The following is a 243,793-nucleotide window of genomic DNA, read 5'->3' on the forward strand; positions in this document are numbered from 1 at the left end:
TAAGAATGCTGGTGCCTCCTACATCCCAATGGGTTGATTTTTTTTTTGTGTGTTTTTCATTTGGACTTTTTTTTTTTTTTCAAAAATGGACCAAAAACATAGACACACAGAGCACAAAAACAACTAGCAAGGGGCCATTAAAAAAAAAAATGTACCGTTTCGAAAATCGTTATTCACCACTCGGATTCTGGGCATTTTCAGCAAAATGTCCAAAGTCGAACTTAGACGTCATATCACTAATGCCCCTCCACATATGTACCTTTGAAGTAGATACATCCTGAGGGCCAGATAGTTTTATAGCAAAATTTTGAAGTGGAGATCAGTTAATAGCTCCCTTGAGTAATTCTTTCAATTCAACAGTTAGCATCTTTCAGTCCTGTCATCTCCAGCGCTACTGAAATGTACAGTTGTCTGTACTAAGTGCGTGCTTGGGCTCCGAGGCCTTGCACTGCCATTTTCTGTAGCAAAGTTGGTGCTGGATGTAGGGGAAGGGAAGAGAGGTGGAAAGCTATAGCAAGAGGTAGTAGAAAGAGGGAGCTTGAAGACTGATGAGAAGGAGGGATGAAATTTGAGTGGACTGAGAGGCAGAAAAATAAATGGAAGAAAGCTGAGTGTGAAAGATCACATGTTGAAGATGAATGTAAGGGATAGAGTGAAGGAGGACATAGTAAAACATAGTAACGTAGTAGATGACGGCAGAAAAAGACCTGCACGGTCCATCCAGTCTGCCCAACAAGATAATTTCACGTGTGCTACTTTTTTTGTATACCTTACCTTGATTTGTATCTGCCATTGTCAGGGCACAGACTGTATAAGTCTGCCCAGTACTAGCCCCGCCTCCCACCACCAGCTCTGGAAAATGAACAGGAGGCCATAGACAGCAATTATACTGGATAGGTGAAAAAAGAACCAAAAACTGGGATCAATATGATTCGAAAAATAAAATCACCAGACAAAAGTAGAAAAATAATTTTATTTTCTGTTTAGTGATTGGAATATGGCTGTTTTGGGAATTGGCATCTGTTCTATTTATATTATGTGCAGAACAAGAGGAAATGTCTCTCTGTGTCTCTGGTTTTGCTCCACATGTGGAATCTGGCAGTTTGAGGTTTCAGGTTAATTTTTGTCTACATATTTAGACTGTAGTTTATCACTTATCCTGTATTCGAAGAGGGTATGTCTTTATTCTGCACGTGTGACCGAGGCCAGGTATTCTGTTAACACTGAGGGGCCCTTTTACTAAGGTGCACTGAAAAGTGGCCTGCGGTAGTGTAGGCACGTGTTTTGGGTGCGCACAGATCCATTTTTCAGCGTGCCTGCAAAAAATGCCTTTTTAACATTTTTGCTGAAAATGGACGTGTGGCAAAATCATAATTGGTACGCGTCCATTTTGGGTCTGAGACCTTACTGCCAGCCATTGACCTAGTGGTAATCGGGTGGTAATGATCTATGCGCATCAAATGCCACTTGGTGCGCATAGTGGGTGTGCGCCAGAAAATATACATTATTTTTCAGACGCGCCTATTGGACGCACACCAAAAATGAAATTACTGCAAGAGCCACGCGGTAGCCATAGCCGCCGAGGGGGGGGGGGCAGGGGGACAAAATTCCCCAGGCCCGGGCCTCCAAGGGGGCTTGGCGCTGCAGTCCCACCCACCCTCCATCGTCTACCATCTGCCACCGGGCCAGGCCCCTGCATTGAAATCACAGCGCCTCTCACCGTGTGAAAACGCTGCAGGCAGCAGATCGCCTCTCTCCGGGCCTCCTTTCCTCCCTGTGTCCCGCCCTCGTCTGACATAACTTCCGCGAGGGCGGGACACAGGGAGGGAAGGAGGCCCGAAGGGAGGCGATCTGCTTCGTGAAGTGTGCTTTTTCCTAAAACTTCCTATCAAGCCCCCTCCCCCCCATAGTGTTATGGGATCTCAACACTGTCCTCACCCAGCCGATGAAAGCTCCTGCCACCTGTCTTGATTTTGGTGGCGGACAGCGAGTCATAGGCCTTAGTAGATGATACACCTTTTGGGCTCATTTTCGAAAGAGAAGGACACCCATCTTTCGACATAAATTGGAAGATGCACGTCCTTCTCACAGGGTCATCCAAATCCGTATAATCGAAAGACGATTTTGGATGTCCCCAACTACTTTCTGTCGCAGGGACGGCCAAAGGTCAAGGGGGCATATTGGAGGCGGGACATGGGTGTGCCTAACACTAGGACGTCCTCGACCCATAATCGAAAGAAACAAGGACGTCCCTGACAAACACTTGCCCGACTTTACCTGGTCGTGTTTTTCTTACGACCAAGGCACAAAAAGGTGCCCGAAATGACCAGATGACCACCGGAATCGGGGATGACCTCCCCTTACTCCCCCAGTGGTCACTAACCCCCTCCCACCCTCAAAATAATCTTTAAAATATTGATTGCCAGCCTCAGATGTCATACTCAGGTCCATCACAGCAGTATGCAGGTCCCTGGAGCAGTTTTAGTGGGTGCAGTGCACTTCAGGCAGGCAGACCCAGACCCATCCCACCCCTACCTGTTATGTTTGTGGAGGAAAGAGCAAGCCCTCCAAAACCCACCAGAAACCCACTGTACCCAAATCTAGGTGCTCCCCTTCACCCGTAAGGACTATGGTAGTGATGTACAGTTGTGGGTTTTTGGGGGATTTTGGGAGGCTCAGCACACAAGGTAAGGGCGCTATGTACCTGGGAGCAATTTATGAAGTCCACTGCAGTGCCCCCTAGGGTGCCCGGTTGGTGTTCTGGCATGGCAGGGGGACCAGTGCACTACAAATGCTGGCTCCTCCCAAGACCAAATGGCTTTCATTTGGTCATTTCTGAGATGGACGTCCTTGGTTTCGATTATTGCCAAAAATCAGAAATGACCAAGTCTAGGGATGACCATCTCTAAGGATGACCAAATTTCAGGAGTTGGGCGTCCCTGACCGTATTATCGAAACGAAAGATGGACGTCTATCTTGTTTTGAAAATACAGGTTTCCCCACCCCTGGATGGGGACGTTTTGCGAGGACGTCCCTTTCGAAAATGCCCCTCCTTATGTGGTTGTATCCTAAGTTCCTTCCTAAGGTAATGTTGGAGTTCCATCCTAACCAGTCAAATGCCCTACCAACATTCTTCCCAGGGCCAGCTCAAGAGATCATGGCGCCCTGAGCCATCATCCTTTAGCACCCTGCCCCTTCTACCCACATTGGCGACCCTCTCCTTGTCACTCCCTCCTCCCTGCCGTCCTGCACTTGCTGTCAACAGCAGCAACATGAAAAGAGGCAACCTCTAACTCTTACAAGTTCCTGTGCCTTCTCTGATCCAATTTCCTGAGGGCAGGATGCTGGCTGAGGAAATACCCAAACGCTAACTGTTTTCACATTGCTGCTGCTGCCAGCAGGTTTGTAGGACCACAGGCAAGTGGGCAAGGGCAAAGGAGTGATGCTGGAGCGTAGGGGGGAGAGACTGGAGATGCTGAACCTGGAGGGGGGCAGAAACGCTTAGGGCACTTGCAGTGATGCCAGTGGCTGGGGATATTGCCGCCCTTTATAGCCAGTGCCTCACCTGGTCCAATGGTTAAGATGGCTCTGATTCTCCTCAAGACCACTTGCCCATCAAGATGAAAGCGCACTGTACACTCTGGACTGCAAGAGAGCCTTGGCCGCCTATCTGGAGTAGACTATAGCCCATAGAAGGTCACCCAACTCTTTTGTTTCTTTTGACCCCAACAGGATGGGGGCTGCCATCATAAATAGTCTTGAATTGGCTAGCAGACTGCATCTCCTTTACTTGTGTCTAGGATAGGCTGACTCTGAAGGGTCATGTTGCAGCTCACAAAGTCTGAGCCTTGGCTGTGTCTGTAGCTCATTTTGAGATCAGCTTCTAATGAGGAGTTCTGCGGAGCTACAACATGGACCTCGGTCTAAATATTCACATCTCATTACTATGTAAAACAGGATTTCTGACACCTGATTTGGTTACAGACCTTCAGAATTTATTCAAAGTCTAGAATCAAACTCCATTCCCCTAGATCCATTTGTTTTCAGTTCCAGGCTCTCTCTTCTTCCTCATCACTCTCAAAAACTACCCCCAGTAACTGGCTCACTGATATGCAAATTGCCCTGTCACTCTCAAAAACTAATCCCCTCCCATTACTGCCTCACCACCCTGCACTCTGCTTCAGCCCCTAAAAACTACCCCTAGTAACTATCTTACTGATATGCAAATTGCCCCACCCTCAAATACACCACAGCTACAGTTGCCCCTACCTCTCAAAACTGCCGCGCTGTTCTGCCCTCTCACTGATTGGCATGCAGTTTCAACTAGAGTATAGAACCAAATTATCTGATATTTAGAAACACTAAAAACTTTTTTCTATTTCATAAATATGTATTACTTTAAAAACTAGATTATATATCCTATGTTAACCAATTTTTGAATTGTGCTTTGCCTACAATTGTGGACTTTAGCAGTAATTATCATTTAATAGATTTTCTTTATAAAATATTTTCTTGTATGGTATGGTAATACTCCTTTTCTGTACAAGTGTATCTTGTAAAATTCATTAAAATTACAAATAAATTAAAAAAAAAAAACAAAACTAGATTATATTGGGCACTAAGTTTATAATTCCTGGAATGTTGGTTTATCCAGTCTGGAACTTGTGTAATCCGCATAGAATTGCGGAATAGAAGTTCTGTGTAACATAACAAAATAGTCTTTAATGCAGTAGACAAACAAGGAAAAGTAACTTTCAGTTCAGCTGTGCTGGATAAGAATTCTTGCCTTGCAAACTGGGAGTCTGTTCTCTACTAGGTTGCTTGCTGTCAAACAAACAAAAAGGCTGGGAGATTGCAGCAACACATTGAATAGTAATGCTGTTTATACTTGTACACTGTTGAAATCTTGATAACTTGAAGTGATCATACAACAAAATACAACTTAGCCAGTTTCAGTTCACAGAGGAGATATGCTGCAGACTAACTCTTCAGACCCGATGGAAAGAAAGGGGGGAGGCAGCTAGTCCAGCATGCACAGAGAACAAGGCAAACCAATAGAAAAAGTCCCATAACACACAGGGAACTGAACACATGCTAAACAGCCTATTATAGGGAACTCAGGATTACAGGGATTTCTAGTCTTATCTACCTCCATGCAGACAAGGGGTCAGAACACTTATAACCCTGTAAACTAACACCTGTAACTGCCCCACCTTCAACTCTCCCACTACCCTACAAATTTACCCATTCCCAAAATTACCTTCCCAAACATAAATGGATTGCAAAAATTCTCTTGCTGTGATGTACTGCATTTTAAGTTATAACAAAGAAAATGAAATATATACCTGAATATCTGCTGTAACCAAGTTGCAGTGCTTTCTTACTGGCTTCTATGTGTACCCTGGCAAACTAGAAACATATCTAGAGTTCAGGGAAGCTCTTATCAGATGTATTCAGGAGGCTAGGATTGGCAACTGTCTAGCATTTTTCAGGATTTTACTGATTTTATATGTGTCCAGTAGCTAGAAGGATGGCTAACAAGTCTGGACATTTTTTAGCGTTTAAAACTCTCTGCAGTTCTCCAGTGGTCCTTCCTGTGTGAGTGAGCCTGCCCTGCCTTTTTCCATGGTAACTAGCAGCAGAGACGGAGGGGGAGGGGGGGGGGAGGATCCAGCTCTAGTCACAGAAAGGATGGTGGTGAGCCTGTTGCTGTAGAAATGAGGAACGTATGTTTGTTTTTTTTCCCTGTTGCAGCTTGTTGTGACTGCGCTGTGGAGGGTTAAATGATTTGCCCAGAGTCACAAGGAGCTGCAGTGTGGGGGAGAGGGGAGTATCTTTTTAATTGCAATAACAAATTTCAATTGAAATACAGGCCAAAAAAAATTAAAGAATAAAAAGTAATAAATATAAAATACAAATTGAAAAATTACAAATTAAAGACTGTAAAACACCCAAGCAGAATAGCTATAAACAGCCGTACAATTTTCAGAGCACTTCAGAAAAGCAAGCCTAGTTTCTGCATGTGATGGGAGATGGACTTGCGTTTCCTATTAGAGGGATGTTTCACTTCTCTTCCAACAGCTGCAGCATACAAACAGTGATTCACAGTAACATAGCAATTACAGAATTGTAGATTTCAAACAGTCCTCCCCTCTCTCCTCTCCTGATCAGAGAGAGAACCAACGTACACGTATGCCCTGCTGAATGATTATAAATAATAAATCTATGAACTTTAAATGGCATTTCTGGCCTCTACAAGGTGTTTGAGTATATCCAGATAAGTAAACACGGGGCTGCACTGAATCTGTTTTCTTCCAAATTAGGGAGACTTAAATTCACATTTAATGTAATTGATGACAAATGAATAAATCAAGTGAATCACTTGTAATATAAAATGATTTGGAGAAAAGTTTTCTTCACTCACTCAGTGGTCTTGCTGGTGCTAAAAATCTGGAAGTTTTCAGGAAAAATAGTGGGTGTGCTTCATATAGGGGAATGATATGGATTGTATTTTAAGATTTCCGTTAAGTAGCTCAATGCTAATTATTGTTAAATCTAAATGCTGCTGTTGCAAATTTAGTGGCGCCTCACTCTGTCCTTACGTTCCGAAGTCTTGATAATCTTTGATTTGACCAGAGTTAAATTCCTTTTCTTTTTTTTTTTTTGTCTCATTGCAGGCACTGGGAGCCTCGCTGCTGCAGTGGAAACTGCCACGAGCCGTAAGGCCACAGTGGTGGGCAAGCCCAGCGTGTACATGTTCGAGTATGTCGTTGGTCGCTTTGGCATTGACCCATCCAGGACCCTCATGGTAGGTGATCGGCTGGAAATGGACATCCAGTTTGGAAAAAACTGTGGACTGACCACCATCCTGACCCTGACAGGGGTTTCGCAGCTGGCTGATGTGCAAGCCAACATGGAGAGCGACATCCCAGCCAAGCGGGACCTGGTTCCAGATTATTATGTAGACAGCATCGCGGATTTGATACCCGGCCTGGAAGACTAGGTTCTGAAGTGTGATCCAGGGAGTTTACTTTATCTGTTTCCTCTCTCCTCTTCCTTGTCTTGCCTTGCTTATTATTCCGGGTCCCGTTAACCAGCTTGTGCCATTTTCCTGCCAGACACAATCTATGAAGTCCCTTCCCCCAGCCCTGGTGTGTGAAAGCTGTTCCTAGGTGGTTTGGGATGAACTTGAAGTGTAAAAGTCTTGTAAGTGAGAAACCTTGGGCAGTAGTTCAAAAGGTTGTGCTACTGGAAATAGTACCCTGCCCCTCCCCCCATGCCCTGGGTGATATTTTTTTTCTTTCATTAATATAATTCTTTTGTATCTGTGTGATCAGCCACTTTTCTAGCAAACAGGTTAGAAATGGTGCAACAGTGAATCCAGACTAGTTCTAATACTAATGCGTTCTCAGTAGTTCATCGGGATGGAGGCTGGAAATGAGTGATATTTGATATCCAGAGCAACTTGGATACTGCAAAGAAGAAAATTAGTGTAGTGTTATGTGAAAGACTGGGCTTGATTTACTGTGTCAGACTTCGCCTAAGCCAGCTAGGGATGTAATAAAAGCAGTTTTCAAAGCCACTGCGGCAGAGGAGAAGCAGGACTAGTGTGTCCCATCCTTTGCAGAGCAGGGATAGATTGCCACCAGCTCCAGCCTCAAGGGGATTTGGGGTTCTTCTGATTTAATACTGGGGGTGAGTTGCATTCAGGTATATCCGCTATTTCCATGCTGAGTTGGGCTCACAATCCAGGCTGTATGGCGGTGGAGGGCGAAGCGATTTCGTGAAGAGCATTGGTGTTGAAGTGGGACTGGAACTGTGGTTCGCAACCTGCTTCTCAGAGGGCTAACAATGCATAGTTGGGCTTGATGGGAAGAAAGGGAAAAGAAATAAAAGCAATGAAAAACTAAACCCTGGTCAGTTGGGTGAGCGGGGCGGTGCCAAGGTTGTTCTGTGCCCTAGGTCAATCTTGTTCCCCTAGATTTTGATAAACTCAGCAATCATGATAACTTCAATGCCACTCCTCCCAGAACAATCCTTGGACATCATACATTTAAATATTAAACTCTATTTTAGTATATACTGAATGAAGTCAATTTCCAAGTGTCCTTTACCTGAGTAAATGGGTTGTTTGGAAATCCCACTCTTGAGTGCATGAAATCACAGGCAGATAGTTTTGAGTTTGTGGCTGTTGGAATCTATTTCTTTGCTTTGACTGCAACTGCTCTTTGCCATCCCCTCGAAACTGTCGCCCTAGGCAAGCACCTAGTCTTGCCTAATGGCAGGGCAGGCCAATTGGGAGAGAAAGCTTATGTCACTGTAGACTTCTGTAGAGGCTGGATCTGATCTAGTCAAAAGCCCAAAAGAATAATGATTAACTGCTGAGCTGAGCCAAGACCACAAAGTTTGGTTCTTGCAGGATGGATAGTTTGTGTAGCGTTATGAAGTACAGCAGCTCTCCACTTTATGCCAGACAGGATTGGGCGGCCAAGCAGGAAGCTTGTCTTTAAAGAGAGTTTTGTTGCAAATTTGGATAGCAGGGTACAGGTTTTCTTGTATGTTTGGGAGGAGGAAAAGGTGTGAGTGCAGAACCAGTTGATAAAGGATACAGCTGTATGGTACATTTTTATATGCTTTATTTTGTCTAAAAAGGAGGGGTTTATTTTTACATTTTTGTGATCTGTTTGCAATGGTTTTCCTTGCAGTGTCCAACTGTCACTAGTTACTACTTTTTTTTTTCTTCCTCCCCCCCCGCCCCCCCACAAGGCATGTGGCATTGTATCATTTACAGACATTTCTACAAACTACTCACTCTGGCTGTGGTTTTTCGCCTTGTACTTTGGACAGAAGGTGGGGAATATTCTCACAGACTCCTTGCAAACTGAGCCATTTGTTTTACCCCTCATGTTTTCAGAGGAGGGGAGATTCCTCTGCTATATAAAGCCCTGCAAAAACTGTACATTTATCCAGAGGCGATTTAAAGAGTGTATTTTTTTTGTTCTGATTTTAAGTGCATAATATTTTATGACCTGTTTGTTTTGATGTGACATTGTGCTCCTGGTGGGGACTGTAAGGTGAGAGCTTTTGCCATTCCTTTCTGAAGATAGCATCTGCCAGTATTTTCTGTGTCTGTCTTCATGTTTGAAGGTAACATGCTAGTCATGGTGTGTGCAGTATTGTAACTGAAAGCTGCTGGTTTGACCCTGAGGCCTGTTGGACCATGGTGGTGGTGGTATTGCAGGTAAGCATACAAGCAGGATTTGCAGTACCAAGAGACCCTGAATATGTTTTTTTTTCGGTAGGGATATCATATGCTCATGATTATTTGAGCCTGGGCTTTTGTGGCCTTCCCAGCACTGGTAAAGGTTCAGATGTGGGGGAGTATAGCCCCCCCCCCCCTTTACTACCACTGCATGGGATCTGTGTACAGAACATTTGTGTGTTCAGGTTGGCTGGACTGCATAGGCACAGCCTGGGCCTGGTGGGATCCTCTTCACCATTTTGGTCCCAGTGGGGAGGGAGGAAAGGGGGGAGGCAGAATCTCACTATTCCCTTTTGCATTTGTCCATGTGATTCTGGCCAGGCCTTGTAGAAGAAGTTCTGGAAGATTTCAGCTTGACTCTGGAATCTGGGGGAGAAGTTGAGAGGGCTATTGGAATTTTCATATCTTGCCTGTTTATATGAACTAGAGATGTTAAATGTTTCCCAAGCAATCCAAGCAACCATTTACTAAATGGACAGGGATGTATTGAAGCCTTGTTTTTCAAGGACTGTTCTCTAGAGGCCAAAACTGTATATGTGCCCATCTTTTTTTTTTTTTTAAAGTGGTTGCTGTGCCAGATAAATACTTAAGAAATAGTCTTGCATCTCCCACCCTCTTCTGCCATACAGAGCTAAGTAACAAAATCCATTTGGTAAAGGAATATAAAAGTAAAACTTTTTCATTTCTGGTCTTTTATGTATTATCTGATAGTGGCATTGGAGGGGAGAGGTCGGCCCCTCAGGCAGCCAGTAAACAAGTTGGATCTTCTTTGGCCTCTAAAACTGAGGTGGTTTCGAGACTGGTGTATGTAGCATTAAGGGGTGAAGGGGGGGGGGAGTTGACAGCAGTAGAATGAAACCCTCTGAATGGTGACCCACTGCTGAGTCACATTAAGCAAGTGAAATCATGGTAATCCTCAAACTTGAAAGAATGGCACTGCCTCTGTGGGGAGGAAGGAGACTGCTAATGCCTGACTCCTCTAACAGACTGCTTGTGTTTGGTATCAGGTCACCTTTTCATTTGCAGGGAACAAGAAGAACAAACACGGTGAGGAGATGTAGTCAACTTGCAGAGTCAAGTAGTCTTTATTCCAACCAGCATAGCACTGGTTGGAATAAATACAACTTGATTCTGGAAACTGACTGCATCTCCTCACTTTGCTTGTTCCTGCCTTCTTCATGAGCTGCTTGGTCCTTCTCTTTGTCCACTTGCACGTTGGAGCTGACTGTGGCACGTGGTGGTACAAGCTGAGGCTGTGGCCCCCATATTGTACAGAGTTGTTTTACAGAGCATGGTGACCCTTGACAGTTCTAATTCCGCCTCCATTCATTGATTTTTTTTTTCAAGTCATTTTTATGTCCCTGTTTATATACTGTGATGATGGTGATTTAAAAAAAAAATTGTATAGCACAGACAGGAAGAAAAACACGCTGCACAGGTTGTGGAAGATGAGACAGATTTAATTTGGTTTATTTCAGAGCCATGACTGCTGCTATAATGCTGAAAATTAAATTTTAAAAATCCAATTTCATTCTTAACTAATTTATTATCTTATGAAACAAAATAAAAGCAGCATTTGTTCCAGTGAGTTTATGTATATTCTGGTTGCACGTTCTCTTCCCTCATGCCAGCATCCAGCACTGTTCCACTCCCACAGCCACCTGGAACAGGACTGTTGCAAACCATACCTCATGTTTTTGTTTACAAAAATATTTGCTGTAAATTTTGCCAAATGACCTTTTTTTTATTCATGTAGTCACATTACTTGAAATTACTTTGTGTGTTTGTAATTTTATTCAGACTCCTTGTTGGGGATGGGGTGCCCTTTCTGAGCACTGACTTGTCTTGGTGTCTAGTGTTGTCATGGTGACCCCTGAACCTTGAGCCTTTTTATTTGTATGGTAATTAAAGCACTGAACCAAAATGAGTTTCTGCTTTTTTATGGGGAAGGGGGTTAAATTTCTCTCTGGCTTGGGACTGAGGTCTAGGTTAAAGGAACAAGAGTGAAAGCTTGGCTTGGTAATGTAGATAGGATCGGCGTCTTTCAAGCTCAAGGCCGCCATGTTGTAAGGATTGGCACAATGATAGAAATAAACACTTAGTCCCTTGATGAAGCTTATTGCAAGAGTGAAATGGCGAACCCCGTTGGGCAGAAAGTGAAGCTGTCTAACAATCTTTTCATTATATCTGAATAATACATGAAATCAAGTGCCTTTAACAGAAAAATCAATTATAGCATACTAAGATTGAGGTGCCTTTGGTGTTATAATTACTTCTGAAGAGGAAAATTACTGTAATTGAAAAATATTTTAAAAAATTATTAAAATCTAATATAATAAAACGCACCCTCAACGTTCTGAGGACAACGTTCTGTGAAGCCTTGAAGCCTGAAGCCTGAAGCCTTGAAGCCTGAAGCCTGAAGCCTTGAAGCCATCTGACGTCACTCCCAGGCTGAGGCTGAAGGGTTCGTGGATTCGTGGTGTGAAGCCTTCAAGCCAGCCAGCCGTCTCTGCCCCGCCCTCGCGACAAAACAAACAAATCCGGAAGCGAAACGTCAGGGAAGGAGGCGGCGCTCCCGACGTCTAGCCTTCCCTTCGCTGTGTTCCGCCTTCAAAACAAGGCGGAACACAGCGAAGGGAAAGCTAGACGTCGGGAGCGCCGCCTCCTTCCCTGACGCTTCGCTGCACGAACCGCCACGGAGGTAAAGTTAAAAAGAATAAAAAAAAAAAAAAGGGATGCATGGATGCGAAGGGGTGGGGGGGCATGGATGCGAGGCATGGATGCGAAGGGGGGGCATGGATGCGAAGGGGGGGGGGAGAAGAGGGCGGGCCAGGCTGGGACATGGGAGAGAGTGTAGCATGGATGCGAGGGGGGGGGGTCATGGAAGGGCGAGAGGGGACTTGCTGGAAAAGGATGAATGGAGGCGGCAGGGGACAGAGGAGCATGGATGGGTATGGATTAGGAGGGCAGGGCACAGGGAGAGAGGGGAATTACTGGAAATGGATGAATGGAGGGGGCAGGAGACAGAGGAGCATGGATGGGCATGGATTGGGAGGGCAGGACTCAGGGAGAGAGGGAAATTGCTGGATAGGGAAAAATGGAGGGGCCAGGTGACAGATGAGCATGGATGGGCATGGATTGGAAGGGCAGGACTCAGGGAGAGGGGAATTGCTGGATAGGGATGAATGGAGGGGACAGATGGGCATGGATGGATATGGATTGCAGAGCAGGCCTCAGGCAGAGAGGGGAAATGCTGGATAGGGAAAAATGGAGGGGCCAGGTGACAGAGGAGCATGGATGGGCATGGATTGGAAGGGCAGGACTCAGGGAGAGGGGACTTGCTGGATAGGGATGAATGGAGGGGACAGATGGGCATGGATGGATATGGATTGCAGGGCAGGCCTCAGGCAGAGAGGGGAAATGCTGGATAGGGATGAATGGAGGGGGCAGTGCCCATGGAGAGAGGGGAATTGCTGGAAATGGATGAATGGAGGGGGCAGGGGACAGAGGAGCATGGATGGGCATGGATTGGGAGGGCAGGACTCAGGGAGAGAGGGAAATTGCTGGATAGGGATGAATAGAGGGGACAGATGGGCATGGATGGATATGGATTGCAGGGCAGGCCTAAGGGAGAGAGGGCAATTGCTGGATAGTGATGAATGGAGGGGCCAGGTGACAGGAGCATGGATGGGCATGGATTGGAAGGGCAGGACTCAGGGAGAGGGGAATTGCTGGATAGGGATGAATGGAGGGGACAGATGGGCATGGATGGATATGGATTGCAGAGCAGGCCTCAGGCAGAGAGGGGAAATGCTGGATAGGGAAAAATGGAGGGGCCAGGTGACAGAGGAGCATGGATGGGCATGGATTGGAAGGGCAGGACTCAGGGAGAGGGGAATTGCTGGATAGGGATGAATGGAGGGGACAGATGGGCATGGATGGATATGGATTGCAGGGCAGGCCTCAGGCAGAGAGGGGAAATGCTGGATAGGGAAAAATGGAGGGGCCAGGTGACAGATGAGCATGGATGGGCATGGATTGGAAGGGCAGGACTCAGGGAGAAGGGAATTGCTGGATAGGGATGAATGGAGGGGACAGATGGGCATGGATGGATATGGATTGCAGAGCAGGCCTCAGGCAGAGAGGGGAAATGCTGGATAGGGAAAAATGGAGGGGCCAGGTGACAGAGGAGCATGGATGGGCGTGGATTGGAAGGGCAGGACTCAGGGAGAGGGGAATTGCTGGATAGGGATGAATGGAGGGGACAGATGGGCATGGATGGATATGGATTGCAGAGCAGGCCTCAGGCAGAGAGGGGAAATGCTGGATAGGGAAAAATGGAGGGGCCAGGTGACAGATGAGCATGGATGGGCATGGATTGGAAGGGCAGGACTCAGGGAGAGGGGAATTGCTGGATAGGGATGAATGGAGGGGACAGATGGGCATGGATGGATATGGATTGCAGAGCAGGCCTCAGGCAGAGAGGGGAAATGCTGGATAGGGAAAAATGGAGGGGCCAGGTGACAGAGGAGCATGGATGGGCATGGATTGGAAGGGCAGGACTCAGGGAGAGGGGAATTGCTGCATAGGGATGAATGGAGGGGACAGATGGGCATGGATGGATATGGATTGCAGGGCAGGCCTCAGGCAGAGAGGGGAAATGCTGGATAGGGATGAATGGAGGGGGCAGGTGACAGACAAACATGGATGGCCATGGATTGGGAGGGCAGGGCTCAGGGACAGAGGGGAATTGTTGGAAAAGGATGAATGGAGGGGGCAGGGGACAGATGGCCATGGATTGGGAGGGCACGGCTCACACTCTCTCTCTCATATACAATGTCTTTCTGACTCTCACTCTCACACACTCTGTCTCACACTGTATCACATTCACTCTCTATGTGCCACACAGTCACTCACACACTCGCTTGGTCTCATACACTCACTCAAACAGAGAATCTGTGTCTCACATACACACTCTCTCTCGCCCACACACACACACTCTCACTCACACTGTGTCTCACATACACACTTGCACACACTCTCATTCTCACACACACACTCTCTCACAAACACACTCACACCCAGACTCACGCTCTCTCTCACACAATCACACTTTCACTCTGACTCTCAAACAGTCACTCTCACATACACTCTCCCAAACATACACAGTCCGAGGAAAACCTTGCTAGCGCCCGTTTCATTTGTGTCAGAAACGGGCCTTTTTTACTAGTTAATACATAATATGGAGTTTTTTAGATCCAATGATAACACTGGAGTCTGTAAAACGCCGGCACTTAGAAATTTTGGTCTGCTGCTGTGCAAGGACTTTTGAGGTCATTTTCTCCATTATACACACTGTGTGAAAACAATTAAGTTTCAGCTCAATATTTAACTATTGATAGGGAGGACAATGCCAGTCAGGTGTGTACGGGGATGGGGACCACAGGTAATCTGCAGTATTGGTGACAAAAAGATCCATTTATGCTGGGGTTGGGTTGGGAATTATAGGATGGGTTGGAAATTACAAGATTGCTCAAATGCAGGTTGGATACATGGATGGGAAAGAAAACAGGGTGGGGGGATGGTAGTAATATAATGGGGGAGGGGGACCAGATTATGTCCCTGTGCACACCTTGACTGGTCAATAATGGGATTTTGTTTTATACATCAGGGTTGCAGGTTTAGGTTCTCATGATCTTTGGTTGAACGCAGTTGCTATAATACTGATGACTTTTCCTATTTAGTGGTATAATGGGATCCTCAAAACAGAGTGATGTACCATAGGAATAGTTGACCATTGGGCTAGCTATCCCAGGGTGTGCTTCTTTGGTGTGGGGGGAGAGGGGTAGCATAATTTGAGGAATCTAGCAACAGTAGATGATGGTATCAGTTTGGGGCTTGTGAGTTAGTGCTTCCTGTTGGGAAACCTCTGTATGTGCTGGGGGTTGTCATGGGGCTTGTGACAATCTCACACGTTCCTTGTTGCTTTTATCATAACTGCCAATTGTTAGTAAACAGGCACAGGCCTTACCTCACCAGTATTTCCTAGTATTGGGGGAGGAGGGGTGTGAAGGCATATGGGAAGGTAAGAGGTAGATTTTTATTTGACTTTTGTGCCCTGGGATGCAAAACTGAAATGGAATGAGGATTGTTAGAAGTGATAGAGAGAAGCGATTCAGGGAACAGAATTCAGACCAAGAGATGCTCTTTGCTCATATCCTTAACTCTTCCCATGGAGGCTTTAGATTTACCTTTACAAAAAAATTAGGTTACATGTTCATCGCCTAAGGTCTCGTGTTACAAGATGTAGCAGAAAGCATGCAGAGCATGGCTTATGGAATTCTTTCCAACCAGTGGCGTAGCTACGTGGAGCCAGGGGGGCCTGGCCCCCCCCCTAGATTTGGCCCTGGACCACCCCTGCTGGATTACCCTCTCAACCCCCCCTCCTGCCGCCAACTCTCCCCCGCCGTGGACTACCTTTGCTGGTGGGGGACCCCAATCCCTGCCAGCTGAGGAGGTCCTCTTCTTCCCGTGAAGGCTTCGTTCTGTTTCTGACATCCTGCACATTGTACGTGGAGGACGTCAGACTCACAGAAACAGAACGAAGCCTTCTATTTCTGTGAATCTGTGCAGGACGTCGGAAACAGAACGAAGCCTTCGCGGGAAGAACAGGACCTCAGCTGGTGGGAATTGGGGTCCCCCGCCAGCAAAGGTAGCCCACGGCGACAGCGGGGGAGGGTGGGAGGCGGGGGGTCGAGAGGGTCGTGTCGAGAGGGTTGTCGGCAGGGGTTGTCGATAATGGCTGGGGGGGGGGGGGGTAAAATGTGCCCCTCACCTCGGGCTCTGGACCCCCCTTCCCGCCAAAGTCTGGCTATGCCCCTGTTTCCAACATATGCTTGAGTCTCTCTGATTTGTAGGTAAGAAGAGATGATGGCTGATTTGAATGGAGCAGTTCCTGAGCATTTCTTTGGTTTGGAAAGAGCAATAAAATAACAGCCTTTTAATAGTATAATCTTGTGTGCACAGGTTCTAGAATATATGGATGTAAATTAATTCTTAAATGAGGCACTAATTGATAACTTCAATTATAGCCAGTTGATTGGCTCTAATTCTGCAGTTACACACATAACTGCGCTTAAGCCAGTATTCTATAACCTAAGTGTATAATTTCTTTAGAGCACAACTGCTAGGTGGTGTGGACATGGGTGGGACAGAAGGTTATTATAGAAAATTGCCAGCAGTTCAGTGTGAGCATTTACAGCAGCCATTGAGCTAGCGTAAGTGCTCAGGCCTAGTCAGGCACTTAGCTGTGGACTTGTGCTAGGGTGCCTCTGTTGCAGGGCTGTCCTTCTCCACCACAAGTTGCCATTACATATAGCAAGCAGCCACAAGCTACAATGTTCAATCTTGAACTGTCACCCTACCTCGCAACTGTGAAGAAAGTTATATAGTGCAGTCACTGTCATTTGAGTACCTAATTGCCATTGTAGGTTCCAAGCTTGGTGCACACATGTCATATGGTCTTTTGATAATTACCCCCTAGATATCAGAACTTTCAAAGGATGGGTTTTACAGTTTAACTGCTGGGTGCCTCTGTTGCAGGGCTGTCCTCCACCACAAGTTGCCATTACATATAACAAGCAGCCACAAGCTACAATGTTCAATCTTGAACTGTCACCCTACCTCGCAACTGTGAAGAAAGTTATATAGTGCAGTCACTGAATTTCAAAGTAGAACATACAACAAAGGGAAGGTGGGAAAGCATGTAGAATATGGCTTACGCAATTCTTTCCAACCTCTCGGGGGTGGGGGAGGGGGGTGTAGTTGTGTTGTCTGACTTGGAGAGAGAAAGAAGGGTGTGGGTTGAATGGTTTACTACTCAAAACATTATGTTGCTTTGGAAGGAATGATAAAACTAAACTAAGTGTGATTATATAAAACTAATAGAGTGTCAATGACAGATTCAAAAGGATAGAAACAGAGAAAAATGTAGGCAGATAAGACTATATGGCCTATCCATGCCATCTACTCTTCATATCACTCCCTTAGAAATCTTGTGTACTTGTCCCAAGCTTTCTTCAATTCAGATATTGTTTTTGTTTCCACCACTTCCACTGGAAGGCCATTCCATGAAATCACCACCCTTTTGTGAAGAAGTATTTCCTCTGGTTGAGGATCTTTTAAGTCTGTCTCCATACGATTTATGACTAGGACCACTGACCTCTGGACTGACTCCATCTTGTTTATATCTTTTTGAAGGTGTGGTCTCCAGAATTGTACACAATATTCTAAATTAGGTCTAACCAGAGTCTTAGAGAGGGGCATCATCACCTCCTTTTTCCAAGCTAACTTCTAGCTTTTGCTGTTGCCTTTTCTACCTGTTTGGCCACTTTAATATCCTCACAAACAACCACACCCAAGTCCTGCTCCTCTTTTGTGCACAAAAGTTCACCCCCTAAACGGTATCATTCTCTTGTGTTTTTGCAGCCCAAATGTATAACACTGCATCTTTTAGCATTAAAAAAATAGCTGTCAAATTCCAGACCATTTCTCTAGCTTCGCCTCCTCATGTTCTCCACACCATTAGGAGTATCTACCTTATTGCAAATTTTGGTATCATCCACAAAGAGGCAACCTTACCAGACAGCCCTTTAGCAATATCATTTACAAAAATGTTAAAAACAAAAAAACAGCCTAAGCAAGAACCTTGCAGCACACCACTGGTAACATCTTTTTCCTTAGAATGAGCTCAATTTACCACAACCCTCTGTCTCCTTCCACTCAACCGGTTCCTAACCCAGTCAGTCACTTTAGGGCCCGTACTGAGGGCACTCAGTTTATTTATTAATCATGTATGTGGAACCATTTCAAAGGCCTAAAATCTAAATACACCACATCTAGCGCTCTCCCTTGATCCAACTCTCTGGTCACCCAGTGAAGAAATCAATTAGATTTGTCTGATAAGACTTGCCTGTAGTGAAACCATGTTGCCTTGGGTCCTGTAATCCATTGGATTCCAAAAACTTAACTCAGCATTAAAAGTGTTTGCATTAGTTTACTTACCATAGATAGACTTACTGACCTGTTGCCTCCCCCCCCCCAACATCTTCCTTCCGCAGTCCTCGGAGACCACTCCTGACTCTAAGAAGCATTGAAAAGGTCAGCCAGTGGAGCTGCTAGAACTTCCCAAAGTTCCTTCAGTACCCTTGAATCTATTACATCCGTCCCCAATGCTTTAGCCAGCTCCTCATGAACACAGTCCTCTGAAAATCGTTCAGGGACTACCACCCCTCCATTCCTATTTGTGTTTGTCTTCTGCAGTTCTGCTCCTGGCCTTTCAGCTGTGAACGCAGAACAGAAATATTTCTTATGTAATTCTGCCTTATCTTTATCAGCTTCTACATATTCCTCTCCTTCATTTTGAGTCCAACAATGCCACTTTTGCAGTTCCTTCTATCACTAATCTAAAGGTTGTCTAGTCCCCGTTTTACTGTATTGGCTATTTTTTCTTCCATTTGCATCTTTGCTTTCCTGACTATACTGCCTTCTCAACTTTTCCAGATATTGTTGTCTGTTTTCCTCTTTCTGCGATGTAGTTTATGAAGGCTAACTTTTTTTTCTTACTTTTTCAGCTACTACTTTTGAGAATCACTGTGGCTGCCTTTTTCTCCTACTTTTATTTACTTTCCGTAGCAAAAGGTTTGTTGGCTCCTTTCAGTTTTGCCCATCCAGACAACTCCTTGAGGCAATCCCCTATCTGAACAAAGTTAGTTTTTTTAAGTCTAGAAACTTCACTTTTGAATGAACCCTCTCCACACCTATCTTAATATTAAACCACACCATCTGATCACTGGATGCCAGGTGATCACCTACTATTAGATCAGAAACATTCTCCCTATTAATAAGCACTAAGTCCAGTATGGCTGTATGTTGTGTGTGTTCCATTACCAACTGCTACAGTTGTTCCCCCTGTAGAGAATCCAGGATCTCCCTGTTTCTAAAAGACCCTGTGCTAGGGATAGCCCAGTCTCAATCTAGCATATTAAAGTCACCTATTAGTAGTACTTCCCTTTCATAACTATATTTTGAATATCTCCAATTAAATCTCTATTTCTTCTGTCTATGAAGGAGGCTTGTATATCACACCAGTGTAAATTCATTTGCCACACCTTTCCAGATTGACCCACAGTGCCTCTTCCTTACGCTATAGGTTCTGCAATGGTGTGGTTTTAATATTATCTTTTCATATATAAGGCCAAGCCCATTCCCTTTCCATTTCAATGTTAAGGGAGCCAGTATCTCAAGCCCAGGGCTGGAGTAACTCTATATCCCAAAAAGAGCATGAAACATGCAGTATGCGAATAAGATGGCTAACCTAGACTGTGGGGAGCTATCAAAAATCTTTCAATTTAAACAAACAAGGCCTCAAAACTCAGAGCACTGGTCTGACCAAATGTGTCAGTCTAACCCCAAAGGGGTTCCCAGATATTATCATTGGCCCCACTAAACTATCTCCAGAAAAAAAGAGAGAAAAGTTGCTAACTAAAAAACTGAAGAAAAATAGCCAAACCCCACACTGACACCATCTGTTTCAATGGTGTAGCCAGACCTGATTTTTTTTTTTTTTGGGGGGTGGGGGGGTGGGGGGGAGCACTAGGCATTTAGGTGTGAGTAGTGCTTGGTGTACTCTTAAGTAATGCCTTAGAGTGCACTTGATGATGGATTTCGAAGTAAACACTCTGCCCAACTGCTGTTCTGCATCAACATAAACCCCATGCACACTAATGGAAACTTTGGAAACACAGACATTTTTAAATATAGTCACATTATTCCATAACTTAAACTTTGCCATTATAGTAGACTTGAGTCTGGTCAGCATCTGAACACATATCACAGTATCCTGCAAAATAATTACTACGATGGTACATATCCTTCAATTTTTCTTTGTAATAAATATAAATGCCAAAGATCTTACTATAAAACTAAAATAGGACCAGATTACAAAGACACAAAGAAATTATACCAAATCGTGAACAAACTACTAGATACCACCTTGGTCACCACAACTAATACAGACACCCCATCTGCAGACAATCTTGCTAAATACTTCAACGAAAAATTGTAAACCTACGCAAAACGCTATCTCAGGACAACACCGATATTGAAAACTTCATCAATGGCCTGGACCCAACCCCCCGGTGAATACCCAGCAGATCGAACCTGGTCAAAATTCACTCTCCTCACCGCCGAAACAGTTCCCAGGCGATTAATAGGTACTCCAGTGCTCACTGTAAACTGGATACATGCCCCAGCTACCTGATAAAATCCACCCCCCACCGCTTCATAGCAGACCTCACATCCCACCTAAACTACATGCTCCAACAAGGTCTCTTCCCTAAGGAAAATGACAACATCCTACTCACCCCAATACCAAAAGACACTAAGAAAAAAACAAAATCTCTAACTACCGCCCAGTAGCTTCTATCCCACTGGCAGTCAAACTGATGGAAAGCATGGTAACCAAACAACTTACTGATTATATGAACAAATTCACAATACAACATGAATCACAATTAGGATTTCGGCCACTCCATAGCACTGAAACAGTACTAATCACCCTCCTAGCCAAATTCAAGCAGGAAATAGCAACAGGCAAAAGCATACTCCTCCTTCAATTCAACATGCCCAGTGAGTTCGACACGGTAAACCTTAAAATACTACTAAGACTACTAGATTACTTCAGTATTGGCGGAAATATACTTAGTTGGATCAAGGGCTTCCTAACCACTAGAACATACCAAGTGAAATCAAACTCAAACATATCACCGTGGAAAGCAGATTGCGGAGTACCTCAAGGACCATCACTATCTCCGATCCTCTTCAACTTAATGATGACCCCACTAGCCAAGTCCTTATCCAACCATGGCCTCAACCCTTTCATCTACGCAGACGATGTCACAATATACATCCCTTATAAACATGATCTGACTGAAATCTCCAACAAAATCAAGCTCAGCTTGAACATCATGGACTCTTGGGCAAATGCATTTCAACTAAAACTCAACACAGAAAAAACACACTGTCTCATCCTTTCATCCCAATACACTACAAACAAACTCACAAGCATAAACACCCCAGATTACACGCTTCCCATCTCAGACAGCCTGAGAATTCTCGGCGTGACAATTGACCATAACCTCACTCTAGAAAATCAAGCGAAATCTACAACAAAGAAAATGTTCCAGTCAATGTGGAAACTCAAACGCGTGAAACCATTCTTTCCGAGGGATACATTTCGTAACCTAATACAATCAATGGTTCTTAGCCATGTAGACTACTGCAATGGAATCTATGCGGGATGTAAAGAACAAATCATAAAGAAACTTCAGACTGCTCAAAACATGGCAGCCAGGCTCATATTTGAAAAAACGCGATTCGAAAGCGCCAAACCCCTCCGAGAAAATTTGTACTGGCTCCCAATCAAAGAACATATTGCTTTCAAAATCTGCACCCTGGTTCATAAAATCATCTACGGCGAAGCCCCGGGATACATGACAGACCTCATGGACCTACCAACCAGAAACACAACAGGATCAGCATGAACATACCTAAATCTCCACTACCCAAACTGCAAAGGACTCAAATACAAATCAACTTATGCATCCAGCTTTTCCTACATAAGCACACAACTATGGAACGCATTACCAAAAGCCGTGAAAACAACTTGTGACCACCTAAACTTTTGGAAATCAGTAAAAACTAACCTGTTCAAAAAGGCATACCCTACCAACCCAACCTAAATGCCTGAACCATGCAAACATAATCGAAACCAAAGAGCATAATGGACTCAACACAACTCTTCCTCTCTACGATTCCCTATTGTGTCTGTTACACATGAACCTTATTCTACCACTATATCAGTTTGTAATTGTTCATACCGGAACTGGCGATCGCCATTACGGTACTATGTAAGCCACATTGAGCCTGCAAATAGGTGGGAAAATGTGGGATACAAATGTAACAAATAAATAAATATATACCTTTCAACAACAGCATCACAGAGATACTCTATAAGGCCAAAAAAGGACTTGATCTCATGGAAAACTGGGCCACAACTGTCAAACTTAAACTGAATTGAGACAAAACCAAACTCCTGCTTTTATCCAGCCAGCACAATCCCACTACTTACCAAAACCTCATAATAGATCAACAATTTTATACAATCAAAACGCAAATAAAAATACTAGGAAGCATTCTCGACAAACATCTGACCCTTGAAGACCAGATTGCTGCAATCACATCAAAAAGCTTCAAAACACTATGGAAACTGAGAAGAATCAGACAATTTCCCCAGACAGTCATTCTGCCTTATTGTACAGATGATATTGTCCCTACTAGACTACTGTAATGCAGCATATGTGAGCTGCAAAGAAAACCTATTATGATTGTTACAGACCATGTAAAAGAGATTGATATTCAAAAAGTTGAAATATGATAGAGCAACCCCACTACTCATAATGCTACATTGACTCCCGCTCAAGGCCAGACTATTTTTCAAAACCAGCACAATCATCTTCAAGATGCTGTTTGGCATGTCAACAGACTACATGCTAGACGTGATCAAACTATCACCAAGAAATGCAAACCTAGGAACCAGAGGTTACCTACTACTTCACCTGCCCAACTGTAAAAATGTATAAGTCCACATACATAGCGGGATTTAGCTACCTGGGCTCAAAATGGTGGAATTCAATTCCCATAGTCATAAAAAGCATCGTAAACTACCTCCAGTTCAGAAAAGACTTACCTCTTCAGGAAATTCTATGAGTAAAATATGCAGTAATCATTCTGGAACAACAATACACAACACAACCTCTAACACATCTTTTCATTTAAGAAATGAACTAAGACATATCTTCTCAAGAAACCCAATGACTATTCCATACGCACTAACAATTATCTTGCCAACCACTGTAAAACACAGCATCATGCAACCTTGTACATGTAATTGAATCAGTGTAATCTCTAACAACTGTTAAAAGTAAGCTACATTGAACCAAAACTTGTTTTTGGATAATTGTGGGATAACAAGTGTGAATAAATAAAATAAAACAGGTACATACCTTTAAAATAACAGTTTAAACATGTAGCCTAAGAAATCTAGTATAAAAAATACTGACCTCTAACACTACACACTGGACTATCAAACTGTTAATTTAAACATATTTTCACATCCACAGAAACCCCCATAGCTCCTTTTCTAAAAATGGTTGCAAAGCAGAGTAACGGCATTTCCCCAGGAACTCACCATACAAAAAAGTTGATTTTGGTGTAAGCCCAGTGAAACAACAGCAAGACAAGAAACACTTCACACAACACTGAAGACAAAAAAAAACCAGCGAAGCTTGGCGAGAGAATCGTTTGGTAACGTTTATGCTAGATGAGCACAGAGAAGAGTGATTGTGTGATTCCTTAGTGCTTTGTCAAGAGGTTCATGTGTGTGTTAGTCTGCACTGCCCATGAATTGAGTTAATGAAGTTTTATTGCCTATGATTGTGCTTATGGCAGCTATGAAAATATTAGTCTGATGCTTTTTCTCCATTTCTTACCTCATTTGCAACTGTCTTTAAACTAGTCCCTTATTTTCTTACTCCTCTTACTCTATCTTATCTATCTATATGTTCCATCTTTGCTTACACCCTATGCTGTCTATTACAATTTTTTTTATAGTGTATTGTCTTTACATTGTAAGTAGCAAACTATGCCATACTTTGTATTGTTTGAATATTTTTATTGCTGTAATTGTCTATTGCTTATGTTCGACTTATTCTTGCTGTACACCGCCTTGAGTGAATTCCTTCAAAAAGGTGGTAAAGCCTAATAAATAATAAATAAATACTTTTTCCTGACAGAACCATCTTTTATTATCATCCACTGTCAATTGTTCTCTTGCATCCCATTCCACTCTCTTTTTTAGTACAGGCTTTCTTAGGTTCCAAGCACTTCGTCACTAGATATTTATATGGAAATAATAATTTGGTGGTCAGCAAATATTCCTCCAAACTCTTTAACTGAGTTTCCTGCAGTCACCTGCAAAAAAAACAAAAAAAGTTGCATCCACTCTCTTTGCCTTCTAAACATCCTTCCTTTCCTCCCTTCAGAGTTCAGGCCTTTAAAATTCATAGTCAAAAATTTTATTTTAGCCTTCCCCATCTTTCTTCTTCAAACACCTCTTCAGTGCCCCCCCACCCCACCCCACCCCACCCCACCATACCATTGTCAACTTCCTGGGTATCAAACCCTTTTTCCCTCTGTTCGCCTTCCCTCCTCCTTCTCCTTTCCCTGTTATAATGGTTACCATTAGAGGATAAGTGTCCCCCTGCCTAGTCCCCCATTCACCTCCTTTCACCTATGTCTTCCATTGTCAAATTCTTCGCACACCCCTGACATACCACATCTAGGCACTCACTTCCCTTTGATAGTCCAACATGCACCCATTTCCCCGCTCACACATTCTCTCATTTGTTTCCACTCTCTTCCATAAACAGAAGCCTCATGTCTTTGAGCCAAGGCTCATCTCTACTTCACACTGCTTTTCTTCTAAGTTGTTCAGGTCAACCACTCTAGCTTTCCTCTAGATTGGCTTTGAAGCTGCCTCTTCCCTTTAGTATCCTTTTACCACTTTCCAGGTGTTGTCTGTTCCTTTTGTCTCCCCACACTGGACACCTCCAGAACTTCCATCTACTTCTCTCAAGGCATTCAGGGCTTTGTCAGTTTTCACTGCCCTAGTGCCCCCACTGACTGTGAACCACAGGCTAAATGTGAATCAGTGGTGTAGCCAAGGGTGGGCCCAGGCCCACCCAGTAGCAGCACACCTATGGTGTGGCTGTCAGGGATTCCCAAGCCCCACCTGCTGAAAACTCCCAACAACTGGCCCTCCTGCATACCTTGTAAATAGCAGATGGCATGCAGGTGAGACAAGGAGAGACCAAATCACCTGTGGGACAGGGAGGGGTTCTGCCCACCCATCTTGGGTCCAGGCCCACTCAAAATTGGGTGTCTGGCTACGCCCCTGCTGCATAGGCAGGAATACATCAGAGGGAAGGCTGTGGGGCTTGTGTGAACAGTATGCTCGCTGCAGGTGAAGATCTGTTATTTAGAACTTATGCAGGAGGGACAGTTGGGAATTTTCAGCTGGTGGGGCTTGGGGATCCCTGCCAGCCACATCATAGGTCTGCTGTTACTGGGTGGGCCTGGGCCCACCCTTGGCTATACCACTGGACATGGCACTGTATGATGTAGAGAAAGATGGATTAGGACAAACGTGACATCTGGAAACATCAATTATCAGACTTCAGTATTTTAAACACTTGGAGCTACATCCCATTTATGGTGCCAAAAAATCAGTGCTGAACGGTATTCTATAATGGGCGGCCAAAATTGGGCACTGTTTATAGAATAGTGCTTAGTGCCGGGATCCCAGCCCAACTTTAGGCACAAGGATTTACACCAACTGAGTACAAATCCTCATGCCTAAGTTGTGGAATTCTACAACATTGCATGCACATTGAAGGAACACCCTGACCCACCCATGCCCCTCCCAGGGCCAAACCCCTTTTCAGATCCCTGTGGAAAACTTTATGCATGCATCTTTATAGAATCCTGACTAGGCAGATGAGTGTGTATATTCAAATTGTAAATTACCTTTGCAATTTTGAATGCCATTTATAGAATTTGGGGGTTGGAGTGGAGGAGTAGTGTAATGGTCTGAAAGCTAGGGGAGCCTGGTTTAAATCCCACTGCAGCTCCATGTGAGCTTGGACAAGTCACTCATCACTCCATTACCTCAGGTACAAACTCCTGCCAGGGCCAGAAAAATTGTTACTGTACCTGAATATATACCACTTTGAGAGTGTGCAGGTGGTATAAAGAAATTAAATATATCTAGCTATCTATATATTAGGGTTGAAGCCTGGGTGTTGGTGTTTGTAAAACTCAAAAAACACACATGCTAGAAACCTAAAAATAGAAACTCACATACATCCTATATAATAAAACGCACCTCCAACATTCTGAAGCTGACTGCATGGCTGAGGCATTCCTGCTCTCTGTATCCATCTCCTGAATTGACATCACGTACTTCCGGGTTTGTCACAAGCGGAAGTGACCAACCACAGGAGGTTTCTCGGCTTCAGAATGTTGGAGGTGCATTCTATTAAATAGGATTGGTCAGTTCCTTGAAGCACAGCCAGAGCTCAGCGTCCTGCACAGTAATGCTCAGACACCAGAGAGAGAGAGGGAGGGAGGGGGGGGGCCTGACACCAGAGAGGGGGGGGGGGGGGGGGAAGGTATCTCTGTCACACACACACTCTCTCTCACAGTCAATGTCTTTCTCTCACTCTCACACACTCTCTATAGCTCACACTGTATCACATTCATTCTCTATGTGTCACACAGTCACTCACACACTCTCTTGGTCTCATACACTCAGTCTCACAGAGAGTCTGTGTCTCACACACACTCTCTCGCACACACTGCATCTGTGTGAAACACACTCTCTCTCTCACACTGTCTCTCACATACGCACTTGCACACACTCTCATTCTCACACACACACTCTCTCTCTCTCACAGACACACTCGCACCCAGACTCACTCTCTCTCTCTCTCTCACACACACACACACAGTCACTCTCACATACACTCTCTCAAACATACACACTCCGAGGAAAACCTTGCTAGCGCCCGTTTCATTTGTGTCAGAAACGGGCCTTTTTTTTACTAGTGTTTCTATAAATCAGCCATACAGATTCACTTTGCCTGATATCAGACCAAAAACGGTCATTAATACACTTACAATGGAGAAAAAAAAAAGACCTCAGCTTACCATTAATTGCTCTTTTGCATACTGCTGGAGTTACAAACAAGCCATCACTAGTCAGAAAAAAAAACCTCCACTCATATCCTAAAACATAGGCCAGTTATGTACAATGGAGGGTGCATGAGAAGATAAGAGTGCAAAAGCTAAGAACTTAGGTCTGAACGACTGTACAGGATGCATCAATTTCCTGGCTGCATGTGTTAAGAATCTGGCTTCAGTCGCAGCAGGTTTTATATTACACTGATTACTTCCTTCCACTGAGTAGGGGCAGTGCCACGTTGCATGTCAGTTCTCCAAAAAAGGAGTTATATCTCTATCCAGTAAAGCTATTGGCAATTTTTTAGTGCGACGTCTGATTATTAACACACATTTCTGCCAAAGTGTGGTAGGGTCCTCTGCCTTTGTGATATGCAGAGATGGAGGGGGGGGGGGGGGGGGGGGAGGACACAGTGTGTGCACAAGATTGTGGCAGCCAGTTATTGCTGTGATACGATATGGTTAAAGCTGTGTGAACGGCTGGACTAGAACGCACTGCAGTGCATGCTGAAACTGTGGGGGAGGGGTGGAGGGGGAACAATATTTTTTTTAATTATTTTCAAAAGGGTTGAAACGTGAAATTCAGAAAAAGACAAACTCAGAGCACCCTCAAGCAGATAAGGGACGCGGTTTGTTAAACTCCACCCCCATCCCTCTAGAGACTGTCAAGCTTTAATGAACTGGTACCAAAGTCAAAGAAGTCTGGGATCACACGGAGTGATAAACTACCACTACTACTTATCATTTCTATAGCGCTATTAGACGTACGGGAGCACGTCTTAGGATGTGTCCTCCTGAATTGGATTCCAACTTACAGCAGGGTTGGTGTAAGAGTATAGGAGCCCTAGGTGAATCATCATGCTTGCACTCCCTTCAATACCATGAGGCAGCCGCCTGAGATTCTGATAAACCCAACAATCATGTTAAGTTCAATTCCACTTCTCCCAGAGCAATCTTGTACAAATTCATAACTGGGCGTCATATATTTAAACATTAAACTTTATTTTGTATATACACGAGGGCTGTTTGGAAATTACCACTCTGCTTGTATATAAAAGTACTGATGCCGGTCCTTTGAGTTTGGGTGGCTGTCAGAACTATTACATTGCTTTGACTACAGCTGGTTTTTGCTGCCCCCAAGAAGTTGCTGCTCTAGATCTCCTAGTCTTGCCTAATGGTTGAGCTGGCGCGGGTAATTCCTACTGCTTTAATGGAAGAGAGCCAACATTTTATCTGTTCAGATTTTGCTGACGTTAATATAGCTTCATGCTGATGTAGTTGAGATAAACTGTGGTTCAAGTTAGTGCTAGCCTAGGTTTGTTTCCTGCTCTCCCACTTGAGTACTGCTATAGCTCCCTACCTCCATTTTCCTACTTGACTTCTGTCAGCTTCACTTTTCTCTGCTGTGGTTTCATCTACATGCATATGTTTTATATATATACAAAATGAGGGGAAGTGAAGGGAAAATCTTTGTATGTCAGTAGCTATGAGTCAGTTTTCAAGCAGCTCTGGCAAGCCCTGTGTTCTTATCCCACAATTTCTGCTGTTGTCCAGCTGTCCTGTTCGTGGTGACTGGACCAGTTTAGGAGATTACTCTTAGTCTTATTAAAAGTGAACGCAGCCTGATGCCTGTGACTGAGTGGTAGTGCTGCCTATTGCTATGTGGGAATGCAGGGCTTGATTTGTATACCAGTGTCTGCTCCCTGAGCTGGCTTTGGGATTAGCATTCACAACCCCTGCCAAAAGAGTCTCCTATCACACTGTGATGACACCTAATGACCAGACTGGGTACCTATGTCTGTCCCCTGTCAGCATATTGTCACTAAGCTTTAGGCTGGGGTAACCCACACAAAGCAGCTGTAATTACATCCATAGCAACAACTAGCATGTGGTAACCAGATGTTTCTGACAACAGCCTCACTCGGTTTGGTAACTCTTTTATATATATGTACTGTTGTACTCTGCCTAGAAATTTATGGTAGTGCAGAATAGTTTTGTTTAAATAAATAGATTATTTGAGAGCCGTGAGAGGAGGGTCTGGGAGCTTCTTAAAGAATTATCTGTATAATTCAAAGAGGAAGGTGACAAAACCTTGTGACTCTGGGCAAGTCACTTAACCCTCCATTGCCCCATGTAAGCCGCATTGAGCCTGCCATGAGTGGGAAAGCGCGGGGTACAAATGTAACAAAAAAAACCAAAACAAAACAAAAAAAAGAGCTCAAATGACCTACCAAGTGGAGACCACCACTGTAGTAGAATTTAAACATGCTTGGCACAGGTTTAACAAGTTGGGTAAAACACTTGGGAGGGAAGTTGGTATTTAAGTATCAGAAGATATAAAGTGCCAAATTGGGTCTGACCAATGGTCCATTATGAGAAATTACTGGCCACCTGACAGTACCCCACAGCAGAGGAAACAGTGGAGATGACCAGGAAAAAAACAACCAATGGTGCAATGGTAGCATTAATCAATATCTTCTAAAAGACCCGACATGGGCTGTGTTTCAGCTGAACAGCCTGGAGCAGGAGTCTGGCACTTTACTAGCCATCAAATGGTGTTCAAAATTCTTGATAAGTCCAGCCAAGCTGGGCAAAATATGGATGCCGGTTATAGGTCAATTAGTACACAATGTATTAATGCACAAACTACAGTGCTACATGTACACCAACTGGAAATGCTAAACAAAAAGAAGTCGCCTCTCACGTTGAAGACTTTGAACACGTTTAGCCTTTCCTCTTAGAGGAGCTGTTCCATCTCATTTATCATTTTGGATGCCTTCTTTATACCTTTTCTTGCTCCGCTGTATCCTTTTTGAGATTTGGTGACTAGAACAGCCAGGGGTGTGCTGGTAAATTTTTAACAACAGGCTCTTTCTCCTGACGTAGCCAGCTTTGCAGTTGGAAGGGCCAGAGGTGGCCGGGTTGGGGGGGGGGGGGGAGCAACACTTGCCTCTCTCTCCTCCCTCCCTTCGTGCGGGCACACTAGGCATACCTTTGCTGGCAACCAATAAATGGATTGCCACCACTCCCAACGTCTTGCTCTGAGCAGCATGCTGGAACTTCTCACACATGCTGGAGAAGTCCCAGCCTGCTGCTCAGAGCTGGAAACAAGGAGCTGGGAGCAGCAGCAGTCTATTTACTTGGCTGGCAGGGCTCAGCATCCCCACCAGCAAAGTAAAAGAGAATTCAGCAGGGGGCCCAAGCCCACATTTTGGGAGCCAGTTGTTAAAGTAGCCATGGAGGGCCCTACTTTAACAACCGGCTCCCAAAATTCTTAAAAATTTAAGAACCGGCTCTTGCGAGCCTGTGAGAGCCTGCTCCAGCACACCACTGAGAACAGCATACAAGACGTAGTGTGGTTGCACTATTAAGTGATACAAGGATGTTGGTATCTCTTCTATCTTCTTCTCTATTCCTTTCTGAATAATTCAAAGTACTGTCCATAATGACTTCAAGATCTGTTTGCAGCAGAGGGCTAGGTACTTGAAAGATCCGAGGAACAGGCCCATTGGTCCTCCAACCCCCTCTCCTCCTCCCCAACAGATTTTGACAATTATAGTTAAAAACTGCGCTGCAGCTTCCCCACTATGGAGCCAAATCTCTACAGAAAAGGATCCAGAAGGGTCCACAGGAGCTGGAACCTGGGATACCCTCCCCATCATGGAGCAGTCTGAAAGGTACAGTAGTATTGCTCTGCATCACTAGACAAAAATTCTTAGAACGCAATGAGGGGGCAAGCCAAAAGTGAAATTTCCATGTCACACTCACCATCACAGCATAGCTTCCTGTCCCCCCCCCCCCCCCCCCCCCACACACACACTTTTAAATTAGCTATAAAAGACATTCCGCCTGCTATATAAAATCATTTAACAGTCAAACGAATGTGGTTTTATTCAAGAGAAAATAAAGTTTACAGCAATGGAAGTTAAGTTTGCGATTTGAACATGATAATGGAAGCACATCACTGAGGTACCGAAGGAGAAGTTCTCTAAAGTGACTTGAGGAGTCAGTGCAGTGTGGATAAAAGGAGAACAGTGAGAACATCCTTTAAAAGAATGCTTACAGAGTAACTTTGATTGTCGCACATTATGAGTTCTTTTCCAGGATCACCTTTCCATTTCTCTTCTCGTCTTCCTTTCCTTCTCTAAAATGTGGCCCGTGCTACTTTTAGTGCATGGGTTTTCCATGCGTTGAGGCCACTTTTAGCATGACGGTAAAGTGGCCACAATTTTTATTTGTCCCATAATGGCCCTGCACTAATTTCCCAAATTAGCGTGTGGCCATTAGCAGGTGAGCCGTTACCAACACCTATTTACTAGACAGTGAGGGCTCCCGTGCTAATCCCACGCTAATCGGGCAGCAAGCATCAATGTACCGCACTACCTGATTAGCACAGGGGACGCCTATTCTTCGCCCATAAACACTCCTCTATGCTAAAAAATAAAACCTATTTTTAAGTGCAGGATTGGTGCACGGTGATTGGAGCCTCAAGGTGTCCCACAGCAGTGCTTTTTGGTGCATGGTAGGTACGTTTTAGTGCCTACCACGGCTTAGTAAAAGGGCCCCTATATCTGTCTCTGATTTCCCCTTTCATCTTTTCTTCTGTCTTCTTTGTCTCACTGTGAGGTTTGGCTACAGCACCCGTTACTTAAATTGAGAGCTTTAATTTTTTAATTCTTAATTTCTTTAAAGGTTTTATAACTTGGATAGCCACATTGAACAGGTTGGTGGTATTTTAGTTGTTACACAATTCATTTTATTTTATCACTCTGGTGGGATGTTTGGTCACATGAGAGTCACCAAGTTTGCTAAAACATTTTGTCACTTGATTCATCACGTTCTCAGCTCATAGTTCATACCAGTTGTTCATTTTTCAGCTAACATTGTGTCACTGTCACATTATCATTTTTTTTAGACAATGTTACTTCTGTATTTTTGTATTTTCTTCATCCACTCTTACCCTAGCTGAGATAATATTTAACCATCTCTCTGACCTCATGTGCAACTTTCTTTAAATTAGTCACCTTACTTTCTAACTCTTCTTACTCTCTTATCTAGCTATATGTTCCATCTTTGCTTTACCCTTCACTATCAGTTAAAATGTTCTATTATGTATTCTGGTGACATTGTAAGTAGTCCATACTTTGTATTGTTATTTGAATATTTTTACTGCTGTAATTGCCTATTGCTCATGTTTGATCTATTCTTACTGTACACTGCCTTGAGTGAATTCTTTCAAAAAGGCGATAAAAAAAATAATCTTAAAACATAAATACTTTCACTCTGAATTTTTAAATAATGTATATTTGCATGTTTGTACACTCCTTTGGAAAAATGAAACATTTTTATGTTTTGTTTTGACCTCCCTTTATATGTTTATATGGACCTATATATGTTTCTATAATTTTTAACAGACCTCTGATGCAGGCATAGATGCCAAACATGGCCTGTGTTGGGGCTTATCTATATATATAAAAGGCACCTCCAACGTTCCAATGAAGCCTAAAGCCGGATGAGGCGCCCGAGATATCCGGTTTGGCCGGCAGTCAGTATAGCTCCGCCCTCACGTCAAAATGTGATGACGTCTAGGGCGGGGCGGCGAAGGCACAACGCATGAGTTCCAGAGATTCAGTGACAGCAGCGGGGAGAGCGCTGCGAACTTTCATCACAAACTCACAACCAAGAGAGTGAGGGACGGAGGGAGGGAGGAACTGAGGGATGGAGGGAGGGAGAGGGGGTGTGTGGAACTCGGAAGGGACGGAGGGGGGGTCTGGAACTCGGGAGGGAGGGAGGATGGTGGGGGGGGGGATTACCTTGCTAGCGCCCGTTTCATTTTTTTTCCGAAATGGGCATTTCTTACTAGTAATAAAGAATCTTTTGCTATCCCAGCTCCGGAGGCCCCTGGTACTCTTTGTTTCCTTTCTTGTTGTGGTCAGGCAGATGGAAGTATACTCCCACTGCTATATTTTCCCCTTTCTCACATTCAACTTCTATCCATAGAGGCAATATGCTCATATAAGAGTTACAGAACCAGAGAAGAAAACAACCAAGCAGAGTATCGGCTGGCATTTACTGTAAACTAGATAGATTGTGCAGTCTATTACAAAAAAAAAAAAAAAAAAAAAAAGATGCAAATGAAGGCTCAGGATACCACAATCTAATACAGCTGGAAATCTGAGGAGCAGGAGGAGAATGCCAAGCCCCCAAAAAAAGCAAATTCAAGAGTATGAGAAGAAAATTATAGGAAAGTTACATTTTAAAAAAATCTGATTTCTTTGTTCCTAAGGGTAAACTAGCTTAAGATTTCTCTAGAGGAAAAGTAGCTGTGAGCTGCCAAGATATGAGTCACCCAGGAGAGGATACACATGTGATCACCCCCCCCCCTCCCCCATCAACTTTGCTAGAACTCTGTAGAATAACAATTCACTCTCCTTCCGCTATATTCTGTAAATCTGTAACAGATTCAAATTGAGGTTTATGTTGAGGGAAACAGTCCTGAATTTTCCCTGTCCAAGTTACCACTATTTAGAGCATCTGAGAATCTCTCTAATGTATCTGTGTCTTGGATAAGCTCAACATTTTCACCAGAAAAAAAAAAAGCAGCTGTTTGCCTTCAACACAGCAAAAAAACAAAACAAAAAAAAAAAACTAAACAAAACAAAACATTATGAGGGAGTATGGGATAAAGGATCAATTTTACATTAAAAGTTGGGATATGGGACTAAGCTGTGTGTCACCTAAATCTCATGAAAGTTTAGCATTCCTCACATGGATTTTCAACTATTACATATATAAAAAAAAATAATTAAAAATAGAAGCCTATGGGAGTTGTAAGCTGTTGGAATAGCTGCTGGCTTGTAGTGCTGCCACTTCAGTTCCTTTGAAATGTGGCAAGGACGGGTGCCTTACTAGTGCTTTTCCATTTGCTGTGTCAACCACTAAAGAGCAAATGACAAAACAGCAGATTGTAGAGGTTAAGGGCCAGATTCTGTCTATGGTGCCTAAAAAAATCTGCAAGGTAAACATTTCCACCTTCGCGTATTCTATAAATGATGCCTAGATTTACGCATGGTATATAGAATATGCTTAGTTGATATTCCAGTGCCTAAAACTATGTGTGTCCATTTGCCTTGAGTGGAAAAGCGCGGGGTACAAATGTAATAAAAATAAAATAAATACACCAATGAAAACATTGTGTAAATCCCTGCATATAAATTTATACGCACTGGGCAATATTCTATAACAACACTTGTAAATTTAGGCATTCCCCTGGAACGCCCATTTCTCTGCCCATAGCCATGCCCCTTTTGAATTGCACACATGAGATGTTAGGTGCAGTTCATTACAGAGTACGCTTAGCGAGTTGTGCACGTAAATTCCAATTATTGCCAATTAGTGCTCTTATTGCTTGTTAAGTGCTGACTCATTAGCTTGTTAAGCCAATTAGGTTACACGCAGTGTTATAGAATCCGCTCCGATTTTGGTGCCTAAATCGAAGTGCACTATATAGAATCCGGGGATGTGGGCGAAACATGGCCTGTGTTAGGCATTATCTTGTTTTGAGTGTCATCAATGAAGACTTCTTTGTGTTTTCTATTGATCTGCTTGGTTTGTTCCCACATTCAAGTGCAACTTACACTACTAATCAAGGGCATAGCTACATGGCACCACGGGGGCATGGGCCCCTGTAGATTTGGCTCTGCCCCCCCCCCCCGCCACCAACCCCTTCAACCCCCCCTCCCGCCGTCAACCCTCCACTGCCGCCGCCTCTGGCGGGTACCTTTGCTGGCGGGGGTCCCAACCCCAGCCAGCCGCAGTCCTCTTCTCCGGCACGGCCACATTGCTGATCTGCAAGGGCAGGCTTCTGTTTCTGTGAGTCTGACGTCCTGCACTTTCACGTACACGTGCAGGACGTCAGATTCACAGAAACAGAAGCCTGCCCTTGCAGAGCAGCAACGCGGCCACACCAGAAAAGAGGACTTCGGCTGGCGGGGGTTGGGGAACCCCACCAGCAAAGGTACCCGACGGCGGCGGAGGGTTGGCGGCAGCGGGAGGAGGGGGTTGAAAGGGTTGGGGCTGGGAGGGGGGGTCAAAGGTGGTAGTGGCAGCGGGGTGGGTCAAAAATGGCAGGGGGGGTTAAAAATGACGGGAGGGGGTGGTTGGCTGCATGGGGGGGGGGGGGGGTCTAAAATGTGCCCCCTCACCTCAGGCTCTGAACCCCCCTCCTGCCGAAGTCTGGCTACGCTCCTGCTATTAATAGGCATTAATGACCAATTATTGGCTAAGTTACTCATGTACTTGCACCTAGTCGGTATTTTATAAATTGCACACATAGGTGGCTCAGGGGCGTGTCTGGCAATTGAACACAAGAGTTACAGAATGTCTCTATTTACATGCTTAACTGCCTACAGTTAGGCGTGGAAAAGAAAAAGTACACAAGGACCTTCAAGCAGTGGCGTACCAAGGGGGGCGGTGGGGGCGGTCCGCTTCGGGTGCATGCCGCTGGGGGGTGCCGCGGTGCGTGCCTGGCTCCAAGTTCGCTATCTTCGCTTGTTCGCTGCAGCTCCCTCTGCCCCGGAACAGGTTACTTCCTGTTCTGGGGCAGAGGGAGCTGCAGCGAACGAGCGAAGTTAGCGAACTTTTCGGAGCCGACAGGCACACGCCGCGGCACCCCCCCAGCGGCGTGCACCCGGGGGGGGTGTCATTTCGCCAGGGGGGGAGGTGTCATTTCACCGGGGGGGGGGGGGGGCCGCATCAGCGATCCGCCCCGGGTGCCATCCAGGCTAGGAACGCCACTGCCTTCAAGACTGGGATAATCAAAAGTTCTTTTTTGAAAGAAGACCCGACATGGGCCGTGTTTCAGCGAGCATCTGCCTATAGCAGGGGTCAATGAATGTTCAGAACTCCTTAGTGAATAATGCAGACCAATCTCTAAAGAGCGACGGCACCGATGGTGTTCTTCATGCAAGGCACGCTGATATTTATCTTGGATGATATTATTATGTTTTGCTCTTTAGAGATTGATCTGCATTATTCACTAAGGAGTCCTGAATGTTCAATGACCCCTGATGCAGGCGGATGCTTTTAAAAATGTTGATTAGCTTGCTAAGCCAATTAAGTTATGCGTGTTATTATAGAATATGCCTGGATTTTGACGCAGATTTCTAAGTGTATTATTATATAGAATCTGGCCCTAAATGCCAAAATTATCCAAGATGTATTCACCACACATTAAACAATCCTACATAATAAAAAGCACCTCCAACGTTCTGAAGCTGACTCCGTGGCACTTAAACATTGAAGCATTCGTGCTCTCCATCTCATGAATTGATGTCAGTACTTGCTGGTACATAACCAGCGACACTGACCAACCACATGAAAGCAGCACGAGGCACACCAACGGACTGAAAAAAACAGCCCAAACAGCGTACCCGAACGTGAACGACACGTTCTGCCCTCCCACCCCTCTCGCTCTGCTTCGGAGTCCTGCTGGTATGAAAAAACAGCCACCTGGCTCAGTTCCTCGTGCCATGTCCCGCCCTCCTGCCCCTCTCGCTCCGCCCTCCCGCCCTCGGAGCCCTGCTGATCTGAAGATACAGCCACCTGGATTCCTCGCGCCATGTCCTGCCCTCCCACATCTCTCGCTACGCCCTCCCACCCTCAGAGCACTGCTGATCTCCAGCTGAAAAGACATTGGCCGTCGCTACAGCAGCACACCTCCTGACTGAAGAAAACCTGTCCCGTGTGCTGCAGGCATTGATACTGCCTGCTCTGCCTCGCCTGTATTCATCTTGGACCTCCTACACTACTGCAGGCTCCATCACTGTGCCTACCTGCTGTCGAGGTAAAAGAAATCCAAACTACAAAAACAACTTTTGGATCAGGAGGTGATAAGGTGCAGGGCTGGGCTGCAGTGGTGTGGGGACTAGCCAGAGTGGATTTCATGTCACTCTCTCTAGGGGGGGGGGGGGGGGCTGGAACTCGGGGGAGGGAGGGAGTGTCTGGAACTCAGTGGAGGAGAGGGGTTTGGAACTCGGGGGAGGGGCCGAGAGGGGAGGAGGGGGGACGACGACCCTCTGGCACACACTCTCTCTCTCACACACACAATCTCTCTCTCACAGACACACTCGCACCCAGTCTCAATCTCTCTCTGTCACACACACACTCGCATATTCACTCTCTCTCTCTCACACAGTCACTCTCATGCATACTCTCTCAAACATACACACTCCGAGGAAAACCTTGCTAGCGCCCGTTTCATTTGTGTCAGAAACGGGCCTGTTTTACTAGTAAATACATATATAGTTATAAACACGACACAGCCATGTTTCGCCTTAGCATGGTCTTCATCAAGGGCTATTAAAAGACTGTGAATAGATATATAAAAATAAATATAGAAAATGTAGCTAATACTGTTGCAGATGGTAATACAAATCATAAAAATTACTAAAAAAAATCTTGCAATTATAAACCACAGGAGTGGCCTAGTGGTTAGGGTGGTGGACTTTGGTCCTGGGGAACTGAGGAACTGAGTTCGATTCCCACTTCAGGCACAGGCAGCTCCTTGTGACTTTGGGCAAGTCACTTAACCCTCCATTGCCCCATGTAAGCCACATTGAGCCTGCCATGAGTGGGAAAGCGCGGGGTACAAATGTAACAAAAAAAATTTCAGTCAAAAAACATGCATATAAAAGGATATACCATGTAAAATACATGCATAAGAGATATACCCCAGAGGTGAAGCCACAGAATGTCACCTACTGGTAAAAGCTGTAAGAGATGAATTCATACATAACAGGTAAAAAAAAGACATAGGCCTAAAATGCTTCCTTCCTTAAAAAACAAACAAATATTTGAACAACCTTAAAACCCCTGGTAGGGCAAAACATGGCCATGTCAGGCTTTTAACTATTTATGTATTTATTGTTTTATGTGTGGTGAATAAATTTGGGATAGTTTTGGCTTTTGACCTCTATGATCTGCTGTTTTCTCGTTTATTCTGGATCTTGTGGATCGTCTGCCCATTTGTTTTCTGGAACCAGTAAAGAGTGTCAGATGATACACATAATCTGGGCCAGTGCAGGAAACCCACGGCATCTTAGTGTAAAAGCAAGGCGCAGTGCCCCTCGGTGCACGGAGCCGACATTAACATGGCACCGTGCACCGATGGGCCTGCATGTCCAAAGCAGAGGGGAGCGAGCGAGGGGGGAGGCCAGGACCCCGCCTCGCAGATGCTCCTCGCTGAGAGGGGCTGGAACAAAGGGGGGTTTAAAACCCCTGGGCTGAGCTTGGATGGCCTCTTCAGCGTCCGAGCACCAGCCAGCACCCGGCCCTCCCATCCCTGAGTGAATATGAATTTGTACTGTTTATATTTGTCGCAGCTTTGGTGGGGTACCCAAGCCTGATGGTGTAAGCTAGACAGCTGGGATAGCTGTGCTTATGGTTGAGATCCCTTGCTGCACGGCGGGGAGCTCTGTTTATGATTGGTCAGTCTTGCTGTGACGGCGGACTGGGTTGGCTACTAAGCCGCAAGCTGATTGGCTTGGGTATACCTGGGGGTTTATGTTTATAAAGTTGTTTGGATTTAAAATAAAGCTGCGGCCAAGTTGTGCCATGTTAAGAAATTACCATGTGTCTCGAGTTATTATTATACATTGTGACGAATACCCTGGGCCCGAGGGGTCTCGGTTGCCTATGTTAAGTCATGGAGCACCATGCTCTCCTCCACAGAAATCTGAATCATTTTAAGGTAGGATCTATCACTCAGCATTCAAAGCCTTATGGCTTATAGTTTCTTGCATTTGATATACTTCTAGCAAAATCTCTTATGAGATCAAAAAGGCCATCAGCCAATATGCAAGACCTGCCTCCAGCTGTCTAAGAGAGAAATCTGGATCCTGATCTTGATCTAAATCCTCTGAATCCAACAAAGACAGGAGAAATAGAAATAGGAGCTTGAAGCCCTAAAACAGTGTTCTTCAATGCAAGGCCCGTGAGCCAATGGTTGCCCCTCAGGGATCTCTTGGGCACGTCTGCAGTCCTTCTAAATGTATTTTATTCTATTTTTTGTCACCAAATGTTGGGCATCTTTCTCATGCCCCTTCCCCCTAACCTCCTGTGGTCTGGCATCACTCAATTTGGCCCTCCTTCCCTGAGTCCAGTATCTTCCCCCCCCCTCCTGTCTGCCTATCTCCCACCCACCTGATGGTGTTACAAACTTGATTTGAGTAGTGATTCACTACTACTTCTACTTATCATTTCTAAAGCACTACTAGACGTATGCAGCGCTGTACACTTGAACATGAACAGACAGTCCCTGCTCGACAGAGCTTACAATCTAATTAGGACAGACAGACAGGACAAACACGAGATAAGAGAATATTAAAGTGAGGATGATAAAATAAGGGTTCTGAACAAAGTGAATAAGGGTTAGGAGTTAAAAGCAGCATCAAAAAGGTGGGCTTTTAGCTTAGATTTGAAGACGGCCAGAGATGGAGCTTGATGTACCGGCTCAGAAAGTCTATTCCAGGCATATGGTGCAGCAAGATAAAAGGAATGGAGTCTGGAGTTAGCAGTGGAGGAGAAGGGTGCAGATAAGAGAGATTTACCCAGTGAACGGAGTTCCTGGGGAGGAATGTAGGGAGAGATGAGAGTGGAGAGGTACTGAGGAGCTGCAGAGTGAATGCACTTATAGGTCAATAAGAGGAGTTTGAACTGTATGCAGAAACGGATAGGAAGCCAGTGAAGTGACTTGAGGAGAGGGCTAATATGAGCATAATGACACTGGCAGAATATTAGTTGTGCAGCAGAATTTTGAAAAGAATTGAAGAGAGAGATGGCTAAGTGGGAGACCTGTAAGAAGCTAGTTGCAATAGTCTGAGTGTGGATGAGGGTTCTGGTAGTGTGCTCCAGTGGCGTAGCTACGTGGGGCCTGGGCCCCCGTAGATTTCAGCCTGGACCCCCTCCCGGCGAACCTGCCCCCGCCGCCACCTACCTTCGTTTTTGCTGGCAGGGGACCCCAATCCCTGCCAGCCGACGTCCTCTCCATCCTGCTCGTTCTGTTCTCTGAGTCTGATGTCCTGCACGTACAACGTGCAGAACGTCAGCATGCAACAGAAGGAAGAAGACTTTTTTGACTGCAGCAGGACGGAGAGGACATCAGCTGGTGGGGATTGGGGTCCCCCGCCAGCAAAAGCGAAGGTAGGCGGGAGGGGGGGGGGGCGGCAAAGACGGGGGTGGCAATGGCGGCGGGGGAGGGCGGCACCGGGGGGGGGGGGGGGTAAAATGTGTCCCCTCCCCTCGGGCTCTGGACCCCCCTCCCACCGAAGTCTGGCTACGCCCCTGGTGTGCTCAGAAAGGAAAGGGCGAATTTTGCTGATATTATAGAGAAAGAAACGACAGGCACTCTCCAGGCAGCCCCAGGGGCCTTCCCTCTGTGTGTCCCTCCATGCGGCAACAGGAAGTTACTACAGAAAGAGCCTAGAAGAATTGGTGCTGGGAAGAGGATCAAGGTTGTAGACTGTCTGGTGACTGGTAGGTAGGCAGCCTGGGAGGGATGCCAGGGAGGGAATGGAGGGCAAGGAAAGAGAAAGATCAGACCAGACTGGGCAGAAGCAGGAGGGAAGGGAGGGAGACGCCAGAGTCAGGGAGGGAGGGTGAGCAAGAGGCCACAGTGAATGATGCTGGACTGAGGCAGTGGGGGTGGGGGGGCTGCTTACCATGGGATGCGGACTCAAAAAAGGAAAGAGAGAGGGGAGAATCTGGACATGGGGAGGGAAACAGACACATCAAAGAGATGCTGGATGGGGAGAGAGCATAGGGACAGGGACACAGAGAGGCATTGCTGGACATGGGGTCAGATAGGGATACAGAGCAGTGTTGCTGGATACAAAGGAAGTGAAGAGAAAGGGAGGAAATGGTACACATGGCTGGAGGGGAGGAAAAGAGAAGATTTTATTTTCAATTTATTAATTGAAATATGTCAATTTTGAGAATTTACATCTGTTGTCTTTATATTTTGCACTTTCAGGAAGAAATGCATTTCCTTCTATTTTTCCAGTGTTGTACTGCATGCAGAGTCTGACATCTTAGGGTCTAATTTGTCTAATATAAGAACAAAAGAATAGCCATACTGGGTCAAACCAATAGTCCATCTAGCCCAATATCCTGTTTCCAACAGTGGCCAATCCAGATTACAAGTGAATGGCAGAAACCCAAATAGTAGAAGCATTCCATGCCACAAATCCCAGGGCAAACAGTAGCTTCCCCATGTTTATCTCAATAGCAGACTATGGACTTTTCCTGCAGGAACTTGTCCAAACCTTTTTTGAACCCAGATACATTAGCTGTTGTTACTACATCCTCCAGCAATGAGTTCCAGAGCTTAACTATTTGCTGAGTGAAAAATATTTCCACCTATTTGTTTTAAAAGTGTTTCCATGTAACTTTATTGAGTGACCCTAGTCTTTGTACTTTTTGAAAGAGTGAAAAATCAATTCACTTCTACTTGTTCTACACCACTCAGGATTTTGTAGCCCTCAATCATATCTCCCCTCAGTCATCTCTTTTCCAAGCTGAACAGTTCTAACCTCTTTACCCTTTGGAGTTCCATCAGCTTTATCATTTTGGTCGTTCTCCTTTGAACATTAGTACTTTTAGTTTGTGGTCCTGTATTTGAAGAGGGACTATCTGTGTTCTGCATGTCGAGAAGCATTGTTAGTGTCACAGTCCCAAGTGAGAAGATATTTGTTGGCTCTCCTTCAGCCCTTTCAGACCCAAAACAGCCCCGACTTAAAAATGAACAAAGATCACTGCCCTAAAGCATCTATTGTAGGGTCCTGCAGAGGCTTTAAAGTGATACTGCCTTCCACAGCAACTGTAGACTTCTTAGAGACCAAAGTGACTAGAAAGTCTACCTTCAACTGCAGAAACTTCTTTTTCTCAGCTGGAAGCATAGAATACAATTTAGACATAGCCCTGCTTTCCTAAAGACCTGCATCAGGGGACTCTCCAGAATAGCCTTACGAGTTGTGAAGGCTTTTGGTGGCCCCTTTTGACCTTGCATAATGGAATCCCCCTGCAGTGAAGATAGCTGAGATGCTGAAATATCCAAGGCTTCCATACTGAGTAATTAAGAGTGGGAGTTCTTCTTTCTTAACAAACCTAAAGACCTTAGGGTCATCTCCTCGGGAGGAAGCTCTCTGTCCTCCAGAGTCTCTTAGGAAGGAAGCCCTAGAAGCAACTGAAGAAGCATCAGCTCAGACCTCTGAATGTAAGGACTATGCTCCAAAACTTCAGGCTGTTCCAGACAGATCCTTTTTGGAGGCACTGTATCAGAAAGCCATGGGAGAGGCAGGGAGGCAGTCTGAAGCTGATTTCAGCTAAGAAGCCTGATAAGAGTGACTAAATAAAATCTGGAGAGAAAATAGAATGAACGTCCTTTGTAGAAGGCAACCCTGAAGCGTATGCCTGTTGTTGAAAAGAAGGTAGTTTAGATATCACTGAGGTGGCAGCAGAGGTACCTAAAATGGCTACTGAACCCTTGGTTTCTATGGGAGGACCACAAGGCAACTCAGTGAGCTATGAAGCAAAGGCAGAACATGGATCTAAAATGGCCACTGACTCTGTGGACTATGAGAAACCGTGGGCCAGGTTATGAAGTTGTTCAGTAGATGCTGAGTGTTCTACTGCTTAGTATGCATGTGTAACCCGGTCTCACCCGTGTACTAGCTGCAGTTCCGGGCCACAAACAAACACATACTTGCAGTTCCTTTCTCTCAGGCCACTCTTACCAGATTCATCAGTTCCAGTTCGTTTGCATTCGAGCTTGGGAGTGGGTCAGTGGTCCAGAGTAACGATCCAGGGATTGGGGGAGAATACTACTCTGTTCTCAACTTCTACGCAACCCTTCGGTCCAGGAACCACACAGTACTCCAAGGGCTTTATAGGAACTTTAACTTTTATTGGAAAAATATTGCAACAGGCAGCAATTTCAGATCCAACAAACGGAAAACATCCACTTATTGTCAAACCAGTTTAATTCAATTTCTTCTGTTGCCCTGCTTGAGCACTCCTGTACCACTCTCCCTCTTGGGTTATTTACAGGGCACTCTTGAGCTTGGGGCTATGTACATATATACAAGGCTCCTGTCCATGCCTATCCTGTAGAGAGATGTTTTTTTCCAAAGTCTGCACTCCTCCTCACTGTATAACTTCTCTGTATCAGGCTCAGATCCCCAGTCTGATTCTCCTCCAGTGATGACTCCACTCTGGTCCTGGGATGAGCTCTCCTAGCTCCGGTCCCCTGCTCCCTGGCTGGGCCTTCCTCTACCCACCCATAGCACACTCTACTCCTGGTTGCCACTTGCTGGAGCTGCAACCGGCCTCTTACAGTCAAAGAATATCTCTGCTTTCCAGGATTCCCTTTCTTTCCTTCAGGTCTACGGCAGGGGATGTGAAGGTAATTTAAACCTGTAGGCAACCAAAGACCCTTCTAAAGGACACGCCTCCTTATCTCCTTCCAGTTTGCTCCCCCTGTCAGGGCACTATCTCTGCATTTTATTTTAAAACTATTTCCCTTGGGCTGGGCTTCCTCCCACCCCAGTGACTCTCTGCAGGGAACTTACTCTTCTAGTAATCCTCAACCTAACAGATGGCTGTCATCAGGATGGGAGCAGGATGGCCGCCTGTCCAGCCTGAGCAGAGAGTAAGCTCATGTTTCCATGAAAGAGTACAGCCAGAACACAGCAGATTGCAACAAGGAGCTATCCACCTCAGTCAAGCCTTCTGTCCAAGACTACCTTTCGAAGGAAAGGAGGTAGCTGCCTGAATAGTATTGCTCTTGGCCTTTGAATTTAGACCAGGGTTAAAAGGATGAGGTAATTATATCAATCATATTCCTACGTTAGACCATTTTTAACTCTTACCAGAGATAGGCTGAAGATTTATTTAGGTCACTGAGAGGCTCATTTTCAAAGCACTTAGCCTCCCAAAGTTCCATAGAAACCTATGGAACTTAGCCTCCCAAAGTGCTTTGAAAATATGCCTCTGCGGGGCCCTTTTACTAAGACACGCCCAAAAGTGGTCTGTGCTGGTGTAGGTGGTGCGTGTTTTGAACGTGCGCTAGTCCATTTCCTGAGCATGCTTGGAAAAAAAGGGATTTTTTAATGTGCCGATAAATGGATGTGCGGCAAAATGAAAACCAGCACACGCCCATTTTCGGCCTGAGACTTTAATACCACCCATTGACTTAGCGGTAAGATCTCACGCACTAACCGGCATTAAGCCTGCTGATTACTGCCGGATAAGGGCCCCAAGGTAGAAAATAGAACATATTTTGTACCATGTGTTTTAGGCACGTGCCAAAAATGGAATTACTGCCCAGGGCACGTGGTAGCTGGGCAGTAGTGCCAATTTGATGCGTGTTGGACATACGTAGGTGCCTATGTGCCTTTGTAAAAGGGCCCCTTAATCGTTCTTTCTGTATGTTAGATCTCATTTCAGTGAATTTAGTTTTGTTCTGATACCATAGTAAAATGGATCCTTGATTTAAATAATGGTTCCTTGTCTCAGGGGGTGATGCCTAGGTGTTTAAAAGAGGTGGTAGAGACCCCTTGTTTGAAAAAGGAAGGGCTGGATGAGAAAAATGATGCTAATGTTAGACTGATTTTCAATCTACTGTTTTAAAGCAAACTTGATTGAAAGAGAAGTAATGCACCAGTCAGGTGGTTTTTATCTGCAAGATAATGGTTTTGCTTGATGTTGTGCAAGCAGAATTTCATTCAGGAAGTGGTACGGAAAGCTTGCTGGTTGCATTACTTGATCAAATCTATTTTTATTTGGACAAGGGTGTTCCTGTGTTGCGGCATTTGATCAGTGGAATCCCTACTGTTGTTAGAAAGATGTCAGCAATTAGGAGTGTGGGGTAGATTTTTGCAATGGATTTCATCTTTCTTAGATGGATGGAGGTTTCAAGTCAGACCTGGAAATTATCAATCTGTTTATCATTCATGGTGGTGGGGTGTTTCTCAAGGCTCCCCCTTTTTGCCGCTCCTTTTAAATATCTATTTTCAACTGTTGGAAAGTTTAGTAAGCAAATATAATATTGAGGTTTATTTATACGCTGACAATATATAAGTGGTCCTATCTTTAGAAGGCAATAAAATCTGACAGTAGAAAGACTGAATTTATACCTGTAGGAGGTGAAAGAGCGGCTCCAGACTAGTGGTTTGGTGACAAATGCTGCCAAATCTACTTGCTTAGGAAAGGGAGCCACTAGACAGGAGGATCTGAGGATTCTTCCCAAGATGGATCAACTGATACCTTGGGTTAAATCTGTAAAATCATTGGGTGTGATTATGGAGCCCAAGGTTTAGATTGGAGTATATTCACCCTAATTCTATATATGATGCTTTAAATTGCATGTGCAAAATTTGTATGTGCATTTTAATTGATAAATGAACCAATTAGGGCTGATTGGGTGCTAATAATCAATTATCAGTACTAAATGGCATTAATTAAAATTTACATGCACATTTTTATGCACCAGGATCCATACGTGGATATGAAAAGGGAGCATGGTCATGGGAGGGGCATGGGTAGATCGGGAATTTGTGTGTGGCTTTATAGAATAAGGGAGATCAGTGCCTAATTTAGGGGTGAGAATTTACACCAGGTTTTATTTGGCATATATCCTCATGCCTCAAATTAAGTGCAGATCCTGGTGTCAAATGCTATTCTATAAGCAGTGCCCAACTCTGAGTGACATTTATAGAATAGCGCAGGGGTGGACTGACCAGTCAGGCAACTGGGCAATGCCGAGGGCCCAGAGGCTCTAGGAGACCCAGAGGCTCTTCCGGATGCCCGCCGCACACTACAGCCCTCCCCAGTCCTACATTTAAAGGCGCGCCGCTGGTGATCTAGTGGCCTCTGCGTGGGGGGGGGGGGGACATGTTCTTTCCTGACTGTTGTGCTGCCGCTATTCACCCTGCCCAGCACTGCCGTATTTTAAAAATGGCGGCCGAAACTCCCTGCGGAAGTCTTACGAGACTGTCGAGACCTGCGAGACTACCGCAGGAAGTGTCGGCTGCCATTTTGAAAATACAGCGGTGCCGACAGGCGGGGGAATAGCGGCACCACAGTGGGAAAGAAAGAACATGCTTCCCCTTCCCCCCTGCAGAGACCACCACACCACCAGGACCCTTTAGGTAGGACCGGGGCAGCAGGGACATTGGCTGTGGCGGTAGTGGGGCAGGTGCACGGAGGAAGGAGGGGTGTTGGACACTAACCGGGCGGAGGGCCCAGACCACCCTCAGTGCCCAGGGGCCCAGACCACTCTCAGTCCACCCCTGGAATAAGTGCTTAGTGCAAATTTTTATTGGTGCCTAAATTTGGGTGCCATTTATAGAATTGAGTCCATTATGGCTATAATGAGAGAGGCTTTTGTAAACTGAACTCCATTTATCCAGAATAGGCTCAAGAGGTTGTGGCGTCCAGGCGTCCTGGACCAACTTTTGTTTTTGCGCCCCCTCGTGTCCCACCTCCCCCTGCCCCGCCCCTACATTGCATATTTTATTCCTCTTTTACTAGCTTTAAGGCCCCAGCCCCCACCTACCCGATTTGTTTCTCCTTTATTTTTCCCAGCTTTTCTCTTGCTGCCTCAATGCCCTGGAATGTCCTTTCCTTTCAACAACCCTCCCCTTCAGTCCAGCTCTCTCTAGAAACTCCCCCCCCCCCCAACAGCAACTTCCAGAATTCCACCATCCCTTCCCCCAAACAGCAAATTCCACAAATCTGCCCTCCCCCCCCCCCCTACAGCAACAATTCCACCCCCCCCTCCCCCGAGACTCAGAACAAGACTGGGTCCCTTACCTGCTAAAGTTGTGGTGGAAAAGCTGTTCTTTTCAGGCTGGCAGAGCAGCAGTGGTGGCAGGCAGTGGCAGAAGAGACAGGCAGCGCAGGCAGTTGGCAGCCAGCCAAAAAATGCTTCAGTGTCCTGCCTCTACCTGCAAGGCACACTGGGATTGGATGCCGGAGTCCAATCCCAGCACCAATCCCAGTGTGCCTTGCAAGTTGCAACCAGCATGTATTCCAGGAGGGGGGGGGGTGAGAGGGGGCAGTTCCAAGGTGCTCCTTGCACCTATTAATAATAGATCAGCTCCAGTGTTCATGTCAGCATCCAGTGGAGGGAGGAGGGAGAAAGCAAGAAGAGGAAAGCATGAATAAAGCTGCCTGGTGCCCATACCGCCTCCATATTGGGAGTCAGGACAGATGGTAAAAGAAGCTTTTCTTTAATTAACCTATGGGCCAGTGATGTCACAGGCTCAGGTGTTTGCTGCCCTTTAGCACCGGTGCCCTAGGCCAGAGCCTCACCTTGTGCATAGGCTGAGCTGGTCCTGCATTCATTAATTAAAGCCATTTTTGGAGGATTCTGTTTTACCTATTGTGGTTCAATTCCAGTGAATTTCAGTTAATTGGGATATCAATAGAAATCAAACAAAATAAAACATGGAAAAGAAAATAAGATGATACCTTTTTTATTGGACATAACTTAATACATTTCTTGATTAGTTTTCGAAGGTTGCCCTTCTTCGTCAGATCAGAAATAAGCAAATGTGCTAGCTGACAGTGTATATAAGTGAAAACATTCAAGCATTACTATGACAGTCTGACAGGGTGGGAGGGTGGGGGTGGGTAGGAGGTATGCATGGGGACATCAAAATATCAAGCAACTACCACCTAACACCCTTCTGGTTACAATGGATGTAGAAGCACTATACAACAACATTCCACATGCAGATGGCATAGCTGCATGTGGGAGACTCCTAAGAACATCCACACTGAACCATCAATACTCACCAGAAACTATTACAAAATTAATCAAATTTATTTTAACTCACAACTACTTCCGCTTTAACAATGATATCTATCTACAAATAATAGGCACTGCGATGGGCACCAGGAGAGCACCCCAATATGCCAACCTTTTTATGGCTGAGCTGGAAGAGACATTTCTGAATACACACCAGACCAAACCTCTAAAATACTACCGGTACATCGATGACATTTTTATGATTTGGACGGAGGGTGAAGAAACTCTGAAACAATTTTATTCTTCCTTCAATACATACCATCCTACAATCAGATTCAAAATTGACTACTCCCCAGAAAAAGTCAATTTTTTGGACACCACGGTCTCAATCAGTGATGGCTGTATACAAACATCTATGTACAAGAAACCCACAGACAGATGCAGCTACCTCCACAACTCCAGCTTCCATCCTTCACATACAAAAAGATCCATCATTTACAGCCAAGCCACAAGATACCACCGTATCTGCTCTGACCCAGGGGGACAGAGACAGACACCTTAAAAGCCTGACTGCATCCTTCAAACAGAAAGGCTACAACCCCAAAATAATCTCCAAGAATATTGCCTCCTCCCTCAAAACACCCATGGAGAATCTACTACAGTACAAGGAGAAAAAAGCCACAGACAGAATCCCCCTTGTAGTGACATACAATCCAGAGCTGGAAAAACTGAGGAAAATCATAAGAGATCTACAACTTCTACTCCAGGAGGATGAATTACTGAAAGAGATATTCCCATCCCCACCGGTACTGGCCTTCCGACAGCCACCCAACTTAAAATACAAGCTAATCAGAAGTAAACTTCCATCACAGACTGAAAAGGAACAGAAGGGCACACTTCCCTGTAATTTATCCAGTTGCAAACTATGCCAAAACATTTCACAGGACCCCACAGTCATCCACAAAGGAAAGATATTTAACATAAAGGAATCTTTCACTTGCTCATCTTCCAATGTGGTATATATCATTCAGTGTAAAAAATGTAACGAAGGATGCTATATTGGAGAAACAGGCCAGATGCTTAAGACAAGATTCAATTTACATAGACATCACATGAACAATACTGGTGCCAGTAGGGCTCCCACCCCTGTTGGTCAGCATTTTACAGGACCAGGACACTGTACCAGTGACTTCACAGTGAGAATCCTGAAAGGTAACTTTAAAACCATACAAGAACGTAAGACCTTTGAAGTCAGAATGATTGAATATTTTAACACCCAACAGAAAGGACTTAACAAGGATCTGGGTTTCCCAGCCCATTATAAACCATAAAGCTGTAAGTCTCTGTTGATCACCCCTCCCCTCACCTATCCACACCCATCCTGTTAGAATATCAATGATATGCTTTGATGTCCCCATGCATACCTCCTACCCACCCCCCACCCTCCCACCCTGTCAGACTGTCATAGTAATGCTTGAATGTTTTCACTTATATACACTGTCAGCTAGCACATTTGCTTATTTCCGATCTGACGAAGAAGGGCAACCTTCGAAAGCTAATCAGGAAATGTATTAAGTTATGTCCAATAAAAAAGGTATCATCTTATTTTCTTTTCCATGTTTTATTTTGTTTGATTTCTATTGATAACCTTAAGAGTGGACTAACGCGGCTACCACACTCCTCTAGTTAATTGGGACGCATTGCCCCGAAAAAGCAAAGCTGACATGTTATTGTTAAAAAAAGAGTCAGTACAAGTGATACAAGTCAAAACAATTATTTATTGTCCAAACACAAACGTGGAAGAAAAAAAAAAACAGTGGTTAAACAAAGCAATTAATTAATGATGTTGACAAAAAATTCTTGACAAAAAATACTTTCTTTTAAAACCAGACAAGAAATCTTTGTGTAGGAAAATGCCTCTGTACGTCAGTGGACTGAAATTACTTTAGCTTGCACAGACTCACTGAACTGACTCTTCACTGGCAAAAAAAACCTGCTGAAATTTTACTTATGTTTTATCAATTCAATTGTTTACAGTAATTTTTTTTAGTAATTTTCTCTTGCATTTTATACTTCTGATTATTCTAGATACTTTTAAATGAAGGAAGCAAATCCACTCAGTCACAAGAGAAAGACCTAAAGCTTTTACTTATCTTTAGGTCTCAATGAGCCTACGGGGTCCTGTTTCAAGTTTCTCTAAACATCGGCTTCATCAGGGAACATTTCACTATTCAAATTGTTTAAGACTGTGCTTCCAACTGGGTCTGTGCTTCAAACATTTGTCCATTAGCGTCCTTGTCCAATGCTTCCTGCAAAACCCAAAGATGTCTCGTTAGTCTCTGGAATATATTTCTGCATGTAGTCTTATACAGCCAATACTATTGCAAAACGATTCAATTCATCAATTAAACACAAGCTTCACATTAAAGTCTATGTGACTGGCTTACTCGTCAGCGTCCTTATGCGTATCAGTTGTTGTTACACTAACAGAAAAGGTGCCAACTTTTAAAGGTGAATGCTCATTGATACAGTGACATCAGACTGTCGTCATGACGTGAGAACGGTTTTTAAAGGGGCACTCTCACCCAATCTACTCACAAACTTGTATCACTGTGGATGCTCTAAAAATCCTTCTCCATTGGGAAGAGCACTCACAAAAAAAGCTGCCCATTGAATTACTGTGTTCAGACCTTTAGGTTCTAAAGTTTGCAATTTAAAAATCCAGTGCTGTGTTATCAAAATCTCAGAACCTAACAAACAGATCCCTATTCAGACACATGCAGAACAGAGACAGGCCCTCAAATTCTTCAAAAATTAACCTGAAATCCTAAGAAGTTAGACTCTGCATGCAGCACAGTACCAGAAAAACAGAAAGAAACACATTGCTATACATTGCAAAATAAGACAGTAGATGTAAATTCTCAAAGTGGACATATTCCAAACACTAAAATGAAAATAAAATGATGTTTTTCTACTTTTGTTGTCTGGTGACTTTGTTTTTCTGATCATGCTGGCCCAGTATCTCATTCTGCTGCTCTCTATCTGTCATCTTAACTCCGTTTCCAGGGCATCCTTTCCATTTATTTCTTTACTTTCCTCCTTTCTTCTTAATTTCTTGCCCTACATCCATAAGTAAAAGCTGGGTCCTCCGCAGACTTGACTGGAGGAGGTATAGAGTGTATCCAGCTTCTGCCTATTTTCTCCATCCAAGTGCAGTTTTTCTCCTCTCTTCCTTTTTCCCTCATCTCATCTCCTTCCTCTCTTTTCCCTCTCCTCCATCCATATCCAGCATTTCTTTCTCTCCCTTCCCTCTCCTCTATCCATGTCCAGCATTTTTCATCTCCCCCCTCCATTTATGTCCGTTTCTTCTCTCTCCCTTCCCCTCCATCCATGTGCATCTCCTTCCTCTGTCTTCCCTCCCCTCCATCAATGTCCAGAATTTCTCCTCTCTCCCCTCCATTCATGTTCATCTCACTTCCTCTCTCTTCCCTCCCCTCCATCCATGTCCAGCATTTCTTCTCTCTCCCTTCCCCTCCATCCATGTGCATCTCCTTCCTCTGCCTTTCCTTCCCTCCATCCATGTCCAGAATTTCTTCTCTTGTCCCTCCATCCATGTCCTGAAACTTTCATCTCTCCCCTGCCCTTCCTTCCATCCATGTCCAGCAACTCTCCTCTCTCCCCTGCCCTCCCCTCCATCCACCCATGTCCAGCAACTCTCCTCTATCCCCTGCCCTCTCCTCCATCCATCCATCCATATCAAGCAATTCTCCTCTCTCCCTTGCCCTCCCCTCCATGTCTAGCGATTTCTCCTCTCTCCCCCCTGCCCTCCCCTCCCATCCATGTCTAGCAATTCTCCTTTTCCCTTATCATTCCCTCCCATCCATGTCCAGCGATTCTCCTTTGCCCCCTATTCTCCCCTCCCTTCCATGTCTTTTGTTTGATTATACGCTTTAGATGTTTTTCAGTGAGAAATATGTCCATCTGCCTTTTGTGCCATATTTTGGATGTTTTTCTGTTTTGAAAATGAGCCCCATAGTAACCTATGTAACTTTGTAAGTCTATGTGCTTTGAAAATGAGCCTTCACATGTCATAACCAGGGGGTAGGACCCTACTCTTATGACTCATCGTTAATTCTATAAAAATACCTCAGTTATGACTAATTTTATACAGTCTGCCAGATAGACCTAGCCACCCCGTCTCCCCAATTTGTGGTCTTTTAGTTCAACCCAGCTACTGCCTTTTTGTGTTTTCATTTTACTTTTTTTTAAAGTCTTATATTCTGCCAAATTCATTAGCCTGCAGGTACTGACCTGGTAACCCGATGGTCTACAGTGTCGCTGGTTGTGCTTCTACTAAGTCTTTCCTATTTTGTAAATCAGGATCTTCTGTGCTAATCCCATGTCTTCTTGGACCTGATATTCAAAGGATTTCTGCTCTTAATTGTAAGAATTTTGCTCTTATATTGGCTTCTGAAATTTTACTAGGGCTGGTGCTTAGATTTAAAGTCAAAGGGCCCAATAATCAAAAGAAAGCTGAGCTCCCAAATGTATGCTTCTAAGGGAATCTTTTACTAAAGATTAGCGTGTGTTATCTGCAGCATGGCCCACAAGAATAAAATGGATCTTGTGGTAAATAACATGTAATCTTTAACAAAGAAGACTCCTCCCTAAGTAAGGCAGCTAAATTTGGACCCAGTTTTCACCCATACTTAGGGGTCCTTTTACTAAGGCGCAGTAGGTACTAGCATGTGTCTACCGTGCGGCAAAAAGCACTGTCGCGGGACACAGTGAGGCGTCCCGTGGTAGTGTACCCATCTGTGCGTGCTAATCCCATGCTGAAAAATATTTTTTTTATTTTCAGCGTGGGAGGCGTAGCTATGAGCAGAGAGTAGGCCTGTCTTGTGGTAATTGGGTACCATGGACACATTGCAGCTCTCTGCCCGATTACCATGGGGTTAGTGTGGGAGCCCTTAGCACTAACAAAATAGGTGTCGGTAAGGGTTCCTGTAGTAATGGCCATGCGCTATTTGGGAAATTAGTGCACAGGCATTAAAGAAATATGTGGAAATGTGGCCATTTTACCGCCATGCTAAAAGTGGCCACAGCATGCAGAAAACTCACGGCTGACAACATCACCAGCTACTTTTTAGTGCAGTTTGGTAAAAGGGTCCCTAAGTTTTCATCTGAAAATTCATCTTAATTTAGGATCTTATAAGTTACACTTATAAATTTAGGACTGTCATTCATTTGCTTAGATTTATGAGTCTAATGTGTGGCTTTGCTGTCGAAAATCAGTGCTATGCTCTTCACATTTTTCCCTGCACTAAATTTGCCCATTCCCACCCACTTTTTATCCTTCTAAATTTAGGAGTTTAGAGAAATTTTGAGTATAAAGTTAAGCACTCAGACCTAGTAAATTTTCAAAGAGACAAATTTAGGAGTATAAGGGGCCATTTTACTAAAGGGGGTAAAGGTAGCGGGGGCTTGGCACACGGCAAATTGAGTCTACTGCGGGCTCGCCCAGGAGCCTGGCGGTAGTCCCCCTTTTGCCAAGTGCCATTTTTATTTTCTAGATCCGGGGTAAAGGATCCAGCTGTAAATAGCTGTGCGGCAATGCTTTGCTTACCAAACGGCTATTTATCGGTCCTCCTGCAAAAAGGTCCTTTTACCGACGATGGTAAAAGGTGGCCTCTGTGAGTGGCAAATCCACATGCCATCTACTGACGTTTGGTAAGAGGTTCTCTAAATCCTTTGAATACTGGGCTCAAGGTCTTCTAATTTGAGAAGCATGTGGAGAAAGAGGGGGGTAGAGCTGTCCAAATTGTTTGTTGAAACCCATGACAGATCAGCAGATGTTTCATTATCACTATCCTGGAAGGTTCTGCATCTCAGAATTCATGCTGGGCTACCCTTTTTTTTTATTTGTACCCTGCGCTTTCCCACTCATGGCAGGCTCAATGCGGCTTAGGTATTTATTTGTACCTGAGGCAATGGAGGGTTAAGTGACTTGCTCAGAGTCACAAGGAGCTGCCTGTGCCTGCAGTGGGAATCAAACCCAGTTCCCCAGGACCAAAGTCCACCACTCTAACCACTAGGCCACTCCTCTTTTCTCTTTAAATCTGATGCAATCTCATGAGATTTACTTTTGTACAAGGAATACACACTCGCAGAGTTATAAAAAAATACATATCTGGTGGCAGCCTGCCTTATTATGTTGACCGTTTGTAAATATCCTCCCGTTCAGAGGTCTTGGTTGCTAGATGGAAAGTTTGGGGGGGGGGGGGGTCTTCAATACCCAGCTGAATGTTTGGTTAAAGGAAATGAGGTTAAATATGTTTCTAAGAATTTTCTTGTTAAAAAGTTAGCTGTATAACATTATGGGCAGGGTGGTGTAGCAGCTTGAATAAAATTGTTTCTCATTTGGTGTATTCATCTTAGTACATTTTTTTGCCTTTTTGGATGTGCTCCCTTTTTACGGTTGAATCTCCTCCCATTAATAGTGGGCTTCACAGAAAAAGAATAACCTAAACCAGTGTTTCCTAAGTCCAGTCCTGGAGTACCCCTTACCAGTCAGGTTTTCAGGATATCCACAATGAATATGCATGAAAGAGATTTGTATATAATGGAGGCAGTATATGCAAATCAAGTTCATGCATATTCATTGTGGATATCCTGAAAACCTGACTGGCAAGAGGCACTCCAGCACTGGACTTGGGAAACCCTGAACTAAACCAGTGGCACCCTAGCCAGTCAGGTTTTCAGGATATCGACAATATTCTTGAGAGAGATTTGTATGCACCACCTCCACTGCATGCAGATCTCTCTCATGAGTATTCATTGTCGATATCCTGAAAACCTGACTGGCTGGGGTACCTCCAGGACCAGGTTTGGGACCTCCTATCTAAACTATTTTTTCTGTAAGTATCTACTGATGTGTGTGTATATATATATTTATTTATTTATTTTATTTGTTACATTTATATCCCACATTTCCCACCTGTTTGTAGGCTCAATGTGGCTTACATAGTACCTGAGAGGTGTTACAGACTCCGGTGTAAACAAATACAAAGTGATGTTGTGGTATGAAAAAGTTCATGTGGCCCAGCCACACTAGGGAATAGTACAATGGAAGAGTTGTGTTGTGTCCATTACATTCTTTTATTTTTGTTGTGTTGCAGAGATCAGGCATTTATGTTGAATCGGTAGGGCATGCCTTTTTAAACAGGTTGGTTTTTAGTGTTCCGGAAGTTTAGGTGGTCGTTCGTAGTTTTCAAGTCTTTTGGTAATGCGTTCCACAGTTGTGTGCTTATGTAGGAAAAACTGGACGCGTAAGTTGATTTGTATTTGAGTTCTTTGCAGCTTGGGTAGTGCAGATTTAAGTACATTCATGTTGATTCAAGTTTGTCATGTATCCCAGAGCTTCACCGTACATAATTTTGTGAACCAGAGTGCAGATTTTGAAAGCAATGTGTTCTTTGATTGGGAGCCAGTGTAGTTTTTGGCGAAGGGGTTTTGCACTTTCAAATCGCGTTTTTCTGAAGATATGCCTAGCTGCCATGTTTTGATATATATAAATGAATAAAAAATTGAAAGAAAAGTCAATCCCGCTACAAATTATCCCCCCTACTTTTAGAAAGCTGCGCTAGAAGCTGTAGTGCAGTAATGCCGACACAAGCCCATTCAAAGAGGCCCTTTTACTAAAGGGTTGTCGTGTGGCAACCTGGAACCACTGCTGGCCCAACGCAAGTGCCAGCGTTAGTTCCAGCCCTATGGAAAATGATTTCATATTTTTTAACGCAGCAGTTACCCGGTGATAATTGGCGCCGGCTGGGTTATCACGGGAGATCTTACCACCACCTCAATAGTTGGCAGTAAGTGCTCCCCCCAAAATGGCCATGCGGCAACTGCAAACTTACAGCACGACCCTTTCTTTTTTCCATCTTTTTAACTGCTGTGGCAAAAGGGGACTCTGCGTAGAGCAAAAACACGCACTGCTGCTACCTTTTACCGTAGCTTAGTAAAAGGGCCTCAAAGTGAATGGGCTGTGTTGGCACTGTGGTGTGACTTTGTAAAAGGGGGGGGGGGGTATGTTATTCCCATGTTGCTGCACCAAGTTGAATAATCATTTGTACATCAGCCATGTGTGCATGAACATGTGAGACGTTGAAAGGAGAGCTATAAACCAGAGCTATTATTCCGTCTCAAAAATATGATGTTTATTTGAATGATAAAAGCATTATTACATTGTTTTAATGGGTTAAAGTATCTGCATTTGTTTCAAAGTTTAAATGCTGTTCTATTTCATTATAGCATAAAAAATTATAATAACTTTTGTATAATTGCAGGTTTACTAAGTTCCGATTTTTTTTTTGGGGGGGGAGCATAACTAGTCTCTTATTTTTCTTTACTCCTGTTACTCTATCTTACCTATTTATATACGTTCCATCTTTGCTTACACCCTATGCAATTTTTTTATTGTGTATTGTGTTGACCTTGTAATGTAACATACTATGCCATACTTTGCATTGTTGTTTGAATATTTTTACTGCTCTAATTGTCTATTGCTTACGTTCGACTTATTCTTGCTGTACACTGCCTTGAGTGAATTCCTTCAAAAAGGCGGTAAAGCCTAATAACTATAAATAAATAAATAATGTTGGGGCTGTGACACGCACATGCTCAGTCGTTAGTGCTGATAGATGGTTACAAGCAAATCTTTCAAGTTGAAAAAGGAGATTGGCTTGTCTTCGTTAGCACGCTGACCCTAACTAGGCTATGCTTAGGCTAGGCTGAAAAAAAAAAAGTCATCTAATGCAGTGTATTTCCACAGGAATGGAAAGACGTTCCAAGATATGTCTGAAAATAGAATTTGAATGGTGTCCAGCTCTATAGTGAGAGAGATGAGAAGCAGAATTGGCTTTATCCGCTGATCACTTACTTTCTAGAAGGGAAACCAGCCGCGAAAATGATCAGCTTCCCACTTTCTCTTACACATTCCTCTGCCTCGAATCAGGAGATTTAGACACCATCCATCCCTCTAAAATCGCTGAAGCGAGGTGAAATTTTAGGATAGAGTTTGTCAATCCCTATTTGGCGAGTTCCAGAGGAAGACTTTTATTCTGAAATAACTTTCCGCACAGCTATAGACTAAGCAGAATAATTCCCCTTTATCATCAGAAATTTAAGAGGAGAGTCCGAAAGAAAATGTGACCTGGAAAATGAAACATTTTGATCGACTTAGCCGGCGACTTCCATTCCAGCTCAGTTTGGGGGTATAAATGTAATAAATAAATAATGCCATAATATCACCTTTTTTTTTTTTTTTGCTACATATTGTTACAGTAGAATGGTAGTGAAAAATAAAACTCGGGATAGAATTATTTTGTTACTCGGATGAGTTCTGACAAAAGGTTTTCCATTCCCCGTCCCCAGCCCTGAACCCAGTATGGACATTCCAGGCTCATGAATTCTGGCTCACACAGCTGACCGTCTGCTAGTAAGTCTAACTTTTAACATTTTTTTGTATATATCTTTTAATACTTCATCTAGAAACTATTTTCCACTGCCTAAAGCCAGCCAAACCGCCCCCTCCTTAATCTCTTTCCACTGATTACTCAGTGAGTGCAGGGTCTGGATTGTAGAATGACTTGAAGGGGGGGGGGTCTCAGTAAACTGTCCAATGGGTGATCTCACAGAGTTGTCAATCGGAATTCTCCTCTCTTGGTTGGTTCTGAGGGTGGGGCTGGTCAGGTGACCCCAGCCGCTAGCTGTATTTAAAAGAAGGGTGGGGAGGTGGGTGCTTTCTCTGCATTGAGCGATTTGATTTGGTTGTGTGTTTGAGCTTCAGTGAGCTACTGGCGTAATGGCAGTGAGTAATTAGAGTGCTTGTAGTTTGACGTAGGGGCGTTATTTAGGTTTTAATGTTGGAAAGTCTTTGTAGCTTATGTTGAGGAGAGGGCTCTTAAAACTTTGCTGTCTTAATTTTTTCGTTATGTTGTCTTTGCTTAGTTCTCTGTGCTATCAGAAACTGAGGACTCATGCTGTGAATTTTTTTTTCTCAAGACTAAGTAGACCTGCAGTTTATTTAATTTATTCTACGTACGTGTCCCTGTTGACTATCATGAAAGATTTATACATCTTAAGTCTGTTCTGCGTCTTTCTTGCCTTATTATTTACGTATTTAGACTCCTCCCTTCCCGTTTTTCGTTTGCAGTAATTTGTGTTTGTTTTACTAAGTAGTTCTTGGCAGCCTTACTAGAGCTAGTAAAACTCAAAATATTAAGTTGCTAGATTTGAATAGCTAATCACGTGTTCGGTATGTCTCTGTAGTGGTGAGGGGTAGGGGATCTTTTGCTCAGTAGAAAGTTACTATCAGTTAGTTTTTCCTAATTTATTGTGACTATATCTGAGGTTGGGAGGAGTGCGTTAGTCCCTTTGGAAGGATGTAAATGGTAGCGATGCTAAACTTAACTTTGTCTAGCAGATGAGGGCAGTGTGGACTATATAGAAATCTGGGGCGGTATTGTACATTACCCATCTCCGTTAATCTGTATCATTTTTATTTTTTTTTGAGGGGTGTGGGTAGTCTTCAGCTCGATCCTGTACAATAGGCGGCTGCTGTTCAGGGCGGGTCCCCAGGGGAACTAATCTACTAAAATGCAATGATGCCTGGCGGACAGCTGGCGCAAATCTTCAAGACTAAACTCGCTTGTTGCTAGCTGAGTCGCAATAGTCAAAGGAAGCTGGCCTTGCAGGAGGGCAGGGTTGTCCTTCGGTGGTTGTAGTCTCTAGTATAAAATACTTTTGCCATCCTTCACCGGTAAGATGACACTGAGTTAACTGGGTGTGGCTCTCTAGTTAGTTATCTATTCCTGGTAGGGGTGAATTACAATAAGCATCCTGTTTTCCAAGGTACCATCTTTAGTGAAGTAGGTATTGTGACTACTTTGCCACTGAGTTGAGCTACTGAGGGGTAGAGGTGAGTTACGTTTGAGACATCCATGGACATGGAATACTTAACTCCATTGCCTCATCTATGAAAATAAGTGACTTGCCAAGATCACAAGGGGCAACAGTGGGATTTGAACTGGGCATATCATGTCTGGTCCAGTGCTTTAACCATTAGGCTACTCTTCAGTAAATGCTAGAAAAAAATAAGGCAGATGCTGTTGGACCTATATGTGCCAGTGGCATAGCCACAGGTGGGCTTGAGTGGGCCAGGGCCCACCCATTTATGGCTCAGGCCCACCCAACAGTAGCAGATGTTTAGTGGTAACTGGTGGGAATCCCAAGCTCCACCAGCTGAAGATTCCCCCTGATGGTAACAAAAACGCTACACTCCATGACACCGGCACCTGCGCATGTTCAGTTTTCAGTGCATTCCTGCTGCCAAGGTGGAAAGAAGCGTTTTGTCACCAGCTGGGATTTTTTTTTTTTGGGGGGGGGGGGGGGAGAACACTTGGTGCCCACCCAAAATCTGTTGTCTGGCTACGCCCCTGATATGTGCAGATGTCTTTTGACTGTATGATATACAAGACTACAGTACTTCAAATCTACTATACCACTCCCTCAGTATTAAGCTGGCAGGCTGTTCAAAACTACCTGAAGCGTGCACTTTATTTATTTATTGCATTTGTATCCACATTTTCGCACCTATTTGCGGGTTCAGTGTGGCTTACAATACATTGTATTGATAGAAGTACAATTTGTTACAACTCTATTATGGTTACATTGTGAGGAGTAAAGTGAAAATAATCTACATATCGCAAGGGGAATAGGGCAATGGAATAGTGGAAGAACCAATGGATACTGATAGGATAACAGAACAATAGCTAAAGAATGTTTGGTTACATTTTTACCTGTAGATTAAGGTTTGAGTGTGTTAGGATTTCGGGGCATAAGAGTATAAATGAGTATGTATTGACAGTATGCGTGGGCTTCATGTGTTTTAATCCTTTCGATAGATTTCTTTGAAGAGAAGTCCAACGATTTGCGGAAGTCGGTCAGCTTGTAAGTCGTCTTCAGGTTGCGTGGTAGTTTATTCCAGAATTGCGTGCTCATAAGAGAAGGTTGATGCGTGTAGCACTTTGTATTTTATGCCTTTGCAATTTGGGAAGTGGAGGTTAAGGAAAGTTCGGGATGATCTTTTAGCATTTCTGGGTGGTAAGTCTATTAGGTCAGACATGTAGGCTGGGGCTTCACCGTGAATAATTTTATGAACTAGTGTGCATACTTTAAAAGTGATTCGTTTCTTGAGTGGGAGCCAGTGTAGCATCTTTCGTAAGGGTTTGCACTTTTGTATTTGTTTCCCAAAGATGAGCCTGGCAGCTGTGTTCTGGGCTGTTTGAAGTTTCCTCAGTATTTGCTCTTTACAACCTGTGTACAGTGAGTTGCAGTAATCCAGATGGCTGAGTACGAGTGATTGCACTAGGCTGCGGAAGACGGATCTTGGGAAGAATGGTCTTATTCTTTTCAGTTTCCACATGCTGTAAAACATCTTTTTGGTTGTGGTGAGTTTAGAGTGTTAGGTGGCGGTCAACAGTAACTCCAAGGATTTTTAGAGTATCTGAAATAGGAAGATTTAGTTTTGGTGTGTTTATAGTGGTGAATTCATTCGTGTTGTATTGGGAGGTGAGTATCAGGCATTGAGTTTATTTTCTGCATTCAGTTTCAATTGAAATGCATCTGCCCAGGTGTTCAGGATGTGTAAGCTTTGGTTGATTTCGTTGAAGATTCTTTAATGTCTTGTTTGAAAGGGATATATATTGTTACATCGTCCGCATATATATATATATATGGGTTGAGGTTATGGCTTGATAAAAGTTTTGCCAAGGGAATTCATCATTAGGTTGAAAATGGTTGGTGATAGGGGTGATCCTTGCGTTACTCCACATTCTGGTGTCCATGCTGCAGACGTAGTTGAATTTGATGTAACCTGGTAGGAGCGCAGGGTTAGGAACCCCTTGAACCAGTTTAGGACATTGCCTCCAATGCCAAAGTATTCAAGTATATGTAGTAGGATTCCGTGGTCAACCATATCAAAGGCACTTGACATGTCAAATTGTAGGAGGAGTATATTGTTGCCGGTTGCAATCATTTGTTTAAATTTAGTCAATGTAATTAGTACTGTTTCGGTGCTGTGATTCGATCGGAATCCTGATTGGGCCTCATGCAGTATTGAGAACTTGTCTAGGTAGTTTGTAAGTTTTGTTACCATCCCTTCGGTTATTTTGGTTATTAGTGGTATGGATGCTACTGGTCTGTAATTAGTTATTTTTCTTTGCGTCTTTGGGTATTGGGGTAAGTAAAATTTTCTTTTTCTTTTGGGAAAAGTCCATTTTGTAGCATGGAGTTTACATAGCTCGTTAGGTCTGTTATGAATTGTTGAGGGGCTGATTTCATGAGGTTGTTAGGGCATATGTCTAGTTTGCAGTAAGATTTGGCGAATCTTTTGAGTGTTTCAGAGATGTGGTCTTCTGAGAGTAGTTTGAATTTGGTCCAGGTTCCGTCTGCTGGGTCTAGACAGTCGGAGTGTGGCATATTCAGTAGGGCTGGTGGGTATTTTGTCGTAAGTTGTATAATTTTATCTTTGAAGTACTCCGCGAGGTCGTCAACACTTGGTATGTCTTTGCTGTTTGTAACTGGTGTGGTGTCTAGCAATTTGTTCACAAGGTAAAAGTTTGTGTCTTTGTAGTTTGGTCCAATTATCGTTTTGTAATGTAGTCTTTTAGTCTGTTTTATAGTGTTTTGTATTTCCTCCGAAGTAGTTTCCAGGCATTTAGTGTTTGTTCATCCTTCTTTTTGTTCCGTGCGCGTTCTAGTTTCCTGACTTGTGTTTTGAGTTCTTTCAGTTCTTCGGTAAACCATGGATTCGATTTTTTTCCTATGTGATGTTCTGGTTTGGATAGGGGACAGTTCTTCCTTGACCTGTATTTGAAGACAGGGTGGGGTTGTGGGAGCTTCCTCTGCATTGGGTGAGTTGATCAGGTTGTGGTTAGTGCCCTTTTCTGGCATGCCAAATGGCGATTCTTTCAGTTATTTGTTTAGCCTGTACACTGCTGTGTTCTGCCAGTCAGTTTGAGGGTACAGAATTTTAATAAAGCAGAGGCACTGGTTGCTAAACCAAATAGCTGAGGCATTAAGGGCTAAGCTGCATGCAGTGTCAAGCACACTTTGTATTGTATGTGATTGTGTACAGTGTAACAAGAACTTGTGTGTATTGTGCTCACTCATGTTATGGGAGTATTTGCTACTACTCATAGCATTGGCATAGCCAGCTATGGGGATCCTGGGCCCCTCAAGAACTGCAGCACCCCTGGTGGGAAGCTGAAGGCCAGACAGACAAAATAGTGCTGCTGTGGCTGAAGGCATGTGCTAACTCCTGCCTTAAGGAAGCAGCAGGAAGGGGGTGGCATTGTATTTGGCTGGTGGGGCCTCGGCATCCCTGACAGCAAAGGTATATTTGGGGGGTGAGGGGAGGAGGAAAAAAGTGTTGCTACCCAGTCCACACTTGGGTGCCCTCCAAATTGGAGGGCTGACTATACCCCTTAAAGCAGGGAGTGCATACTAGCAGCAAGTTAATGCTGGGAGTTGTCTTCACCTACTGTAGAGCTGATGTAGGTGGTTGTGCCAGTATGGTTTACATCAGACTTGTTCAATGTGAGAAATGGATCTCCTAACAGTAGTCTGTTGCAGAGCCAGACCTTAAAACCTCTACCCCCCCCCCCCCCCAAGTATCTGAGCTGATGGGGATCCCCAAGCCCTGCCAGCAGATAAGGTCTTCCATTGACTGTCAGGGGCACTTCCCATAGGCTGCTGTTGTGCTGACCTCTCAAAACATGCTCAGTTTCTGCAGGGGGAGCAGAGGGTTGGTGTGGTGCCACCAACTGCTACTCTGCCAGTAGAGGACATTTCCTGTTGGTGGGGCTTGGGGATCTCTACTAGCCACAGCAGCCAGTGTGTCTTTTTTTTTTTTTTTGGGGGGGGCAGGTTTTCTGTGGCTATGCCCTTGCATTCCAACAAAATATCTAGTAAGAGATGAAGTATATTCCATATCATCAAGCTGATCAATCCATAGACTGGTGGGTTGTGTCCATCTACCAGCAGGTGGAGATAGAGAGCAAACTTTTGCCTCCCTATATGTGGTCATGTGCTGCCGGAAACTCCCCAGTATGTTCTCTATCTCAGCAGGTGGTGGTCACACACAGCAGCAGCTCTGGCTAGGCCTCCAAGCCTAATCCTTAGGTTTTGTTGAGGCCTGGGGTTGAGGGCTCTTTTGAGCAAGTGCAAACCTGGTGGTGCCAGGTCCCTCCTTTTCTCCCCCCTCCCGCTGGCTCCGTTTAAAAAAAAAAAAAAAATTTTAAACGTCTTTAAAGGCGTTTAATTCGACGTTTCTTTAAACGTTCATTGCAGCTACTCACTGGGACACCAGTTCGTTACAGCTCGGAGCGGCAAGCAGGTAATTTTACCTTTTTATAGTGGGCAGGGGGTTCCCCGATTCTTCTCCTCGTGGCAATGGCGTCGGAGGGCGAGGGCGCAAAGGGTCGCTCCCCGGATCGCTGGAGCGCTTCTAGAGGGGATGCGGGGGTTTTACAACCTGATTCGCCCTTGATGGGTGATAGTTTAGTGACCGATGAATGTCCCGGTCGTTCCTCCGGCGTGGCGGTTTTTTCCTGCCATAAACGCCCATCCCCCGCTCCTCGCCTCCGCCATCTTGGCCGGCCACGCGGCTCGGACGGCTTCTTCGGGGCCGCCCTTGAGGTTGGAGACATTAATGCCATGAACGCCCTTAATTTGGGCGACGGCACAAAAGCGGCTAAAGTTAAGCGCCGTTCTTCCCGCGCGGCTCCTTCACGGAGTTTCGCGCCGGACGCCATTTTGGATGCGCAGCATGTCTCTCCCCCGCTATTGCGAGCGCCGGTTGAGAGTGCGTCTAGGGCTGTTGCCCAGGCTGCGGAAGTGCACAGTCTGGGGGGTTTCTCCCCCGAGTTTGTTTTGCTGCTGCATCAGGCTTTCCTCATGCAAAACGCTGCCCCTGCTCCCTCTTCTGATAAAGAGGTTGAGGTTCCCAGAGGTAAACGCCCTCGGGTTGATTTCCAGGCCTTGAAGAACTTTTGTCTCCTCCGATGTAGATGAGGGCAGCGTGTCTGAGGTCTCCCAACGATCCTTTGCGGATTCCTTGGAGGAGATAGATCCCCGCTCGGATGGAGCGGATGACCCCTCTGCAGCGCGGCTTTTTAGCCCAGAGGATTTGCCCAACCTGTTACAGGCCATGGACACTTTGAAGATTTCCTCTCCGGAGGACGTCTCTCCCTCAGCCCCTGTTGGCTCTGCCATTATGTTGGGGACGAAGCGCCCGCCTAGAACCTTCCACGTGCATGATGCCATGCACACCTTAATTTCGGCTCAATGGGATGTCCCAGAAGCGAGCCTTAAAGTGGCTAGGGCTATGTCCCGCCTCTATCCTTTGGCTGTGTGTGAACGTGAGGCCTATCTGTGGCCTACCATGGATTCTTTAATCACTGCGGTGACTAAGAAAACGGCGTTGCCGGTGGAAGGTGGCACGGCCCTAAAGGACGCCCAAGACAGAAGATTGGAGGCGGCCTTAAGGTCGTCCTTGGAGGCAGCTGCTTTAAGTTTGCAGGCCTCAGTTTGCGGCTCCTATGTGGCCAGGGCGTGCCGGTCTATGGTGCAGCGGGCTTCCCCCTCGGATCATTCCTTGAGGGCTGATTGGCCGGCCCTGGAATCGGGCTTAGCCTATTTGGCAGACTTGCTGTATGATGTCTGGAGAGCCTCAGCGAAAGGCATGGCTCAGACAGTCTCTGCGCGGCGGTGGCTTTGGCTGAAACATTGGTCTGCTGACCACGCCTCTAAATCCCGCCTGGCTAGATTGCCTTTTAAAGGCAAGCTGCTCTTTGGGGTCGAGCTGGACAAAATCGTGACCGATCTCGGCACGTCTAAGGGCAAGAAATTACCAGAGGTCAGGGCTCGGGTTAGTACTCGTCCCGATACCTCCATACCGCCCGGGCAAGTCGGGTTCCTCTGCCCCCTCTTCCTTCAAGAGGAATTTCTCCCCCAAGCAGCATTCCTTTCGCAGAGACCGCCGTCCCGGAGGTGCTCCCTCCGGTCCTCCCCCAGGGTCTCGTACCCAATGACGGGGCCTTGGTCCACGCCCCAATGCAGATTGGAGGACGGCTGTCCTCGTTTCTGGGCGAGTGGACCACTATAACTTCAGACGCGTGGGTGCTGGAAGTCATCAGAGACGGCTACAAGCTAGAGTTCTGCCAACCCTTAAGAGACGGGTTTGTACTCTCTCCCTGCAAGTCTCCGGTCAAGCTGTGGTAGTGCAGCAGACCTTGGACAACCTGATCCGCCTGGGTGCGGTCGTTCCGGTGCCAAAAAATCAGATTGGCAAGGGACGTTACTCCATTTACTTTGTGGTTCCAAAGAAAGGAGGTTCTGTCCGGCCTATCCTCGACCTCAAAGGGGTCAATCGGGCCTGGAAAGTGAGGCACTTTCGCATGGAGACTCTCCGCTCTGTTATAGCGGCAGTGAAGGCAGGAGAGTTCTTGGCTTCCTTGGACATCAAGGAAGCGTACCTGCATATTCCCATCTGGCCTCCTCTCCAACGCTTTCTGCGTTTTACAGTCCTGAGACGACACTTCCAGTTCAGAGCCCTCCCTTTCGGGTTGGCTACTGCTCCGCGGACCTTTTCCAAAGTAATGGGGGTCAAAGCGGCCTTCCTGCTATAGGAAGGAGTACAAGTCCATCCTTATCTGGACGACTGGTTGATCCGAGCCCCCTCTTATGCAGAGTGCGGCAAAGCTATGGACCGGGTAGTTGCTCTTTTGAGCTCCCTGGGATGGATCATCAACTGGAAGAAGAGCCAGCTGCGCCCGACTCAGTCCCTGGTGTATCTGGGAGTTCGATTCGACACCCAAGTGGGCAGAGTGTTCCTGCCAGACAATCGGATTGTCAAGCTTCAGGCTCAGGTGGACTAGTTCCTAGTAGCCTCTCCTATTCGGGCTTGGGACTACGTGCAGCTGTTGGGCTCTATGACGGCCACGATGGAAGTAGTGCCCTGGGCCAGGGCTCATATGAGACCACTACAGCTATCTCTGCTGCTGCGCTGGACTCCGATGTCGGAGGATTATGCTGTGCGCCTTCCCGTGGACCCAGCAGTGCGCAAGGCGCTGAGCTGGTGGACGCAGACAGACAAGTTGTCTGCAGGATTGCCTCTGGTGACCCCGGAGTGGATTGTCGTCACGACAGACGCCTCTTTGATGGGCTGGGGAGCCCACTGCTTGGGAAGGACAGCGCAGGGGCTCTAGTCTCCTGCAGAGGCAAGTGGTCTATCAACCTCCTGGAACTCAGAGCCATTCGCTTGGTGTTATTGGAGTTCATCCCGGTACTCGTGTTGAAGCCTGTACGGGTCCTGTCGGACAATGCCACGGCTGTGGCCTATATCAACCGCCAGGGAGGTACCAGAGCGCCCCTCTAGCCAAGGAGGCTATGAGTCTTTGCCAGTGGGCGGAAGCGAACCTGGAGCAGCTTTCAGCGGCCCACATTGCCGGAGTCATGAATGTCAAGGCGGACTTTCTCAGTCGCCATACCTTGGAGCCCGGAGAGTGGCAACTATCTGCTCAGGCGTTCTTGGACATCACGAAGCGCTGGGGCCAGCCGAGCCTAGATCTGATGGCGTCATCGGCCAATGGCCAAGTGCCGCGCTTTTTCAGCAGAGGACGGGACCCTCGATCCCTGGGAGTAGATGCTCTTCTCCAACAGTGGCCGACACAAGAGCTCCTCTATGTGTTCCCGCCCTGGCCCATGTTGGGCAGGGTGCTAGACCGGGTGGCAAAGCATCCCGGCAGGGTAATCCTGGTGGGTCCGGATTGGCCCAGACGTCCCTGGTATGCGGACTTGTTCAGGCTCTCAGTCAACGATCCTCTGCGGCTGTCAGTGGAGCAGGGCCTGTTACATCAGGGTCCCGTGGTGATGGAGGATCCCTCTCCCTTTGGTCTTACGGCCTGGCTATTGAGCGGCAGCGTCTGAGGAAGAAGGGCTTCTCAGACAAGGTCATCGCCACTATGCTGAGAGCGAGGAAGCGCTCTACTTCTACTGCTTACGCCAGGGTTTGGCGTATCTTTGCAGCATGGTGTGAAGCAGACTCACTTTCTCCCTTCACTGCTCCAATTTCTTCAGTGTTGGCGTTCCTGCAAGAAGGTCTGGAGAAAGGCCTGTCGCTCAGTTCCCTTAAAGTCCAGGTAGCGGCTCTGGCTTGCTTCAGGGGCCGCCTGAAGGGTGCTTCCCTGGCTTCGCAGCCAGATGTGGTGCGCTTTCTCAAGGGAGTTAATCACCTGCGCCCTCCTCTGCACTCAGTGGGGCCTGCGTGGAATCTCAACCTGGTGCTAAGAGCATTGCAGAAGCCGCCTTTGGAACCCTTGTCGAGGGCATCTCTGAAAGACCTGACGTTGAAAGCAGTCTTTTTGGTGGCTATCACTTCAGACAGAAGAGTTTCCGAGCTCCAGGCGCTCTCATGTCGAGAGCCTTTTCTGCAGTGCACTGAGGCAGGAGTGACTATTCGCACAGTGCCTTCCTTCCTGCCCAAGATTGGTTCTCGCTTCCATGTGAATCAGCAGTTCTGTCTCCCTTCCTTTCGTAGGGAGGACTACCCAGAGGAGTACTCCGCTCTTGAATATCTGGATGTGAGACGAGTCATCATCAGATACTTGGAAGTGACCAATGATTTCCGGAAATCGGATCATCTGTTTGTCCTGTTTGCAGGTCCTCGTAAGGGTCTGCAGGCTGCTAAGCCTACAGTGGCAAGATGGGTCCAGGAAGCCATTGCAGCGGCTTATGTGGCCGCGGGGAAGGTGCCGCCTATCCAGCTGAAGGCTCACTCCACGAGAGCTCAGGCGGCCTCGATGGCAGAGGCCGGATCCGTCTCCTTGGAAGAGATATGCAAGGCGGCAACGTGGGCTTTGGCTCATACATTCTCCAAGCATTACCGTTTGACTGTGGCTGCACGGGCGGAGGCCCGGTTTGGAGCTTCAGTGTTGAGGTCAGGGATTTCTATGTCCCGCCCTGGGTGAGTACTGCTTCGGTACATCCCACCAGTCTATGGATTGATCAGCTTGATATGGAAGGTAAAATTATGTATAATCATACCTGATAATTTTCTTTCCATTAATCATAGCTGATCAATCCATAGCCCCTCCCAGATATCTGTACTGTTTATTCTGGTTGAATTTTAGGTTCAAGTTTAGCCTTCAGTTACTTCAGGAGGACTTCGTGTTCAAGTTCTTCTTTCACTTGGATTCTTCAAGAGTTGAGACGACTTTGTGTTACAGTGAGCTGCTGCATTCCTCTCCCCTCTGTTTTACGGGGCTGGATTGAGACATAAATTCTGCCGGCACTCCCTCCCGCTTCGTGCGGCTGTAGGGCAGCTTTGTACCCCTCCCGCTTCGGCGGTGTTAGGGTCAGTCAGCTCCTCCCGCGGTTGCGGTTGCAGGATAAGCCAGATCCCCCCGCATCGGCGGGTGTGGTGTCCCTCCCCCGCTCCGCGGGGATGAGCTGGACGGATTCCCCTCCCCCACTTGTGTGGGGATGAGCTGGGTTAATTCCCCTCCCCCGTTTCGGCGGTGGTGAGCTGGGCAGAGTGTCCCTTCGTGGGTGTAATTCTCTAAGTGCTGAGTCCTGCGGATGGAGCTTTGATATCGACATACTGAGGAGTTTCCGGCAGCACATGACCACATATAGGGAGGCAAAAGTTTGCTCTCTATCTCCACCTGCTGGTAGATGGACACAACCCACCAGTCTATGGATTGATCAGCTATGATTAATGGAAAGAAAATTATCAGGTATGATTATACATAATTTTACCTTCCAGTTCACTGAAGCAATTGCCTGGGCAGGAAGACAGCCACCTGTAAACCCAACAGTAATCACAGAACTTAAAATTGACTGGTAGAATTGTCTCCTCATGCTGACAGCTGGAACAGATGCAGCAGTGCAGGAGGTAATGTGCTTCTGTTCCCATTGAAGCTGTAGTTCACCTGATTCCACAGCCAATCCAGTTTCTAGGTATCCACACAATGCATGAGAAATTTGTATGCAGTGGAAGCCCTCTGCAGATATTCCGAGAACCTAATTAACTAGGGTTCCCCATAACAGGCTTGGGAAGTGTGTATTCCTGCCCTTCCTCTACCTTTGCAGGTGCATCTTATATTGATCAGTAAAATACTTCATGCCATGATGCCGCCATTGACCTGTTCACTGTTGGCTGACCCATGGCATAGCCATGTGGAGGCCTTAAGGGCCTAAGGCTCCCACTTTTGGCTCAAGCCTCCTTTACAACTTGCATACTCTGAGGCTGGTGAGTTGCCTAATCCCTGCTAGCTGACTGTGTCTAGGGCAGTTCAGCAGTGCATCTCAACAGCCTCCCTTCTGCCTCTAGCACACATTGCTCAGTTCATGCACGTTGGCAGCAGGAAGGGAGGCAGTTGACATCTTCCTTTTAGGGGGGGGGAATGCATTGCCCAGTCCCTACCTGGGAACCCAGAAATCTAATGCTGGCTGTCCCTGATATAACCACAAGAATCTGCTGTCTTCAGATATCCCCCCCTATACTTGGGTACCAAGTGGGTACCAAGTAGGCTGGGTCTGCATAAACAAGTCCTTTTCCTTATCCAAGATATCTGCACGCCTTCAAATTACTCAGAAGGGCACAAGTCCTTTAGCCTAAAGCACTCATGCCCTGATGCTCAGAAGGGAATGCAGGCAGTAGAGGTTTAGTACTGGCTAGTGCCTGCACTGGGTGCAGAATGCTCAGGCTCTAGCATGGGAAACAAGTGTGCCAGAGATGAGCCCAAATAGCATGCTAATGTAGTCAAATGGATCTTATTCTCTCCCAATGCTCAAAACTGCCCTTACTGCTGAAAAATGCTAGCTTAGAGGCATTAAGGTGTGAAATCATGAGAAATCCTCTCCCTTTATCTGCAAAATATTTTTTAATTTTGAAGCAGAAGGAAGCCTGTGCAAACCCATGCATGCGTGAGCCTTTCCTGCATTTAAATATAAGCCTACCAAGTTAAAAAAAAAAAAGGAAGCAGTTATTTAAAGGTGGAGGAAACAGATGCCAATATGCACATCACATTCAAGTTTGCCTGACATGTGCAGAAGTTTCACAGTAAGCCCAGCTCTTATGCACATCACCCTCCTTGCTTTTGCTTTAACAGCATGCATATAATTTGCATACTACTTTCTTTAAGCATTGGCAAGCTAACTTTCTGCACTGTTGGCTTACCACAGGGCCTGAGCATTCAGGTGGCAATAGCCAGCACCTTGGTAAGAACCAATGTATCTTGCTTTATACCCATTGCTTGAGATTACTTAACTACACTTAGGCTAAAGTGGCTACCCTTTCACCTTCCTGAGCATCTGGGGAGATCTATCGCCCACATCCTATGACACTAATCCAGTATCGCTTATAAGTATTGCCACACTGGGACAGACCAAAGGTCCAAGTCCAGTTTCCAACAGTATCCAATCCAGGTCACAAATACCTGGCAAGATCCCAAAAAGTTCAATACATCTTATGCTGCTTATCCCAGAAATAAGCAGTGGATTTTCCCCAAGTCATTTAATGCTTTATGGACTTCCTTTAGGAAGCAGTCCAAACCTTTTCAAACCCTGCTAAGCTAGCTGCCTTTACCACATTCTTTGGCAACAAATTCCAGAGTTACATGTTGAGTGAAGAGATCTTCCCTGATTTGTTTTAAATTTACTACTTTGTAGCTTCATCGCATGCCCCTAGGCCTAGTAGTTTTGGAAAGAGGAAACAATTCACATACCTGTTCTACTCCACTCCTTATTTTATAGACCTCTTATTAGTATCTCTCCAGGCTGAAGAGCCCTAGCTGCTTCAATCTTTCCTCATAGGGAAGTTGTCCATACCCTTTAGCACTTTCGTTGCCCTTCTCTGTACCTTTTCTAATTCTCATCTTTTTTTGAGATGCAGTGGCCAGAATTGAACACAATATTCGAGGTGCATTTGCACCATGGACTGATAACAAAGGCATAACACCCTCATTTTTGCTTTCCTTCCTTCACACCTAACATTGTGTTTACTTAGCCACCACAGTTTTCCTACAAGCTGCTGTTAGGACTATCTGCTTGAACATCTACCCCTTGGCAAAAGGTTGAAGCCTTGTAACTGTGTGCTTTTTGTGCTTTGATAATTCTGTGAGCAGTACCCAGGTAGTGTTTTATAGACTTTGTTTTGATTTCCTTTCAAGTTTGAAGCAAAAGGTTGCATCCAATAATGCTCCCATCCTTCAGAAGCAGGTCTCATCTAAAATAGCTAGTCACTTGCTACAAGGTTAAATGTAGCATGATACATCATGAACACCTTTCAATATAGGTGATAGTCATCAGAGGCAGGGGGTGGATGTTTTGCAATCTAGTAGAGATGAACAGTAACAGAATTTAAAAATGCTGGGACACGCAAAGGAATCCTGTTTCTGAAGGATCAGATCTAGAGATGTTTAGCGGAGGTTAGGTTGGAAAGTTGGTGCTGGGCAGACATCTACGGTCTGTGCCCTGATCGAGGCTGAATAGATTTGGATGAGCTGGAGTGGAGCTATTCAGGGGCTTTGACAACTTCAGAAATTAGAACAAGGCTAGTCTATGCCCTAAAAATGGCAAGGATAAATCATCTTGATGAAGAAACTCACAAGCTGGAAACACTTGGTACTGACTCTTAACACAATTGTTAAAGAGAACAAACACCCCCTCTACTCATGCCCACCATAGTGGAAACTATGTGCTCAAAGTAGAGAACCCTGCTCCTCAGTATAGAGCTAAGACATAAACCATGCCATCTGAAAAATGTTGGGGATTGTCTCAGGAATAACTTTAGAACTGCAGGTATAGAATATAAAAAAATCTTATCTGCTCAATTGTACTTCGTCTTCTGCAGAACTCCACCATATTCCCGACAGGGAGCCCTGTTTAGCTTTGCTGTACCAGGGGAATCAAATTCCTGTAGTCAGGTCACCACAATACAAAAAATGGGAACTACATAAATTGATTCCCCTGGTACAGCAAAGCAAAACAAGGCTCCCTGTCATTTGGAGTTCTGCAGAAGGTTAAGTGGTGAATGAGCAGATAATTTTTTTTTGTATTATGTATAACTGTAGTTCTAAGTTCTGTTTCACGAGACCAATGCCCTACATTTCTTTTAGGTGGAGTTATTTGACCAGTGATGGGTGTATGCCTTGCCTGTATGCTGATGTGAGGAGCTGGTTTTCACTGGCCCTTTTCCTCCACTTTTTGTGCATAGTTTCCACTATTGTGGGCACAAGTAGGGGTGTTGGTCTCTCTGAAACTCAGATTGTGTAAGGATAAATCAAGATCAGGTATGATGTATCATACCATGTGACTCTGGGCAAGTCATTTAATCATCATTGCCCCATGTAAGCCACATTGAGCCTGCCATGAGTGGGAAAGCGCGGGTTACAAATGTAACAAAAAAAAATGTAATGAGTCAGACTGGATGGACTGTACAGGTCTTTATCTGCCATCTAGTATATTGGTACAAAAACAGGGTAATATGTACCTTTCTTTCCTTAGGGACTTGTTATAAACAACTTGAACTTAAAGCCTGGCAAGTGCATGGGTGTCAAGGGTCTTGTGCCAAAGGATTGTAAAAGGTAAGTTCTGCTGGGCTGCATGCTCACCTTGTGCAGTAGGAGTTGGTATTGTGGATGGATACCCAGGTGGGTTAGTGAATATCATGGGACAATAGATGTTGAATAGACCAGTCATACATCTAAAAAGTTTAGAATACCGGGGTATATGCATGTATACATATGCTAATCTACCTTGGCACTATTCTGGATGCATATTTGAGGGAGGTAAACAGGGGGGGGGGGGGGGGGCGCAGACCAGGGCTCTGACACTTTTATTAATTCTTTGTGAAGATTCACCCAAGGCAGTGTACAGCAGGTACAGTTTAACATAACTTACAATGCTGTTAACAGCATAATAGTAAAATGACCAAGTATAGACATGACTGAAACTTAAACAGTAAATTGAGACCTAATGACTTCCCTGAAACAGGATCAAACATTTAACAGCACTGAAATTCAAATAAGATATGATGTAAGCATAATACTGATGGGATATCCCAATAAGCACAATTAGAACATTCAAATAAGATGCTAATCGACAATACAGCTTACAATATAGCTGAGGGGTTAAGTGCAGAATATAGAGGGGAATGATGCATGGTAGTCCATTGGGATAAATGGGTGGCAAGTTCTTTGTACAGTTAACCAAGATATAGGGAACTGGACTTTAGTGTGTGCAGCAAGCTAGTCCAAGTGCAGAATGTCAGTCATCCTATATAAGTGCTCAGAGCCAGGCTTTCACCTGCTTCCTGAAGAAGTAGTAGTTATGCATGGACACTGCTCTGTGGCAACTGTAAGTGGTAGCACCTACTGTCTATCCCAGAATGTGCTCTTGCTGTGTACCTTGAATTAGGACAAATCAATCTAGTTTGAGAGCCCTGCATCTCTAGTTCAGGGCTTCCATTATGCACATCAGGTCTCAGCACACTAGGTAATCTGTTCATCCCCCTGCACCTGTTGAATAAGATTATGGATACAGTATAAGCTGGTAGGGCAATAGGTGCACCTTTCTCAAATTAAAATCCTCAGTTCAAAAGGAACCAGGGGTAACTTAACCAGACAGTGCCCACTGACTATCCTGAGATGCTCAAACAAAATGGGCAGGTCAGGGGTGGCACTGGGGAGGAGCCCAAGATTTATGCAGGTGCTGGCAATATTCAGTGCCAGCACCTGCGTAGCTTAAGCTGTCCTAAAGACTGCTTAACTATGCAGGTGCCAGCTCTGAATGGCTGGCACCTCCTGCATAACTTAAAAAAACAAACTCTGGAGTCCCCTTCCCCCACCTCCCAACTGTGAAAAGCCCCTAGGCTTACCTAAATCCCTGGTGGTCCAGCAGGGTTGTTTGGGGGTGGGGCAGTGCATCAGTAAAATGGCTGCCACAACATCTCATGGCACTACATGAAGTACCACAAGCTGCTGCAGGAGGTCACAGCAGTCACTTTGGTGCTCCAAGGAGCAAGAGGGCTGCATTCATGCCCCAATGACCTTGCTGGACAACAGTGATGTAGGTAATGAATGCTGGGGGGAAGGGATGAGGACGGGTAGGAGGGTCTCAGTTTTTTTTAAAGTTATGCAGGCTTGAGTGGCCTGATATTGGCCTGGCCTACATAACCTCTGGCAGCCTGCCTCAATCCCCCAGTATTCAGTGCTGGTGCCCAGACATGGCCTGGCACGGAATATCAGGATAATTTAGTTGGTGACGGGGAATGAGGGGGCTCAGGTTTCTTAAACAGTTATACAGGCTGGGATGGCATGATATTGGCCTGGCCTGCATAACATCCAGCAGCTTGTCTGCCCCAAACTATCCCCCAGTATTCAGTGCTGGTGCCCAGACATGGCCTGGCACTGAATATTGGGGGATAATTTAGCCAGCACCAATCGGTGTTAAAAAAAAAAAAAAAAAATTCAGACTGCTGGCTGAATATTGGGAGGGGGGATATGGGTCTAGGCAGCAGCTCTTGGTCATGAGGTGCTAAACTTAGAGAAGCCTGTTCAGCCCTTTATGAAGTCTGTTTCAGTATTTCATATCTTATACCAGTTTAAGGGCAAACATATTTGGTAAGCTTAATGCTGGTCATAAACTTTCTCAAGTAGTGAGTAGGTCCTGGAGAACTGCATCATGTAGCACAAGCCTCTGAAACTGATTTCAGACAAGTCTCATCTCGTGCAGCTTATTTTGGTGGCTTAAGTCTAGCAGCAAGTCTTGAGTGACACTGCCAGACAGTATGCTGCTGGGACTTTAGTTACAGGCCTAACCAAGTGCCAGGTGGAGGGAGGGGCAGTATCTGAACATCTGCTGTTCGGGTGACAGAATGTCACTGTATCCTAAACTCAGGATAAGCTATCTGTTGCATTGGTATAGCAGATCTAGTACTAACACTTTGTGCTTGAATCTAGTATGTACAGTGTTGAAACATGACAGTTGACTAGTGAGCTGTTTTTCTCTCAAACAGCTTTGTGATCAACATTGGAAAAGACAGCTCAAATGTGGTACTTCACTTTAATGCTCGATTTGATCATGAAGGGGATGTGAATACCATTGTGTGCAACTCCAAGGAGGCAGAGGTGTGGGGGACGGAACAAAGGGAGACCACCTTCCCCTTCAATCAGGGTGACATTGCAGAGGTAAGGGATGGACTGCTTTTGGGAATAGGGAACAGTCTGACAAATTATAGCACTTTTGTCATCTTACAAACCTCTGGATCAGGTTGATTATATTGCATATACCAGTAGGGATGTGAATGTTCCTAGGTGGTTGGGGGCAGGCAAAGCACTAAGGCCTCCACTGGGATACACAAATGCTGAATCCACTTGGTTTTGGTAGAATAAAACCATGCATACTTTGACCATAATTCAAATGAACTGTTTTTCTTTAGAAATTAGTAATGAAATCCTTGTTCAACTTCAAAATAGTCCTGTAGTCTGGACCACCCTCTACCTGTACCTTCTGGGCAGTTACCAGACTGGTGCTCTTAACCCCAGGCTGGATAGTCTTCTCTAAAACAAGCCTGATAGCTGAGTTAAGCACCTGCCTCTTATGAGAATTCTTAAATCATGCCAAGATTGGTACAACATGGCTGCCAATTCAATCACACTTCTCTGATCAAGTTGACAAACTTGCCAGGTTCCAGCTTCTCAAGGTATAAACTAGAATTCAAATCCCTTAACTTCTGCCTTCTAGGTGTCCACTCCCTAGAACCCCAAGGGTTCATTGTAGACTCTCCCATTAAAAATCCAGGGGTTTTGCTTTCCCTTAAGCAGAAGATGGAATCACACTAGCAGTATGACATGCAGTCCCATCCTCTATTTACATCACTCAAAACTCAATAGATCAAGCATTTTCTTCCCTTCCTGAGACTGGCAGTTTGGGAGCTCTGCTATATAAACTTGGTGCCAGAATTCCATGCTACCATAATACTTAGCTGGGATTAACTCGGGGCTGTTTCAAGCTCTGTATTGGCCTTGCCCTCATGCTATCATGAAAGTATCCACACAAAGGTTGAGGTTCTGCTGAAACTACTGCAGAGTTGCAGGGGGAAACTGCAGCCTGTTTAAGGTGCTGTATGCAGTACTGGGACCATCTGGTGACTTAGCGGAGATTTGGTGGCAACACAGTAATTGGTAAGCAAAACTGGTGCTAGGCAGACTTCTGCAGTTTACGCCCTGATCATGACTGAATAGATATGGATGGGCTTGAATGTAAATTTTTAAGGTGCTTTGATAGCTTCAGAACTTTTAGTTCAATAAGAGTGAGCAGACTTCTACAGTCTGTGCCCTGATAATGGCAAATCAAATACACATATAAAGTCACATACCATATAATCTTGGGCAGACTGAATGGACTGTACAGTTCTTTATCTGCCGTTTACTATACAATGAATGTAAGGACTTAGGAGCACTTATGCCTTCTTGGGATACTATAGTATTAAGGTTTCTTCTGTTGGAGATTTAAGGCTTGTACAGTAATCACAGCTATGTAAAACTGAACAGCAACTGAAAACAGTTTTCTTTTTTAACCATTTATTTTAGGATTTTTTCATAGAATAGCAAAACAGATGCAGGAAAGCTAGCTATTTGTACATCACTAAACATATCTTTAACATCTTACAGTATCCAAGAGAATGAAGTACACATCACAGCATTCCCCCATTACTCTTAGTCTTAAACCCTCCCTCCTGTTATCCTCCCCCTCCCCCACATATATCAATTGAAAAACTAGAAGAGAATTAAGACACTATTGTGGTGGTTCTTTCATAAATGTCCCACACTTTATAGTACTGAGCCAGTTTGCCTGCTTGGATTGCTGTCAGTTTTGACATCAGTCGTACATTGTCCAGTCTCAGCAGCACTTTCTATAGGCCTGATTTTTTCCAAGCAGCCGCTATGGTCAACTTGCTGGCCACAAACAGCTGAGTAGCAAATCTATGCATGGCTGGCTTAATTCCCTGCAGCTTAGTGTAGCTGTTTTATTCAAAAATGTCACAATTTCTGCCCAGAACTGTTGCGCGGTATCGCAATCCCACCAAATGTGAGCCATGTCCTCCTGGGCTCCACAGTTTCTCCAGCAGAGCCCCGATCCCGTCCCGTACATTTGTACCAGGCAACTAGGTGTGTAGTACCAGCTATAGAGAATTTTATGCCCATTCTCCATTAGGGCGCTCGATGTGGAAACCTGTAGCAAAGACCTAAAACGCCTGGCTGCATTGGTCAGATTCATAGGTCACCCCCATTGCCGCTTCACATTTGGCTGTGTAATGTACCACTGGGGAGTCATGGAACAAAAGTGCCTTATAGCCTAGAAATTCCTCTGCCTCCTCCCCATCATTCCTTGTTCTAGTCGGGTTTCAGTTAAACTAAGCTCTAACTCCTTTATGCTTAATAAAATCTTTCACTTGGAGGTATTGGGTACGCCTGCAGGGGAGAGAGAGCCTGACATAACTCTGTATACAAAACCATTTGGCCCAGTTCACATAATCCCATTTTTCCCACTCTGACTTGTCCATTAGACCTGGGCCAAAGTTTGGTGCAAACCTAAGGTACATAGTGTAATATGTGCGCCCCGGGAAGAACTTTTCTCTTATTTTGGTCCAGACCAATTCACCCGATCACAAGCTTTCTCAGCATTTAGTGACAGTATACATAGTGGGGTCTCGAGCTGTGCGTTTTGTACCATAGAGGGCCCTTCTAATATCAAGTCTGTGTGAAACCTGCTTGGTCTTCATGTATTGTGGCAAGCACTTTTGTAGCTGTGACGCCAGGATCTTGGTAAAGATCTTATAATCTCTGTACGAGCTACATTGTAGTGGGTCTTTCCCTGGTTTTGGTATCGCAATAGTGGCTAGATTCCACTCTGTGGGTAACCTGCGTTAGTCTCTAAGGAGTTAGACCTTCAGTAGTAAAGGGGCCACTAGCTTGCCAAACAGTTTATAGAACTTATTTATATACCCGTCAGGTCCTGGTGCCTTGCCTGGGGTTAGCTCTTTTATGGATTGTTCTACTTCCTCCAGAGCTATAGGCTCCAAGTGCCTTTCAAGCATCCCTAGATAACTGGGGAAGGTCTACCTCATCTAAATATTGTGCCATGTGCTCCCAGTTGTGTGGCTTCCTGAGTACAGTGCCTCATAGTACTTCTGGAATGCTGCCCTTATGTATTGCTCTTCCAACCTCACTTGCCCTGTGTCATCTCTTAAGCTTCCCACCCCATTGCGAGTGGCTTGCATGCCAACAACCGCCTAGCTTTATTCCCGAACTCAAAATGGGATTGGCGCACCTTTTGCAGTTTGGAGATATCTGCCAATTCTAGCTCCTGGAGCTGGTCCCTGAGCCCTCGGATCTGGGCCTCCCTCTCCGCGGACTCTGTCCTCCCCCTTCCCTGTAGTTCTATATCTTGTAAGTCTGCCCTTTTGTTTCCACTGCTGACCGCTGTTTCCAGCAATGTGCACTCAGAGCTATGAGATGCTCGCAGAACAGCCTTGAAGCCCTCCCATAGCACCATCAGGGAAACCTCCCCAGTGTCATTAAACTGGACATATTCCTTAATGTGCCGTTCTATTCTAGTGATATTTTCTGGGTCTGATGATGCATCATCTAAACACCAGGGCCGCTTTATTTTGGTAGACCCCAGCTTTTCATATGGAGAAGCAGAGTGGTCAGACCAGGTGCATGGTACAATCTCGAGCGAGGCTATAAGCCCTAGGGTTGGACCAGCTCCCATCCACATGTCTATTCTCGATGGTCTTATGAACCGCTGAATAATTATATTGACACTGCGTGGGATGGACCTTGCGCCAGAGATCATTAAATGCCAGCGTTCTAGCTCTTGTAATTGCCGCCTATTTTGCTTGGCATATTGCACTCCCCTGGAGGAATTGTCAACATGTGGCTGTAGTGTGACATTAAAATCTCCTCCACTAGAAGGGAGCCCTCCACATGTGCACTGATCAGTCAATTTCTAGGTAGAAGTCTCCCTGTCCTGCGTTGGGCCTGTATATATTGACCATTGTGTTAAGATTGCCCCACAAAGGACAAGATCAGGAGCAGATACTGTCCCTCTTTATCCCGGAACTACCTTTTTAATCTCCCAGGGTTTGGAGTTTCATAAAGCTATTAATACTCCCTTACTCTTGGATCCCCCTGATGATGATGATTCAAGAGACCCATCTTAAACATACGAGCGGCTATGTACCCATAAAAATTACCCAACTATTTTTATGGGTGCATAGCCGCTCGTATGTTTAAGATGGGTCTCTTGAATCAAAGCTATATCCACCTGCAGGCGGCCTAGTTCTCTAAATAACAGTTGCCTTTTCCTGGGGATGTTCAGCCCTTTGGCATTCAGTGACAGCCATTTAATATCAGCCATTAGGATCAAGTTCCAGCCTCACATACCTCTTAGCTGCCCACTCTGCCACAGTACGTGTACCTCTGTGTCTGGTCCATAAGCTCTCTCCCGGCCCCAGTGTCGCTTCCCCTTCCCCTGTTCCCCATGTGTTAGCTTATCTTTTTGTAGGTCTCTTACTGCATACCCCAAAGGTTTAACTTACAACTTATTGAACCAAACAGTCAGTCTGAGACCCTCTTGGTCTCAGCATAAGCAGATTTGTTCAGTCCCATGCTTCCGCGCAGTAGGATCTCCGCTCCCACTCACGTAATTTTTGTCACTGATTGGTGCTGCTGTAACGCTTTGGTCCCTTCCCAACTCATCTCCATTTCGGCGGGGCATTTTGTGCTGTTCTGGGAGCTGCCATGCTCTGCCTGGCCTTTCTCCATCTCCACTTCTGAGCAAGCCGCTTGTGCTTCAGCCAGTGACCGTACTTGGTGCTGTTTGCCTTCTTTGTCGAAAACTAATGCAAACGGGTGCTGCCAGCAATACTGGATGTTTGACTCCCGTAGCACTCGTGTAAATGGTCTAAGCTCGCTTCTCCGCTTTAGTGTTGCCGCTGCTAAATCCTGGTAGATCTCTATCCTGTAGGAATCCCAGGTGAAATCCTGAGTTTGGCAAGACAGTGTAAGCACTTGCTCTTTAAGCTTGTAGCTGGTGAAGCAAGCTATGATGTCCGTCGGTGCATTATTCCTCCCCGAGCCCAATGCCCTATGTGCTCGTTCAATCTAGATTGTCGTCTTTGATCAGCGTTCCAGCTGCACTAAGTAACTCTGCCACCATTTTTTGGACTACTTCCTCGCAATTTTGGTAGGCAGGAGTCTCTGGGAGGCCCCGGAACATCAGGTTGCTCCGGCTGCCCCTGTTTTCCAGATCTTCCAGCTTTTCCAGTTGCTGCTGTTGGGCTATGCGCAAATCTGTCATTTGCTGGTCTACTGACCCCAGGGCCTCGCTGTGACTCCAGCTGCAATTCCATCTCCTTAAGTCTCAAGCCCAGCTTACATATTTTGCTCCTGAGGTTTGATCCCAGTGTCTTCACCTCGGAGCACAGCGACTGCAAATTAGTGCTGATTTCTTGAAGCCAGTTCTTCAGCTCTGAGGGGTTCTGACTTGGCCTCCCCAACCTCCATGTGATTGGGTTCTTTGCTATGTGAGCGGGTCTCCAACATGCCCGGGGGCGTTGGCGGTTTCCCAGGGTGCTCCATTTTGTTTTTTCACGACTCCGCTCTGGGTGTGTAAGCAAAACACGCTAAGTCCGCTTTTGTAGATTTCTGGCTCAACCGCGGGATCTGCAATATCTTAAGAGGTAGTTGGTCGCTAACAATATCACTCGCCCATCTTAGGTTCGGTATAAATGTCCATTTTTAGTAGGGGTAAGCTGGAGCTTCGTTCTATACATCCATGCACTACGGTGACATCACTTCCTCCTGCTGTTCAGTTTTCACTGCCAATCACAGCTTAATATAAAACTGCTAATCACATGCTGACTTGAAGGATAGGCTGGCATGGTTCCTCCATGAATGCATTGGTGAGCTGCTGTCCCATATTTTCCATCATGCTAAGAAATTAACTGCATAGGGGTTCTTATAACCCCCAGCTTATTTAATGGCTGGATTCTGCTTATGCTTCTTGAGCAGAGTAGTTCAGCTCAATAACCCAATCCTCAGAATCCACCCACTTGGGTTTTCTGCACAGCAGAGCAGAGGGGTATCCTGAATCTGGGTTGAGAACCCCTGCCACAAGGTGAGACACTGCAATGATAGTGGCAAGCTCAGGGCTGGCTGCAGAAGCCTGGCCTACAAACTAAACCAGAAAGGTTGCCATAGCAGCAGGCCATCTCATAGCAGTTGTCAGATACCTGTAATTTTCTCATTCAATTTGTAAAGACCTAGAAAATTCAACTCAAACCTGTACTAAGCATGTGTATTTACCTGTCATACAAAACTTAGTTCTAAAGCAAGTAGTTACCACTTTGAGTATTGGTGGGCCTGAATTCATCTTGCTCAGCACATCTGAGGTGCATCTAGCCATAGGTGGTCGGTGGCACAACTGTTTGGGGAGGCTAAAGGGGGTGGGGTTAGGGGTGGGGCCAGGGGCAGAGCTCACATCCATAATTGTCTAACACAGAAAAAAAGTGAAAATAAGTCACAATACCTTTTATTAAATATAGATATTAGATATGCATATGTCAAAGAATAAAGTGGTTGCTCAAAGCATATACTAACCACAATCGCTCAACTGCAAAACATCAAGGTCAGGTATACATATAAAGTAGTGCATATGAGTTTACCTTGTTGGGCAGACTGGATGAACCATACAGGTCTTTTTCTGCCGTCACCTACTATGTATGTTACTATACACAAATTTGTGCAAAAACACCCAACCTTACTGTAGCATAAATTACACTGGGCAGACCCTAATACACCAATATACCACCCATACGGAAAATGCAGACTGTCAACAATATGAAACAAGGGATCATCACAATTCTCATGTAGAGCTACAAAACAATCTTTTAGGGTAGATAGTGTTCACAATGAGCTCCTTTTATTAACGACCATATGTAGATCCTTCAAGAGGTAGTGTCATGATTTAGGCTCTACACCCTTTCTGATGTTTTGGTGCCACCTCAGTAAGGCCAAAACACTATACACAAACTTGTGCAAAAACACACTCATAACCTTACCAAACCATAACAGCACTAATTCCAAGAATAGGACGAGCTACAACTTTATTATCTAACACCAAAGACCAAAGTAATTCCTACAAGAGCTGAAAATCAGTGCTGGCTTAAAGACTTCTATTCAAAGTTAAAAAAACAAATATATAAAATCAGCTGATATGAATACTAACATACTAACCTCACTTGACTTACCTAGTGCTAGATTCTAGAACGAAGAGTGTGAGCACAGGAAAGGACCAAACTTAGCAATTGGAGACTCAACCCCCCCATCCCCCTGTTTGTACCATAAACACTTCAATTTCTCATCAATGTCACCAGATGGGCCTGGAAGTAGATTATATTAAACATGACATTTCGAAACAAGTCACCCTTTCTTCAGATAAGATCTGTTTTTCCTAAAGTTAATTTTTTAATTACTCACACTTTCTGAAGCTTTATCCAGAAACTGCCACAAAGCAGTAGACACAATTTCTAATGATGGCAGAAAGTTGCAGCGACAATAATAAACACTTAACTTTGTATTCAAGTTAAAAATACGTCTATAGGCAATGGAAATAGAAAAATTATTTTATAATAGAGGGAAGTATCAGCATTTTTAAGACCAGAAATTTTGCCAGCTGAAATAAAAAGCCAGCCCCATAAGAAGCTTCCCGATGACAGCCCTCTCTCTGTGCCCCCGGCGCGTGTTTACCTGTTCTACTTTTAGTGGCAGCGAGTGGTGACAGCAGTGATAAAGAAAGCACTACAGGATCCTCCAGCTTCTCCCTTCCCTTGCACATGTCCCGCCTTCTGCGCTGTATTTCCTGTTTCCGTGAGGGCGGGATACGTCCGAGGGAAGGGAGAAGCTGGAGGATCCCATAGTGCTTTCTTCTTTATTACTGCCCGTCGCCACTCGCTGCCACTAAAACAGGTAAACACGTGCCGGGGATGGGGGGGAACAGAGGGCTGTCGGGAAGCTCAGCTGAGGGCGGGAAGGATCAGAGCTGCTTGGCTGCAGTACCAGGCAACCTTCCTCCCCTTACTGCAACCCCCCCTCCCAAATGCAACCCCCCCCTCCCAAATGCAGGGCTATGTTGGGCTGGGGAGGCTTAGCCTCCCCAAGCCTCTTATACGGGGTGCCAATGCATCTAGCTAAATTTGTGATTCAGTTGGAAACTTAGGCCAGCAGCTAACTTTTGAAACCCAAATGAGCATGTTGGAAATGAGGGGAGAAGGGCTTAGTCTGGACTTGGTTCTTAACGCTTTATCCTAAAACTTTTGTGCAATTCACTCTTTACAGGATAGCACTAACTCCCACTTTTTCAGTAAGGACACAGGAAGGTATACTTTCAGCTTCTGGCAGTGAAAATGAGACCCAAAAGTGGATCCTTTCTAAACAAAAAAAAAAAAAAAACCTGAGATGTGAAGTAAAGTTGAATTTAAGGTCCACCTTTTGCCTCAAGGTGCAAGCAACAGCTTCTCTACTTAAGGGGTAGAAATGGGAAATATAAACTGACTTGGGACTAACTTTTTCTTGTTTACAGATATGTTTCTCGTGTGATAAAAGTGAGGTTAAAGTGAAGCTTCCTGGAGGCCATGAGTTCAAGTTCCCCAACCGGCAGTCTCTTGACATAATCAACTATTTATCAGTGGATGGCATCCAAATTAAAGGACTCAACTTTGACTGATGCAGAGGAACTTTGCCTCTTATTTAAACCTAATAAAATAATACTTCAAGATGTTTCTGTCCTGTGTTGGTTTCAAACTTTCAGTTGATCTAGTGTTCTATCCCAGGCATCTTGGTATTAAATATGCTGTACCTCAATGAAAACCCTTGTGCATTCTACTGTTCAACCTGGGGCTACAGAAATCACTCAACCTGAATTAATGCAATTTTGTTTGTGTAAGTAACAAGCAGTGACAATTAGAATACCAGTGGTAGGGGTGAGTCTGTAGAAGCCTTTTTGTAGGAAAAATGTACTGGTACTCAGTCAGGGCCCCCTTAGGGGTGGGGTCACTGTGGCTCTGCCTCTTCAGTAGCTACACCCCTTTTACAAGGCATGGAAAATATTACCTATCCTACAATACCAACATCTTACTGGAAAAACATAACAGCATTTTCTATACAAACTACATAGCAGAATACTGCACTTCAGTCATGTACACAGCCTTACCAAATAAGTGACAACTTGCTGTTGCCATTCTGGATACAATCATTCATATAAAAGAATAGGGCAAGTATAAAGGTCAGTCATGGAACTGAAATAACTACATATCTATCCAGTACTCTGAATATATGTACCTTTGGCCAGTGGTGGCTCTAGACCAATATTTAGTGTTGCACAAGGGGGGGGGGGGTGCAAGTCATCAACTTTAGCACATACCCTTTGCCCCAACCCCTTTTAAATTAGGATGATGGATAACAGCATTCATAACACCCTCTGTATGGGATGCTCTGTATTTTCTAGAAGATGGGAGTCAATCTTTATATAAATCCTGAAGGTCCAGTTCTATATTGTGAAACTCTATTCCTCAACAATGGAGCTCTCCTTAGAACATGCCATACAAAAAATATCAAATCATGATTATCACCTCATGCACAGTACAACTCATTCCACTTACAGCCTAAAGTAGATGGGGTTTATTTTGTTGTATAGTGACTCATAGGATGCAGAGACCACTACTCCTGAGCATTTTTATTTTGGGTGACAAGGCCACCTTTGGCATATCTTGCCCTAGAGTCTGTGTTCAAATAAGCCTGACACTTTGCAAAATAACCCTGCAAAGACACAACCTTTACAGGAAAAACTTAATCATAACAGCCCTGACCATTGTCCTTTAATGAGTCATACAGTACCAGGTTTACTGGTGTTCTGGGGTCTGTACTGGACTCAGGCTTTTGTCTGCAGAATCCTCCCTGTCCCTCAAGTGAGTGCTTGAGGCTGGGGTTTTCTCATCTGTGCCGGTTTGAGTGCTTAAGTCAGTGTTTTCAGTCTTAGATGTGCCCCCACTTCTCAAGTGCATTACACACTTCTGTGTTCTTTTGTGGTTCTATGAATTGACAACCTGGCTTATAGGGTATTTCATAGGTGGGAAGTGCTAAGGGAGAAATAGTCAGGGCCTGCTAGTGCACAGAGTTAATCTGGTCCTTTGAGACACACTTTTAAATGTTTTTTTAATTCTGTTTTAGCCTCATACAATTGTTCATTTACATATAGGGAGTTTGTGGCTTGCACAATTTCTGCTTGTTGCATAGATATGCAAACTTGTGCTTCCTCTAGGTCCCTGGTTAACTTAGTGCACTGAGTGGTCAGTTCTGCATTTTTCTGTTTCAGACTAATGAACCACCCCCCCCCCCCCCCCCCCCCCCACAGGCCTTGTATAAAAAGGGACATTTCTGTTTGAACTCTTGGGAATGGTGTACCATTTTGTTTTTGGATGTTATACCAGGAATCCTCTGGGAATTCCTGATAACATGGGCCTCCCTTCTTAGTACAATAGGTCTGTACCATTACCTTTAGTTCGTTAAGATCAAAAGCGTCCAGGTTGAGGCTGCTGAAAATACTTTTTATTGGTACCAGAGCCTGGCTAGTTTCTAGTTTATTGGTAGCCAGGCCCTGGTACCAAATATTTTCAGTAACCTCAACCTGGACACGTGGAGTTGGAAATGCCCTCTTTTATAGAGAAGAGGGCCTGGAGAGACAGTTCAGAATGAATATAGATTAAGCAAGACAGGTGTTAAAAGATTAGATATGCCAACTGTCAGTTCCTGTCAGCTGCGCTGACTTTACCAGGGCAGACTGGCCAGATGGAGAAATAGTTCAAAGTGACAGAAAATTAAATGATTACCAAAGAAAGATATGTAGTATATTAAAATGTGGGATTGTTACATGTTGTGCCCCTTCCAATACAAAGTTAGAAGAGCTATCAGTTTCTGAGCAGCCCAAACACAGCATTAAATTCAACTTTCAATCCACCCTAACAAGCCTAGAAGTACATATCAAAACATGCAAAAAGCAAAATAAAATTCTTACCCAGCTGGAGATCCTCTTGTGGAACTGAGACGGAGCCCCCAATCTGTCAGCATTCGTTGTCTAGGTATGGTCCCGGGTCCAGTCTGTAGAGGCAGTGGGCTTCCAAAGAATACATAACCCACATGGGTTTGGATATATATATATATAGAAAGTATATTGTATTTACATATATAGGCTCACAGCACTTAGTACAGGTAAATATTATAGTGCTGTATCTGTGTGTGTAGATGGGAATCAATGAGAGAAAGGTAAGAATTGAGGTAGGGCTGAAGATGTGTGTGTGTGTGCAGAGAGAGCCTAAGAAAGCAGAACCATGTGCTCAGAGAAAGCTTTGGGGTAGGGCTGAAGGAGAAAGGGGCCAGGGGCTCTGGTGGCTGAAGATGTGTGCAGAGAGAGAAAGGAAGAGAAGCACCACCCCAGAGCCATGTGCTCTGACTTTTATATACCTAACAGGCCCAGAGAGGGATCAAATGACTTCTTTCCTTCCCAGTCTTTTGTTATCAGCTCTTTCCGCCAGTTTAATTTCTTGATATAAGGGAGGTGAGCATTTTCACAGGTTTGAAGTCTCTAGTTTTGGCGTCTCTCTGGCTTTCCTCATTCTCAGAGAGCCCTGCTCCCAGATGCCCAGAGAGGACAAAGGTATGTTAATTAGGGGTAATAAAGAAAACACAGGGCTAGCAGGCAGCTGGGCAACATTTGGTCCATTTGCCATCCTCGGTGCTTCCTGAGGGAGGGGGGAGTTATCAGGAGTTGGAAGCTGGTTTCTTATTAATCTAAGTACATCCAGCAATCCTGACAGCCATCTATGAAAGGTTTAAGATGAGGCCCTAGAGCACCAGTATACCTGCTACTGGGAAATGTAAGAAGGTGGACTGTTACTACACACACTACATTTTGCAGAATCCTTCACCAGATAACAAAATAGGGGACCAGAAAAACAAATTGAAATGGAGACTCCCAAGTAAGTCACTCTTCAAGCTGTGAAAATACTAAATGCATTTTCTCCTGTACACTGCTAAATACAAAAATAGAAAAGATATACATTTCCCAAAACAGACATATCAAGCCCTAAAAGTATTTACCTTTTGGTACTCTTCTGATTGGGTTGGTCTCTATTTGTTCCATTTGTAGGCTTCTAAACTTTTAACCAGGTTTGCCTTTCCATTTTTCTCTACATCTGGCACTTGTTTTTTTTTAAACTCTGCCTTTATCCACCCATGTGGCTTTTTTTGGTTACCCCTCATTTTCCCTTTTCATACTCGAGTACTATCACTTTTTACCTCATCTCTCTAGCAAAGTCATTGCCCTGTGCCTTGCCCCTTCCTCAGTCTGCTAATCCCCCCTTCACCTTCTTTATAGTCTCCCATTTCTATCCTCTGTACTCTCAGCCCTCATCTACCCACCACTACTGCTCATTCCCATCTCTCCTTCCTTCATTTGTCTCTAGGACATTGTCTTGACTTCTACCCCATCTCCTATGACCTCTTTGACAGCATTAACTATTTGTACTCTCAATCACTCAACCCACCTCTCATATTCTTCCATAGCACCCAATCATACTCTTGGTTGCACATATATAACAGAGCCCTTGTTCAAATACAGGATAAGCAACCACAAAGTATTAATGTAAACAAAAACTGAACCTTGCGATGCCAGATTCTGCATACAGGTCAAAACCAGATAGAAAAATGAATTTCCTCCTGTACATAGCAAAATAAAGCTGGCAGATGTAAATTCTCAAAACTAACATGATTCAATAAGTAACATAATTTTGTTTCCAATTTCTAATCTTGTTCCCAGTCTCTGGTTCTGTTTCCCTGTCTGTGTGCTTAACTACTTCCATGACCTCCTGTTAGTCTTTTCTCACCTTTCTGCCCTACATCTATCTTTAGCACTGATCTTTAAGCTTTCTTCCATTTTTCTGTCTCCTTCCAATCTATCTAGTTTTCTACATCTTTATTTTATTATACTCCTACCCTCACATTTTCCTAAGAAAGCTCAGGTTCAATGTGGTTTATGCTACAAATTAAGCATTACAAGACAACATTAAGAATATAACTAATTTAAAAAAAAGCTTTATATTAGCTGAACACAGATCTAAAGAAATGGGCTTTAAGTAAACTAAATTACCTAATGTGTCATACTTGGGTAATGAGTGCTAGAGTTTGGTACTTTTGGTAAGAAATTAGCATAAATGGTTTTTGTAGGTTACATTTTTGCAACCGGGGAAATGTAATATGAGGATTCTCTAGATATTGAGGTGGCATTTTGTGATAACTGAATTAAGATCCATCATAAGATGGTAATCTGATGCACAAGAACAAAGTTTAAATTAGTTTTTCATTGATAGGTAACCAATGTAGGTCCTTAAGAGATACTTTAATTGAATTGCAGTAGTCAAATTTGGTTAAGACTAATGACAAAGTGCAAAATGGTCTTAATATTTTAAGTTTCCACATTGAATTAGACATTTGAGATGACTATTGGAAATTTGGCAATCAAAAGAAATTGATCAGTTAAGATACCCCTTTCATTGTTGAATCCAAAGAATAACTACCAATCTTAAAACTTGATATGGTTATTGGGTGATGAGGGCTAGTTACTATCCTAAATTTGTTAGTATTTTTCAATTTAAAATGAAGAGCCCAGGATTCCATTAAGTCAATGCCTACTTTGATTTTGTTTGAAAATTCATGTAATTCTTTGAATGGGGTATAAATTGTAACACAGCATATATGAATGCTAAAAACCTGTTTGATTCTAGCAAATGGCCTAAAGGAGCATCATTCTCCCATCCTTTCCCTTCCATTCATGGGCAGCATATTCCCCATCCCTTCTGTGTGCACCATGTTCCCCTTAATTCCAGCTTCTCCCCTTCCCTTCCCTTCCCTTTCCCTTCTATCCATGGGTACCATGTCCCCCCCCCCTTTCCTCCTATCTGTGTGCAGCATGCTCTCCCTCTTTATCTCCCTTTCCTGTCCATTCATGTGCAGCTTCTCTTCTCTCTACCACCCCCTTTGGGTTTGGCATGACCTCCTTACCTCCCTCTCTGTCCTCCTTCCCTGCAGGCCCTACAAACTTAGAGATTGCTGGCAGTGATTACAGCAGACTCCCTCCAGTGGCTCCAACGCTTCCGGTTGGAGAGAGCCTGTTGTAATTGCTACTGGGCTGGCAGTGCTGGAGAATTCTTTAAGTTTGTAGAGCCCATGGGGAGAGAGGAAAGTATGTGCAGCTTTGGCACTAACTTTCACTGGGGCTGCAACTAAGATTTTATTTTTTGGAAGGAGGGGACATGCCCCCCCCCCACAAGCAATACCTATGTCTTTGGCTACATTTTGTAAGAGGCTCCAAATCTGAGTAATAGCATGAATTGGTTCAGTGTAAATTTTTCTAGTCTGGTTGGTCATCCCTTCCCCTTTGCCCCATGATCCAGCATGTTTCCTGCTTTCTTTCCCCTTCACCTCATCCTGTATCTCACCATCCTACCTTCCCATTTTTCAGTATCTTTGCCTTCCCCCTCCACCTCTGCCCTGAGTCAATATCTGTTACTATTCTTTGCTCCCCCTCTCCCCCCCCCCCAATTGTATAGCAAGTCTCTTTCCTACCCACCTTCTCTCAAAACAAAAACACTCCACCTTTGAACACTTTCCCCTTTTTCCATTCTTTGATGGAGGCTCTAATAGCATCTTTCACTTTACCTTTTAACCACCTTTTTGATGCTGCTTTTAACTCCTAACCCTTATTCACTTGTTCAGAACCCTTATTTTATCATCCTCACTTGAATATTCCCTTATCTCTTGTTTGTCCTGTCTGTCCTAATTAGATTGTAAGCTCTGTCGAGCAGGGACTGTCTCTTCATGTTCAGGTGTACAGCGCTGTGTATGTCTAATAGCACTTTAGAAATGATAAGTAGTGGTAGTAACCATACTGGCTGTTGTCTGCTCTTCCTTCCACCTTTAATATGTGGAATATGTCTGGGCTTCTGTGATAGACTGAACTAGTAGTCCCTGGTGTGCCTTCTAGAGGCCATCTGTTAATGCTGTAAGCTGTGGTTCAAGTTTTAGAAACTGGGGGGCAAAGGGTAGGGAGACTAGTTAATAAAGTTTGCTTTTTAAAATTCTGTCTTCATCAATAAACCTACCTTACCTCTTTTAAACACCAACCTTTAAATCACCAAAGCACAGAGTAACAGTGTTCACTTAACCAATCTGTGGTAAAGGGAAGTGTTTATATTGAGCCTAATCTCTTCTGGTATGGGTATTTATTTATTTGTTACATTTGTATCCCACATTTTCCCACCTATTTGTAGGCTCAATGTGGCTTACATAGTACCGGAGAGGCCTTTGCAGGCTCCAGTGTGAACAAATACAGGGTGATACTGTGGTAAGGTATGCCATGAAAGACCTGAAAGTGTACACTTATTTAGCAACTTATTAATTGCTCTTTTTCTGGTAACTATAGCTAGTGCCTGTAGTGAACTTGTAACCTTTTTCTGCTGGCTGTTGGACTTTGGTTCTCCACAACCTTAAGGCACCTTAAGCTGAGCTTGAAATTCCAGTTGTGCCTATATAAGTAACACCCTCCTTTCAGAACTACCAGGTGGCTTAACAGCCCCTAAGTAGCCAAATTACTAACATTTTTTTCTGGGAGTGAAGTAGCAGCCCTGTGCTAAGAACCAGCTGTGTTGAAACTTAAAATTCCATCCCTTCCCCTCCTTGCTTCTGTAACCCTGGTCAAGTCACCCCACCCTAGTTGGGGTCAGGCACAAATGCAGGCTGTAAGCCCCTGGGGTTAGGTTTGGACAGGCCAGCAATCGTATCAAAATAATTTCTGGGTGGTGGTCATGACACTTGCTGCATAGGCAAATTGCACTAGCTCTCTGCCTCTGTTTCCTGGATGATTCCAGCTGGATGATTAATTACTGAAATTAATCTATGCATCAGCCTTTCTGTTAATTTACTGCTTTTACTTAGGACTAGGGTTCCTGGAACAGTTATCCTATTTGTAGCTCATACCCCTGCCCAGAATGTCAGTTCCCCAAAAAGGCAACTGGAAGTGCAACAGCACATCAGCAGTAAGCCAGCCACATGAAACCTGGTAAGGTTCCATTTGTCTGAGCAGCTGTGCTTGGAACAGTGGACTGATGATAAGGGAAGCCAGGGTTCAAATCCCACTGATGATGTATTAAGTACATAAGTATTGCCATACTGGGTCAGAGTGAAGGTCCATCAAGAAGTGGGTAATCCAGTTCAAGTACCTGGCAAGATCCCAAAAGATCAGATTTTATGTTGCTTATCAGATATAGACTTGGGGAAAATCCATTGTTTATCTTAATAATGGCTTATGGACTTTTCTTTTAGGAAATTGGCTCTGGTAACAATTTTCTGAGTGTAATGACACTGTGTGATGTTCTGCTTCATTTAAAATGTACTACTTAGCTTCATTGTGTACTCCCTAGTCTTTGTATTTTTTGAAAAAAGCAAACAAGTGATTACCTCTATCTATTCCACTGCACTCAGTATTTTATAGACCTCTATCATATATCCCCTCAGCCATGTCTTCTTGCTGAAGAGCCCTAGTCTCTTTAGCTTCTTCTCTATGAGAAAAGGCTAAAGCGGCTAGGGCTCTTCAGCTTGGAGAAAAGACAGCTGAGGGGAGATATGATAGAGGTCTATAAAATGAGTGGAGTGGAACAGGTAGATGTGAAGCATCTGTTTACTCTTTCCAAAAATACTAGGACTAGGGGGCATGCAATGAAGCTATAAAATAGTACATTTAAAATGAATCTGAGAAAATGTTTCTTCACTCAATGAGTAATTAAACTCTGGAATTCGTTGCCAGAGAATGAGGTAAAGGCGGTTAGCTTAGCGGGGTTTTAAAAAAAGGTTTGGACGGCTTCCTAAAGGAAAAGTCCATAGACCATTATTAAAATGGACTTGGGGAAAATCTACTGCTTATTTCTAGGATAAGCAGCATAAAATGTTTTGTATTTTTTTGGGATCTTGCCAGATATTTGTGACCTGAATTGGCCACTGTTGGAAATAGGATGCTGGGCTTGATGGACTTTCGGTTCTGTCCCAGTATGGCCATACTTACATACTTCCCCTTTTTTGTAATAGGTTATATGAGCCAATGTCGACAGTTTGAAATTAATTTGGTATACAATTAGCAGCTAGTGAAAACGCAAATATAATCGCAAATGATATGATCATATTTGTGAGCCTGTTTTTCTTGCAGTTTTCTACTGTAGTCACACTGTGCAATTCCATTTGGGCTAAATAACGGTGAATATTCAATAGTTCTGTCCATCCAGTTTCTCCAGGGTTCAGGTCATCCTCTGAAGGTGCTCATATCAATTCTTCATGTTGGCTATCTGTAAAGCATTTGCTTCCTGAGGGCTCTGGATTCCAGTGTCTTTTCAAGCTTTTTGCTTTCAGTAATCCTCATTTGCCCTTTTGTGTTGGCTGCAGTTCTTGAAGATACAGTGATATTCAGACTTATCTTGAGCAATCCTAGTTTTTGTCTTGTTCTAGTCTAGTATTCAAGCCTCAGAAGTCCGATTCCCTGCTAGGAACCTGCGACAGAATGAACCAGTCAAAATGAAGGGAAATGGGACTTGATATACCACCTTTCTGAGGTTTTTGCAACTACCTTCAAAGCGGTTTACATATATTCAGGTACTTATTCTTTTTGTACCAGGGGCAATGGAGGGAGGGTTAAGTGACTTGCCCAGAGTCACAAGGAGCTGCAGTGGGAATCAAACTCAGTTCCCCAGGATCAAAGTCCACTACACTAACCACTAGGCTACTCCTCTGCTCATGACAGACAAAAGGTACTGAAAGACTGACTGAGTCATCTATATAAAAGAGCTGATAGAAGTCAACTAAATTTTAGTGTTCACAGCACCTTAAGCAGAGCTTACAAAATTCTTTAGAGGCTATATCACACTGGTTTAAGGAACATCATTTGGATCTTAATGTTGAGAAGATGGTAGCATCTTGGATTACAGGTCCTTCAATTTTACCAATTGCAATAGTCAATAGTTTTAGGTATTTAGGGAATATAAGATGTCTTTTCAAGAACAGAATTCATCTGTCGTGAAGAGAGGGTTTTTTTTATATTGCGTTGGTTGCAAGCTGTGAAGTATTGTTTTAATCAGGTGGCATTAAACACCGTATTATATGCAATTGTTATTTCTCATTTGGACTATTGCAATGTAGTTTATGCAAGGTTGGTACAGAACAGTATTAAACGTTTGCAGATCTTGCAAAATACTGCTCTAGGTTAAGAACATAAGAACAGCCATTCTGGATCAGACCAATGGTCCATCTAGCCCAGTATCCTGTTTCCAACAGCGGCCAATCCAGGTCACAAGTACCTGACAGAAATCCAGTTAGTAGCAACATTCCATGCTATCAATCCCAGGGCAAGCAGAGGCTTTCTCATGTCTGTCTCAATAGCAGATTATGGACTTTTCCTCCAGGAACTTGTCCAAACCTTTTTTAAACACAGATACGCTAACCGTTGTTACTACATCCTCTGGCAAAGAGTCCCAGAGCTTAACTATTTGTTGAGTGAAAAAATATTTCTTAGAATTTGTTTTAAATTTAATTTCTTTTATTGATTTTTTGATACAGATACCATCAAGAGCTCACAACATAACAACAAGTAACATTTTACAAAGTAAGGCAATATCGGAGCTCACATGTAAGAAGCAGCAATCTACATTCAGAATCAAATTAAGTGAAAACAAGAGAAAGGGAGGAAAGAGGAAAAGAAGAGGGAAAGGGGAGGGGGGTGCTGGAGAATACATATATATATATTGTACCTGAGGCAATGGAGGACTAAGGTGCGCTGAAAAATGGGCTGAGGTAGTGTAGGCGCGTGTTTTGGGTACATGCAGATCCATTTTTCAGCACGCCTACAAAAAATGGCATTTTAAAATTTTTAATAATAAAATAATATCAACGGAAGACCACAAAATATACAATACCAAGTCTGCAACCTCACTACCTACTATACCTTGGATAAACAATATACTTTTTAATTTGTGGAGAGTCCAGACACAAACCTACTCGGGGTTTAGGTGTCCGAAAACAGTTACAAGTTTGGTATTTTTCCCTTTCTGAAGAAGATGCATGAAACTCGGCCAGAGTTAAAGGGAAGTGGAGCTGGCTAGAATAATTTGTTGAATGGACTGATTTGGTTTTAACAGCACTTATGTGAGCACGATATATCCTCCAAGGGAAGTGGTAAAACAGATCTGTTTATTTGGGTATGATTTGTTTTGGGAGAATCTTAAGAACTGTATGTGGGTTATATATGCAATGTTATCAAGTGCACTGTACCTCTTTTTGAACACGCTAGGTAGTTATAGCATGTAGATTTGAAGGTGACATTTGTTTGAGCTCATTAGTCCAGTAGTGAGGAGACTTAAAATTTTTGCCAAAAATGGATGTGCGGCAAAATAAAAATTGGCGCGTGTCCATTTTGGGTATGAGACTTTACCGCCAGCCATTGACTTAGCAGTAAGGTCTCACGTGTTAACCGGGCAGTAATGACCTATGTGCATCAAATGCCATTTGGCACACATAACGGATGTGCAGTAGAAATTAAAAATTATTTTTCAGATGCGCGTATTGGACGCGCGCCAAAAATGAAATTACCGCACGAGTCAAGCAGTAGCTGGGCTGTAACTCCAAACTGGTGTGCATTGGGCACGTGTAGACATGCGGCTTAGTAATAGGGCCCCTAAGTGACTTGCTTAGGGTCACATGAAGCTTCAGAAAGAATTGAAGCTGGTTCCCCAGGATCTCAACCCACTGCAGACCATCAGGCAACAGCTGTGGGCAGGGGAGTTGTAGAGACAGATAGGTAAATGAAAATCATTAGACATATGATTAGTGAAAAATAGAAACTTGGACTTGTCTGGGTTGAGGATGAGATGATTTTCTTGTAACCAGTTTGTTACTTTACAAATATTGTCATTGATATTACTAAAGACAGTAGGGTTGAGATGGTTTACTACAGAGAGAAGTTGTATGTCATCAGCGTAGACATACAATGTGAAACCCAGATAATGGGCCAGTGAGAGAGGTGAAAGAAAAATGTTAAATAGAATGGGAGATGATATGGAGCCCTGAGGAACTCTGGATGAAGGAGAATAAAGGGCAGAACTAGAATTATTATAGTGTACATAGTACTGACATTTTGCTAGGTAAGATTGAAACCACTTGAGAATTGTTCCTGAGAGACCTATAGTATGTAAACATTGAAGCAATAATGTATGGTCAATTAAATCGAAAGCAGCACTAAGATCTAAAGAAAGAAGAAAAACAGACTTTGATTTGTCCAGATGTGTACGAATATATGTATGTCAAGCCTCTTAAGACTTTTTAACTGTAAAGTCTCAATATCTTGAAGTATAACCTTGGCACACCAGCACACACCTGAAGTCTCTTTATTTTTCTGAAGCTTATTTTATTGTATACATATAGATAATTTACTCACAGTCAGATGTTCAGAAGTGTTGCCCCAGGGCACAGAGACTCCGTAATTCTGAAAGCTGTATCAGTGGTTGGAGGTAGAAATCTGGAGAGAGGCAGCTTTATTGCAGAGGTGAGAAAATAGTTGAACACGTAGAAGTGGCTCAGAGCTGGATGACTGGAGAGTGCAATATCTCATTAAGAAGATATATTCAAGGTAAAAAAACAAGTTCATTCCAGGGAGTTTAGCAGGACAAGTGATAGCAGGTAGACAAAGGAGCCAAGCTTGGCTGAGAAAGAGAGGAGGTCCAGGCAGCAGCATAAACCAATAGTAACAGTTCTTATACAGACAGGCAAGTGTGGCTGCATTGCCTGTGAACTACATTACACACAATGCATTGCTCATGTCGGGTTGCTTTTATTGATTTGAAATAAAGACCTTGTTTAAGAAAACACCACTTGTGAGAGGACTCTTTTGGATCCACTGTTTGTGTGTTTTGGCAGAAGTTCTTGGAGACATATCCTCGGAGCAAGAGGATAGTGCATCCCCTGGTGGGCAGGTCCTGGCTACAGGAGTACTTCCTACCTCACCAGGAAGATGCTCTACTTTTAGGAGACCTCCCTCCTCCAAGGCAACACAGGGCTCCCAGACTGGAGGTGGGACTTCTCTACAATGTCCCTGTAGGTCTCCTCTTTGTACCTCTCTGTCTCCCTCAGCTCCTCCAAGTCTGCTACTCTAGCATCAAGAGAACAGATTCATTCACTGAGAGCTAGGAGCTCTTTGCATTGGAGAAGGCAAATAAATATCATCATTACCCTCTTTTTAGAACTTTTCATCGGTTACCGGAGCATTTCTGTATTTTGTTTAAGATTTTGACTTTAGTTCATAGAGCTTATTATGAGTGCCCCCCCAATATCTTAGTAATTTAGTTGTTTCTTATACTCTTAAGAGGACACTTATAGGGTCTTATACTAAAGATTAGATCAAGCTATCTGCAGCAGGGCCCATAGGAATAAAATGGGCCCTGCTACAGATAACTCAAGCTAATCTTTACTAAAAGACCCCCTTAGGTTCTTGCAGGATTTTAGATTAGTGTTGCTACACTTCTCTAGTGTTTGGTGGGAAGCAACTAAAGTTAGTGCATTTTTTTTGGTTGGCCCCAACATTTTGGAATGGAGAGTTTTTGTCAATCATATAAAGAAGAATTATTAAATTCTTTTTTGGATGAGAGCTGTAACCTCTTTTTCATGAGCTGTGAATATTATCTGATATCTGTAATTTGCTGAACCAGAATGTACTATACAGGACCTTGAGAAACAAGGCATAAGGAAGGAAATGTATATGTAATCTAGCTAAAGAAGATAAGGTGGGCTGCAAATGTTGCAAGCAATATGTGAGAAAGAGAGATGTATATTGTTCACCAAATTTATAATCGTGCAGTCATGCTTGATTATTACTAATAAAAAGCCAGAGCTTAGAAGGGAAGTCAAAACTCAGTCAAGCAAGACTGCTAGACTTTGTAGCTATGAGACTGCTTCCCTAAAGCTTTAGCCATATATATATTTTGGTGTCTGGTTTATTCTTTAGTCTCACACAGACCTCGGGCTCCGAGACACAAGAGCCAAGGATACACATATTGGGTACCCAGACCATAACCGGACCACAGAAGTCCGTCTGCACCTCTGACTTCAGGCAGGAGGGTGGGAGTTCCACTCTGTACCCAAAGGATCCTTTTTGCTGCAGTGCAGGCAAATACTTTCTTTTTTGGTTGAAGCTCAGTAGCAGTTCAGCTGTGCTTGCTGGTTTGGAAATTCTTCTGCTGGGCAGTCCCTGGAAATCAGGGGCTAAATCTTGTGGATTGCTGCAGCCCAGTTCCACCAGTTCCACTCACTTCCATGGCTCCCCCTCAACTCCCAACTGACACTCTCCAGATTGCATCAGAAAATGCCCAGATTTAAAAACAGCCCAATGAATTTAACTCTATCACTGCTGGTAGAAGCTGAATGAGTCCAGTAATTTCCTGTGAGTTTCACTTCCACTCCAGGCCTTGCATTTATTTATTATTAATTTGGATTTTGCTCACACCTTTTACAGTAGTAGTTCAAAGTAAGTTACATTCAGGTACACTAAGTATTTCTCTGTCCCTGGAGGGCTCATTTTGTACCTGAGGCAATGGAGGGTTAAGTGACTTGCCCAGGATCACAAAGAAAGAGCAGCAGTGGGATGACTGGATGTCAAGACTGGTGCTCTAAGTGTCTTCTAACTCAGCTAGAGACCTAAAACAGAAAATGCTGTCCCTGTCCCTGGATTTTTAGTTCTTTCAAGGAGGGAAAACTCTAGAAACTGGCAAGGATTAATACTTAGGTCTTTGTAAGCTCAAGGGGATTAGAACTTCCTTATAGTGAGGTCCCTCTCAGATTTTTATTACGCAAAATTATATAAATTTATGGAAATATGCTTCTGAATTTCAGAAACTCTGCTGCAGAATTTTCTAACTGTTGCTGCAGAATCTACTCTCTGAGATGCCCTAGGAAACTGAGGGCTGTGCTATAAAAGAACACACAAAGGTATGTTAGAAATCCTTATCAAGATATGACTATTTATGGAGTGCAGGAGTAGCCTGATAGAGGAGTAGGCTGAGAACCATGGAAGCCAGGATTCAAATTCAATTACTGCCCTTTCTGACCTCGGGCAAGTCACTTAACTACCTCTTCCCAATTGCTTCATGTACAAACTTACCCCCATTTACTAAGCCATGCTAGCTTGAATGGGCTGTGTCAGCATTGCTGCGCTGCTTAGTAAACAGGGGGGTTAGGTTGTGATCCCTCAAGCTACAACTGAAAAAAAGTGCGAGTAAATCTAAAATCTCTTCCCTATATACTCCCCCTCCTCCAATCATTCTTCTCCTTTCCAGTTATAGCAGCGACAGTCCTTAGCCAGGGATCATACATGGCAACTTCTTCAAGACCCCAGTGCAGGTAAAGTCTGAATCTGGCCACTAGGTGTCACTTTGGAGTGCTGGCTGAGACTCCTTTTTCCACTTGGTCTGTGAAAACTGCCTCCATCGCATTCCCAGCCTCAACCAGTCTGAGCTGGGTCTGGGAAAAACCTAACAAAAACAGCAGGCATCACATTCCAACAACATAAATGAGAAGAGAGAATTTTACAAAAATTTGGAGAAAAGACCTCAGTCCTAAAAAGCAAGCTGACTTAACAAGCTTGCCTAGGGAACGCATCAATGGTCATAAAAACTCCAAACAAAAACTCCTCCCTTTTATTCCAAAAATTTGCAATATATCAAAAGGCTATTTTTTTTTTCAATTTTCAAACTTTTTTTGTATAATCATATAAACAAATGTACTTAGTGTGTATCAAAAAGCTGTAAGGGAGTATTCAACTGTAGATTCCTCTCTTCTTCAAAAGACAGTGTTGGTTTCTGTACACACAGTGTTAGTCTTTACATGGTTTCAGAAGACCATCTTGGATTCCTGACAGAAGCCCTGATTTGCATATGGCTGCATCAGGGGAATCGATCATAGTGCTGCAACCCAAAGTCAAGAACTTCCATCATACTGCCAAACACACCTGCCAACTATTCAGGCAATCTGCTGACACCTTAGTCTGGGACTTGAAGTAGATGAAGCTTCTCACTGTGATGTCATCAAGCATGGTCAACGTAGGCTTGTCATTGGCTACTGCTGTGACAGCTAAATAAATGAGCACGTTTTTCATTGGTTGGCTGGATGCACCTTTAAGTTATTCCCCAGAGAATTTTACTAGTGGACCGGTTAGCCAGACACCTGTGGTTACTAATTTAAAGAAGTGACTGTTTTGCAGATCCTGAAACTCTAGCTTCCAGCCAGTGCCATCCTGTGATTTACAGTATTATTTTAATTAATGCAGTCATGAAAATGAGCCAGCTGAGTCCGTCACTGTTTTTATCAGGCACATGTGATGTCCCTCTCCTTTCTACCACCCTCTGTCTGCAGCCATTAGCACCTCTGGCCTCAGAGGTGAGGAATTTTACACCTGCTTGGGACCTTCCCAGCTGTGCTGGATGCTTCAGAGCTTTATATATTTATTAGAGTGGCCCCTGGTGAGTAGTAGTAGTAGTAGTAAAAGCCCGCTGGAGAAATGATTCAGATAATTTATTGGCATGACAATTGTACATGTCTGGCCAAAGGTATATATAAAGGAGGCAATTCTAGAAGTGGGTCCCTCCATTTAGGCACCCTCAGGCCACTGATGAGATCCTATTCTATTACAGCATCTGGAAAGCTAGATTCCATTACAGAATACTATCGTGACCCAGTATCAGTGTGCCTTAAATTTATGTCCCTGCAGTTACACCAGCCATAGACCTAGTGTGATGGAGGTCATGCAAATGTAGAAACAAAAAACAGTGACAGAGCCAGGAATTTTTTACCAGGCGTGCATCTCCCCTGTGCTGCTCTCCTGCGCTGCTACCCCGTATCCTGTTTCCCCCGTACCGTAAAATCCTCTCTGCTTCACCTGGGCAGCAGCAGCTGCACTCATAGGCTGCCTGCAGCCTGCACTGGGACTTCCTTTCTGAACTGCCCTGCCTTTCACAAAACAGGAAGTTGCATCAGAAGGGGTGGGAAAGTTCAGGAAGGAACTTTTGGTGCAGGCCGCAGGCAGCCTCTCAGTGCCACTGTCGCTGCCCAGGTGACGACTGCAGCAGAGAGGATTTTAGGTAGGGGCGGGGGCCAGGTCTGACAGGGAGTACATAAGCAACACACACACCTAGTTTAAATACGCCACTAGCAAAAAAGGAATGGGAATGACCACACAAGGGGCAGATGATCCAAATAAAAAGTTATTTGATATGAGACAACTGATGAAGCCAATAAAACTGGTTCTTGTGGTGAAACAACTAGTAGACATGCAAGAACTGGACTTGACACGGGCCGTGTTTTGGCACTATTGTCTTTGTCAGTAGTGCTTTACTATCATTAGAAGATGGAACCAAGACAAGTACAGCAACTTGTTTAATATACTCTGGGTGCATAAACTCTCATTGCAAACAGGTTGACGTCAATGTGACCGCAGTCAGATTAAGGAATGTCTGTAACAGTGACGTTAATAGATTTTATCGAGTCCAATCCTCAAATATCTACTAGTTGTTTCACCACCCCTTGTGTGGTCATTCCCACTCATTTTTTGCCTCTGTTGTGATTTGTGGCATTTTTAGTTTTCTCTTTGTTTTGATTGTGTAAATGTGGAAGTGATGTATGTAGCTTATAGTATTCTGTAAGTTATGTGTGTAATAAGAAGCCCCACCCCTTTTCCTTCCCTTGCATTTGCTATTTACACACACCCTAGTAGAATAGTGCTTAGGCCTACTGTTGGTAATTTTTCAGGTAAGTGTGCACTTACACACGTAAATGCTGGTGTTCTGTACATTTAAGTGCACAAGGGGTGTGTAAATGTGGACGCCCAGTTTATAGAATTGTCCTTAAAATAAAAAGCAGAAAATTTAGAAAATAATAACCACTGCAAAATAAAATTGCAGGGTACAGGAAGGACAATAGCAAGAAAGTTTCTGGTCAGATTACTTTTTTGTCCAGGTGGCAGAATGTGGCATCATTGCTGTTTCTCTGATTTCCCCCAGAATCATACAGAGTATTTCTCTTTCAGCTGTGGGAAATGCAAATTCCTGCTATCTTTTTATGTTGCACAGTATAGCAGGAAATATGTTTCTAATTCTCCAGTGGTGCATTGCATACAGGGTCTGACTTCTCGGGGTTTCCAGTGCAGTTTTTTAGCTCCATCTTTCTATTTCTAGTCTGTGGTCTCTTATTCTGTGTTTACTGAGGGTCTCTTTGTGGTCTGCATGTGTTGCTGAGGTGAGGTAGATGTCTGATGTGCAAGTTCTCTGTATGGATCAGTAGCATTCTGGCTTATTTTAATTTTCTGAGCTGCACTTTCCAAGAGGAGGTGCATTGGTGTTTAGGGCATATAATAATACTTGCAGCGCTGCCTTTCCATAGACTGGGTTGCAGCTATATGAGTTCTGGATTTTTTTGTTCCTTTGACTTCCAGCACACATCTCCTCAGTTTATAATTTAATAAGCCAATTTGTTATTATTTATTTATTACACATTCAGGATTAGATTCAGTAAATGGTTCTCAAAAAACAGTGCCGAAAAAGTAAGCCTGGAGAACAAATCTATAAACAGTGCTCCAAGTTATGCACCACTTATAAAATAACACTTAGAGCTGATGATTTTCATGACAAAATTTGGGTGCATGGATTTACAGCAACTGAAACCAGGTGTAGATCCTGGTGTGTAATTTAGGTGTGGATTCCTGGTACTCAGTAATACTATGCATATCTTTAGTAAACACCCCTGACCTGCCATAGCCACACCCCTTTTGAGTTGCATGCTATAAGATTTACACACGGATCTTTATAGAATAGCACTTTGCGCAAAAATCCAAAATGTTGCCAATTAACGCTAATAATTGTTAGCACCCAATTATTAGTGCCAATTGGCTCGTTAGCCAATTTAGTTGCGTGCACATCTCAGGATTTGACTGTGGAAATTCGTGCTTCTTATATAGAATCTGGTGGTCAGTTTCCTGGCAATTCATCTATAAATTGTCATGCCAATACATTTTGTTGCCAGTGGTCTGTGCATGCTAGATCTGGGATGTGGGCCAAAAAAACCCACACACTTAATTTACTGTGGCAGTATTCCTCTTTCTTTCTTTTTTTTTCTTGGCAGAATTTCTTTGTAGTAGCATACCAAGCTAGAATCGTATCCTGTAAAACACACCCCCTATCATCTCCAGCCCTGCCCACTGCACCCCAGCTACCGCAGGAAGACAATGGATGAAGAGGGATTTTTGCATCTTTGTCTCCCTTGCAGCTTGTGCAGCTGCCCTGGATTGCCCTGTCTCTTTATATATCCTCTTGATTAAAACATAGAGCTTGTGTGTAAAGTTACAGTACATTATGGGGCTCATTTTCAAAACACAAAAATGTCCACAAAGTGGTACAAGGACGTTTTTGTTGTCCAAAACATCCAAATCACTATTTTCAAAAACATTGTAAAGATATTTTTCTATTTAGTTCATCTGCAGTGCATCCAAGTCACAAGGGCTAAAAGTTAGACATTTTGGTCACAACCTGTTTCAATCTTGCCTAAATCAGAAAAGGGTGCCCTAAATGATGAGATGACCACTGGAGGGGATTAAGATGTGAAAGAAACAGTACATACCTGCCTCTATGACAGGTTCAGATGTTGTGGCCAGTTCTGTTAGAGCAGCAAGCAAGTCCCTGTAGTAGCCTAGTGGTTGGTACAGTGGACTGTAGAGAAGGGGACCCAGGCCACATCCCACTCTAACTGGTATACTTGTGGTGGAAAGTGAGAGCTCTCCAAAACCCACCAAAAAACTACTGTACCTACATATAGGTGACACCTGCAGCCATAAGAGCTATTGTAGTGATGTACAGTTGGGTAAAGTAGGTTTTGGAGGGCTCCCCATACAATATAAGGGGGTAACAATGAGAAGTGTACCTGGGAGCTTTATGTGAAGTCCACTATAGTGCCCTTTATAGTGCCCCACTGCTCTACTGGGATGTCAGTCTACCAAGCAGGGCCGGTCTTAGGCCGAGGCGACCAAGGCGGCCGCATAGGGCCTCGCGCCTAAGGAGGCCTCGCGCAGCGCACCTCAACTCTGCCTCTCCACTCATAGGCGCAAACGAATGACTTAGTCTTCTGTCCCGAAGTTGCAGCGGCGAACTGGCGGGCGGGGCGCCAGTAGTAAAAGCAGCAAACAGGCAGGCTCAACTCCATCCTTCGCTTCCCTGCCCTCTCTGCGTCCCACCTTCCTCTGATGTCATTTCCTTTCGGGCGGGCGGGACACAGAGAGGGCAGGGAAGCGAAGGATGGAGTCAAGCCTGCCTGCTTGCTGCTTTTACTACTGGCGCCCCGCCCGCCAGTTTGCTGCTGCAACTTCAGTGAGAGTGGAGTGGAAGTGAGCCAGAGTATTTAGTCCACTGTAACAGAAGGAAGCCATTTGGCAAATCTCTGTTTCCACTCCCCTGCGCAGCCGTTGCCGTTCACTCAAAACACAGCAAGCAAACCTGTGAGCTGCTGCATCCAAGTTGTCGTTCTTTATTGGAGAGAGAAAGAGAGAGAGATTGGAGATGCTGCGAAGGGGGAGGGGGAGGGGGGTAGACGCTGGATAGAATGGGGAAGGGGATGGAAAGAAACAGGATGGGCAGGGGAGAGAGGAGAATTGCTGGACAACAGGGATTGATGGAGGGGACAGGGGAGAGAGTAAATTTGCTGGAGATGGATGGAGGAGAAGGCAGGAGTGAATGGAGAGTTGCTGAACATGGATGGATGGAGAGGAGGGCAGGGAAGAGAATAGAAATCGCTGGACATGGATTGGAGGGCAGGGGAAGGAGGAGAATTGCTGGACATGGATGTATGGAGGGGAAGGGGAGAGAGGAAATTTGCTGGATATGGATGGATGGAGGAGAGGAGAGGGCAGGGGAGAGAGGAGAATTGCTGAACATGGATGGATGAATGGAGGAGGCAGGGGACAGAGGACATTTGCTGGATATGGGTGGATGGTTGAGAGGGCAGGGGAGAATGGAGAGTTGCTGGACAGATGGATGGAGGGAAGGGAGAGAAGTCAGGAAGGAGATGCACATGGATGGAGGGGAGGGAAGAGAGGAGAAATGTTGGACAAGGATGGCAGGAAGGAAAGACAAAGGAAGGAGATGCACATGGATGGAGGGGAAGGGAGATAGGAGAAATGCTGGACATGGATGGACGGGAGAGAAGACAGGAAGTAGATGCACATGGATGGAGGGAAGTGAGGAAAAATGCTGGATATGGATGGAGGGAAAACTGCTGAGTTTAAGGGCTGGTTTGGAACACGTTGAGGTAAGATACTGAAACTTGAGGAAGGATAGGGACAGGGCTACAGATGGTAGGACACATAAGGACACTGGAGGATGGTGGACATGGTGAGAGAAAAAATATCAAATGGAAAGAAGACACTGCATAAAACAGAAGACACTGGGACCAAAGCGAATAGGTAGAAAAAAGTATTTTATTCAGAATGTGTTAATTGGAATATGTCAGCTTTTTGAAATGTGCATCTGTGATATTTTGCATATAAGTTTCAATTTTTCTGGTATTGCTGCATACTGAATCTGACTTCTTGAGTTAACTTTCCAGTTCAGTATTTTGCCTTCATATTTTTTGATTTCTAGTTCCTTGTGTCATGTGTTTTTCATGTGTGATCAAGGTGCATATATCTATATTATTTTTGCTTATCAATGGGGTGGAGCTAGGGTAGGGGCGGAGCTAGGGTGGGGGCGGGGCTAGGGCAGGGGCTAGGGCAGTTGGGGCTAGGATGGGGCCCCACCAAATTGGTCTGCACAGGGCCCCGTACTTGCTAAGACCGGCCCTGCTACCAAGAATGCTAGCCCCCCATACGTCCCAATGGGCTGTTTTTGTGCATTTTTCCCTTGGATTTTTTTTCACCGAAAATGGCCACAAAAGAAAAAGGCATTGAGCACAAAATGTCTAGGAAATGGCCCTTTTCAAAACAAAAACGGAGACATTTTTCTGGTTCGAAAATTGCTGTGTTCGCCACTTGATTTTTAGACATTTTCAGCAAAACATCCAAAATCGGATTTAAACGTTATATCAAAAATGCCCCATCACCTTTTCTTTACCTGCAGAAGTCCATTTAAACATAATTACTCCTTTTTACTTTTTCGTTAATGTCTATGGTCTCTTGCTGTAGTGGATCCATGAACAAGTTCACCAGGGCCTTTATGTACATCAAGGGTTTTATTTTCATCTGCAGTGTCTGCACTATCACTACCATTATCTCTAGGCCTTGTGTAAGCTACAGATAGGCACCTTTTTATCCTGGGTCACATGTAGGTAGTAGATCAGGCAACCCTCAGGGGGAGGAATGCTGGCTTCGGCCTAACCCCTGGTAAGCCTTTTCCTCAGCTGAGAGGTGCCCAGCTCTACCACCGGCTGCCTTTCAGGTGCTGTGGAGGACTTGCAGCTCATCTGCATATCATTTACAGCCTTCTCCGGGGTGACTCCCAGGTCCACTCCGATCCACTCAGGGCCTCCGCTCTAGGCATTTTTCTCTTTACATCTACTTTTCTCTCAGTTACTACTTATGGCTGCAGTACACTTTTTCTTCTTGGCACTGTCCCTTCCTAATTTCTTTCTCCATCTTAAACCACTGTACACTGCAGGAACACATTGTCCACCATCTGTATTCATCATCTTACCATCTCTTTTTTCCTCTTCCTTTTACTCAGCTCTCAACCTTAAACATTTCCTTCCTCCTATTCATCCATCTCCTTTCTATCTGAGTACATCTCGCCTTCGTCGCCTTCATCGTACCTCTCCTACTCTTCTCCGTACTCTCTTACTCCTTCTCCTGCTCTCCACTGGGGACATTAATCCCAATCCTGGTCCTCCACATCAGCTCTCGTCCTATCCATGCAAACGATTCTGGGATGTCTCCAATCTCATCTCTATTCCCCTCCCCCCCCCTTCCCTCCCCTTCTTGTGTGCCCTGTGGAATGCCTGCTCGGTCTGCAACAAACTTCCCTTCACCCATGATCTCTTCATCTCCCGTTCCCTTCAACTGCTCGCCCTAACTGAAACCTGGCTCACCCCCGATGACTCTGCCTCAGTCGCGGCCCTATGCCATGGAGGTTATCTTTTCTCCCACACTCCCCGCCCAGTTGGCCACGGAGGAGGCGTTGGGTTTCTACTTTCGCCCTCCTGTAGTTTTCAACCCCTCCTCCTACCGCAGTCTCACTGCTTCTCATCCTTTGAAGTTCACTCTATCCATCTATTCTACCCACTGCCTCTCAGAGTTGCAGTCATTTACCGCCCCCCTGATAAGTCCCCCTCTTCCTTCCTTACTGACTTCGATGCCTGGCTCTCTGTTTTTCTTGAAACCTCATCTCCGTCCCTCATTCTTGGAGACTTTAACATATATGCTGATGACCCATCCGACTCTTACGCTTCTCAGTTCCTCACTCTGACATCCTCCTTCAATCTCCAGCTGAGCTCCACCACCCCTACTCACCAAACTGGCCATTGTCTTGACCTCGTCCTCTCCTCTACCTGCTCACCCTCCAATTTCTGTGCCTCTGCTCTTCCTCTCTCAGATCATCACCTGATCACCTTCACACTTCATCACCCTCCCCCTCAGTCCCGCCCAACACTAACCACTACTTTCAGGAATCTCCAGACTGTCGACCCTCCCACCTTATCCTCTAGTATCTCTAATCTCCTCCCGTCCATCATGTGCTCCGAGTCTGTCGACAAGGCTGTCTATACTTACAATGCCACACTCTCCTCTGCTCTGGACACCCTTGCACCATCCATCTCCCGTCCCACAAGGCGTACTAATCCCCAGCCTTGGCTGACCCCTTGTATCCGATACCTTCGCTCCTGTGCCCGATCTGCTGAACGCCTCTGGAGGAAATCAAGCACCCATAGCGACTTCATTCATTACATTCTTTTCCTGATATCACCGAGGAGGAAACCGCCCACCTTCTTTCCTCCTCGAAATGCACCACCTGTTCCTCTGATCCCATCCCCACCAACTTACTAAACACCATCTCTCCTACTGTCACCCCCCATCTGTCATATCCTCAACCTCTCTCTCTCCACTGCAACTGTCCCTGACTCCTTCAAGCATGCTGTAGTCACACCACTCCTCAAAAAACCATCACTAGACCCTACCTGCCCTTCCAACTACGGCCCCATCTCCCTCCTACCCTTCCTCTCCAAGATACTTGAATGCGCCGTTCACAGCCGGTGCCTTGATTTTCTCTCCTCTCATGCCATCCTCAATCCGCTTCAATCCGGTTTTCGCCCTCTACACTAGACAGAAACGGCACTCACTAAACTCTGTAATGACCTGTTCCTTGCCAAATCCAGAGGACACTACTCCATCCTCATCCTCCTCGACCTATCCGCCGCTTTTGACACTGTCAATCATAATTTACTTCTTGCTACACTATCTTCATTTGGGTTCCAGGGCTCTGTCCTCTCCTGGTTCTCCTCTTATCTCTCCCACCGTACCTTCAGAGTACATTCTCATGGATCTTCCTCCACCCCCATCCCGCTCTCTGTTGGAGTTCCTCAGGGATCTGTCCTTGGACCCCTTCTTTTTTCAATCTACACCTCTTCTCTGGGCTCGCTGATCTAATCTCATGGTTTCCAATATCATCTTTATGCTGACAACACCTAGCTTTATCTCTCCACACCAGACATCACTGCGGAAACCCAGGCCAAAGTATCGGCCTGCTTATCTGACATTGCTGCCTGGATGTCCAACTGCCACCTGAAACTGAACATGGCCAAGACCGAGCTCATTGTCTTTCCACTCAAACCCACTTCTCCTCTCCCTCCACTCTCTATTTCAGTCAATAACACCCTCATCCTCCCCGTCTCATCTGCCCGCAATCTCGGAGTCATCTTCGACTCCTCCCTCTCCTTCTCTGCCCATATCCAGCAGACAGCCAAGACCTGTCGCTTCTTTCTCTATAACATCAGCAAAATTTGCCCTTTCCTCTCTGAGCACACCACCCAAACTCTCATCCACTCTCTCATTACCTCTCGCTTTGACTACTGCAACCTACTCCTCACTGGCCTCCCACTTAACCATCTATCCCCCCTTCAATCTGTTCAGAACGCTGCTGCGGGTCTTATCTTCCGCTTAGACTGATATGCTCATATCACCCCTCTCCTCAAGTCACTTCACTGGCTTCCGATCAGGTACCGCATACAGTTCAAGCTTCTCCTACTAACCTACAAATGCACTCAATCTGCAGCCCCTCACTACCTCTCTACCCTCATTTCCCCTTAAGCTCCTACTCGTAACCTCCGCTCACAGGACAAATCCCTCCTCTCAGTACCCTTCTCCACCACCGCCAACTCCAGACTCTGCCCTTTCTGCCTCACCTCACCCTATGCTTGGAATAAACTCCCTGAGCCCATACGCCAAGCCCCCTCCCTACCCATCTTCAAATCCTTGCTCAAAGCCCACCTCTTCAATGTCACTTTCGGCACCTAACCATTGTACCTCTATCCAGGAAATCTAGACTGCCTCAATCTTGATTGACTGCACTTTTTGTCCTTTAGATTGTAAGCTCCTTTGAGCAGGGACTTTCCTTCTTTGTTAATTGTACAGCGCTGCGCAACCCTGGTAGCGCTTTAGAAATGTTAAATAGTAGTAGTAGTAGTGTGAATATTTCTTTTTTTTTTCTTCCTGTCATACTTTAACCGTAGTAGTTGACATGCTGAGATTTGGTATAGCTTTTATACAACAGAGTCATCATATGAAGGCATGCGGGAAGACTTGGTGAGAGAAATTTGTTCTTTCCCCCTCAGAGGTGCACAGGATTTCTCCAGACCAGAGCGTGTGTGCTGGATTTTGTAGTGTTCAGTGGCATTCCAAGGGGGTGGGATGGTGGGGGTGCAGGCAGTAAGAAGGTGTGTTGATCCGTCATGGGGCTATAGCCTCCATATGCACGGCTGTTGGCTGGGCCGATCTTCTGCCCACTCTGATGTCAACTTCCTGTTTCTGGGCAGGGGATCAGCACTGCTGACAGTGTGCACCTGGAGGAGGGGAGTGATCTGTTCTGGGTGGCAACTAAGCTAGGTATGCCATTGGTGGTGTTTATTCGCCTGATGAGCAAGAGATAGCCTGTGTTTGAAGCTCAGCTTTTGGGCTTATTTAGTTTACATCCAGTCAGTGTGATGCCTCCCTTGACTTTTGAGTTTATATCCAGTGTGAAGTTAGTGTTAGTGTAAAAGACAGAGGCTTTGCCTACTTCTGCCATCTGATGAATTAGGGTGTAGAACAGCAGCTCGACCCTCTCAAATCCCATGGAATATGGGAAGAGAAGCCCCATCGCATATCTCATGCAATGTAGAAAGAGAAGCCCAACTCAGCAGCTTAACTACAGAAGAATGTAGTGTGTCATTCCTGAATGAAGAGACTGTGAAGTCTTTGACCAGAAGAGAAAAGGTTTACCCAACAACTAGGGACTGCTACCTTCCAATAAGACTTACACTTACTGAAAGGGATCACAGACACAGAGAAAGGAAGTGTGCGGACTACTTCAGTGTTTGGTTTGCACTTGTCTTCAGTAAACTGAGTTGGAGCACCCCATAGCTGTCTATGAGTGATTGAAGAGACTTCTTCACCAGGTCTTGAGGGGAAATCCCTTTCCCCAAGAGAGAACTTGCTCCCTTGGTAAGAGTGTGCGTGTACCAAATGAAGAAGGGAGAGGACCATGAGAAAAGGAATGTTCTGTGGGGGCCCTGAGGTACGAATCCATTGATGGACCATCCTGAAATTGGGACATCTCCCCTTACAGTATGCAGGAAGCAGTGCAGAACAAAAAGCAGAAGAAAATTGCTTTTATTTTCATTTAAGATCTACGCACTTGCTGACATGCCTAGGTTTTCATAACACCTGAAAATTCAGATGTTTTGTTTGTTACCTCATTTAACATTTATTTTCAAGTGAAATGTGATATATGAAGCAGAAACCAGGGCAAAATGACCTCCTAATCCATGTGATATTAGGAGCTATGTGGCCAGGAAAACTTCGTCGTACAGTCCTGTAGAGAGAGCTTCTTGCTGCTGTCTTAAGAGTTTTTCTGGACATGAAAGTCACACAGTAAAAGGGAGTCTTTCTGGTTCCTTTATGTTGCTGCTTTGTGGATTCTTGCTCACCATACTGAGTAAAGTTACTTTTCATGTACCGTGATACTGCACTGAGAAAATGGAATAAAAAGCTTGGACTGTGTGCCTCTGGAAATGATGTCAGTAGATATTTAGAGGACATCATTCAGTGATAACTTGACTATTGGCTAATGGCTGGAGCTCCAGAAGTTCATCCTGAAAACCCCAAGTCTCCTTTTTACCCTATAGGGTGGGTTCAGTCAACCTTTGCTTCTGAACAGAAACTGCTTTGCATTCATCAGTGAAGGCGGTCTAGTATTTTCCAAGGGGAACAAACACTGGGGCAAAAGTGATACATCTGACACATCCCACTGTATCACCCTCCTTATTTTCTCACAGTAATACCTCTCTCCAGAGGGGTTCTCAGGGCATCCAGTCAGGAGGTGGTGTGCTTCTTATCCCAGTCACCTACAGTTGATTCATATAGGCTTTCTCCCTGTTCTCTGTGTATGGCATAACATAGCTCAATAAACCAGGCAGGTGGAAATAAAGCTATAGTTGGTAGCTCTTTGCTGGATACTTTCTTCTATTAAAGCCTGGTTAATGTCCTATAGTCTTGTTATAGTCTCTCTCACTTTCTCAAGGCCAGTCCTACCATTGAGCTAATGTGTTTTTTTCACAGGACCCTGCTTTTTAGCCCTTCTTCACTTATGCAGAGGAGGCCCCATGAGTGTTTGCACGACACCGACACCGCATCCCTCTGCATCCCCATGGGATGCAGAGGGATGTGAATCTCCCTTACAGCTGTCTAGACCCTTAACATATCTAACCAAGTAAGTTTTACCATATATAGGCTGGAGGGAATTCCTCAGTCATTCTTTAACTTCTCATGCTAGGACAGACCGAAGGTCCATCAAGCCCAGAATCCTGTTTCCAACAGTGGTCAATCCAGGTCACAAGTAGCTGGCAAGATCCCAAAACAGTAAAACAGATTTTATGCGCTTATCCTAGAAATAAGCAGTGGATTTTCCCAAGTCCATCTTAATAATGACATATGAACTTTTCTTTCAGGAAATTATCCAAGCCAATTTTAAACCCTGCTAAGCTAACTGCTTTTACCAGAGTTTAATTACATGTTGAGTGAAGAAATATTTTCTCCAGTTTGTTTTAAATTTACTACTTAGTAGCTTCTTTATGTGCCCTCTAGTCCTAGTATTTTTGGCAAGAGTAAATAAGCGATTCATGTCTACCTGTTCCACTCCACTCAGTATTTTATAGACCTCTATAGACTTTAAAGCAGGGGTGGGGAACCTCCTTTTGAATGAATGGACACATTAGCACACATACATCCCTTGAGGAGGGGAGACCAGCATTAGCTGAGTAAGAACCAAAGAGGGATCCTCTTCTGAATCCACTGTATTTTCACCAAAACTCATATTTTTTAAAGAGATAATGGCATTACAAAAGCTGCACTCTTTGCACTGCATCTTTAAGATTTTCTTCTATGGGCCAACCTTGGACAGCAAACCCTGGTCTGGCTCACAGAAGCACCACAGATTAAAACAAATTTATTACATTAGTCCAATAGAAAGGCATTAACTGTAACCTGTCTGCCACCTCATTCTAGGAAGGAGCAACACAATACCTACATGGGGGCAACATTTGGGGGGACCAGACTACTGCATCAATGACCTTATGATCAGAATTTTAAAAGGGAAAATTCAGAGCTATCTAGGAATATAAGAAATCTGAAATTAAAATGATCAAACATGTCAGAAGTTGCATAAAAGACATAACAGAGCCTTCTTGTTTGAACTTAATATCAGAAATAATTCTATTGCCTCTATGTCATCTTTTATCACAATGTAACACATCAAAGTCTCCCCTTCCCTTTCACATTGGGTTACTAACTGGCTCCAGGTCTCCAGGGTTGATCCAGTCCTGGGTTTACCCCACTGCATGCAGGGACTTGTAGTTCTGATTTCCTAACTGTGTTCCCTAAGTAAAGCAAGACTACAAGTCTCTGCATGTAACAGAGTGAACCCTGTCAAACGCTCTAATTGCCTCCTGCTCATGTTTGATCTATTCTTACTGTACACCGCCTTGAGTGAATTCCTTCAAAGAGACGGTAAATAAATCCTAATAAATAAATAAATATCTGGAGCCAGTTGGCAACCCTAGATTCACACTACTATTTGTAATATATTCTATAATGCAGTTGGGTTTTCTGGCACTTTAATCTCTTGCTCTGAGCTGCTTCCTCTCTGTGGACCTGATGATGGGAGTCATAAGTACCAACCACCTAATAAAGGACAGTATTGTTAATCTAATAAGAAGTTATCACCTTATATCATTTTTGTGTGTGGACCTTTTTTCTATGCACTCAGGTGGACTAACATGGCAACCAAGCTACTTTATGGAATTTTAAAGAGATTCGGTGTCCTGCCTCTTTACTTTACCACATAAAAAACAGTGCTTCATTATTAATCTCAGCCCCCTTTAAATGTGTCTGCCACGCACAGCATTATGCATATATGAAGGGGAAAGCAACAGAATAGTTATGGGAAGCAGTGCCTACTTGAACAACCCGGAAAAACCCCTGAGCATTTAGTTTATGCCACATATAAAAGTCAAAATGATCCCTCATGCAGAGCAGCAGTTACCCGGTTCCAGAAGCGAGAGTTTTTGACAAGCCCTTGTTTTGAACTTACATCATGATCCCACAGCAGCATTGTGTTTGTAGTCCCTGATTCCACCCATTGAAATCAGTGCTTCAGCTCCTATAATACAACAGGATGGGGTTGTCAGACATTCAGGACTGGCCTAAAAGCTTCCTTGTAGCCAGTGCAGGCTGTTTGAGTTTGGCGTAGTTTTCAGAGTGATGTCATTAGCCTCCACTGAATGCTGCTTTCTTGAATGATTACATTTGTCATTCACCACATCTGATGGTGAGGGGTGATATGCTGCATCACTGTATTCCAATTACAAGGCCGTGCTTAAAATTAAAAAATGAGGTAATAATACAATTATGGTTGTTTGTGCATATTTGTAGATATATCAAGGCTTCCTAAACTGTCCTGGGAGTCAGTGGGGCTTTCTTGATATCCACAATGAATATACTTCAGAAAAAAATTATATGCACTGAAAAGTGCTCCTCATCATAAAAGTTTTAGCTACACACAAGCCACGAGTTCTGACACTGGTATTCCCTCTGCTATCTTTCCCAAATCTGTTTCACCATCTTGACCTGCTGGCATCCTTGTCCTCAAAGATACCTGTTCAGATTGGCTTGTATGGTGCCCCTTCCTTGTGACAATGGAGCTGGAACCCCGGGCTCGGTTGGCTAAATATTCCCGGTAATTCCTTGTGAGCAATGTGTACAACAGTGGATTGATACAGCTGTTGCCATAGGTGAGACAAGTCACTCCAAAGTTGAGATATACCTGAGCACCAGATGTCAAATTTAGTGACCCTGGAAAGTAGAGCTTGACCAACTGCCAGGTCCAGAATGGCACAAAACAAGCCCAGTAAGCTAGGATGATGCTAAAAATTCTGTAGTAAACTTTCTGCTTGAGAGTTCGGCGTTTCTTTGTCAACAATTTTAGGTCAGATGCCCAGTACATAATTGCCAATCGGGAGTACAAGTAACCAATAATCAGTCCAGGAGCCAGAATACTAGTAGTGAAGAGGATCGTGAGATAAACCTTGAACCCTTCAGGTGTCCAGGTGGGGAAACAGATCCTTTTGTTAGAGTACTGGTCGCTCTCTCGTAGATGAATCATTGCCATCATGGGTAAGGTCAAGAGTAAGGAGAGAAGCCAAATGAAAAGGCTAGTCATTTTGCGGTAGGTCTTGGATAATCTGGTCTTGAGTGGTCTGGACACTGCTTTGTATCTCTCCAGACTCATCACTGTCAGTATGAAAATACTGGCATGCATGGTGAGAAGATCCAAGCTCAAGAGAATACGGCATCCAATGTCACCAAAGAACCAGTCATGAACAAAGTATGTACACACCACAAAGGGAATGGTAGACAAATAGAGAAGATCCGCAAAAGCCAAGTTGACCACATACACATACATTGACCCCACTGACTTCATTGAAATGTTGCTGATGACCAAGGTGTAAAGGTTACCAGAAATACCAAAGAGACACATGATAGTCAAGATGGCACCTAAGAGAGTTGTCACAACGGTGTCATCCATGCCTTCCTGTCCGAGATCCACTGAACCATTGGAGAAATTTCTGGCTTGAACTGGAACCTCCATTTTAATTCACGACTTTAACATTTTGCTTCAGAAACAGATATAGCTAACAGTGACAGCATTACTAAAAAAGAAGTACGTCACACACTTTCTCCAAGCATGGATCAATTTATATTTACAAAGAACAGGCTCCAAAATGACTGTCCCCTCTCATTAAATAATTATTTTTTTTATATTGTTTGTCACTCTGAAAGCATCAGTCAATAAGATTTTCTTACTGTGTATTGTTCAAGCCATGCAGTACTGTATCCTGGAATCCAGACGTTCAGATTCTTCCTTCGCTCTTTTCTTCTGAATATTTAACTTGTTCTCTTTGTGGATGACTTTTGACTTCACTAAGCTCCATCACTGTCACCGTCCTTCACGTAGACAAGAAAATGATTTCTTCTACAGGAGACTTATTTCTCTTTAAAACATAGGGGAATGAAGGGGGCAGAGGTGCCACCTTTTCCACTAAACCATTTTACTGTTTTCATAGTACTGTGACCAAATGTAAAGCTTTTCCAGCCTGACCAGAGAGGTCCTGTTTGGTGTTAATGAACAGCCTCACTGATTCAGCATGTAACAGTGAGGTGTCAACTCACAGGCAGCTTGAACTGTGCCATCACATAAGAGTCCAGGGATCTTGTCCCCTTTTAACTCCTTCTAGTCATTCCTTTTTCTTTTCTTCTCAAATAGTCTTGCTTCAAAATCTGTCTTTTATTCCTTTCCTTATTTATTTTTGACCTGGGTATTCACAATTACTGGTGGGACAGGAACATGTTTTAACCTCCTCCTAACTTAGCCATTGTAGAAAGAATCCTCAGCTAGAGGCTACAAACTGCAGCTCTCTCCTAAATCTGGCTACTATGGACCTAAAATCCAGCCACTAGGTGTCACTAGTGTGCAATGACTGGAAGCCCTTCCTTCCTGGTGGCTCTGCATTCCTAGCTCCAGCCTTCCTTATTATAAACTTTGTGGGTGTGGAAAAAAAAAAGACATTTAATTTTTAATTAATCATTTAATTTTATAGTATCAGAAGGGATTTTGTAAGAGCCAGCAAGGCTAATGTGTCATTACAACTGAGTTAAGGAATCTACAGGGTAAGTACCCTTGAATTCCTGACCTAAAATTGCCAGATTTGAGGAATATTATTGCTTTTAACAATAGCCTTCTTCCCCCCCCCCCCCCCTCCACTTCCCTCTTCTCACTTCTCTCTGCCTCTGGTGCCAGTAATAAATGTGTGTGCTGTAATCTCCTTGTACCATCAGGACCATGCAGTGTGAATATCCTGGTTCACACCAGCAGATGATGGGCCTTGTCAGCTTTTTTTCTCTGTAACCATGATTGTCTTGTTTATCTTCTGTGATTTATTGTTGAACTGGAATGAAAAGTGTATAAATAAAAAAGTTTTTTTTAACCCAAATAAATTGTGTTCCTTGCACATTTTTTTTTACATAATGTACGAAAATCTGGCCCAATGCATGTTAAGAATGAATGAGCTGCATACATAGTAACACAGTAGATGACGGCAGAAAAAGACCTGCACGGTCCATCCAGTCTGCCCAACAAGAAAAACTCATATGTGCTACTTTTTGTGTATACCTTACCTTGATTTGTATCTGTAATTTTCAGGGCACAGGCCGTATAAGTCTGCCCAGCACTATCCCCGCCTCTCAACCACCAGTCCCGCTTCCCACCACTTTGCATCACTTGCAAATGCAAATGCAAACAAAACAGCTGATTATTATACAAAATGAATAATACAGCTTGTGTTAAACATCACAAGCTATATTATTAATGGAAAATGGCTCCACAGGTTGGGAATCCCATGGCAAATTTTTGTGTGGTAAAGTAATGCAAAACATGCTATTTTACTGCATCTTAACAAATAGGCATCTGTTTGCTATTTCACCCACACATTAATAATTATGGAAGATACTAATAGGAAAACTGAAAAACGTAGAGGGGTATCAGCCTTATACATATCGATGTAACAGCACCGAGAGGAACAAATTTCTGTCATTTACCTACTCACAGTATTTTTTGTTTCTTTTGTGCAACTAAAAATTGTTCCAAATATGTCTTGTCTATTAAGTATATCCAGGAATAATTTGATATATCTGCAAATGTCAAAAACTGAGTTCACTTATATGCAGTGGGTGCTCAGTAATTCTCAATGATGCACATTCATACTAAAACACAACACTATGAAAAGTGAAAACATCGAAATGTCCCCACCAATACTTTGGCATCTTCCTTGCCTCAAGGGAAAATCAACAGTGTGGAATTTACCTTTCAATGAGAATTTAAGCAGTAACTATTTATCTGTAAATATAAAGCAGTGGGGTAGCCACAGGGGGGCCTGGGCCTCCCAATTTTGTTTATTGTTATGGCTGACCTCGCCAGTGCAAAAGGTCCTCCATTCGTGGCAATGTTCCCTCTAAGCTGAGTGGGAGTCCTCCACCTACAGTCCTGCCAGTGGGTGGCGCTGTTTCATTATTACACTTTCAATAGTGAGTGACAGGCAAGCTCTGCAGGACTTCAGGAACCTGCCTGTCCTCAGTGATTGAAAACACAGTATTGAAGCCAGGGGTGTAGCTACGTGGGGCCACGGGGGCATGGGCCCACCAGATTTGGCCATGCCGCCCCCCACCACTGACCCTTTCAACCCCCCCTTCCTGCCACCACCGCCAACCCTCCCCCGCCGCCACTGTCAGGTACCTGTGCTGGCGGGGGTCCCTAACCCCCGACAGCCAAAGTCCTCTTCAGCGCCGGTCTCCAGGCCAGCATGTTGCTGCAGCTGATCTAGAATGATTCTGTTTCTAAGTGAGTTGTCCTGATGTCCTGCATGTAGGAACGTGCAGGACGCCAGGAGGACACAGAAACAGAATCCTTCCAGATCAGCTGCAGCAATGCGCCGGCCCGGAGACCAGTGCTGAAGAGGACTTCAGCTGGCAGGGGTTGGGGACCCCTGCCAGCACAGGTACCTGACGGCAGGGGAGGGCTGGCAGTGGCGGGAAGGGGGGTCAAAAGGGGAGTGGTGGCGCTGGAGGGAGGGTCAATAGTGGTTGCGGCAGTGGCACCGGTGGGGGGGGGGGGGCAAAAATGGCAGGGGGGTTGGTGGCACTGGGGGGGCTAAAATGTGCCCCCTCACCTTGGGCTCTGGACCTCCCTCCCACCAAAGTCTGGTGATTGAAGCACCCAAGGAGGTTTAATAGACAGGAGATGAAGTGACATCAGAATGCTGAAACCAATTAGGTCAGTCTAAGTTTCCCCATCCCAGCGTAGCTGTCAGCCCCGTTCACTCAAAACAAAGCAAGAAAACCTATGAGCTGCTGCATCCACCTTGTCTTTCTCTATTGTTGGTAGCATTTTTATTTAATCTCACTTATATTTTCAAACATGCTGGCTTGTGCAGCATATGAATGTACACGAAGTATAATAACAGAATAACTTTTCATAGGTAGAGTAATTTGTTATAAATCTTAATCAGTGATCAGTTGAAGGGTCTGGTTATAGGGACACCCTAGCATGTGTTATATTCGTGCAGAGATTTTTTTTCTCCTGGTAATGGGCCACTAAAACAGACATCATGTTATGAGAATCAGATGCTCAACATTCAGAGTTTCTATCTATTTATTTATTTATGATATTCATAGCCCACATTTAACATGTATTAGGTTGAAACCAGGGAGCATTTGAAAGCTTTTTTTTTTCCTGTGCCTAGATCAAAAGAGAAAGTGGTATGTGGGAACTTGCTGCTTCTGTTTTGAACAATGCAGTGGTATATTATAAAAATGCACTTAATATTGTTTATTACTATTATTTATTACTGGTTGATATACAGCAGAAGTTAACCAAGTCAACTTCATGCTTTGTAATATAATTTTAATAGCATTTTCTCAGTTATTACCCAAATACAAATAAAATTATAATGTTAATTATATGACCGTGTCTGCCTCTTATGGAAGTTAGGATAACCTGGTCCTGGAGTTACCCAAAGCAGTCAGGTTTGTCAGGATATTGACAATAAATATGCATGAGAGAGATTTGCATACAGTGGAGGCAGTGCTTGTTATGAAATGCTGTGAGTCCTACTGACCTGTACATCTGTTGTATTATTTTGGCGGGTGGAAACAGTCAGGTGGGCTTATAGGGAGGGAGGGGAGTACGGGAGGGGGAGGGTTCTTTGGGTATGTTCTCTGTAAAAGTTTTTATTGTGCCATGTTGGATGGTTTACTATTTTTTCTTATTCTATATGAAGCTTATCAACTAACATGTTTTGCTTTTAGATTAAAACATAAAAAAAATAAGTTTTGGATGTTACTGAATTTTATTATTCTGTCTCAATGTATTTCCAGTTTTGGCACAGTATAAGCCATCATAAGAACAAAATATAAGAAAACCAATGGACTGCATTAGGGGCTTATAGCCCATTTAGCTATGTTTCAACAAATGTGAGATCTGGTTGATAGAAAATATTTTTATTATTTTGACTTATAAACCACTTGTCCCTGAAACATGCTCAAACAGAATAATGCATTTGTGTATCTAAAAGGTAAACTTCTACAAAACAGATGAAGATGTGATTCCATGTGCACCAATGAAAGGAGCGTTTAATTCTACTTCCATTTAATTTCAATATATTCCATCATCTTTATTATACCAGGCTTCCCAAGGCAGATTACAACATTTAAGATAAACCCATCAGGAAATAGATTATCCTCACTGAAATTTGGCCATCTGTATTGTATACAGTGTATTTATTTAGTTTTTAATGTAGAAAAATGAGCACAAAATATAGAGTTTAAAACTGCTGTTTCTACCAGCTATAATAATTTAAGCTGTTTTAGTGATATTCAATTGTTATTTCATGATGTTTATATCTACATATGAGAAAAAAAATTAAAAAGCTGTCCTGTACGTAAAAAAAAAACAACTTTTGTCCTCCACCTTTTAAGGCACTGTCTATCCAATTGAAACAGCTTTAGACTTGTTACAGATGGACCAATAATAAAAAAAACAACAATGTGGATGCAGCAGCTCATAGGTTTGCTTGCCTTGTTTTGAGTGAATGGGAATGACGGCTGCACTGGGAAGGGGAAACTTAGACTGTCCTAATTGGCTTCCTTGCTTACAGTGGACTAGATAGGCTCATTTCCACTCCTGTTTATTAAACCTCCTTGGGTAGCACCAACCCCCACTGGCAGCAAAGTAGTTGGACGACTCCCGCTCAACTTAGAGGGAACGGGTGACCGGCAGCCTGCTGAGCCTGGCAGTCAGCAGCACTTTCCATGGCTGTCTCTGCATCAGGCCCTCCCCCCATACAGAAATCCAAAAGGTTCTTACAAGTAAGCCAACACAAAAACAAACTAAAAAATACACCTTTACTTTTGATGAAATTGCTATTAGCAAAATGTGATGAAATTGAGGTCCTAATATTACATCTTCTTCTTAACATTTGTTCACCTCCAAGAAGAGCATGCTTACCCCAACCTTTCCATTACATTGAATTATCCTGAGGAAGTCTGGGCCTTCCCTGGACCCCCAGAAAAGTGGATGGGTCCAAGGTGGAGGATAGGATCACACCCTCCTCTCCCCCTCCCCCCAAGACTTACATTTACAGGAGGGCAGAGCGCAGTAACACTGCACTTATTTATGTATTGCCTTTAAGAAGAGATTCTCCGAAGGTGGTGCATTGCTGACCTGCCTCCCGACCTTCATCTTTAACTAGATTACCTGTTCTAGCTCACCAGCTACAGAAGTGCTTAAGTGCAGCATCTCCTGCTGCGCAGTCCATGTCTCATAATAAGAGTCACATGAGTTTGAAGTTCTTATTGTGAGATTTGAACCCACCAGCAGGGACAAATTATTTAATTATGGAAAGATACCAGGAGGCATCATGGCCAAACTGTTGCAAGCCAGGCACAATGTTGTCATGCTCTGCCTCTGTCCTCACAGAGTGGAGGAGGTCACTGTTCCCCTTCTTTACTAGCTCCCCGCCCCCTCCCTTCCCCCTGCATTGCGGAGGCTGCTTGGGTAGAATTTAAAAGCCCGTGACTCCAGTACATGAGTGGATATAATTTTCTTAAGGAAATCAGTACTGCAGGTCCATGCATGTAATTGAACCAGAGAAGGGACCCAAGTCAACTGGTCTCAGAGTTCACAGAGGTACAGGAGGGCTCCAGGAAGACCCATCACAAAGAATGCAACTGTGAATCAGTCCAGAGTACAGGTCCTTTGATGCATCCCTTTTCTTCTATACATATTTACATTTTTAACACAAAACTGAAACAAAAACTTGACAGGCTGTGTTTCAAATTCCAAAAAAAGAGGTTTTCTTCCAGAGATCTTAGGCAGAGAGGAGCAGTGATGTCATGTCCGCAGGAGGTCCCTTAAGATCGGCGCTTAAAACGTGCTTCCACTGTGAGGAAGAAGAAAGAAGATATGACCACGAAGAGGTAAAGGGAAAGATAATCACAGAAAAATAAAAGGAAGATGTAGCGCAGATCACAGCTCTCTATTTCCAACAGTAATTCTCTATGAGTAATAATAGATGGCATCTCTGCAATCTAAGACCTGGCTGTTGTCTTCAGTTTTTAGGGGGAATTCTGCAATACCAAGTATACACAAAAATGACCAGAATATGTACATACAAGCCCAAGGACTGGAATCAGTAAATGAACGGTATTCTATAATGGGTGTTCTGGGATGGGCGACCTTTACAGAATAGTGCATAGTGCCAGGATCTGCGCTCAAGTTTGGGCATGAGGAGTTACACCAGGTGTAAATCCCGGTGTGCAAGTTGAACTCATCTGTACTATTCTATTACACTGCATGCATTTTAAGGGACCGCCCCTGACCCTCCATGCCCTCCCATGCCCCTCCCAAGGCCACAGCCTCTTTGCAAATCCATGTGGACACACTTAGGTACATAAGTGTGTTTTCACATGGATCTGCCATTCCTGCTCTGTTTCAGTGCCTTGCATCTGTTAGAACATTTTTCTGCACAGAAGCAGAGCCTAACATTTGGTGCCATATGTAGAATTCCCCCGTAAGTGCCAGATCTCTAACTAGGTGCTGTTCTATACACAGGCGCTTAAATGTGATGGTGTGTAGTTTGAAGGTAGATATACAAATGGGTGGAGTCTAGGATGAGCATTGGCAGGGCACACACTTAGGTTTTACCAGTTTAGCTGCCACATTGACATCAGCTCTGTGACTGGCATAAATGCTCATGTCTGAATCTTACTTGTGGATCTGACTTGTTCTGTTAATATTTTATAAAGAAAAGTGGGCACCTACCCTCCTTTATAGAGTAGATGCCACCTAGGAGCCTGCAAATTGGTGGGAAAATGTGGGATACAAATAAATAATATAGGCTCACCATTTTAGACTTGCCCTTTATAGGGAATAATTCTAGAACTGAGCCCTCCCTATTAGGTACTCTGAGGCTGTGCATAGCCAGGAACTTTTAGCAGGGGGGTGCATCCCAAGGGCCTCTCCCCAGTCTCCCACACTCTCTGTGTCCTGTGCCCCCCTCCGGTGCTTAAAATAATTTCGCTTTAGTTCTGCCCGGGCAGTGGTACTCCATAGGCTGCCTCTGCTCTGCACTGGACTTCTTCTCTGAAACCATCCCAGCCCATCACAAAACCAGGAAGATCACATCAGAAGGGTGGATGGAACGGTTTCAGAGAGAAGGTCCTGGTGCAGTGCCATAGGCCGCCTATGAGTGCCACTGCCCGGGCAAGAACTGCAGTGGAGATGATTTAAGGTACTGGGGGGGGGGGGGGGTAGATCTGTCAGGGGGTGGATATGCAACACATGCACCTTGAGTAAATACACCACTGCATGAGGCCGCATGGTAGTTTTCTATCCTATAGTGAAACCCAGACATCAAGCTTCCATTGTACAATATAAGTGGAACCCCACAGAGCTGGTGTAAGTGTGGACACTAAGGGCCCTGTTTACTAAGGTGCGTTAGTGTTTTTAGTGCGCCTACACTTAGCATGTGCACTAACCATGCTTCACCTATAGAGATATTGTAGGCACGTAGTCTGAAATGTCTATATGCAAATGCCAGGAGCATAAGAAATAAGATGGGAGAGTTAGAATATATTGCACTAAATGAAAAATAGATATACTAGGCATCTCTGAGACCTGGTGGAAGGAGGATACCAGTGGGACACTGTCATACCGGGGTACAAATTATATCATAGTGATAGGGTGGATCGAATTGGTGGAGGGGTAGCATTGTATATTAACGAGAGCCTTGAATCAAATAGATTGAAAATTCTGTAGGAAACAAAACACTTCTTGGAATCACTGTGGATTGAAATTCCATGTTCTAAAGGGGAAAAAGGATAGTGATAGGAGTGTACTACCGTCCACCTGGCCAGGATGAACAGACGGATGCAGAAATGTTAAAGGAAATTAGGGACGCAAACAAACTGGGCAACACAATAATAATGGGTGATTTTGATTACCAATAATATTTCACTATCCTACCTATTATGCAACGTGTTTGAGGGACACACTGGTAGATAACACAAGAAAAAGTGGAGAAAAAAAATACCTCGAGGTCATTCGGCTACTCCTCGTTCTTAAAGGACAAGCCTTTTGTGTAATGAGGAAGCCTTATCAGTCATAGGTCTTCAAAAAAAACTCCACATTACTGAATTTCTCATAAACATTACCATGAATCCCAACAAGCAGATGCATAGGAGACACAATTTTCATATATTAAAGCTTGGCAAGAGTACTTATCTCTATTCATGAATTCTTGAAAAGTCCAGCCTTATCCAATGTGCTCTTGACGTTCACAAAGTCCCAATATTTTGATTACCCCAATATTGACTGGGTAAATGTAACACTGGGGCATGCTAGGGAGGTAAAATTCCTTGATGAAATCAAGGACAGCTTTATGGAGCAGCTGGTACAGGAACTGACGAGAGAAGGAAAAATTCTAAACCTACTCCTTAGTGGAGCGCATGATCTGGTGCGGGGAGGTAATGGTGCTGGGGCCGCTTGATAACAGTGATCAAAATATTATCAGATTTGATATTAGCTTTAAATAAGTATACATAGGAAATCAAATACGTTAGCGTTTAACTGTAAAAAAGGAGACTATGTTCAAAAACAGCATCCTGGAAGCCCAGGCCAAATATATTCTGCATATTAAAAAAGGAGGACGGAAGACCAAACGACAGCCAGCATGGTTAAAAAGTGAGGTGAAGGAAGCTATTAGAGCTAAAAGAAAATCCTTCAGACAATGGAAGAAGGAACCAACTGAAAATAATAAGAAACAGCATAAGGAATGTCAAGTCAAATGCAAAGCACTGATAAGGAAGGCTAAGAGGGACTTCGCAAAAAGATTGCGTTGGAGGCCAAAACATATAGTAAAATTTTTTTAGGTATATTAAAAGGAGGAAGCTGGCAAAAGAATCAATTGGACTGCTAGATGACCGAGGAGTAAAAGGGGCGATCAGGGAAGACAAAGCCGTAGCGGAGAGATTAAATGAATTCTTTGCTTCGGTTTTCACTGAGGATGATTTGGGTGGGATACCGGTGCCAGAAATGGTATTCCAAAGCTGACAAGTCGGAGAAACTTAATGAATTCTCTGTAAACTCTGGAGGATGTAATGGGGCAGTTCTACAAACTGAAGAGTAGCAAATCTCCTGGACCAGATGGTATTCATCCCAGAGTACTGATAGAACTGAAAAATGAACTTGAGGAGTTATTGTTAGTAATATGTAATTTTTCCTTAAAATCGAGCATGGTAGATTGGAGTGTGGCCAATGTAACGCCGATTTTTTAAAAAGGTTCCAGAGGAGACCCGGGAAATTATAGAGTGGTGAGTCTGACATTGGTGCAGGGCAAATGGTAGAGACCATTATAAAGAAGAAAATTACAGAGCCTATTCAAAAGCATGGATTAATGAGATGGAGTTAACATGGATTTAGTGAAGGGAAATCTTGCCTCACCAATCTACTAATTTCTTTGAAGGAGTGAACAAACATGTGGCTAAAGGTGAGCCGGTTGATATTGTGTATCTGGATTTTCAGAAGGCATTTGACAAAGTACTCATGAAAAACTCCAGAGGAAATTGGAGAGTCATGGGATAGGAGGTAGTGCTCTATTGTGGATTAAACACTGGTTAAAAGATAGAAAACAGAGAGGAGGGTTAAATGGTCAGTATTCTCAATGGAGAAGGGTAGCTAGTGGGGTCCCTCAGGGGTCTGTGCGGGACCGCTGCTTTTTAACATATTTATAAATGACCTAGAGATGGGAGTAACTAGTGAGGTAACTAAATTTGCTGATGACTACAAAGTTATTCAAAGTCGTTAAATCGTGGGAGGATTGTGAAAATTTACAAGAGGACCTTACGAGACTGGGAGGACTGGGCGTCTAAATGGCAGATGACGTTTAATTGTGAGCAAGTGCAAAGTGATGCATGTGGGAAACAGGAATCCGAATATAGCTATGTCATGCAAGATTCACGTTAGGGGTCACGGACCATAGAAGGGATCAAGGTGTCGTCGTTGATGATACGTTGAAACCTTCTGCTCAGTGTGTTGCTGCGGCTAAGAACCAAATAGAATGTTAGGTATTATTAGGAGAGGAATAGGAAAACAAAATGAGGATGTTATAATGCCTTTGTATCGCTCCATGGTGCGACTGCACCTCAATATTGTGTTCAATTCTGGTCACCATATCTCAAAAAAGATATAGTGGAATTAGAAAAGGTGCAGAGAAGGGCGACGAAAATGGTAAGGGGATGGGATGACCTTCCCTATGAGGTAAAGGCTAAAGCGGCTAGGGCTCTTCAGCTTGGAGAAAAGGCGGCCTGAGGGGATATGATAGAGGTCTATAACATCATGAGTGGAGTGGAATGGGTAGATGTGAAGCATCTGTTTATGCTTTCCAAAAATACTAGGACTAGGGGGCATGCGATGAAGCTACAATGTAGTAAATTTAAAATGAATCAGAGAAAATATTTCTTCACTCAACATGTAAATAAACTCTGGAATTCGTTGCCATAGAATGTGGTAAAGGCGCTTAGCTTAGCGGAGTTTTAAAAAGGTTTGGACGGCTTCCTAAAAAAAAAGTCCATAAACCATTATTAAATGGACATGGGGAGAATCTACTGTTTCTGGGATTAGCAGTATAGAATGTTTTGTACTTTTTTGGGATCTTGCCAGGTACTTGTGACCTGGATTGGCTACTGTTGGAAACAGGATGCTGTTTACTAAGCACTATAACGCTGCTTAGTAAACAGGGCCCTAAATGCAGCAGAGATGTGCATAACGTACAGTATGCTCTTATCTCCAGAATTCTATAAATGGTGCCCTGAATTTCCTGTCCAAATTTGATGCACACACAAAGTAAATGAGTAACAAGCCCTTAACTATCTCTACTGAGTGCTAACAACAAATTATTGAAGTTAATTGGCACCATGAAATTTGCGTGCACATCTGGCTGCGCGATATTCTATAAAGCACGGTCCCTAATTCAGCTCGTAACTCAAAAGAAGGTGTGGCCAGGAGCGTTTCAGGAGTTTGTGTTTGTAGCTATAGAATACTGGCTCAGGGCATCTAACTTGGGCGCCAGCATTACACCGGGTTTCAGTAGGCGTAAGTCTGGCACTAAACTTTGGCCTGGGAATTGGCGCTGAGTAGTGATTCTACACCCTTTACAGAAATCACACTTAGCACTAATTTTTTTCCATTGCCTAATTTTGGCTACCTTTTATAGAATTTCCCCCCCCAGTGGCGTTCCTAGGGGGGCTGACACCCGGGGCGGATCGCCGATGCGCCCCGCCCCCCCGGGTGCAGCTGCCCCCCCGGACGCAGCATGCCCCCCCGCTAAAGGACACACCCCCCATGAAAGAACCCCCCACCCGGTGCACGACTGCGGGAGGGGGGTGCCACGCGCGCCTGTCCTTCGTTCGTTCCATGCTCCCTCTGCCCCAGAACAGGTTACTTCCTGTTCCAGGGCAGAGGGAGCATGGAACGAATGAAGGACAGGTGCGCTGCGGCACCACCCCCCAGCTGGCAGTGCACTCGGGGCGGACCGCCCCACTGCCCCCCCTTCTAGTAAGTGATTAAACCACATCTTGGGCAGGAACAAAGATCAGCGCTGATAATCTAGGTTTCCATTAAATTACTTGTCTAATTTGACCCTTTCACTTTGAATCCAGATCATTAAAGCTATGTTAGAAATGACTCTCAAGTAGTCTTTCACCCCCATAAATTTTCTATGGGATTTTAGTCTAGAGCAGGGGCATAGTTCAGAGTTTGGTAGATATCACATACCATTAAGAATCCTGGTTTTCATGGCTGTAATATTTCATTTCTACAGTATTCTGTAATTTTCATGTGTAAATAGGAGCCCCACCATGCTCCCCCATGTCAGAATTTAGAGAATAGCCATACTGGGTCAGACCATGGTCCATCTAACCCAGTATCCTGCTTCCAACAGTGGCCAATCCAGGACAAAGTACCCCTTGCAAATACCCGCTCTGTAAGTTAGGTAGGTTTTTTTTCAAGAATAGTACCTAGGCAACATGCTGCACTTACATGGTGTATGGACATTGCCATTAGTGCCAGTATTCTAAACAATTTTGTTGTAATCTCTTCTCTCTGGTTGTAGAATAACCTTTCACATGTGATGTGCTTTTTATAACGGAGTTCATTTTTGTTTTTTTCGTGCCACTTATGTCCCACCCAAAACACATACTCCCTTGAAATTTGGACGAATTTTGGAGCAAAACGTCTAAATCAGGGTGTCAAAAATCGCAACTTGGATGTTGTTGAGAGAAAAAATGTCCTTCTGCCACCTTATGACATTTTCAACATTCTTTTGTTTTGAAAATGAGCCCTACGTGATCAATAGGGGCTTTTTCAATATGACGCTACATCCAATTTTGGACGTTTTGTTGAAAATGTCCAAAAATCAACTGGCAAACCAGAAAAAACATATCTTTTTGCTTTGAAAATGGCCATTTGCTAGACATTTTTGTGCTCAGTGCATCTATCTTTTTGGACCATTTTTGAAAAAAGTCTAAGGGAAAAACATACAAAGCAAATCATTGGGATGTAGGAGGAGCCAGCATTCTTAGTAGACTGGCCACACAAACATCCCAGCGAGCAGTGGGGCACCCTAGGGGGCCCTGTAGTGACTTCACATAAAAGGTCCCAGGTACACATCTCACCGTTGCTTCCATATATTGTATGGTGAGCCCTCCAACTATACACCACTACAATAGCCTTATGTCTGCAGGTGTCACCTATATGTGGGTACAGTAGGTTTTTGGTGGGGTTTGGAGGGCTCACAATTTCCACCACTGGAAGTGTAGCAGTTAGAATGGGATATGGGCCTGGGTTCCCTTCTCTACAGTGCACTGCACCGACCACACTCCAGGGACCTGCTTGCTGCTCTAATTGGACTGGCCATAAAATCTGAAGCTGCCATAGAGGCTGGTATACACTGTTTCTTTCACATCTTGGGAGGGAGGGTGGGAGGGGGGTCTAAGGGGATCATGCTTTAATCCCTCCAGTGGTCATTCGGTCATTTAGGCACCTTTTGTGACTTAGTTGAGAATGAAACAGGTCTAGACCAAACGTCTAACTTTTAAGCTTCTGGACGTTTTTGCTTTGTTCCATTATGGCAGAAAAATGTCCAAGTTTGGGAACGCCAAATCCCGCCTCAACACGTCCCCTTGTGATCTGGGATGCACTGCAGATGAACTGCATAGAAAAAGTCTTTAAAATGGGTTTTGAAAATAGCGATTGGATGTTTGGCAAAAAAAAAAAAGTTCATCTGCTGCTCTGTGCCGCTTTCTGGGTGTTTTTCTGTTTCAAAAATGATCCCCCAAATTCCTAGGCACCGGCAATCAGTTGATAGAACAAACAAATGAAGACCCCCCCCCCCCCCCACAAATGACTTGGGAAACAAAACAAATGAAATTTGCCCCATGAGCTTCATCTGCCACTATCTGGGGATTTCTCCCCTATTTTATACCCCTTTCCAGCTCTCCTGGAGGTCCTTTTACTAAGCTGTGGGTAAGAAAGGGCCTTAGTACACCCTTACACAGTTTTTCCTGCGTGCTAAGGCCATTTTCACCACAGCAGTACAATGGTCAATTTTCCATTTTTTCTTTAATGACCATAGCGCTAATGTCAGCATTAGTAAGCTGCCATTAAAAAAGATTACATTGGTAGCACTTAACGACACCTATTTTGTAGGCAGTAAGGGCTCCCGTGGTAATCCTGCGCTAATCAGTTAGTGCTTGGTAATGTGGATGTGCTAACTGATTAGAGCAAAAATGCCCTCTTTCCGCCCCCATCCGTGAAAAAATGTAAAAATATTTTTAGCGTGCAGGTAGGGCATGCCAATTGGGAACTTAGTGCAGGATGCCCGAGCGTGTTCCACGGTAAGCCCCTTTAAGAGCTGTGGCATGTGTGTATTAGTGCTTACCGCAGCTTCGTAAAAGAACTCTTTGTCCAGTCACTGCAGTGACAGTTATTGGCTGGGTCTGTGCTGTAGGGCTTCCTTTCAGGACTCATGGACCATGAGGCATTAAATTCAACCACTTGGATGAATAGCCTAATGGTTACTGGGGAACTGGGTTCGATCTCACTGCAGCTCTCTGTGACTCTGGGCAAAGTCATTTAACCCTCCATTGCCCCAGGTACAACAGTAGTACAATGTACTACTTAGACTGTGAGCCCACTAGGGACAGACCCAGTACCTGAAAAATGAAACTGTAAAGTGCTTAGGTTTAAGCAGTATATAAATACTAAAATGAATGAATGAATATCTGTATAATTGTAAACTGCTTTGACCGTAGCCACAGAAAGGAAGCATATCAAATCCCATCCCCTTCCTTTACTGAGGCCTCCTTGTAGACGCCCTGAGGCCATGCATTGAGAATCTATTTATAATGGCATCTGGGTGCCTTACATTTAGGCAGGTGCAGTTATAGCAGCCATAGACCTGGTATAACTGAGGCCTCCCTAAATGCAGCAAGGGTGTATGTAACTTAGAGGGGAATAAATCGAACGGTGCCGGCGAAATAGATTGCCGGTGATCTATTTTGGCGGCGCCGCAAACAGCTGGCTGAACCGTATTATTGAAAAAGATGGCCGGCCATCTTTTCTTTCGATAATACGGTTTGGCCCGGCCAAATGCCAGAGTTCGCTGGGTTTGAGATGGCTGGTTTTGTTTTTCAGCGATAAAAAAGCGGCCATCTCAACCCCGGCTAAATCCAAGGCATTTGCTCATGGGAGGAGCCAGCATTTGTAGTGCACTGGTCCCCCTAACATGCCAGGACACCAACTGGGCACCCTAGGGGGCACCTCTAAAAAAAAAAAAAAAAAAAATATATATATAATATATATATATATATATATATATATATATAAACAATACCTCCCAGGTGCATAGCTCCCTTACCTTGGGTGCTGAGCCCCCAAATCCCCCCTAAAACCCACTCCCCACAACTCTACAACACTACCATAGCCTTATGGGTGAAGGGGGGCACCTACATGTGGGTAAAGTGGGTTTTGGGGGGTTTGGAGGGCTCAACACTTACCATCACAAGTGGAACAGGTGGGGGGGGGGATGGGCCTGGGTCCGCCTGCCTGAAGTCCACTGCAACCAACAAAAACTGTTCCAGGGACCTGCGTACTGCTGTCAGGGAGCTGGGTATGACATTTGAGACTGGCATACAGGCTGGCAAAAAAAGTTTCATTTTTTAGTGTGGGAGGGGGTTGGTGACCACTGGGGAGTATGGGAGGTCATCCCCCATTCCCTCCGGTGGTCATCTGGTTGAGTTGGGGCACCTTTTTGAGGGTTGGTCGTGAAAATAAAAGGACCAAGTAAAAGCGGCGAAATAGTCATTAATGCCGTTTTCTTTTCCATTATGCGCTGAAGCCGGCCATCTGGTAGCCAAGCCCATGCCCGCCCATGTCCCGCCTTTGCTATGCCAACACGCCCCCTTGAACTTTCGCTGCCTCGGTGATGGAAAAAGCAGCGAAGGTGTCAAAAAAGCACCTTTCGATTATACTGATTTCGCTGCTTTTGAGAGATCGCTGGCCATCTCTCGATTATGTCGGAAAATGGCCAATGATCACTTTCGAAAATGAGCTGGTTAGTGTCCTATAAGTGACACATGTAACTGGGAGGCACGGCCATGTCCTACCCAGGCTTCACCCACACGTATGCCTTGCACATTTCTGTGGTATTGCACTTACAGAATAGCCTTTGAATATTTTGTGCATTTACTGTGTGCAAAGGGGCAGGAACGTTGAGCGTCTTGTTAGAGAATTGCCCTTATGTGTCTGTTCAGCAGTGGCCAGGACTCCCCAGAGGGCTTCATTATTGAAATTATTAAGATAGACTTGGGAAAAGCCACTGCTTATCCCCGGGATCAGTAGCATGGAATCCTGCCAGATACAAGTGACCTGCATTGGCCACTGTTGGAAGCAAGATATTGGGCAAGATGGACCATTGATCTGACCCAGTATGGCTATTCTTATGTTCCCATACCCAGCCTCTCCATTCCTAGGGGCACAGGAAGATGGTATAAGGCTGGAAAAGAGCCCAGGAGGTCACCTATTCTATCTTTCTGAAAACCTATGAAGAGATGAGGTCACTGAAGTTCATGGCAGTGAATGCCACTCTCAAAAGAAGGCCCATTGTTGCATACAAGTGTGATCCTTCATGATCAGTAGGAAAAAACATTAAAGCTCCTTGCTTCTTGCCCTGTCACACGGGTACATTCACCTGGTTATACAATGAACTCGTCTGTGTTTTTTTTTTCATAACAGCTCTCCTCTTTATTTAGTTAGACCTGCTGACATGCCTCACCAATAATCCCCAGAGGCAAGTAAGAATGAAACAATTTAAAAGCAACTTCCTGAGCTTTGCTCTCTAGAAGACTTCCCAAACTTGTCCCACAATCATCACACTCCAGCCACACAAATTGTCAAGATATGCATAATAAATATAAATGAGATGCATTTGCATACATTGGAGGCTCTGGGGTATATTTTCAAAGCACTTAGACTTACAAAGTTCCACAGTAGCCTATGGAACTTTGTAAGTCTTAAGTACTCTGAAAATACGCCTCTCTGTATATGCAGACTTCTCTCATGTATATTCATTATAAATGTCCCGAAAACCTCACTGGCTCACTTAGGGTTGCCTGTGGACTCCAGATTGCCCAACAGGTGGCTCCAGTCCAGGATTTACAGTCTTTCTTTTCTTAGGGAATATATGAGGAAATGCAAAACTACAAGTCCCTGCTTGCTGTAGAATAAACCCAGGACTGGATCAACCTGTTGGGCAAACCTGGAGTCAGTTGGCAACAGGGGCGTAGCTATGGGTGGGCCTGGGTGGGCCCAGGCCCACCCAATCTCAGCTTAGGCCCACCCAGTTTTCCCTGCTCCTCCAATCAGTGCACAGCCAGCCTTTAGCCCGCAGCGAAATAGGAAAGAGCAGCTCTTCTCTCTCCTTCCAGCATCGCGGCACCAGCCACCAGGTATGCACCCCCCCCCCCCCGAGCCTTCCAATCCCCTGATCCGCCGATAGCGTCAGTGAGAAAGCAGTACACACTCTGCTTTAGACCTGCCCGAGGAAGCTTTTCTTTCTCCTTCAACTTCCTGGCAGGGACAGGTCTAAGCAGTGTTTGTACTGCTTTAATTAACCAACATATATTAACTGTTATTCTGAAAGGGGTCACTGAGCACGGCTGTGAAAAGGTCAGGTAAACAAACAGACACTGTGCTGTTTTGAGGGTCTGAGCCGCTTGTTTAAGAGCAGCTGGGTAAAAGAATAGTTTTTGTACTGTTTGCAGTTGAAATCTGGTAACCTGAGCAAAATCCAAACTGAAGCCTGTGGCTCTCCAAAGCCTTCAGAAAAATACTTTCAAGCAATTAGCACCCTCTTGACATGTAAAGCTGAACATTAGGATGGTGCATTCAGTTAATCTTACTCTTCCGTAATGGGCTTGGGTCCTAGATAGGTGCAGAGTTTGTTTCAAGGGATCCACTGGTCTGAATGGCTGCATGTTAGTCTTTTTTTTCCCCTAATGCAGCATAATTGTATGTGAACTGTAGATTTGCCTATATTTAGCACTTATTTCCCTTTGCAAGAAAGTTCACAGTGGTTTGCTGCTTAATTGCCCTTTTCCATGGATGGATTCCACTGTACCACAGTGCAGAAAGTGCCTGGAATCACCCAAAATGTCTTTCCCCACCCGCAGAGGAGGACTTTATATTCTTACAGAGATATAATACTTAATTTTCAGTCCTAATAAGAGCTGGGAGTCAGACAGGGGCAGATGGTGGATGGAAGGGGCAAAGAGAGAGGGAGACATTGAATGGAGGGGACAGCAGAGAGGGCAGACACTGGATGGCAGAGAAAGAACGAAGACAGATGCTGGATGGAAGGAAGGACAGTGAAAGAAGATGAGGAAAGCAGAAACCAGAGACAACAAACTGTAAATAAAATATATATTTTTTATTTTTTTGCTTTAGGATAAAGTAGTATTGGAGCTGTGTTAATAAATGTTTATAATAGAACATGTAAATAAGGTAATCTTTTTATTGGACTAATTTTAATACATTTTGACAAACTTTCGGAGAACAAAACCCCTTCCTCAGGTCAGGATAGGATACTGTAACAGCACTATACTGTATTGACCTGAGGAAGAAGGTTTGGCCTCTGACAGCTAAATGTATTAGTCTAATAAAATGGTATTATTTTATTTTCTATATTTATTTTATTTCTATTCGTTAATTTGTAAAGTGGTGATTGGTATTTGTTAGTTTTTTCAAATTTACATTTGCTGTCTTTATATTTTGCACAGTACTAGGGGACATTTTCTGTTTCTGTGGTGTTGCATTGTATGCAGAGTCTGGCATCTTGGGGGTTCAGTTTAATTTTTGTCTAAATAGAAAGTTTATGATTACTTATTTTATAGTGGATTAGGGTGTATTTGTGTTTGTGAAAAAGACACGGCTTTCAGTTGGCACTGACTGTTCAGGATCGACGATCTGTACTATTCTGTCTGGTTTCATTTTACAATAGGTGAATTGATGTTCTAGTGCTCACTGTAGTGTTTAAGATGCTTTCCTTTTCCTTGTGTGACTCATAGAAATGACTGCTTATGGTATGGTAGAATTGCTCTATAGGTCCTGAGTGTTTTGTAGTCTCGGTATGGTGGTTTTAAGGTTTGCAACATAGGTTCCGAATATGTATGTGGTTATGTTGCTGTAGGACAGCTGTTGGGCAGACTGTTTATTAAAATTATTTAGGATCCCCCCCAAAAACTACTCACACCCATATATACATAGTGCCCACCCATATTAGCTTTGGCCCACCCAAATGTCAGGTCTGGCTACGCCACTGGTTGGCAATCTTACATAGGGTCCAAGGGTCGGTTTGAGAAGCTGTGCTCTAGTAGGTAAGTTTCCTTCTTTCTTTTATCTGCCTCGTGGTCAGCGCTATCCCGCCGAATTATATAAACATCACTAAAAATTGTGCACACAAATTTCTGCGCAATTTAATTGAATAACAAGCTATTAGTACTGATAATTGGCTTAACAAGCAGGTTATTGGCATTAATTAGATTTTAATTGGAATATACATGCATAATTTAGGTGCAGGAGCCCGTACCTAAATTTTACACGCGACTTGCGCTATTCTATAATTGCGCCTACCTTTAATCATGGCTTATAGAATAGCGCTTTTTTCCTTGGCACCATATATAGAATTCACCCCTATATGTTACTACAGTTTCCAGTTCAAAGGGCAGACAATGAACAGACATAAAGCCCTACACACCATAAGACAGGAGGGTGACATGGGGGACCCCCGGTTCCTTCAAGCAGTGTGCCATCTTGTGGCAAGAAGGACCGATTGCTAGGTCACAAGTACCTTCTGTCAAAATATGTTTAGAAAATTGAGAATGATACTAAGGTATATCCCTCCCCCGAGGGAAAGTGGAACCAGTGCATGAATATCTACCTGTGCACTCCTGGGGTGTCATGGACTGGTTGATGATCTTCCGGAAAAGTGGCAATCCAGCCCTGCTGGTCCACTCTCATTCTCACAGGTATGAAGAGGGTAACTGCGCTCCGGGGTAACTATGGTTATGCCGTAATGCCATGTGGAATTTCCCTGGATTGCCATGAGGTAGGCCTTGCCTCACATCATAGCCATGGTCACTGCTGCCCAGGAACACCTCACCCTTTGCAAATGCATCCTGTGCCAGGAAAAGGAGAGGGGAGAATTACAAATGATTATTGGAATTCACTTTATCTAGGATGCACTACCACATCCATACAAATTTTGTAAGTGTTACAGAATTCTACAGTGAAATTGATCTCTGGAAAACAAAGATCACAAAAAGTGACATCATTGCTATGAAGCCTTCATTGGCTTCCTGTTGAAGCTCAATGTCAGTTTAAATTCTGTATGTTAGTTCATAGAATACTGCATGGTCAGGCACTGGGAATAAATCATTGCTCATTACAACTCGTTCCTCTAACTTGTAGCGCTATAGAAGTGATAAGTAGTAGTAGTAGTAGTGTTCTACTCAATTATATTTTGCAATATTCAATGCTTAAAAACAAGTAAAATTTGTTATCAGTTCATGTGGTTAGTTTTGCCTACCAAGCAGCATCATGTTGGAATTCTCTTCCTCTGAGAGATAGGTTGGAACCATGTTATTTGAGATTTAGAAAGTTAGTAAAAGCATTTATGTTTCAGAAATGTTTAAAGTAAATGTAAATTTTAATTTCTAATTTTAATATTTGCATATCTGTAGATATTGTAGAAATACGATACAGGCCTAAGGCCTACTGCCCAATCTGAAGCCTACTTGGAAAAAGTTAGGCCAAGGAGCTTGAAATCAAAATGGCACCTCATCTTTAAAATGGCATATCTGATCTTTAAAATGGCATCTCTCATCTCTGTGTCAAGTAATTGCAAGAGATTTCTAGCTGTACAAAGAAATGACAGTTGGAAATAGCAGTTGTGAAACTAGTTGTGAAACTAGCCCTGACCAGAGTAGCTGAAATAAAATCACAGGTGCCAGTCACCCAAAATGTGAAATTTGCGGTCAGGAGCAGATTAGGAAAATAAGAGGGACTTTCATGGGACTTAAGAAAGTTTGCGGTTGGAAGGTGTAATAGGAATCTGGTGTCTTATCAGTTTTAAAGGGGGGGGGGGTAATTGAAAGTAATGATATCAAAAGAATATATAAGAGACTGATAGCTATTATGAAGGGAAGAATCAAGGGCATGAGTTAGATTTGCTTGTCACTCTGCCGGATCTTCCTAAGAATATCTGTCCATATTCTTAGTCCATGCTTCATCTGTTACCTGGCTTTGGGGTGAGTAATAAAATCTATGGGAACATCCTATCTCTCACTCTCATAGGGGACTCTCCTGGGATAACTGGGATCTGGATTTGACAAGACAAAGGAGTTCTTAATAGGCAGTTCTGGGTTTCCTCCACTACTCAGCGACATAGCTGCTGGGTGCTGGACAGAACTCAGATGGGATAAAATGAAAGGAGTCAGATGTAATTGGTAACAGCCTTCTCAGTAGATTTAGGGGGCATATAACCCCTAAAATAACTCAATATGTCTGGTGTTCTTATATTGTAATCCACACAGATCCAGACTGGTCAGTAGCGGAATATAAATCATAATTGTAAAGAAACCCCCCAAATTACCCTTCTAGTGAAAAGATAGCTTAGGACACAAAGTTCATTGAGTTCAGCCATCTTCTGCGTCTCCATGTGAACGTACAGTACTAAGCCATCAACAAATGAATTAGATAAGCAAATATATCTATAATTTCAACCTCCTTATCTCTCTTTCTCTTTCTCTAGCACTAGCAAGGTTGGGGTTACCAGACTTTTAGGGCTGTACTCTTGGGGTCCTCATAAGGACTGCTGAGAGATGGAAAGTCCAAAGAAGCTGTCTACTCCTGGGTTATCACTGAAAAATTATCTTCGTAAGTTTTCAGAAGTTTCAGTTGATGAGTCATAGGGAGGACTACTCTGACTGGCATTTCAGAGAATTTGAAATGTAACAATACTCAGAAGAGATCGACAAAGAAAAAAAATACAAGTCCACATCAATGAGGAGAAGAATGACTGTGCGTTTCAACATGTCTCTGGAGAGCCACTGCGCTCTCTGTTGGAAGAGTGCATCTCTTACCATTGGTCTGCAACAGGTACCAAGGGGACAAGGGAGGCTCTCCCTCTCCAGGCTACTGCCTGAGAAGCCACTGACACCCTTAGTCTGTGTAATGTATAGAGTCTGTATATTTATTCCACATGTCTATAGCTAGTGGATTTGTCTGGATTTCTGTTTGTATTTATATTGAACTTGCAGCAGGAGATCAAGTGTACCCTGTACTGATTTTTTTTCCAGCACTTTCAACAAGCTTCCAGCAAAGACTTTATTTTGAACAACCCAGCTTCGTGTGTGGTGTGTTTTTCCTTTACGCTGGAACTTGTGCTGACAACCTCAGAAGCCTAGGGTCCTGAGAGACTGCCATTCTTCATAAAGAACCCTAGGGAGAATGGGAAACCAGTATGTCCCACCTTCCTGTGTGACCTTCAGTATGGTAACCAGACCAAAAGGAGCTCCATTATTGCAAACATGTTTTATAATATATATTTGGTTGAGCAGTTTCATCCTGCTACACTGGACCTCCAGATGGCCTCTATGATGGTCTACGGTGCTATGACCCCTGATGTGCCGCTACCAGTGTTTTGTTCCTGTTTCATATCCCTCCTTTTATTTTAGCCTAGTCACAACAGCAATGGTCCTCAGCTGGGGGGAGGAAGAGCTCATATAACACAACTCCCTCTGGAATGTATAATCATGGGCCCCAGATCGATGTCGTAAGTCAGAGCTTCCCAAACTATGAGTGAGGACCCCAAATGGGGTCACAAAACCCATATTTGGAGGTCATGACTTGAGTGAGCTCTCTATAGGTGCATCATTATTCTGACCCTCTGGGGGGGGGGGGAGTCACACAATTTGATTTGGCCACTAATTATGGGGTCACAGTCACAAAAAGACTGACAAGCCCTACCTTAAGTGTTGCAAAAGAACAATTGCTAGAACTCTGTCCTAAAGGCTGTGCTTGTCGTTTCCATGGTATCGGAAAGGCCAGCCACCCTGGGGAAGCAGAGCTCTGTCCCAGTAGTCACTGTTCCCTCTAAGCTAAGCAGGAGTCCTCCACCTATAGTCCTGCCAGTAGGGGGTGCTGTTTCACTACCACATTTTCAATAGTGAGGGACAGAAAAACTCTGCAGGACTCCAGGGAACCTGCCTGTCCCTAGTAGCAATTGAAAACACAATATTGAAGCACCACTGAGGAAAGGAGAAACAGGGGTGATATGATACAGACGTTCAAATATTTGAAAGGTATTAATCTGCAAACGAACTTTTTCCGGAGATAGGAAGGTGGTAGAACAAGAGGACATGAAATGAGATTGAAGGGGGGCAGACTCAAAAAAAATGTCAGGAAGTATTTTTTCACGGAGAGAGTAGTGGATGCTTGGAATGCCCTCCCGCGGGAGGTGGTGGAAATGAAAACGGTAACGGAATTCAAACATGTGTGGGATAAGCATAAAGGAATCCTGTGCCAAAGGAATGGATCCTCAGGAGCTTAGTCAAGGTCGGGAGGTGGGGCTGGTGGTTGGGAGGCGGGGATAGTGCTGGGCAGACTTATACGGTCTGTGCCAGAGCCGGTGGTGGGCAGCAGGACTGGTGGTTGGGAGGCAGGGATAGTGCTGGACAGACTTGTACGGTCTGTGCCAGAGCCGGTGGTTGGGAGACAGGACTGGTGGTTGGGAGGTGAGGATAGTGCTGGGCAGACTTATACGGTCTGTGCCAGAGCCGGTGATTGGGAGGAGGGGCTGGTGGTTGGAAGGCGGGGATAGTGCTGGGCAGACTTATACGGTCTGTGCCCTGAAGAGCACAGGTACAAATCAAAGTAGGGTATACACAAAAGCAGCAAATATGAGTTATCTTGTTGGGCAGACTGGATGGACCGTGCAGGTCTTTTTCTGCCGTCATCTACTATGTTACTATGTCACTGCAGTTGGAAGACTCCCACTCAGCTTAGAGGGAACAGTGCCAGCAGTCCATCCCAGGTCCAATGCCACTAAGACATTGGGCCAGTCCGTAGCGAGGGTGGCTGACACCCGGGGCAGTTCACCAGTGCGCACCCTCCCCCCTGGTGCAGCATGGCGCACCCCTCCTCGGCGCGCGCACACCCCCCCCGGAGCGCATTCTTACCAAAGGGGGCGGGTGGGAGGGCCGCTCAGCCCCAAGTATACGTCGCTGGGAGCTGCGTCAGCTCCGCTGGTTCCCTGCTCTCTCTGCCCCGGAACAGGAAGTAACCTGTTCCGGGGCAGAGAGAGCAGGGAACCAGCGGAGCTGACGCAGCTCCCAGCGACGTGCACCCGGGGCGGACCGCCCCCCCTTCCTACGCCACTGCATCGGGCCTACCCTACACATAATTCAAAGGTCCCAAGGGGGAGCAATTTTTAAGCAGGAGATTTTGACTACATGTCCCAACCCAGCTCATGTCCTGACGCACCTTGCCCATTCCCCACCCCCAACTTCACCCTCTCCACAGTTATCACCTACTCTTCTCTGCCAGCACTGCAGCAAACAACTCAAAAATCTTACAGCTGACACTTCCTGCCTGCTAATCTTGCAGAAGCAAGTGTCGGCTGTGAGATTTGAAACTGCTGATGATCATCCACAGGCATAAAAGAAACTGAGTGGTTGGATCCCAAGTTCCTCATGTTTGGCAGGAGTTTCCTGAAACTGGAGACTCCCACTCAATGTGGGAGGTTTGGCAGGTCTGATATTTTGCATGTACACTGTGCGGTACAGGGAGAGCAAGGCCCTTGTGTTCCAAATCCAACAACATGTTTTCATCCTGCGTGAGTCGCCTCACCATTCACAACTGCCTGAGCTAAGGTTTCATTGGAACATTAAATTGTGTTGTTGCTGGTAGGGCTGTTGATGGTGGTAACACAATGTCACATCTCCTGATGTAAGTTTTGGTGCTCACGTGGGTACTAGAAGTCATGTCAGCAGAGGATCAAATGCCTGTAAGTACAAATCTATGATACAATCTCTCATGTATGTAACCCTCACCAATTCCATGCCAAACTCTGCCAGCACATTGTTATGAATAAAAAAAAGACATTTTTCAAAATCTTTACGGAGTCACACATCTACAACTCAAGAGCTTTTGGATGAGCTTGGATTCAATGAAACTGGATATAAAACTTAAGGAGGGGGGAATTCATTGGAAAGCCCGAGATTAATCAAAATTTAAAGTAAAATGCTAGATAATGGTAATTAGCCTCAAGGCAATGTTGGGGCTGTTCATGGATATAAACAGCCTGAAACCTTTCTAAATAGTAATATGCTAGGCAAAGTGTAAAAGTATTTAATTATCTTCTGCAAACACGCCGTTGTCTCAGTTCCAGGGAGCTTTCATCAGTGTGTTGCAGTTTGCATGATCCAAATGTGATAGTAATATGTTAATCTCCACAGAGCACCCTGTTAAATGCTGCCATTTCTGTGGTCTCCATTCGGTCATGTGGAGATATCAATGGAAGAACAGCCTTCATTCACTCTAACAACTGTCCCACAAAAGCAGCCGAAATTATGGTAATAATGAACTCAATAGCTGAGAAGCTGATGTAGATATAGACACATATTTTATAAGGAATGTGCATAAACTGCAACTCTGCTTGTAATCTGCCCAAACTCCATCCTCAAATATACCTATACCCAGGTTGTGGGTCTGAATCCTAGCATGGCCAATCAGCCAAATTCCATACAAGTATGCATGTTCTTGTTACTGTGCATACTTCTGTGCAAGGGGGAGGGGGTAGAGTTTTATAAGACACATTTTATGCATGCATATTAGTGTATACTCAAAAAAATGTACTTTATAAAATTACTCCCTAAATTAACAAAATACAATCTGCTAAAACAAAAGACGGATAAATAAAATAGTAAAAAAAAAAATCTAAACAAAAGAAACATCCCCAATAAAGCCTTGCTTTAGGAAAAAAAAAAAAAACAACCCTACCCAATAGTCTATAAAATTATCCAGCAAGCACCTACTTAGGAAAAAACTCACATGCAATCCATCTAAATGTAACAGAAGCCAGGAGTAATCAGGTGAATGCTTTGCTAAATAAACATGTTTTTTACTAATGTACCAAATGGCAGGTAATCCTCAGACTCCCAAATCTTCAAGGATAGTGAGTTCCTCATGGAAACCAGCTATCCTTTCTGACTCCTTCTTCTTTGTTCCACCAGAAACAGCCTCAAATTCTTTGCCAGGTACAGTCTATCCCTCTTTCATCACTAGTAATGCTCCTCCAAACAACCCCAATGAACTCTCCAAAATGTCTTCCAAACAATGCCTCTCTTTTCCACCTCATCAAGGTTTTAGCTGATGTGAATTCAAATGCTGTGAGTCTAAATATGGCTGCCTTGTCCTTCAGCATAAAATGTACTTAGGGCTTCTATTCTTAGGTGTTTATAAATTGAGAGGAGATATGATAGAGGTCTATAAAATACTGAGTGGAGTGGAACAGGTAGATGTAAATCGCTTGTTTACTCTTTCCAAAAATACTAGGACCAGGCAGCACACAAAGAAGCTACTAAGTGGTAAATTTAAAATGAATCGTAGAAAATATTTCTTCACTCAACGAGTAATTAAACCATGGGATTCATTGCTAGAGAATGTGGTCAAAGCAGTTAGCTTAACAGGGTTTAAAAAGGTGTGGCTACTTTTCTAAACGAAAAGAACATAAGCTATTTTTAAGATAGACTTGGGAAAGTCCACTGTTTTACAAATCTGGGATCTTGCCAGGTGCTTGTGACCTGTATTGGATACTGGGCTTCATGGACCTTTGGTCTGTCCCAGTATGGCAATGCTTATGTTTATTTCTCAGCTACATATGAACATAAGCATAGCCATACTGGGTCAGACCAATAGTCCATCTAGCCAGTATCCTGCTTCCAACAGTGGCCAATTCACGTCACAAGCTAATTAGAGGTTCTTTCAGGGTACAAAAAAAAAATCAGTGTTTATTGGTGCTTTTGTGCGTACTATTGCTGGGTACCTTTTCTGGTATAATCAAATGCGTATATTGTGTCACATAAGAATCATGAGTGCAGAAAGGCACAAAAACTGAGTGAAGGAGATAAGACAAGCCGGGGATATTGGTTTGAGGAATGTTTATGATGATAATGGATTTTCCTGAATTATTGTAATCTTCAATTTCCAATTTTTCTTAAAACAAGTTTGCATGCTTGTAAAATTGAAACTTGATAAATACATTTTTTTTTTTTTAAAAAGACAAGTCGGGGGGGGGGGGGGGGGGGTTCCAGTATTTATCCATTAAATACCTATTGTAATATTTTTTGCATTGATGCGTGTTTTATTGGTGTGTACCAGTTAAAACATAAAGTCAGAAGCACTAAATATAATCCTGAGTCCAACCTGTGAACAAGATGAAAAGTCAAAGGGTACATCACTCACTAAAGGATCCTTGAAGTACATCAGTCGACGGTGGTCCAAGGTAAACCAGCGCTTCTTAAAACCTTCTGTTTGCTGCAGAGTAAAAAGGAGCAAAGAGATGCAATGATACCACATTCATGTTTTTGAGCCCAAAACAAATCATGATTAATTAGGAAAGGGAAGGCAAGAGAGGCTGGTTTGACGTGTGCTAGCTATTTTGTGGTGCACCAGAGGCATCTGTTTTTAAATAGAACCCCTGTCTCACTGACAAGAGTTCAAATTCTAAGACTCCAAATACATTTTAGGGAAAGTCCCTGGGAATGAAAGATCTGAAGATCCAGGAATCTTGTAGGAATGGGAAGGGGAGGCAGTCTACCTTTTCCAAGTATTACAGCTCTTTTCATGTTTTTCATGTCATCCTTCCACCCCACCCTCTCCATGTGTCTCTGGTCCTACCCTCACCCAGACCCAGGTCAAGCACAAGACAGCTCAATGGTCCCTCCCTTGAAGCTGCTGAAACAGAAGTGAAATCTCACAGCCATGTTTGAGCTGCAATATTGAGAGATCGCCAGTGCAGGCTTCCTTTTACCAAGGAAACTTGTGCAGGCCCTGTGCTGACTCTCTTTCTTTCCTGATTAATTTCTCAGGACTATGCTTGGACTTTTCATTTCCCATAGTACATCTGCATCAAGCACCCTAGTAAACCAAATACACCAAATTGGTGTATTGCATTTTTTTGTTCTGCTGAGACTTGGAAAGAGAATTTTTCCAGATGTTTTAGGGCCTTAAAAGACTAACTTTTTTTCCTTGTCCGGAAAGGACTCCAGCAGCATGGGCCCTGAACTTTTCTGGATATTCACAATGAATATGCACGAGATAGATTTGCATACCAAGGAGGCAGTGTATGCATATGCCTCCTTGGTATGCAAATCTATCTCGTGAATATTCATTGTGAATATTCAGAAAAGCTCAGGGCCCATGCTGCTGGAGTCCTTTCTGGACAAGGAAAAAAAGTTAGTCTTTTAAGGCCCTAAAACATCTGGAAAAATTCTCTTTCCAAGTCTCAGCAGAACAAAAAATGCAATACACCAATTTGGTGTATTTGGTTTACTAGGGTGCTTGAGAAACAGTTTGAGAAACAGTGGATTAAAGAATGGGGCAAGAGCTGTGTATATCCTTGTAGTCCCGAGCAGGATTTATTTGTGCTTCCTAAAGTCCAGTTCTGCATATGCTTCACACTAGGACAGCACCATTAAGCTGCAAGAGTCAAACATTTAGGTTGCACACACAGGCAGAGTAAGAAGCATGAAAGCAGCAAACCCTGTGAACTGCACAGCACCATGTATTAAGCCTCTGTCTTTATTTCTTAAGCACTCTGGGAAACCGTACTAATTTCACATGATCAGCAATCAGGAACTTCCACCTTGTGAGTTTTGAAAATATTTGCTATGCTGGCACAGATGGTTGTGGGTAGCTGAGGGATGGACTCTGCAGCTCAGTTAAGTTACCAGAACAAGGCGATAGGGAAGGTGGATTTAACAGATCCCGATTTAATGGATTTCAGATTTAATGGACAAATTGCTGGCTGCTTTGTGTGTATTATAATGGTCGATATTTCAGAATTCAGAAGCAGTAGAATTCCAAATCAAAACAATTAAAATATATTTATATGTATGCACAGTATATATTTCCTAATGCATGATATGGAATGTGTTGCACTGCAAAATATATAAAATTTAATATTTTTCAGACAGTTTGATTTAACAGACACTTTTTCCCCTCAATTAGTCCATTAAATCGAGGATTGACTATGTATCTCTGATTGAGAAGTAAAATGAATGCCTGAAATTAATGGACTTGGCATCTGGAAGGGAAAAGGGCAGACAAGAGGGGTGTTGTGGTTCTTCTCTGCTGTGCTGTTCTGTCTTTCCATGTAAGCTAGGCTGAAGCAATGGTAATGGAACGGGTAACAGTCTCCTTTCACATCCTGTACTGACAGGACCACGCAAACAACAATCTGGAAGATCCAAATCTCCATTGGTAATGGTGCTACATTGGAGAAGTTGATTGCGAGGTGTCAACTGGCTACAGGTCAGGGGAAAGGGGTTTTGCATATGTGCATAACCCAAGAAGGAAAGAATGTATGCTCTTGTGACTTTGTAAGATCGAGTCTGGTTACCATCATGGCTGTATGCTGAGGACTTTCATGACAACAGACACAGAGTTTCATTGTTAAATAAAGTTCAGTTAATTTTCTTGACTCTCCTGACTACTGTGTAGTTCCTGTGTGAGATCCGGAGAGAACCTGAAGTAAATAATGCACACCCAGTCTCCCGAACCCCAAGGTCTGCTCTCGGAGGCAAAGATCAGAGAGCTTAACCCACCTAAGTATGCGGCGCGGGTTACACTGAGAATAAGTGTTAGCCTGCTCTTGGTAAAATTTATCGCACTATATTCCAAAAAGTTGGGTAGAGGATGAACTGATCCAACCAACTGTAAATATTCAAGTCTGTGAAGTAAATCTATAGATTTAAACAAAGTGAAAATGAGTGGGAAAAGGCTGAAAGAGCTTCAGATAGAACACCTTTGGAGCTAATAACTCTCCATCTTTGGCAAAAAAAAAAAAAAACACACCAGAATTTACATAAGTGCAAAAGTACTACTCTTTCATTTCTACACTTAATTTAACTTAACTGCACTTAACTTCACTTAACTTGTCTTCACTTAACTTAACTACACTTAACTCCACTTATCTTAACTCCACTTAACTACGCTACACTTCATGTAACTTCACTACACTTAACTACACTTATCTTCTCTACACTTAACAACACTACACTTAACTTTACATAACTTAACTACACTTAATCTCACTTAACTTGTTTTCACTTAACTTAACTACACTTAAATTCACTTCTCCTACAGAACTACCACCAGAGGTCAAATTGGCCGCTTGGTGAAACACCTCCTCTATTTCTTGAAAAGTCAGTATATGACTTGAGACTTCTTGATCCCAAATTTGTGGACTAACTTAAGAGTGCTTAACTTAAGTGTACTTAACAGTGCTTAACTTAAGAGCACTTAAACCTAACCACAGTTAACTTAAGAGTGCTTAACTTGAGAGCACTTAACCCAAAATATCTTTAACATAAGAGCACTTAACTTAAGAACACTTAACCTGAGAGCACGTAACCTAAGAGATCTTAACTTGAGAGCACTTATCTTAAGTTATCTACAGTTAACGATACCTAACCTAACTTCACTAAACTTAAATACACTTTACTTTACACTACACTTAACTACACTTAACTAAACTTAACTACATGTAACTTCACTTCTCTTAAGTACACGTAACTTATCTACACTTAACTACACTTAACTTCACTTAACTACACTTAACTTCACTTAACTTAACTACACTTAACTTAACTACACTTAAATTATCTACACTTGACTACATTTAACTACACTTAACTAAACTTATCTACAAGTAACTTCACTTAACTTCACTTAACTTAACTTAACTGCACTTAACTACAATAAACTTATCTACACTTAACTACACCTAACTTTAAATTTTGGCACTAGGACAATTAGGCACAGGCACATTTCGGCTCTGGGAGATTTCTGCTCTGGAACTCTTCAGCAAAGGCACAATTCAGCACTGGGGCACTTTGACACTGGGACACTTCGGCACTGGGACACTTCCGCAAAGAAACATTTTGTCACTGGGACACTTCAGCCCAGGCACATATCGGTACAAAGACACATTGGCACAGGCACAGTTCAGCACTGGGACATTTCAGCCCTGGGACACTTTGGCACAGTCACATTTTGGCACAGGCACATTTCTACACTGGAACACTTCGGCACAGGCACATTTCAGTACTGGGCTATTTCGGCACTGACACATTTCGGCACATGCACATTTCAGCTCTGGGACACTTCGGCACAGGCACATGCACTGGGAAACTTCTGCACAGGCACATTTTGGCACAGGCACATTTCAGCATTGGGAAACTTCAGCAGATGCTCATTTAAGCACTGGGACACTTTGGCACAGGCACATTTCGGCACTAAGACATTTCGTCACTCAGACACTGGTACAGGCATATTTCGGCACAGTCACATTTCAGCACTGGGAAAATTCAGCAGAGGTTCAATTCATCACTGGGACACTTTGGCAAAGGCACATTTCGGCACTAGGACACTATGGGACAGGCACATTTCGGCACTGGTACACTTCGGCACAGGCACACTTTGGCACACGCACATGTTGGCACAGGAACATTTCAGCACTGGGACACTTCAGCACAGGCACATTTTGACTCAGGCACATGTCAACACTAGGACACTTCAGCAAATTTCAGTACAGGCACATTTAGGCATTCGGAAACTTCTGTACCATCACATTTCGGCACTGGAACACTTTGGCACAGGCACATTGCGGCACTGGGACACTTATGCATAGGCACATTTCGGCACTGGGACACTTTGGCACAGGCACACTTTGGGCCACGCACATTTTGGCACAAGTTCGGCACAGGCACATTTTTACACAGGCACACTACGGCACATGCACATGTAGGCACTGGAACACTTTGGCACAGACACATTTTGGCATGGGAAACTTCAGAACAGGCATAATTTGGCACTGGCATACTTCGGCACAGGCTCACATCGAAAAAAGGCACATTTCAACACAGGCACATTTTGGCAAAGGCACATTTTGGCACTGAAACAGTTCGGCACAGGCAAATTTTGGCACTGGGACACTTCGGAATTGGGACACTTCAGCACAGGCACATTTCGGCACCTGCACATTTCAGCACTGAGACACTTCTGTACAGGCACATTTTGGCACAGGCTCATTTCGGCACTGGGACACTTCAGCACAGGCACATTTTGGAACAGGTACACTTTGGGAAAGGCACATTTTGGCTCTGGGACACTTTGGCACAGGCACACATTGACACACACACATTTTGGCACTGGGATATATCAGCATAGGCACATTTCAGCAGAGGAACACTTTGGCACAGGCACATTTTGGCAAAGGTACATTTTCGCACATACACATTTTGGCACATACACATTTTGGCACTGGGATATATTGGCATAGGCACATTTCAGCAGAGGAACACTTTGGCACAGGCACATTTTGGCACAGGCACATTTTGGCAAAGGCACATTTTGGCACTGGAACACTTTGGCGCAGGCACATTTCGGCACAGGCACATCTTGGCACAGGTACATTTCAGCATTGGTCACTTTGGCACAGGCACATTTCGGCAACGTGACACGTTCAGCACCAGCACATTTCGGCACTGCGACACTTCGGCACAAGCACACATCATCACTGGGAAACTTTGGCAGAGGCATATTTCGCACTGGGACACTTCGGCTCACCACAGGGACATTTAGGCACTGGGACATTTCAGCACCAGGAAGCTTCGGCACAGGCACATTTTGGCACAGGCACATTTTGGCCCCAGCACATTTCGGCACTCGGACACTTAGGCACAGGCACATTTTGGCACTGGGACACTTCAGCACAAGCACATTTCGGCACAGACACATTTTGGCACCGGCATATTTTGGCACTGGGACACTTTGGCACAGGCACATTTCAGCACAGGCACACTTCGGCACTGGGACACTTCAGCACAGGCACCTTTTGGCACTAGGACATTTTGGCACTGGGACAGCGGCACTAGCACATTTAGGCATTGGAACACTTTGGCACAGCCACATTTTGGCACAGGCATATTTCGGCACTGGGACACGTCAGCACAGGCACATTTTGGCACAGGGACATTTCGTCACAGGAGCATTGTGGCACTGACACATTTCCGCAGTCACTCTTCAGCACATGCACATGTTGGCACAGGCACATTTCGGCACTTGGACACTTCAGCACAGTTACATTTCGGCACTGGGACATTTCGGCACAGGACTACACTTAGCTACACATAATTTAACTACACTTAATCTAACTACACTTAACTTCACTTATCTTAACTATACTACACTTATCTTTACTTAACTACACTTAACTGCACTACTGCGGCACTAGCACATTTAGGCACTGGGACACTTTGGCACAGGCACATTTCGGCACAGGCACATTTAGGCACTGGGACACTTTGGCACAGGCACATTTCGGCACAGGCACATTTAGGCACAAGGACATTTAAACACTGGATAATTTGGCACAGGCACATTTTGGCACAGGCACATTTCAGCACTGGGACATTTCTGTACTGGGAAACTTTGGCACAGGCTCATTTCGGCACTTGGACACTTTGGCACAGGCACACTTTGGCACACGCACATTTTGGCACAGGAACATTTCAGCACAGGCACATTTCAACAGTTGGACACTTCGGCACAGGCACATGTCGACACTGGAACACTTCGGCACAGGCACATTTCAGCACAGGCACAGTTAGGCACTTGGAAACTTTGGCGCAGTCACATTTCGGCACTGGGACACATCAACACAGGCACATTTTGACACAGGGACATTTCGTCACAGGAACATTTTGGCACAGACACATTTCAGCATGGGTACATTTTAGCACAAGCACTCTTCGGCGCATGCACAGGTCAGCACAGGCACATTTCGGCACTGAGACACTTCGGCAGAGGACTACACTTAACTATACATAATTTAACTACACTTAACTACACTACACTTAACTTTACTTAACTTGACTATACTTAACTACACTTAACTTAACTACACTTAACTTCACTTATCTTAACTACACTTATCAACTACACCTAACTTAACCACACTTAACTGCACTTAACCTCACTTAACTTGTTTTCACTTAACTACACTTAACTTCTCCTACAGAACTACCACCAGTGGTCACATTGGCCGCTTGGTAAAACAACTCCTCTATTTCTTGAAAAGTCAGCTGCCTATATGATTTGAGACTTCTTGATCCCAAATTTGTGGACTAACTTAAGAGTTCTTAAATCTAAGAGCACTTAATTTGAGAGTGCTTAACTTAAGAGCACTTAAATCTAAAAGCACTTAACTTGAGGGTGCTTAACTTAAGAGCACTTATATCTAAGAGCGCTTAACTTAAGAGCACTTATCTTAAGTTATCTACAGTTAACAACACCTAATCTAACTTCACTAAACGTAAATACACTTTACACTACACTTAACTACACTTAACTAAACTTAACTACACGTAACTTTACTGAACTTAACTACACTTAAATTATCTACACTTAACTAAACTTATCTACAAGTAACTTCACTGAACTTAACTGCAGTTAACTAACTTAACTACAATTAACTTCACATTTCAGCACTGGGACACTTAGGCACAGGCACATTTCAGCACTAGGAGATTTATGCTCTGGAACTCTTTGGCAAAGGCACATTTCAGCACTGGGACACTTCGGCACTGGGACAATTTTGCTCAGGCACATTTTGGTACTGGGACACTTTGACACTGGGACACTACAGCACAGGCATACTGGGACACTTCAGTGCAGGGATAGTTAGACACTGGGACATTTCCGCAAAGAAACATTTTGTCACTGGGACACTTCAGCACAGGCACATATCGGTACAAAGACACATCGGCACAGGCACAGTTCTGCACTGGGACATTTCAGCACTGGGACACTTTGGTACAGTCACATTTTGGCACAGACACATTTCTACACTGGGACACTTCGGCACAGGCACATTTTGGAACAGGTACACTTTGGGAAAGGCACATTTTGGCTCTGGGACACTGGCACAGGCACACATTGGCACATACACATTTTGGCACTGGGATATATCGGCATAGGCACATTTCAGCAGAGGAACACTTTGGCACAGGCACATTTTAGCAAAGGTACATTTTCGCACATACACATTTTGGCACATACACATTTTGGCACTGGGATATATTGGCATAGGCACATTTCAGCAGAGGAACACTTCGGCACAGGCACATTTTGGCACAGGCACATTTTGGCAAAGGCACATTTTGGCACTGGAACACTTTGGCGCAGGCACATTTCGGCACAGGCACATTTTGGCACAGGCACATTTCGGCATTGGTCACTTTGGCACAGGCACATTTCGGCAACGTGACACGTTCAGCACCAGCACATTTCGGCACTGGGACACTTTGGCACAAGCACATATCATCACTGGGAAACTTTGGCAGAGGCATATTTCGCACTGGGACACTTCGGCTCACCACAGGGACATTTAGGCACTGGGACACTTCGGCACTGGGACATTTCAGCACCAGGAAGCTTTGGCACAGGCACATTTTGGCACAGGCACATTTTGGCCCCAGCACATTTCGGCACTCGGACACTTAGGCACAGGCACATTTTGGCACTGGGACACTTCAGCACAAGCACCTTTTGGCACAGGCACACTTCGGCACTGGGACACTTCAGCACAGGCACCTTTTGGCACTAGGACATTTTGGCACTGGGACAGCGGCACTAGCACATTTTGGCACTGGGACACTTTGGCACAGGCACATTTCAACACAGGCACACTTCAGCACAGGCATATTTAGGCACTGGGATACTTTGGCACAGGTCATTTTAGCACAGGCACATTTTGGCACAGGCACATTTCAGCATTGGGACACTTCAGCACAGGCACATTTCAGCACTGGGACATTTCCGTACTGGGAAACTTTGGCACAGGCTCATTTCGGTACTGGGACACTTTGGCACACGCACACTTTGGCACACGCACATTTTGGCACAGGAACATTTCAGCACAGACACATTTCAGCAGTTGGACACTTTGGCACAGGAACATGTCGACACTGGAACACTTTGGCACAGGCACATTTCAGCACAGGCACTTGGAAACTTTGGCACATCAACATAGGCACATTTTGGCACAGGGACATTTCGTCACAGGAACATTTTGGCACAGACACATTTTGGCATAGGTACATTTTAGCATAAGCACTCTTCGGCGCATGCACAGGTCAGCACAGGCACATTTCAGCACTGGGACACTTCAGCACAGGACTACACTTAACTATACATAATTTAACTACACTTAACTACACTACACTTAACTTTACTTAACTTAACCACACTTAACTGCACTTAACTTCCCTTATCTTAACTACACTTAACTACGCTACACTTAACTTTACTTAACTTGACTACACTTAACTACACTTAACTTAACTACACTTAACTTCACTTATCTTAACTACACATCAACTACACCTAACTTAACCACACTTAACTGCACTTAACTTCTCCTACAGAACTACCAACAGTGGTCACATTGGCCGCTTGGTAAAACAACTCCTCTATTTCTTGAAAAGTCAGCTGCCTATATGATTTGAGACTTCTTGATCCCAAATTTGTGGACTAACTTAAGAGTTCTTAAATCTAAGAGCACTTAACTTGAGGGTGCTTAACTTAAGAGCACTTATATCTAAGAGCGCTTAACTTAAGAGCACTTATCTTAAGTTATCTACAGTTAACAACACCTAATCTAACTTCACTAAACTTAAATACACTTTACACTACACTTAACTACACTTAACTAAACTTAACTACACGTAACTTTATTGAACTTAACTACACTTAACTACACTTAAATTATCTACACTTAACTAAACTTATCTACAAGTAACTTCACTTAACTGCAGTTAACTAACTTAACTACAATTAACTTCACATTTCAGCGCTGGGACTCTTCGGCACAGGCACTTTTCAGTACTGGGATGCTATGGCACTTGGACATTTCGGCAGTGGGACACATCCGCACAGGCACCTTTTGTCACTGGGACACTTTGGCACAGGACTACACTTAACTACACATAATTTAACTACACTTAACTTCATTTAACTTGTCTCCACTTGTCTTAACTACACTACACTACACTACACTACACTACACTACACTTAACTTTACTTAACTTGACTATACTTAACTTAACTACACTTAACTACAATACATTTAACTTTACTTACCTTAACAACACTTAACTACACTACACTTGACTTCACTTAACTTCACTCAACTTAACTTAACTACACTTAACTTAACTACATTTAACTTCACTTAACTGCTCTTAAGTACACTTAACTTCACTTAACTACACTTAATTTAACTACACTTAACTTCAGCTAACTTGTTTTCACTTAACTACACTTAACTTTACTTAACTTGACTACACTTAACTACACTTCAGCAATAGCACATTTTGGCACAGGCACATTTCAGAACTGGGACACTTTGGCACAGTCATATTTTGGCCCTGGGACCCCGGTACATTTCAACATTGGGACATTTTGGCACTGGGACAGTTCCGCAAAAGCACATTTCGGCACAGGCACATTTCATCCCTGGGACTCTTCAGCACAGGCACATTTTTGCGCTGGCATATTTTGGCACAGGAACAATTTGGCACAGGCACATTTCAGCACAGGCACATTTAGGCACACGGAAACTTTGGCGCAGTCACATTTTGGCACTGGGACACATCAACACAGACACATTTTGGCACGGGGACATTTCGTCACAGGAACATTTTGGCACAGACACATTTCAGCATAGGTACATTTTAGCACAGGCACTCTTTGGCGCATGCACAGGTCAGCACAGTTACATTTTGGCACTGGGACACTTCAGCACAGGACTACACTTAACTACACATAATTTAACTTGCCTTCACTTGTCTTAACTACACTTAACTATACTACACTTGACTATACTTAACTACATTTAACTACACTTAACACTTAATTTAACTACACTTAATTTAACTACACTTAACTCCAACTAACTTGTCTTCTCTTAACTTAACTACACTTAACTCCTCTTAACTACACTTAACTACGCTACACTTAACTTTACTTGACTACACTTAACTACACTTAACTTCACTTCTCCTACAGAACTACCACCAGCGGTCACATTGGCCACTTGGCAAAACACCTCCTCTATTTCTTGAAAAGTCAGCTGCCTATATGACTTGAGACATCTTTGATCCCAAATTTGTGGACTAACTTAAGAGCGCTTAACTTAAGTGTACTTAACTTGAGAGTGCTTAATCTAAGAGTGCTTAACCTAAGAGCACTTAAATCTAAGAGCACTTATCTTAAGTTATCTACAATTAACAACACCTAACCTAACTTCACTAAACTTAAATACACTTTACACTACACTTAACTAAACTTGACTAAACGTAACTTCACTTAACTTCACTTCTCTTAAATACACTTAACTTATCTACACTTAACTTCACTTAACTTAACTACACTTAATTTAACTTAATTACTCTTAACTGCACTTAACTTGTCTTCACTTAACTACACGTAACTTCACTTATCTTAACTACACTATACTTAACTTTACGTAACTTGACTACACTTAACTTATCTACACGTAACTTCACGTAACTTAACTTCACTTCTCTTAAATATATTTAACTTCAGTTAACTTGTCTTCTCTTAACTTAACTACACTTAACTTTACTTAACTTGACTACACTTAACTACATTTAATTTCACTTAACTGCACTTAACTACACTACACTACACTTAACTTCACTTAACTACAGTTAATTTAACTACACTTAACTTCAGCTAACTTGTCTTCTCTTAACTACACCTAACTTCACTTATCTTAACTATACTTAACTATGCTACACTTAACTTTACTTAACTATACTTTACACTTCAGCAATAGCACATTTCGGCACAGGGATATTTCGGTACTGGGACCCCGGTACATTTTGACATTGGGACATTTCGGCACTGGGACAGTTCTGCAAAGGTACATTTCGGCACAGGCACATTTCAGCCCTGGGACTCTTCGGCACAGGCACATTTTTGCGCTGGCACATTTGGGCTCAAGAACAATTTGGCACAGGCACATTTCAGCATAGGCACATTTCAGCACAGGCATACTTCAGCACAGGCAAAGTTTGCACATGCACATTTGGGCAATGGGACATTTTGGCACAGGCATATTTGGCACAGGCACATTTTGGCACCAGGACACTTCGGCACCGGCACATTTCAGCACTGAGACACTTCAGCACAGGCACATTTTGGAACTGTAACATTTCGGCACTGGGACACTTCAGCACAGGCAAAGTTTGCACATGCACATTTGGGCAATGGGACATTTCGGCACAGGCATATTTCGGCACAGGCACATTTTGGCACCGAGAAACCGGAACAGGCACATTTTGTCACTCTGAAACTTTGGCACAGTCACATTTCAGCACTGGGACACTTTGGCACAGGCACATTTCGTCACAGGCACATTTTGGCAAGGCACATTTCTGCACCAGGACACTTCGGCACAGGCACATTTTGGCACTGGGACACTTTGACAAAGGCTTATATCGGCACAGGCACTGAAATTAATGGGCATCTGGAAGGGAAAAGGGCAGACGAGAGGGGTGTTGTGGTTCTTCTCTGCTGTGCTATTCTGTCTTTCCATGTAAGCTAGGCTGAAGCAATGGTAATGGAACGGGTAACAGTCTCCTTTCACTTCCTGTACTGACAGGACCATGCAAACAACAATCTGGAAGAAGATCCATTCTTATTCCCTCTTACCCTTGGGCCGGTCTTTTCCATGTAACCCTCTCTCAGGAAGTTCCGAGTCAGTCTGCATGTTATCTGTAATACAAAGCATAAGGCTATAATTTGTTCTGCCCTTTTTTCCTCCTCCTCGCCCCATACATTTTTCACAGTGAGCCTGGCATGAAGGATACCACACCTGTATTCTAATTTGTGGGTGGATGTTTACATGGTGGAGTGCATCATTAGGTGTGGTCTTTTGCATTCTAAGCACAAGGAGCATAGAGCTCATGTAAGTGTTCATGCCTTAAATACAGGTGTGTTCTTTGTTACTTATGCTAGCATTCTATGAAGAAAAGTAGGCACCTACTTTTCTGTATAAAATAGGCTTCAACCAGGCCTTTTCCTAGCACCTAAATCGAGGCTTCCCATTCTAGAATTACTCTCTAAAAGGTGTTTCCTTAGCGACCAGACCAGACTAGTCCAGACATGGGTGATGTGTCTGTCAACCAGCGGATGTAGACAGAGAAAGAATAGTTCCAAGAGATTCACCCCTTAAGGGTATTGTTCAGTCATAGAATGTTCAGTATATTCTCTGTCTCCAAGTGGATGGTTGACAGACTGTGCAGTTCCTACTTAGTGCTTCTCAGCCAGCTCCTGACCCAGTTACTAGCTAGGTGTCAACACAGCAGGGGGGGGGGGGGGGGGGTTACAGAATGAACTATACTATCTTATATGGCAATATTACTGCAGTTGGGGCAACACTCTGTGGTCCTGAGTTGCCCCCCCCCCCCACCGCTATCCTGCAGTTTTGTAGTGGGAATATGTGGATTAAGTTTATATGCTAATTTGTTTTGTAACCCTCTAAAAGTTGTTCTGATATAATGGGTCATCCTATATTACAAATTGTTCAAGCGGGTGAGATGCCAATTGAATTCGCTAGTGTGTGTCCAATTCTTAAAAAAAGATTTCCTTAAACAACAACACTCTTGCAAATTATCAGCCAATTATCAGTCTGCCTTTTTTAGTGAAGTTAATTGAACAAGTGATTTTGGACCAATCACAATGACATTTGGGGTCATTTTTAGACCAGCACCAGTTTGGTTTTTGTGTTAATCATAATACGGAAACACATGTTGTCACTTGGGAAATACATGTTGTCACTTGAGGCATTTCTTCTTTGGTTTTTGATGTTCCAGCTGCCTTTGACACTGTTGACCATGGCATTCTTTAACCAAGGCTTTGTTCATCAGTGTTGGCTCGAGTCATGACCTTGCTTCAGTGTTTCCTAGCTGGTCAAATACAGAGTTACAGATCAGACTTCCCTGTGTATTAGGGGGCCCCTCCAGGGTCTGCCCTCTCCTCAGTATATGTTACAGCAAGACCGGTACTAGGGTCTCTAGTGCCCCCTTGCAAACTATCAGTGTTTCCTAGCTGGTCAAATACAGAGTTACAGATCAGACTTCCCTGTGTATTAGGGGGCCCCTCCAGGGTCTGCCCTCGCCTCAGTATATGTTACAGCAAGACCGGTACTAGGGTCTCTAGTGCCCCCTTGCAAACTATCAGTGTTTCCTAGCTGGTCAAATACAGAGTTACAGATCAGACTTCCCTGTGTATTAGGGGGCCCCTCTAGGGTCTGCCCTCTCCTCAGTATATGTTACAGCAAGACCGGTACTAGGGTCTCTAGTGCCCCCTTGCAAACTATCAGTTCGTGCATAGGCGCCGGGTATAAGAGGCTTGGGGAGGCTAACTAGCTCATTTTCGAAAGTGATCGCTGGCCATTTCCCGACAGAAATCAGGAGATGGCTGGTGATTTCTTAAAAGCGGTGAAATCGGTATAATCGAAAGTGGCATTTTTGACAGCATCGCCACTTTCCCGTCGCTTCGCTGGCGAAAGTTCAAGGGGGCGTGTTGGTAGCTTAGCGAAGGCGGGACTTGGGCGGCCATGGGTGTGGCTACCAGATGGCCGGCTTTCGCCGATAATGGAAAAAAAAGCGGCGTTCAGCAGTATTTCGCTGGGTTTACTTGGTCCTTTTATTTTCACGACCAAGCCTCAAAAAGGTGCCCCAACTGACCAGATGACCACCGGAAGGCATCGGGGATGACCTCCCCGTACTCCCCCAGTGGTCACCAACCCCCTCCCACACTAAAACAATAAAACTAAAAACCTTTTTTGCCAGCCTCAAATGCCGTACCCACCTCCATGACAGCAGAATGTGTTCTATCCTCTGACAGCCTTTCCCTGGTTCTGATGTGGCTCTCGGGTGAGTGTGACACCTTTTCTGTTAGGTGCACTGCAGAGTCACATCAGCAATGCATTGTGGTGGGTGTAGGGTAGTGGACTCTACTCCCATGGTGCTTTTCCCCCTGCTAACTAGGTCAGAGTGTGTCCAGTTTTGTTTCCGGTAGTCCATGAGGTAGTGGCCATTTTTGTCAGCCAGTTTTAGATCCCTTTCATGTGTTACCCACGTTAGAGAACTTAGTTATTACCTTGAATGTTGCTGAAAGAGGGCATTGTACACCATTCTGCCAGCTCTGACCTACTGCTAATCTCAGTACTAGGGAGACTCTTTGCCAGTGGGGCACAACCTCTGATCTGCAGTTAACTGTGAGTAAACATGCTTATTCAAATAAAGGACTTTTTCAAAGAGATTAGTCTTCAGGTGTCAACTGGTGTGCCAAGGTTATACAGCAGCAACAAGTCCTAGAGGCCTGCGTATATGCAGGTCACTGGAGCACTTTTAGTGGGTACCGCAGTGCACTTAAGACAGGCGGACCCAGGCCCATCCCCCCCTACCTGTAACACTTGTGCTGGTAAATGGGAGCCCTCCAAATCCTACTGTACCCACATGTAGTTGCCCCCTTCACCCCTAAGAGCCACGGTAGTGTTGTACATTTGTGGGTAGTGGGTTTTGGGGGCTCAGCACCCAAAGTAAGGGAGCTATGCATGTGGGAGCTTTTTCTGAAGTCCACCACACTGACCCCTAGGGTGCCCAGTTGGTGTCCTGGTATGTCAGGGGGGCCAGTGCACTACGAATGCTGGCTCCTCCTATGACCAAATGCCTTGCATTTTGCCGGGTTCGAGATGGCCGGCAGTTTTTTCCATTATCGCTGAAAAACAAAACTGGCAATCTCAACTCTGGCGAACTCTGGCATTTGGCCGGGCTAAACTGTATTATCGAAAAAAAAGATGGCCGGCCATCTTTTTCGAAAATATGGTTCCAGCCAGCTGTACCGCCGCCGCCGCCAAAATAGATCGCTGGCGATCCATTTCACCAGCGACGTTCGATTATGCTCCTCCACGCCTCTCCAGCAGCAAGCCCCAAGCGTCTCTCTCTCTCATTACTACTACTACTATTTAGCATTTCTATAGCGCTACAAGGCATACGCAGCGCTCTCTCATCCCCCCGGCCCCACCCCCCCGATGCACCGTTTATCCCTCGCACTCCCTCCCTGCAGTGCAGTCCCTATAATTAGCGTCTCTATCCCTCTCACTCCCTCCAATGTGCTTTAGATCGCCCATCGCTGCCGGTAGCGGCACGCCAACCTTATTACAGCTTGCTTCGGGGCTTCTCAGCCTGACGGCATGACGTGCCCCGCCTCCTCTGACCAGCCTTCCTGCTTCCGCGAGGGCTGGATGCATCATAAGGAAGGCTGGTCAGAGGAGGCGGGGCACGTCAGGCCGAGAAGCCCCGAAGCAAGATGTAATAAGGTTGGCGTGTCGCTACCGGCAGCGAAGGGCGATCTAAAGCACATTGGAGGGAGATTGCGACTGTGGAGCGGAGACGAATGAGGGGCAGAAGTGGCTGCCGGGAGCACATCCGGCTTGCTTGGGCCCGGCTTCTCCCTCTGGCTGGGACAGTGGTCTTGGTGTGTTCTCGGGTCTGTTTCCTTAATGGCGGGGAATTTCTGGCAGAGTTCGCACTAGTAAGTGGGCGCCCCAGGGCTGGGGGGAAAGGGTTGTTTTCTGCTTTATTTTCACGAGTGATGTCCCTGAAGAAAGTGTGTGTGTGGCTCCTTTTATCCTGTTTCTTCTTCAGCTCCCCCCCCCCCCCCCCATGTAACAGATTGATGGGTGAGAACTTCCAGTCATAACTAAATCCCTTCATTATTATGCTTGGGGAGGGATAACTTGATTGGAGTTCAGCACCCTTAATCATTTTTAAAAGTTACCTCGTATGTTTGCTCCTTCATCTCTCCCCCCCCCCCCCCCCCCCCCCCCCAAGCCTGATAATGTTTAGGTATACAAGTTTCAATTTTTCTAGTATTGCTGCATGCTGAGTCTGGCTTCTTGAGGTAACTTTCCAGTTCAGTATTTTGCCTTCATATTTTTTTTATTTCTAGTTCCTTGTGTCATATCTGTTGTCATGTGTTTTTCATGTGTGATCAAGATGCAGTATTCTGCTAGCATGTAGTATTTGCAGCCCTTTTTGTTTTGTTTGTTTCACTAGGTTGTGTACTGGTGTTTTAGAGCCAGGTGTAATTATAGTGCTGCCTTTCCACGCATATGGTTGTAGCTCGTCCTGTCCTTGGAATTAGTGCTGTTATGGTTTGGTAAGGTTATGAGTGTGTTTTTGCACAAGTTTGTGTATAGTGTTTTGCAGTGGAGAGATTGTGTGTTGGCCTTACTGAGGTGGCACCAAAACATCAGAAAGGGTGTAGAGACTAAATCATGACACACTACTCTTCAAGGATCTACATATGGTCGTTAATAAAGGGAACTTATTGTGAACACTATCTACCCTAAAAGGGTGTTTTGTGGCTCTACATGAGAATTGTGGTATTATGATCCCTTGTTTCATATTGTTGACAGTCTGCATTTTCCGTATGATGGTATATTGGTGTATTAGGTCTGCCCAGTGTAATATTTATGGTACAGTAAGGTTCTGAGTGTGTTTTTGCACAAAGTTGTGCATAGTGTTTTGCAGTTGAGCGATTGTGGTTAGTATATGCTTTGAGCAACCACTTTACTCTTTGGCATATGATACATATCTAATATCTAAATTTAATAAAAGGTATTAATTGTGATTATTTTATTTTTACTTATTTTTTTCTGTGTGTTGTCAGATAATTATGGATGTAAACCCCACCCCTGGCCCCACCCCTAACCCCACCCCCTTTAGCCTCCCCAAACAGTTGGGCCACCGACCGCCTATGAGTTTCTGCCCCCCCAGTCCAGCATCTCCTTTTTCTCTTCTACCTCCCCCCTTCTCTCACCCCATCCCCCTTTTTAGCCTAGTACCTTAAAAGGTGAAGAACAAAAGTTTGTTTGTTTGTTTTTTTACTCAACAGCTTTTTAATTTATTTGAAATCTTCCCATATGTAGATATAAATATCATGAAATAAAATTGAATATCACTAAAACTGCTTAAAAATTATTGTAGCTGGTGGAAACAGCATTAATAAAGGCTATATTTTGTACTCCTTTTTCTACATAGTTCTATACAATACAGTAATATATGGCCAAATTTCAGTGAGGATATCCTGTTTACAGATGAGTTCATCATAACCGTTGTTATAATTTGCCTTGGGAAGCCTGGTGTTATAAAGATTGGAAGTAAAATTAAACTCTCCTTTCATTGGGGCACATGGATGCTAGCTCCTCCCAAGACCAAAGGGCTTGCATTTGGTCGTTTCTGAGATGGGTGTCCTCGGTTTCCATTATCGTTGAAAATCAGAAATGACCAAGTCTAAGGACGACCATCTCTAAGGTCGACCTAAATTTCCAGATTTGGGCATCCCCGACCGTATTATCGAAACGAAAGATGGACGTCCATCTTGTTTCGATAATATGGGTTTCCCCGTCCCTTCACGGGGACGTCCTGTGAGGACGTCCTCAGAAAAACTTGAGCGTCCCCTTCGATTATGCCCCTCTATGTAACACATAGTTGATGACGGCAGATAAAGACCTGTACGGTCCATCCAATCTGCCCAAGAAAATAAAGTCATTGCATATGGTATGAAGCCTGATCTGAAGATATCATATGAAAAATGCCAGTGCCAACCAGGATTCCACCTCTGTAGGACAACACTTTACAAAACCTGAACACTGTATTAACGATTTTATGGTGAGAATACTAAAAGGAAATTTTAAGACAATGCAGGAATGTAAGACCTTTGAAGTCAGAATGATTAAATATTTTGACACCCACCATTAACTTTCTCTTTGCTGCATGTACAATTTCTCATTCATAATAGATTTTCTAAATGTTAAACATCCATAGCTATCCCAGTATGTTTATGATACTGTATTGTAAAATTGGATTCTTACAACAAATTACTTTCTTATGCATTGTTCTTTGTTATGTATCCTATACTGTTTATTGTAAGCCACATTGAACTCAAACTTGTTTGGGATCATGTGGGATATAAAATTCTACTGCTGTGTCACCCTCTTATCACCATGCATTTCTCCCTGTTTCTCACCTAACCTACCCTCTTCCTGTGAGACTGTCACTGGAATGCTTTGATGTTTCACTTATATATGTACTGTTATTTATCAACATTTGCTTATTTCTGATCTGATGAAGAAGGGTTACCTTCGAAAGCTAATCACGAAATGTATTAAGTTAGTCCAATAAAAAAGTTATCATCTTATTTTCTTTTCTATGTTTTATTTTATTTCTATTGATTACCTATCAAGGTGTGACCTCTGTTTACTGTTGATACTACTATTTGAGGCTATGCAAGATCTAGCCCATCTCCGGCCGATATTCAGCCGACATGAGGCAGGCCGGCTAAGTCCAGTGATCAGCGCTGAGCTCAGATATTCAATGACAAGCCGTTTCCAGTGACCGGCATTGAATATCTTTTTTTTTTTTTTTTGGCCTGCTTAAACAACTGGCCAAGTTAATATTCAGCGCTGGTCGGTTCGGTTTATAGCAATCAAAGATAGGACTCCAATTTAGGCGGTCCTATTTGGCCACTAAACTTAGCTGGCAAAGCGCTTAATATTTGCGGCTAGCCCTAAGCACTAATATTCAGCAGAGATAACCAAGGCTTTGCTCCTAAATATCAGCCGGTCTATCTTTAAAGCCTGTTCTGTGTTTTTATCGTTTATCACATAGCTTTCATTCAGCTGTCTAAAATCTTAAGAGATTTCATTTGACAAAAATACAGTGAAGTCTTTGTCACAACAAAGTTCATTCTCAGTCACAGGTCCATCCCAGCTGATCTTTGAGGAGAAACTGATGTATCAATATTTAGGAACAAGCTATTTGCCAAGGGTGTAGCCAGACTTCAACATTTGGGGGGTCCAGAACCCAAAGTGGGGGGGGGGCACAGTTTGGCCTGCATCCTTGCTGCAACCCCAGGGGCCCCAGATACAATTTGGGGGGCCCAAGGCCCCCCGTATCTACACCACTGCTATTTGCATCTATAAGAGTTCATGATTTTGAAGTTTCATATGGTGGCATACCAGTACATGGCATGGCAGGGTTCAGATGTACAAGTGATGGAGGCTCTGGTAGCCAGGATCAGTGCTTGCTGGTAACTCACCTCATCATCACTAGCAATGGGAAATGCCACCTTCAGGTAGTGAAACTGTGCTGAACGAATCGCATTGAACCAGTCAACAATTTCCTATCAATACAAGACCGGAAGAGAGAATCATCAGTGTCAATAGGATTTTAAAACAAATAGGAGGAAATATGTTTTCACTCAAAGAATAGTTAAGCTCTGGAACTTGCTGCCCGAAGGATGTGGTAACAGCGGTTAGCGTATCTGGGTTTAAAAAAAGATTTGGATAAGTTCCTGGAGGAAAAGTCCATAGTTTGTGTTTGAGATGGACATAGGAGAAGCCACTGCTTGCCCTGGGATTGGTGATATAGAATGTTACTGATAATTGGGTTTCTGCCAGGTACTTGTGACCTAGATTGGCCACTGTTGGAAGCAGGATACTGGGCTATATTTATTTATTGCATTTGTATCACACATTTTCCCACCTATTTGCAGGCTCAATGTGGCTTACAATGTATCGTTATTGGTAGATAAAGATTGGAAGATAGTAATCAGTGTTGCATAAAAAGCATGAATAGCATAGTAAAGAATTTAAACAAGCATTTATAATAAAGAAGACAGTTCTGATATAGGTAAGGTGGAGAAGTGTCACATTTACAGCTGCTGATCTTTGTGGTATGCCTTGTTGAAGAGGTAGGTCTTCAAGGATTTACGAAAGTTAGTTAGTTCCCAAATAGTTTTTAATTTGCTTGGTAAAGCATTCCATAACTGTGTACCCAGGTAAGAAAAGTTTGACATATGCGTTAGTTTGTATTTGAGACCTTTACAGCTGGGGAAGTGAAGATTAAGGAATGTGCGGGATGATCTTTTAGCGTTTCTGGGTGGCAAGTCTACCAGGTCTGACATGTAGGCTGGGGCATCTCCGTGAATGATTTTATGACTTAGAGAACATATCTTGAACGCGATACGTTCTTTGAGTGGAAGCCAGTGTAATTTTTCCCTTAGGGGTTTAGCACTTTCATATTTTGTTTTTCCGAATATGAGTCTGGCTGCGGTGTTCTGGGCAGTTTGGAGTTTCTTAATGATTTGTTCTTTACATCCGGCGTAAAGTGCGTTGCAGTAATCTAGGTGACTAAGCACTATTGACTGTACCAGGTTGCGAAAGATGGTCCTTGGGAAGAAAGGTCTTACTCTTTTTAGTTTCCACATTGAATGGAACATCTTCTTGGTTGTATTTTTCACATGACTTTCAAGTGTAAGATGTCGATCAATGGTAACTCTAAGAATTTTCAGTGTGTCCAAGACAGGAAGTGACAAGTTTGGTGTGTTTATGGTGGTGAATTTGCTCGTGTTATATTGTGAGGTGAGTATAAGGCATTGTGTTTTTTCTGCATTAAGTTTCAGCATCTGCATCTGCCCATGAGTGCATAGTATGGAAGCTTTGGTTTATGTCGTTTGTAATTTCCTTTAGATCATGTTTAAACGGGATGTAGATCGTTACGTCATCTGAGTATATATATGGATTGAGGTTTTGGTTGGATAGTAGTTTGGCCAAGGGTGTCATCATTAGGTTGAAGAGGGTCAGCGAGAGGGGAGATCCTTGGGAAACTCCACATTCAGGTATCCATGTGGCTGAGGTATTTGAGTTAGATACCACTTGGTATGATCGTGTGGTTAGGAAACCTTTGAACCAATTGAGAACGTTGCCTCCAATTCTGAAGTATTCAAGGATGTGTACTAGTATTCCATGATCAACCATCTCAAAAGCACTGGACATGTCGAATTGTAGAAGAAGTATGTTATTGCCGGTTGCGATTGCTTGTTTAAATTTTGACATGAGGGTAACTAATACTGTTTCAATGCTGTGGTTAGGTCGAAATCCTGATTGGGAGTTGTGGAGTATTGAGAATTTGTTTAAGTAGTTGGTGAGCTGTTTGGTCACCATACCTTCCGTTAATTTGGTTATTAGAGGAATGGATGCTACTGGGCGGTAGTTAGTTGAGTCGCTTGAACTTTTCTTTGTGTCTTTAGGTATAGGGGTGAGTAGAATATTTCCTTTATCCTTTGGGAAGAGTCCATTTTGTAGCATGTGGTTCAAGTGCTCCGTGAGGTCAGATATGAACTGTTGAGGGGCAGACTTTATTAGGTTGTTAGGGCATATGTCCAGTTTACAATGAGACTTGGTGAACCTTTTGAGCGTTTGGGAGATGGTATCATCCGATAATGTCTCAAAAGTGGTGATAGGGAAGAAGCTGGAAACTACAGGCCGGTAAGCCTCACTTCGATTATTGGAAAAGTAATGGAAGCGATGCTGAAGGAAAGGATAGTGAATTTCCTAGAAGCAAATAAGTTGCAAGATCCGAGACAACATGGTTTTACCAAAGGGAAATCGTGCCAAACGAATCTCATTGAATTCTTTGACTGGGTGACTGGAGAATTAAATCAAGGACATGCTATGGACATAATCTACTTAGATTTCAGCAAAGCTTTTGACACGGTTCCCCACAGGAGGCTCTTGAATAAACTAGACAAGCTGAAGATAGGACCCAAAATGGTGAACTGGATTAGGAACTGGTTGACGGGCAGACACCAGAGGGTGGTGGTAAAGGGAGTTCGTTCGGAGGAGGGAAAGGTGAGTAGTGGAGTGCCTCAGGGATTGGTGCCAGGGCCGATTCAATTCAATATATTTGTGAGTAACATTGCCGAAGGGTTACAAGATAAAGTTTGCCTTATTGCGGATGACACCAAGATTTGCAACAGAGTGGACACCCCGGAGGGAGTGGAAAACATGAAAAAAGATCTGCGGAAGCTAGAAGAATGGTCTAACGTTTGGCAATTAAAATTCAATGCGAAGAAATGCAAAGTGATGCACTTAGGGAGTAGAAATCCAAGGGAGACGTATGTTTTAGGCGGGGAGAGTCTGATAGGTACAGACGGGGAGAGGGATCTTTGGGTGATAGTATCTGAGGACCTGAAGGCGACGAAACAGTGTGACAAGGCGGTGGCCATAGCTAGAAGATTGCTAGGCTGTATAGAGAGAGGTGTGACCAGCAGAAGAAAAGAGGTTTTAATACCCCTGTATAAGACGTTGGTGAGGCCCCACCTGGAGTATTGTGTTCAGTTTTGGAGGCCGTATCTTGCGAAGGATGTTAAAAAAATGGAAGCGGTGCAAAGAAAAGCTACGAGAATGTTATGGGATTTGCGTTACAACACGTATGAGGAGACCTGAACATGTATACCCTGGAGGAAAGGAGAAACAGGGGTGATATGATACAGACGTTCAAATATTTGAAAGGTATTAATCCGCAAACGAACCTTTTCCGGAGATGGGAAGGCGGTAAAACTAGAGGGCATGAAATGAGATTGAAGGGGGCAGACTCAAGAAAAATGTCAGGAAGTATTTTTTCACGGAGAGAATGGTGGATGCTTGGAATGCCCTCCCGCGGGAGGTGGTGGAGATGAAAACGGTAACGGAATTCAAACATGCGTGGGATAAACATAAAGGAATCCTGCTCAGAAGGAAGGGATCCCCAGAAGCTTAGCCGAGATTGGGAGGCAGAGCCGGTGGGGGGAGGCGGGGCTAGTGCTGGGCAGACTTCTACGGTCTGTGCCCTGACAATGGCAGATACAAATCAAGGTAAGGTATACACAAAAAGTAGCACACGTGAAATTATCTTGTTGGGCAGACTGGATGGACCGTGCAGGTTTTTTTCTGCCGTCATCTACTATGTTACTATGTAAGTTGGTCCAGGTTCTGTCCGCTGGGTATGCACCAGGGTTTGGGTCTAGACAGTCAAGTAGTTTTGCATAGTCGATGGTATTGACAGGTATCTTGAGTTGTAATTTTATGATTTTCTCATTGAAGTATTTTGCGAGATTGTCTGCTGCTGGTGTGTCTGTGCTGTTAGAAGTCACCGGTGTCGTATCTAGTAATTTGTTCACGATTTGGAAGAGTTTATGTGTGTCCTTGTAGTTTGGTCCAATTTTGGTTTTGTAGTAAACTCTTTTAGTTTGTCTTATGGTGTATTTGTATTTTCTTTGTAGTTGCTTCCAAGCATTCAGTGTGGAGTCGTCTTTCTTTTTATTCCATGCTCGTTCTAGTCTTCTAACTTGTATTTTTAGTTTTTTCAGTTCTTCATTAAACCATTGTATTGAGTTCTTTCTGTGTGAGATTCTGGTTTGGAGTGGTGCTATGTTGTCTAATATGTCTCTGCATCTATTGTCCCATTCTTGGAGAAATTCGTTTGTGTCAGTCTTTATAGTCCATCCATTGTAGTAGAACTGTTGCCAGAATAATAACTGATCTATTTTGCCTCTCATGGTATAGGTTATTCGTTCTTGTTTGTGGGGTGAAACTTTCATTCACCATTGGCGGGAGAGGTTTGCTTTATAGTGGTCAGACCATGGTGTGGGTGTCCACTTTGTATTTGTTAGTACTAGATTTAATTCAGGGGCGAATTTGTGTGTGATGATGTCTAGTGCATGTCCTTTAATGTGGGTTGGTTGTGTGTTTGGCCTCTGAAGATCCCATAGTTGGAGGAATTCTTCGCATTCTTGGGTGTTTGTTGAAGTAGGATCATCAAGGTGTAAGTTTATGTCCCCTACTATGAGAAGTTTAGAGGTAGAGATGCATGTATTTGATATAAAGTCCATGAAATGTGATTGGCAGTCCTGCCAATTACCTGGCAGTCTGTAGAGTAGGACTACGTTAAGGTGTTCCTGCAGGTTTGGGTGATTGATTCTAACTGAGGCGATTTCGAGTTGGGGTAGAATGGATTCGGTTATGGTTGTGATGGTGAACTGGGATCTGTAGATTATAGCTATTCCTCCTCCTCTTTTTCCATTTCTTGTCCAGTGGATAATTCTGTAACCTGGGGGGCATAGCTCTAAAATTATGGGGTCTTTAAGGTCATGAATCCAGGTTTCAGTGATGAATAAGAGATCGAGATTGTCTGTTGTGATCCAGTCTGTTATTGTTGTTGTTTTATTAACTACTGATCTAGCATTTATATAACCCAGTTTGATTGGTTGGTAGGGGTCGGTTTGGGGCAAAGATGTGTTGATTTTTATTAGTTGTCTGTTCTCTTGGTATCTGGTTTTGTTGTGTCCTTTCTTTCCTTTCTGTTGGTTGTTTCCGTGTGTAGTTGTTTTTCCTTTTAAATGGTTGTTATTCTTTTGGCCTGGTGTACTGTAGTCGAGTTGTCTGTAGGATTTATGTGCTTTGGGTAGATTATTATCTGTGTGTGGGGTTGTCCATGCATAGTAGATTAGGGGGAGAAAGTAGATTATTAATAGCAGTTTGTTAATGTTCATATTGGCATTGGTTAATGTAATACAGTTAGCTGATTAAAGTAGTGTTCAGCAGTGCAGAACACTGCTTTTACATTCAGTGGTGTAATATGGTGTGGTGCAGTATGGTGTCTTTAGAGTGGTCAATTAGTTAGAGTCATCGGTATAAGTTAGTATTACAGTTCAAAGTGAGTCCATACTACAAATACAGAAAAATGTTATAGGATGCAATACTAGTATTAGAGGTCTAGAGTCTGCGAAATAAGCATTTCAAGATGTAAACCATTTTGATCCGCCATGCAAGAAGCGACGGTATAGAGAATAAACAAACAATAAACAATAATGATAATAGAGGTTTAGAGTCAGTAAAATAAATTTAGTTTTTGGTTGGTCTTTATTTCCACTCTCCTGTGTTGTCATCTGACTCTGGGATCAGTTCCTTAGTGGGTTATGGATCATTGGTCTGACCCAGTATGGGTATACTTATAGTTAGCATGAAAGCCCTTGCCACCTAGAAAATAGGTATTGGTAAGAGCTCACATGCTAATGGAGAAATTAGGGCGTGGCCATTAATAGACAAAAGGGAAAATGGAGTCATTTTCCTGCTGCACTAAAAGTGGTCACAGCACATGGGAAAAAATAGCTGAGGATAACAGTGGCCACTTTTTAATGCAGCTTAGTAAGGCCCTTTAGATTTTGAGTCCACTAGGGACAGAGAAAGTACCTGCAGATAATAAATATAAACCACTTTAGCTGTACCACAGGAAGGTGGTATATCAAATCCATGACCAGTTACCTCTGACCCTTTATACACTGAGTGAAGAAATATTTTTTCCCGATTTGTTTAAAATTTGCTACTTAGTAGCTTCATTGTGTGTACTTTTGGAAAGAGTAATCAAGTGATTCACATCTACCCATTCCACTCAGGATTTTATAGACCTCTATCATATCTCCCCTCAGCTGTCTCTTCTCCAAGTTGTGACAGTACTCTGAGATAGTTTGGGGTTAGTGTTGTGTTACCTTCCCATCCTCGTGGTACACAAATATGTGCCTTGTTTTGTTGTCCTTGAGGTAGGTCAGCTGCAGGCCATTGGGATTCCTGATTTTTTCAGGCTGCAGGGTGGCATTGAGGGTGATGACTTTTATACATACTTTTGGTTCTTTAGCCTGAAAAGTGAGAATAAATAAAGTTTTGAACTCTAATCAACCACAACATGGAAGAAAACTTGTAGTTTTAATGGTCTATGGTGGGGGTGGGGGGGTGGGAAGGAACGTTTCTTAAACCGAATGTGTATGGAATAGAAATGTTTGGCTGCAATCAGGATCTCTTGGAACTAACAGCGTGATAAATAAAAATGTCTGTATGTTACCCATAGAAGTGCCCTCCCTGGGCTGGTATGCATTGCAGTACAATAGGATGGGAGGCCCTATGACAAGGTCAACATCAAACCAGATCACTCACGTCATGCTTTACATAGTACTTCAGAGTCCCATCCCTCTCCGATAAAACAAACTTGCGGATCAGATACTGCCTATTATCTCGCCCACGTTTCCATAGATTTCCTTCCTTCATTCCTACAACAAGATGTTTACATTTCAAAATATACTCGTACTGGAGGTTAGCCTAGTAGTGGGCTAAGGGAGAAGCTTACACAGTTAACATGTTACTGTTATATGATTGTTTTACAGTGCTGTTAAATGTGTATATTTCTGATACTGTATCATGCAGGTTTACCTCTTTTGTAGGAGGGGGCTTTATATGCGGCCCTCCTCCCCAGATTTTAATGACTAATTATTTTTATAAATATTTCTATGATTTTGTTTTCATAGATCCCTATTTGTTTGGTTATACCCTCAAAAAGCTTTCTGCGGGTGCGTAACGCTTTCAGTCCTGATTGGTGGGGTGGGGGGGGGAAGGGGGTACTCGCAGACACTCACACAGAGGCTTCATCCATCTGACTGATTGTCCATCTATGTATACACTTAGGCACAAAGGTACAGACAAACACAGAAGGGGGAGAAGGGAATCCAGTCATAGTGCAGTGATGATACCCACAAGTTAGATTTAGGGAACGTGATTGCAGAAAGATTTCCAGTAAGTATCTGAGGTGCAAACCTCCCAGCCAAGGGCAATTACTGCAAAGACTGGTGCACAGAGAGTTGTGAGAGAGGGGAGGGGCATAAAATAGTGAAAACAAAAATCGCTGAATATTTGTAAATGAAGGTTCACAGTGCCATAGCCCACTTCAAGCTACTTCCAATTAACCTAAAAGTCCACAGGAGCAGGAGGAGATTGATAGTATTGGTAAAAAGTATACAATGTTTTTGGGCTCAGCACAGACTCATTCATGGATGGACAGATGCAGCACAAGTGCACCCTAGTGGTCGAAGTGATTTTTGCATAATGCTGTGGTAAGGGATTCTCTAGGAGTACATTACCTCAGAGTAATCTAAAACAGCCCTGGTGGAAACCCAAAGACGTTGCGATTATCAGCAAAACATACTTTCTTCATTTCTCTTATTTGCTTTTTGCCTCTGTAGAACTGTCTCCCTTCCCTGTTTTTCTCCCTATTGTACTCTTGTTTTCCTTTCTCTGTCATTCTGTCTCTTTCTACTTCTCTAGCTGCAGTGGGAATGGGCTGCATGGAAAGCTGTACCCTGCATGCTTAGGGACTGCTACAGAACAACAGTTTACTACAGTGGCATCTGTCTAGTACAGTCTCCTGGCTTATACATTAAAACATTCAGGTTAAATCACTGTGACACTGACTAAACCATCTTCCTTTGTGCCAGGTCCTGGGCGTGGGAGAAATCTAGGCATATTCACATCCTTCTTCTGGTTGAGAACTAGTTCCTGCTTGCGCCCTCTTCCCTGTGCCCTTTCCCAGCTTGAGGCTGAAGATTTTGAAAGGTTACCCTACTTTCTGGCAATGCTATGAGTAGCTTTGTTCACAGCTTATCTTGAGGTGAGCTTCCCATGTACCATTTTACTGCTGGTGGGGATCGAGACTCGGACAATGTATGATCTCCCCCGCACCACTGTACCAGCCCTTGCTTTGACATTTGCAGAGCTGTCACTCCAGGAACTCTGATTTTAATCCTGTTCTTACCATTGAAAAAAGGTGTCTGTTTTCCTGGCTCCTTGAACTCCTTTCGTTCATACTTCGCCCGTATCCACTGCTCCCTTAGGACCCTGTGAGACACAGTGACACTAGGCTAAGATATATACTGATAAAGAACGTGCGGAACTATTGTTAGTAATATGTAATTTATCTTTAAAATCGAGCACGGTACTGGAAGTTTGGAGGGTGGCCAATGTAATGCCAATTTTTTTAAAAAGGTTCCAGAGACGATCCAGGAAATTACAGACCAGTGAGCTTGACATCAGTGCCAGGCAAAATGGTAGAGACTATTATAAAGACCAAAATTGCACAGCATATTCAAAAGCATGCATTAATGAGACAAAGCCAACGTGGATTTAGTGAAGGGAAATCGTGCCTCACCAATCTTTGGAGTGGACAAACATGTGGATAAAGGTGAGCCAGTCGATATTGTGCATCTGGACTTTCAAAAGGCATTTGACAAAGTACCTCATCAAAGACTTGATCCTGATCTTTCTTGCCCTTTTCTGGACACAGACCATAGAAGTCTGCCTGGTTCTGTCCTTATGCCCCAACTACTGGAGTTTATTTATTTATTTATTTATAACATTTATAAATCGCACAATCCAAAAGTACTCAGCGATGTACAATAAAACAGTCATAATATTTACCTCATGACATACAAGACAAACCAATTAAGTCTACTAGTATAAATAAATCATATATTCACTACACTGACATAATATCTATCCTGATCTGTACTGCCATACATGGAACACAGACCGCAGAAATCTGCTCAGTATTGCCCTTACGTTCCCATTATAGGAGCTGCTGTTAAAACCCTCTCCAGCACATCCTAATCTCTCTAGCCATATATGGGACACTGACTGTAGAAGTCTGCCCAGCACTGGCCTTAGTTCCTCACACAGTGCCCCCCTTCCTTTTACCTTTCATTCCCAGGTACAAATATTGGTTAGAACTTGTTAATAATAATGAACATGCTACATAAATATAATGAGAAACCGTTGAACAGTATAAAGTTCCTATGGTCAGTGAAGTGCAAGTATTAAGGCAAAAGACCTATGAGTCACAAACCTGTGAAAACAATGAGGGAGTCATAGAATCAACCTTGAGCAGCCTGGTGTGAAGCAGAGACAGGAGGCTGTGTAAGGGGGGGCAGAAGGAATGTTGCTTGCAGACATTTGTAGATAAGGAATGTAAGAACAAGCTTCAAAGAAAAGGGTTGCTGACGTGCACACATTGGGTGCAGTATGAATGTAAGTGTATTTAAACTGAGGAGAAGATAGGTATCTTAAGCAAAGCAAAGCAAAGCACAGCAAAGCTGAGCAAGCATACTGTATATCTCTGTATTACTGCTGAGCAAATATATATCTCTGTATTATTGCTAAAAATATATTGTGTAAGCAGACTTTACTTCCAGTGTGGTGTTCCCACGCTGCCTCTGTCCGACGGAGGACAGTTGAAAAAAATAAAATATTTTGATTATTCTTCTTTATAATAGGTGTCAGTTTCTTTGTTTACACACATATAAGGTGTAAATCAACAAACTGTATATTTTAAGTTGACTGTTGAGTAAACTAAAGCCTCTTTTGTCTTGGGTTAATTTCAAGAGGGCGGTGCAGGTAATGAAATTCAGTACTATAGATTACTGTAATATCATTTATCTTGGCCTCCCATGCTTCTGTCTTCAGGGGCTTCAAGTGTCAATGAACTCTGTTGTGTGGCTTGTGTTGGGCCATTCACGGTCAGAACATTCGACTGTCCACCTGAGGTGTCTGAAGTGGTTGCCAATGCAAAGCACAATTTTGTATAAGTTGTGATTAACTTTATCAGATATTTGCAACATGCTGTGGGTCTTTAAGATCTCAAGACAAATGCCCATTCAAGACGTTGCTAACAGCTAAGTGGTTTTTTGCACTTTGATGTCTTCAAATTTTTGTTATACACAGCGAACTGAGCATATTGTAAAAAAATTTTTTTTCAAAAAGAATACATTTCCACACAAAGGGAGGAGGTGGGTGTTAAGACCAATGATTAAAGAAAGTAGTGACCCTCCATGAGAAATTTCAGCAATTTTGCTGTTTGTCACCTGTCTGAGGTCTGTTCCCCACCCCTCCCCCCTGCCTAATTTTTATACCCTGCACATTGTATAGGATACAAATGTAACAAATAAATAAATAAAATTTCCAGTTCAGTTTTTTGCCTTCATCTCTCTATTACTTATTTGTGACCTCTTGTTTCATATTTGCTGAGGGTCTGTCTGTGTTTTGTGTGTGTGACCATACTGCTAGTATGTAGTTTCTGAGTAGAGATCTGTAGCAGACCCATTTGTTTTGTTTTCTCAGCAGGTGGTGTATTGGTGTTTTATTGGTGTAATATTTACAGTGCTTCCTTTTCACAGATAAGGTTCTTGCACTTTGAGTTCTAGGAGTTAGTATTATGGTTTGGTAAGGTTCTATGTGTTTTGTACATGTTTGTGTATAGTGTTTTGCAGTGGACGGATTGTGTGATGGCCACTTGGCCTTATTGAGGAGACACCAAAACCAATATAATTTTAGTTTTTTATAACAATAGACGGTGTTTGTGAAAGAATAATAGAATGTATGTACATGTATCATTTTTTCCCTTCTGAGATAGCAACCCTAGTGCATACAGTTGGTTGTAGAGGGGTGGGCTGTGGGTGGGGGGGAACAACAGTAGGTGTGGCAAGGGTTTTGGGGCAGGGCATGGGTGGAGCAAGGGGGAAGGGAGATACAGATATGCTACACCTAGGGAGGAAAAATATGTAGATGTGCTGGACTTGGAAGGGAGGGAGCTGGAGATGTGCTGGAAGGGAGATATGATGGACCTGCCAGGAAGGGTGGCCAATAAGAGACAGAGAGATCGGACTGGGGGAGGGGGAGAGATGCTGGACCCGGGGAGGGGGAACAGGAGGGAAGAGACAGAGACTAGACAGGGGGTGAAACAAAGGAGGAGAGACAATGGACCCAAGGAGGGAGAGAATAAGATATGCCACACCACATGTGGGGGGTACAAAAGAGAAAACATGGAGTAGAATAGGTGTTGGGTTTTTCTGTCAAAAAGCTGGCAACCCTATCCATTGACAGAAGGAGATGCCTTAATAAAATGTTATCTCCTGCTGTCACAGGACCAGTCTTGCAATAAGAGTGGCCTAGTAGTTAGGGTGGTGGACTCTGGTCCTGGGGAACTGAGTTCAATTCCCACTTCAGGCACAGGCAGCTCCTTGTGACTCTGGGCAAGTCACTTAACCCTCCATTGCCCCATGTAAGCCGCATTGAGCCTGCCATGAGTGGGAAAGCGCGGGGTACAAATGTAACAAAAATAAAAATATCATTGCAAGACTGGTCCAGTGACAGCAGGAGATGACATTTTATTAAGGCATCTCCTCCTGTCAGAGGGGGAGGGGGCTTGTTGATGCTGTGATCCGCAGAATATTGGTGAGTCAGGGGTGGAGCCAGGAGAAGGATTGGTGGGGTTGGGGCAGGGTTGAGGGCTTGTCTTGAAATCTCCCTCTCAAACGTTGGGTCCCCTTGGCAGTTCTGCGCAGGCAGAAGTGTTTACGTCACTGCTTCTGCTGGTCAGCATCCAGGACTTTGCAGGAGCGCAGGGGCAGGCACGAGGTGTTGTGAACCCATGAAAGAACGATATTGGACACCTGGGGAAGGAGGGAGGTGTCAAGGAAGGGAGGCAAAGATGATTTACAGCAGGATGGACAGCAGAGAGCAGAAAGTGGACCCTACCATTGGGCAGCCCTAGGCATTTCGCTCAATAGTAGCTCCACCCCTTGGATGTGAGCAGCGAGTCGCTCTTTATGAGGGAACAGAAAGCAATGACTTCATCACCTGACCCTTGAAAGCAAGATACAATGGTGGTACATAATAATCTTTTCTAGTATTTTGCAATTTCTAGGCCTTCTCCCCTTTTTTCTTTCTCTGTAATACAGTACTTTTAAGCCCCCTCCCCCTCACACACACACATCCAAAACAATATTGTTACTTTTTGTATTGTGTTTTGCGAGTCTTCTTTTATGAATTGTGTATGTTTACTCTGTGATCTGGAATTGTGTGGGATATAAATTATAAAATAAATATGGTAAAATTACCATTTTTTTTAAAGATCACAGTAAAATGAACTTCACTTAAGTACATCAAACTAAACCTCATATCTCCCATGATCAATCCCACTGATCTTTTGAGAACCACTTTATCTAAGCTGGGGGCCTTGTAGAGTCAGGGCTCTAGGTGATGTACTTCCAGAGTGGTCCCTATCACTATGCATCTGCCAAAGGCGTCAGCAGTGGAGTGCTGGCACAACTGGCAAATATAGCAGCAGGGAAGCCCTTTAAAAGCCACTTTCACTGGTGGATCTTTCTGCATCCTATTTGAATTTTAATTGTAAACCACCTTGTTTTGACATTTTGCTGATATTGCAAAGATAAAGATAAAGCACTCTCCAGGACTGGGCTACCGCACTTATAGTAAGCAATAGAAATAAAACAAAATAAAACATGGAAAAGAAAATAAGATGATACCTTTTTTTATTGGACATAACTTAAAACAATTCTTGATTAGCTTTCAAAGGTTGCCCTTCTTTGCCAGATCGGAAATAAGCAAATGTTGGTAGATGACAGTATATATAAGTGAAACATCAAAACATTTCAGTGACAGTCTAACAGTGCAGATTGTCAGAAAGTAAAGATGACTGTTCACTTTTGTTTCTTTTTCTATAAGTTTGTTAATTTGCTTTTTCATGCGGCTGTATGCGGTATCTTCCATCTTGAGTAGAAAGGTGTGGTAGCCGTGTTAGTCCACTTTTAAAGGTAATCAATAGAAATAAAACAAAATAAAACATGGAAAAGAAAATAAGATGATACCTGTTAGACTGTCACTGAAATGCTTTGATGTTTCACTTATATATACTGTCATCTACCAACATTTTGATTATTTCCGATCTGACGCAGAAGGGCAACCTTTGAAAGCTAATCAAGAAATGTATTAAGTTATGTCCAATAAAAAAGGTATCAATTTTTCTTTTCCAAAGTACCTTTAAAAGTGGACTAACACGGCTACCACACCTCTGCACTTATAGTAGCAACACTTATTTGACTGTTTCAAATACTAACATACCTATCTCCTGACCATAGGTAAGTATAAATCCTCAGGGAGGTGAAGCACTAAATACCTCTACACAAATGGGAAAAAGGGGCAACATCTGGAAACCACTATATACTAATCCCCCATAGTATTGGAAATAAGGTTCTGGATCTAGAGGCTGTGATGGAAGAGGCAGATTTGGATTTAGTGGTGGTCACGGAGACATGGTTCACATAGAACCATGACTGGGATATAGTTGTACCAGACTATAATTTGTTCAGTAAAGACAGGGTAGGAAAAAAGGGAAGGGGAGTGGCATTATATGTTAAAGATAATATTAAAGCCACACAGGACCTACAGGGTAAGGAAGAGGCACTGTGGGTCAATCTGGAAAAATAGAAATGGCAAATGTATTTAATAAGTGTGATATACAGGCCTCCTTCACACTGTGAAGTTCACAGACAAAAGAAGTGGACAGAGATTTAATTGAAGACATTCAAAATATAGCTGTGAAAAGGGAAGTAGTACTAATTAGTGATTTTAATATGCCAAATGTTGATTTGGGTATCCCTATTGAGGGTTTTCTAGAAGCAGGGAGATCCTGGATTTTCTACAGGGTGAACTGTTCCAGCAGTTTGTAATGGAAGCCACGCAGGATGGGGCCATACTAGACTTATTGCTTATGAATGGAGATAGTGTTTCTGGTGTTATAGTGGGTGATCACCTGGCATCCAGTGCTCACCAGATGCTGTGGTTTAATATTAAGACAGGTGTGGAGAGGGTTCATTCAAAAGTGAAGGTTCTAGACTACCTAGCTTGTTCAGATGAAGGATTACCTCAAGCCATGAGCAAAACTGAAAGGAGCTACTGTAAGGGCAGCAAACCTTTATGTAAGCAACATAAATAAAAATAAGAGGAAAAGAAGGCTGCTTTGGCTCTCAAAAGTAGTTGCTGAAAAGGTAAGGACTTAGCCTTGATATACTAAAAGAGATCACAGAAAGAGGAAGGCAGGCAACAATATCTGGAAAAGCTAAGAGGAGCTGGTAGACTAGTCAGGAAAGCAAAGATGCAAATGGAAGAAATAAAATAGCCAATATGTTAAAATGGGGAAACAAGACATATTTTTTTTTAGATATGTTAGTCATAGGAGAAAGTGCAAAAGTGGCATTGTGATACTCAAACGTGAAGGGGAAGAATGTGCAGAAGCTGATAAAGATAAGGTGGAATTGCTTAACAAATATTTCTGTTCTGTGTTCTCAGCTGAAGGACCGGGAGCAGGACCACAGAAGACAAACACATGTAGGAATGGAGGGGTGGTAGACCCTTGACTGTTTTCAGAGGACTGTGTTTGTGAGGAGCTAGCTAAACTAAAGGTAGACAAAGTGATGGGGTATACATCCGAGGGTACTGAAGGAACTTAGGGAAGTTCTGGCGGCTGTACAGGCAGACCTTTCCAATGTTTCTCTAAAGTCAGGAGTGATCCCAGAGGACTGGGGAAGGGCAGATGTGGTCCCTCCCCACAAAAGCGAAAGTAAGGAAAAGGTTGAGAACTACAGGTAGGTAAATCTGACTTCTGTGGTAAGTAAATTAATGAAAACACATTTAAAACAAAAAACACCCAGATATTCAATACCGGTCAGCGGAAATGGCCCAGCATTGAATATCTGGGCTCAGAGACGACCACGGGAGTCAGCCTGGCTAATATCGGGCCCTTAAAGTTCTGCTCCCTTAAAGGGTGCAGAGTCCTCTAGTGGCTCTGATAAGATACTGGACTTTGGCTTGTAAATACCCCCAAAATTTCTGGAACAAGGGGAGGGTCTCCTGACCAGTGAAGTAATGGTGGAAGAAGACCCCTCAGAGGAAAACTGTGGTTGATATAAATACCCAGCCCAGTTTGAATGTCTTTAGTTCCTGGTTCCATGACCATTGTACCATATGGTATAGGGAAGAAGGTCTTTGGCTAGCCCAGCCATTGCACCTAAAGAAGCAAAGAGTGGAGAGCAGTGCCAGAGCTGTGCAGGCTTCTGCACTAGCTACCTGATATAAGCTGGAATGGGGAACCAGTCCACCCCCATATCCTGCAGAGGAGAATCAAGGAGAAAGCAGTAAGAGAAACTACAGAAGATCCAATCATAAGAAGCAGAAAGGAACAAAGAGAAGTTCCTTGGATCTATCAACATAAAGAAACCCAGTAGCAGAGTTCCCATCTGGGGATGAACCCACCAGATAAGGAGACTGCCAAAAGACTTTCTTAGGAGCCTACTGAAAACAGAGAACTCTGAAGAACTACAAAGAGACTGCAAGTAATTGAACTATTTTTGCTCTGCTTCTGACTGTAATATAGTTATTGAGAGTTGTCCCATTTTTTCCTAAAAAAAATCTTTACATAAAGCTTCTGGTTCAGAACACCAAATTCTGTCCTGAACTGACTTATTGGGTGATAGAGATGTGTAGAGTGAGTGGATTAACAATGTCAACTGCTTCCAGTGCAAATTGGTCTCAACCCTAACTCACCAGCAAACCTTCTAGAGTTTACAAATCATAACCTGCCCAAGCTATTCAAGTGAAAAGAAGGGTCACATGTATATACCACTTTATCCCCATTTTTCTTCAATTTGTATCTTCTGTACACAGAATGCCTGACAGTAGCATGCTCATGCAGAGCTGGATGGAAACTCAAATTAATTTATTCTGCTCCACAGCTGTATAGTCGAGCCATGGGATTGGTATCAATTTATCGACTAAAGCTAGACTAAATACAGGCAAATTCGTTAGTACCCTCTTCACCCATTACCTAAACTTATGTGTAATCTACACAGTTCCTCAATCAGTGGTCTGTATTACTGTATTTGTAAACACATTGTGAGCCTTTAGTAAGAGGGTTGTTCAGTATGGCACCCACCTCCCTCCCTGCTGAGTAACAGGCCTAAGATTGTGGCAGATTGCTTACTGGCAGTCCATATGCGTTGGTCGATAGTAATAGACAGGTACATGTGCTTCATAGGTGGCCTTTGCCTCCGCGTTCCCATGTTGCGCTATGAACTGCAAAACAACACATGCAGAGAAGTCAGAGTGCTACTTTCTTGACTATGCACCCTGCACCAGCTCCAGGCCCCAATCCCCATCTTCCCCACCACCATGAGGCTGTGCTCACCTGCACCTGTGCCTCGTCCCAGTGATCCATCCTGAGTGACTTCACCTTGCTGATGGATGGGATATTGCGGTGGATGCCAGAGCAGCGCAGGCAGATGAAGATTCCCAGGCTGCAAGAGGCCCAGTCTGGATCTGCAAAAAGAAGACATGAACTCAACAATAGGCAAGGTTGAGGCTACAATGGTAGGTTTCAAATTAGGTTTGTGTCCACCACTCCATTTTTATTATTTAATATGTTACACAATATTTTCACATATTTATATATGTTCAAGGTCTAATGCTGTATATCAGTGCTCTTGCTTTGCTGTTTTTATGTAGATGTTCTTATATAGATATTTATTATTTATTATATATATGTTGGGAATCGTATACATGCTTATATATATATATATATACAATTTTTAAATACATATAATGCGTTTTTTGTGATGGGATGATTTATTTATTTATTTGTATTAAGTGGTCCTTTCTATGTATACCACATACTTATTTATACATGTTTAGATTTTACATATATGTATGTATAACATTTTATTATCATTTTATAGCTTATACATTATCTATTTGTTCATGAATATATGAGAAACTATGGTGGTATGTTGTTTTTATATTTTAAGTATGTTGTTTTTATATTTTAAATTTGATGTTTTATTTATTATAATTCAATCTGTTTGTTTATTGTAGCCCCTGACGCAGCCCTTGGTGGGCGAAACACGGCCTGTGTCGGGCAATTTGTTTACATGCGGTATCTTCAATAAAATCTTTCTGATGTTATATTGATCTGCTGGCTTCTTTTTCCATATTGGATTTTGCAGATCGTTTGCCTTGTTGTTTTTTGATACAATGAGTCTGCCGGGTGGAGAGGTGAGAGACTTATGTATTTTGGGGAGGATGTATAGTGTGGGAATGACTGGTTCTTCAACTGTTAAAAAATCAGCTTCTTTTGATGTAATGTATTGGGCTTCCCTACCTAATGAAACTAATGAACAAATTTCTTTTTGAATGATATGAGTAGGGTCATTCTTAAGTACTTTATAAAAAGTACGATCTTCTAGTTGTCTATTAATTTCTGTAATATAATCATCTTTATTCATAATAACGACAGCTCCCCCTTTATCTGCCGGTTTAATAATAATAATGTGTTCATTTTGTAGGGTCTTGACTGCACTATTTTCTTCTTTTGTCATATTGTAAAAGATTCTTCTGTTGCCTTGTTTTTCTAATGATATAATATCATTAAGAAGAACAGTCTCAAATGCTTGAATTAAATAATGTGTATTTCCTGGTGGGAGCCATTTGCTATCTTTTTTGACTATCGACGAGTCTGTTATGTTATCAGTTTTACCTTTAAAGAAATCTATTATTTTTAATTTCCTAATAAACTTATAAAACTCTAAGGTACAATGCGTTTTAAACCATACAGCCAGTTTCTACGTTTACGCAGATTGTGTTCTGACCCCGGGACATATCATCTCAGGTCTATTGATATGACAAGACATTTTCAAGAGAAGGGGTATCCACTTAAACATATTAACAAAGGATTTCAGAGGGCATCTGGTTTATCAAGATCTTCTCTGTTACAACCAGTTAAGAAGAAAAATAATGATAAAATTGTATGCACTTTACCTTTTATTCACATGTCCAACCCTATTATGAAAATATTAAGAAAACATTGGCATTTGCTACAAGGAGTTTCTTCCTTCACTAATAAAGAATTACTTATAGCATACAAACGGGAAAAGAATCTCAAGGACATGTTAGTTCCATCAGCATTACATAATGAGATTGCAACATTAAGGAGTTTACCAGTTGGACATTTTCCCTGTGGATCTTGTTCCGTTTGGGATATTTTCCCTGTGGATTTTGTTCCGTTTGTAATGTTAATATGAAAACTACTGTTTTTCATATTCCATCTTCTAACAAAATGATACATCTTAAAGAGTTCTCAAATTGCAAGACCAAGAATATGCGGTGCTTTGTCCATGTGGTTTGGTGTATATAGGGAAAACTAAGAGAAAATTCAATACTAGAATTATTGAACACAAGAGTGCTTTAAAAAGGAATGTACTAGAGACAGGGCCGGTCTTAGCAAGTGCGGGGCCCTGTGCAGACCAATTTGGTGGGGCCCCATCCTAGCCCCGCCCTAGCCCTGCCCTAGCCCCACCCCCGCTCCACCCCATTGATTATTAAATTTTTAGAACATTTTGTATTTATGAAATTTCAAATAAAGACAAATGAAGCTAAATTTGTACAGAAAAACTGATTGAAATAATAAGCACAATGCTATCATGAAACCCCCGCTCCCCAGAAATTATTCAGTTCAATTCCACTACAATTAGTAGTTCCAATTCTCATAACCCCAGGGGGTCAGAGGTGCGGACACAGAATCTCTCCACTGCAAAACACTGTACACAAACTTGTGCAAAAACACACTCATAACCTTACTAAACCATAACAGCACTAATTCCAAGGACAGGACGAGCTACAACCTTATGCATGGAAAGGCAGAACTGTAATTACACCAGGCTCTAAAACACCATTACACTACCTTGTGAAAAAAAACAAAACAAAAAGGGCTGCAAATACTACACGCTAGCAGGATACTGCACCTTGATCACACATGAAAAACACATGACACAACAGACATGACACAAGGAACTAGAAATCAAAAAATATGAAGGCAAAATACTGAACTGGAAAGTTAACTCAAGAAGTCAGACTTAGCTTGCAGCAATACCAGAAAAATTGAAACTTACATGCAAAATATCACAGATGCACATTTCCAAAAGCTGACATATTCCAATTAATAAATTCTGAATAAAATATTTTTTCTACCTTTGTTGTCTGATCATTTAGTTTTTCAATTCGCTTTGGTCCCTGTGTCTTCTGTTTTATGCAGCGTCTTCTTTCCATTTGATATTTTTTCTCTCACCATGTCCATCATCCTCTGGTGTCCTGTCTACCATTCTCCCTTCCCCTCCATCCATGTGCATCTCCTTCCTTTGTCTTTCCTTCCCTCCATTCCATATCCAGCAATTCTCCTCTCTCCCCTGCCCTCCCCTCCTCTCCCTGGGCCCTGCCCTCCCATCCATGTCCATCGATGCTCCTCTCTCCCCTTCCCTCCTCCATCTATCCAAACCAGCAATTTTCCTCCCTACTACTACTACTACTACTACTATTTAGCATTTCTATAGCGCTACAAGGCGTACGCAGCGCTGCACAAACATAGAAGAAAGACAGTCCCTGCTCAAAGAACTTACAATCTAATAGACAAAAAATAAATAAAGTAAGCAAATCAAATCAATTAATGTGAACGGGAAGGAAGACAGGAGGGTAGGTGGAGGCGAGTGGTTACAAGTGGTTACGAGTCAAAAGCAATGTTAAAGAGGTGGGCTTTCAGTCTAGATTTAAAGGCGGCCAAGGATGGGGCAAGACGTAGGGGCTCAGGAAGTTTATTCCAGGCGTAGGGTGCAGCGAACAGAAGGCGTGAAGTCTGGAGTTGGCAGTAGTGGAGAAGGGAACAGATAAGATGGATTTATCCATGGAGCGGAGTGCACGGGAAGGGGTGTAGGGAAGGACGAGTGTGGAGAGATACTGGGGAGCAGCAGAGTGAGTACATTTATAGGTTAGTAGAAGAAGTTTGAACAGGATGCGAAAACGGATAGGGAGCCAGTGAAGGGTCTTGAGGAGAGGGGTAGTATGAGTAAAGCGACCCTGGCGGAAGATGAGACGGGCAGCAGAGTTTTGAACCGACTGGAGAGGGGAGAGGTGACTAAGTGGGAGGCCAGCAAGAAGCAGATTGCAGTAGTCTAAACGCGAGGTGACAAGGGTGTGGATGAGGGTTTTGGTAGAGTGTTTGGAAAGAAAGGGGCGGATTTTACGGATGTTGTAAAGAAAGAAGCGACAGGTCTTAGCAATCTGCTGGATATGAGCAGAGAAGGAGAGAGAAAAGTCAAAGATGACCCCAAGGTTTCGAGCTGAGGAGACAGGGAGAATGAGAGAGCCATCAACAGAAATAGAAAACGAGGGGAGCGGGGAGGTGGGTTTGGGGGGGAAAATGAGAAGCTCGGTTTTGGTCATATTTAATTTCAGGTGGCGTTGAGACATCCAGACAGCAATGTCAGACAAGCACGCTGAAACTTTGGTTTGGATGCAAGGTGAGATATCAGGGGTAGAAAGGTAGATTTGGGAGTCATCAGCATAGAGATGGTAGGAAAAGCCATGGGATGAGATTAATAAACCAAGGGAAGAAGTGTAGATAGAAAAGAGGAGGGGTCCAAGAACAGAACCCTGAGCTACGCCGACAGGCAGAGGGATAGAAGTAGAAGAGGATCCACCAGAGTGAACACTAAAGGTGCGGAGGGAGAGGTAGGAAGAGAACCAGGAAAGGACAGAGCCCTGGAATCCAAGTGAGGACAGGGTATCGAGAAGTATGCTGTGATCGACAGTGTCAAAAGCAGCGGAAAGATCAAGAAGAATGAGGATGAAATATTGACCTCTGGATTTAGCCAGTAATAGGTCATTGGAGACTTTAGTAAGCGCAGTTTCGGTTGAGTGGAGAGGGCGAAAACCAGATTGTAGTGGGTCAAGAATAGCATGTGAGGAGAGAAAATCAAGGCAGCGGCGGTGAACAGCACGCTCAAGTAATTTGGAGAGAAAAGGAAGGAGGGAGATGGGTCGGTAATTAGAGGGACAAGTAGGGTCGAGTGAAGGCTTCTTAAGGAGAGGTGTGACCACAGCATGTTTAAAGGCAGCAGGGACAGTCGCAGTGGAAAGTGAGAGGTTGAGAATGTGACAGATAAAAGGAATAAGAGCAGGAGAGATGGCATTAAGAAGGTGGGTGGGAATGGGATCAGAGGAACAGGTGGTACATTTTGAGGAAGAAAGGAGAAGTGTAGTTTCCTCAATAGTAACTTCAGGAAAGGAGGAAAGGGAATGAGGGGAAGGAGAGAGAGGGGAACGGACTAGTGGAGGGAGAGGTGATGAAGTAGAGAAAGCAAGGTTTATCTTTTGAATCTTGTTGTGAAAGAATTCAGCAAGGGTCTGACAATAGACCAGTTTTATATAAATATTTTTTATTGTCGAGTAAGTTTATGACGGCATTTGGAATTACAAATAACATGTGGATCGTTTGTGTGGATGACCCGGTATTCTATTAATTTGATTTTTGAAACCTTCCATTTTTCCATTAGATACTTTACATATATTATTATATGCTTTTACGGTTTTACATTTTGGCACGTTTTTTCAACTTTGACTTGGTACTGACGTATATAAGGATTCTATGCAACTTCCGTCGTCTTTTCCAGTATTATTAGTGGAGCGTCCCTTGGTGATTAGACACACAACAGTAAGTGTAATTTTGATTGTAGTTTTTATACTGTTCCATCTTTGGTTTTTTAATTTGTGGCACAGCGTCATCAAACCATATGGTAATGCATGGTAGCTGGTGGATTTTTCGATAAGGCGAATAGAGTATTGAATAATATAATAATTGAGAAAGGCATATAGGATCGCACTTTATGCAAGATGAATCACTTGGGAATGAAGAGTAACTCTTTGACTTGTATTTATTTAGGGACTTGCTGAATGTGTTGGTTTTTCTTTTACGAGTATTGTGAGTATTCAATTTCTAAATCAGTCCAGTTTTTACTTTGTTTTCAGTTTTCTGTTTTTATTTTTATTTTATATGTTATTCTGATTTATATATATATATATATATATTTTTTTTTTTTCATATGTATTTTTTTATATTTTTTAATTAGTTGTTCCTATCAGAAGGTTTTCATTCTAGGTACGTGTTCTATTTTTATCATATAATTTTTATCATACAATATTATAATATGTTTTTATAATATTTTTATTTTTTGATTTCTTGTTATGATACAATATGATTATATTTTATGTTTTTAGTATTTATGTTTTATATTTATATGTACATGTTTGTATAAGTGTCTCTAATGGGATATTGTTACATTCAAGACATGTGTTGATAAAAGCAACCTTATGCATATATATTCTTCTTTTAGTTTTGTAAGTGGGTATGGTGACGTGGTGAATGCTTCTCTTGATAATGAATGTTTTTTGATTAGTGATATATTTATTATATTTATTGTTATATTTATTAATATTATTTACATTTTTATATTATGAGGATTACAGTATTTATGTTCATATTGTTTTTTTTATGTATGATATATTATATTACTATAATTGTTTTTATATTATTTTATACTTGTAATTTTATGTGTAAGTCTATTTTAGCGCCTGATGCAGCCCCTTTGGGCGAAATATGGCCTGTATCGGGCAATTCTCTAGTATATGGTATCACTAATAAAATCTTTACATGTTGATCTGCTGGTTTATTTTCCACGTTGGAGGTTGCAGATCGTTTGCCTTGTTGTTTTTTGGGACCTTCATTTTGTCCAGGCAGAGGTAATTTGTATTGTTTGACACCCTCTATCATTTTAAAATATTGGTGCCTATGGCTGAGACACTAGAAAGGCATTCACAGTACCAGACTGAATAGTGAGTTTTGCTCTTTGAAACCCTTCAAGCGTAAGCCAGCACTTGAGCTTCATGTTGAAGTACATGTTGAAACCTCAATCTGACAAATGGGCTTTTGGGGCCACTCAGCGAGGACTACTTTTGTGAAAGGATCGGTCTGGGTAGGCAGAGAAAGGCATTTGACCCAAGGCTCTCATTGCCTGACCTGCAAAAACATGCTTTCTTCCACTCTAAATAATCTAGTCACCAGTGTTTTTTTTCTAAAAGTCACCTTTACTAGTGCTTCTACAAACAAGAGATAGACTCCATATATAAAGATGGCACCAGAAAAAATTTTTTTAATGGAAAAACAGAAAAAAGTGGGATCGGTTTAAATGGAACGTTTTTTTCTAAAATTAACTAGTATGGCTATTCTTATGCTCTTATAGATAGACATTGGGAAGCCACTGCTTTCCCTGGGATTGGTAGCATAGAATGTTGCTACTATTTGGGTTTCTGCTAAGTACTTGTGACCTGGATTGGACACAGTTGGAAGCAGGATACAGGGCTAGATGGACCCTGTATGGCTATTTTTGTTTTGTTGTTCTTAACCATTTTTGTTCAGTTATAGTGAGACAAGCTATCTCCTGGTTCTGTTGGTCAGCCACAGTGTATGTAGGCTGGTTCTTTTCTCTACTCTTTAAATCTAATCCTTGCTTCTTCTCTTGGGTCTTGGGTGGACACACCTTAGTGTTTCTCTGAAAGATAATAAAAACGGACACACCACTCTACTTTTAGTTTTGATAACTGCTTGCAGACACAATGCTCTGAGAATGGTTAGAGTTCTTCCCCACTTTGATTCCTGACACATTTTTATGATATGATCTTATCACATGTTCTTTCACCATGAACAATGAATAGATATAGTCGGGGTTTTTTTTCCTTATTCACTCATTTCACTCATATAGAATCATTCTCGTCCCTTTAGTCTTACGGTTCCACTTTCACATTTCCTCCTCTCACTAACAATGCCTTATTCCCTCGTTTTACTGTATTAACTACTACAGTTTATTTTTCATTTGCACCTTCACTCTCTTGACAACAACCATCTTAGTTTCTTCAGATAATGCTGTTGTCTTTCTCTTTCTGTGATCTTTTAGTTTATTAATGCTAACGTTTTTGATCTTATCATTTCAACCACTTCTTTTGAAACACTGAAATCGTTTATCATTTATTTTTTTGCTTTACCGTCACTTATTGCCAAGCAAACCAGAACGGTTTACAGTGCAAATCTTACAATAAAATCATAAAACAAATTCAATTTGGAATGCCATTAAAAGACAGGAAAGAACAAACAAATCATCTACTACTGAGAACAACAAAAACAATCAACCCACGAGCCAGTTATACATAATATAATGCACAAACCTATTTGGAATAAACTAGGAACCTGTGTTGCCTACCCACTAAGATACAGTAACTTGAGATGACGAAAGCTAATTGATGATAATAATATGTTTTCAGTGCTGTACGAAAAAGGGCATATGATTTTTCTAATCTAATCAGTTGTGGTAAAGAATTCCACAATGCAGGAGATAGAAAATAAAAAGCAGATGTGAGGGTTGATTCCCATCTGACTCTGGATGGTGGAGGTAAGACCAATCTATTGTCTGTTAATGAGCGAAGAGTATGAGCAGGTGTAGATGGGATAGTTAAAGCTGCAAAATAAGATGGAGTAGCACTGTGAAGTGCCTTATGTGTCAAAGTAAGGACCTTAAATTACCCTCTAAATTCGACAGGGATCCAGTAGAGATCATATAAAGGGACCAGATAAAGATCATATGGCCTATCCAGTCTGCTCATCCATACCAATTGCTAAATTCTACAATCCTTTCCTTTCCCTTAGAGATCCTCTGTGCTTGTCACATGCTTTGTTTCTGAATTCAAGAATCTTTGACTCCACCACCCTTTTTGTAAAGAATTATTTCCTTAGATTGCTCCTGAGTCTTTCTCCTTTCACCTTCATCCTTTGCATCCTCAATCCAGAGTTTCCTTTCAGTTGAAAGCCACTGCAGCCTCTTTTAATTCTTGCTTTTCAGTACTTTCCTGACAAAGATTTGTTGCATTGATCACAACAGGACAAAGTCCAATAGAACTGCTCGAGTCACCGTCATAAGGCTTGGTTAAATCAATTATGTTAGGGCAGATCTTACAGAGAAGCATGATAAGCTATTCAGGAGCATTCATCCAAGGAACTGTGAAATTCTGGAAATGACAATACAATTTCTGTGCTAAACTACAGGTCTCTTATTGAGATGACCAGACCCATTTCATACGCTGCAAGAGTACCTGAAGTACTGATATGATATACTTTTCTGTGACCTTGAGTCCCAGAAACCATAAGGATAAGGAGAGTTAGCCTAATGGTTAGAACAGTGGGCTAAGAGCCAGGGGAACCAGGTTCAAAATCTTGAGATGTTGAGCAAGCCACTTAACCCTCCAGGTACAAATTTAAGGGCCCTTCTACTAACGCTTAGTACATGTTACATGCTAAGAAGCCCATAGGTATAAAATGGGCTTCTTCGTATTTAGCACATGCTAATTCCATTAGTGCTCGCTAAGCTTTAATAAATGGGTCCCTTAGATGGTGAGCCCTCAAGGGGTTGAAAAATACCTACTGTACCTCAATGTACACCACTGAAGTGCTGTGCTCAAATTTGAGGTACAGGCCTACAGGGTCAACTCTGCCTTTATAACAGTGGTCTGCAATGTTTTTGCTGACTTGGGGTAGTATGTTCAAATTCCAGTCATATATTCTAACTTTATGAGGTAGATAAAACAACTGAAACACTAATAATTGTTCAGTTAGCTGTGTTTGTTGAAACACTTAAGACAGAAGAGCTACCTAACACCACCTACCATATGTTAGAAATGCTACAGGAGACATGTCTGTTCAAACTGTGGATGCAGCTCACAGACTGGTTCAGACAGCCTCTGGGATGCTATGTTTCAGTCAGTTCCCTTCTGGCTCACAAAACTAAAACCGATGCTGTACAGGCACTGAGTCAGCAAATACATAAAAGCAAAAGCCGAGAGGCCCTGAGCAAGCATGAGTGATGATGGTGTGACCGAGATCCAGATGTGTGAATCAGTAGAATAGTCCCTCCTCCTGCCTAACTGGACTGTTCCTCATACTGCACAGCTCTAGGTCTCGTACAAAAAGTGTCCCTCACTGAAACTTTTCAAAGGTAGAAATATGAAGTGCCTCAATGGTACCAGAGTACTGGAATTAGCTAAAGGAATATGCACTTCCCTGATGTACTGGAGAATTGTACGCTATACTGATAACACTGAAAAGGCTCATTTATCAAAGGAGTGCACACTGCACTAATAACATTATCAGTAACCTATGCTGCACTGATAACTGTAAGAGCCTGGTTCACTAAGGGCCCTTTTTACAAAGGTATGCTAGCGTTTTTAGCACGCACTAACCATGTACATGTCCATGGAATATTATGGGTGTCTATATGGTTAGCGTGTGTTAAAAACACTAGCACACCTTTGTAAAAGACCCGCTAAAACTTTCTCATCACTTATATTATATTATATTATATCACTATCATGTTTTCCATTACCATGCAACCCAAAATACCTCTGTAACACTAAATGTCAATTCTCCTCTCATTTCCACTATCCATGATATATTGTAAGTCACATTGAGCCTGCAAAGAGGTGGGATAATGTGGGATACAAATGCAATAAATAAATAAATAAATAAATAAAATTGTGTCTATCAATGGAAAAAGTCCTTAATGACTTGGACCCTACAAAGTCACACAGCTGGGGTAAGTCATTGCATAACTGGATGGGATACAAAACATTCTGACATGACGGCAAGGCTGGTGCTAATGGCACTGGAAGGAGTTAGGAGTTTAAATCAGATCTCTTCCGGCAGTTGCATGGCTTGGTCTTGAGAACAGTCTCCATGAGGATTTGCAGTAGGTCTAAGTTCTTTCACAAAGGGTGGGACAAGAGTGTCAAATTCTGAACCCCTCATAAGAGCCAGCACTGTGGTTCTGTTAGTAATAATGATTTTGTGAATGGCTATAACTGCATGAGCTGATGCAGGATATTTGAGATGTGAAATGGGGGACGATATCCTCAAGCGGAGACCTGGAATATAACCAGTTAGGGACTGTGTGTGATATTGTATAAAGCTTGCTAACAGACTTTTTGTCTGAACACTATATAATAAGTTATGACAGGCATATCTACTAATCTAAGGTGAACTGTTACATGAAGTTACTGGCTCAAAAAAGGAAAGCTGAAATAGTTACTTTTAAAGTTGTGCCTGTAGATTACCAACCGCACCAGAGAAAGGACTCTAATACACTATTAGTACTATTACATAGTAACATAGTAGATGACGGCAGAAAAAGACCTGCACGGTCCATCTAGTCTGCCCACGATAAACTCATATGTATATATTGTAACGTCCTTTGTACGAGTCCGGGCGGAACGCTCGAGCCACTTGGCCCCTCCAAGCGGGTCTGTCTCCGCCCTGCTCAATAAAGTCAGGCTGTCTTAAGACCAGTCCTTTCCAGCTCGGCTTCTCCTAGAAAAGGTTCAATTAGCCAAGCTTTTAAACACAGTACAGCACGGCTTGGCTTCTCCCAGCAAAGTTCAATTAGCCAAGCCCTTAAACACAGTCCAGCACTGCTTGGCTTCTCAGAGCAAAGTTCAATTAGCCAAGCCTTTAAACACAGTCCAGCACTGCTTGGCTTCTCAGAGCAAAGTTCAATTAGCCCAGCTTTGAAACACAGTCCAGTAGTGCTTGGCTTCTCCTAGCAAAGGTCAATTAGCCAAGCTTTTAAACACAGTCCAGCACTGCTTGGCTTCTCCTAGCAAAGTTCAATTAGCCAAGCTTGTAAACACAGTCCAGCAGTGCTTGGCTTCTCCTAGCAAAGGTCAATTAGCCAAGCTTTTAACACAGTCCAGCAGTGCTTGGCTTCTCCTAGCAAAGGTCAATTAGCCAAGCTTTTAACACAGTCCAGCACTGCGTGGCTTCTCCTAGCAAAATTCAATTAGCCAAGCTTTTAAACACAGTCCAGCACTGCTTGGCTTCTCCTAGCAAAGTTCAATTAGCCAAGCTTGTAAACACAGTCCAGCAGTGCTTGGCTTCTCCTAGCAAAGGTCAATTAGCCAAGCTTTTAACACAGTCCAGCACTGCTTGGCTTCTCCTAGCAAAATTCAATTAGCCAAGCTTTTAAACACAGTTCAGCACTGCTTGACTTCTCCTAGCAAAGTTCAATTTAAACACCGTCCAGCTTTGTGCGGGCTCAAAGCCTCAGGTCCCACCCTCTTGGTCAGCCTTCTACTTTCTGACCTCCTCCCGCTTGACCCGGGCAGCCCCACTAAACCTCCGACTCTGGTCTGCTGAGAGCCAAGAGTTCCATGGGTTCCTCTGAGATGGGTTCCGGTTCTCCTACTTCCATCCCCTCTGGCTCCTCTATCTCTGGAGCCCAGTCCATTTTCTCTCCTCCTTCCCCTTCCTCTGGTTGAATCACTTCCCCCTCCTTAAATGGGCCTGGGTATTTTTCTTTCCCCGCCCATTTGTGCCACCACCTCTTCCACCAGGGAGGGGACTCAACCTTTTCTTTTCCCTGTTGGCCCTCTCCTGGAGCTTCATGGTGGAGCAGCCTATTCCGCCTCCTTATCCGGGCTCTCCCGGGGCTTTCTGGGAGTTGTAGTCTTCTCCCCCTAGGTTCCTCTTTCTCCCCCCCCGGTGCCTTCAAAGGCGCTTCTTTCGGCACTTTGGAGCTGGGCTTCATCCCTAGCCTTTTTTCTTCTCCATACTCCTTACAATATCTTTCCTTGATTTGTACCTGTCTTTTTCATGGCACAGACCATATAAGTCTGTGCAGCAGTATTTCCCGCCTCCCAACCACCAGTCCCGCCTCCCATCACCGGCTCCGGCACAGACCCCGTATAAGTCTGCCCTCCCCCATCCTAGCCTCTCAACCACCAACCCCTCTTCCCCCCGCCACCCAATTTCAGCTAAGCTTCTGTGGATCCATTCCTTCTGCACAGGATTCCTTTATGCCTGTCCCACGCATGCTTGAATTCCGTTACCGTTTTCATCTCCACCACCTCCCGCGGGAAATACATTTACCACTTTTTTTGTCCTCTCATCACCAAAAGCAACACCAGATTCCCCTCTCATCATTATAAACGTTTATGCTACAGCTGTGTCCTCCCCTGACCTATGTTTTGTAATCACTTAATTAAAAAAAAATTAGAGAGCAGTTAATTCTGATTCTTCAATAGGTGTCAATGGGTAAACAAACTAGAATACACATCCTTTATATAACTACAGGCTTCCAATCACTTTTTCTGCATCCCTGAATTCCTCTACAAGTCAAAGTTCTATCTCCATCACACTTATCTCATCCACTGAGGACCTCCACAGTATTCACACTTTCATCCTTCGTAATGCTCACGAAATGCCCATTTCTCTGCCCATAACCTCGCCTCTTTTTGCCTGCACGTATTGAAATTTAGGCACACTGCAATACAGAATGCGCTTGGAGATTTGTGCACGTAAATTCTAATTAATGCCAATTAGTGCTTATTATTGGTTGTGCTGTCAATTGGCTCAACAAGCTAATCAGTGTTGTTAAGTTATGTGCGTTGTTATAGAGTCGCCTAGATTTCCGTACGGAAATCTGGTCGCACTATATAGAGAATCCGGGAATATATGCAAGTACTATTCCTGGCCCTAGTGGGCTCACAATCTAAGTTTTTGTACCTGGAGCAATGGAGGGTTCATTTTCAGATTCTTAATTCTTCATTTAAATTAGATCCATTAAAGTAAATGAGGCAAACACTCATAGTGGGGTTTTCATTCATTTTCAGAAAAACTTGCTTAAAACTTAAGTACATAAGTATTGCCATACTGGGGCAGACCAAAGGTCCATCAAGTCTAGCATCCTGTTTCCAACAGTGGCCAATCCAGGTCACAAATACCTGGCAAGATCCCGAAAAAGTGTCAGGTAGAGAGGCACCAAAAGACCTCAACACAATACATAACAACAAAATAAAATATATTATACATACAACAAAAGATAATAGAAGAAGCAGATGGAGGAGTAAATAGAACAGGGATTCCAAGTCCACTTGTAGCAGTCCCTGCGTCTGCACTATATCCAACGGGCTATCGCACGAGCAGGCCTAAGGATAGGGCTAAAGTGCAAACGCCAGTCTTTAAAAATGCATTTTTGACCTGCATTTAAGTTTCTGTATGAAGTTCCAACTGTAGGTCATTCTCAAGTGGGGAGCCATTACTTCAAATGTAAAATACTTGATTGATTCAAATCTTACAATAGTGTAAGATGGGACCACAAGACGGTTGTGATGTACAGACTGTAATCTACAATCGGGGGTGTAAGGAATTAATAGGCTAGCAAGAAACGTGAGTAATCCAGGAATGGAAAGCTCTGTGTTTAAGCATTTAGGTGTCCTTTTACTAAGGTGCACCGAAAAATGGCCTGCGCTGTTGTAGGCACGTGTATTGGACGCGCACAGGTCCATTTTTCAGTGCGCCTGCAAAAAAGGCCTTTTTTGGGGGGCCAAAAATGGACGTGTGACAAAATAAAAATTGTCACATGCCCATTTTGGGCCTGAGACCTTACTGCCACCCATTGACTTAGCGGTAAGGTCTCATGCATTAACCGGGCGGTAATCGTCAGCGGGCATACACTGCCGATTACTGCCCGGTTAGCACCATGCGGTAGAAATTAAACCATATTTTCTGCCAAGCGTATCAGACGCGCATAAAAAATGGAATTACCGCAAGGTAGTAAAAGGGCCTCTAAGATTTTGAGATGATTGGAAATGCCACCAGCAATCAGTGTACCTACTTTAGCTGTGACTTGACATGATGAGATTATTTGCTCCCTGAAAGTAATTTCATAGCAGTATTTTGTACCATCTAATGTATTAAAATTGAATTTGTCAAAGACCACATGCCTGGGTGTGGGTAATATTTCTCTGGAACAGCTTAAGATAGGGTATAAGATCATCCCTTGAGTAGATGAAGTTAAAAGGCTGGGGGTGATCATTGAAAAAGAAGGGTTAGGTCAAAAACAGATTTCTAATAGTACTAGAAAGACTTTCTGTAAGTTAGATTGAATAGACAATTATAACCTTTCCTAGAAGTTTGGGTATTGTGGATGGTTATATACTGTAACCGGGTCACCCTTCCAGATGGGACCAAGGCTGTCCCTGCTTAGTTTCAGCTGATTCTCATGAGCTGAGCTCTCCTGTACACCTCCTGGATCAGACTGGCTTCCTCTCACTCAGTCTCTCCCTCCGTTGGTCAGGGTCAGAATAGCCCTTAGTTTCTTTCTCCACCCACTTCCAGAGACTTTAACACACTCAAAGTTCTTAGAAAAATCCAAGGCTTTGTTCAAGCTTTTCTCCGAGTCTGAGCCAAACCAGCCACTTCCATACACCCCCCTCCCCTTCTTCCCCCATTTCCTCTATTGCATTCCATCTCTTCCTCCTCCCTCATTTCCCCCAGCTGTATCTCATTCTCTGGCTCAGAACTCATCTCCCAATCATTCACTTCCCCCTCCCCCTCCTGGGAGTCCAACTGACCCTGCAATGGCTTCTGGGGAGAGTAGTTTTTCCCCTGAACTAGAGATTTCACCGGTGGTTTGGCCACCAGAGGGCGAACTGCTCGCTTAGCAGGGCAGAATGAGGAAGGACGCTGACTTTTAAAGGAACAGTCACTCCCCTTTCTTCGTCCCAGCACTATAGATTGTTCACAATACGCACTTTTGTTAAGTATGTTGAATTATGTTTATGCTTATTATTAAAATTTTATATACCACCTGGCTTAAACGAATCATGGTGGTTAACAAATACATAACAATACAAATGAAAGAAAATAACTGCATATAAAAGAAAAGACTTAATCGTAATCATATAAGACCATCATTCTCATATATAGCAACATCCTTATAAACAAGAGTAGCAATGTGCTGTATTTAGGGCTTACTGACAGACTGTTAAAACAATAGCAGAAAGTATAAAATAAGGTGGAAAGATTTCTTGCAGCTCATTGTGATTCTGGGTAAGTCACTTAACCCTCCATTGCCCCAGGTACAAATAAGTACCTGCATATTCTATGAAAACCACTTTGAATGTAGTTGCAAAAACCACAGAAAGGTGGTATATCAAGTCCCATTCCCTTTCCTTTCCCTTTATGGGAAAAAGTAGATGGGATAGTGCCCGCCCTTTATTTAAAAAACTACACTGGTTACCAGTTAAAGAACGATGTTTAGCATGATGGTTCTGATATACAAGTTACTTTATTTTCAAACACCAGGATGTTTACTTGGTGTAATTCATCGGTATGTACCTAGCCAGACACTTAGATCCTCTACTCATAGATTACTAGAAATTCCGCCTTTAAAGCTTTGTCCCAGGGTGAAGGAGGAATAAAAGTTTTACGGCTCCTTTTACAAAGTTGTGGCTACCAATTAGCAATGTGCGAAATGCGCAGAAGCCCATTCTATTCCCATGGGCTTCTTTGCATTCAGTGTGCCGTTAATGGTAGCGCAGCTTTGTAAAAGAAGCCCTTAATGTACTACGACCTTATTTTTGGAATAAACTACCCCATGATTTGAGATATATATGCCAACTCTAATTTCGTTGAGGAAACGTTTTAAAATGTATTTTCTTTTAAATATGTGGTATTACCTGTAATTTAGACACTGAAACTTCTGGCTATTTTTCTTCTTTTTTCTATGTTAATTATTTTATTTTAAATGTAAAACACTTTGAATGGATTCATCCATAAAAGTGGTATAAAGCCCAATGATGACGATGATAATAGTGGATGTATTTACACCTTGACACAATATATTGTAATAATCTACTCGACTTGGAGTCAAGGCATCGATCAACATATGATTAGCCTTGGTAGTTAGTACTGCGTGAACAGATTGAACCATCCAATATCCCTTTTTACAACTGAGAAATTTTAACAAAGGGGCCCTTTTACTAAGCAGCACTAAAAGGTGGCCTATGTTAGCCCCAGCATGGGTCTTTCCCGTGGGCTACGGCCACTTTTAGCACTGCCGGGAAACGGCTGAGCTTTCTAGTTCGGCAATAATGGCCACACACTAATTTTCCCATTAACGCATGAGCACCTACTGTAGGCAGTAAGGGCTCATGTGCTAACCACACGATAATCGATTAGCGCATGGCAATGTACCTGTGCTAACCGATTAGTGCAGAGAACACTTGCTCTCCACCTCCAGACCCGCCCTAATGCTAAAAAATTAAAGCTGCTTTTTAGCATGTAGGTAGCACATGCACATGCAAAACCTACCATGGGACACCTGACTGCAGCCCCCTGGTAGTGCATTTTAACCTGTGGTAAGCATGTGTTAGTGCTTACCGCAGCTTCTTAAAAGGGCCCCAAAATGAATCTTCTCCTTCCTCATTAATCCATTTTCTGGGAATTTAATTGTACCAGAATTTAATAGGACCTCTTAAGTGAAGTCCACAGTGATCTGCATACACGTAAACTTGCACTGGGCCTCATTACAGCTTTTGATGTGGTGGACCACCCTTTGCTACTGCCCCAGTTTGTCTTACAGTATTTATTTATTGGGATTCATTAACCGCCTTTATGAAGAGATTCACCCAAGGCGGTGTACAACAGGTACAGTTTAACATAAAACTTACAATTTTGTTACCAGCATAACAATAGTAAAATAACCAAGAATAAACATAAATACAATAAATGAGGTAAACTTGAAGACAGTAAATTGAAACCTAACAATAGAACTACCGTGAAACAATATAAAAAATATACACATTTAACAGCACTGAAATTCAAATACCAGAGATATAATACAATGTCAGCATAATACTAATGATACACCTAATAAGCATGCATTAGAACATTCAAATAGCATAGATATGATGCTAAAATAAGCTGCTTTTACTCTTTTCAAGGCAAAATTTTAACATGGATTGAGCTTGTTCTAACATACCAAAAAAAAAAAAAAGATGCAGCAGTACAGTAGTTCAGATCTTTCCCATCTGTTCATACCTGTACAGTCTCATTTAACTGTTCAGTGTCTAGCCAGTATCTTTTGCATTGTGGTGTCCCCCAGAGCTTGATACTTTTCTGCTTGATTAAATCCCTTTGAATAGTGACCTCAAACTTAATAAAAGAAAATGATCACAGCTAGTAATAAAAGAAGACAGTATTCTTCAAAACTTTCTGTGAGCTTTGTTTTTGCAGCTTCAACAGTGTGTAAAAAACCACAAAGCTGAAGAGAATGAGTGAGGGACCGCTACACATGGGAAGGGCCATGCATGCTCAAAAGTTTGCTTTAAGGCTGTTCTATCCTGGTGCTATCAGATGATACCACCCACTTGTATGCCTGATTCAATTCTGCTTATCAACAGAGAAATAAAAATACAAAGCAAAATAATATTTCATCAGGAAATGCAACAAAATAAAGGGCTGGATCCAATTAAAAAAAAAATTAGAAAGGGCTGGGAAATTATGGCTCAAAACGGAAGAGCAAATGCCACACTTTCGGCTATCATTCAGTTGAGTAAGGGGGCATAACACATTTCCATTTAGAAACAATCACTTTATATAGCCACCAATAAAAGATATTCATCAGACTCTTATGAATTAGAGTATACTTAAGTTCAACACAACACTGCAAAAGTGGTAATTTATAACTAATTATATTGTTAATTTGTTCCACCATATTGCTCTAAAAAGGTTTGCATTTCACTGAATCCCTCCACCTGTGTTTCAAGGTGTCCTAAAAGAAAGCTGGAATATTGTAGAGAATATTGTACTGTGTGCCAACAGACATTGTGTAGATAGATGATACACATGGAGGCATATTTTCAAAGCACTTAGACTCACGTACATAGAGGGTCATCTTTGATAGTTCATCTAAGTCGGACTTTGGATGTTTTGTGCTAAACGTACCAAATCCGAATAGATTTTGAAAAAGAAAGATGTCTTATCTCTTTTTTTTTTTTTAATACCATTTCGAACAAGGTTTTGTGCTTTATGCATTTATCTTTTTAGGCCATTTTTGGAAAAAATAAGAAAAACCCGCACAAGTTAAAAACGTACAAAATCAAGCCATTGGGATGTAGGAGGGACAGCATTTTAAGCAGACTGGTCCCCCAGATATCCCAGGAGAGCAACAGGTTATTCTAGGGGGCACTTCTGTGGACTTAATTTAAATGCTCCCAGGTACATATCTCACCGCTGCTCTCTTGTCCGCTGAGTCCTCCAAAACTCACTGCCCCCAAATATACACCACTACAAAAAGCCCTTATGGGTTACGGGGGCACTTATATGTGAGTACAGTGGGTTTCTGGTGAGTTTTGGAGGGCTCACAGTTTCCACCACAAGTGTAATAGGTGTGTGTGGGGGTGGGGGGGGGGAGAGATCTGGGTCCACCTGTGTGCAGTGCACTGTACCCAGCACTACACTACTCTGGAGACCTGCATGCTGCTCTAATGGACCTGGCTATAAAATCTGAGACTGTCATAGAGGCAGGTGAATACTATTTTTATTTACATTTTTTGGGGGTGGGAGGGGGTCAGTGATCATTGGGGGGAATAAGGAGGGGGTCATCCCTGAATCCTTCCAGTGGTCATCTGGTCATTTAGGGCACCTTTTTGTGTCATATTCATTAGAAAAACAAGTCTAGAACAAAACATTGAATGTTTTGCCCCGGACGTTTTGGTTTTGTTCCACTATGGCTGTAAAACATCCAAGTGTTAGGCACGCCCTAATCCCACCTTTGAAACATCCCCACCATGCCCCCTTGTGATTTGGATGCACTGCAGGTGAAATGCGTAGACAGATGTCTGCAAAACAGGTTTCAAAAATACCAATTTGGAAGTTTTGAGACGAAATCTATCCAAATGGTGCTTTATCACACTTTTTGGACGTTTTTCTCTTTCGAAAATGAGCCCCATTGTCTGAATGCAAATCAGAGATGCCCTTCTATACCTCAGACTTCCAATTGTTTTTAGTACGTGAACTTGCCCTTATTATCCCTAAATTTTAGCTGACAATTTTTCTACCTTGGTCCTGCTCTCTCCCATTTGTTTTCTCTAACTATCCTCACCCTCCTCATCTCCCACTTAACATAGTATCCGCATCTCAGTTTTCTGAGGGCATTGGAGTGACTTGTCAAAGCCCAGTCATAGAAAAGCATGGGCAGAATGTAGAAAAGCTTTTGCATATTCTCACTTGGCTCCTGTCCAAGATGATTACCAGCTTGTTCAAGCATACCTCTAGGCTCCATATCTTCAGAAAAGAGGAAAGGCAGGGGATGGGGGGCTGCTCACCTGGTGCTCCACAGTCTGCACAGGTCTTGTTTTCGCTTTTCTTCGCAAGCTCTTTTAGAGCTCTAACAGTTCTGATCTCTTCTCCTGCCATGGTCTTGGCCCACTAACACACGCCTTGGTCTTATTCCTGGAAACTGATCCTAGAAGCTGGTCAGCCACACACACCACCAGATTGCTGTACAGATGAAGTGAACATCACTAGGCAGACCAAGAAAAGAGGATATCTTTGGGCGTACGGGAGGGAAGTGGTGTGATTAATCGCTAAACCAGTTTTTCCACATTTCTTTTGCCAAAAGAGAGGCCTGTGAGAAGGGAGAACACAGTCACACAACAGAAGATAAGGAAGTGAAGCAAAGCGACACCCTGCATAGTCTGAAAACATTTTTATCAAGTTTGAGCATGCTTTGAGTAATTATATCACATTTCACTTTCAGTATTTTGCCCATTCCCTAGTTTTATAATCTATTTTAACCAAAACATTGTCTTTTGTTTATTTACAAGAAAGAGTGGTTCAATAAGTACATAAGTAATGCCACACTGGGAAAAGACCAAGGGTCCATTGAGCCCGGCATCCTGTCCACAACAACAGCCAATCCAGGCCAAGGGCACCTGGCAATCTTCCCAAACATACAAACATTCTATACATATTATTCCTGGAATTGTGGATTTTTCCCAAGTCCATTTAGTAGTGGTTTATGGACTTGTCCTTTAGGAAACCGTCTAACCCCTTTTTAAACTCTGCCAAGCTAACCGCCTTCAGCATGTTCTCTGGCAACGAATTCCAGAGTTTAATTATGCGTTGGGTGAAGAAACATTTTCTCCAATTTGTTTTAAATTTACTGCACAGTAGTTTCATCGCATGTCCCCTAGTCCTAGTATTTTTGGAAAGCGTGAATAGAAGCTTCATATCCACCTGTTCCACTCATTATTTTATATACCTCTATCATGTCTCCCCTCAGCCGTCTCTTCTCCAAGCTGAAAAGCCCTAGCCTCCTTAACCTTTCTTCATAGGGAAGTCGTCTCATCCCCGCTATCATTTTAGTCACCCTTCGCTGCACCTTTTCCAATTCCACTATATCTTTCTTGAGATGCGGCGACCAGAGTTGAACACAATACTCAAGGTGCAGTCGCACCATGCAGCGATACAACAGCATTATAACATCCTCACACCTGTTTTCCATACCTTTCCTAATAATACCCAACATTCTATTCGCTTTCCTAGACGCAGTAGCACACTGAGAAGAAGGTTTCAGCATATTATCGACGACGACACCCAGATCCCTCTCTTGGTCCGTAACTCCTAACGTGGAACCTTGCATGACGTAGCTATAATTCAGGTTCTTTTTTCCCACATGCATCACTTTGCACTTGCTCACACTAAACGTCATCTGCCATTTAGCCGCCCAGTCTCGTAAGGTCCTTCTGTAATTGTTCACAATCCTGTCGCGAGTTAATGACTTTGAATAACTTTGTGCCATCAGCAAATTTAATTACCTTGCTAGTTACTCCCATCTCTAAATCATTTATAAATATATTAAAAAGCAGCGGTCCTAGCACAGACCCCTGAGGAACCCCACTAACTACCCTTCTCCATTGTGAATACTGCCCATTTAACCCCACTCTCTGTTTCCTATCCTTCAACCAGTTTTTAATCCACAATAGGACATTTCCTCCTATCCCATGACCCTCCAATTTCCTCTGTAGCCTTTCATGAGGTACCTTGTCAAACGCCTTTTGAAAATCCAGATACACAATATCAACCGGCTCCCCTTTGTCCACATGTTTGTTTACTCCTTCAAAGAATTGAAGTAAATTGGTCAGGCAAGATTTCCCCACACAAAAGCCGTGTTGACTTGGTCTCAGTAATCCATGTCCTTGGATGCGCTCTGTAATTTTGTTTTTAATAATAGCCTCTATCGTTTTCTCTGGCACCGAAGTCAGACTCACTGGTCTATAATTTCCCGGATCTCCCCTGGAACCTTTTAAAAAAATCGACGTTACATTGGCCACCCTCCAATCTTCCGGTACCACGCTCAATTTTAAGGATAAATTGCATATCACTTTCAGTAGCTCCGCAAGCTCATTTTTCAGTTCTATCAGTACTCTAGGATGAATACCATCTGGTCTAGGAGATTTGCTACTCTTCAGTTTGCTGAATTGCCCCATTACGTCCTCGAGGTTTACCGTGAAGTCAGTAAGTTTCTCCGACTCGTCCAATTGAAATACCATTTCCGACACTGGTATCCCACCCAAATCTTCCTCGGTGAAGACCGAAGCAAAGAATTCATTCAATCTCTCCGCTGTCTTTAACTTCCTGGATCGCCCCTTTTACCCCTCAGTCATCCAGCGGCCCAACCGATTCTTTTGCCAACTTTCTGCTTTTAATATACCGAAAAAAATTTTTGCTATGTTTTTTTGCCTCTAATGCTATCTTTTTTTCGTAATCCCGCTTGGCCTTCTTTATCTGCGCCTTGCATTTGCTTTGACACTCCTTATGCTGCTTCTTGTTATTTTCAGACAGTTCCTTCTTCCAATTTCTGAAAGCGTTTCTTTTAGCCCTAATAGCTTCCCTTCACTTTTCAACCATGCCCGCTGTCTTTTGGACTTCCGTCTTTCTTTTCTAATTCGCAAAATATGTTTGGCCTGGGCCTCCAGGATGGTATTTTTGAACAGCGCCCATGCCTGTTGTACAGTTTTTACCCTCTCAGTTGCCCCCCTAAGTTTTTTTAAACTGTTCGTCTCATTTTATAATAATCTCCTTTTTTAACGTTAAACACTAACATATTTGACTTCCTGTGTATAGTTACTTCAAGGTTGATATCAAAACTGATCATATTATGATCACTGTTATCAAGCGGCCCCAGTACCATAATGTCCCTCACCAGATCATGCGCTCCACTAAGGACCAAGTCTAGAATTTTTCCTTCTCGCGTCGGCTCCTGCACCACCTGCTCCATAAAGCTGTCCTTGATTTCATCAAGGAATTGTACCTCTCTAGCGTGACCCGATGTTACATTTACCCAGTCTATATTTGGATAATTGAAGTCACCCATTATTATCACATTGCCCATTTTGTTTGCGTCTCTGATTTCTTTTATCATTTCTGCGTCTACCTGCTCATCCTGGCGAGGCGGATGGTAGTACACTCCTATCACCGTCCTTTTCCCTTTTATACATGGAATTTCAACCCACAGTGATTCAAAGGTGTGATTTGTGTTCTGCTGAATTTGTAATCTATCTGAGTCAAGGCTCTCATTAATATACAATGCTACCCCTCCACCAGTCCGGTCCACCCTATCACTACGATATACTTTGTACCCCGGTATGACAGTGTCCCACTGGTTATCCTCCTTCCACCAGGTCTCAGTAATGCCTATTATATCCAATTTTTCATTAGTGCAATATATTCCAACTCTCCCATCTTATTTCTTAGACTCCTAGCATTTGCATATAGACATTTCAGAGTATGTTTGTTCTACCTATTTGCATGATGCTTAGTACCTGACACTATTGATTTGCCATCTTTTGTCTGATCTTTAGTTGTATTTAAGGGCACCTGGCCTACCACGGTCTGTTGTGCAACCTCACTATCCAGAAACTCTATCTTCCATGTTTGTGAGGTATCCTTGCAAGATACCTTATCCCGAATCATGCGCTTTTGAGTGACTGTCAGCCTTCCCCCCATTTCTAGCTTAAAAGCTGCTCTATCTCCTTTTTAAATGCCGATGCCAGCAGCCTGGTCTCACCCTTCTTAAGGTGGAGCCCATCCTTTCGGAATAGGCTCCCCCTTCCCCAGAATGTTGCCCAGTTCCTAACAAATCTAAAACCCTCCTCCCTGCACCATCGTCTCATCCACGCAGAGACTCTGGAGCTCTGCCTGTCTCATGGGCTCTGACCGTGGAACAGGTAGCATTTCAGAAAATGCTACCCTAGAAGATCTGGATTTGAGCTTTCTACCTAAGAGCCTAAATTTGACTTCCAGAACCTCTCTCCCACATTTTCCTATGTCATTGGTACCCACATGTACCAAGACAGCCGACTCCTCCCTAGCACTATCTAAAATCCTATCTAGGTAACGCGTGAGGTCTGCCACCTTCGCACCAGGCAGGCAAGTCACCAGGCGATCCTCACGTCCACCAGCCACCCAGCTATCTATATGCCTAATGATCAAGGAAGACAAAGATGTAGCGGAGAGACTGAATGAATTCTTTGCTTCGGTCTTCACCGAGGAAGATTTGGGTGGGATACCGGCGCCAGAAATGGTATTCGAAGCTGACGAGTCAGAGAAACTTACTGACTTCAAGGTAAACCTGGAGGACGTAATGGGGCAGTTCAGCAAACTGAAGAGTAGCAAATCTCCTAGACCGGATGGTATTCATCCTAGAGTACTGATAGAACTGAAAAATGAGCTTGCGGAGCTACTGCTAGTGATATGCAATTTATCCTTAAAATCGAGCATGGTACCGGAAGATTGGAGGGTGGCCAATGTAACGCCCATTTTTAAAAAAGGTTCCAGGCGAGATCCGGGAAATTATAGACCGGTGAGTCTGACGTCGGTGCTGGGGAAAATGGTAGAGGCTATTATTAAAAACAAAATTACAGAGCACATCCGAGGACATGGATTACTGAGATCGAGTCAGCATGGCTTTTGTGTGGGGAAATCTTGCCTGACCAATTTACTTCAATTCTTTGAAGGAGTAAACAAACATGTGGACAAAGGGGAGCTGGTTGATATTGTGTATCTGGATTTTCAAAAGGCGTTTGACAAGATACCTCATGAAAGACTACAGAGGAAATTGGAGGGTCAAGGGATAGGAGGAAAAGACCTATTGTGGATTAAAAACTGGTTGAAGGACAGGAAACAGAGAGTGGGGTTAAATGGACAGTATTCACAATGGAGAAGGGTGGTTAGTGGGGGTCCTCAGGGGTCTGTGCTAGGACCGCTGCTTTTTAATATATTTATAAATGATTTAGAGATGGGAGTAACTAGCGAGGTAATTAAATTTGCTGATGATACAAAGTTATTCAAAGTCGTTAACTCGCGACAGGATTGTGAACAATTACAGAAGGACCTTACGAGACTGGGAGACTGGGCGGCTAAATGGCAGATGACGTTTAATGTGAGCAAATGCAAGGTGATGAATGTGGGAAAAAAGAACCCGAATTATAGCTACGTCATGCAAGGTTCCACGTTAGGAGTTACGGACCAAGAAAGGGATCTGGGTGTCGTCGTCGATAATACGCTGAAACCTTCTGCTCAGTGTGCTGCTGCGGCTCGGAAAGCGAATAGAATGTTGGGTATTATTAGGAAAGGTATGGAAAACAGGTGTGAGGATATTATAATGCCGTTATATCGCTCCATGGTGCGACCGCACCTTGAGTATTGTGTTCAATTCTGGTCGCCGCATCTCAAGAAAGATATAGTGGAATTGGAAAAGGTGCAGCGAAGGGTGACTAAAATGATAGCGGGGATGAGACGACTTCCCTATGAAGAAAGGTTAAGGAGGCTAGGGCTTTTCAGCTTGGAGAAGAGACGGCTGAGGGGAGACATGATAGAGGTATATAAAATAATGAGTGGAGTGGAACAGGTGGATGTGAAGCGTCTGTTCACGCTTTCCAAAAATACTAGGACTAGGGGGCATGCGATGAAACTACAGTGTAGTAAATTTAAAACAAATCGGAGAAAATTTTTCTTCACCCAACGCGTAATTAAACTCTGGAATTCGTTGCCGGAGAACGTGGTGAAGGCGGTTAGCTTGGCAGAGTTTAAAAAGGGGTTAGACAGTTTCCTAAAGGACAAGTCCATAAACCGCTACTAAATGGACTTGGGAAAAATCCACAATTCCGGGACTAACATGTCCCAGGATTGTAAGATGGGCCTGGGGGGGGGGGGGGGGGGGGGGCTATGGGTGGAAGGCACTCGGGGTGATCCAGGAAGAAGGGCAACTTCTGTTGGGGGGGGGGGGGGGGGAAACACAAACAAGACAAAGAACAAATTTTCAGCTTCCAGTGAAAACACATGGCCATTTTTAGCCAAAACCAAAACCAGGCAGAAAAAGGACCTGTAACCGAAACCCTATGCAGTTGCTGTAAAGCAGTTCTTGCAGAGAGCATACAATCACTGAATATTTTCTTTCCCATATAGTCTAGTAACGTCAGGTCTTTACCACCAGGTGGCATATTAGAATGATCTCTGTATTTCTTAGCCTTTTTCATGGCTGATTCTTTGGACCACTGAACTGTGCGACAACTGAGTTTTCTTAAACTCTGGGGCAGTGTGCAGAAACAGTGTTTTAAGCCTGTAAAATGTCTTAGATATTTTCCAGTTTGTCCGGAAGGGTATTTCTCCTATTTGGCCAGCAGGTGGTGGTTCTTTGCTGAAAAGCTGTTAGGGAACTGAATGTTCTTTTACTTTAACACAAGCAAGAAGCAAGCAGCAGTATATGTTTAAAACTTGTTGACTCGGCTTTGATTAGCTTGGAGTTTGAAATTACCCAGCAATGGTTGCTGGTTGTTGTTTCAGTTTCAGCTTCAGCCTGGGAGAAGAGAGAGAGCGCTCTTTGCTGAAGCCCTGTAAAAAAAAAAACTGTTATTATTTGATAACTGGTGAACAGCTATATATGTCCTGATCCCCCCCAGGAACTTTCTAAGAAGTATGCAAATGATTAGTTAGTTTTCTAATTGATCAATTTTTCAGTTACTTGTTAGTTTGCTAAATGCACATTTTTTTGTCCACTGTTCCAAGTTATGAGAATAAACACATTTATTTATTCGTTCTGCCTATCTGGACTGATAAAGAACCCTGGTGCTTTGTGTGTTGGGTCTGTGAGTGCTTTCTGGGAACTGTGGGACCAATGGGAGTGTGGCCCCAGTAACCTAGAAATCACTGGGATAACTTGAGAGCAGGAGACTCGCAAAGAGGCGTTTGGGACCCAGTCGGTGGGAGGAGGGTGCTAGTGTAGAGCACAAATGGCAGGTGCAGGCGGACCTGAGCGGTGCTGCGGATAGACCCTTTAAGTGGCCGCGGGGTAACCACAGGGGGGTGGCTAAGTGTTTCATGCCAGGCAGGCTATTCCTTACATTTAAGGTCAAGCCTCTAGAGTCTTAGACCCTGGTTGCACAGAAACTGGATTCTGTCACATGTGGGCCTATTGTTCCTGAAGCACTGACCGGTACAGTTAGTGGGGTCTTAGGAATTTGAATAAATTTAAGGAACCCAAAGACATTAGACTTTGGCTCAGCCTCCTTCTACAGAGGGAAAAGAGCTTTCTTTGCTTTCTTTTGAAAGAATCCTTGTTAGAAAATAGCCTCAGAGGGATTGTAGGAGGTGGGGATGTGTCAAAAGGTATTCGTGTTGATAGGCTTTCTTTCTCAGGAGAGGAGTCACCTGCTTGTGATTGAGGTTCTGTGAAATATTCCACAACTGTCTGGGACTGTGCAAAGAGGAGATACAGGGGGTAAAAAATGGTCATTCTGGGACTCTGAATCCAGAGATTGTGACCTCCTCTGTGCTGGAGTAATCATAATGCATTGTGAAGTTTGGGGTGCATATTGGGATTGTTTTTGCCATGGAAGATCTGAAATGCCCTTGCAATAGTCTTTTACAACCACAGAACATTTTAAATGTGGTGGTTTCAGAAAGGCAAGGAAAATAAAGGAGAATCAGTTGCAACCGTAACAAGGATTGGAATAGTGGTTAATGGCTCTTTATTCTCCAGTTGACTTCTGTAAGTCTCCTGTGCATGCCATTGCACTGAGAAAATAAAAATATGGAGCCCTGTGCAGGTAGCAGAGATGAAGAGGATGTCTGTGCCTGGTCACTGTGGTCAGTGCTACCAGAGTATCTGTGCTGAGCTGTCTTGTGCCAAGAATGCTGCATGGAGTTTCCCTGTGCAAGCAATCCAATAAACAGCACTATCTAGGTTTCTGTGCTTTGGAGGTGCACCATTGGTACGATTGTCTGTGCTTAGGTGGTGATGCTTAGAGGTCACCTTTGAACAATGCATTTCGGTTGTTGTGCCTCCTCAGACTGGTATGGCTTTGCAGAGAAACCTTACGCTTTTGGTTGAAAATTTTCAGCTGAGACACATATATGGTGCTCCCTGTTTTTCATACTTGGACTCTCCTGGCCACCATATGAGGGATGGAGCCAATACTGAGAGAAGAGGACTTGATGGACAACATAGAGACTGATTTATAGTAGGGATATATATATATATATATATATATATAGCGCACATTCAGTTTGATAGCATTTAGTGTACACAAAATTGATTAAGGGGGGAATTCATCAAGAAGCATTAGGCCCGTGACTTAAATAGCCCTAATACTGCTTGACGAAAAATACTGTGGCGATATTTAAGTCACTGTGAGTTAGGTAGTAATGAGATGCAAAATATGCTAATACATGTTTTGCATCTCATTACTATGCAAATACCATAACGTGACTTGCATTAGGGCCCAGAAATCACAATAAAATAAATTATTTTACCATCCAGGAGCATCAGACTGCAAAGCCAAGGCCCGATGGTCCCAGGTCACCAGATCAGGGTCCCCCTAGGCTTCTGGTCCCCCAACTTAACCTTCTGGCACAATGCCCATCCATCCCCCAAAAGAACAAGCCGCCAACTCCCCCTCCCCCACATCTTGGTATCATTGGTGGTCCAGGGAGGGGGGTCTTTGGACAGGAGCAATGCCCAGTCACTCCTGTCCAGTCCTGCATCAGCTTCACAGACTACCACTAGGGGCACCATTTTGAAGCCGGTGCAGGACTGGGCATTGCTCCTGCCCAAAGACCCCCCTCCCTGGACCACCAATGATACATGAGGTGGGGGAGTGGAGGTAGGGGAGCAGGCAGGCATTGTGCCAGGGAATTAAGTTGGCAGGAGGGGGGCAGAAGCCTAAGGGGACCCTGATCTTGTGGCCCAGGAGCATCTGACCGCGGTTTTCTGGACCGATGTTCCCAGGCTGCAGGAATAACGCTGCTTGTAAGCCATCTCGCAAGCAGCGTTATTCTCTTGTCCAGGATCCCACAGGTTACTGAATCCTGCAGGAAATCAAGGTGTGGTAAAAGGCGAACTTTTACTGCACCTTGATGAATTCCCCCCTTAATGTGCGTTGTTGATTTGCATGTGTTAAAAAAAAATGTGGAAAATGATCAAAATAATCTAAAAGTTGGGAAAAAACGCAAAACAAAGGTTTTGCTCTGTGCATTTCCATACATCATAGTGCTCCGCTCCCTAAGCCTGTAGAGATAGTTTTTACAGGCCCTTGGGAACATTTTGCTACACTTGTAACAGGTTTCTTGCTGGTGTGTGAGCCCACCATAACCAAAGACACACAGCTTGGGCAATCACCGCTAACAATTTTTCCCTCACGAGGGCAGGGTCAGAACTCTGCTTGACCTGCATCATGGCTCCATAACTAGAACAGAAATTGAAGCAAAAACAAAATTAAACTGTGGGTTTGGGGGTGAACATGGAAAAAATAAGAAAAAAAAATAATGAAGAAAAAGCAACAAAAACAGTGTACATAAAAACAAAATAAGAGCTTTTTGGATTCAAGATGGCCGCTTAGAGCGAACACGTAGAAGCGGAGTTCTCGGCGAGTTAATCCTAGCTTTCGCTATGCCTAAGCGAAGGGGCAAATCGGCCAGCGCTGTGTCTTCTGGCCGACAAGCAGTCCCAGTGACCGGACCTATGGACTCATTCGTCCAGAATGTGCAAGGAATACGATCTGTGAGCGGCATGCTGACGCCGGCTGGAGCAGTTGGAGGCCTGGATCCGACGCTTTTGTTTGAAACAACATTGAGCCCAGATCAGAGGACCCCACCCCCGCAACCGCAGCATGCGAGCACCCCCACGACGGCGTCTACCATGGAAGATCCTGATAGACCTGAGACACGGGAACAACTCGGGGTTGACTCAGAGAGCCCCGCAATTGCGGAGGCTGGAATCGCTGCGAGACAAACAACTTTATTAGTGGGGGAATCCTTGGCTGTGAGAACTGAGATAAGTACTTCTTCGAACATTAATCTACCTATGCAAATGTTTGCTTCCTTAGAAAAATAATCTGAAGTAACTCTCGATTCATTGTGGGCCTTGATTGCCTCATTTGGTAAGGCGTTATGTCCTCAAATTAATCAGCTAGAATTGAAAATTCAAACTCTAACGGAAGATATGAGTAAAATAAAAACTGAAGTTAAATTGTTGGATGAGAAAATAAAGAATATCGACCAAAGGGAAAAAAAACCTCAAGATATTCAAGCGATGACGGTTAAAGATTTGACAAATTTACGTAGGAAAATTGAAGTAATAGAAAATAATCAAAGAAGTAAAAACCTTAGGTTTACTAATTTTCCAAGAATAAAAATGTCACCAAAAGAAATTTTATTAAAATATATTAAAGATATACTTCAAATTCCAGCAGAAGCAATACCACTTTTTCTACAAATATATTATCTGCCGGTGAAAACACCAGAAGATCAGATCTCAGAATCACCTTTGGATGTGTCAGCATTGTGAGTCTTCGGACTCCGAAAAAGTTATTTCCTCTACTTTAATTGCCACGGTGGTTCTGGCACCCGATAAGGAGTGGGTGATGAGACTTTTCTTCAAAAATAGAAATAAAGACTTTTATGGACTAAAAGTAAGAATATTTCCAGATGTGACAAGAGAGACCCAAAAAAGAAGGCGTCAATTTCTTCTAAGTAGACCTGGAGTACAGCAGATGGGTGCATCCTTTTTTTGCATTACCCATGCAAATGCATAGTTAGATATCAATCTATTAAATATGTTTTCTTCGAACCTAAACATCTCATTGAATTCTTAGCAACCAAGAGAATTGAAAGAGAGACTCAAGTGTCCTGAGAGAGAAATACTCCTTGTTGCTCTACAGTGTTTGCTCTTTTTTCTTTGTTAATATTATTATTTGGACTACTCCTCCAAGTCGTAAATCTTGAATCGTATTTGTGGACTTTAGTGGTTTAAATATAAATTGAGGGAAGGATTACGGTCCATTCCCTCTCTTTTCTTATTCTTTCTTTTTTGTTAACCGTTTTCTTAATTAACCACTTTCTGGACAAGCATGTATTGCTTGGTATGTAATATTAAAAATTATAAATAAATAAATTAAAAAAAACAACATAAAAACAAAAACAAAATAAGAACCTTTCCAAAAATATTCTAGGTTACATTGGTTTAGCAGAGTGCAAAAAAACCCCAAACCAAAACAAACCAAAACTGAAGAGACTGAGGAGACTGCTCTGCACAGGAAAAGTACTGTATGATCAAATTTGCAAGAATGCTGAGCTCTGGGAAAGTTGTTCTGTGCTGACGTTGTTGGATGGCATCACCTATTTGTGCATGTGATTCAATCCTGCTTGCCAATGGAGAAACACCGATTGATTCCCACAAAAAAAAAAAACCAACTCACACACAAATGAAGGTCCCTAAAGTTACGAAAAACCCTTTTGAGTTAGACAAAGATTTGAATTCATTTGGATAGATTAGGTGTTGATGTCTTAACTATTAAAGTATCTTTGTGATGCCTCCTTCTGATAAATTATTTGCAAATACTTTAATAAAAATCTATCATTATCTTCCAATGTTATACTTCAACTCAGGGCTGGCTTACTGCGTAAGATAGTGATGCACTGGTTCAGAGCTCTGAGAGTCAACCTCAGTGGCTCACCCCTTCCAGCAAATTACAGTAGAGTAGTAGTAGGGAGCTTGTTGCATCCAGCAAATTACAGTAAAGGGAGCTTGTTGCATCCCTGCTGATCTGCTCCTCTAAAGTTCCCCTAGCTGCCTGTACCAGACAGTTTTTTGAAACAGTAAACAAGACACTTCCTGTATTCTTTCAAAACAGACCTGTGCACAGAGCTGGGGGGTGGGGGGGGGGGGGGGGGGGGGGAGGGGGCCTTGGAGGAGCACAGGAGGGAAGGAAAAACATAGTACATGACGGCAGATAAAGACCTCTATGGTCCATCCAGTCTGCCCAACAAAATTATCTCATAGCATAAGGTCTGACATAATATACATATGCATACTTGATCTTGATTTGTCCTTGCCATTATCAGGGCACAGACTGTAGAAGTCTGCCAGGTTCTAGCCTTATTCTATAATTACTGAAGCCGTCATTGAAGCCCACTCCAGCCCATCCAAATCTCTCCAGCCACGATCAGGGCTCTGACTGTCCATCCACAGACCATAAAAGTCTGCCTGGCCTTGTTATCCAACTACTGAAGCTGAATTTGTCCAGCCATGATCAGGGCACAAACTGTAGAAATCTATGTAGGTTAACTACTTTAGTTAATAGACTTCAGCTGCCGCAGAAAACAGCAGCTCAATTAATATTCTCTGCCTCTAGATATGAATCTGCTGTTCTACTCTTGATGGCGTTGCACTGGCTTTCAGTGGAGGCCAGAGCCCAATTTAAGCTTTGTACTCTTATTCGTAAGATTCTAAATGGTTTATTGCCTTTTTATCTTTGTGATTGGGCTAGTGTACTTCAGATTAATTCCTTCTTTAGTATTCATAATTTAATGCTTTTGCATGTTCTGTCTGTTAACAATTGAAATATAGGTCAATATAGTGAAGATACTTAGCTGTAGCAGCTATTCTCCGAGGACAGCAGGCTGATTATTTTCACACGTTGCTTCCAATGCTATATTAAGCATTTTCAGGAAATTGAGATTGGAGCTAGAACTGCAGTAGTAATGAGAAAGGGGGTTGGCAGGGGGCTGAGACTGATGTTGGGACTGGAAGGGGAGGGGGGAGCTAATGATGATTTTGAGACTAGGACAGGCAGGGGATCAATGATTATTTGGGGCCTGGGACTGGCAGGGGGCTAAGGCTGATGGTGAGGCTGAGACTGGCAAGGGGGCTAATGTTGATTTTGGAGCTAGGTTTGGCAGGGAAACTAATGAGAACAGAGATGAAGAAAGGAGAATTTATGTCACACCTGATAATTTTCTTTCCTTTAGTCCTACCAGACTAAGTTCAGAACCTGTGGGCTGGGCCTGTCAGCCAGCAGATATGGAAACACAGGCCCAATATTGAGACCAAAGGAAGCAGCCCACATAAGTACTGCGATTGGCGCTGGCCCTGGATATTCAATTTATCAATTAGGGATCTAATGAAAACAAACTTGCGCTGGTAATTAAACCCAATGTATCAATTGCACCAGAAATTCCTACATATAACTTGTCATACATGCTTTTTTAATTTTTTTATTTGCAGTGCTCAGTATAATGCTGTAGTGCCATATAACCATGTGTTACGGAGTAAGCATACAGCCACCAAACATCACAGCGCTGACCCTCCCTTCCTATCCAATCTAAAAAAGCGTTCAGATCTATACTGTCAATAATAATGATGTCATAAATAAAACTGCTTTCACTTGTCTTGGCTGGTTAGATAAATGCGCGGTCTGTTGCTACTCCGTGTCACCCGTGTTTTAGTGCATAGTGATTAAAACTCGTACTCCATCGCTATTCCCGACGTGGAGCCACGTTTCACCCTCTGGGCTTTTTCAAGGGAATGTATTCCAAATCTATCAAAAAAGGCTACAAACATGTATATATAAGTCTGATATATCCTATATTAATAAGGCTGTATTTTGTGCTCATTTTCAACCCTGTTCTATACAATACAGTAATATATGGCCAAATTTCAGTGAGGATATCCTGTTTACTGCTGGGTTCATCTTAACTGTTGTAATCTGCCTTGGGAAGTCTGGTGTTATAAAGATTGGAAGTAAAATTAAATTCTCCTTTCATTGTGGCATATGGAATCACTTCTTCACCTCATCTTTTTTGTAAATGGATTATTTTGTTGAGAGCATGTTTCGGGGACAAGTGGTTTTCATGAATCAAAATAATAAAAATAAATATTTTCCTTCATGCAGATCTATTTGTTTAAACATAATTAAATGGGCTATAAGTCCCTAATGCAGTCCGTTGGTATTCTTATATTTTGTCCTTGCGATGGGTGGCAGAGCCGGTGGGTGGGAGGCGGGGATAGTGCTGGGCAGACTTATACGGTCTGTGCCAGAGCCAGTGGTGGGAGGCGGGGCTGGTGGTTGGGAGGCGGGGATAGTACTGGGCGGACTTATACGGTCTGTGCCCTGAAAAAGACAGGTACAAATCAAGGTAAGGTATACACAAAAACTAGCACATATGAGTTTATCTTGTTGGGCAGACTGGATGGACCGTGCAGGTCTTTTTCTGCCGTCATCTACTATGTTACTATAGGGCTCATTTTCAAAGCACCTAGACTTACAAAGTTCCATAGGTTAGCATTGAACTTTGTTAAGTCCAAGTGCTTTGAAAATGTGCCTCCACTGGAAATAGAGTGAGGCAGTAATATCCAAAACTTATTTTTTTTGTTTTAATCATCTTTATTCAAAGCACATGTTGGTTGATAAGCTTCATACAGAACAAGAAAAAAAAGGCAGTAAACCGTCCAACATGGCACAAACCATCTTTCTCTTTTGATCTTGGCACAGGGAAAAAAAAAAGATTGTAAATGCTCCCAGGTTTCAACCTAATTCATGTTTGATGTGGGATATAAATATCATAAATAAGTAACTAAATAAATAGAAACTTTGAATGTTGAGTACCTGATTTTCATAACATGACATCTGTTTTAGTGGCCCTTTACGAAGAGAGAAAAAAAAATCTGAAAGAAGAGCTAGAGAGTCCCTATAAACAGCCCTCTAAATGACAAACTGATTACGATTTATAACAAACTGCTACTCTACCTTTGAAGTTATTCCATTATTATCCTTCCTCTCGGTACACCCGTATTCTGAATATACCGGCATGTTTGAAAATATAAGTGAGATTAAATAATAAATGCTACCAACAATAAAGAACGACAACGTGGATGTTTGCTTTGTTTTGAGTGTATATAGACGACAGCTGGGGGGAAACAGAGATTATCCTTCGTGGCTTCAACTTTTTGACGTCATGCCGTATGTTTCCAATCAAATCTCTTTGGTCTACCTAGCAACCTACTACGCCACGTCAGTCACGTCACTCACCGACCGTAAGTGCGTGTGCTCACTAGGTAACCCACGTGCCAAACGGAACGGTTTGACTTCGCTATTTCTTCAGAACTACCTGGCAGAAGAGAACGCACTGTGAGAGAAGTGGGGTTGCAAACAAGCGAGAGCGGAGGAGCTGCTTGCTTCTCAGCCGATGTGAATTTTTACTTGCCTATTCCATAGGCGGAAATGTGTGCGGCTGCGCGAGGCACCGGGCGTTGGTAGTAGTGATCAAGGGCGTGTGATTTAATCAAACCTCCTTGGTAGCGGTATCTGTGCCCGCAGCAATGGGAAAGAGGAAAGCGCGAGGTGGCGGTTTCCGGCGAGTGCTGACCTTCGATGAAGAGAAACGGCGGTGAGAAATTTGCGCCGCCATGAGCTTCCCGGGGGGAGGAGTTAGCGGGGAACTTCTTAAAGTTGGTTGGTGGCGGTTATGTGGCGCACGCGCAGTGTAACTGGATTGTTTAATGTGGCTTCATTATTTCCGTACGATATTTTTTCTAAAGTGATAGTTGCGGCGGCCGGAGGGGAGGGTCCCGGTCTTGATATCATAGGAGCCAGCTCAGTGGGTGCTTGAGTACTCCAATTGAGAAAACTGTCTAGTTGGTTAACTTCCATTGGGTTTAGTAGCCCTAGCCCCAATCGGTTTGAAAAGTTGGCTTCTATGATTAAAATAATTCATGCGTATAGATGTGGGTTTTTTTGAGCCTGCTGTATGTGGGAAAGCGCGGGGTACAAATCAAATGTAATAAATTAAATATACACCATAAGAACAGGGTTGACACGGAAACGGCATATATATAAGCTTAACAATATAGTAGATGACAGCAGATTTGGTGAGGGTTGTAATTGCTGCTCCATAGATGTCATTCTTACCTTAAGGAGCATAAAAAGGCATTTAATTGCTGTTATTTTTTTAAATTATTTATTTATGCAATTTTAAATTATACATCCAAGCTTGTGCTTGTAAAGAAAAAAAGTAATAAGTTTATTACAAATAAGTAATAAACAAGCAACAAAGCCAATAAAGAAAATTAAATATCACTCGTATTAAGATTACAAATTAGAGAAACAGAGCAATCTAGTGGGAATCAAGAGAAAAATACAAAAAAAAAGATTGCAGCTTAATAACTAATTTTCCTGGAATATAACTTAGTACAAGAACAGTACTGGGCAGACTTCTATGGTCTGTGCCCTGAGAAAGGCAAGGACAAATTAAACTCGGGTAACATACCATGTAAAATGAGTTTATCTTGTTGGGCAGACTGACCGTACAGGTCTTTATCTGCCGTCATTTACTATGTTAACTTTCAAGTCTCTAAATGGGTACATAAAGGGGGCCTTGGCAAGGCATCCTCTGACATGCAATTCAGAGCCTTTAGAATACAAGAAGAAAGTTAGTTGTGAAGGCTTTAAAAAGACATTTAACATTCAGGGAAATTTTAAAACTGAGCTCTGATCTGGAAAGTCCTAGAACTAAGGAGCAAAAATTGTGTTGTATGGGTTTGTGTTGCCCTCCCAACATCAGGAAAAAGACATATTTTCTCGTAAAATAATTCAAATCTGGGTGAGAAAAAAAATTCAAAACCAAGGGCCCTGTTTACTAAGCCGTGCTATAGGCACACAAACCTTTTAGCGCATACTAACACTAGAGACCCCCATTATATTCCTATGGGTGTCTTTAGTGCACACTAAAAAGTTTACTAAACCACCTACAGTGCGGTTTAGTAAACAGGGCCCCAAGTCTCTATCATTAACATCCTCAAAGGTCACTATCAAAGTAGCAGTTACAGTGGGTCTCATTCATCTGTGAGACATTTAGACAGACAAATCCAGTGAAGAGTCTAACCCCCCCCCCCCCCTTTACAAAGCTGCACTAGCAGCTGCCGGGGCTGTGTCGGCTTTGTAAAAGGGAGGAGGGGGTAATTTGTCCTTGATCCGAAAGAAAAGAAGACAAGGATGGAACATAATACATCCGAGAAATTATCAAAGATGACTGTATCTTCAAAACTTGATTAAAATATTTCAGTAAAAAATGTTTTACTGTAAGCCACATTGAAATAATGCTGTATTGGAAAATGTGGGATATAAATGCCAAAATAGCATATTTATAGAAGGCACATTAGGAGGTTGATATATCTTTTTGCCCTTGAAATATTTTCTAATTCCAGTTTCTTGTTAATAACCAACTTGTCTTTTATTAATATTGTGTCAACTTTTCCAGTCTCACATTAATACCTTGTAATTTATTTCCAAGCTCCAGTTAAGAGATTTGAGTGCGATGCTACAGGTTCGGGAACTTGTGTCTGACACCGAGGGTGAGGCCTCGTGGGAGGAAGAGGAAGACCCCAGATATTTCTCTGACGAGGAGTCTGAGGGTCTTCCGTCTGATCCCACTCCCTCTCCTGAAAGGCAGCTTTCTCCTCCTGAGAGCCTGTCTTTCGCTTCCTTTGTCCGGGAGATGTCTACGGCCATCCCCTTCCCGGTGGTTGTGGAGGATGAGCCCAGGGCTGAAATGTTTGAGCTCCTGGACTATCCTTCTCCACCTAAGGAAGCGTCCACTGTTCCCTTGCACCATGTCCTAAAAAAGACATTGCTTGCGAACTGGACAAAACCCTTAACTAATCCCCACATTCCCAAGAAGATCGAGTCCCAGTACCGGATCCATGGGGACCCAGAGCTGATGCGCACTCAGTTGCCTCATGACTCTGGAGTTGTGGATTTGGCCCTAAAGAAGGCTAAGAGTTCTAGGGAACATGCTTCGGCGCCCCCGGGCAAGGACGCTAGAACCTTAGACTCCTTTGGGAGGAAGGCCTACCATTCCTCTATGCTCGTGTCCAAGATCCAGTCTTACCAGCTCTACACGAGCATCCACATGCGGAACAATGTGCGGCAGTTGGCGGGCTTGGTTGATGCTCTTCCCCCTGAGCAAGCCAAGCCTTTTCAGGAGGTGGTCAGGCAGCTGAAGGCGTGCAGAAAATTCCTGGCCAGAGGAGTTTATGACACTTTTGATGTTGCGTCCAGGGCCGCTGCTCAAGGTGTGGTGATGCGCAGGCTCTCATGGCTGCGTGCCGCCGACCTGGAGAATAGACTCCAGCAGCGGATTGCGGACTCGCCTTGCCGTGCGGATAACATTTTTGGCGAAAAAGTCGAACAGGTGGTAGAGTCTCTCCACCAGCGGGACACCGCATTCGACAAGTTCGCCCGCCGGCAGCCTTCAGCTTCTACCTCTACAGGTAGACGATTTTTCGGGGGAAGGAAGACTGTTCCCTATACTTCTGGCAAGCGTAGGTACAATCCTCCTTCCCGACAGCCTGCGGCCCAGGCTAAGCCCCAGCGCGCTCGCTCTCGTCAGCAGCGTGCGCCTCAGCAAGGCCCTGCGGCTCCCCAGCAAAAGCAAGGGGCGAGCTTTTGACTGGCTCCAGCAGAGCATAGCCGACATCCAAGTGTCAGGGCCGGGCGACCTGCCAGTCGGAGGGAGGTTGAAAGCTTTTCACCAAAGGTGGCCTCTCATAACCTCAGATCAGTGGGTTCTCCAAATAGTCCGGCAAGGATACACCCTCAATTTGGCCTCAACACCTCCAAATTGTCCACCGGGAGCTCAGTCCTACAGCTTCCAGCACAAGCAGGTACTTGCAGAGGAACTCTCCGCCCTTCTCAGCGCCAATGCGGTCGAGCCCGTGCCATCCGGGCAAGAAGGGCTGGGATTCTATTCCAGGTACTTCCTTGTGGAAAAGAAAACAGGGGGGATGCGTCCCATCCTAGACCTAAGGGCCCTGAACAATATCTCGTAAAAGAAAAGTTCAGGATGCTTTCCCTGGGCACCCTTCTCCCCATGATTCAGCAAAACGATTGGCTATGCTCTCTGGACTTGAAGGATGCCTACACACACATCCCGATACTGCCAGCTCACAGACAGTATCTGCGATTTCAGCTGGGCACACGCCACTTCCAGTACTGTGTGCTACCCTTTGGGCTCGCCTCTGCGCCCAGGGTGTTCACAAAGTGCCTAGCTGTGGTAGCAGCGGCGCTTCGCAGGCTGGGGGTGCACGTGTTCCCATATCTCGACGATTGGCTGGTGAAGAACACATCCGAGGCAGGAGCCCTGCAGTCCATGCAGATGACTATTCGCCTCCTGGAGCTACTGGGGTTTGTGATAAATTACCCAAAGTCCCATCTTCTCCCAGTGCAGAAACTCGAATTCATCGGAGCCCTGCTGGATTCTCGGACGGCTCGCGCCTATCTCCCAGAGACGAGGGCCAACAACCTGCTGTCCCTCGTCTCACGGGTGCGAGCGTCCCAGCAGATCACAGCTCGGCAGATGTTGAGATTGCTGGGCCATATGGCCTCCACAGTTCATGTGACTCCCATGGCCCGCCTTCACATGAGATCTGCTCAATGGACCCTAGCCTCCCAGTGGTATCAGGCCGCTGGGGGTCTAGAGGACGTGATCCACCTGTCCACGAGTTTTCTCGAATCCCTGTTGTGGTGGACGATTTGCTCCAATTTGACTCTGGGACGTCCCTTCCAAATTCCTCAGCCACAAAAAGTGCTGACCACTGATGCGTCTCTCCTGGGATGGGGAGCTCATGTCGATGGGCTTCACACCCAAGGAAGGTGGTCCCTCCAAGAACGCGATCTACAGATCAATCTTCTGGAGTTGCGAGCGATCTGGAACGCTCTGAAGGCTTTCAGAGATCGGCTGTCCCACCAAATTATCCAAATTCAGACAGACAACCAGGTTGCCATGTACTATGTCAACAAGCAGGGGGGCACCGGATCTCGCCCCCTGTGTCAGGAAGCCGTCAGCATGTGGCTCTGGGCTCGCCGTCAAGGCATGGTGCTCCAAGCCACATATCTGGCAGGCGTAAACAACAGTCTGGCCGACAGGTTGAGCAGGATTATGCAACCTCACGAGTGGTCGCTCAATTCCCGTGTGGTGCGACAGATCTTCCAGGCGTGGGGCACCCCCCTGGTGGATCTCTTCGCATCTCAAGTGAACCACAAGATCCCTCAGTTCTGTTCCAGGCTTCAGGCCCACGGCAGACTGGCGTCGGATGCCTTCCTCCTGGATTGGGGGGAAGGTCTGCTGTATGCTTATCCTCCCATCCCTCTGGTGGGGAAGACTTTGTTGAAACTCAAGCAAGACCGAGGCACCATGATTCTGATTGCTCCTTTTTGGCCGCGTCAGATCTGGTTCCCTCTGCTTCTGGAGTTATCCTCCGAAGAACCGTGGAGATTGGAGTGTTTTCCGACCCTCATCACGCAGGACGAGGGGGCTCTTCTGCATCCCAACCTCCAGTCTCTGGCTCTCACGGCCTGGATGTTGAGGGCGTAGACTTTGCCTCTTTGGGTCTGACGGAGGGTGTCTCCCGCATCTTGCTTGCTTCCAGGAAAGACTCCACTAAGAGAAGTTACTTCTTTCATTGGAGGAGGTTTGCCGTCTGGTGTGACAGCAAGGCCCTAGATCCTCGCTCTTGTCCTACACAGACCCTGCTTGAATACCTTCTGCACTTGTCTGAGTCTGGTCTGAAGACCAACTCCGTAAGGGTTCACCTTAGTGCAATCAGTGCATACCATTACCAAGTGGAAGGTAAGCCGATCTCAGGACAGCCTTTAGTTGTTCGCTTCATGAGAGGTTTGCTTTTGTCAAAGCCCCCTGTCAAGCCTCCTACAGTGTCATGGGATCTCAATGTCGTTCTCACCCAGCTGATGAAACCTCCGTTTGAGCCACTGAATTCCTGCCATCCGAAGTACTTGACCTGGAAGGTCATTTTCTTGGTGGCAGTTACTTCGGCTCGTAGAGTCAGTGAGCTTCAGGCCCTGGTAGCCCAGGCCCCTTACACCAAATTTCATCACAACAGAGTAGTCCTCCGCACTCACCCTAAGTTTCTGCCAAAGGTCGTGTCGGAGTTCCATCTGAACCAGTCAATTGTCTTGCCAACATTCTTTCCCCGTCCTCATTCCTGCCCTGCTGAACGTCAGCTGCACACATTGGACTGCAAGAGAGCATTGGCCTTCTACCTGGAGCGGACACAGCCCCACAGACAGTCCGCCCAATTGTTTGTTTCTTTTGATCCCAATAGGAGGGGAGTGGCTGTAGGGAAACGCACCATATCCAATTGGCTAGCAGATTGCATTTCCTTCACTTACGCCCAGGCGGGGCTGGCTCTTGAGGGTCATGTCACGGCTCATAATGTTAGAGCCATGGCTGCGTCGGTAGCCCACTTGAAGTCAGCCTCCATTGAAGAAATTTGCAAAGCTGCGACGTGGTCATCTGTCCACACATTCACATCTCATTACTGCCTGCAGCAGGATACCCGACGCGACAGTCGGTTCGGGCAGTCAGTTCTTCAGAACCTGTTTGGGCTTTAGGATCCAACTCCACCCCCCGAGGGCCCTGTTTGTTCTGTTCCAGGCTACACTCTCAGTTAGTTGGTAAATTTTTTAGGTCAATCTCAGTTATGTCCTCGCCGTTGCGAGGCCCAATTGACCAATGTTGTTGTTTTGAGTGAGCCTGGGGGCTAGGGTTACCCCATCAGTGAGAACAAGCAGCCTGCTTGTCCTCGGAGAAAGCGAATGCTACATACCTGTAGAAGGTATTCTCCGAGGACAGCAGGCTGATTGTTCTCACCAACCCGCCCGCCTCCCCTTTGGAGTTGTGTCTTCCCTTGAAGTGTATTGTCTTGCTACATACTGGACTGGCCGGCTCGAGCCGGTTTCGGGCGGGAAGACGGCCGCGCATGCGCGAGGGCTAGCAAAGGACTTTGCTAGTGAAGTTTCCGATTGGAGGGGCTGCCGTGGACGTCACCCATCAGTGAGAACAATCAGCCTGCTGTCCTCGGAGAATACCTTCTACAGGTATGTAGCATTCGCTTAACACACACTGCCCTAGTCTTAAAATTTATAGGACTCCTGACACCCCAAGCACTAAGAAGGAAGCACTTCAACCTGACAAATGGTAACACTCTGGATCCGTAGGGAGTCGGAGGCTGACAAGTTGGTTTGACCTCACGATCAGGCAATGCAGCAGCAGAGACCCCAGGCTGGTCACAGCTGATGGTAGCTCTACCCAGGCAGGTGAGCTTTCGGGGGGAGGGGGGAGGGAGGGGAATATCTTTAACAAGCCTTCATCATGTGGCTAGATCAGGCCAGCTGATAGCAGCTCTGTGTGAACTGCCAAAGATAACAACCAGCTAGCTATGGTCTGGTGCTATGTTGACTAGACTAACAGTCTGATGTTTGCCAGTGTTGTGGCTTTGGGGGCCCAAGGACCTAGCTCTTGTCTATGAAGGTCCCCAGCACAGTAAACAAAAATAGTTGTGAACAGTTGTTTTGCTTCTGTGAGCCTTGATGTGTCAGCAATGTGCTTGAGGCCTATTACAGGAATGAACCTCTGCATGTGAGCTGACATGGCCTAAGTCTGAAAAGTCAGGTTCATAATGTAGAATAGTTCTTGATTGTAGTGCTACGTGTTTTGCCCCTACGGAAAGGATTTACTTCTTACTTCAGCGCTCAAGCTGACCTACATCATGGGCCAAAGGAGACGCCGGAATTGCTTACAAAGGATCTGTAATTGACAAGAAGGACACCAAGCATTGAGCACTTCAGCTCATAACAGAAATAAACAGTAGGGGGCAGAGCAAGATGGCAGCTACAGCTTAGTCGGCTGGAGCGCTCTGTGTTTGCCTTATATTTTGTTCTTTTTCTTTTGCCTCTTACCCTCACTATGAGAGAGAAAAGAAAAGGTGTAACCCGCCAAGCGTTTTCCAGCTCTGGTGAGGATTGTGGGGTCGATGGATACTTCTGTAACTCGTGGCTCCACCCTTGTTCAATCTTCGGAGTGCAAGCTGCTTGGAGAGATGCTGGAAGAAGATTGAATTAGGGTGGAGCCATGAGTTACGAAAGTGTCCATTGGACCCACAGCCTTCACCTGAGCTGGAGAACTCCTGGCTTGGAGGGTTATACTGTTTCGTTTCTTCCCCAGTGTGAAGGCAAGAGAGGCAAAACAAAAGAAGAAAAAATATAAGGCAAACATGGAGCTCTTCAGCAGACTAAGCTGAAACTGCCATCTTGCTCTGCCCCCTACTGTTAATTTATGTTATGAGCTGAACTCAATGCTTGGTGTCCATCTTCTTGTCAGTTACAGAACTTTTGTGTATTTTCTGTACCTTTTTGCATTCTATCACCTGTTCTCCAAAGGATTTCCAAGCATCCTCTTCCTTTTCTGTTAAAAAAAAATGCATTAACTGATGTTCTGCTTGAGCCTTGCAACTTCATATCATGTCCTTTTGGAAAGAGTGCTCCCTCTTTTCCCAATATTGTGCACATGCACAGTTGTTCACACATGTGCAATGTATTCAGTAGGTACACTCCTTGGAAAAGAGTGCACACTATTCATTGAAGACATTGGATATATCATTGACGTTTCCTTTATTTTCCATTTTGCCTTCTCCCTAAAGGGTGTCCACTGTAGATATTCTCATTTGCAAAAAGCCAAATGCTTTCTTTTAACCCATCTGCGGTATCGCTCAGAAATATATTGAACAGGACCAATCTCTGAGGCGTTCCACTATTTTCCTGTACCTCCTCTAATTGAATTCCATATTACACTACCCTGTTTTGTCTGTCACTCCTCCATTTCTAATTCTATTCACTACCTTGGGACTTGGTTGCTTAATTTATTTATGAGTCTCCTCTGTGGGGGTTATCAAAGGCTTTGCTGAAATCCAAGTATCCACATTCAGCCACCTATTCAAAAAACAATTGACCCTGTAGCCCATTGGATTGCAGCTAGTTCATTATCCTTCCTTCTGTAGCATCTCATTTTTCCTGTCACCAAGGTAATGCTCACTGACTTCTAGATTCAAACCTCTTCTCTGGTGCTGCTTTTGTGTAGAGAACCACAGCTGCCCTTGTCCAATCCCATGGAAGTGCTTCTGTTTCCAAAGACCTGTTAAAACACATCCTTCCGCAGTCAGCAGACCTTTTGGGATTTTTTTCATCTGGCCCTATTCTCCATATATACTCTCTTCAAGGAAACCTCACCTAGGCCCAGATGCACTAAACGTTTTTCATCGTTAAATGAGCCCTTAAGGAAGAATTTCCTATCCTTTCCATGCACTAAAGCCTATTTTTCGACGGCAGTAGCAGCTAACGAAACTGGAATGCAAATGAGAAACTACCATTGAAATGTAGACAATTCGGAATGCACTAACCATACCGACGATAGCAATGATTCACTTACCGCCAGAAATTTAACGTCAGCTCAGACCTGTCATCTCCCCACTGCCCCCTGCACGATGAAAAACCAAATTGCTGGCATGTTTTAAAAGAAAAGTGGCTCCCTGCTTCCCTGTGCCTAAAATAAAAAAGGAAACTAAATTAAAAAAGGATCGGGAGGGGGCAAAGGCGCTCATCAGCAGCGTCCTGTATGGACGGCCTTGCCTTGCCCCCCCCCCCCCCCCCGAAGTCCCCGCTGCTCCCCGCTGCTCCGTTTGTGAAATAAAAGCTTTTAAAAATGAAACCTTTGCAGTTGCTGGGCTCCCCCTCCCTTCCTGTGTCTCTCTTCTTTAGTCGGCAATGCTCCGCCTCCTGCCCTCCTCCACCTCCGTGCTCCCCCCCCCCCCCCCCACCTAACCCCCCCTCCACCATAATGGCCGGTGCAGCGCCTCTCACCTATGTTTGAAGGCGCTGCACAGGATGGATCAGCTATTCTTCAGCTCTTCTGTCTCCTCCGATGTCTCCTTCTTCTTCCTGTGTCCGCCCTCCTCTGATGTCAGTTAGCCATCTACAATACTTCTTCAGCTACTTCACGAGTGAACACCGAACAGAAGTATTTGGTTAGCATTTCTGACTTTTGTCATCCTCTGCATTATAGGTCCACTTGTGGCCATTCTTCTTTCCTGCACAGCAGGCAAAAGTAGAGGCTGTCAGAGGACGAATCACCAACGGAGATATTAATCCAACAGTCTTTATTGTAATATTAAAAAAGAGGACCCGACACGGGCCGTGTTTCGACGCACACAAGCATCTACATCAGGGATCAAACAGAAAACTCTGGAATGGAGCACAGGACCGCAGTCCTGCTATAGTTTAAAGCTGTAGACCGTACACAAATACTGTTTGCAATCAAAGCAAGATGACAAGTTTCTTACAATGACTGTAGGAGCAAAGTTTTGTAAGAAACTTGTCATCTTGCTTTGATTGCAAACAGTATTTGTGTACGGTCTACAGCTTTAAACTATAGCAGGACTGCAGTCCTGTGCTCCATTCTAGAGTTTTCTGTTTGACCCCTGATGTAGACGCGTGCGTCTAAACACGGTCCGTGTCGGGTCCTCTTTTTTTTAATATTACAATAAAGACTGTTGGATTAATATCTCCGGTGGTGATTCGTCCTTTGACAGCCTCTACTTTTGCCTGCTGTGCTTTCCTGTCGTAGAGGATCTTCCTGTCTTGTATTTTGTTTCATTCTTCTTTCCTGTCACCTTGCTATATTGTTTAAAGTCCTTCCTCCATCCAGCCTTTGTCATCTTGATTTCATTCCTCATCTCTCTGTTTTACCAGATATGTGTTCCTCTTTTTGGATGCTTTGATTCTTGACTGTTAACATTTTTGCAGCTACCTCTTTGGAGAACCATATATAGGTTTCCTTTACCTCAAATTAGTTTTCAGTACTTTGCTAGCACACCACTGAAGGGGTTTGGTTTTGGACATGCTGGTGGTACTTTTTTTTTTTTTTTTAAGTTCTTTTTTCCATTACGTCCCAAGATCAATCCAGAGATGAATGGGTTATGTCCTCCTACCAGCAAGTGGAGATAGAGAGCTCTGCCATAAAGGATACCATGCAGCAGCCTCACTTTCAGTATCTCAGCAGGTGGATGGACATATCCTGTGCAGCTCTCCAGATGGTGCTTGTTCCTGGCCTTTTCCTTTGTCTAGTTGAGCTGGGGGTCTTGGCTTTCTCTGCCTGCCTGTGGGGTATACCTGGTGGGGCCAGATCCTTCCCTCGTCACCACCATTTCCCCATCTCTCTGTGCTTGGGTCTTTACCCTGGAAGATTTTCTCCTTCCTCTTCAACGCAAAAAAAAAAAAAAGAGCCAGAGAAGGTTAGGGCGTCATGGGGTAGCAGGTGCCTTTGCACTGGTTATGCTGTTGCTCTGCCTCGGGGGAGTACAGACTTCTGAAACTGTGGGTGTTCTCTTTCCCTCCCTTCCTGTCCGTGCCAGTGGAGCATTTTTACTCTGTTCCCGTTTGGGCTGCCCGGTAAGCAGTGTTGGGACCTTGTGCTGCCTCCCTCGTTAGCAGAATCTGGCTTTTCTTCCACCGGTCAGCCCCCGGGCTGTTTCCTAGGGCCGGCAGTGGGGACTTGGCAGGGTTTCCATTTGGTGGGCTCCGTGGCTGTTGGTTGTTTCACAGCAGCCATTTTTGGTATTTGGCGCCATTTTTAGGGAACAGACTTCTCCTGCCTTCAGCTGTAAAGTACAAAAAGACCCCAAACACGTTTCTTGGCTCAGGACGCTGGCATGCGGCGCTCTGATTGTGGTTGCAAGGGTGTACTGTCTTGGGTGTTGGGAGGGGCATGGGCGGGTCAGGGGCGTTTACAGAAGATGCATATAGTGTTAAAGAATAGCAGGGCTCCATGCCCAATTTGCACACCAGGATTTACACCACATTTCTGCTGGCATAAGACCTTGAACCTGAAGTTGAGCAGCAAATTTGACACTCAGTGCTATTCTATAAAGAGTGCTCATCCCAAAGCGCCCTTTAGCATTGAGCGCTGAATTTTTGGCACCATTTATAGAATTTGGCTCTTAGTGTATAGAAGATGTTAATTCCCATAACCAATTGTGAAATTATGAGATTCAACTTTGGCTTTGAAACATACATACTAAGTGTTTTCAACCTTCAGCATATCACAGCTGCTTTTTCCCTCTGGGGAATGTCACATTGTTCTCTTGACTTCACCCCTGAGAACTATGTCCTTTGTTTCAGGGAGTACTTGACGGGGTTTCACAAACGGAAGGTAGAGAGACGGAAGGTGGCCGTTCAGGAGCTGAAAAAGAAGATCAAGGAGGAGCAGAGGAAGATGAGAGAGGAGGTACAGGATTCCATATGGCGGCCAGATAACAACTGATTACCCTAGACTGTTTTTTGTCAAATCTAGAGCCAGATTCATTAATATATTTTCTTACAGACAGAAAACACTTCATGATGCAGGCCCAAAAGGGTTAATAGGGCAGGAATGCAACTGTTTTGGTGTTACTTTTATAAAGTGAGACAGCCAGCTATTTGTCTTCAAAAGTACTAGCGCAAATCAAGTAGTGATAGCACCTACAAAGTTCAGACAACCCAGATTCTATCGAGGTCACTCAAATTTAAGAAACATATAAACAGAGAAAATTGTAGGCAGATAAAGACCATATGGCCTATCCAGTCTGCCCATCTATGCCATGTACTATCTCTGTCACTCCCTTACAGATCCTATGTACTCGTCTCAAGCTCTCTTGCATTCAGATACTGTTTTCATCTCCACCACTTCCACCAGGAGGCTGCTCTGCGAATTCACCACCCTTTCTGTGAAGATGTATTTTCTCAGGTTACTTCTGAGTCTGTCCCCTTTCACCTTCATCCTTTGCCTTCTCGTTCCAGAGCTTCCTTTCAGTTGAAAGAAACTTCCCTCCTGTGCATTTTTGCTGCGTAGGCATTTAAATGTCTCTATTATATCTCCCGCCTTTCTTCCAAAGCATACATATTGAGATCTTTTAAGTCTGTGCCCATACACTTTATGACTAAGACTGCTGACCATTTTAGTAGCCACCCTGTAGACAGACTCCAACCTGTTTATATCTTTTTGAAGATCTGGGTATTTACCATCCAAGTTTGGTTTCTTTATTTGTCCCACTTTGAGTTTTTTTTGTTGTTGTTGTTGTTGTTTTTTTTAACTTACAAATGAAGTTAAGTACATAAGTATTGCCATACTAGGAAAGACCAAAGGTCCATCGAGCCTAGCATCCTGTTTCCAACAGTGGCCAAGCCAGGTCACAGATACCCGGCAAGATCCCAGAAATGTACAAAACATTTTATACTGCTTATCCCAGAAATAGTGGATTTTCCCCGTCCATTTACTAACGGTCTATGGACTTTCCCTGTAGGAAGCCGTCCAAACCTTTTTTAAACTCCGCTAAGCTAACCACCTTTACTACATTCTTTGGCAACGAATTCCAGAGTTTAATTACACGTTGAGTGAAGAAAAATTTTTTCCGATTCATTTTAAATTTACTACATTGTACACGATGCAGTAAGATAAACTGGGGTATCTAGGAGGGATTATGTACGGAATGATAAGATAAAGGTCCCTACTAGGCATATTAGATATCAGGTTACAAGGGATAAAAAGAAGAGGAGGGAAGGTCTAAGCACATTAAAGGGGGGGGGGGATGGAGAGGAATATATAACAAGTTAAACGGCTAGTTTGGAGATTACTAGGAGATTATTAGATTGCCTTTTTTGAACTCTCACTTACACGCGATGGCACAGACATAATATGGAGACTTCTCGGCCATCGGCCCGGGGGATTATAAGAACCCAGACCCTACGGGACACAGATGGGGAGAGGTGAGATCCCGGTGTAAAGGAGTGAGGGAATGGCAACAACATAATCACTCTATGGTAACAGGGATAACATTGTTAACAAGGGAAGATAAAAGGGGGGGGGGGTACTGGGAGGAAAGGGGGAAAATAGGATTATAAAATAAAACTGGGGATGTTTCATGATATAGGTTTGCAATCAACATGGAATGTTTGTTGACTATAGACATCGCAATGTTTCAAGTAAATCAGTAAGGTTGAATGTTCAATAAAATAAAATGTTTAAATATAAAGCACAGTTGGAGGGGAGGGGTAAAAATGTTAAAAGTTTGATGACTGTAAGCAGTGTTGTATATTTGTTGTGTTACTACCGTGTACTGAACTCACTGTGCTGAGGTGGATTTGTACTTCTTGACTTTTCATCCATAAAAAACGTTGAAACATAAATTTACTACATTGTAGCTTCATTGCATGCCCCCTAGTCCTAGTATTTTTGGAAAGCGTGAACAGATGCTTCACATCTACCCGTTCAACTCCACTCATTATTTTATAGACCTCTATCATATCTCCCCTCAGCCGCCTTTTCTCCAAGCTGAAGAGCCCTAGTTGCTTTAGCCTTTCCTCATAGGGAAGTCATCCCATCCCCTTTACCATTTTCGTTGCCCTTCTCTGCACCTTTTCTAATTCCACTATATCTTTTTAATTAATTTATTACATTTGTACCCCGCTCTTTCCCACTCAAAGCAGGTTCAATGCGGCTTACATAGTAACTGGGATTACAAAGTATTGGTTGAGAGAAATAAGTTGAGTATTATCGGAGTAATAAAAGAAAGAAGAATGAATTCATGCAGGGGTGAGGGGAGTAGGAGGAGTATGAGCAAGGGTAAGTGAGCAATTGGAGGGGTAGATGAGGCGGAGGGACCAGAATTGAACACAATATTGGAGGTGCGGTCGCACCATGGAGCGATACAAAGGCATTATAACATCCTCATTTTTGTTTTCCATTCCTTTCCTAATACCTAACATTCTATTTGTTTTCTTAGCCACAGCAGCACACTGAGCAGAAGGTTTCAACGTATCATCAACGACGACACCTAGATCCCTTTCTTGGTCTGTTACTCCTAACGTGGAACCTTGCATGACATAGCTATAGTTTGGGTTCCTGTTTCCCACATGCATCACTTTGCACTTGCTCACATTAAACGTCATCTGCCATTTAGACACCCAGTCTCGTAAGGTCCGCTTGTAATTTTTCACAATCCTCCCGCGATTTAACAACTTTGAATAACTTTGTGTCAGTAGCAAATTTAATTACCTCACTAGTTACTCATCTCTAGGTCATTTATAAATATGTTAAAAAGCAGCGGTCTTAGCACAGAGCCCTGGGGAACCCCACTATCTACCCTTCTCCATTCAGAATACTGACCATTTAACCCTACTCTCAGTTTTCTATCTTTTAACCAGTTTTTTTTAATCCACAATAGAACACTACCTCCTATCCTATGACTCTCCAATTTCCTCTAGTCTTTCATGAGGTACTTTGTCAAATGCCGTTTGAAAATCCAGATACACAATATCAACGGCACACCTTTATCCACGTTTGTTCAGGCCTTCAAAGAAATGCAGTAGGTTGGTGAGGCACGATTTCCCTTTACTAAGTCCATGTTGGCATTGTCTTATTAATCCATGCTTTTGAATATGCTCTGTAATTTTGTTCTTTATAATGGTCTCTACCATTTTGCCCAGCACCGACGTCAGACTCACCGGTCTATAATTTCCCAGATCTCCTCTGGAACCTTTTTAAAAAATCAGCATTACATTGGCCACCCTCCAATCTTCTGGTACCACACTCTATTTTAAGGATAAATTACATATTTCTAACAATAGCTCCGCAAGCTCATTTTTCAGTTCTATCAGTACTCTGGGATGAATGCCATCCGATCCAGGAGATTTGCAGTTATATCCTCCGGGTTTACAGAGAATTCATTAAGTTTCTCCGACTCGTCAGCTTCAAATACCATTCCCGGCACTGGTATCCCACCCAAATCTTCTCGGTGAAGACCAAAGCAAAGAATTCATTTCATCTCTCCGCTACAGCTTTGTCTTCCCTGATCGCCCCTTTTACTCCTCAGTCATCTAGCGGTCCAACTGATTCTTTTGCCGGCTTCCTGCTTTTAATATACCTAAAAAAGATTTTTTACTATGTGTGTTTACCTCCAACAAAATCTTTTTTTTTTTTTTTTTTCTTTTTTCTTTTTTAAGTCCCTCTTGGCTTTCCTTATTTGTATTTGACTTGAACATTCCTTATGCTGTTTCTTATTATTTTCAGTCGGTTCCTTCCATTTTCTGAAGGATTTTCTTTTAGCTCTAATAGCTTCCTTCACCTCACTATTTAACCATGTAGAATCAGCTCGACCAGGAGAAATCCCAGCAAAGATAGAACTTCCAGGGCAGACCACTATAAAATATGAGTGGAGTGGAATCGGTAGAGATAAATCACTTGTTTACTTTTTTCAAAAATACTAGGACTAGGGGGCATGCAATGAAGCTACTAAATAGTAAATTGAAAACAAATCAGAGAAAATACTTCTTCACTCAACATGTAATTAAACTCTATAATTCCTTGCCAGAGAATATGGTAAAAACAGTTAGGGTTTTAAAGAGGTTTGAGAAAAACCATTGCTTATTTCTAAGATAAGCAGCATAAAATCTATTTTACAGTTCTGGGTTCTTGCTAGGGACTTGAGACCTGGATTGGCGACTGTTGGAAACAGAATACTGGGCTTGATGGACCTTCTGTCTGTCCTAATATGACAACACTTATGTTCTTATTTTATAATCCTTGTGTGTTTTCTGTCTTGTGTTTTGTTTTAATGTTCCTTCCCTTAATTTTATTTTTTTTTAATCGCTATGATTTTTTGTATATAATATGTAGTGTGTTATTTCAGTTCATTTATAAACCACTCTTATCCAGTGGGATACAAAATCAACATACACAAATAATTTGAACTTTGAACTTTATCAGTGATCAAGGCGTGCATAAGAGGAGATGTATATTCTAAGTTGTTCACCCTTTTACGTATATTGACGAGTCCAAATTAGCTGCTCTTTCTGCAGTTTTTGAACTGATGTGACTTATTGCATGTTTCCTGAAAAAATGAAGGCATTTTGGCTCTCAGGTTGACTGCAGAGTGCTTTTATTGCAACTCACTGTATCACTGGATGAGAGATGAAATAGAGGGGAAGGTTAGTATGGCAGTGAAAAACCCCCAAGGTTCATTGCAAGAACTGTAAGACCAAATAAACATAAGAAATCAGAGCAATGATAGATCTCCAGGTCCACCTGTTAGTGCAGACTTTCAGCCAAACAGGTTCTTAAAAATCTGGAAACTTTTTAGTTCGTCAGAAACGGGTCAGCAGGTCTTCTCAAGGGGCGATAGGAGCACCATTTATTCCTCACATTTAAATTGTCTACATATCACATGTGTAGAACTCAAGGTCAAAATCATACTGTGTTATGGGGTTTTGAGCCCTATAGCCCTATGCTGTTTCTGGGTTGTATTGGAGCCACTATATGGATTTATTTCCTCCCTTTCTAGAGACACAAGGAATATATGCGGATGCTGAAGGAGAGACAAGAGGCTCTGGGTAAGTGCAGCATTCAGATCAGACATCCTGAATGTTTCCTTCAAAGAAATGGCCCTGTAAATCTGTTTTCTCACACGTAAACTGAACCCATCACTTCTTGTAATCCCGCTCCACACCTCCATTTGTCCTTTCTTCTTAAGTATAAACATTTCCAAGTGTAAAACTATAGTAAACAAAGGAAGGATGCAAGCCAAAACATGCCCATCTGGTCACCATATCAGAAAATACCCAAGAAAGAAAGTCTACCCTCCCAGCTGACCCCATAACCAAAAAGAGCTTAAGTATTCCAGTAGGGACAAGAGGTCTTTGTTCTTATAACTTCCTATACCTTTTTAATATATAGCCCCCAGTTCCTCCCTGCAGCATGTAGAACAACAGAAACTAATATCCCCACATCCATAGAGGTTCAACAGCCCATCCAAGTTTGCCACTTTATTCAAAATCATACTTAAAGATTTCGAGGAAAGTGTTTGTAGATAAGGTTCCCGTATCAAGAGGAGTCTTTTTTTTTTTTGCATTTTGGGGTGAGGCTTCCCATGTGATCAGTGTGTGAAATTCACTGCCAACTCCAATAGGAAGGGAGGCTCCACCTGCACCTATGATTGTAAAATGCATTTTTTTTAACCTATAAGGCCTGTTTTGCCCGCATATCACATATTATTCTTAAATTATGTGATAGATCCAGCAAGCATACCTCTGGATTAAGATCAAGTCTCTGCTTAGTCACTTGCTCCAAATAGGTTCCAAGATCTGTCCGAAAACTTTGAATTCTCAGCAGGGTCCATAAAGAGTGATAAAGATTGTTCTTTGTCCCACTACGCTTTAAATATATTGATTTTTCTATTCTCTTTTCTTTATACAATTGGGATTGTGTAAAGTAAGCTGTATGCAGTGTACAGAACTGGCGCTCCCTGAGGTTTGCACATAAGATCAACTGGAGTATCCCTTTTAATACTAGCATTCCAACAACCCAGTGTATGTTCCAGGTCCCTCTCCCAATGGATCTTTACAGCTGTAAAGTCTCTTAGCTTCCCTAGTCAATTGTAAGGCCATATATATGCTTGAGATGGAAGCTCTTGTCAGATAATTGAATTGAAGTTTAAACATTTTCTGCATCCAGGGAATGTATATAATGCATTCTCTGAAGACAAGCAGGCTGCTTGTTCTCACAATTGGGTTGTCCTCCGCGACAGCCCAGGAGACCAGGAAAAAACTTGCACAGCAAACGTAGAACTCTCGAACGCTGCATCGCACAGGCTGAACACACCACGCATGCGCGAATGGCTTCCCGCCCGAGACGCGAGCGTGCTGTCTTTAGTTCTTTTTGATCCGCATCTGGAGTGACGCGTCTTTGGTTAGGCTGTGCTCTGTTTTGGCTCAGGAGAGTTTGTTCTTCAGCATTTACCGCTCCCCTTCTTTTCTTTCACTTTGTGTAGTATTTCTTTCACACACAAAAAAAAAAAGTAGTTTTTTCCCCTATTTTATTAGTTTTTCTTCACCATTTAAATTTCCTTCTTTTTTCGTCTGGGCTGCTCGGCTGGGTCATTTTTCCCCTTTTTGTACCTTTTGTTTTTTGCAAAATTGAGTCTGTTAATTTCATAGCCGCTGTTTTTCCGTCCATGTCATCGAGGACTCCCAGTGGCTTCAAGCGTTGTACTCGCTGCAACTGGACCATCTTGGGTACCGACCCCCACGCGTTGTGTCTCCAGTGTCTTGGACATGACCAGCTGCCTGTAAGCTGTCTCTTTTGATGAAGAAACGGACCCAAGTGGCTCAGGAGGCTCAACGTGAGAAACGTTTTGCTGATTGGTCCGGTCCTTTGACGTCGGCGTCGACGTCGAGGGAAGCAGCGACATCGAGAGTCCAGGTAATGGCTGCCGAACGACCACATCGAGCTGGGAGCAGCGAGGCATCAAGTGGGTCTCCACCTATCTTGAGGCCTACTGCTGTGCAGGCCCCCCGGGCCCGGCTCCGAGGAGACGTGAGGATTCCAGGTACTCCTCTTCGGTACAGAAGAGTCTCGGCGACAGGTGTCGCGCGAAGGCTAAGAAGCACCGTCATCGTTCTCCTTCCATGCACGGTGCCGAGAGCGTCAGCAACCGACAAACGTTGGCGCCGGGAGGACCGCTCACCCTCCATGCAGGAAGTGCCGATGCGTCGGTCATCTGGCAGCCTGGAACCGGCTCTCGAGCCCCCTCAGATTCTGCCACCGACTCCTGCACCGGCCCCAACCGAAATCGAAGATACTTCCTGTGAGCTTTTTCCGATGGAAGTTCTCGACGAGCACATCAGAGCCCTTCTTCCAGAGCTTCTGGAGGGATTGCTGCGCCAATCTGCTTTGGTGTCAGGGGTGCTTGCGCCTTCTGTACCGACTGCGTAAGCGGCATCTGGGCCATCTCCTGTGGTGAGGTCCCCGACTTCGGTGCCGCTTGCGGTTCCGGCGTCGGCCATCACCCGGGTCGATTCCCCCTTGACGTCGGTGGAGGAAGCTTCACCAGAGTCCAGACAGGGGTAGACTTCTCGACATCCCCCACGAAGTCATCTATCCTCGACGTTGAGACAGGCTTGGGTTTGAGCTGCTCTTAGAGAGTTTTTGTCTGATACCGAGGATGAGCACTCGCCCAGATACTTTTCGGAGGAAGAGTCATATGGGGTTCCCTCTGATCCTACTCCACCAATTGAAAAAAAGAGTCTTTCTTTCTCATCTTTTGTTCGGGAAATGTCTACAGATATTCCATTCCCTTGGAGGTTGTGGATGAGCCCAGGGCCGCTCGAGGTCTTGGATGATCCTTCTCCACCTGCTGAGGTTGCAACGGCCCCTTTGCATAATATGCTTAGGGAAGTACTTATGCGAAATTGTTTGTTCCCTCTTTCTAATCCAGTGGTCCCTAAAAAATTCGAGTTCCAGTACAGAGTCCATGGAGAGCCTGTAATGGTGAAGGCCCAACTTCCTCACGATTCCATGGTGGTGGAGGACTCTGCTCTCAGAAGAGCCAAGAGTACTAGAGACTATGCCTCAGCGCCCCCAGGCAGAGAGTCTAGGACCTTGGATTCTTTTGGGAGGAAAACGTATTGGGCAGCAATGCTCGCCGCCAAAATCCAAACTTACCAGATCTACACGTGCATTGACTTGCGGAACTCGGTGAAGCAACTATCTAGTTTGGTTGAAGCACTCCCTCCGGAGCTCGACAAACCTTTTCACCAGGTGGTCAGACAGCAGAAGGCGTGTTGTAAATTTCTCGCCAGGGGTACTTACGACACTTTTGTTGTGGCATCCCGAGTAGCTGCTCAAGGTATAGTGATGCACAGACTCTCATGGCTGCAGGTCTCTGTCCTGGATCATAAGACCCAGCAACGAATGGCAGACGTTCCTTGCCGGGGGGGATAATCTTTTTTGGAGAAAAAGTAGAGAACATGATCGATCAGATCAAAAAGCACCATGATGCTATGGATTCTTTCTCCCGCCGGGCGTCTTCTGCTACCACCTCCTGATCCAGGAGGTTTTTTTGGAGGGAAGAGGAGTGCTCCCTATTCCTATAATAGGCGTAGGCACACTTCTGCTTCTCAGCAGCCTGTTCAGGCTCAGTCCCAGCATGCTCGTTCCCATCAATGGTGTGCGCGCCTAAGGCTCCTAGGGCTCCCCAGAAAAAGCAAAGGACGGACTTTTGACTGGCTCCAGTGCAGCATAGCCGTAGAAAAACTGTCCGTGCCGGATGGCTTGCCTGTCGGGGGGAGGTGGTTGTTTTTTCACCAAAGGTGGCCTCTTTTAACCTCCGACAGGTGGGTTCTTCAAATAGTCCGGTTAGGATACATGCTCAATCTGGAATCCAGGCCTCCAAATTGCCCATTGGGAGCTCAGCCCTTCAGCTCCCAGCACAAGCAGGTACTTGCAGAGGAACTCTCCGCCCTTCTAAAGTCCAGTGCAGTCTAACCCGTACCACCAGGGGAAGAAGGGCTGGGATTCTATTCCAGGTACTTCCTTGTGCAAAAGAAAACGGGGGATGTGACCCATCCTAGACCTAAGGGCCCTGAACAAATTCCTGCTCCGAGAAAATTTCAGGATGGTTTCCCTGGGCACCCTTCTTCCCATGATTCAGGAAAACGATTGGCGATGCTCTCTGGACTTGAAGGATGCCTATACACACATCTCGATGCTCCCAGCTCACAGGAAGTATCTTCGATTTCGGTTGGGAACTCGGCACTTTCAGTACTGTGTACTGCTCTTTGGTCTTGCGTCTGCGCCCAGGGTTTTCACTAAGTGCCTGGCAGTTGTCACCATCGCTACGCAGACTGGGAGTGCACGTTTTCCCTTATCTTGACGATTGGCTGGCGAAGAGCACCTCAGGCAGGCGCTCTACAGTCCATGCGGATGACTATTCGACTGCTAGAGCTATTGGGGTTCGTGATCAATTATCCCAAGTACCATCTCGTCCCAGTACAAAAATTGGAGTTCATTGGAGCTCTGTTGGACACACGGACGTCTCAAGCTTACCTTCCCCAGTCAAGGGCAGACAATCCCCTGGCCCTAGTGTCCTTGGCTTGAGTGTTTCAACAGATCACAGCTCGGCAGATGTTGAGACTCTTAGGGCACATTGCTTCCACAGTTCATGTAACTCCCATGGCACGCCTACATATGAGATCAGCTCAATGGACCCTAGCTTCCCAGTGGTGCCAAGCCAGAGGGGATCTAGAGGATGTAATTCATCTCTCCACCGACTTTTGCAATTCCCTTCAGTGGTGGACCATTCGATCCAATTTGACCTTGGGACGTCCATTCCAAATTCCTCAGCTGCAAAAAGTGCTGATGACGGATGCATCCCTTCTGGGGTGGGGAGCTCATGTAGATGGACTTCACACTCAAGGAGTTTGGTCCTTTCGGGAAAAGGCTCTTCAGATCAACCTCCTGGAATTACGAGCGATCTGGAATGCTCTCAAGGTTTTCAGAGATCTGCTGTCCAACCAAATTATTCTAATTCAATCAGGTTGCTATATATTACATCAACAAGCAGGGGGGCACCGGATCTCGCCCTCTGTGTCAGGAAGCCGTCCAGATGTGGCTTTGGGCGTACCATCACGGCATGTTTCTCCAGGCGTAAACAACAGTCTGGCCGACAGGTTGAGCAGGATCATGCAACCTCACGAGTGGTCGCTAAACATGGACGTAGTCTGCAAGATCTTCCGAGCGTGGGGCACCCCCTCGGTGGATCTTTTTGCCACTTGGATCAATCACAAAGTCCTTCAATTCTGTTCCAGACTTCAGGCACACGACAGACTAGCGTCAGATGCTTTTCTCCTACATTGGGGGACAAGTCTTCTGTATGCGTATCCTCCCATACCTCTAGTAGGGAAGACTTTGCTGAAACTCAAGCAAGACCAGGGAACTATGATCCTGATTGCTCCTTTTTGGCCTCATCAGATCTGGTTCCCGCTTCTTCTGGAGTTGTCCTCCCAAGAACCGTGGAGATTGGAGTATTTTCCGACCCTCATCACTCAGAACGATGTGTCGCTTCTACATCCCAACCTCCAGTCTCTGGCTCTCATGGCCTGGATGTTGAGAGCCTAGAAATTGCCTCTTTAGGTCTCTCGGAGGGTGTCTCCCGAGTCTTGCTTGCTTCCAGAAAAGATTCCACCAAAAAGTGTTATTCTTTCAAATGGAGAAGGTTTGCCGTCTGTTGTGACAGCAAGGGCCTAGATCCTTTTTCTTGACCTACACGGACCCTGCTTGAATACCTTCTACACTTATCAGAGTCTGGTCTCAAGACCAACTCCGTAAGAGTTCATCTTAGTGCAATTAGTGCTTAGCATCAACATGTAGAGGGTAAGCCTATCTCTGGACAGCCTTTAGTTCGCTTTATGAGAGGTTTGCTTTTGTCAAAGCCCCGTCAAACCTCCACCAGTGTCATGGGATCTCAACGTCTTTCTCACCCAGCTGATGAAAGCTCCTTTTGAGCCACTGAATTCCTGCCATCTGAAGTGTTTGACCTGGAAGGTCATTTTCTTGGTGGCTGTTACTTCAGCTCATAGAGTCAGTGAGCTCCAAGCCCTGGTAGTGCATGCACCTTATATCAAGTTTCATCATAACAGAGTAGTCCTCTGCACTCACCCTAAGTTCTTGCTGAAGGTGGTGTCTGAGTTCCATCTGAACCAGTCAATTGTCTTGCCAACATTTTTTCCCCGTCCACATACCCGCCCTGGTGAAGACAAGTTGTACACCTTGGACTGTAAGAGAGCATTGGCCTTTTATGTGAAGCGGACAAGACAGTCCGCCCAGTTGTTTATTTCTTTTGATCCCAACAGGATGGGAGTTGCCATCAGAAAACGCACAATCTCTAATTGGCTAGCAGATTGCATATCCTTTACTTATGCCCAAGCTGGGCTGACTCTGGAGGGCCATGTTACGGCTCATAATGTCAGAAAGCCATGGCTGCGTCAGTGGCTCACTTGAAGTCAGCTGCTATTGAAGAAATTTGCAAGGCTGCAACGTGGTCATCAGTCCACACATTCACATCTCACTACTGCCTTCAGCAGGATACCCGACGCGACAGTCTGTTTGGGCAGTTGGTGCTGCAGAACCTGTTCGGGGTTTAGAATCTAACTCCACCCTCCTAGGCCCATTTTTATTCTTTTTTTTTTTTTTTTTTGAGTAATCTTTTTATTAATAACAAGCAGAGCATATTAATACAAACACTTGACCAATACACGTAAAATTCAAACTGTAGTATTAGTTTATGATCAGCATCTAGTTACTCATTACAGATTATTCATTTATACTGTTCCAGGCTGCACTCTTAGTTGTTTATGGTTTCAGGTCAATCTGTGTTATGTCCTCGCTGTTGAGGCCCAATTGACCAATATTCATTGCTTTGAGTGAGTCTGGTTGCTAGGGATACCCCACATGTGAGAACAAGCAGCCTGCTTGTCCTTGGAGAAAGCGAAGATACTTACCTGTAGCAGGTATTCGAGGACAGCAGGCTGATTGTTCTCACAAACCCGCCTTCCTCCCCTTTGGAGTTGTTGTTTGTTTGCTTATTTTTATGCTTTTTGATTAAACTGAGGTAGCATGCTCGTGCGGCGGGCGGGACGTCATCCGCTCATTCGTGGTGAGCGTGATTCGTGCACCAGAACTCACTGGCAAAACCTTTTGTTCATTTTGCTTGCAAAATTTCTGATTCCTGGGCCGCCGTGGACGTCGACCCACATGTGAAAACAATCAGCCTGCTGCCCTCGGAGAATATCTGCTATATTTAGGATTGCCATCCTCAGGTATTTACAGTGATCATTTTTTTTTTAATCATAAGCGCTGTACATTCAAACTGCACAATAACAGCCAATCCCCTATGCACTGCATTGAAATAAATGGACCTCCCTCCTTTTTCCTGGATAGGACTAACAATGGGGCAGAAAGCATGTACAGATCCTACCACTGCACATGGCATCCACTGAAGAGAAAAGCTGCTATTATTTTGACATTTAATTTGGAACGTTGCCCAGAACCCCATACAAAAAATTGCACTACACTCCTGTCTGGCAGTCATGTGCTGCTTTATCTGTCTCCTTTCTACTGCTTCATTTTTCCCTGTACAGCCATACATTCCCTTCTCCTTCCTTTCTCTTATTTCTACACTTTTTCTTTATTTATCTCATCTTTTCTGTCAGGTCAGGATTTCTGTTCTTTTCACAGAAGAGGCAGATGAGCTGGAGCAGCTGGTGACGTCCCAAACTGAATCTCTTCAGTATGATCATCCCAACCACACTGTGACCGTGACAACAATCAGCGACCTGGACCTGTCAGGAGTCGGCTTGCTGGGTCTTGGGGTACGATCTTTCACGTTTCTGTGCCCATCTTCTAATGGCTGCTGCGACACCTGTCTCTTGTTTCACCAAAAATTAATTCTTGACCGTTTTTCCCTTAGGTAACTGAGCAAGTCAAGGTAGTGAACATTACTTGTGTCACTAGAGTTGGGACACCCCTCAGTTATTTAAGAATGATGGAACTACTCATTAAAACAGTCACAGCTGTAATTACTAATAAATAATATTGCAAAGATGTATTCATAAGACCATACAACATTTCCAAAGCTGTGCTTGTGGGTGTATATGGGTCATTCGGAGGCTGTGTTCATGTATGTGAGCTGATCTGGGATGGCAATATAGTTTAAAAACTTGCTGGGTCTTGGGGAATGATTCTTCACATTCTCTGCCAGTCTTCTAACGATTCCTGTTCAGGGCCTGCTTAACCATTACCAAACTAGGCCAGGATATCCACAATGAATATGCATGAAAGTGATTTGCATATAAAGGAGGCAGTGTATGCAAATCAAGTTCATTCATATTCACTGGATATTCTGAAAACCTGACTGGCAAGGGGTACTCCAGGACTGGACTTGGGGAAATACTGAACTAGGCTGTCACTTACAGTGGCAACTTTTGGAGGAGGGGCAAAGAGCAGCTGCAGACAAAGCAAAACAATGTGTCCTGGCAGCCACAGCTCAAATGATTATAACCACATATTACTCACCCATGTAAATGGCTTAACTGCCCTCATTATGTAACCATTATATATTAAAATACTTTGCCCAGTCACCTCTCTCTCATATGATGTGTGTGTAATGTTCACAATTCTGATGCCCAATTATATGTTTTTACAGAATTGTTTTGGGAGGGGTGATATTGGGGTGATATGATTGTTGTGTTTAATTATCAAAATTTTAGGGGGCAAGGTGGTGCCTAAACGCTTATAAGTTAATGGGATGGGCATAAAGTTGAAAATTTGCCTAGGACGCTTAATATTCTGCTTCTGTCTTTGAAAAGTAACATTAGGGCTGATTTTACTGAGGCGTGTTCTCCTACTGATGCTTATGATAGTTTCCCTTAATTATCTGTGGTCTCCTGAGAAATTTCTTCAGAGTAGATCATGAGGAGTTGCAGTGATTGCTCTTCATACAAGGTCACTGCTTCTACTGATCTTTTGGTTTTACTGTCTTTTGCTTCAGGAAGGGGAAGGCCAGAATGAGAAGGAAGATGAGATGTCAACAGCCAAGACCGCTGTATCTCTACCTAAAAAGGCGGGGGTCCCTCTCCTGTCCAAAAAGTATGTACCCATGGAACAACACAGTAACTACCCCCACATCAAAAGAAAAATGGGTAGTGAATTTGAATGACAGTAGGGTGATACCATGTTAATAGAGAATCCAGTAGTAAATGACAGCAAATTTACAGTCGCATTTGCCCCAAATTCAAGGTCACTTCAGATGTTGTGGAGTTGTTCCCATTGCTGGAAATAAGGGGAACTTTGTGATCTTATGGTCTGCTGTTACAAAGTGGATGCTCCCTGCAGTAGTAAAGAATGGAAAGGGCAGAAACTGCACCTGTGCTACAGAAATTTAATATGTGATTGAGATTGAAAGAGAGAAAATGGCTTATGAAGGACTATGGGTTAGATTAAGGGCACCCAAGAAATCCTTCCGATGCAGAAACGGGAGAATAAGCTGGAAATTGCAGTTGCTTGTTACACGGGATTATTAATTTTCATTGTTACCAGCTATGGCTGATTTTTTTTTTTTTCTTCAGTCAGGACACTTATCAGTTTGTGTCCTGAATTTAACTGATAGAAAAATCCTATTCGAATCTAAGGGATTGATTTGTCAATGCAATTTAACCAGCCAAAAATGACTCGGCCAGTTAAATCGCTTGTTCAGAGCTAACCAGTCATATTCAGCAGCACTTAACTGGATGATAGTGCCACTTAAAATGTCCAGTTAACACCCAATGTGAAACTGACTATTTTGGGGATGTTCTGGGGTGAGTCAGCTCTTGGCTGATTAAGTGCCGATATTCAGCACTTAACTAGCCAAGATAACTGCATAAATAGGACCACATAAGTCAGTCCTATCTTTATGCAGTTCACCATAGACAAGTGCTGAATATTGCATTTAACCGGCTATGTATACCTGAAAATTTTATGCTGGAGCCCGGATATGACCTGGCATTGAATTTCTAAGGATAACGCCAGCTGGGTATTAGGCCCTAAGTGACCAAAACAAATGTAAATAATGCACAAATCCTTCCTGCCAGTTGTTCTAGCTGATATTTTTGTTTCTCCTTTAGGATCTCTGTGCTGACAGCCTCACTGCATGCCCATAGCAAGAAAAAATTGAAGGGAAAGAAGGCCAACTTTTTCCAGGCCAAGACTAAAAATATCAAGGCCAAAGTTGGTAAAACCAGCAAGGCCCAGCGCAGGAAACTGACTGGCAGAGCCGGGAGGAACAGAGAATAATGACTGCTTCTCCCATCCCAGCTTACCTGGACCTGTAGCGAGACTGGATGGAGCTCTGTATTTAGTGTCCAGGCTTCTTCAGTCCCTGACCTTTCTGCAGAGAAGCCAAGTAACATGCTTACTGTGAAGGTGCACATGGATCCAAAGTAGGGTTACCATATGGCTCCAGAAAAAGGAGGACAGATTGAGCCAGTCTGGGTTTTATTTCCATTGTTTTGAATGGAAGCAAAACCCGGACTGGATCAATGTCCTCCTTTTTCTGGAGCCATATGGTAACCCTCATCCAGAGGAACTGGGGTTTAGGCATCATCCCTGAGGGCCACAGACCGGTCTAGTTTTCCAGGTGACCAAAGTATGCAAGGGAACCTGTTCTTCGATTTAAATGTGTATACAAACAAACAGGCATACTAATGCTGGTTATCCTGAAAACCAGCATGTTCACTGCCTAAAGTCTGAGGTGCAGCCCGATCGGAGTCCCACTTCAACTAGTGACTTGGGGCCAGATTATCAGTAAATTGTGGCCGAAGTTAAGTGCCATTAAAATCCTCACTAAGCACCAATTCTATAAAGATCACTTAGCGCTAAGCACCCTTTATAGAATAGAGCATAGCATGGATTCCCACACCCAATGTTGGGTGCGAGGACTTAACGCCTACCAAAAGCTGCTGTAAATCCTTGCACCCAACATGGGTGTGCAAATCCAAGTATTCAATAGCGTTGCACCTAATTCTCTGAGGACAAGCAGGCTGCTTGTTCTCACTGATGGGCGACGTCCACGGCAGCCCCAGGATCGGAAGATCTTCCTAGCAACAGAAGTTTGCTAGCTCTCGAGAGATCCGCATGCATCGCGCATGCGCGACCTGTCTTCCCGCCCGCTACAGCGTGCTCCTCAGTCTCTCTTTTTCCGCGGTCAGAACAGACGTGTATCACTCGTTCGCAGCCCCAGAGAGGCCCCTGTCGTGTTCTTCGCTGTGGTTTTAGTGCCTTTTCGGCTTGTTCTTCGTTTCTCCTCTCGGGTGTTTAAAAAAAAAAAAAAAATGTTTGTTTTGTTTTCCGGTACTTCTTCGAGGTTTCCCGTGTAAGTTTCCTTTCTTTTCCGTGTGCGGCCTGTTCCGCCGCCCATTCGGGTTTTTTCCCTTTTTTGGTGCCCTTTTTTTCGGCATCATCGCATTTGATCTCGCCGGTGCGATTTTTCCACCTATTTCCTCAAAGCCTGCCAGCGGCTTCAAGAAGTGCACGCGGTGCCACCGGACGACCTCGCTAACTGATAGACACGTATCGTGTCTTCAATGTCTCGGGGCTGGTCATCGCCCAGACACCTGTACTTTGTGCCTACAGCTTAAGAAGAGGACCCAGGCGGCGAGATTGGCTCAGTGGAACATCCTGTTCAGAGCCTCGTTCGGTCTTTCGGCGCCGACGGAGCCAGCAGTACCGAGGTCATCGCCGGTATCGATGTCGGCGTCGGAGGGAGCATCGATGTCCTGAGTGCAGGTGATGGCTGTCCAGAGATCCCACGCTGGTAGCAGTGAGCCATCGAGTGGATCTCCACCTGCCTCGAGGGCTCCTGCAGTGCAGGCCTCCCGGGACCGACCACCTTTGGACCCAGCCCAGATGAGACGTTTGGATTCCACGTCTTCCTCATCGGTACTTTGCGCGAAGGCGAAGAAGCACCGTCATCAGTCCGCGAAGCGTCGACACAGGGAGGACCGCTAGCCCTCCATACAAGAGGTGTCGATGCGCTCTGCTCCGGTCAGCCCGGTACCACCTCCGCTCGCCAGACAGGTTCTCAGCTCGTCGCCGGTACTGGCCCCACTGCCTTGCTCGACAGCCACTCTGGACGAGCGCCTCAGAGCCATACTTCCAGAGATTCTGGAAGGGCTGCTGCAACCTCCTGCTCCGGTATCGCCGGTGCGTGCGGCAGTTGGCTCTCCGCCTGTGGTGTGGACTGCGACGCCGGCACCGCTTGCGGCATCGGCGTCCACTGCCATCCAGGAGGACTCCCCACCGACGTCGCTGGAGGGAGCTTCGTCGCCGCCGGCACGGGGGGAGTCTTCTCGGCACCGCCGTAGGGGACCGGGTTCCTTGGCATCGAGACGGGCTCGGCTTCGGACTGAAGTTCATGAACGTGTGTCCGATACCGATGGTGAGGCCTCGTGGGAGGCGGAGGAAGACACCAGGTATTTCTCTGATGAGGAGTCTTGTGGCCTTCCTTCCGATCCCACCCCTTCACCAGAGAGAGAGCTTTCTCCCCCTGAGAGTCTGTCTTTCTCTTCCTTTGTCCAGGAAATGTCTACGGCCATTCATTCCCTTCCCAGTGGTTACTGAGGATG

At 43.9% G+C, this 243,793-nt stretch overlaps 4 protein-coding genes across 4 annotated transcripts; 2 read left to right on the forward strand and 2 right to left on the reverse strand.

Moving 5' to 3' along the window:
- Positions 1–57,774: 57,774 nt before the first annotated feature.
- LGALS1 (galectin 1) lies at positions 57,775–83,959 on the forward strand. Its single transcript, XM_030207938.1, has 4 exons — positions 57,775–57,855; positions 72,618–72,697; positions 75,130–75,301; positions 83,763–83,959. Exons 1-4 carry the CDS (start codon positions 57,850–57,852, stop codon positions 83,904–83,906), a joined length of 402 nt encoding a protein of 133 aa, XP_030063798.1. The 5' UTR covers positions 57,775–57,849; the 3' UTR covers positions 83,907–83,959.
- A 29,684-nt stretch (positions 83,960–113,643) lies between these two features.
- Positions 113,644–114,738, reverse strand: LOC115477225 (urotensin-2 receptor-like). The gene has a single exon (XM_030213990.1). The coding sequence runs from the start codon at positions 114,736–114,738 to the stop codon at positions 113,644–113,646; it is 1,095 nt and encodes a 364-aa protein (XP_030069850.1).
- A 5,346-nt stretch (positions 114,739–120,084) lies between these two features.
- On the reverse strand, positions 120,085–199,177 carry LOC115473188 (arf-GAP with dual PH domain-containing protein 1-like). The gene is given in 12 exon segments (XM_030207950.1): positions 120,085–121,141; positions 134,753–134,911; positions 134,913–134,990; positions 142,339–142,410; positions 154,900–154,962; positions 162,361–162,444; positions 168,631–168,777; positions 169,073–169,185; positions 170,721–170,803; positions 178,797–178,888; positions 179,001–179,131; positions 198,902–199,177. Coding segments are annotated over 11 exon segments (1,095 nt in total). The 5' UTR covers positions 198,993–199,177; the 3' UTR covers positions 120,085–121,141; positions 134,753–134,770.
- A 14,764-nt stretch (positions 199,178–213,941) lies between these two features.
- NOL12 (nucleolar protein 12) lies at positions 213,942–242,261 on the forward strand. Its single transcript, XM_030207962.1, has 6 exons — positions 213,942–214,304; positions 225,944–226,049; positions 231,139–231,187; positions 238,869–239,002; positions 240,181–240,278; positions 241,295–242,261. Exons 1-6 carry the CDS (start codon positions 214,237–214,239, stop codon positions 241,461–241,463), a joined length of 624 nt encoding a protein of 207 aa, XP_030063822.1. The 5' UTR covers positions 213,942–214,236; the 3' UTR covers positions 241,464–242,261.
- Positions 242,262–243,793: the final 1,532 nt, after the last annotated feature.

The sequence above is a fragment of the Microcaecilia unicolor genome, chromosome 1 (genome assembly GCF_901765095.1).
Source record: "Microcaecilia unicolor chromosome 1, aMicUni1.1, whole genome shotgun sequence".
NCBI lineage: Eukaryota > Metazoa > Chordata > Amphibia > Gymnophiona > Siphonopidae > Microcaecilia > Microcaecilia unicolor.

Coding starts and splice junctions, on each gene's coding strand:
- LGALS1 (XM_030207938.1), top strand. Junction 72,698..75,129: donor GTGCCAAAGGATTGTAAAAG/GTAAGTTCTGCT, acceptor TCTCTCAAACAG/CTTTGTGATCAACATTGGAA. Junction 75,302..83,762: donor ATCAGGGTGACATTGCAGAG/GTAAGGGATGGA, acceptor TCTTGTTTACAG/ATATGTTTCTCGTGTGATAA.
- NOL12 (XM_030207962.1), top strand. CDS start 214,237: ATGGGAAAGAGGAAAGCGCGAGGTGGCGGTTTCCGGCGAGTGCTGACC. Junction 231,188..238,868: donor GGAGAGACAAGAGGCTCTGG/GTAAGTGCAGCA, acceptor TTCTTTTCACAG/AAGAGGCAGATGAGCTGGAG. Junction 239,003..240,180: donor TCGGCTTGCTGGGTCTTGGG/GTACGATCTTTC, acceptor CTTTTGCTTCAG/GAAGGGGAAGGCCAGAATGA.
- LOC115477225 (XM_030213990.1), bottom strand. CDS start 114,738: ATGGAGGTTCCAGTTCAAGCCAGAAATTTCTCCAATGGTTCAGTGGAT.